Consider the following 240,762-nt stretch of genomic DNA (forward strand, 5'->3'; position numbering starts at 1 on the left):
AAGGCCCTTCCTCCTCTTCCAATGCTGTCGGATGCCATATCCTGTGGAGGGGTGACCCGACCCTCAGTGCCCACGTGCGGAGGTACCAGGCCTTGGCTGCCTTGCAGACGATAAAATTCAGGGTCCCCGTCCGCTCTTGTGCTCAAGAAGGAAGACCTGGCCGGCTGTGCCTGCTTGGTGCACTCAGCCAGGGGAAGGGCCGGGCTCCTCTTCCTCGCCCACGAGCCTCTGGGCCGGGATCACCTCGCCGCAGGGCCGGGCCGGGAACTGCCTCCAGTTAGGCTCGCCGGCGAGTGCCGGGAGGCTCGCACGCGGACTCTGGCTGCGAGTTAGGGGCAGACGTCGCAAAGCAGCGCACAGCGCCGCGCCCCTTGCGCGGCTAATTCCTCCGAGTCGCGTTGCAGCCCGAGGCGCTCCGGGCGCAAGCCCTCGTGGGGAGGCGCGTGGCTAGTCCCTCCCTCGGCCTGGAGGGGACTGGAGGGTCGCCCGGCCGAGTACTGCTGCAGGTTTCGGCGCCTTTTGGTGGGCATTGAGACCCACCGGGTTGGGAACCCCGCACGGCCTCTCCGTGCTGAGCTGAGGACAGGCGCGAGCGGACCGCGGGGTCCCTCTGGCGCCCGGAAGCTGCGGCCCGAGGACGCGCGGGACGTGCTAGGACCGCGCCGCCTTGCAACCCCGGCTCCGGGAGGGTTAAGGTCTGAGACCGGGAAGGCAGGCAGCGGGGCGCCCCGGGGTTTAGGGATGGGAGAAGGTCGCGAAGAGGGAAGGAGGTCGCCGCTTCTCATACTATTCTCACCCGAGGATTGACTCCCCAGTCCCCACAGCTGCCGGGGAGCTGCCTGGGGGTCTCTTCAGGCTGGGAGCCCCAAGGTAGGGACCCAGCATGACCCAGTGCAGACCGCGATAAAAGGCTGCGGGGGTAAAGGAAGTAAGGAGTGGTGGGCGGTCACCGGGTTAAAGGGTCGTGGCTCTAGCGCGGCTGGACCTGTCACCTCAAACCCTGTTTGGAATCTCCCCGCCTGTTTCCTTCTCTATACAATGGGAGCCTGAACGAGATTTGAGAGGCGCTTTTGGCTCTGACCACCGGCGGGCGGGGCAGCGGCTCCCGGCCTGGTCCCTAGCCCCCGGTTAGGTTTAGGAACTCGGACGGGAATCCAGGGATCTGAGCCCCGCAGCGCCGCCGTCCAGAATAAAGGTGTGAGTATGTGAGTGGCTGACTGGGGTGTCCGTGGGTTAAGGGCCAGCGTGCGGAGCTCCACAGGTGTGACGCCCCCTGCCCACTTCAGGGACTCTTGTCCACTGTCCGTGGAGCCCAAGAAATGAGAAAAGGTGAGGCGCACGCAGAACAAAAAATCCAACAGGCACAAGCAGACGCACACGGGAACAGACAGCGCGCACTGGCCTCCAGGGTGAGAGAGCGCTCTGCGAGTGCGGACCGCTCTTCCCGCTAGTCCCACTTCGGAAGCGCCTCCAGCTTCCAGGGCGCCGTCTGTCCGGAACTGGGCTGACTCAGTTGGTAGCAAGGGCTCGGATTCCCTAGGGCGGCTTTGGAGAAGTCCTCAACTGCCCCGCCCGCACGGAGGACGCTATTGGGTCCACAAAGACTGGGAGTTGGGGGAGGGGAAGCGCAGGAGAGACAGGAACCATGTCGTGGGAAGTCCCTAGACTCTGTGGCTTTTGAACCCCTCCGGGCATGTTGGTATTTGAGGTCTTGGGGGTGATCACCAGACAACCGGATTTCGGGGGTGCTCAGTAGCCAAGCAAACAGAATCGAGTTCTTGCTCCTGGCTTTGTCGTGGTCCCTCTCCGCCCGGAGTCCGTCGGAGATTGGGGGGCCCCACAGAGGGTAGCCCAAGTGGCCCATCTTTGAGGCCAGGCCCGTGGCCTGCTGATATCCCACTTGTCCCTGGGCTCTCCCAGCCTTCGGGGAAGCTGCGCTGGCCGGGGCGGGGGCGGGAGGTTGGAGGCGGTGGGAGGGGGCGGCGGCGCGGGGAGGAGCGGGAGAGGGAGCGGGAGAGGGCGCGCGGAGGCAGCCCCAGCCGAGCTTTCCTGCGACCCCCGCCGCGCGGCGGGCCAGGGCCGCAGACAATTAAAGCGGGATTCCTCCCCCGCTGACGTCGGCTGCGCCGAGGCCCCTCCCGCGGCAGCATAAAAGGCGCGGGCTCCGCAGCGCAGGCGGCAGTGGGGGCCGGACAGCGCGGCGGTGAGGACCGCGCGGCCAAGGAACGCGGCTCCCAGAGCGCGGGCCGCCCGCGGAGTGACAACCAGAGCCCAGTCCCAGCCGGAGCCGAGCCCCACCCGAGCCGAACCGGGTCCGGCGCGCCAGGTGCCCGCAGCCATGCTGGCCGGCCGCGCCGCGCGCACCTGTGCGCTGCTCGCTCTTTGCCTCCTGGGCAGCGGGGCCCAGGATTTTGGGCCGACGCGCTTCATCTGCACCTCGGTGCCGGTGGACGCCGACATGTGCGCCGCGTCCGTGGCTGCTGGCGGCGCGGAGGAGCTCCGGAGCAATGTGCTGCAGCTTCGCGAGACCGTGCTGCAGCAGAAGGAGACGATCCTCAGCCAGAAGGAGACCATCCGCGAACTGACCACCAAGCTGGGCCGCTGCGAGAGCCAGAGCACGCTGGACTCCGGTCCTGGCGAGGCAAAGGCGGGTGGCGGCCGCAAGCAGCCCGGCTCGGGCAAGAACACCATGGGCGACCTGTCCCGGACGCCGGCCGCGGAGACGCTTAGCCAACTCGGGCAAACTTTGCAGTCTCTCAAAACCCGCCTGGAGAACCTCGAGGTCCGTGTGAGCCGCGGTTCCCCCTCCAGGTTGTGCACCCCTCTGCCCTCCCCCACTTTATCCCTGACCGGCCTGGCACCCTCCCACCCCCGCCTCGGCAGCGAGCTTACGCCCGGCCGGCGCCTCACCGAGCCTGCGGGGACCCGCGGGCGGCCACTCGCCGGAGCTCCCCGCCAGGCCGCCCCCGCAGTCGCCCGCAGGGGACCGCGCCGCGGGCCTCTGGCACAGTCTCCCCTCCTCGCGTAACGGTGTGGTTTTCCCCTGCCCTTGTGCCCCCGCAGCAGTACAGCCGCCTCAATTCCTCCAGCCAGACCAATAGCCTCAAGGATCTGCTGCAGAGCAAGATCGATGACTTGGAGCGGCAGGTGCTATCTCGGGTGAACACACTGGAGGAAGGCAAGGGGGGCCCCAAGAACGACACTGAGGAAAGGGTCAAGATCGAGAGCGCCCTGACCTCTCTGCACCAGCGGATCAGCGAGCTGGAGAAAGGTAAGGGCTTAGAGCAGGGCAGGCTGCCTGCCCCTGGCTCTCTCCAGGGACTGTGTGAGACCGACTCCCTGCACAACCCAGTTCAGCGCTGTAAACGCCACCGCCGACTTCCGCCACTCCGGAAGCCCCTCCCCAGGTTCTGATCTTCCACCCCTATTCCCTAGTTGTGCTGGTGCCCTGGGTTGGAGAAGGGAGAAGAGGCAGAACAGAGGAACATATTGCGTGGTCCACTTGCCCCCATCAAGATACGCTCACACTCCCTGGATTTTTCCAGTTTGATTTGTCTAATCTTCAATAACTTTGCACAGTAGCTGTGACTGGCCCAACCCTCCCTGGTTAAGAAAGCCTGGCTCTTGCTGGTCTCTGTTACCAGCAAAGAACCGGGCATCAGCCCGCTTGGGCCTTGGGTACATTTCCTTCTAGGTGCTCTGAGCCCCTGGTGTCCTCTCAGGATCCCATCTCCTTTCTGAGTGACCCAAGTTTGGGCGTCTTGTGCATCTCAGCAGCTCCCTGGTAGCCAACTCAGGCTGGCCCAAGCATGGGGCACGCAGATGAGCTCTGCCTTGAAGTCGCAGAAATCAAACAAGGTTGTAAAAGGGGGGTGCAACTAGGAGCGGAGCAGGGCCACGTGACCCTGCTTGGACTGCAAAATGTGCCGGATGGATTTAAACAGTGCCATCTTAAGGCACGTTATGTAACTGAAAAACAGATCAGGGGAAAAGAGGGACCTCAGGAGGGAGGGGGAGGGAAGGAGGAGAGATGCTGGAAAATTAAAATGCTCTAGAGAGACACCCCTAGCAGCTCCTTCCTGGGCTCTGGGGTAGGAGCACAGGTGGGCACCCCGGAGCCGGCAGGGTGCATGTGTCCCTGGGCTCTGATGTGAGTGCTCAGGGGCCTGGAATGTTTTCCCAGGAGTCAGTCTCCCAGCAGGCCCAGGGCCACAGCCACAGTGTGTGTGTCTGTTGGGGTGAGGGATTTAGACAACCCCGGAGACGTGGGCTGGCAGGTTGGAAGCTGGTGTCTGTGTGGAAGGCGGAGGCTGCCAGGTCAGGAGCCTGAGTTTTCAGGAACCACCCTGGAAGCTCATCTGAGACTGTGGCTCCTCAGAGCAGTCCCTGTGCCCGCCCCCCTCCCCGCCCCAGGGATGCTGCCCACTCCTGCTGTCCTGCCCTGACTTCTCAGCAGGGCTCAGGCAGAGTCCCTGGAAGAGCCTGGGGGAGGGGACAGAGCTTCCTTCTGAGGGGTGAATGGGATTGTGGAAATGGCCTGGGCCACTGGGCTGCAGCATGTCTGGGCCTGGAGGGATGCTCGGCAGGAGCCCGTGGCCTGGTCGTCTTGAGTGGGGATTAAGAGAAGAGCCCACAAGGAGCGGCGAGGGGTTCTGAGCACAGCTACTGTCCTGGAAGCAGGTCGGCCCCCAAAGGGGCTGTTCTGTGGGGAGCTAGCCTCGTTCCTCCTGCCCCTGCAGCCACCTTCTCCTCCATTGACAGGATCCACAAACTCCAAGGCCAGCTGTTCATTTCCCATGCCTACCCCGCAGCCCAAGGACAGATGCTCACAGCCAGCCCTGTGCTGCCCCTCTACCCCCACCTCCCCAGGGTGGCACCATGTGGAAGCGAGTGCTTGCCGGGCCTGGAGTGCAGAGACCTTGGGTCAGCTTTTTTACCAGCTGGCCCCATGCCCCGTCTGCGTCACAGGGTTTGGTGGGGACCAAACAGGACTCAGATGCCAGCTAAGCACTGGGTCAAGGTGCAGGTGACAGGATGGGTCCCATCCTCCCCAGGTCAGAAAGACAACCGCCCTGGAGACAAGTTCCAGCTCACATTCCCACTGCGGACCAACTACATGTACGCTAAGGTGAAGAAGAGCCTGCCCGAGATGTACGCCTTCACCGTGTGCATGTGGCTCAAGTCCAGCGCTGCGCCCGGGGTGGGCACGCCTTTCTCGTACGCTGTGCCCGGCCAGGCCAACGAGCTGGTCCTCATCGAGTGGGGCAACAACCCCATGGAGATCCTCATCAATGACAAGGTAGGCCCCCACCCCACCAGGGCTTGCAGGAGCCTTAGGATGAGGCCTCTAGGCCCCAGTCCTACCAGGTGACCTCAGATTCTGCTGTGGCCCCAAGAAAATCATCTACCCAGTGGGACTGGGGGAGGTGGAGGGGAAAGGCCAGAAGTGGGGAGGGGCACCTTCACCTGCTCTCTGCTCCAGAATAGGAAGAGCTGGAAAGTTCCAGACAGAGGCCTCCTGTGTGGGGGCGGGTGGGGGAGATGACGGAGGACATCCATCTTGCTGATGTGATCCGGGCTCCTCCACTGTTGGGCCTAAGGCTGCCTGGCTTCTCCATATTTGGGGGCCCTTAGGTGCTCTGGGTGGGGAATAAAGGTGCCCTGGAGATTCTTCCTTAGTCCACATCTAGCCCTTAGCCCCCTACTCTCAGGAGAAGGCCAGGTCCACTTGTGCCCGGTTCTAGGGCAGCAGAGGGCAGCCACTTTCCCTCTGGTGAGCGTTTTCCCATCCTACCCCTCTTCATTTGCCTCGGAATTAGCTGCCCGCTTTCAAACGCCTTTGTCTTCATGTCCTTTATGGTGGTAAATGGCTGAAGCTGGGGCTCAGATTCTGGTGCCTGATCTCGAGGCTGCGCCTCAGAGACGGTTGTGCTTTCTGGGCTCCATTTCCCCAAGTGGAAAGCATGTGAGTTTCCGTCTTCTGCTACACCGTCCCCTGCCTGGAGCAGGAGAGGGGGTGTGTGATTCTGCTCCAAGGCTGGTCTGAGCTTTCAAAGTACAGAGCTGTCCCCTCACGGCATCCCCCCGGGCTCTGCGCAGGGGCTGGCCGGGTGTAGACTGAAGGACTAACACCTGGAGATGGAGTAATGGAAGAGAGGAGAGGCCCTGCAGGGAGGAGGCAGCAGGAAACTGCTGGGGATGCTGCCCTCCCTCCAGGGCTTATCTTGTAGACCAGCTAAGAGGGAGGAGGGCAAGGAGGAGTGAGGTGGCATGTGCCCAGACGGATCTCAGGGGCCCCGGGTCAAGGCACTGCATTTCCCACGGTATCCCATGACCCACCCACGGTGGGGCTGACAGATGCCGAAGTTCAGAGGGGAAGGGGCCACAGGAATTCAGCAGAGGCTCTTGATATTTATTTTGAAAGTGAAGTGAGACAAAAATCAGAGCTGCCCCTGTGAGATCAGTGATTCTGAATGCTGTCCCCAGACCAAGTGTGGTGTGCTCATTCTTCCCAGGTGGCCAAGCTGCCCTTCGTAATCAATGATGGCAAGTGGCACCACATTTGCGTCACCTGGACCACCCGAGACGGGGTCTGGGAAGCCTACCAGGATGGCACCCAGGGCGGCAATGGCGAGAACCTGGCACCCTACCATCCCATCAAGCCGCAGGGTGTGCTGGTGCTGGGCCAGGAGCAGGTACTGGTTGGGGACGGGAGGCAGCTGCAGCCCGGGGCTGGGGGATGCACGGGCTGGGAGTAGGAGAAGGAGGTGGCCTTCCAAAGTAGCAGGGCAGCAAGCCGTGCTGCGGTTTGGGCCCAGCCCCTGCCTGAGGGCTTCTTCAGGGACCTGGAGCAGGAGTGAGCTTTGCATTCGGCACTCTTGGCAACTGGGCAACTGCAGCGATGCTCTCTCTGGCATGGGAAGGCCAATTCTGCTTTTAACAATGAATAATTTAGTTCCCATGAAGTGCTTCCTCTCCCACTGGGCACCTGGGAGGGAGGTGAAGGGATGGAGAAGCCAGGCCTTCTGTTCCTGTTGGAATGTAGTTAGCTGTAGCTGGCAAAGAGGGATGTCAGAGTAGGGTCCTGGGACCCTGCTGCCCTGGTCATCCACAGCCCCCATGACCCCTCACTTGCTGACTGAGGGATAGGTTGGGCAGAGTCCAGAGGCCCCCAAGAGGAGATCCCTATCCAAAGCAGAGGGGCCGCCACCAGGCCTTTTCCTGGGCTCCCCTTGGAAGTTGACAGATGCATGGCTAAAGACTCAGGGCCAGAAACGAGGGTACCAAGGACAGATAGCAGCCCTGAAGAGGGGAGATAGACACCCAGACTCCCCTAGGGGTAGGTATCTCCACCTGGCCCCAGATCATCTGGCTGACCCTTCCACCCTGATCCCCTGCTCTTCTCCAAAGGACACTCTGGGTGGTGGGTTTGATGCCACGCAAGCATTTGTGGGAGAGCTGGCCCATTTCAACATCTGGGACCGCAAACTGACCCCGGGGGAAGTGTACAACCTGGCCACTTGCAGCACCAAGGCCCTCTCTGGCAACGTCATCGCCTGGGCTGAGTCCCACATCGAGATCTATGGCGGAGCCACCAAGTGGACATTCGAGGCCTGTCGCCAGATCAACTGATAGCTTTGGGCAGGGCTGAGCCCCGGCCCCACACCCGCCTGCCCTGCTTGTGCGGTGATGATCCATCGTCTCTTCCCTTCCCCCAGGAATGATCAAGGCCATGGCCCCTGCACACGCACACAGCCAGGTTTTGTCCTTCTCATGCACACGAAGCAGTCCTGGCTCTCCTCCATTCCTAAGGAGCCCCACTTCTCCCTAGGAGCCCTGACTGTTTCCCAGGCATGCCCTGGTCACAGTGAAAGAGGTGGCATCCGCATTCTGGACAGCGCAGAAGTTGGTGAAAGTTGTGTGTGTGTGCGTGTGTGTGTGTGTGTGCGTGCGCGCGCATCTGGGGAGGCCTTTCATTCTAGAATGAGTCTCTCACTTCCTCCTTTCTTTGTGGCTTTGGGAAACCTCACGATGGGTCAAAACTCTGTATTTGCCAACTTCCTTTGCTGCCCGTGCCTTGGGGCTGGTGCAGCTTCTCCAGCACATATTTGTCTTCATTTGCAAACCTCTTTTGGAGCAGCATAGCTCTCTAGTGACGTAGGAAATGTGTTTTAATGGTTTGTCAAGGCCAGGGGAGCCTTTCTGCAGAGAGTTTTTATTCCATATTAGCAGTGAATTCTCTCTGAAGGTCGAAGGCTTCTGTCCTGGGATGGCAACGCCTTCCAGTCCTCACTTCACCCCTGCCCGGTTAGCAGCCCTGCTGTCTGCATCTGAGGGCAGTGTGGGCCTGGGAGGCTGGCCTGCCTGCTCCTTGGTAGCTTTGTCCCAGTACTGTCCCTCACTTCTGGTCCTTCCTGCCTCCTTGCATCCTGTGAGGCTGTGACCTGTCAGCCACCACCCATGCTGTGCTGCTTCGGCTCAAGTGGCCCTGAGAGAGGAGTGTCCCACAGAGCTCCAAGATTCAGGGGCCCAGTGCCCCATCCCCACCTCTGGTAGTGGGAGGCCAGAAGCTTCAGGTGGGACTCTGGACAAGGAACACATGTGCTGATTGAGAGCCAGCCCCCAAAGGCCACAGACTCAGCCCAGCCGGTCCATGGGAAGGTCTTCCCCATGGCACTTTTGACAGCCATACCCCTCCCAGCACCTCAGGCCCCTCCCCATGGGGCAGGGGCTCAGGGGCTGCTCAGATGGAGCCGGTCCTGGTCAGAGCAGGGCCTGCCACCCACTCCTCACAGGGCTCACACAGCCCCCAACCTACCACTGGCCTGTGACTCTGTGACCTGACTCGCCCAGAACCTTGGGCTTCTTTTCCCCATGAAAAGCAGCACAAGCATCCCCTCCTAATCCTTCCAAAGAGGGGAGAAAAGTGTGCGTGTGTGCGTGTGTTGTGCATGTGTGTGTGCGCATTTGTGCGTGAGGGGCAGAGAGTGAATGTTCAGGAGGGGGAGCCCAGGATGGGGAGCCCCTGCTTCGTCCCGCCAGCTGGTGGGCCGCCTCCAGGAGTCTGGCAGAGGCTGGCAGGTCTGTCTAGGAGCCCTGCTCGCTGCCTGGCTCACCTGCTGCTGCGATGTCCTTCGAGAGGAGCAGGCCCCTGCTGCTGTTCCTCCCAGGGCGCCTGGCTCCCGCAGCGCAGGTCGTGTTGTTGGAAACCCGTGCATCTGTGTGTCTGTGTTGGCGTCTGTCAGTGTGCCCGTGGTGTCTGCACGTTCGGCCGCCGCCCCGCGCTGCATCGCTCTGCGGAGAGGGTGCGGGGGGCCCCGCCCCGTGTGTTCTTGTTCAACAGTGGCTTTTTTAGATACTCGTGCTTCCTCAGTGCCCGTCGGGTCGTGGCATCCTTGGATCTGCAGGGATCTTCTCTGTTTGCATGTTCCTCGGGTGGCGTGTTCCTTGCTCCCTGGTCCGATGTGTGTTCCCTTGCCTGCATGGACTTCTCCGGTTCTGTGTTGTGTGCCGAGTGCCACCCAGTGTTCTTTGACCACCCATGCTACTGAAAATGGCTGGGTAAGCAAGCCGGGGTGTCGGGGAGGTCAGGGGGGAGGTCGGCGTTCCCCTCCCTTCCCCGCCCCCCAAACACACCAAGAAGCAATCTTAAAACATGTAGGCTGAGAACGAGCCTGAACGATACCTGTGGTTGGGAGAGAGCAAGAGAGCCTGGAATCACCTTTCCAGAGCAGATGGAGCCCCACCCTCACTCCAGCCGCCTGGGAGCCCCGCGTGGGCAAGGCCCAGAGCCGGCTGTGCCAGGTGCCCTCCTGCCAGCACTTTCCACCAGCCCCCGCCCCTGCCAATATCGGACCCCAAACCACCTCTGCCCGGAGTGGGCGAGGTGGGAGCTGTCCGTTCAGGACCACAAGCCATCCTCTGTCCCAGCTTGAGGGCAGAGCATCCCCACTCAACCTCGGTCCCGCAGCCGCCTGGCGCCCCCTTCCCAACCCCGCTCCCCTGATGCACCCATGGTGCCAGACACGGATACGTAGCTCCCGCCCGGCCCCTAACTGGAGTCAGTGCCAAGCCCCTCAACTCCCTCACTGTGTTCACACTTGGCACTTTGCTGGCCCCAAGAAAGGTAGATGACACAGCCGCAAATCTAATCCACACAGTTCCCATAGACTCCTTAATCTGATTGATGTTCCCTCTTGCACTGAATAATACATGCCTCTCTCAGGTAAGCCATTTTATAAAATAAGAAGATAAAAAGCACTGTCGACACAGCGTTCGCTTTTGCCGAGCTGGTGTCTGACAGCTCCCTGGGTGTTGGGTGGGACAGCTACCGAAGGAGGCCCCGGGCCCTCGGGGGCTGAGATCCCACTTGAATCGTAAGCCTTCTTGCTTTTGATAACACAGTATTATTTCTCTTACTGTAGAAGAAAAAGTTTATTACCAAACAAGAGTATTTTTATGAAAGAATAGGACAAACCTATAAATGATCTCAACCTATATCTCCCTGGAAAACACTTTCAGGCTCCACCAAAATGTAGGACTGAAAGCGTGTATTTTGGAAGAAAGAGATACATTTTGTATGCTTTCTTTTCCTTTTGTAGATTCCCAGTTTATTTTCTAAGACTGCAAAAATCACTTTGTCACCAGCCCTGGGACCTGAGACCAAGGGGGTGTCTTGTGGGCAGTGAGGGGCGGGCGCGCAGGCCCGAGGTTCAGTCATTCCAGTGAGCTCCAAGGCGGGCCCACCTGTTCTTGAAGGCATGTTGGGGACAGGAGGTCAGGAAAGTCACTAATGGTGGGCCCTTTGTCTTAGAGCTCACTGGTTAGGTAGCGCAAACTGAGGACTTGAGTGTCAGTTCCAACCTCGATAGAGGCAGCTAGGGTCACACAGTACCGACACGAAGAGGACAGAACCCTTTGAAAGCCTATGGCAACTAAGACGAGGCTGGAAGCAGCTCTGGTACCGTCTCTCGACACACAGTGCGTGAATTTATTCAAATAGCATTGGGAACGCATCGCTTCTGTGCACGGTGGACTTAGTGCAGTGCCGTTTGTTAAAAGGGAACAAGTCATTGAGGAGAAAAAAGCCCAATACTTAGAGTCCCAATTTTGTCTTATTTGCCAAAAAAATTAAAAAAAAAAAAATAAAAATAAAAGCAAACCCCCTGAAGTTGACATTGTTATAATGTATATAATGTAAAATATGAAAGAGAATCGATGTATCTTACTTTTTCATTATTTGCTAACCAAAGCTGTACATTTTTCATACAACTTGCAGCCTTTTGGGTATCAAATGGGTCAAATCCATGGGACCTGCCACCTCCCATCAGCAATTCTAGAAATGCACTATTTCTACTGGTATTCTTGCTTTTTTTTTTTTTTTTTTTCATTTTCTTGCTGAAATGACATGAATTGTTGAGTTTATTTTTACACAGTAAAGAGTGAAGAAAGACTGTGGTCTCCTTGGACTGGATCTTTTCTAAAAAACTTGCCCATGTCATCAACCTGTCTGGCCACGCCCCTGGGCTCACCTTCCTCACCTGGAGGGTACAGATGACCTTCACCCGTAAGGGACTTGGGTTTGCGACGTACTGTGTCCCAGAAACCCCTGGGTGCAGGTGTGGGGGTTCCTTGTTTCCCAAGGGCCACTGACACTGAGGCAGAGAGAGGCGAAGTGATTTCCCAATTTGGGGAGACCACACTAGACCTGGAGCGGGGACTGATCCGGGTTCCCTGCTCCCTCCTGGGCCTGGACTTGGTCCCAAGCAGTCCCGTCTGTTCTCCTTTGCCACATCCACTGACAGAGGCCTCACATCCCTCCTCTGGAGTTCTGAACCACTTTTCTGCACTCAAATGGACATGTCCCCACATCCACATAGCAGAGTGGGTGACCTTGGGGCCCTGGACCTGGGGAAGCACTTGCTTTCCTAACCAGGCTCTGGATGTACACAAAACTTGTAAATTGCTCCCTTCCAAAGGACACAGTGCCCAGGATCTTGGAGCCCTGGTGTTAGAGACCCCAGGACACTTATAACCTGGGGCTGGGGAATGTGGAGCCAGACTAGCCTGCCTGGTTGCTCAGTTGCCCCGACACACACACACACACCCTTGTGCAAGCGCAGCACACAGGTTGGATTAGCAGAAAGAACCAGTGACTGGCCCTGTGGGGCAGGTGGGAGGTGGTTTTCTGCCTGATGCCTGATGTTCCCTAGGCAGGACTCAGGAACTGGGCTCGGAGGGGTATGAAGGAGCCACTGTTGCCTGGCACTCAGCATCCTGGTTGGCAGAGAGCAGCCCCACTGAGCTGGGGACCCCTGCCTGTTCCCTGCAGGGCCGCGGGGGTGGGTGGGCCACGGAGTGCGTGTGCAGTGCAGGCCTGGTGGTGCCGTCCAGGAGCTCCTGCCTCCCGCTCAGGACAGGGCGCAGCTACGCGAGCGGCTGCTGCACACTTAAGTTTCTAATCTCTCCGAGAGCTCATTCAGAACTTGGCATCTTAACTAACACTAGGAACTCAGCTCCTCCACTTCTCACACCTGGCCTTGTCCAGCAGTGACCGTCTCAAGTGGCCCGTTGCACCAGCAGCAGCTGCTTGGAAGGAAGACGCCAGGCCCTGCAGCTGCGCTGGCTAGTGTTTCCAAGTCGGAGGGTCTTGGAAGCCTCTCTGACGCATAAAACCGTTCTCGGCTTCCACACTTCTGGTGACGGGGGCTCGCTCCCCTGCAGAGACTGCCCATTTGCAGATGGCCCCATCGGCAAGCTCTCGTGCACAGTTCTCTTGCTTACGCTGTGCTCGGTGCGTTGAGTGGCAGCGCCCCCCATTTGCCCACACACGTGAAGGCAGCCAGAGCCTCCCTGAGCCTTCGCCACGCTGCCCCACTCATCTGGCCTCATCCACCCTCTGCAGGGCTGGGCCAGCCCGCTGGACCTTCAGGTGCCTCTGGCTCTCCTCCAAGACCTGGAGGAGCCCGGGTGGGGAGCACCTTGAGAGCCATCTGGCCCCACAGCCCCACTTTTCAGGCAGCTGAGGTCACAAGGGTGTGCGTGGCTTGTGCAGAGCCGCGCGGCTGGGCTGCGTGAGGGCTGGAGGGGGAACCCACGATCAGGACCCCAGCTCAGAGCCCTCCTGGCCTGGCTCAACCACAGGGTCCTCACCTGTCACATGGGCTGCTGGGCACCCAGCAGGGCTGTGAAAGCAGGACGGAGTGCATGGCAGGCCCTAGGTGCCCCCGCACCAGGACCCCTCCTCCAGAGTCCTCTCAGGGTCATCATCACTGAGGGGATCATGCCCCATACCCGCTCTCCTCCACGATGCCAAAGACCCAGAGAAGGGAGTCGATGCCCGGCTGGAGAGCGTGACGGATTCCACGACTCCAGTGGTCCCCCAAGGTCCAAGTGCTGGACACTTGGTGCGCAGCATGGCCAAGTGGCCAGGGGACTTTAAGAGGTAGGGCCCAGTGGGAGGCCTTTAGGTTGTGGGGCGTGTCAACAGATGGGCCTCTGACTTCCTCTCTGCTGATGTGACTTTCCTTCCTCACGCCTGCTCCTGCCCTCCACCAGGAGATCCTCACCAAGGGTGGACCCATGGGGCTGCCTGATTTTGAACGTTCAGTCTCCAGAAGTGTGAACGTGCTGAACCTCTTTGCCATGTTAAGTTTGCCTGCCCAGATATTTTGTCTTAGTAACAACATGAACTATGATGGGGGTCTTCCTGAAGGTGGGCTGTGGGCTAGCCTGGCCACAGCCCCCGGACTTCAGTGTCCTTCAGGGAGTGTGGTCAGTGTCACCTTCCCCAGTGCTCAGCTCTCAAGGACTGTTTCCCCACCACTTCCAGGCAGGAGGCTCCACAGAAGAGGCTAGACCAAGTCCTGGGGTGTCTGGGGTGTGGCTGGAAGCAGCCCCTGCGGGCGCCAGGACCGTAGGCCTCCTGCTCTGGTGTGTGCCTCCTGCTCCACACCAGAGGATTGCACCCAACGCTGTCTTTGGTGCTCCAGGAAGCAGGCAGATTAGAGATCGCAGGACACTTGCAAACTGGGGGTGGTAAGCCAGGAGCCTGGGGGCTTGGTTGCCGCCACCTCACCCCGCAACACACATGCTGGGTTAGCGGAAGGAACCATCCGCTCTGGCTTCTTGCTGCCCCGCCTGGGGATTTCCTGCCGGATGCCTGGCGTTCCCTGCCAGGACTCAGGTGCTGGGCTTGGAGGGTGTGAAGGAGGGAGGTGTGCCTCCCTGCGCCAGGCAGGCCCTCCTCTCTCCAGTCATCCCTGGCCCACGGAGCAGCCCAGGAGTCCTGATCTGCTCTGTCCCAGTGTCCCCTCCCCTTGCTGACCTCCAGGAAACAAACGTGCTCCCTTGGCTGTGAGGGGCAAACTGCTCACATGCCCACATCCCACGCTCAGGTAAGTTCCTTGACTTCTCCAAACACCCACCTGAAGCAGGGGAAGTTCCTTCTCTTCCAGACTGTTAAGACCCAGACCAGCCTGGCTTAGTCCCTGGAAATGCCCCAAACTCCCTCTGAGCTCACTGGTGACATATTCCCCTCATATTGGGTGTATAAACAAATGTTTCTAACAGTGGAATTCCATATTTTGTGTTGCTGGGGGTTGAACCTAGGGAACCTCAGGCATGCTGGGCCAGTGCTGTACCTCTGAACCACACCCCCAACCAAACAGTGGGATTCTTATGACCTAGAAATCATTTTGTCCCTTGGTGCCTCCAAGAAGGACCCTAGCACTTCCTGAGACTGACCTGGTCCCTTGGGGAAGTGGGAAGCAGTTGGCCCACCAGAGTCCTGGCTTAGAAAGACAGGGAAGGGCTGGATGGTCTCTGTGGCCCCACTGGGTTCTCCCTGGAGCCTAAGGCCTGGCCTCCCCAGCTCGTGGGTACCAGTAGTGCCCTTCTGCAAAGGCCATCTGACCCCCCTGGTCAAACTGTCCCCACCTTGCTCCACAGGAACTCTGGCCCCTGCCCAACCCCCACCAACAGTCAGCCTCTTCCACTGTGGGGACCCTCCCCTGAGGGCCTGGTGGTCCTTCCCCAAATCTTCAGGCCAGACCGCTGCCCCTCCAACCCCACTCAACATCGGTGGTGGCCCGGGAACTTCCCAGCCACCGTGTGAGGGAGGAGTGCAGACAGGTTCCAGACGGGCACTCGTCAGTGGTGCAGGTGCAGGGCCTGGGCAGAGGAGGGGGCGGAGGAGCGGACACAGGAGATGAAGCCACTACCAAGGTCTTTGCAGCACATTCCCTCAGGTGTTCGTCCAGGAAATAGTTCCCGAACACCCACCACAGCAGGCACCTGGCCAGGTGGCCAGATGCCCACTTGGGGGTCTGCAAGGCCAAAGAGGAGCCATCTTTGGAGCCCAGCTCAGACTCCTGGGGAGCTCCAGTGTGTAGCCAGGAGGAGGCTGGCTGGCAGGGCAGGGGAGGGGAGGCAGGCATGAGCGTGCGTGCTTGTGTGCCTGTAAGATACTGCCAAGGAAGCCGTCTGTCCCGCTTGATTTCTGTGCTTCTCAATTCAGGCCAAGGTGGGGGCCATCTGCTCAAGTGGGCACAGAGAAAACATTTCCACTGTGCAGAAAATTGGCTTCGGAGGGGAGGCTGTACTCAGCATAGAAATCTGCCCAGAGCTGTGCAGGCAGACAGAGCTGGGCTCTGCCCGCAGTGGTGCTGCCCAGGCAGGGCACACTTCTCCTCTGCTCCCACTCTACCCTCCCAGGGACAGTTGCAAGGGGGCTGCATGTGGGAGCAACTTCTCTCTCTCTCTGTCTCTTTAATGTTTTTAATGAGATATAATTTACCTCTGTAAAGTATACAATTCAACAGCCTTTAGTATAGTACATAAATTTTTTAAATTGTGGTAAAGCTGCACAACATAAAATCTGCTATTTCAACCATTTTTAAGTGTCCATTCTGTGGCATTGATCACACTGACAATGTTATGCAATCATCATCATTATCTATTCTCAAAGCGTTTTCATCGCTGCAAACTCTGTACCCTGTATGGGGAGAAAGCCCATTCTGCCCCCGCGCCAGCCCCGGTACCCTCCGCTCTCTGCCACCACAAGGTCACCTGTTCCAGGGATGCCAAGGAAGTGGGAAGGGACAGCAAGCTTCCTCTTGCGACGCGCTTCCTTCACGCAGCCTGTCTTCAGGGCTCAGCCGCGGACAGCACGTCTCATTGCTTCAGGACCTTGCCGGTGTGCACACGGCACTTTGGACTCACCACTCATCATCTGTCGATGGGTTGCTTCCCCCTCTTGGCAACTGTGACTGACACTGGTAAGAACGTGACAAGTATTCCCCGTCCCCACTAGGGATTGGGGAATGACCCCAGGGGTCCTTGGCCACAGAGCCACATACTCGGTCCTTTTTATTTTTATTTTTTTTTGAAACGAGATCTCACTGTGTTTCCCAGGCTCCCTTGAACTTGGGATCCTCCTGCCTCAGCCTCCCAAGCAGCTGGGATAACTGACATGTGTCACGGTCCCAGCTGCAAGGATCTTTTGAGTCTCTGCTTTCAGTTCTTTTGGGTATATACTCAGAAGTAGAATTGCTGGGTCACACGGTGCTTCTATGTTTAGCTCTCTGAGGGACTGCCACACTGTTCCACAGCGGCTGCACCACTTTACACTCCAGGAAAGGTGCGCGAGGCTTCCGGCCTCTCCACATCCTCACCAACACTTGTTATTTTGGGCTTTGTGTTCACAGCTGTCCTGACAGATGTGAGGTTGTATCTTGTTGTGGTTTTGCCTTGATCCCCTACTGACTGGTGATGGTGGTCACCTTTTCATGTGCTCACTGGTCACTCGGATAATCTTCTCATGAGAAATACCTATTCAAGTCCTATGCCCATTTTTTGAATTGAGTTGTTTGGTTGTTGGTGCAGGTGAGTTTGTAGAAGTTCTTTATGTACTGTACCAGATAGATAGTTTACTAATATTTTCTCCTGTGGGTTGTCTTTTCACTCTGCCGATAGTGTCTTTAGATGTACAAAAGTTTCATATCTTTATGATGTCCTCTCTATAGTTTTTAAAACATCCTATATTGTTCTTTATTTAATTTATTTATTTGTATGTGGTGCTGAGGATTGAGCCCAGGGCCTCACACGTCCTAGGCAAGTGCTCTCCCACTGAGTCCCAGACCCAGTCCCTGTATTTTCTTTTATTGCCCATGCTTTGGGTCTCACATCCAAGAAATCATTTGCTCCACTAACTCCTACCTCTCTGCTCCTGTCCCTATGTAATTTAGTCCCCGCTGCTCTGCCTCATCCCACCAACCTTGGCTTCCAGTGTGAGCGCCTGGGTGGGTCTGCACGGCCGGGTCTGCCCGCCCAGGCTGTGAACTTGTGGGCAGACGCCCTGTCTGTTTTGTTCCTCTTAGAAATCCCTTCTGGCTTGAGCATTCTTGGCTCTGGGTTTCGCTCTTCAGAATCTTGGTTCTCTAAGAATCACAGAATGTCGGCACAGATGCAGGAAGGAGGAAGAGCAGAAGTGCTCCTGAGACAAGCCCTGGCTGCTGTCACACGGGCACAGTGTCACCCCAGGCCAGCCTGGCTGCCTCTAGAAAAATACCCCAGTGGCTTTTCTAGGTGCCCCACGCCTCCAGGGGTCCAGGCTGGAAGGAAAGGTTAAGGGAAGAGAGCGCCCAACACGAAGGACCGTGGTTTCCACAGACCTCCTGCGAGGAGGGGAGCCATGTGGAGGGTCAAGGACCAGGGAGACAGGGACGGGCTGCTCAGTCACAAGAGATGCGCGTTGTCCCTGCAAGGTGCTGCCACTCCACACGCCGGGAGTGCCTGCCACCCAGGACTGTGCTTTGCACACACAGGAGTCGAGGGGTGTCCAGGGGGGACCACCACCCAGTGTGCAGCAGAAGCCAGAACACACCAAGGGAGGTAAGTGCAGGGATGTGTGCCTCCCATCATAGCACGACACATCCTACCAGGGATGGACAGAGCCACACGGTCCCCCAAAGTCACGTCCACTCGGAACCTGTGAGTGGGGCCTTATTTGGAAATAGGGTCTTTGCAGATGTAAGATGAAGTTAAGATGAAGTCAAATGGGATCAGGATGGGCCCCAAATGCAGTATGACTGGGGTCTCATAAGAAGACACAGAACAACCCAGGATGAATGCCACGTGACCATGAGACAGGCAGGGGAGTGGTACCTCTGTGAATCTGCCAGCCGCTGCCAGGAGCCAAGAGGCCTGGCACAGACCCTTCCTCAGAGTCTGCAGGAGGGAGCAACCCTGCGGACATCTTGATGTTGGACTTCCAGCTTTCAGGACTGAGAGAATACATTCCCATGACTGTAAGCCACTGTTTGTGGCAACCCAGGACACTGATAAGGGGCAGAGGTCCTTCTATTTCAATAGCAAAGGAAAGGGAGGCCCTCAGGCCGAACCGCAGGATAGGGCTAGGTGGCTGACTGGCTTGCGGTGGGGGCCCTGATCCAGCTGGGGGCTAGCTTCTGATGCAAGGAGGAGCCAGGCCACCTTGGGCAAGGCAGTGGGCAGTCTGAGCTCTATAGGGCTCTGCTGGTGCCTTGGGTCTGATGGTGGAGGGGGTGCTGAGGAGCTATCTGGTCAAAGCCACTCTATCCCGCCCACAGCCCACCTTGGTCTCTGAGTCCTCTGGCAGATAGTATGACCCACAGCAGGGTGCTGACAAAGAAAGCTCAAGTGCTCCGCAAGACAGCTGCACGCAAGCACGTGCCCCGCGACAAGGAGAAATGAGGTGCCACCCAGACTCTCCCTGCTGTGGAAGTTGGCGGTGGGATGGGCAGAGGGAGAGCGGCAGGGACAGAGAACATAGGACTCCCTTCGGTGCAGAGGCAAGTGGTGGTAAAAGCCGTGAAGAACGGCAGGCAGGACGAATGGACACAGAACGAGAGGAGGCGGCGAAGCCAGGGGGAGGCAGTCATGTGGACCCTGGAGCTGCGGCCGGCCACGCAGAGTGACAGCTACTGGGAAGGGACAACATGCTCAGCCACAAAGGTGACTGGCCAGGCAGGGACAGCTGAACAAGAGGAACAGGGGGTGAAGGAGCAGCTGGGGCAGGTCACATGACCTGAAAGAAACCAGCTGGCTTTGCTGCCACTAGCTACTGCCGCCTGCAACAATTTTGTAGCTACCCAGTGTCAGACAAGGCCCCTCCATGACCAATATGGATGGAGGCAGACAAGACCTATTGGGTCCCTGTCTGGACACAGTGTGAGCGTCATCCGAGCTGAGGCAACCCCACGTGCCCTCTCCTGGCTGATGGGCGAGGGCTTCTGCTTCCCTGTTCTTCCTGCCTTTGTCATAAAAATGGAGACCCCAATCACAGCATTGCCCTGGCTTACTGGCAGCCCCCAGACAGGTCTGCTTCCTTGAACCTTGTCTGCTGTTCTCCCAACACAGCCCAAGCCTTGTAGGTCCTTCCTAAGACCCTCCAGCTGGGATGCTGCAGTCCCCCCACCCCCACCCCACCCCCACGGGACCTTGCTGGTTTCCAGTCAGTCTTCCACCTTGACTCCACTGCAGTGCATTCTGGGAACTTTGGCTGGACCATAATGCACACCTCCTACACCATGGAAAGATCAGGTTTCACTGAGTGAGATGGGAAGCCCCTGGGTGGTTTTAAGCAGAGGAGAAAAGGGAAGTGATTTTGGAAAGAAACACTCTTGGGAAGCAGCGGAGGCTGTAGAGGGGCAGAGGCGTTTGGAGCAGTTCCCCTGGGGCTGCTGGGGATGGTGGGGGCTCCTACTGCCCTGCAGCAGCGGGTGAGGGGGGACAGGTCCTGAGGACAGGAACATGCAGATTACTTCTAGTGCCAAAATTGTTTTCCAGAGGCTTCTGACAGAGGAAACCAGCTGCAGCCAGCTGGACAGGGCTGTTTGCTTCTCCCGCTCCAGGCAGCCTGGGAAGACCAAGGACCCTGGTAGAGAAGGAGCACAGAAGAGCCACCACTGCCACCACCTACTTCCCCTTGAGCAGAGGGACCACCATATTCAAGACCTCTTTTTTTTTTTTTTTTTTTTGCGGTGCTGGGGATTGAATCCAGGGCCTTGTGCTTGCAAGGCAAGCACTCTACCAACTGAGCTATCTGCGCAGCCCACTCAAGACCTCTTTAAGACAAAAAGTCTGAAGGACCAGCAAGCACCAAGTAGCCAAAACACACAGGATTGTGTGCCCCGACCCTCCACAGTCTTTTTGTCAGGGGCTGCATGAACGGCTGCCTAGAAGGACCAGAGGCTGTTCCTGGGACCCCAGAGAAAGGGGTCAAAGGACAATGCTGCTACTTAGAGAGGAGGGACTAGGCTAGAGGGTTGCTGCCAGCCAGAAAGATGGGGCTCAGAGCACAAGCACACTACTTCTTACTTGGGCTCAGGTGCCAGGACATGTGCCTCTGTCCCCAGTAATGGTGAGATCGTGCATGTTCTCCTTTGGTTTCTGGTCCTGGGGTACCCCATGTCCCTGGGGACTGCAGAGCAAGTGTTGGCATGGGGCCCCTTGTTGCCTTCACTGAAATGGCTACGTCTGCTTCCTCTGGGATCCTAGGCACCTGGAGGGTGGATCCCTCTGTTGAGTCTGCTTGTTGAACGTCCCTTCCTTCCCTGGCTGGTGGTTTCCTCAAGCCTCCTTGCAACCCTCTCCCCACCATGGTGTACCCTTGGGCATTCCCTAGAGCCCCCTGCAGGGGAACAGCAGCTCTGAGACCTAGAGGCCCCAAGAGTGTCAGCCTAATCAGTGCACACTTGTCTACACCTGTCCCCGGCTACTACTGTGCTGGAAGGAGGCAAGGATGGAGTGTCTGGGAGGAAAGGAAACTTCATGAATCACATCAAACGCCTGTTTCCATTCACACAAGGGTCCATGGGGTGGGGCATATCCATACATTCTGTAAGGAACAACACACACGCATTAAGAAAAAAGACCGGGGGCTGGGGTTGACTCAGTTGGGAGCGCTTGCCTAGCATGTATGAGGCACTGGGTTCGATTCTTAGCACCACACATAAATAAATGAACAAAATAAAGGTGTATCAACATCTAAAAAAAGAAAAGAAAGAAGACTGGAAGAAAGCGTTCTGAATGTTAAGAGTGGTTCTACATGGCTGAGGGATCAAGGATTTTCACACTTTCAAGTGTTTCCCTAAGTTTTCTGCCCTGAACACGTGTTAGTTACATAATTTAAACCTTATTTATTTATTTTTAAACCGAATTCTCCAGCCAACTGTACTTTTCCCCAGTTGCTGTAACTTTCCTTTCAGCCAGATTGCTGGGTGAACCGAGCAGCAAGCCTCCCGACGGAGCTCACGTTGCATCACGTTCTCCTTGACATCCTTTCCCCGTTAGACGCTGATTCGTTGGGCCTGCTCCGCGGGGTCCAGCACTGGGCTGAGGCCCACCGGCGTCCCTGTCCACAGGGGGCTGCAGCTCTTGGCATCCTCCCACCTCCCTGCGGCTGGGCCGCGGCGTGGGCCCTGACCGTCTGGGCTGCCCCGTCTCGGGTGGTTCCTCCTGCTGACCCCAGGCCTGAACTTGGGGGCGGGCACGGCGCAGCGCTGTGTGTGCCTGACCGCCTCCTCCAGGGAGGCCCCAGGACCTCCGGCCAGGGCGGGAAGAGAGGGCCGGGGCCGGGAACCGGGATGACGCGGGTGCGCGAGGGGGCGGACGGCGGGACGGCGCCCGCAAAGGGCGGCCGAGGCTTCTGCGCACCTGGCGGGGTGTAAGCAGACGCGGTTGTCCGCGGCCACCGCCCTCGAGCTGCCCGGGAATGGGCCTCGGGACAGAGGACGTCCGCGACACCCAGGCGCAGGGCGGGAGCCGGAGCCGCACACCTCCGCGGACGCGGCACTGGGTGTCACGGCAACGCGGTCAGCCGCGCGCCGAAGGGAGGCGCCGCGGGGGCGGGGCCCCAGGAACCTCGCGAGAGTTAGGCTGGCACGCTTCCGGTCGGTGGATGGCCGGGGGCGGGACTTCCGGCTTGAGTCCGGCTTGAGTCCGTGACTTCCGCCGCGCTTCGGCCTGGGACTCTCAGTCCGCCATTCCCTGCTCGCAGGCAGCCTCGGTGTTACCCCGACCCCCACACCGCACCGCCGGCCGGGTCACTGCCTTAGCCTAGCCTGGCCTCCCCGTCCTGCAGCCTCCTCCCAGCACAGCAGCCAGTGACCGCGGGGAAGTAGGCAGGCCGCCTCTGGTCCCTGCGCCCCTCTGGCCGCCAGGCCTTACCCCGCCTGCCGCAGCGCTTCCTGACCTGCCTGCTGCGCCCTCCTCGGGTCCTTTGCACCTGTCCCCTCTGCCAGGGACACGTCTCCAGATGTTTTGTGGCTCTCACCCCAGGACCTTGCTGAACGCCACCTCCGTAATGAGTTGGGCCCGTATTTAAAGCTGCACCCACCCTCACACTCCATGCCTTGTTTTGTCTCCACAGTTGCTGCTGCCATCAGACTTAGTTGGGAACTTGTTTGTTGTGAAGCGCTAGCCTGGTGGACGTCCTTTCCTTCTCCCTAGGAAGGAAAGGGCACAGAAGAAGCCCTCCAGGCAGGAGCTGGACCAAGGGGTGGTTCTCCTGAGGGAAGGGGAACGGCATGGGTTGGGGGACATTTCATGTGCCAAGTGCCTTGAAGAGCCCGTTCCTATAGGAGGACCTAGGCACCTGGAGACGTCCTACCCTTCAAACACTCAAAGCTTAGGATCTTCTGGGCCTCAAGATACTGAGCTGCAGAGGCAGCCCCTCCTGTGTGCGGAGCACCATGCCAAGTGCTGGTTTGGTGTCACCTCAAAGGTCACCTGGGTCTAGTGGGAGGAGAAAGACAGGGAGAGTGGTTACAGCCATGCAGAGAAGAGAGTGTGAGGCCCACTGAAGGAGGAGGGTGGGGCCAGTTTCTAGGGTAGGATCTCAGGAAGTCCTTGGCATTCCTTGGAGCCACTTCTGCTTGCCGCAGCTGGCACAGAACATGTCCTGTGGACAGAATGGGAAACCGCCAGCTGTCACTGATTGCTTACTCTGCTTGATGTAGCTCGAGGTGGCCTCCGTTTATATAACAGACCCTTTACAAACAAGACAGCAGGTTCAGGAAGGGCAGCCCCTCATCTGAGCTCACCCAGTGCAGGGACTGGGTCTTCAGCACCGCTCTCCATGTTTGGCTGCTCCTCCTGGGGTGCCACGCTACTTCCCAGGCAGAAAGCCAGACAAGCCTCCAGGGCTGCCCAGAATTGCATCCAGTGTCTGGACACCCGGCTTCCCTGTGGGCGTGGGCACTGGAGAGGACCACTTTGCAGGCATGTGGCTTGGACAGGCCAGAGCAACCATATGCCAGCCAACCTCACAGGGGCACAGCAGAAGCCACTCTGGCAGCAGATGCTCCTGCACTGATCTGGGGCTCTCAGTGGCATTTCCTTCGGGAGAAATGCCTGGCTCCTCTTGGCCCTCACTCCTGCTGCTGCCTCTCTCAGTTCCAAAAGCAGGGCTATGTCAGCAAGGGGCCGTGCTGGCTCGGTCCTTCTGGCATGAAGCATGTGGCCAGGAATGGACACCTGGTCTGCCTCAACCCCCACGGCCAGGACATCTGTGGCCCCAGAGAGCTTGGTAGCATGGAGAGTAGGCACCAGGGAAAGGCCACACACTGCAGTGTGCCCACCAAGTGGTGGAGTATCCCTGACCCCGTCCAGCTGGCATATGTCCTTGCCACAGGCTTCCTGAGAGCAGCCCTGACCTGGAGGGTCCTTCCCTGCCAGGGCTCTCCATCTGCCAGGTGACATTGGCTTGGGCTGAGTGAGGGAGGAGTTGGCATTGTCATGACTGACAGCCAGACCTGTGGCTCTAGACTGGAGAGTGCTGGAGGAGAGGACAGCATCCACACGGCCCTGTGATATGCCCTGCGGCATGGACTGGGCAGTGGCATCCACCTGCTCGGCACAAGTTGGACCTACAGACATGGCAGAGGAAGAGTCGCTTGAGGCGACTTTGTTTTGCAGAGGGAAAAACAGGCCGCAGGGGGTGGGCAAGACGTGCTGTGTGGACTCTGTCATTCTCTCTGCACAGGGTAGAGCTGGGCATCGTTTGCTCCATTTTACAAAAGAGGAAGTAGGGCTCCGAAGAATCAGTGGTGCTTCCCACTTCTGGCCCCCCCCAGCGTGCACCCTTGCCTGCTGTCCCCCACCGTGGGAGGTGCCACAGAAGCCAAGCTGGGGAAGGCCAGCCCTGGGACATAAGGTTGACTCCTCCCAGAAGTAAGGTGGGCTGGGAGAGTCAGGAAAAGGAACCCAGGGAGCCCTCTTGCCCCCAGCGTCAACGTGGAAACAGCCCCCCAGGTGTGCCCCTAAAGCTGCTCACCCCAGCCTGACGGCCCACACTGGGCTCCTCAGCCTTCAGTGGTCAGGGTGTTCTCTTCCCTGGAGTCCTCTCTGTCCTACCTTCAGGGCACCAGCCATAAGGACGGCCTTGAAGGGCCAAGGTTTCCCAGGAGAGCCTCTCTCTGGACTTGTTTTCAGGAGAGGTGGGACCTGGCTGTGTCATCTGCCACCCCTGGGTGTATCATTTAGCTTTGACAGTGTGACAAGTTACCCCGAAGTTTGGTGGCTTCAAACCAGCAACATCTCTGGTCCCACAATTCCTGGGGGCCTGTTTCTTGTGCTTTGGACTTACCTGCTCAGGCAGCTCTGTCCCTGAGCCGAGGTTGTGACTGTAGTGGCCGCACAGCTGTGCCCACGTGCACCCCCTGAACTGGGTTCTCTTGCCTCTACTCAGAGCCCCTGCTGGGGGTCCAGACTGAGTCCTCAGTGCCTCCTCTCCAGCCGTCCTCTTGTCCAGGGCCACCTTAGAGACCCTTCCCTTCGGGGGTGTCAACCACGGAGACTGCCCACAGGCAAAGACCCAATACCTTTCCAGCACGGAGGGGCAACCCCGATACCTTCACTGTCATCGTCACTTGTTGTCTTTAACAGCAACTTGGTTCCTCTCCCCTGCATGGGGCAGAAAGGAGCCCCCTGCCCCAGGTAACCCAGCAGAAGCGAGGGGCAGAGAGAGGTGCCACGTGCCCCTCCCATCCAGGACCAGAGAAGACATCAGGGACAGGTCCCCTCCCAAGAGGGGAGAAGACACCCGGGCCTTGGGGTCCTCCTGAGCAAGCTGCATTGCAAGGCTGAGTTCAGGGAACCCCAGGCACGTGGGGGCAGGGAAGGCGGCTTTTGGGGCCAAATCTGGAGGGCTCTGGAAGCCAGCTGGGCTGTGTGAGCTCGGAAGCGCCAGGGAAGACTGATGGGCTCTAGCCGAGGCCGGCAGTAGCACAGCTGAGCTCCAGGAAGGCTTTTCAGCAAGTGCCTCAACGTGTTCTTGGAAGCAGGCTGAGTATAAATTATAAATAAACAAACGAGAACTCTGCACCAGGGCGTGGGCTGGGGGAGGGGGACAGGCGGAGCGGCCCACGCGCGCTAAGGCCACTCCCTGGCCAGGCGCCCACCGGGCCCTCCCTCCCACTGGCCCACCTGCCTCTGGGCTGGGGGCCTCCCTGCAGGGCACCTGCTGGGGCCTCGGGCTGCTGGGGCTGACTCTTGGCAGGCTGCGGAGGGAAAGCCCCATGTGGACCCTGGGGAGTCGTGGGGACTGGGGGCCACCTGCCACACACAGCCCAAAGCGCAGTCTCCCTTGGACCAAACCGGGCCCCAGTGGACACTCATCCGTGTGGGAGGTGTCTCACCAAATGTTTGAAGGGGAAAAAATCCCGTTTTCTTGTTTTTTTTTTTTTTCCTCTCTATTTTTGGATTATTTTTCTAGATGACTTCATTTCTAAGAAGGGGTAGTGGAGAGGAGGATGGCGGGAGGAGGGGGCCTGGGCCCTGGGCTGGGCCGAGGGAGCTGGGGCAGGCGTGGGGAGAGGACTGAGCACCTTGGGGAAGTGGAGGAGCATGGACCCCCTAAACAGAAGGGTCTCCGGGAGCTGGGGGCATGGTCTTCCTGCTGTCCCACTGCCCCACGTACAGTGAGAACGGTGCCCCAGGACATCCCCACACTGCCTGCAGCCAGCAGAACCCACTCTGCTGGCTTACAGAAAGGAAGCTCGCGGGGTGTCAGGCGGCCGGTGACTTCTGGGCCTTAGTGGCCACACAGTTGGGATCCACCCCCCAAACCCACGGCAGGGAGCCAGCAGCAAGCCAGGGCGCTGGGCCACGCCCTCCTCACAGGGTGCAGGGGCGCTGCTTCCCAGGGCTGCTCACTGAGAGGGCTGGGCTGCAGGGGAGGAGGGAACGGCAGCTGTGCCTCCCTGAGGAAGGGGGGCCTCCCAGGCACAGGAAGGTGTACCGAGGTAGCAGCCACCCCAGCACCCCCTTTCCCTCAGAAGGGCTTTTCCACCCCAAATCCTCAGCTGCCTGTGGGCTGCAGGGACCGCCTGGCCAGGTTCTACTGTGAAGTTGGAGTGCAGCAAGGCCAGCCGTGTTGTGGGGCTGCAGCCCAGGGGGCCTGGCTGGAGCACAGCTCTGGGGCCCCTGCACACCAGGGCGCTCTGCCCTCAGCTCCTCAGGCTGAGCCCCTGGGGCCTGGGCTGGGGAGAAGGAACAGGATGCTGTGTGGTCGCTGACTGTGTGACTTAGGTCAGCAAATTTACTGCTGGAGACCGGAAGTCCAAATTCAAGGTCCGGCGGGCTGGGTCCTTTAGAACCCACCACGGCCCTCTCCAGCTTTGGGTGGCGGTGACCCTTGGTGTCCCGGCCTGCGGTCACTCCCACCTCTGCCAGAGCCTTCCCGCAGCCTCCCCTCTGCCTCCAACCTTCCTCTGCCTTCTTTCTTCTTGAGATTTTTAGCTTCATGACCTCTGCAGACTCTTCTAATAAGTCATAGTTGGAAGTTAGGGCGGACATAGTTCAGTTCCCTACAAGAGGCAGGAGCCCAGCTGAGAGCGGGTCCAGGGGAAGGAAGAGGAAGGAGGAGAGGAAGAGGCAGCAGGGGCAGGAGGTGTGAGCTGGATGCAGGAGCCCTGCTCCCCCTGCCATCGGCTGCGGGCTGAGACCCCTCTTGGAGTTCATGCCCACATCAGCCTGTGAGGTGCCGTGAGCTTCCCGTCCCGCCAAGACCTCTGGATTCTCCCTGTGCCTCATAACCCTGCTCTGAGTGCAGCAATCAGGAGGGACCACCCGGCCCTCTTACCCAGCCTGGCTGCCCCCTGGGGTCACAGGGAGGACGGTGAGTCCCTCAGTGCTCGCCACTGAAGCACTTCCTTTTCTCCCAGATCCCCTTGGAGTGTGGGCCACTGCTGCTCAGCAAACCTTCTCGGAGATGGAGAACCTTCCAGACTCAGGGTCGACACGGGTCCACACTTGGTGGCTCCCACTGCGTTTCATTGGCACCACAGCACTGCCCTCAAAGGGAAGGCTGACTTTATTTCAGGCTGAGGAGAGAGAGAGATCCTAAACAGGCCTTGAGCCTCCAACAGGGCTGACCTCTGCTTTTAACACCTACCAGCACCCCGCGCTGGGCGCCATCCTGAGAGGGAGCACACTGGCAAGGGCTGTCCTTCCCTGCCTGGCTCCTGAGGACGGGGCCTCAGCGCCTGACAGGAGCAGCAGCCTCGACTGCCCGGGCTGAGTGTTGGGGAAGCTGCTCTCCTCCATGGAGAGCCCTTCTCCACCAGCCTCGAGCAGCACTGACCCACCTCCTGCTCAGGACAAATCCCCTTTTCTTACCCCTTCCTTGAGAAGAGGGACTCTGGGATGCCCCTCCCTCGGAGGGTTTCTGGCCTCTTGGTCCCCAGGGCACAGTGTCAAGGACATTGAGGCAGCTGGGGAGGGTGACTTTGGACAGGTGTCCCAGCCGTGCCAGAGTCAGGTGGAACCGAGGTGCCAACTGCCTGCCCTGGAGGCAACCTGGAGGTCTGTCCGGGACCAGAGTCCAGGGACGTCTCATCCCAGTGTCTGATTATCAGCCACGTGGCCAGAACAAGCCAGGGTCACTCCCGGGCACTCATGGACTGAGGCCTGAAAGGAGGCCCTGCCAGTGCTGCAGGAGTGTCACCCTGCCATGGCTGAGTGGCGATGTCATACTTTGGAAAAGTTAAAAAGAAAAGAAATGAAAAAAACAACAAGGCAACCACCAGCAAATGGGAGGCTGAGTAACAGCCGGGCTGAGTCACGGCAGGCAGAGGCATCTGGCTCACGGTTGGTGGCCGGGGGTGGAAGAGGGACAGGGGCCCAGCTGCCATGCTCCTCTGGACTTCTGGAGGCAGCAGGTAGACCCTCCCGAGATTGTGGGCTCTTTGGCCTGGTGTTACAGGTCTGCACACCTCGGGCTGCCCGGAAGTTGACCAGAACCTGGGTTCACAGCCCAGCCCAGCACCAAGCAGCCCCAGGGCCTGGGCCTGTCTCCTGTGTGTCTGAGGGGACAGGGCTGCTCCCACTCTTGTGTGCTGAGATTCGGGCTCCAGTCTAGCACACGAGGACTGAGTGCAGGCCAGTCCTGGTTCTACCCCGCCCCGTTCCGTGTCACTCAGGAGAAGCTCCCTAAGCAGGAGTCTAGGGGTTTCCATGGGACTGTCCTTCCAGACCCAGGCCTTCCCAAGCAAAGCAAGGCTCTGGTGACTGGGCTGTTTCCTCGATGACATTCCGCACCTCCTCCTTCCTTGGGGCCGAGTGTCTGTGAGTGATCCTGGGTCCAGTGGACTGGGCTTGGGGGCAGCTAAGGCAGGCAGGGTCTCCTACCTCAGTTAGCTTCCTACCCGGTAGTTTAGCCGGACCACTCACCATGAGGAAAGCTGGCAAGGGGTCTTGGCTCAACGACAGCCCCCCAAGCTTTGTGGGAGCCTCAGTCTCCGAGTGCAGGTTAGAGGCCCTACTGGTGCACCCTGGGAGGGTCTGGTAGAGTGTGCTGGCATTCCGTCACCCCCTGGCAAGAGGGCCCGCAGATGGCAGGCACCTGTGTGTTGAGGAAGCCTCTGTCCTGCCGAGCTGAAGGCGCTGAAGACATCAAACACTCTCCTTTAGACCCTGAGGAGCTGAGAGGGAAGGGACTTGCCCAGGGCCACCTGGCCAGGCGTGATGGGGGCATGCCAACCCTGACCTGCAGGGTCCTGCACCCTCTCTGAGGCTGGACCCAAGCTCCCTGAGCCCCGTGTCCAGGATCTGGCTCCCGGGCCCCACCCCAGCCCTGGAGCCCATGTGATCCCAGCCCCATCCCTCCGACGTGGTCCCTGCTCCCTCCACCAGCGGGTGCCTGCCTCTCCCGCCCCCACACTCCCTGCGGGAAGGGGTTCCTATGGCACCCCTTCCCCCGCACACACTTAGCTCACTGGCAGCCATCTGCCCCGAGACGGTAGCAGCAGATGCCTCGTTGCACAGCGGTGCCTGAAATGCGGCCGGCCCAGCGCCTGCACTGGGTGTGAACACTGCCACAGGGCAGGGCCCGGGGCCTACCAAACACTCCGTGGTGACAGCACCTCGTCCGAGGTGAGGCCGGGCAGGTCAGGATACCAAGACGGCCCACCAGGGCGCGAATAGGTTGCTGAGGGGGCTGAGTCAGAGCTGCCCGGGCAGCAGCCCTCTCTCCAGCTTCCTGGAAGGCATTGATGGGGCCTCTCCAGCAGGCTGTGCCTTTGAGGGGCAAGCCTCTGCCTCCCTTGGCTCCCTGGGGAAAGCCCACAGTGTTGGGGCACTGGTTCCAGGCCGGGACAGACGCCTGCCGAGAAGCAGCAGGTAGACCCTCAGTCGCACCCTACGGGGCTGCCCTGCACAGAGAGCAGGCTGAGGCTACAGAAGGGGCCCGGAGCTTCCCAGTGCCCCGAGGCTCCGAAGCTCAGCTGGCGCTGGGGCAAGCCTTGCACCCCGGCTCTCCCCTGGCAGCCTGAGCTCCCGGCCTTTCACGCCCTGAACTCCATCTGCCTCTCCTCTGACTTCTTACCAGTGCAGGTCAGGTGATTGTACTGGGTCAGGGGACCCTGGACCTGCACCTCCTGGGACGTGGTGTCTATGGACCTCAGACCCCTGGTCATAGCCAGGGTGCACGTGGCCTGTTGGTGAAGCCATCGCCCGGCCTGGGTGGGGAGGAAAGGCCTGCCGAGGACCCTGAGAGCCTGGCCTGTGGCTTGGCCATGCCCTCCCCAGCCCAGGAGAAGGGCTCTTGGTGGCGGGTCCCAGCTGGGCCCTGGGGGGAGAGCCCAGCGTGAGTGGGGGCCTGGTGGGGAGAGCACTGGTGGGCACCAGCACCCCACTCCCTGACAGGGACCAGGCCACCCTCAGAAGAAACAGGAGACGGTGGCTGGGCCCAGAGCCCTGGGGACTTTGGTTCAATGTGAGATAGGACGTCCCGGTTGCAGAAAGAAGTAGAACCGTTCGGGGACTGTTTGTCGGGCTGCTGAGCCTCTGGTGCACCTGCGGCCTCTGGCCTTGTGAGGGGCGGGCCTGGGGCCTCACGCTAGCCAGGCTCTTGCTGTAAGCCCGCCTGGACAGCCTGGACAGCCTGGACAGCCCACTTCCTTAGGACCCTATTGCTGAGGCCCAGGACCCTCTGCGACCCAGAACCCACTGCCAAGCCCTGCAGCCCACCCCAGGTGCCCCTTCCCTCCCGCACGCCCGCGGCCCAGCACGCAGACACACAAACAGGCTGGCACACGCACACACGCGCGTGCCCGCCCCCGGGCCGCCTCTGCTCCCTGGCGTCTTGCCTTTGTTTTGCTTCGGCAGGGCTCGAATGGGGACACGCTGCACTCTCTCAATTGGCAGCTTCCTTGGACCCCCCCGCTTGGAGGTGCCATATGTCAGTGTCATGAATAGACATGAGGCTGGGGGGCTGGGAAGTGGCAGCTGCCGATCACTCGCTGAGTAGACCAGGGCGTGGGCATCCACTGCACCCCAGGGTGTTTTGGGTCCACCGTGAGCAGAGCCCTGGGTGTGTGTGTGAGGGTTTGGTCACTGGTCCTCATCTGGGGAACATGTTCCAGGCACCCACAGCACACGAGTGTTGCTGGCCAGAGAGGCCAGAGCTGAGCCTTGCACGTGGTCTCTGCCCCCCAAGTGCCAGCTGACCAGCCCACACTGTCTCCTCCAGGATGCCACCCTGGAATGACCGTGGTCCCTGGTTCCGACCTGAGAATGTTCCATTGGCTCCACCAGGGTGGGGCCAAGCCACCCTGTGGGAACCAAGTGCAGGAGGCGCCCTCCGCGGGCCCTGGTTCATGCGCCCAGTGCCCCTGGGGCTGGCATGGCATCCCCTTTCCCAGCGGGCCCAGAGGCTGCTTCAGTCTCACAGCTCGCCAGCAGCGGGGTCCGGATCCTGCCTGGTCTGGCAGCGTGTGAGCCCAGTTCAGCCTGTCTGAGCCATGCCAGGGCTGCTCTGGCCTCCTGGCCTCCCCACCCCCATGCCACCCTCATTCCTGGGCTCAGCCCCTCCTTCCCTCCTGCCCTGCCCTCCTCCCTGCCTGAGGATGCTGTCACCCCTGATCCCACAGAGCTGCTCATGCCACCTGCCTGCACTGCTCTCCCTCCCCAGCACTGTCCCATCCCTGTCAGTCCCCTCTCTGGCCACCACTCAGGTGAGGAATGAATGAAGGGACTAATGCAGCAGAGGCCAGAGCGCATGCCCAGGGCTTGTGGCTCAGGGAGAGGGCGGAGCGAGGTGCCACCCCTCTGGGCCCCGCAGGCCCTTCCCTCTTTCCTGGCCCTGCTGGAGGCTGAATCCAGATCCGATTGACCGCTCCAGGTTAATTGGCTCTCTCTCCCTGCCAGCATGACGGATCCTGCCTGACATTTCCCCAGATAGTTAATTGATACCCAAGTAATTTGTCATGGAGACCTCGTTATATGCCAAGTGGGTCCCCTAAGCCGTTAGCGTCTGTGCCCCAGAAACAAGATTGGCAAGTTAATAATGGGGCCTTAATCACACTGTTCCCTGCTGGCATTGGAAGAGAATCCCTGGGAGATGGGACACGGCGCTGGTGGAAGAGACGGCACCTTCCTAGGGCCGTGGGATGAAGCTTCATGAGGCGCGGGAGCTTCTCCACTCTGCAGAAGGCCCAGTCTCAGTTTCCCACCTGGCGTTTGGCCTCTGGCAACAGAGCCTTGACTCTCCATGAGAAACCCCATCTCCATAGGTGGGTGGAGGCTGGCTCTCCCCCTGGCTGTGGCCATCTCCAGCCACAGTGACCCTCCCAGGGCAAGGCCTAGGACAGGCTGGGCCAGCCAAGGCCCACCGCCTGGGGTTTCTGCTGGAGCTGTTCGGCTGGAGCACCCGCATGCTCGGGGTCACTAGATGCAGGAGGAGGAAACCTGGGCTGCTGCTGGCTGCTGCGCCCCCACGGGCTGGTGGTGGAGAGCCAGGAAGCGCAGGCCCTGCAGTGCTGGCTGGCCCTGAGCCGACGCACGGGACTCACTTCTGCTTCGGGTGGTGTGTCACATGTGGCCGTGGGTCTGACTGCACTCAGGGTGACTTGGCTCGACACCTGCACACTGTCGCTCCAGGATCCGTCCCCCGAGCGCCTGTGAGGAACCCCTGGGGAGGATGACAGGAGCAGGCCGAGCCTGAGGATGGCCCCACTCTGCCCTCAGGGCTCTGCTGCCCGAGCCAGGGGCCACAGAGCCGGGAGCGGGCAGAAGCTGATAATCGGTGAAGCTGCCGAAGTCCTCTGGCACCCGGCAGCCCAGCAGACGGCCCAGTCCAGTGCTGCCATTGTTTGGGCCTTGAGCGTCCCCGAGAGGCCCATGTGTCAGGCTTGGTCCCTAGCCCAGGGCATTATCCAGGGGGTGGAGCCTGTGGAAGGCGGGCCTAGTGGGCTGTGCTAGGTTGCTGGGGATGTGCTCTCCAGGGGACAGTGGGCCCCTGGTCTCTTCCTGTTTTGCTTTCTGGCTGCCATGAGGAAAGCTGCTTGGTTCCTGCTATGATGTGCTGCCCTGCCACAGGCCCAAAAGCAATGGGGAAACCCAAAAGAAACCTCTGGAAACATGACCTTTCCTCTTTTTAAGGCGATTTTTTCAGGTATTTTTCCACGGTAACAGAAAGCTGGCTAGCACAGGCAGTCTCAACCCTCACAGCACTGCGGACCCAGAGGAGGAGCCAGCAGGCCCTTCAGGCAGCTGGGTTTCAACATGGGGACATGAGACAGTGCAGTTCCTATCCAGGTTGCTGTCAGACACCTGAAGTCATGTGTCCATGTGCCTTAGGAACTCATGGAAGTTGGCAAAACAGCTCCATTCCCAGCCTTCCTGCTGGAAGATCACGGCTGGGGCGCTGGCTCTGTGTGGGCTGGTACTCTCACCACTTAGTATTAAACCAGGGAGCTGTCCAAAATACAGGGCAGTGTGGGATGTGGGAAGGACGGATGCCCTCCTGAAGTGGACAGAACTTCCTGGGCTGGAGAGCACGGAAGTCCCTGCGGGTGGAGGTGCTGCGGTGTGAAGGTGACCGGGACAGACAGATGCCTGAGGAGGAATGGCTCTGTGTGGCTCATCTTTTGCTGCATGACAAGTTACCCCAAACAAAGACTCACCATTGCACAGTTTCTGGGGGACAGGCATCTGGAAGCAGAATGGTGGAGGACTCTGGCTCCGGGTGTCATGAGGTTGCTTGCAGCCAAGAAGACAGCCCCGGCACTGTCCTGCCAAGTCTTGGTGGGGGCTGGAGGACCACTTCCAAAATGGCGCCCTCACATGGCTAATGGCAGGAAGTCTGCACTCCTCACCAAGTGGACCCATTCACAGAGCAGCCTAAGATGAGACGGGGCCCTCCCTCAAAGAAAATGCCAAGAGGGAGAGGAGGCAAAGAGGAAGGGAAGTGGGGTAGACAGAGAGAAAGGGAGAGAGGAGGGAGAGAGAGGGAGGGAGGTAGAGTGAGAGGGAGGGGGGAGAGAAAGAGGGAGGGAGAGAGAGGGAGGGAGAGTCAGAGGGAGGGAGGAAAAAAGAATAAGAGAAAGAGGGAAAGGGAAAGTTGGGAGAGAGAAGGGAGAGAAATAGAGACAGGGAGAGAATGGGAGGGGGAGAAAAAGAGGAGAGAGACAGAGAGAGAGATCACCAAGACAAGCGCCACAGTGTCCCCTGTGACCTAACCCTGGGGCAGGGAGAGCGCCATGGCTTCCACATCTTCTGCTGGTCCTACGGACCCACCCTGTGCCTGGAACCAGGACAAGGACACCAGTGCCAGGAGGGCAGGTCACTGGGCCACCTTGGAGACCAACCTCCATAGCCTGTTCATATTCCATGGCAGGGTTTAATAAATAATGGGCACATAGAAAATAATCCCCCAATGAGGGCAATTATTAAGTCCAGGAAAAACAAGAGGCTGCAGAGAATCAGCGGCAATCAGTGTACGCAGAGAAACGTCTTGCACACGTGGAATCCCGAGGCAGGGGGTCGGAGGAAGGAGGAGGAGTGCGGTGTGCACACGTGTGTGCGCACCTGGCTCTGAGTGTGAATACGTGTGCCTCTAGGCTCCGTGAGAGAACAAACTTTTAGCTCCTGCAGTGGGGTGTCCACGGGCAACTGCTAAATCTGAAAAGAAAAGGAAAAGGCAGCAGCAACGCTGCTGTTCGGAAGTCACTCCCGAAAGAGCTGGCCGAATCGCCAGGCAGGAGGGGCGCAGGGGCTGTGAGGGGCGCTGGGCTCCATCCCAAGCCCACAGAGCAAGCCAGCCACTCAGGACTTTGTTTAGAGAAAAAACAAATGAAATTTAGATCACTAAAAACCAAACCCAAGGCACCCAAGCTGCCCCTGACGCCCAGCTCTACGCAGCCTAGGCTTCCTGGGTCTGGGCTGCCCAGGGTCCTCCTTCCCCTCCTGCAGGTGCCCTGGGTCTTTCTGCTCTGTCCTGGTCCTCAGCTTGTGCCCCTGGCCTGCCACTACCTCGGGCTGCCGTCTGCAAGGTGGGGAGGAGCCTGAGAAAAGGAAGGAGCCAGTGAGGCAGGGAAGGGCTGCCACCTGCCTGCACTGGCCTCGGGGGGCATGGAGGCTGAGGGGCTTGGTGCCCTGGCTGGGGCGGGGGGTGGGGAGCAGGCCGTGCCATCTTTCCATGCTTCTCACTCACCACCACCTGCCGCTCACCCACATGCCAGCGCAGCCACCTCAGCTGTCATCAGTAATTGGCAAACTCCACGAGGGGCCTGGCCAGGGTGAGCCCCTTCGACACACAGGCCTCTGGTGGCTCCCCAAGTCCCCAAGTCCCTGAGGGACCAGTGGGCTGCCTCAGGCAGGAGAGGGGTGGGGCACTGCGCCTGGAGGGGAGGGTGCAGACGCCCCTCTGGCCCCTATACGGGGCCTATTCTGGAGACCCCATTCTACCACCCCACTGAAGGAGAAAGGCACAGAGAGGTGGAAAGATCGCCTCGCACCCAGGCGGGGCCTGAACTGGAACCTGCACACAGCTGTGCCCACCGGGACACAGCGCTCCCCGCAGAGCCCTTCAGACCCTCCTCTGGGGAGGCAGAGCCGCCCGCTGGGGCGTGTGTACAGCTCTGGGAATCTAAGGAGCAGGGTGGCTCCCCTGCAGCCTGAGCAGGCCCTGGGGCCCCAGAGGGTTGGACCCAGGAGGCCTGGGGCTTGAGCGAGTGTTGAGGAACAGCCAGGGGCCAGCACGACCCTCAAGCAGTCCAGTGTCTGCCAGGGGTCGGACTGACTGGCCTTGGACAGATCACACAGGTCACTCCAGCCCTGGCTGTGCCTGCAGTTCCTGAGGTCATAGGAGAGCCCTGAGGGGTCCTGGGTGAGACCCAGAGGCCCGGCCAACCAATCCCTCGACACCACTCCGTCCCAGTCCCTAGGCAGGTTGGGGGGCTGGGAAGGGGCACAGAGGCCCGCAGGTGAACTGGAAAGTCTATTTGGATCTGACTTGAATTATTAAGAGGTTCAAGAATATTCTTAGCCCTGATGAGCTGTGGTCTGCCGAAATGGACATCACCACGGCCTATTTTTAAGGCTCTGCGGGAAGGAGCTGAGACGCCACTGCACTTAGCCCGCGCCGGCCCCTCTGCTCAGGCTGGTGTCTGCTGCCCCTGCCCCCACCCAGCCCCAGCTGGTCACCACCCTGCGAACCCCGTGTGCTCCCTGCTGCTTGGGTTTGTGCCCTGAGTGCTATGAACAGCCCGGAGGGAAGGGTCTGCCTTGCTGCCCCTACCCATGACTGGCTGGCTGGACAGCCATCACCCTGGTCTCTGTGGGCCCTGCTTCTTCTCCAGACAACAGCCTTCCTCACTGATGGTCACCATGCACCAGGCCTGAGCCAACCCTTATGCTCCTCACCTCCTGGGGTCTTCCCAGTCCCAGGGAAGCGGGGACAGATACTGCTCCCTCCTGATGTCTGGGCTGTGCCCAGGGCCTGAGAGAGAGGCAGTCAGAGCCCAGCCAGCTATGCTCAGCTGCAACCCTGTGCTTCTGATTTCCCTGACCCGTGTTCCTGATGGAGTCTGCAAGAGGTTAGGAGGGCAGCTGGAAGGGCCAGCTGCACGCTTTCCAGTCTTGACTTCCACAGGAATACCAGGGAGTCAGTGTGTGAGGTCTGTGTGGGGTGCGTGGACAGCTGGCCAGGGCTGTGCCTCCTGGGGTCCCTGAAGGCCTGGGGCACTCTGGCAGGGGTTCTGAGCACCAGCTCCGGCCCTCCACCTCAGCAGGTGGGTGGAAGGAGGTGGGGCTTTCCCATGAGCACCCTGGGGGACAGACAGGAATCTGGACACTGCTGGGGTCTTTTGTAGCTAGTCGCTCCCTGCTCAGGTCCCTGGAGCCCCCGTGGATCTCCCCCTGGCCCTGCCCCGTCTGCTGCTGACTCGGGTGCATTCTCTCCCTAAGGCCAGGCAAGTGTCTCCTGACCCCAGTGGGGAGGGGTCCCCCAAGGTGTGCCTACCCCTGGGCTTGGGTGAGACTACCACCTTGTTCCTGGTTCTCCACTGTGTGGTGCCTGCCCAGGCCTGAGGCGGTCTGTGTCCGCTACTTAGGCCAATGGCATGAAGCTTTAGGGGGAACGGCTCTGGGGGCTTCCACCACCGCCCATCTCTCCTCACACCCTTGATGGGTCTGACCCGTGCACAGGTGCCCAGTGGGCAGGCGCCACCCCTCTGCCCATCATCTTGTTCCTGGGCCCAGACCCCTGCTCCTCCTCGTCACTTCCTGCACATCCAGGGACTTTTGTAGGTATCTGCACATCTACTGCCGCCCCCAAACCTGAGGACGACAGGCTCTGAGTGGGGCTGGTGCTCAGCTTCCTCAGAGGCTGATGCAGACCCACCCAGGGGTCCTCAGCACCCACTGAAGACTGGCTCAAGTAGGGCCTGGCAGCTTGGCTGCATCTGGACAGACATGATGGGCTGCGCCGTGGGCTCAGCAGGAACCCATCACCCCCAGCATGTGGCCGAGCCTCTTTCCCTCTGCCCTCCTGTTTGACCCACAGCCAAACTGCACTAGGGTAGGGGACAGGGTGCTGAAAGAAACAAGGAAATATCTGCAGATGGTGTGCAAGGCATCGGTGGGTTTTTTAATTTTTAATTTTGGTACCAGGGATTGAAGCACGGGCATTTTACCACTGAGAAACACCCCTGGTCCCCACTTTTTTATATTTCATATAGACAGGGTTTTGCTGAGTTGCTTGGAGCCTTGCGAAGTTGCTGAGGCTGGCTTTGAACTTGCGATCCTCCTGCCTCAGCCTCCTAAGCTGCTGGGATTATAGGCAGGCATGTGCCACCTCACCTGGCAACATCAGTGTATTGAAAGCTGCTCACAGGGAAGGCCCAGGGCAGTAGGCTGAACAGGCTGCACCTGTCCCTCACAGCACAGTGCACAGTCCCTGCAACTCCGTCCCTTTCCACACCTTGTCCAATGGCAGCCGGCTGGACGAGAGGAACTTGTCTCCATGGTGCCCCCAACATCAGGCCAGTCACCGAGGGAGAGGAGTTTGCAGGTCAGGTCACAGCAGTGACGTCATTAGAGTGCTTCTTCTGCTTTGATTCCTTCATGACCAGCATCCCAGAAGCAGCATCCTGGTGTGTGCAAGAAAGCAGCTCCTACTGCTAACGCTAGTCTGCCCTACCGTGTGTGAGAGTCAGCGTCCCTCAGGATGGCACTGACTGGACATTCTGGTCTGGGCTTAACATGGCTTAGGAAATAGGGAAACAGTGTCTCACCGTCCCCTATCTCTTTAAGGACAGCGCACCTCCCTCCTCCACGGCTGCTGCCTTCTTCCATCCTGATCCAGAACTGGGAAACAGGGCCCACAGGATCTGGCAGCAGCCCCACCCACCCTGGGAGCCTGGAGTCTGGGGGCAAACTGGCACATGCAGGACCAGGGATGAGGCAGGCCACCCACTGTGCCCTTCCTCTCAATTGCCACTTTAAGCCCATGCCAAGAGAGGAAGTGGCCAGATGGGCTGGGAACAAGTTGCCTTCCCACAGTGGAGATGAGGCTTGAGACTGTGCCTCGGGGTGAGGGTGGAGGAACAGGCATGTCCTGGCTCTCTGGTGGTGGGCCAGGGGCCTCAACTGGCTTCCTGTTTGGCATCCTCTGAACCCCTGGCTGCCTGTGCCCACCCTTGGCCTCATTCCAGGCTGAGGACAGACTTGTGGGTGCTGAAACCTGGCCACACCAGTGTGGACCCTCTGTGGCCCACTGTGGCTGGTGGGGCACCAGTTACAGATGAACCCTGAAAGAAGAGGCAGAGCAGGAGGTGTGCAAGGCCTGGGCTCTGGGTGCAGATCCTCTAGGAGGGCAACTGCAGGCACTTTCTGGTCTGGAACTGGTCCTGGGAAGGTCTGTGGTCACACCCACCAGCCAAGGCTGGAGAGGGTGGGCTGCCACCGACCAAGCTGGGCTGTGCCTGGCCATCTGCTGGGTGTTCCAATGGGCATGTCCAAGGTCTGGGCCTCGACCTGTGGTTGGGTGAGTGAGGTCCTCACAGCCACTGTCCTGAGGCTGGAGAGGGAAGCCAGCAGCCCAAGAGCTCATGGCACCCAGTTCCCTCCACTCCAGCCTCGGCCTGCTGTTCCTGGAGCCTCCAAGTCTGTCCTGGGGCCTCTGCTGTAGTCCTTAGGGGTCTGCAGCCTCTCCCAGGCCTCCTTTGGGGCATGCCTTTGGACTCTGTGCCTGGCTCCTGGTAATGACACGGAGGAGGGGCCACCATCAAAGGTCAGAGCCAGCCCACAAGACCTGTGCGGCCCCTGAAGGCCTGAGGACGGCCCAGCCAGAGCCTGACAGGCTCAGTGGCACTTATGCTGGCCAGCCCCGACTGAGAAGCTGGGCAGTCCCAGCAGCCCACCTCTCAGTTTCTCGAAGCAGCTTAGTAAGCCTAGCAACAGCCAACAGGAAATGAGGGCAGAGGGAGATTGGCAAAGGGTATGTGGCTCTGAATGGCTGTGCCATTCAGGCCCGGGCACCACAGTCTTCCCTCGGAAGTGAGGAGTGCCAGGAACATGGCCCAGAACCCAGGCTGCCACTGCGCCTGCACTGCTGCCCACAGACCCCTGGGCCTCCCCTTCCTCAGCTGAATGGTACAATCCCATGCCTGACTGGTGAGGCTGTACCAGGCTTTGCCAGCCTGTCCACAGTGCTCACAGAGCCTGCCTTGTGACACTAGGACAAGAATGTCCCCATGCCTCCTTCAGAAAGTCCTCCTCAGGCCCAGCCTCCCAGGCATCAGGAAGGTCACGGGCCAGGTGCATGTGAAGTGGCTGTCGTGCGGGGCTTCCAGGGCCATGCCGTTTGTGGAGCCCAGGCTGAGCTCCCCTGAAGGCAGAGTGGGCCTGAGGAGCTGGGGCAGCCCTGCTGGGAGACAGGCCTTGGGTTGGGTGTTCTCGGAGAGTCCCCATCAAGCCAGGAGTCTGTCTCCCTCTCCTCCCCTTTGGAGACATCTCCTGTGTTCCGTGCCAGTCCAGCCACGACAATGCAGGAGAGGCTGGGCCACTGCAAGCAGCCACCTGTGGGCAGCCCGAGCCTCCCCAGTGCTCACCTCTCCTGCCCTGGTGCAGGCGGCCCGAGGTGCCCCAGAGTCTTGCGAATGTGCTCTCGAGAGCGGATGTCAGCCTGGAGGAGACAGAGCTGCTAAGTGAGATGTGCAGGCTAAATCTGAGCCGGACTCTGGACACACCCTTCCTGCCCAACAGCCTGGGGACCCCCCACGCCTCCCACAGGAAGTCCTCCTTAGGCCCAGCCTTCCGGGTATCAGGAACAGCAGCCACTGGTGTGTGGGCGACAGGGATGCCAAGAGCTTCAGTATTGAGGGCCTGAAATGGGGGAGGGTCCTAGGGTCCTCCCCATGTGAGCAGCCCTCCTGGGCTTCCCTGGAGACTTCACTCAGCTTTTCTGAGGACTCTTGGCAGAGCTCGACAGACCTTCAGACTAGTGTCGACTGTGACTCCTGCCACCTCTACAAAGTTCAGCAAAGTCACCAGTGAAAGAGGGCTTGTGGGCCCCAGGCGGGGAGTGGGACAGGCCCTAGTAGGGAGGGACATGGAACAGGGCTCAGTCCCAAGTGGGACCCTGGCCTCAAGAAGTCCCCCTGATCCTGCTCAGATGGGTTTAGCTTAGCTTTGGGGCCATGTGACTCATGCACAGCAGCAGCTAATCCCCAGATGGTCCTGCTTCGGTCAGTGGGGAAATGGGTCGGGGTGGGCAATGGGTGTCTGTCAGGCCCCAGCCCAGTGTGGCAGGGACACTTGCACCTGGTACTGGCAGCGCAGCAGCATCTACGACCAGGGCCACCAGAGCAGTGGGAGGGAGAGACACCAAGCCCATTCCACATTCTCCAGAAGCTTCTGGAGGTGGGGCTGAGAAGCCAGGAGGCCTAGGAAGAAAATGGCAGGCCTGCCAGACCCTCGCCCATCCCAGCAGGCACGGGACCATGGGCTTCCGGGAGCAGGTGGCTTTTCTCTGAAGTGTGGGCTCAAGACTTGGTGGGCTCTTCTCCAGCTCGAGGCACATGATCCTGCCTATTTCTAGGTAGTCAAAGTGCTTTTCAGGTGGCTGACCCCTCACCTGCAAGAATAGTGGGCACTCCGTGGTCAGCTGAGAGCAAGTCTGGGATAGCACAACCCAGAGGTCTGGGGCTGGGGGCCTCTGAGAGAATCTCCTGGATTTTCTCTCGTTAGGTCACTGGGAAAGAATGGAAGAGGAAAGGCCTCTTGGGGCTGGGGAAACTCTCAGGGCTGGCAGCCTACGTGCCTGAGGCGCAGCAACAGCCCGGATGGGGAGAGAGCAAGGCTTCTGCTGGTGGATGCCCACAAGCCCACACCCCCACCCAGCTGCCTGGGGAGCCCAGCCTCTGAGCTGTGCAGGCTGCTGCTGCCACCTGGAGGCCGTTCTGCACACCTGCAACTGGGCCGAGTGTGGCTGCCTCCATCCACCTCCATCTGCCCAGCACAGGCTACACACCCCAGGAGTGGGGAGATGGGAAGCAGCAGACAAGTTTCCAGGGCTGGGCTGCGGAAGGCAGGGCCTCAAGTGCAGACCCCGTCCCCAGCTCCTCCCAAAGGCCTGGCAGCACACAGGGAGCTGCTGCCCGAAAAGGAAGATCTGAATATCCTGCACACTGGCTGCTGAGTCCCTGCAGTGAGGTCTGCAGTCTGAAAGATCAAGACACAAACTGGCTCCAGACTGCTTTACACTTCCCTGCTCTGGCTGAGCTGCGAGAGCAACTCCTCTCTGCCCCGGGGCCTTGCAATGCTGTTCCTGAGTCAGGAATGCTCTCTTCCTGAGGACAGCTTCTCTTGGATTTTCACCTTATGGTTTATGTGTAACACATACTGGCATGTCATCAAGACTGGACACAAAAGTGAGTTGCGGGCACCATGTGCTCAGCTGGAGGCTGAGTTCCTTTTCAGGTGAGCCAACTGGCTCATCAGAGTACTGATCCCGACCACTAGTTTAGGTGCTGGGTACCTGCACAGCCACACCCTGGAGTTCCGAGCCAGCATAAGCCTTCCTCAGCACTCTCCCCACGGTGTTCCTGCAAGGGCCTCCAGCGGAGGGCTGCTTCTTCTGGCTCCTGACTGGGGACAGTGCAGCACTCTGCCATCAGAGCAGACAACCTGGTACTCGGTACAGGAGGCTCAAGTGAGGGAGAGGCTGAGTGTTGGGCACAATGACCTCTGATGCATAGGCAGGAGGCCTTAGGAAGAATTCCTGGGAACTCTGCATCCTCCTATCTACCCTCCTGCCTCCAGGGCCCAGTAAGTCCACACCAGGCTCCCCAGCAAGGGGCCCATGGACCTGCCCTCGGCCCAGGGCCATCTTGTCCTCAAACCACTGCTCTGTGACCACAGCTGAGTTGACAGGTGGTGAGAAGTAGAGGGGCATGTGCTGGACCCCACCTGGCGCACGGGCTCTGGGATCCGGAACCTGCAGCAGCGTTGGGCTAGGCGCACAGCCACCTCCAGGCTGATCCTGTGGCCCACGGAGATGTAGAGAGGCTTGGTGCTGCAGCTGTGGCTCTTCAGGGCCTAGAGCGTGGAAGGGAAGTCAGAGAGCTGTGGGGACACATGCCCCCGGTCCAGGCCAGCTGCAGGGTTAGAGGCTCTGAGCAGGTCCAGGGTGGTAGCAGGGAGCTCTTGGACTCCTGGGCTCAGGCTCCTTCCTGCTGCCTGTCCCGGGGCAGAGTGGGCGAGTGCTGGCATCAGGGGCTGGGTGCAGGTGTGCGAGTGCATGCGCTGCCTGACCTGGCGGAGTAGGGTGAAGGCCCGGCCACTCACCATTCCCAGGACAGTCCCAGAGCCGCCTGTCAGAGGAAATGTATCTCCTCCAGCCCGCAGGAGCCGGATCTGGAAAATGGGGACAAAACTTGCAAACAACGTCTTTTCTTGGTGAAGGCCCGAGGCGAGCCTCTTCCTCTTTATAACCCAGTCACACCCAGGAAAAGGAAGGACCCTATCTTGGATGGATACTGCTGAGACAGCCTCGAGGGTGCCCAAGGAACAGGCAGCAGATGGGCAGCAGCTCACCCAGGACCATAGCTCTGGTGAGCAGAGGGTACTAAGGCACCCAGGGCCACCTGGCAGCAGGCTTTGACCAGGACTGAGCTACCATCTTCCCTACTAGGAACTGGGCCATGTGTGGGTCACCTCAACACTTTCTTTTGGCTGGGAAAGGATGAGCCCAGAGTAGGTCATGTTGGCCTGGGTAGGACCTGGACACCCACCCACTCCACAGGTGTTTATGGAGCAAGTGCTCCACAGAGGCGCCTGAGCCAGAGGAAAGGACAGACGGGGTCTCTGCTCTGAGAACCTGCTGTCCAATGGAAGAGCCAAAGTGTTAATGTCACCTCCGGAGGGCAGGTTGCGGGATCAGAGGAGGGAGATGCAGGGGTGAGCAGAGGTGTGGACACGGTCACAGGCAGCACTGTGAGCAGGGCCTGGAGGCCAGGCTAGGTGAACACCAGAGCCCAGGTGGCCAGGATGGTGTGGGGGTGACTAGGGGACATAACCTATGGTAACCTACACGGGCGTGGCAGGAGCAGAGATGGAGATGGAGGAAGTGATCACAGTAGTGGAAGGAGTCCAGCAGCCCCAGGGGGTGCAGGCCGCGGCTGGGAGGCACCCAGAGAACACCAGGCCACCCAGGGACCCAGGGGTGTTGGAGGTAGCTGACCCCGTCCCTCCATTCCCCAGGGCCATTCCAGGCAGCTGGGGGCTGAGCAGGGTTGTCTAGGCCCCCTCACCTTTTCCTTGTGCAGGGCGTTGTTCTCCAGTCCATCCACCTGCAGGAGTTTCTTGGCCACCCCAATGCAGGGCAGCTCTGTGAGGACGCCCAGGTGGCAGGCCACCCCAAAGCCTGGCAGGGGGCAGAGGAGGGTAAGCTGGGGCCACCCCAATGCAGGGCAGCTCTGTGAGGACAGAGTCTGGCAGGGGGCAATGGGTTGGGCAGCCTGGAGACTGGCACAGGATGAGGGATGAACAGATTCTCACCATCTGCAGACCAGCAGCAGAGCACTCAGGGAATAGGCTCCAAGACACCCTCTGCCCTGACGTCATGGGTGAGGCTGGGGCAGAGGAAGCCTCCGGATGGCCCAGCAGCCTAGTCAGCAAGCTCACAACACTTCACCCTGCTCTTCCTTTCATTTCCTGGCAACTTCCTTCTTCCTCCCGCCTTGGCTGCTGCCCTCAGGCCTCTGCATATCTTCCCATGGCCTGGGTGCCCATGCCCAGGAGCAGCCTGCTGGTTCCAGCACCAGCATTCAGATCAGTGTGAGTTTACCCTTTGGCCTTGGGTGGCCAAGGTCCCTGCATCCACAAGAAATGGCACTCCTGTCTGAGTATGGACAGAGGCCTGACTGAACTCAGGTCCTGTGACTTTTCAAAGTGGTCAGGTTGGTACTGGACCATGGTGCTGGAGATGGGCCAGTGTAGGGCACTGTGGGGAAGAGGAGGGTAAGCATGAAGGTGGGGTGAAAGGAGACTCTTCCCTGGGTGGGGGTCTGCCTCGTGTCTCACTGCATGATGGTGAAAACCAGTCCAGAAAGGAGCCATCAAGACCCGGCTGGCAGCAGATGCCCTTGCAGTGGGGTTGGGAGTGCCCTCTCCCAGTCTTTCCCAGTGACCTTCTCTTTAGGGAGCAAGATTACCTCGGTGGTGGAGCACCCCATTTCCATCCACAAGGAGGACCTATAGAGCCACAGGGGAGACACAGTCAGCTAAGCTGACCCTCACTCCTCAGGCTGGGCTGTTCCTGGGGCAGCAGGAAGGGGAACTGCCACAGGGGTCCAGCTTTTTAGAAAATCGTTTTCTTTTCTGGCTATGGGTAGTGGTGGCTTGCAGGGGGCCTTCCCTCCCCCAGGCAGAAGCAGAGGGGCCACTTTCCTGCCCTTGGGATGAATCACCTGCCTGGGGCATGAGGCCTGGCTCCTTCTCCTGTAGCTGTCGCACCAAATCCACCAGGAAGGGCACCTCTCGGAAGGCCAGGAAGCCTGCCACGTAGGGGGCTGTCAGGTTGACCATTCGGCTCTCTTCGTACACCACCTGCCACCAGGTATGCAGGTCAGCAGGTGCCTGAAGGCACCTGCTTCCTCCCTCCATTTTCTCTGCCCTGTTGCTCTGTTCACTGCCAACAACCAACCTTCCTTCTCTGCCTCACCCATGGGTGGGATGCGCAAGATAATAGGTTTGAAGGAAGGGAAAAGATAACCTTCCCCACAAATGGTGGTAAGGATTGAGTGTGCTGTCATTTCAAAGGTGCCCACCTGGGACCTGGTGTGCATCAGGAACCCCGACCCCTCTTCCCAGGAGCTCTTTTAAGGGTGGTGGCTATTCTCACTCCTGCTTACCCCCTGCCCTCCTGGGCCTCCTTGTAAGTCAAAACTGACTCTTCCACCACCTGCACAGGCTGCTGGAGGCTCAGAGACAAGGCACAGGAAGGTACCAGCATGAAGGTAGCGTTGGATGGACACTTAGAGGCATGGGGAAAGCTAGGTCTCCTGGAGGTTGTGACAGTGAGGTGGCCATGCTGGCTTTATGAAAAGACCCCTCATCATCTAGAAAGATGGGCATGACCTCAGAGCTAGGGAATCCAAAAGAACAGGGGTCTCCAGAGACAGGAGAACTTAGAAAGAGACATTGAGGGAGTAGGGGAGGGCACACTGGTATATAGCTGTGGGAACAGCAGATGAGCTGACTCTGAAGGTCTTGCACACGTTGCCAGGAGGTGTTGTGGACAGAGGGCCCAGATGGCCCGGCTTTCTGGAATGGCTGGGAACAACCCAGAGAACTTTTAAAGTTCAGTTACCTTTTTTTTAAAATATTTTGTTTTAGTTACAGGTGGACACAATACCTTTATTTTATTTTTATGTGGTGCTGAGGATTGAACCCAGGGCCTCAGGCATGCTAGGCGAACACTCTACCACTGAGCCACTACCCTAGCTCTCAGCTTCCTTTTCAGGGCTTCTCTGGCAGAGAGACTGTTTTTAAACCCAAAAGACCCTACCCCAGAGTGGAAGAGGGTGGCTGGTTATAACCTGGTAGAAGATATAGGTCAACCTCTGCCTAGAGAACATATGAGGGCAGAGTCTCTTAACTGTGTGTTTTCATTATTATTATTATTCTCACTGGCCTGAGCTTCTTTGCAGCCTGGTTTGTTTCATTCCCCACCAGGGGGCACCGTTGCATCTGTAATAAGCTCATTTTATGTCACGTGCATGGGAAAGGAGAGGGGGCTTTCCTTTCTTGTTGATCTCTCTGGTTTTGGGAGTTTGTGTGGAGAAGTTTTAATTAAGCAGCCACCATCATCCTACAGGGACACAGGATGCCCCTCGTCCCTGTGGAAAGTCATCTGTAGGCTTCAGCAGTCCAGCCTGCTTGAGCTCACTAAGAATCAGTTTCTCTTATCTACCACTGGAATATACCCTCCCCACTTTGGTTCATTTGCAGGTAAGTTTCCTACTGAGTTACTGATAAAAAGGCCAAGAGACAAGTCCCAGCCCTCCAGGCTAACACAGAGGAATCAGTTCTCTTAGGTGTTTAGTTGCTGGTCCAGTCTCAAGAGAGGAGTAGAAATTGTGATTTGGGCACTATCATCAAGAGAGCTGGAGGATTCAATAACAAAAATGGGGGTGGGGAAGTAGAAGGTTCTAGAGAATGTGTGTGTAGGACTCTTGGACTTCCAGCCTCCAGAACTGAGAGAAATAAATCTTTGTTGTTTCTAAGGCATCTAGTCTGAGGTATCCTGCTATAGCAGCCCGAATGGACTAAGGCAAGAGTGCAGAGGGCCACTCCTGGACTTGTGGGGTGAGGAGGCTTACTGGAAGAAGCACGTCTAAACTGGGCCCTAAGAGAGAAGTGGGAGCTGGCCAGGTGAAGACTATTCTAGGAGAGGAAGTGTGCCTGGAAAGGCCAGGCGGCCAGGCATAGCATGGCTCAGAGGCAGTCAGAGCCGTCCTGAGTGGGTTTGGGTGTGGGAAGGATAGTAGTGGGGGAGCCCAGCCTACAGGGTCATATCAAGCAGAGAACAGATCACAAAGGGCCTTCAAGCCACTGTTGGTAAGTGTGAACCTGATTTACCTTGAGGTCACAGGAAGGACACTGAAGTGCCATTGAGAGGACTCATGGAGACATGATCACTCCTTTTTTTTTTTTTTTTTTTTAAAGGGAATCACTCTCCTAGCCTTGGGCACCAAAGAGCAAAACTTGGGGCGCCGATGGCGATAGGTTTAGTAACCTACAGGAGCAGGGAGGGCGGCCCAGAGGGGAAGGGGCCAAGGGGAGGCAGAGTCCAGCGAGACTTCAGAAGCTGAAGTACGGGGCAGACATCAGACAGCGTGGGAGGGAAGGGCAGCCACTCCGGGCGGGCGCGGCGGCGGGCACAGGCCTGCAGGGGCGACGGAGAGGGCTCCGAGCGCCACAGGCCGGCCTCGGCCTGCGCCTGTCCGTCTCTCCGCTTCCAGCACTCTCACCCGCCCACGAAGTCCTACCGGGCGGGCTGGGGCCCGCCCCGGCACCGCAGAGGAGCAAGGGACGAGGACTCCTCCACGCCGTGCCCCGGTCTTCGGCCGGCCCGGCCCCGCTTACCTGGAGCTCCGGGAAGCTGAGCACCACCAGGGAGGCGCAGGCGCGGACGCTGTCCCCTTTGACGAAGGACACGTCCACGCCCCCGACGCGGTGCAGACCCGAGAAGGCGGGGTCCCGCTGCCAGGCCTCAGTGTCGCGGTCCACCAGGAGGGCCTTCAGCCGGGCTTGCTCGCTGGGGGGACAGAGGCGTCAGCCCGGCCCGGGCCCGCCGTCCCGGGGTTCCCAGGCCGCAGCCCGCGAGCGCCCGGCCCCGCCGTTACCGTTTCCACAGCGACAGCGTCTCCTCCGGCGGCCGCCCCGCGGCCTCCCGGGCCATGGCTCGGCGCGCGGCGCCCTTCCGGCTGCGTCACTTCCGGCGCGCCGCGCAGGCCGCGCGTGGCCCTGGCGTAGCGCCCCGCGCCCGGGCCGCCGGGAGTCTCCGGCGTCGCGGCGCCGGCGCGGCAGGAGGACCGCCAGGCTGCGAAGAGGGTGGTCCGGCCCCGCGCCCCGCGTCGCCCTGGGCCAGCCGGGGTCTTGCCCGCCGCCAAGCCGCACCCAGCGCGGGAGCGCGCGTGTGCCGCCGAGTCAGCGTTGCCCCTGGTCCGTGCCCTCAACCCAGTGAACATTTACCCGGAGCTCCCAGTGCCAGGCGCTGTGCTCGGGGCTGGGGTTGCAGCTTCCTCGGGTGCTTCACCGGGGCAGGAGGATGGGTGAGTAGTAGTGCAGCTGCCACGAGTGCGGAGTGGAAATCGTGCCGCCGGGAGCTGACTTCGATCCATGGTGGGGACGGCCTCCCGCGGAGGTGGTGTTTAGAGACCGGAAGGGTGAGCTGGACAGAGAACAGCGGGCGTAAAGGTCCTGAGGCCCTGAAGGGCAGCCAGTGAGGCTGAGGATGGCAGTGTAACCCATGCCTTATATTCTGAGAACTCGTGAAAGTATATGCACGAGGCATGTAGTCTGACTATAGATTTCATGAGGGCGATACAGAACACTGCATTAGATTGGACTAGTTAGTTTCAGGTTTGGGAAAGACTTCCTATTAGCACCAACAGTTGACAGATCCTTGAAAGGGGGCAAGTTCTCAGCTAGGGGAGAGGGTGTGTCCCATTCCTTGAGCACCCACCCCATGCCAGGCAGGCACTGTGCTTGGTTTACTTGCTCTAGTTTCTCACCACAGAACTGGGAGGCATTTGCACATGAGAAAATGGAGGCTAAAAGAGATCAAGTGGCTTTTCCAAGGTCACTGAACTGGCAAACAGGAGAGCCAAGGCCTAGTTCAGGGCCACCTGGGCTGTGGTGTGTCAGCTTGGTTACGTTAGGGTTCCGAGGAAGTAGCTGTGCTCTGACTGGGTAGCTTTGTGCTTTAGGGTGCAGGTAGTGATCAGGAAGGAATACTGATCTTGGGGGGTCCATGTGAAGGGAAAGGCAGCAGACTGTGGAGCCCCTGAGCAGGAGCAGCCTCGAGCAGTGGGGGTTGCTGCATGTGCGGGGGGGCCCTCCCCAGTTGGCTCTCTGAAACACTTCTGCCAGCGGAAAAGGAAGCAGGCTCCCTGTCCCTGCAGGGAAGGCATGAGTTTCACTAGCGTTTTGTCTCAGGAGAAAGCACTTGTGCTTGTTTCTCAGCCGGACCTGGGATTCTGAATGCTTGAGCATAGGCTCAGTGAACATGAAGGGGTCAGAACGTGATGTGAGTGCTGGCTGCTGCTTGAACCACTGGTACCCAGCTTCCAGGCCTCAGGACTTCTGACCCACCAAGCACTCTGCAGGCCTGCAGGTGTCACATCATTGATGCCTTCCATTTGCACACTGGTGCACGTGGGCATGTCAGAACTTGGGTACGTTTGGCTGAGCCCTTTCAGCTCGTGTTTTTTGTTCGCAGTGTTTATCAGTGGAAGTTTGTTTTTAAGCTGGAACTGCCTTAACATTGAGGAACAGTTGAAATGCCCTAAGGACAGTTAAATGTCCCTTAACAAGTGGCAAAAATCTCGTGAGCACTGACAGAATGAAAAGGACTTGAGGGCGATGACTTGAAGTCCTATTTCTTTCACTGCCTTTATTTCCTGTTAGCAGGAAGTCTTCTCCAGCCCACAGCCTGACTTACTGAGTTAGCTAGTTCTCATTCTAACTCCTTGGTAGCTGGAGCTCTGCTGTTTTCAGTGAAATCCCTTAAGCAGAGGACACTGACCCCCACCCCTCGGCTGAGACTTAAGCTTTTTCCACTGTGGACAAGGTGTTCTGTTGTTCTGTCCCAGAGAAGTTTACCAGCTCACATTCTGGAGTGTAGTCTTCAGTTCTGAACTGTCCATTTCATGAATACTTCTGCAAGGACATTTCCACAGAAATCCCAAACCATTCCCACAGCTTAGCTGAGTTCTGTGTGCCGTACACAGTAGCATGGTTCCCAAAGAGATGGATCCATTAGCAGCAAAACTCAAGTTTATTAAAAAAGCATTGCAAGTATAATGGAATTTTCTTTTGCCTGTGTTAGTCCAGTGTATTGTATAAATCATGCCAGATGAGTTAAGGCTTTGGAAGTGTAGCACACAAAGTAAAACATCTTAATTAAAAACAGTTCATAACAGTGAAAAAAATGCCCAGGCTAAAAGGGAGAAAAAAGGTCTTCACATCAAGGGCTTGACACCTGATTCCACCTGTGAAGGTGTGGCAGTGAGGAACAGTGTGGGTCTCAGTGCCATCTGCTGGCCCTGGCAAGCTGCACCCAACGTCCCGGCATCTAAGGCCAGATGGTGGGTGGGGAGTGGCATATCCAGAATGTTCATGTGGCTCACTCAGTGCAAGCACATGCTCTGTGAAAGGCACTGCCACCTGAAGTCTGCCACTGCGCTTCAGCAGACCCTGAGAACTCTCAGAAGCAGAGTGAGCACAACTCCTTCTGCACCTATCTTTGCAGTTGCACACACACCCTGTGCTGAACCTTTTGTGTGTGTGTGTGCGCGTGCACGTGTGTGTGGTGTTGTGGACCAAACCTATGGCCTTGTGAGTGTGAGGCAAGTACTCTACTGCTGAGCTGTGCCCTTCACCCCCATTTTGCATTTTTGTAGTACACAGGCCTGAGCTCAAGTTGATTGAGTCCCCAGCGCTTCTGGAATGTATGTGAAACACATGGCCTCCAACATGGGGATGGTTGCAGTCCTGATCTCCCTGAGCTGTGAGGAAAAGGCATTCATCCAGAGGTCCAGGATATCAGCGTGGGTTTCAAAAAGAAAGAAAATTCATAATGAAAAAGGCAGCACAAGACCAGGGTGCTATTTTCCCTTTTTCAGATCTCTCTGAGGCTCAGATTTTATGGTGTGGTTGAAACCCAAAGAAAGGACCAGTAAGTCACATGCCCAGGGAAGCTGAGATCACACCGAGACTGCATGCTTACATAGTACGATGTCCGGCAACCAAAAACTCCCCACGGCATGGCCAAGAGCCTGTCTCTGATCCAAGCAGACACTGACAAACTTCCATTTAGAATCTCTACATACGAGAAATGGAAGGAGCTTTGGCAGTCAGTCCACTCCATCTTATTCATGGGGAAACCACAGCTCAGCAGTGTCCCAAGTCCTGTGCTCTTCACAGAGTTGTTGGCTCTGACCTTTTGGAATCTGGCAGTGACTCGCAGTGGAGTCTGGGTCGGCATGACGTGTGGCCTTAAGGCACGTGTGCACACCCGGCTTTCCTTGTGTTAGTGATAAGACAGAAAGAGTGGTGCTTTTTTCAGTTCTTGGAACCCAAGAAATAGGAGCACAGTACTCAGAATTTAAGCAACTGGGTGAGAAGAAAACCAGATTCTCTTATGTGTGTGAAGAATAGAACAGGGAAGAAAAAAGACCAACACTCCTGCGCCTGCGTCTGCCTCTGTGGCAGTGTGAGGAAGAGGCTGCAGGCCACTGCTGGTGTGACCCTTACGTGACTCTTCACTTCTGTCACTCCTTGAATGCACAGGATGGTGGCTGATTTCCAGTTTCAAGTAATCGCTATTCGCACCACTTAATGAACAATATTCATAATATAACGTGAAAGTTCTGGAATTTGCATGTGTTCCAGAAACAGCTTGGCTCTCACAGTGCATGCTGGCCTTGAATTCGGTGCTGTGCCAACACTTTCCTGTCGAGGGCCCGGAGAGGCACAGTGGAGAGTCTATCGTGCTTGCTGGTCTTGTTTCCGTGCAGCTGCAGCTTTCCACACAGAGACACAGCTGGATAGCAGTATCTCTTCTGGAAATTGGGATTCCACTTCTGGAAGAACTGCATTCTCTTTCGTTTCCATGTAACTCACCAGAGTATCCCTCAGGCTGCAAAGTCAGGCACAGGAGATAGTGTTTAGAGCATCAGGGGCCTATCAGTGGACACTCTTTCCAGGTGTTGACAGGACCAAGGTGCTAATAAGACCAGAAATACTGAGGGTCAGCTTATGGTCAGCCAGCTGCAGAGTTCCTTAGCTGGACCTGGAGTCCTAGGCTCAGCCTCTGGAGGATGGAGCTGCCTCAGTGATGCCCAAGTAGACACTTAAGACACTGACGGGACCCATCTGGCTGTATCAGAAACAAAGCTTTGCCATTCATAAAAGGCGTGTATCCCCTTTCATGGTTTATATTACCAAAGGCTGCAAATTCTCTAGGAAGGGGAACTTTATTGTACACAGGCATGTGCTGAAACAGCAAATGCAGCCTAACTGTCCATCTAGAAAACCGTCAGTTGAAATGCCTACCTCATACCACACATAAAAGTGAACTAATGAAACACGTATAAGATAGAACTAGGGAAGTAGCAGGAGATTAATGTGTTCTATACAAAGAGTTTTTACAAATTATTATGAAAGAGATAAACTGGTCAGGTGTGGTGGCATATGCCTGTAGTCCCAGCAGTTAATTCAGGAAGCTAAGGCAAGAGGATTGCAGATTTGAGGCCAGCCTCAGCAATAGTGAGGCCCCGTCTCAGAAAAAAAAGAGCTGGAGATGCAGCTCAGTAAGTGCCTTTGGGTTTCATCTCTGGTACCAAAAGAAAAAATGAAAGAGATAACTGCCCCACCCAATAACCAAACGCTACCAAGAGATAATCCAGAGGATGATGAACAAACGGTGATAAATTTTAAAATGTGCTCAGCCACACAAGTAGGTAGGGAAACACAAGTGAAAACAAGATACCATGTTTTGGCCATTAGACTGACACAAATGTAAAATTCAATCTAAAATGCATCTCTCTTTGACATAGTTAAGTCTACCTGTTATAATGAGAACATGATAAAAGTCAAAAGATTAAAACCAAAGAAGCAAGTCCTCAGGTGCTCTGGTGATGGAGGACAGTGGTCAGAAGGTCCTGGGGTAAGATGGAACTACCTTCATGTCAGTGGGACATAGCAAGCATGCTAGCAGGGGTGCACACCATACCTCCATTCGGGGTTGAAGCTGTCCTGGGTCTGGGTGTTTCTTAGTTTCAACACCATCATTTCGTGGAGCTCCAGGAGGAAAGCATCCAGGTCTGTGTGATTCAGGAAAGTGCTGAGGAGCTTAGTATTTCCTGGGCTGAGGTCTGCTTTGTACCTTGAACTGATTTCCCGAAAGGGATCCTAAAAAAGATGAACGAGGACAGCATCACAGCCTGGGAGGAAGGTGCAGCTCCCTCAGCCTGGCAGAGGAGGGCAGACTCACTTTCTTCAGTCGCAGCAGCTGTTCCGACTTATGAGCAGAGAGGAACTGCCAGAGGGCAATGGCGTGTTTTAGCTGACATCTGCTTAAGGCCTGGAAGAGGAAGAGCGCCCCAGTAGAGGTGAAGGCTCCCACCCTCCCTTGGTGCACACCAAGGGCTCTGAGTGCTCCCCAGGGCACTTCTCCCTGTTTTGTTCTTTTCCTGTCTGAGGCCACCTCTGTTCCCTCCATAAGTCCACCTGTCTCCCCCTCCTGCAGCAGCTCAGCAACCCTGAGCATCCTGCAGCCCAAAAGTAGCTAATGTCCTCAGTTATCTATGCATCCTGCTCTACTGGTGGTCAGCACTGAGTGTCCCTGCCTCTCCTGTCCCAGTGTGTGCTGCTATCCTGTGGACTGGCTCAGGGTGGGGGTTCCTGACTGCCCCTTTCCAGGGTTGCCTGCACTGATGAAACTAGCCGAGGTGATGCTGATTCTCCTTGGAAGGTATATAGGACCCACCTTCAAAACTGGAGTCGTCTGATCGCCCATTCGTAGGATGTCTTGGACGTACACATTCAGATGCATATTTGGATCCCCACCAGCTGTGCCTAGGAAGCCCAGAGTGACCTCTACAACAGACAGAGCTTCACAGGCATCGCTGTAGGACTGCAGCTCTCCACTGACGGAACCCGTGGCTGAGTTGGGGAGGGGGCTCTGGAACCAAAAGCAGGACAGAGGCATAGGTTGGGCTACTGCTTCTACTTGGTAAGAGCCTAACTCTGAGCCGCCAGCACCGGCGGGGCCAGCTGTCCAGCACTTGTGGTAAGAGCTGGTGCTTGCTGAGTGCAGCAGTTTTAGACTGCACAGAAACAGCCCTGAGCTAACTGCACGCGAAGGGGGAGGAGTGAGTTCCCAGCCTGTGGCACCATGGTCATGACATCATCATTAAAAACAACCCCCAAGGGGTCAGAAAGTTTGGTGATCTGCCATCCCACTTCTCTCCAGAGAGCCTGGTGCTCACAGCAGACACCAGGATGGGACTGGAGCTGTCCTTATGTCCTTACGTATGTGAATGGAACCACCCTGTGAGGGCTGATCATGACCACCTGTGCCATTTTGTTCTTGATGTCCACAAAGAGATGTTCGAAGTTCCAGTCATGTCTGAACACTAGCGTGGGTATTCCCTGTGGTGGAAAGAAGAGAAGTCTTTGGAAATCAAATCCATAGTGGAGGCTTCCATCTGATAACATCTCAGTGGACGTGCCAAGCCAGGCAGCACATTCCTGGGCAAGGCACATAGCTTTGTGCCCCCTGATGGCTTTGTTCAGGCTGCACTCTTTGGACACAGTAACACAAGAAATCCAGCCGTGCAGACACTGCCCTGCAGAAGAGGTGTCTGAGGACGGGAGAGGAAGTGTGGGAGGAGGCGGGACGGGAGTGCGGCACTGGCCATCTCTCCAGCAGCACCGAGCAGACACTGCCCGTGCAGCCACTGTGAGGGCGGATTAAAAATGGCTTAAGGCTCAAACAACTGGCAGCCCCACCTCGGCAATGAGGGAATGAATGCCTCTGAGGACACCTGATGACCTGGAGGACGAGTGCGGCCACCACGAGGGACAGTGTGGAAGGGCCACTGTGTTCAGGGAATCGGGAGGCAGTTCATGGGGTTTGATGCTATACAGTAAGGATGGGGCTGGAGATAGCTGAAGGTCAGACGAGGGCCAGGTGACAGGGCCTTCTGTGCCAGACGGAGTGTGGAGGCTGAGTGCTTTGAACTGACGGTGGCAGAGGACAGAGGCCTGGGGAAGGCACGCGTGGTGGATCCTGGGCATGGACTGCATGTGCAGCTGAAGGGATAGCAGCAGTGACAGGCCTTCTCGGTGGTGCCATTAACGACAGTTAATAGACTTGAGGCTGCCTGGGGACAGGTGCACGGTGATGGGGATGTGGAGGAGAGCTGGGGACACCTCCCAGCCCAGAGAAGGTGTAGAGACACATCTCCGTGGGGAGGAGATGATACAGATGAGTCCCTGGGTGTCACCTCAGTCTATTCTCCCTGAAACCCATAGGGCTGTTCATAACTGACACAGAAATTGTTGGCAGGGGCCCAGCCTACCTTGAGGGTCAGCCGGGGCTTGCCCTGGAGGAAGCGGCTGCTGATCTGCCGCTGGATCTTCTCCAGGTCAAACTCCTGTGACGTCTCCCCGCCTTGCTCCACTTGGTACTGGCAGTTGGAGAGAATCAGTGGAATCAGGTCCCGTTCCACTTCATAATTGATGACGTGCAAGTCAGTGACCTCAGAGGCATCCACGGAATAGCTGAGAAACACGAGACACAGTTCTTGGTGTCCAGGGCAGATGTGGGGCCTAGGGCTCTGGGCATATGCTCCTGTTTCTGCCCTTGTAGTGTGAGCAAGTGAAAGCCATGTGCAAGCCCGGGCTTTGTAGAGGAGGGCTAAGCGGGGATCTTGGGGACAGGAGCTATTGCTGGCTGGAGTCTGCAGCTGGGCCTGGTGGCGGGGGTGGTGGGCTTGCGTGGGCTTGTGCAGTACCTGCTGTTTTCCTTGGAGAACTTCTCCACTGTGTGAATGATTTCATTGTGTAGGTTAATCAAGTAGCTGACTAACGCGGTTGAGCAGAGACCCAGGTCCCGACGCCGGGGCAGGATGACCTCGAAATCTGTGTCCAGATCCAGGTCAGAGCTGCAATAATCTTTAGGTAACTTGATTTCACCTTTAAAAGACAGGGTCATTCCTAAGCAGAGGGATTCTGCTCTGGGCATTTGGGTCACAGCCTGGAGACAGAGGAGGAGGAGGGCAGCAGTGGGCAGCCACCTCCACAGAGCTGGGCCCTGGCTGATAACTCTCCAGTGCTCTCAACTCCTTTCTGATTCCATACTTTTCAAGAGGACTGAGGGTTACGTTAGAGGTTGGGTCACATATCCCAGCACCTCCATCCGTCGGTCATTTTACCAGGCACATAGCAGGGTGGTGGCCAGGCCAGGTGGAGAAGGACACGTACCGTTGGTCTCCAGTGATCGCCTTAGTGCATTCCACGTGGACAGGAAGATGGAGATCCTGTTGTGGAGTAACTGCCTCAGCCCATCTGTTGAACAAAATACTTGGTAAGATCCCTATGGAAACAACCCTCCTGGGCCAAGGCCTGCTCCCAAGAGCTTGACCTGCACCTTCCCACATTCAGCGGCATATGCCTGTATTTGAGGTTTGAGGTTTTGTGAGAAGCTGGAGATGAGGAGGCCTTTCCAGCTGCAGCAGTGGCTCTCAGCAGGTCTTTTGGATTGGCACCCTGTGCCTCACGCTCTAACTTAGGACCTGAGCCCCACCCTTGTGCCCCAACCTGAGCAACCCTTTTGAACCACCAAACATGGATGGCCCTGATCTCTTGCTGGAGCAGACAGCAGTCATACCTGAACTGTGACTGCTAATGAAACTCCTGATGGAACTGTATTTATCTTCTGGGACATTCTGGAATCGTTTCACTAGATCCCTTTGCAGGGCCAAAATCTCAGGCAAGAATTTCACCAGTCTCAGTTCTGCCTCCTGGAGAAGGGAAAACGGCTCAGTAACACTTCCTCTGTTTAACTGAGAAACGACATGGGGCTTATAGACTTTGGGCAGGTGGGGACTGCCCCAAAGGCATGGTTTAGTCTGGTCAGTGGGTTGTTTGACACATTCACACTCTGGAGCTTACAAATGGGAAAAGGACCATCCCATCCTCTCACCAAGTACATACAGAGGGCTTTCAATAGGTCAGACATGCCCAGCCCAAGAGGGATGTAGCATGAACAGGACCAAGTCCCCGCCCTCCAGTGAAGGGCTGCTGGAGGACTAGGCTGGGCCCCGTCTCTCAGCTTAACAAGCAACTCTAGATGACCAGAGATCCGGATGTAAGCCTGCCCTCTGAAGCTACCAGCAGAAGACGTTGGCACAGGCGTTGCTTTTCTGGACCCCAAAACCACAGGAAATAAGGGCAAAGTGACAAATGGAATTATAGCACAGCAAAGAAACAGCCAACAGAGTGGAGACAACTGCAGAATGGGAGAAATGCCCGCCGACTCTTCACGTGACAGCAGGAGAATACCCAGAATGCTCAAAAACTCAACAAAAAATGAACACATGATCTGAAGGGACACTTGTTAAAAGAATACATGAGAAAATGCTCAGTATCAGTAGCCATCAGGGAAGAGCAAATCAAGACGACATGGAGATGCCATCCCACCACAGCCACGTAGAATGGCTCTGATAAAAACCAGATAGGCGTGGTGGCACGCACCTGTGATCCTGGCTACTCGGGAGCCTAAGGCAGGAGATCAGGAGGTGGAGGCCAGCCTCAGCAAGTTCAAGGCCAGTCTGGGCAACCTAGTGAGACCCTGTCTTTAAGGGGTGGGGGTTCTAGTTCATTAGTAAAGTATTGCTTGCCCAGCATGCCCAAGGCCCTGGTCCCCCTCAAAATAATCACCACTAGTCCCTCACCCCCCAAAATAAAGGAACCCAAACTTAAAATAACAAATGCAAGCAAGGATGAAGAGAAAAAGGAACGCTAATGTACTGCTGGTGACAATGTAAATTAGTAGCATATCATGGAGAACAGTATGGAGGTTCCTCAAACTAAAAAAGGTCTACCGGGGCTGGGGAGATGGCTCAGTCGGTAGAGTGCTTGCCTTGTAAGCACAAGGCCCTGGGTTTGATCCCCAGCACAAAAAAAAAAAAAAAAAAAAAACCATCTACCATGTGATCCAGCTGTCCCACTCCAAAGGAAATGAGCGTATCAAAGAGGTACTGCACACCCATGTTTGTGGCATCATTCACAATAGCTCAGACATGGAATCGGCCAAGAAGCCCATCAGAAGGTGAGTAGATAAAGAAGAGGTGGTTTATATTCATAATAGAATATGATTCAGCTGTAAGAATGCACTCTTGTAATTTTTAGCAAAATGGACAGAACTAGAGGGCATTTTGTTAAGTGAAATGAGCCAGACAGAGACAAAATCAGTGCATGCTACATGCATACATGGAAATATCACACCTATTCCCATTAATATGTACAGCTAATGAATTAATAAAAATAATTTGGGAAAAATAAAAAGAAATTGCCTCTTGGGCCCACTGTTGGGTGTGAGGCTGCTGGAAGGAAAGACCAAGGCCTTAGGCAGTGGGAGCTGGTGTTATTCCTGGGTTTTGTTCTGAAGAGCTAGGATCCACCTTCCTTGGTCAAATGAAACCATGTCTTGCTAAGAGATGACAAGGCTAACATGAAGTCCTTCCTAGTGTGAGCACCAGACGCTTCCAGTCACTCTGCTCCACCCCTGAGAGAGGTGGTGAGAACATCTGCTGTGGACCAGGAGAGCTCCAAGGGTGGAGGCTGGGGATGGTTTCTGGGCTGGCAGGTGTGACTCCACACCCGTAGCCCCACCACAGCAGCACACTGCCTCCGCCTGCGGGGCGCAGGGAGGGCTCTGGTTTGGTTTTGGTGTGCATTCTTGACTGTTCCCCAGGTGCTTGCTGCTCAACTTCTGGGGATGAAGACAAGGCATCACAGCTGAGTGACCAGGGCGGTCCCTCCTGGCCTTCGAGCTCCTTACAGATCACTGCTAACCCCACTCGTGCATATTCCACCTGTGATGTCCGCAGATGTGTCTTAGGACCTCTGCGCTCTCCGAGACTGCTGCTACAGGCCTGTACCACAATCACAGAGCTGATGGGGTTGTTTAGGGGCCTGCCTCCAGGAATGATGACTTTGAACGCAGGCACGGGGCCTCCCATCCTCAGGGGAAGTCTACCAGGAAGTGGGGGCAGATCACGAGGTAGACGCACCTTTTGCAGGAACTGCCAGAGCAGAGGCACTGTCTCCTTGCCGTTCTTGCGCTCTACGACGTGCTGGAGGTGCTCAAGGGTGATCTTCTTCCTGCAGCTCCAGATCTTGGAGCAGTGAACCACACTTCTCTGGGGCAGTCGGGGCAGGAAGCTTGCCGGGTCACCATATATAATTTTGGCCACGGGATTGGAGCTGATGCGCTCATCCTGGCTGATGAGCGTGCTCACAGTCAGCAGGGTCTTATCTAGATGCTGGACAAAGAAACGATACAGCGTTCTGCAAGTGAGGCATTGCCGCAGACAGCTGGGCCACTCACGGCCTGTGGCGGCTGCTCAGGAGTCTGCCTACACACCCCGGAGCTCGCTTTTGCTGTCTTTCACTGTGACGGGGGTTTTTCCCTCCCCTCACGGGCCTTTATTTCACTGCCCTTTTGCTTCCTGACTTCCCTGTCCTGTGATGTTCTCAGCAGAGCAGTCGAGGATCCAGATTGTCAGTGGACTTCTGGAGGGTCTCTGCCTCTTACTTCCACATCCTGCTGTAAAGAGCAAGCTGCCGCCTGCCCTGTGAGGACTCCTGACAAACCTTGGCTTGACTTAGGGCCAGTGCAGGAGGGGCGACCCCAGGCAAGGCCTCTGACGGCCCTCCTGAGGACGGTGGGCCAACAGTGCTCTTCAGATGAATGGGCCACCCTCCTGGACAGAGGGCTAAGGAGCGGTCACCACTTGCCCCTCACCTCCAGTTCAGGTAGAAGAAGAGCTTCGACATGTTTTTCCCAATTGTTTCTCTGTTCCTTGGTTGACAGTTGTGCATCCAAAATTGAATGCCCTACAAAGAAAGCCAAAACCCGTGTCACCTGACAAGCAGCAGCAGTCTCCACACAGCAAACGCTGAATCACGTTAACAGGGGTAGTCTCCTGTTGGGGTGACCCTGCCTGAGCTAACCGGGTACTGCCAACATCAGCCTCTGGGTCTTGGGAGGGTACTTCAGTCTAGCAGCCGGCCAGCCCACAACCTTCCAGACAATTGGCCAAGGACAGGACGTGAACTCGAAAGCCCAGGGGCACGCCACTGCTGCCCTGTGCCCGTCTGCAGAGGTGGCAGCATCCCGGGGCTGTGGAAGCCACACCAGAACATGGGGTGCTCGGCAGAATCAGATCTGGCTAAGATGGGAACTACGTGCTCATGCTGGTCTCTGGCAAAGACACCCGTGAAGGGGACAAACTCTCTGGGGTTTTGGGAATAGACTTTTTATTGCTATTACCTTTATGCTTCTAAGTAACATGTTCTACAATGATCGTTTTAAAAGATTTCTGCAGGTAAGACAAAAGAAACCGAAATCCCTCCTAATGCCACTCAGATAACCTCTTAACGAGGTGCCCTCGCAAACCTTTTCTTCCGGCATGGACCTAAATGGAAGAGTCAGCTCGGCAGACAGTGTTTGTAGCCTCCTTTTGTTCATGCAACATTGTGGAGGTGAACACACTGCGTCAGGGTACAGGGTGACATCTCTGGGAAAGCAGAGGTGGGACACATGCCACTTGCTGGTGCTCCGTGCTCCCGGGGCACAGGTGAACGCCATGGCACACACCGGGTGCCAGGCGCTGGCTGCCTCTCCTGTCATGCTGCTTGCTGCTGGCAGCCATGCCCGGCCCTCACCCTTGCTTACTGTGGCCAGGGAGTGGGCGCTGCTCCTGGAGGAGGCAGCGCAGGACGAGGTGGATCACATGGGTGGTCTCGTCGGCACTCTTCCCCAGCGTCTTTGTCAGCTGCCCCAAGTCTCTCTGGATGTGCTGCTGCAGGAATCCTTTGGGGTCCCTCACTGGAGGCTTGATGATGTGCACCAGGGCCTGTGGGCACAGCAAAACAAGGTGCAGAGTGAGATCTATGTGTCCAGCACTGGAGAGGGTGGTTTCTGCATGAGGTGGGGGTCTCGGCACGATGCAGCAGCGGAATGGAGCCAGGTAAGTGCAGTGAGAACCGCTGGCTATGGTGGCATCCCAGTGTGGCAGGGAACGCTGCTGTGCACCTCCTGCAGCCAGCACCAGGGCACAGGTGACAGGGTCCCTCCACCCCCATACCCGGTGAGGACCAAGGACAAAGCTGTGTACTCCAAGTAGACTTTATGATGGGATTGTTACACCTGGTGTACCTGCTAAGATGTCACATGGTGTCCCATAAACACGTGATTGCTTTGTGTCAGTTAAATAAAACAGATTTTAAAAATTAAAAAATGAAGTGGATTTTCCATACTCCGATGAGTAGTTCCCCCATTCCAGCGTATGCCCCAGTGGGAAAAGTAGGATCTGTAACTTCTGTATTTTCCTGTGGACTAGGTCAAATCCCTAGGTGGCCAGGACTGTGGATGCAAAACCAGCAGGCTCTCCTGTGGCAACACGGGAGTCTGGTGGTAGCGTCTCATACCTCGGGACTTTGGGTGGCTCCCAAAAGCATAGCCAGATGAGTGAGTAGCCGGAGGATAATGAAGACCACCGGGGACAGTTCTCGGTCGGACACCACTACCACATCTCTGCATTGTGGGTTGCCCAGCACATGGCCAGTTCTGCTTCTGTCTGTGCTGGGTCTGGAAAGGGTGGGAGAAAAGGGCAAAGGCTAGAGATGTCTGTTTCTCCTCAGTCCCCAGTCTTTTGTTTTGTTTTTGGTACTAGGGATTGAACCCAGGGTCTCAATGACTAAGCCACATTCCCAGCCCACCCCCCCCACTTTGTAATACTGATTTTGAGACAGAGTCTCACTAAGTAGCTGAGGCTGGCTTTGAACTTTTGATCCTCCTACCTCAGCCTCCTGAGCCACTGGGATTACAGGTGTGTGTGCACTACCATGCCCAGCTAGGTTTCCAGTTTTGAAGAATGCTAAAAGTGCGTTCAAGCCTAGACTACCTGCCTCAAAGTCCTCTCTTTAGACCCACCCTGCTGGCTGACCACACCCCGCAGCTTTCCCAGCGTTAAGTGGCTGCACCCATGGCCATTAGTTGAGGGCATCAGGAAGGAGGCCCACACCAGCCTCAGGACAGTGAGTGTGGGGCATTTTTGCATCCATGTGAGGATCGTCCACATTATTCTGTTTCCCCAAATCAAAACCTGGGATTCGCAGTCTGGCAAAAATTATTGAGATTCAAGGACGCTGATCGTTTGTAAAGATGACAGGTGAACTATTTCACCAGATGTGAGGTGCCAGCAGAGGTCCCGCCTGTCACGCTGGGGAGCACTGACAGCCGCACTTGTCTCAGGATCAAGCTGGGGGAGATGAGCTCTTTCTTTCATTCTTGTCAGTTCTGGGACTTGAGCTGGGGCCTCATGTGCTCAGCAAGTGCCTGACTTGAGCCGTACCCCTGGTACTTCCTGTTTTTATTTTGAGACAGGGTCTCCCAAAGCTTCCCAGCCTAGCTTCAAACTTCGATGATCCTCCTGCCTCAGCCTCCCAAGTAGCTGGGATTACAGGTGCGCACCCTGAGCCTCACTGGAGGTCAGGTTTATCTGCTGCCTGGATCTGTACAGTGGCCCTTCTGTACCTGCCCTCTGCACCCGTGGAGTCAGCCAACTGTGGGTCAAAAATATGCAAAAGAAAATGTGTCTATGCTGAATAGCAGCTTTTTTCCTTGATATCATTTCCTTAAAAATATGATAAATGAGTATTTACATAGCATTCACTTTGCATGAAGTATATTAAGTTGCCTAGAGATAATTTTTGAAGTCTTGTGGGGGGGGTCTCGGGCTGTAGCTCAATGGCAGAGCGCTTGCATGGCATACCAGTCCTACAGAAAGGTATCTGTAGGTCACAAATAAGTACTGTGCTGTGACACCTGAAGGAACTGAACACCTGGATCTGAGTGTCTGTGGAGGGCAGTGTCCTGGAGACAGTCCCCACAGAAGACAGGAAGGAGGGATGTATTTGATAAGACTGAGTCCATGTGTCTTTTACTTTTCTCAAATTAAAAAACACAAACCAGGCCTGGCGTGCAGCTCAGGGGCAGAGCACTTGCCTAGCTTGTGTGAGGCCCTGGGTTCCATCCCCAGCACCACAAAATCAAAACAAAGCAAAACACAAACAAGCTTCAGTGCCATATGATCACAGGTGTGCGTGATGTGGCTCCCCGACGTGACGTGGGTCCAGATGTGCAGCGCTGGTGCGAGTGACTCTGTGGTGGGTGATTCACCTGCTGGCATGGACAGCCCAGAGCCCCAGACTCCCAGGGAGGGAGGGAAGCCGGGCCCACATACCTGATGGAGTGAAAGCCGGCGTGGGGTCTGTGGTTGATCCCTCCAATTACAGCACCGCAGTCGACACAGGAGCTCTGCTCCATCGGCCTGCCGCACTGGGATGAAGAGGGACCCGCCATCAGCACTGCAGCCAGCACTGCTGCATGCAGAGGGCACCCACACGGGAGGCAGCGTGTGCAGCTGGGACTGCATCTGTGCACGTGTGTCAGGAGGAGCAGGAGCCCCGGGGACAGGATGGGCAGGTAGCCAAGTGCGCTGGCCATGGGCAAAGGTGGCTTATTTTCCAACACTTAGGCATGACGGTTTTTTAATTCCAAGTACAGTGTGCCCAGTCCATCTTCCTTTCTCACATTCACCGCCTTCGCCATCCCTCCCTAGCATGCCAGCCTCCAGCGCTTTGTTATCTAACACCAGGAATAGCGGTGTTAATAGCTTCCAAAGAGACACCCCCCCCCCCCCCCCCAGGCTGGGTATATTGCTCAGTTGGTAAAGTACTTGCCTCGCAAGCACAAGGCCCCGGGTTCAATCCCCAGCACCGCCAAAAAAAAAAAAAAAAAAAAAAAAAAAAAGACCTCCTCTCTCCACTGAACAGAATCAAAAAACCCAACCCTAAGATGTGTCACTACCAAGGGCCTGTGTTTCCAAGTCAAATGGCACCCCACTGCATGCTGGGAATCACAGCCAGAGCAGACCCCTCCAGCTGCAGCTCAGACCCAGAGCCAGGAGGGATCCTAGACTCTTCCTGTTTCGCTTCACAGACAAGGAGGCGAGGGTGTCCCATCAGGCTCCCTCCGTGCTCCTGCTCACTTTATGGAGCAGCACGCATCAGTCTAGTCCAGCAGCTGCTGCTCAGCAAGTGCAGATGCCATGCGCGGCCTGGGAGACGCCCTGGGGTCCCAGAGGAGCAGCGTCCACTCTTCCCCTAGGCTCATCACTCAGGCCCCTGATATGGCCTCTCCATATCTAGCCCATGATTTCCCTCTGGCTAGCGATCCAGGGGTCTGGCTGAGCCCTGCTGCAGGCCAGGGAGGGAGGTGGGGCTCCAAGCCAGCAGCACCTTCACATCCCAGGGAACTTGGGCAGTGCCTGCAGACATTCTTGGGTATCACTCTGGGTTGGGGGGTGCTGCTACTGGCACCCAGTGGGCGGAGGTCAGGCGTGCTGCTAAATATCCTACAACACACAGACCGGCAGTAAAGAGTCATGTCCACAGTGACTTTTCTTGGGGGGGGTTACTGGGGATTGAACTCAGGGACACTTGACCACTAAGTCACATACTCAGTCCTATTTTGTATTTTGTCTCAAACTGAGTTCCTCAGGGCCTCACTAAGTTGCTGAGGTTGGCTTTGAATTCATGATCCTCCTACCTCAGCCTCCCAAGCTGCTGGGATTACAGGTGTGTGCCACTGTGCCTGGCTCACAGTGCCATTTAGGTGCTCAGTTGGAACACCTTAGGCAACCCTCACAATAAGCCTGTGTTCTCTCAGAAGATTGAGACCCTCATTCTCTGCACCCTCCCACCCCAGACTAGAATGCACATAGTGTTTGAGCCTCCCCCAAACACCAAGACTCACCTCTCCCACAGAGCACGGATGACCATTTGGACAAGCTGTTCAAAGAACAACAGGACGCATGTTAGCTAGTGACCTATGTGGGAAGGGGACGTTGCTGCCCCCTTCTCCGGCCCTGACCAACAGGACACATAGCCCACGTCCTGAGCACCTCTGCAGAGGCCTTGAGCCATGCTGTCAGCTAAGCTACCTGACATATTCCTGGAGCTCAGTGAACACATGCCACCAATGAAGTGTCTGAATTTGGCTTAACACAGCAGAGATGAGATGCCAGACACACACTAGGGGTGACTTGGTGGCAGAGGAGATAGTGTTTTATATCTTTCTATTTTCTTAGATTCTTTTTCTGTTTTTGGCAAGAGCATGTTTTATAACAACTTTAAAAACGAGTTTTAGAAGATTATTTACTCAAGGCACAACTCCTATAAAGTCATGGGTTGTGTGGTCGTCTCCCAGGTTTGGGCTGCAGGAAGCTCTCTCTGGGTCAGGACCCCCTGGAACGTGACTGGCCTTCAAATGAGCCTCAGCATGGTCCCCAGGTCCCATTCTCCAAAATGGCATGTTCTGGAGAGCAACAGTGCAGCCTAAAGCATCCGGCCCCACGACCCCGGGGGATGATGTGGCCTCTAACCAGCTAAGTGCATGGCCCCGGAGCCACCTGGCTCTGCCACTGCCAAAGGTATGAGGCAGGTGATGTGGCCTTCGGCAGAACCTGTGAAGCCCAAGTCCAGTCCCGGTCTGGCATGGCCGCAGGCTGGCCTTCCAAGCTAACAGGAGTGCCACCCGTCCCCAGACGCCGGTACTCACTGTACCAATGGACGTTTTCCAGACCCTCCCACCTCTGGGCTTGAGCCAGCAGGTCTTCAGGCATTGTTGGAAGAAAAGCGTTCTGAAAGACCAAGAGCAGAAATGGCTGCTGAGTGGGCCTGTGGGCTGCAGCTGCTGCCCAGCAAGAGGCTCGGCGTGAGGAAGTCCCTCCTCAGCTGCGTGTGAATGGCTGGGGCAGGGCACCAGCACTGGGCCGAAGCAGGGCAGTGGAGCGGAGGGTCCAGAGTGGGTGGGGCAGCAGTTTCCAGGGCCACCAAGTCTCAACAAGACAAACCACTGACGTTTCACTGAGAAACCAACGTTGCAGCGCAGCTTACCCCCATGCTAGCCGGGGAGAAGGCCAAGTTCCTCAGGGGCGCCAAGACCTCGCTCTGTCCACACAGAAGGACAGCCGCAGCGTGAATGGCCATTTCTATCACCGTTCCTTCAAGGCTGCCTGCACCAGGGCCCGCGCTCAGCAAGGGCAGAGTGTTGGCCACAAGGGATGTCGCAAAGGGTCTGACGGAGGGAGACAGGATCCCGCTGTCCTCCACGAACTTGCTCACAGCCTCGCGTTGCTGGCACCAGAGACATTTTTCACATTAGGATGCGTCAGAGAAGACGACTGCGGGAAGTCAGGTTTTTCTCTTTGAAAGTCACACATTCTGATACTGAGCACACGTCAAACATCAAGGTAAATGCAGTTAAATGATTACCAAAGGAGGGGAATTCTTCAGGAGAGAAACATCATACAGAAACACAGCAACCACATTCCTGAGCACAGATTTTGATATTCTGTTTCCATAAACATTATGTCATGTTCCTGAATCTTATGAACTTTGGGTTAAATAGAAAACAGTTTTTCCACATAACAAGGGTACACCCTCTATCCTAGATAGGAAATTTTGGAAGGTCATGATTCCTATCATCCTAGATAGGAAATAAAAGTCTGTGACTTTCACTGTGCTTAGAAAGCCCCTCCCGACCATGGGACTGAATGCAAGCCCCAGCCTGTCACTCACCTGTGGCTTAGGGTGCAGGGCCGGGCTGTGGGAGCGGTGGAGAGCAGCCACTTCTCGGTACAGCGCCAGCAGCAGGTAGACCTCCTGTCGAGCCCTGGGGCTCCTGCAGGCCTGCGAGGTGAGGCGGGTTGTGGAGCGAGCTCTCAGAGCTGCACAGCACCGCCCGGAGCAACTCCCCTGGGCCACACACCACCAGCCTGGGCTATAAGTCTGAGAGGCAAGCTCGGGTTAACCTCAGTACACATGGCCAGGCAGCCACAATGGAGGAACAGAAGTTAGCACCTGCTCTCCTCCGACTCCTGCACTGGTCTTAGGAAAGTTTCCTGAGAAGAGACAGGATTTTCCATTTCCTCTTCCTGGCACAAGGCCAGGATAAATAGGGACTCAAAAAGGCAGCAAGCCCAGAAGAATTTAAAGGTTAGCATCCTGGGGCTGGGGTTGTAGCTCAGTGGTACAGCACTTGTCTAGTGCTCTATTTTTTTATGTGGTGCTCACATAAAATAAAATAAAGGTTATGTCCATCTACAGCTAAAAATATTTTTAAAATGATTAGAATCCTAAAACCCTTTATCAATATCCAAACAGACACATGAGCACATCCATGGACCATGAAGCTACACGGCCTTGGCTTTTGCTGACAACTTTCACTTACGATAGTCGGTGAAAATCATTTTTCAGTAGGGTCCCAGAGAGATAATGCTTGTAAACAAATGACAAAGGACCGGCCGGTGGCCTTGGCAGGCCAGCAGGCACAGCAACCCCTAAGCAGCTCAGCTCGCTGCTCTACAATTCCAGCCACTGGCTGCCCCATGCTGGCCAGCACACCATGGAGGCCTGGGCACCTGCCTCCCGGCACCTAGCGTCACTAAGGGCTGTTCAGAGGCCCTCTTGACCACGCCTGCCCTGGGACATGACTGGTGGACATGCAAGTGCGAGGGGCTGCGAGCCGTCCTACCGTCTGGGCAGTCCCGATGGGGCGGGCCTTGTGCTCGAGCATGGCTTTGCCCACCATGTCACGAAGGGCCTTGTACTCCTCCCCGTGCACCAGGTATCGGTCCATCTGGCCCGTGTGGTCCTTCTGCCGGCCAAGAGCAGAGGGTCAATCAGGGGGTGGGGTGTTCTGCAAGGACCCTTCTCCGCGGGCACCACGGGAGCCTGGAGGCGGCTGAGCTGGACTCCCTGTGGGCCTGCACGGCCGTCCTGGGGCCTACGGGAGCACAGCCTCCACAGGGACAGAGAACCCAGGGAGGAGGGAGGCTGGCCCTGGAGCCACCTGCTTTCTCTATACATGGCACCACACCAAGTAAGGTGACAAAAACATGTCATCTCTGAGTCCCAGCTGATCATCTTAAAAATGCCAGGAGTTTCAGAGCCATTCTGCAACCCTGGGACAGTAAGAAGTCACCAATTTTTGAGCCCTGGGAATGACAACTGAGAGGCCTGAAAGCCAAACTCATGACAATTGTCTCTCAATTCCTACCCGCCTCTGCCTGGCAGAGAGCACAAGGACACGGCCTGCAAGCTGAATCACCTTTTAATTTGCTGGAAGAAATGCTCAGTCACTGACCCTGTGTCTACTTTAATTAGCAGTGAAGCCTAGATAAACTGCAGGTGGACGAGAAACCAGAAACACGCAAGTGTGCACACGTGTCCACATCGACTTCTGCCCCATGCTGCAGCAGGCCAAGGACCCGACATCTGCCTGTGTCCTGCCTGATGTGAGGGCCAGGAGGTGGGTCAGGGTGGGGAGTGGGGCCCACAGCCTGCCCGCTCTGCCGGGCCCTGCATCTCACCTGCTGTGTGATGACTCCCTTGGGAAAGACCCACTGGCACTGAGGGCCCTGCCTGGAGAGGCTCTGCACGAACTCCATCCCGCGCAGGCTTGCGAGCCTGCGGACCAGGTACACGCGGTGCCAGTCGTCCCCCACCCGGGCGCAGAACTGCTCGACGTGACGCAGGTAGCACCGCTGTTCCTCGGCCAGCTCTGAGAGGGCAGAGACTAGTCAGCAACTGGGGGCTGAGGGCCGGCTTCTGGGGCACTCCGTAAGAAACACCCAGAGGAGGGGCATGTGAGGGCCAGTTCCGGGCCTCGTGAACCTGTAACCAGGGTAGAGAAGACCTGCCTGAGCCATCCTCATGCTCCACGAGCAGGTCAGCAGCCCTGTCGAGACACAGGCGGACCCTGGCCACCTCCTGCAGGTAGTCGACGGACGCCGCAGCAGCAGGTCCCTGGCCGCGGCTCCCTGGGGAGCAGGTCTGTAGGAAGTGGCCCTCCTTCTCCAGGCAGCTGAGTTCACTGCTCACGCAGCGAGCACTGGTCTTCTCGTGAATGGAATCCTATGGAACAGAGCAAGAAAGAAAAGACTTATTCCTTTTAGCAGGCAAGTTGCTGACTTTCTAAAATTGCCAGTGAGAATTAAAGGGAAAATAAAACTTAAATCAAGAAAAATTTAGAAAAAGCAAAACTATAAGGAAAAAAATTTGTATAATCTGATTTTGAAAATAAAAATATGAAGACAGAGCCAGGTGTAGTGGCACACATCTGTAATCCCAGCAGCTCGGGAGGCTGAGGCAGAAGGATCATGAGTTCGAAGACAGTCTCAGCAAAAGTGAGGTGCTAAGCAACGCAGTGAGACCCTATATACAAAATATGGCTGAGGTGTGGCTCAGTGGTCGAATGCCCCAGAGTTCAATCCCAGTACCAAAAAAAAAGAGATGACAATAAAAATAAAAAGAATTCATGATCTGGCAGCTGGGGATGACCCATCGCTAACCCCGAGGTATACTCATCCAGGCTGTGTTTCTTGTGCTTTGCACATGTGTGCACCTGACTATGAACACAGTCACACACTGCTTAACAACAGGGACACCTCAGGTGCAGGTGAGGGTCTGAGGAGACCACCATCAGACTTGCAGTGACAAAACACCACCAGGCAGCTCGTGACTGTGTGTGACATCTAAGGGCAGAGTGTGTCGCTGAAACGTTTCCCTTTTTCCACATGGAAAAACAGCACCTGTTAACTGAATAAAGCTGCCTTCTGTCAGTTTTCAGAAACTCTGCCATTGCATAAGCCAAACAGTTCAGATGGTTTGCAGAAGGGAAGCAACCAAGCAGCGGCCTGCTTACTTCCAGGCAGTTGATGAAGAGCGTGTACAGCTCGGTCTTATCCTCAGTGATGAACGCCTTCTTCTCTAACAGGGACAAGTAGGCCTGGATATAATCCTTCACGTCACGGAAGCTGTGGAAAGAGAACTACTATTCCTGGTCATGTCAGGATGGCAGAATCACCCTGCATGAAAGGCATCGATTAGCAGATCACCTGCCCGTCTCCTTCTCTGTGGGTATATAAAGGTATAACACATACACACGCAGGTACATAGTTTTAAACAGCTTTTCATTAAAAATACGTTTGCACGATCTTGGAGGAATATAAATTCAGTATTGCAGACCAGCTGTTCTCAACATTTTGGTTTCAGGCCCTTTTACAGGCTTAAAACTTATTGAGCACTGCAGAGACTTTATGTGGGTCAAATCTGTCAATGTTTATGGTATTAGAAATTAAAATGGAAACATTTCAAGAATATCTATCAATCCATTTAAGATAAAAAGAATGAACCCACGTGTGTCAATGATGTTTAGGAGGGTGGCTCTGCTTTATATTCCTGTAATTCTCAGAAGCCTAGTTTAACAGAAGTCAGATGACCTCCCACATCTGCTTCTGATGCTACACTGAAGCACATGAAGAAAATCTGGCCTCACACATGTTGTAGCTGGAAAAGGGAAAACTTTTTAATAGTCTCTGCCTATATTTGGGGTTCTTCTTTTTTGCTACAGTACCAACACTGGAAAAATGATCATTTCTGAAGATCAGCTGTGGGGCCTGATACCTGGTCAATTCTGTTTGCCCATCAATTATATTACAGTGACATGGTCTACTTTGTTACGGGTTTTCCCCAGGGCTACAGACCGAACCAGGGCCTTGTGGTGTGCCAGTTGAAAGCTCTACCACGGAGCTGCACCCGCAGCCGCTGATCATGTTTTGACATACATGATTCCATGACATCAACCACTGGTCATTTGGAAAAGCCTTGGTTTGCTGAGCAAGGCAGATCTGGGGATGCCGGCATCTTTTCATCCTACAACCTGTTGTTGTAGACCCCTACCTACATTCATTCATGTCACCACAGATCTGTGGTCTGGTAGTCATGGTTTGGGCAAAATGGCAAGGCCTGAGGACAGCGGCCAGTTCTTTATGAGTAGCATTCTTTAGATAGCCACTGTCCTCTCGTATGCAGTGGAGGGTTCTGGGCCCATTCGTGGCTTCTACATAACATTACAAATCGCAGTCTCAAGGGTCAAGACCTAGTAAAGCTCATAAGTGACATTGGCATTTTAAAAACTACACGTGCACAGTGGAGGAGAAGACCATGACTAGGGTTGCGATTTCCTTCATGCAGAGAGGCTGGTGTGTCACCCACCACTGCTTTGGCAATGTTATTGCAAATATCAACATGTTGAAAAGGCAAATTACTGTCTCAGTATCTTTTTTAAAAATTCAGAGCTCAGGGGCCCCCTCCCCACCCAAGTGTCCCCACCAGCACTCTGAGAACTGAGCTTGATGAACACAGAGGATCAGCCAGAGAATACCAGGCTTGGACATTGCTGACCACCTGTCTAACCGAGAAAGCTCACACTCCACGTGCTGTGGACTCTGCACTTGGAGAACACCAAAGGTGAGGAAGAGTGAGTGACCACCCCCTAAACCACACCCCGGGTGGCATGGAGCAGGTTGTAACTCCCACTCCAGAGGCACACCACACCAGGGGCCCTTCCCAGCCTGTCTTCTTGCTACGTATGCACCCTGGCCCTGCCCAGCTCATGTGCCAAAGGGGACAGGGGACAGGGGCCAAACACAGCCAACAGAGACCAGGTTTCCTTGCACTGAAGACACTTCCCCAGATCTCGAGCTAGCACACATGGCCACATGAAGCCCAAGCACAGCGCAGCCCCGGGAAACTGAGGCCTCAGAGCCGCGCTCATTCACAAACCGCTCCCACCTGTACTTCAGGAGCAGCTTCAGCACCACGGAGCGGATGACAGGAGTCTTATCCACGGCGTCATCGAACGGCGAGAGACGCTTCGTGTGTTCCCGGTGACCTTGGCCAGAAAGAGAAGGTGCTATCGCTCATATTGTGGCACAAAACTTAGAGGAACCGAGTCTGGGTTTGAAGGAAGAAAGCAACTCACGCTGGGGAGCATCTCTCAGGAGCTCCTTCTGCACGAAGAGCAGAGACAGCAGGCCATCGATCACGCCCTTCTCAGGAGGGGTATTGTCTTTGAAGCACACGCTGGAGACCAGGTCCACGAAGAAGCCGTTGCACATCTGCCGGAACTGGGCGTGTTTCCAAATGGCTACCCTGAGGAAGCGGCCCAAAACCCAGTCAGAAGGCTCGGAGAATGGTTCCCAAAACTGCTCATAGAATGATTTGAGATTTGGACAGTATCTTGTTTCACACCAACAGATGCAAGCATCTACCTCTGTTGATCAGCTCGTCTTCCAAACCGCAAACAGCATGCACACGCATCTCTTCCAGAACCCCTCCGTTGGGGGAAAGAGAAGGGAAAGCAACCACTGCTGGAGCGGGACCTCTTCCCAACCTCCCAGAGGCTGGGCCAGGGCTGGTGTGCGCTCCACGGATGGGAGAGGGCTTGCTTGCCCAGCAGGCACAAGGCCTGGGGTCTACCCCTGCACCCGCCACCCACATGAAAGGGAGGATGGAGAAGCTGCGTTTAGATTTCTTGGCTCCTTCAAAGACTTCATTTATTACTTTCTGAGTTGCTGTCTCAAAATCTTGAGGACATGTGAGCCTTGGGAGAGGGGAATTCTGAGGCAATATCTGACAACATCTGAGAAGTGCCCAAGTAGGAGTCTCACCTCAGACAGCTCTCCAAAGCCAGGCTTTTATCATGGAGGATAAGAGAAATAGAATTTCTGAATGTTTTTTTATTTATGTATTTACTTATTTTTGCAGTGCTGGGGATTGAACCCAGGGCTTTGTGCTTGTGAGGCAAGCGCTCTACAACCGAGCTATCTCCCCAGCCCATGAATGTTATATTTGAAAAAGAGAAAAGAAGAAGACGTTTAAAGAGGAAGGGTGTTTTACCTGTGCTCTTGGGAAACTGTCAGAGGGAACTCATCTGGCAGGTCGGTTAGACAGTAGGGGCAAGTCATCTGCCCAGGGACGAGCCAGTTCCTGATGCAGGGCAGGCAGTACACGTGGTCACAGGGCAGACACACGGGATCCCGAGCATCCCCCAGGCAGATGGGGCACGGCTGCACTCCAAACCTGGAAGCCAAGCAGGGGATGGGCTGCCTGGCCGATGCTGGCCTGCAGCGCCAGGCCCCACGGGCAGCACTCGCCCCTCCCTGGAGCCCAGACCCCTCCTACCTGGCCAGGCTCTTGCTGGCCTGCTCCTTGCACTGGCAGAGAGTGGTCATCACAGCCACGAAAGGCCTGTGGGTCTTGAGGTTGGAGTTCTCTTGAAGACACTGGAGGAGAAAGGCCTGGTGAGGGGCGGCACCCAGCGAGGAGGGCCTGGTGGCCGTGGCCTGGGGCACCCGAGGCCGTGGGGTTCTTAGCAGGGTCCCGCCACTCTCAGTGGCCCTGCTGCTTTTAAGAGAAGGACTGAGTTACCAGCATCTGGACTTGTCCTCTGCTCCCTTTCCTTCTAGGCCTAACCCCCCCATCGCGAGGGACCTCGAACTTCAAATGACGCAAATGTGACGACGGCTGCACACATGGCGTCAGGCTTTACGAGACCTCGGCGCCTTGGGGATATCTGCTTTAGACCCGCCTGACTGACTGACTGCATTAGAGGTGGGGGCTTGCTGTGCTGTCCAAGCTGCTCTCCAACTCCTGGACTCAGGCCATCCCCCGCCTCAGCCCCCCAGGAGCTGGGACTAGGGGCGCACCACCACCCCTGGCTAGGTCACACTTAGGAACACACATAGAGATGCAGCCCTCTCGGTCAAATGTGCCCGCTGCCCTCCTAGGATGACCAGCTCCTGAGCTCTCTGAGAACGTGTGCGTGTGTGTCGACACCCTGCCGCTGCTGTGCACAGTCTGCCCTCTGCTCCTGGAGGCCTGGGAGGCCCCTCTGCAGGCCAGCTTCCGTGACTTCCTCGGCGCGACAGGCTCAGCGGCCGACCACTGGTGTTAACTGCTGCAGGGCAGCCCCCGTGCCTACTCCAGGGCCGTGTCTCCAGTGATGGGTATTGAGTGTGCCTGAGTTTCTGCAGTTCTGACTGTGCTGGACGAACGGCCTAGCGTGCGTGTGCTCCAGTGAAGACAAGCAGGCGGGCTGGGGAGCACCTTCCTGGCCTGTGGGAGGCCCTGGGTTCCACCCTGGTACCGCAAGATACATCAGCACGTCTCTAGGACACTCAGTGAGAAATGCACGTCTCCAGCAAAGCGGGACAGTGACTTTAATGATTTAACGGCTGTTCCTGGAAGTCTGTGGTCAAGCGTGATGTTCATACAGATGCTCTTGTACAAAGTACCCCCGGGCATTAGACAAATAAGAACGGTTCCCGAGCTCTACTTTGCACAGGCTATTTTTCTTTTATTGTAAATCATGTCAAATGTTCGCTCTACCTTTGAAATCATCACTTAGAGTTTATTTTTTTAACTTATATAACCGATGACACTTATAGATATTTTTTGAGCCAGAATCGATCATACTTGGAAATGAGGGTGTTTAATATCCTGATAAATTCGCTTTGTTAATTAACAACCCAACTCAGCAATAGGTAAAGAATTTAGACATTACTCCAAAGATATATAAGTACCTGCGAAGCGCTAGCTACCACAGCAATGCACATCGAAACCCTCTGAGCATGGCGTGGTGGCATGCACCCAGTGAGGCAAGAGGCTAAGGCAGGAGGATCACACATTCAAGGCCAGCCTCAGCAATACAAGCCAGATCCTGGCTCAAAATTAAAAAAAAAAAAAGTGGGGGGTTGGGATGTGGCTCAGTGGTGGAGCAACCCTGGGTTCAATCCCCGGCACCAAAAAAAAAAAAAAGAGAGAGAGAGAGATTTAATGAATGAATACGGTGAGTCCCCTTCTAGATAAACATCCAAATGCAGTAAAAGCAGGCCTCAGATAAGTTTGTGAACACCAACGTTCATAGCAGTCACAACAGCCAGAAGCGGGAAGCAGCCTGGGAGTCCCTCAACAGATGAGTGACAGACACAGTGCCCACCCACAGGGTGGCATTCACTACCCAGCCATAAGGAGGCCAAACACTGGCAGGCCTCCAGGCAGAGGCCCCTGACGGCACCCTGCTGCACTCGGGCAGATGACGAGCGACCACTTGGTGATGCTGTGGCATGCGGAGCGACAGCTGGCAAGGAGAGTGGGCCCCCGGCGCGGGGCAGGGGTTGGGGAGTGGGTGTCTGTGGGGACAGAGCTCTGTTTGTGAAGGGACGTGGGTGGCCGTGCAACCCCCCTGGGCTTGACGCCGCCAAGTACACGTTACCAGTGGCCACGGGGTGCACTTTGTGTTAGCCGTATTGTGACGCTTTTTAAAAAGCACCAGTGGCCCAGTGGTGGTGCTGGGTGGACAGGTTAGGGATGGGACAGAGTGGAAGCTAGTTCCCTATGACCTGTGGAAAAACCACAAGAGCCACAAGAACTGGTCTCTCGGCCATCTTTCTCTGCAGCCTACCTGCCGGCCTGTCTGCCATGTCTAACCCTCCCGCCAGAGCTGACGGAGAGGACTCGGACACCCATCGTGTGCTGGCTACTTTCAGCTTTTACCAATGTCCAGTGATGCAGGGTAGCTAGGAGGCAGCTCTGAAGTGGCAGCCTCTGGGACTTGAGGCCCCAGGCATCCCCCACAGTTCTAGCCAGAGGAGAGAGCAGCTCATAGCAAATATCAAGCCAGGACAGCACCTCCCAGGGGTCAGTGGATGGCTCTGGGCCTTCCCTGGAGCTGGAGTGGACGCACAGAGCAGAGATCAGTGTACGGCACCGACTCCAAGCTCAGAAACTACCTGGGTAGCATCTGCGGCTGTGGAACTTGCATGGGATCTGATTAAAAAGAAATGAACCAGAAGCCCATAAAGTTCTGGAGGTCAGTACATTGGGGAAAAGCCTCCCACTGCCTAAGAGCATGCGCATACTGCCATGGGGGCCAGAAAGCCCACCTCTCAGCGAGTGGGCCGCCTGACCACTAGAGGCCACTCTGGGCCTGGCTGAGGGGCCAGTGCATCCCCAGAGGTTTGAGGGTCCTGGATAGTAACAGGACACACTTGGAGAGAGCTGTGCCCAGGCCGTGTGGGGCGTAGGTGTTCTGGACTCCTGTGGCCGCAGGCCCGGCCAGCGCTGCTCCTCCTACCAGCTTTCTCTGTAGGAACCTCTGTGACAGGGTCCACTTCATGCTTTGAACGCAGCCCTTGCTGCTCTAAAGCAGACCTGTTTTTCTCTCCTCCCTGATCTCCCTAATCTCAGGGAAAACAGGATTCCTTTGAATTGCCTCTTCAGAAACCCTCTATGCCCATCTCACTCCAGGCAGAATGGCAATCATCAAGAGTAAAAGCAGGGCTGGGGATGTAGCTCAGTCGGTAGAGTGCTTGCCTTGCATACACAAGGCCCTGGGTTCAATCCCCAGCACCACAAAAAAATAAAATAAAATAAAAAAAGAGTAAAAGCAACAATAAATGTTGGCGAGGATGTGAGGAAAAGGCAGACTCATACCTTGCTGGTGGAACTACAAATTGGCGTGACTACTGTGGAAAGCAGTGTGGAGATTCCTCAGAAAACAAGGAATGGATCCACCATTTGACCCAGCTATCCCTCTCCTTGACATACACCTAAAGGACTTCAAACCAGCATAGTATAGTGATGCAGCCACATCATATTTACAGCAGCTCAATTCACAATAGCTAAACTATGGAACCAACCTAAGTGCCCTTCAACAGATGAATGGATAAAGAAAATGTGATCCATATACACAACGGAATATTACTCTCTTAAAGGAGAATGAAATTATGGCATTTGCTGGTAAATGGATGGAACTGGAGAATATCATGCTATGTGAAAGAAGCCAACCCCAAAAAACCAAAGGCCGAATGTTCTCCCTGATATGCAAATGATGACTCTCAATAGCTGGGGTGGGGGGGGTGGGGGTTTAGGGAAGTGGGCAGCGGGGAATGGGGGAAGGGAGGGGAATAGGAAAGACAGCAGAATGAATCGAACATCACTTTCCTATGCTCGTATATGGACACACCGTCAGTGTAACTCCGCATCATGTACGACCACAAGAATGGACAGTTACACTCCAGGTAGGTACGACATGTCAAAATACATTCCACTGCCATGTGAACAACAACAAAGAATAGGAAAAAGAAAAACCCGCTGTTCCCCCTGATCTGAGGAATCACAGCCTCTAGGACAGAAGTCCCTTCTATTTCTATTTTGCCATTTATTGCAGAGCAATGCAACTTCTTTTCCTTTTTTTAAAAAAAGGGATTAAAAAGAAAGACCAAAAATATGCTGCCTTCAAGAGACTCATCTCATAGAAAAAGACATCCACAGACTAAAGGTGAAAGGATGGGAAAAAATCTAGCACCCACATGGACCCAGTAAAAAAGCAGGGGTTTCCATCCTTATATCAGATAAAATGGACTTCCACCCAAAGTTAGTCAGAAGGGATAAAGAAGGATATTTCATACTGCTTAAGGGAACCATAAATCAGCAAGACATAATGATAGTAAATATTTATGCCCCAAGCAACAGTGCATCCAAGTACATCAAACAAATCCTTCTCAATTCCAGGAATCACATAGACCACAACACAATAATTCTGGGTGACAGTGGTCACTATTTGCTGATGACATGATTCTCTATTTAGAGGATCCAAAAAACTCCTCCAGAAAACTTCTAGACCTCATATATGAATTCAGCAAAATAGCAGGTTATAAAATCAACATGCATAAATCTAAAGCATTTTTATACATAAGCGATGAAACATCTGAAAGGGAAATGAGGAAAACAACTCCATTCGCAATAGCCTCAAAAAAAAAAAAATATAAAAAACAAAAAACTTGGGAGTCAGTCTAACCAAAGAGGTGAAAGATCTCTACAATGAAAACTACAAAACATTGAAGAAAGAAATTGAGGAAGATCTTAGAAGATGGAAAGATCTCCCATGTTCTTGGATAGGCAGAATTAATATTATCAAAATGGTCATACTTCCAAAGGCGCTATACAGATTTAATGCAATTCCAATTAAAATCCCTATGACGTACCTTACAGACATAGAGCAAGCAATCATGAAATTCATCTGGAAGAACAACAGACCCAGAATAGTCAAAGCAATCCTGGGCAGGAAGAGTGATGCAGGAGGTATCGCAATACCAGACCTTAAACTCTACTATAGGGCAATAGTAACAAAACCAGCACGGTACTGGCACCAAAATAGGTAGACCAATGGTGCAGGATAGAAGACACGGGACATATCCACATAAGTACAATTATCTCATACTAGACAAGGGTGTCAAAAACTTACACTGGAGAAAAGATAGCCTCTTCAACAAATGGTGCTGGGAAAACTGGAAATCCATATGCAGTAAAATAAAACTAAACCTCTATCTCTCACCCTGTAAAAACTCAACTCAAAATGGATCAAGGATCTAGGAATTAGACCTGAGACCCTTCAACAAATAGAAGAAAAAGTAGGCCCGCATCTCCATCATGTTGGCTTAGGACCAGACTTCCTTAACAAGACCCCCCACAGCGCAAGAAATAAAAGCAAGAATCAGTAAGTGGGATAGATTCAAAGTAAAAAGTTTTTCTCAGCACAGGAAACAATCAGTAATGTGAAAAGAGAGCCTAAAGAGTAGGAGAAAATCTTTTCCACACACACACTTCAGACAGAGCACTCATCTCCAAAGTTTATGAAGAACTTAAACTTTACACCCAAAATACAAAGAACCCAATCAATAAATGGTCTAAGGAAGTGGGCAGACACTTCACAGAAGAAGATATACAGGTGATCAACAAATATATGAAAAAGGGCTCATCATCCCTAGTAATCAGAGAAATGCAAATTAAAACCACCCTAAGATTTCATCTAACTCCAATTAGAATGGCGATTATCAAGAACACAAGGAATAATAAGTGTCAGCGTGGTCGTGGGGAAGAAGGCACACTCTTACATTGCTGGTGGAGTTATAAATTGGTACAGCCACACTGGAAAGCTGTATGGAGATTCCTCAGAAAGCAGGGAATGGACCCTCCATTTGACCCAGCTATCCCACTCCTTGGCCTATACCCAAAGGACTTAAAATCAGCATACTACAGTGATGCAGCCACATCAATGTTCTTAGCAGCTCAATTCACAATTGCTAGATTGTGGAACCAACCTAGATCCCCTTCAATTGATGAATGGATAAAGAAACTGTGGTATATATACTCAATGGAATATTACTCAGCCATAAAGAAGAATAAAATTATGGCATTTGCTGGTAAATGGATGAAGCTGGAAAATATCATGCTAAGTGAGACAGATGAAGCCCAAAAAACCAAAGGTCGAATGTTTTTTCTGATAAGTGCATGACAATATATAACGATGGGGGGTAGAGCAGGAAAGAGAAGAATGAAGGAACTTTGGAGGGTGTAGAGGAAAAAGGGGTGGGAGGGGGTGGGGATGGAAAAACAGTAGAATGAAACAGTATTACCCTATATATGTGTGTGATTACATGAATGGTGTGAGTATACACTGTGTACAACCATGGAAATGAAAAGTTGTACCCATTTTGTGTACAATGAATCAAAATGTGTCAGTAAAAATAAAAATATTTTAATTAAAAAACAACAACAACCCTCCAGTTCATAAGCACATAAGCACACTCTGTGGAAGGTTTTCCTCTGCCTTTCAACTAGATGAGACCAGGACTTGGTGGAGGGCGATAAGTATGAGCTGGAGGGTGTGTGTGTGTGTGTGTCTGTGTGTGAGTGTGTGTGTGGGGGTGTGTGTGTGTGTTCTGGGCTGTGCTCTCGGGCATGGCGTGATGGGGCTGGGGTGCAGCTCGGGGGCAGGTGCCAGCCGGGCGTGCACGAGGCCCTGGGTTCGGTCCCTGGCATGGCCCTGCCCTTTTCTGCTCCACAGGCTGTGAGAGCAGGAACAGCCTGAAGACCAGCAGCTGGAAGGTGGCTGTGGAGGCCGAGGGGCGAGCGGGAGGCAGTGCAGGGCTGGTGCGCGAGGCCTGCCTGCCAGGCCAGCCCGCATAGGCCTCTGGTGCTCTGGTCAAGCCTGGGCACACTGGCACCTGGCATCTGTGCCCATCTCCTTCGGGCGCGCTGCTCGCATTTCAAAGGCTGCACACCCCTGTACGGTGGCCTTTCTCAGACACCCCGACAGTGGGCACTCTGGAGCCAGTGGCCTTCCACCCACAGGATGTGCTCCTGTGCCGGACAAGGGGCCACGGTCACGGGGTGAAGAGGCGGAAGCCCTGTTGTGCTGAGTGGCCACCGTTGCTGGACAGCCTGGCCACAGAGGTGGTGGCTTTCTCTGAGGGGCACTGGTTGTGCCGTCATCAGCTGTCAAAGGCGGGGCAGCTGGGGCTGGGGCTCAGTGGCAGAGCCCTCGCCTTGCCCGCGGGAGGCGCTGGGCTCCATCCTTAGCACCGCATGAAATAAGTAAGATAAAGCATTCTGCCCGTCTACCACTACCAGAAAAGCGTCGGGCAGAGGCTCATGGCCTCTGTTCCCACCGACAGCACGCACTCAAGACCCCACTCCAACGGCACTCTCCTGCACCACTGTCTTCCTGCCCAGCTGGTGACGGTCCCCACGGGCTAGGCTGCTGGCCTGCTCCGCCTGAGAGGTGGATGGAGCCCACTCCTCCAGCCCTTGCAATGTATCCTCCAGCAGGTCCAGTTCTGGACGGTCACTCCTGAGCCTGAGTTACGCGCCCTGACTCAGCACTGGGGAGGGCACACTCTGGAACAACTGAGCTGGACAGCCCACGACACTGGCTGAGAGCCCAGCACTGACCTGAGGTCCCACCAGGAGACGTGCTTGGTGCTCACCTTGTCCAGAGAGAAGACGTACTTGGTCACCAGCTGGCACAGCTCCGGAACCTGGCTCTTGGTCCCCAGGAGCACGTGCTCCACAAAGAGCGCCACGGGCAAGACCCGATCCCACTGCCTCCTGTCAAGAGAGGGCGCCAGCACGGGCTCGACAGGACTCTGGGACAGGAGGGCCTCCCCCAGCCCTGCCCATGGCACCCAGCGCTCCCTGCAGGCAGGACGCAGGGCTGCGCTTCACCACCCACCTCGGTACGTACTGCCGCTGCGCCACCCTCCCGTAGTCCCAGCACCACGCGTCCTTCTCGACCTCACGGTCCCGAAGGCCTGCCCCTCCGCTTGCCCTGCCTGCTGTGTCCTTTCTCCTGGCTCCCTGCCACCCGCGATTCTCAAGGTGCAGTTCAAGACCTGCCTGCCTGGCAGTGGCCCTGAGGCACCACGGCCTCCCTGCATGTGCTTCTCTGTCTCCAGCTCTAGTGATTCGCCCGGCTCCTGTCATGGGGTGCAGAGTATGTGCGCAAGGACCCCTCCCATGGCAGGCAGCCTGCTGGTCCTGGAGTCCACTGGTGAGCACAGAGCGCCTGACAGAGCGTAGGCTCTGGGTCTCACCTGACCTCCACAGCCATGGCCCTGGCCATGCGCCCGCTGTCTCGCAAGTAACCCTCGGAGCAGAGGAGCTCCAGCGGCATGGACAGCTTCTTCACCAGCTGCAGCCAGGCCTGGGGACTGGGCTTCAGGGTGTCTCTGGTCAGCATTTCAACACAGGCCATTGCCGCAAACACATCCAGCATCTGGGAAGAGGATGGTCAGTGACAGGCAGGGTCCCTGCCTCTCCACCCACCTCTTCTTTGGCCGCAGCTCCCTTAGGCCAGAGGCCCTGGCAGAGGAGTGCGTCCTCGCATTTCAGGCTGTGACCCCCTCCTCTGGGCCTCAGGATACAGGAAGCACTAGCCCCCTGTTCCCAGTTCCTCTGTGCTGTGCTGCTCCCTGAGCAGCGGGGCCTGGGCCCGAGGGGCGTACCATCTCACTGCCAGCAACGTCGTGCTTCTGGATGGCTTCAGTGAGACTCTGCAGAACCTGCGGGTGGATGGTCAAGATTCTGGAGAAGTTGTGCAGCCGGGTCCTGTAATGCTGATAGGCCAGGTGCACCCACGGCAAGCAGAGCCAGTCCTGAGGCCGCCCTGAAGCTGCTCGCAGCTCACAGATGCAGGACCACAGTGCCATCTGCAGAAACTGGGGTTTTGAAAAGGTTTTCAGCATGCATTTTTAAATTACAGAGATGTTTTCCTGTGGGAAATTAGAGCCATTCAAAAACCACAAAAAAGAAAATTACAAATCAGACTTCACATCTCCTGGCTGCTCTTCAGTAGAGCCTCGGGCCACTTTCCTAGCTGTGCCTTTCCTCAGTCAGGATCACTGTATTCCTGATTTTCCCCACTCACCATTAGATTCCGAGAACTCCTCCATCACCCATCACCCATGCAAAACATCGTTTTCAATGGTTGCAAAACAACCATTTAAAAATGGCCAGACTTTAATTTGTCCCTCCTTCATTTATTTGGACACTTGAATCATCTCTAATTCAGAAACACAGCTGGAAGAGCCCTGCTGTGAGCACCTGCCTGGCTTCTGCTAGCTTTTGCAGGACGGTCAGCAGATGGGGGCTGGGCTCTGTGACCATCCTGCCAAGGGACTGCTGCTCAGCACCTGACCAGGAGGCCTCGCAACCCCACCCGTCTTTTTGAAAAGTTGGTTTTGCCAAATGAGCAGGTAAAAGTGGCATCTGAGACTCACTGGCGGGCTGGGCATGTGGCGAAGCTTTCCAGACGCCACAGGGCCATGCTCCACGGAGCCAGCTTGCAAAGTCTACCCATCTTTAAAATCAGGGTACATTCGCCGATTCCCAAGGACGCCTGGCTGACCTTCGGTCCCACGGCTGCAGGAGGCCCCCCGTTTGCCCCCTCCTTTCCTGTGCTCGCCTGACTAGCAGGCAGTTGCCCGAGTTTCCGTCTCGGGCTGGGCTGCAGTGCCCTGGTCAGTACTTGCCCCAGTGCCCAGGCTCTTCTCCTCAGCACCAGGAACAAGGAAGCATCAAGCTTTCCAAAGAATTTCACTCATTCTTCTTTCCTCAGGAGGTCAGTGACACTGATTTTTGTCAAGAGAAACTCAACCATTGAAAGACATGCTACAGGGAAATGAGAGCTTCTTCCAGGAGGCCGTGGGGAGCGGCCAGGGCTGGCCTGTGTCCTGAGGAGCACAGGGGACATTCTCAGCCTAGCTCCAGCTCTCGGAAGCCAAGTTCCCACATTTGTCCCCAGTCGGTGTGGTGCAAATTTCGCACTTGACCTTCAGTGGACACCTACCTTCAGCTCCTCACAGGTGGACACTCTCATGGTCAAGAGCAGGAAGTCCCTCGAGTAACACTGTACCAGCTCCTGCTGCTGATCTTGAGGAAGCTGGGCAAGAAACATGCCCAGGGGGGTCTGCTGGAAGATTTCCACTAACTTCCCCGACAGTCCTGCAGGGAGGAAGCCAGAGTGGCTTGAGAGAAGCTTGGCCACAAGCTGAGAGAAGCTCGCTCCTGGGAAGGAGCCGCAGGCCATCGCAGCACGTGGGGCGGCTCAGAGACAAAGTGCCGCTGGCTGCCTTATGGGATGGGGATCGGTGGATGTGTAGACTCGGGGCGCGGAAAGGAAGGCAGGATCCTCAGCTGGGCTCACGAGGGCCACGCCAGCCCAGCAGGAAAACACATCCGCGGCAGCCGAGTTTTGTGCTACACGTCTGCTCTGTGTGACAGGCCCCTGGAACCCTGGGTTCCAAGGGAATCAGAACTGAGTGGGCTGCTCTTCAGGGCTGGGGTCAGAGATGACATCAACCAGAGGTATGCCTTTGGGCAGACAGTGAGTCAGCTCCCAGCTGCACACTCTCCTGGACAGGCAGGGCCAGGCAGGACATTGCCCAAGCCAAAAAACACCCTCTCAGCAGGAGACAGACTGCTTCACATTGTTTAGGACAAGTGGCGGAATGCAGAGCCAGAGAAGCAGTTCCCTCTGAGCATACTGCTGGGTTCTCTAGGTAAACATCGAAAAGATAATTTCACATGCGAAACATGAGTTTTCCAAAAACAGTGCTGCCACTGGCTTTTCTGGAATGACTATGGCCAACCCCTGCCCCCAGCATGTGACAGCAGGGCATGCTGTCTAGCACACACTGTTGGTGACTCAGGAGGGACCAACGGGTCAGCCTAGAAAGAGGACATGCTCCTTTTGATGGTAGCATTGGGTGAGAAAGGTTAAAGGGAACTTTCCTGGGTCTGAGCCTCAGAACAGGAATGGTCAACTCGAAGCAGGCAGCAAGCTCTGTCCCTGCTGGAACACGCTCCAGTTCACCAGCCTGCCGGCCAGCACACCACTAAAAATGGCCTCACAGACTCCCTTCACAGTGTGACTTCAAGGCCTCTGACCTGCTGGAGACTCTCACTCCTTCAGCAGAAATTTCAAAATGAACTTGAGTCTATTCCACATGCAAAGTGTGAAAATGAAAAGCCCCTGAATTTATTTGGTGCCAGCCACTCTCTGCCTGCTGATGCTAGGCAGTCTCTGTGGGTGAAGGCTGCTTCACAGGGCTACCTCAGCCATCTTGAGCAGGGCTCACCTTTTGCATCTGTGATGTACTGGGCCTGGACCCAGAGTTCTTCCAGATGGTCCCTGATTCTCCAGCTGAACGGGACGCCGTTGGAAGCTCCCTCGGGAAGGCTCATGTGGTTCTGCACCATGATGGAGGACACCTCACTCCTGGACCTGCAGTGAGGACAGGTGAATGCAGATCAATTCCTGAGATGGCACTCTGAACACCAGAGGACATCACCCAGAAGGTGCTGCGGGCCAGGGGTGGCTCTGCGGTACAGTGAGGCCCGGGTTCCCTCCGCCACACCACATCGAAACCAGACAAGGTGCTGAGCCTGCACGGACTGCTGCTGGCCACCTCCTGCAGGGCTCCTGCTGCGCAGGAATGAGGATGGACCTCAGAAGCCTTGGGTGCAGGCAGGGCCCAGGAGGGGCCCAAAGCCTCAGGCAGAACCAGGCCTCCGGTACCTGTGCTTGCCCCTCTCCTGCAGGTATAGGCCTACATTCCTGAACTCAAGTCCCTGCAATCTGAACAGGAAGTTGGGGGAGGCCCCACAGAAGCAGGGACAGCACAAGCAGCAGGAGCACACCGAAGGACACACTCTCTCCACAGGACAGTGTCTCTACTGCCCACAAGTCCAGCCTGCCTTCCTGAACTGTAACCGGTGCCCTGAGAAAGGGAACCAGCAAGAGGACACGAAGACCAAGACCTGCCGGAGGCCACCGCCTTGAGGCCGTGCAAGAGCTGGTGCAAACACTCCTGGGAAAGCAGCGGAGTAGTACTGGGGGCAGCCAGGGTGCCGCCTGGATCTTCATTCACCTTATTTGACTCCCCACAAGCGGAATGCTCAGGAATTTAGTGTCGTTGAAAATAAACATCCACAGGTCCCGGGCCCAGTCTGGGGAGTCTGGTCTGATCAGAAGCTCGAGGTTGCCGTCTCTGTCGATGAGCGCGACCATGCTCGCCAGCAGAGGGGTGACCGCACCTTGGACCCGCTTCCAAAGGGTGTGCCTGCAGCAGAGGTGGGGCAGGGGCCATGGGAGAGCAGCTCAGCACCACGGCCAGTGCCCCAATCGCACACCTCCTTGCTCTGTGTTGTAGCCTTCTAGACCACAACCAGGGATGTAAATCGACGTTCCAACACTTGTTAGTGTGAGACTCACAATGTATTGTCTTAATATTAGGAGGAGGGCTGGAAGGGAACGGAACTTAATTCTACAACTAGTAACAGTGTCCAGTGCCTTGAAAAGGTGAAGGAGTATCTGCTGCTCTTTTATATAATGGCTTTTCAGAACAAGCCATCTAGGTTCTACAAACAATGATTAAATTCTCAAAAAAAAAAAAAAAAAGCAAGAAAAATATCAGCCGTAGCTAAACTATAATAAAGATGAAAAGACCAAAGTAAATTTGATCTAGATAGAGTCAAATAAGAAAATGTGCTTATCTAGAATCCAGCTTTCCTTGTTAGTGCTTCTGTAACTAACCCTGAGTTAGTTACAGGTTAGTTAACTAACCTTTAGTTGAGTGGTTGAATTAACTTCATCTCACTTTCATGTTCACACAATGCTTTTACATAATAAAAAAATTCTACAGTTTCTTGTGGCAAAGGATAAGAATTACTATGTAATTGTGTTGGGAAGAAAAAAGAAAGCCTTTTGTATGAAAAAAATCATTTCTTTTCTGAGTACACAGGAGTCTAGAGAGAATTTAAAAACATCTACTGAGAAAACGAACACCCCATTAGTCACGGACATCACTTAAGACCCCAGACTAGACCACACAGAGGTGAAAGGGGTCCTGGGTGGCTGAGCACCCGGGTGTGTCTGGAGAGCACTGCAGTCATGTCGCAGGGTCTCCCAGAGACCAAACTTGAACAACTCGAGAATCAAAAAGAATATTGAGAGCAACGGGTTACAAAACATGTGAACTAAAAACCAGAGGACTCCTGGCATAAAGGACTCCAAGGAGGCCAGCCGTCCAGCCCCAAGGGTATGTGACTTTGAGTCCCAGACAGTGCTGGTGAAGTGTCACGACATCCCGTGACAATCCAGCAGGCTTCCGAGGCCTGCCAGCCCCAGAAATGGGCACTGAGGGTGCAGCGTGAGCAGCAGGTCCAGCTGCTCCTGGACATTGCTGGTGACCACGGGGAGGAAGTTGGTCCCCCAGGGCTGTGGAGACCACAGGGCACCGAAAGGAGGCTAGCAAACCCAGGGAGACCAGAACAGCAGCAGCAAAGGGGCGACAGGAACATGCTTGGACATGGGTGGGAAGCGGAGGCCATCGGGGAGATGAAGCACCATCTCTGGTCTCGCTTCCTTCAGAAGGCGTGGCTGGGAAGGAAGCCAAGGAGCACTGGAGAGCACACGTGAACAGAGGTGCCCTGCAGCAGGGGAGCCGGCACCACGGGACACACGGGGCAGCGGCCTGCAGCAAGGGGATCAGAGGGCAGACCTGGAGGGACCGTGGGTGAGATCACCCTGCCAAAAGGAGGGCTCAGTCCCCATCTGGGACCATCAGCAACCTGCCTGTCCCCACAGCATAGGCTCTCCAGCAGTCATCTCGAGTCTCAAGAAAAGGGTCATGGTTTTGTAAAACAAGGACCGTGGGCAACAAATGACCCTCCTGGGTCCTAATTTGAACTTGCTGTTACTTGAAGCAGTAGCCTGGGAAGATAATTCCTGTTACTTCCCTGCACATCACCATCTCAGTTTTAATAGCTGAATGGCAACCTGGCTGTGGTCTATGACATGCTGGCCAACACCCTACGAGAACGAGTTTTTCTGCTGTGAAAAAGTTAAGCAAACAAAAGCAGAGAAGGAGGCCAACCACCCCCATGACCATCCAAGTGGAAAACAATCCCCAAGACCACCAATGACTACTATCCATGACCAGAATCCAGGTGGCCAACACCCCCCATGACTACCATCCATGACCACCATCCAGGAGGCCAACGCCCCCCAGGACTACCATCCATGACCACCATCCAGGAGGCCAACGCCCCCCAGGACTACCATCCATGACCACCATCCAGGGGGCCAACAAACCCCAGAACTACCACTCAGGATTGTCTTGGGTTCTTGGAGCAAAAGCATAGCCCTGTGCTTGCCAGAGGTGGAGAATACCTGGTGTGCTCCCATAGCGGGGAGTGCGGGGCCCCGCGACACCCCTGCTGGCAGTACCTGAAGGTGCCGGCCTCCTGGAGTGCGTCCTGATTTGCGGCCTCTCGCCCCACCCACTCCTGGCTGCAGACCTGGTTCTCTTCTTGCTGCTTTAGAAGGATGTGGAGGCGCATCTTGGCTATCCGCAGGAACGAGGCTGTGAAAAGGCAGAGGGGACATGATTTGGTCCACCCGTGGGCACCGAGTCAGAGGCTCTGCTCTGCTGCCTGACCGGCTCCAGAGAGGGAAGCCATGGTTCCTCTGGCCAGGCCAACGCGAGCAGATCAAGAGATGTCCTTGGCCTGCCACTATGCCAGCTGTGTCCAGCAAGCCACAGGAACCTAGAGGGCAGCTCGCTGCGCTCAGCGACTCATCGCCCTGTGGGAAGGGCCTGCTGGGGTAGGACGAGAAGCAGGAACGTGGTCGTACCACTGCACGCGCTGTCTCCGCTCAGGAGGCCGAGGAGGACGGTGACTCTCCTCATGTTGCGCGTGCAGCTCTCCTGGTCCCTGAGCAGCCCCACGGCACTCTGCACACAGCTCCTCAGCAGGCTGGTGCTGTCCAGGACCTGAGCCTGCCAAGGGAGACAGCACAGCGTCGGCTGCTGTCACGGCCAGGGTGGGTAAAAGCCTCGCTGCCCACACAGGAGGACCGCCTCGGGTCCACATGCAAAAGCATCGGTGGCCAGTCTCCAAGGTGAAGCTGACCTACTGACCTCCCCCAGCTGGTCCCCGTGTGCTGCCACCCTCCTGAGGACCACTGGCAAGGTGGGGCTGACAGCAGGGACGTGGTCAGGGGTTGAGGGATGGGGCAGAGCTCACTAAGAGCCTTCGTAAAGAAGGGAGTGGCAGATCTTGTCCTGGTAAGCCCCCTGCACGTCCAGGTGGAAGGGGCAGGGCTCAGCCTGACCCGGCACAGACACACGGGCTCCTCCACTCAGCCACCTGCAGCCAACGGGGCAGCAGAGAGCCAGAACTCACGTCACCGCCCCTCAGGTCCGAGGCTGCACACTCCATCTCCTCGGGTCCTTCCTCTTCCATTTCCACTTCTGCCGCCTCCCCTGCCTTGCTGATCTCTGCCTCCATCGCCTCTTCCCGGTTGCCTTCCGCTGCAAGTGAAGGGACAGTCACGCCACCACCTACAGAAGGGGTGGGGCCGCCCGAGTCTGCCAAGGTTTCCTGTCCCAAGCCTCGAGGGAGCGTTGTCATCCAGATCAGCACCACGTCCACCGGTGCTCCCCCGCCTGGGCCAAGTGCTGCCACGTGCCCCGCTGCACACTGCTGACACACTGGCTGCCGCTCCTCGGCCTCCCGGGGCCCAGGCCATCTTGGCTTGAGCCAGGAACAACCTGGGTTCCTGCTGAGGGCAGGCGCCAGGACCTGAAGGTGACAGCCGGACGGCCGTGGCCCCAGCACCAAGGAGGCCACCCCACTCAGTCACTTCCGCCTGCCTCTGCGCCCCTCCTCCCCAGGCGGCCACCACGACACTCACGCGCAGGGCCGTCTCCTGGCATGAAGAGCTGGCTGATGGTGACACTCTGCAGCTTGGTCACATCGGAGGCCATGACTGTGGACCTCCGGAGGTCGTCGATGTGCACAGACCTCCACAGCCCTGCGAAGAACAAGACCAGCAGAGTCTTCTCGCGCCTCCTCTGCTTTCTTCTTGCCCGTCGTAAGCAGGGACACACCTCTGTCCAGATTTCTAATCGTGCCAGAGGGACGAGGGGACCTCACGGTCTATGTCCCTGAACACACCCAGGCCCACCAGACCCACAACATCCACACCAGCACGCTCAGCATCAACATGGGCATGGAGCTGGTCACCTGGCGCGGGAAGGCCACGTGGATCTGGCTGTGGTCCTTCACACACATCTTACTGTACTTACTGTACCTGAATTAGGAAGCGCTCGCCATCTATGGAATCACAGACTTACTTCCCTCTTTCCAGAGTACTAATTGTCTTACATGATACAGGAGGTGACCACTCCACAGAAAAGGAGAGGGACTGATGTGAAGATGGTGCCAAGGAAAGCTGCAAGTAGTCAGCCCTGGGGCTGCTGTGCAGGGGAGGCCTCTGGGTCCTTCCCACAGTGGAGAGTGGGAGAGGGAGCGCATCCCACGTGCCGCTGGGGTAGACAGCAGCTGACAGGGTGGCAGCAAGTCCCGGGGCGAGGGCTGTGGACCGGAAGCCGGGTGGGAGGCCCAGAGCCAGCTGGGGCTGGCGTATGGCCTAGACGTGGCCAGCGTGGGCCGAGAAGCAGCCCAGACACATGTAGAGACGGTGGCTGGTATCTTGGCCCTACCTCCGTGGAACCCCACATAGGACGTTCCACTCCCCATCCGGGACAGTTTTGTGATGAAATAGATGAAGACGCAGCCCCGCGTCCCTTGAATCTTGTTGATTTCGTTGATAGCAGAATACCTATTTGGAAAACAAAGGTCAAAACCAAGCAAGCAACTAAGCCAAAGCCACGTGGTGGGGCGGCTGTCGTGTCCTGGGAGCCACAGGGTGCCTGGGCGGCCACCTCTCCTGTGAGAGGAGAAGGCGGGGGGCTTCCCGTTGGCGGGTTCATCTCCCACCTCTCATGGCTGACCGGAACCCCCACCTGCACTCCTTGGGGGCCCAGTGCACAGGGTGGGGCTTGCTGAATTCCCACTCCAGAGAGTGCAAAGCAGCGGCCCCCACACAGTGGCCGAAGCCCACCTCCCCGCAGGATCCGGCTGGGTTCACTCCTAGGAGGGTCTCAGTGCTTTAAAGGGGCAGAAGTCACTCTGATGTTACATGAGGTGACGGGACACAGCTAATTCTGAAAGCATCAGATTTCCCCTATAGACACTGCAGAAATGTCCAATCGATGCTGGTTTATTTATCAGTCTGCACACCCTGACACTGGTCCTGAGTTCCCTTCTTTGTACGCAGTGCTGGGGGTCAGACCCAGGGCCTCGGGCACACTAGGTGAGCGTCCTGCCACCCAGCGGCAGCCCAGACTGAGCTTCAGGTCTCACTGCAGTTTAAAATCAAAACGATCAGAGGATGACCGCGAACACAGGCCCTGGCTCGTTCTGCACGCTGCGAGTGACCCGTCAGCACGTCCTGCATCTCACCGCTCCTGGGCACTCACTGGCCTTGCCTTCATCCTTTCCTCTCTCGTTCCTCTCGCCCATGTCAGGGGCTGGGAGGGACAGTCATTCTTATTTCCACACTGCTTTCAGGGAGGGAGGAAATGCTTCAGGAGGTCCTGGGCAGCTCCTAGTGGCCTGTGTTTCTCAGAAAAACTCCAAGAACGTACTTAGCTGACGCAAGGAGCTGGGCACTGCGAGCGCCGTCGTCGAAATCCATCTGGACGATGAGGATCTGACGTTTGGCTGTCTTCACTAAACTGCTCCTGAAAGAGAAACGGAGTCACCCAGTGAGACCTCTGTCCTGAGGCAGGAGGGTCGCAAGTCCCAGGCCACCCTCAGCGACTCGGCAAGACCCTGTCTCAAAATCCATCATCATAATCAAAAGGGCTGGGATGCGGCTCAGTGGCAGAGCAGCCCTGGGTTCACTCCCCAGCCCCACAAATGGGACAAAGCCAAAGGAAAGCATGGACACCAACCTGCACCGAGTGCAGGGCAGACACAGGCCTGGCAGGACCCGGCCTCCGGGGCCTCCCTCCACGAGGTGAGGAGCACTGCACTGGAGGAGGACCGAGCCTCGCAATGCTCGGGAGACGGGCAGACACGGCTGCCGGGAAGACCACTTCCGACAGGGGCCAGAGGGGTGCCCCCATGTGCCCAGGGTGGGGGCCGAGGGAGGCAGGCAGGGCACCTCACCGGACTTCCTTGAGGAACGAGTACTCGGTGTCAAACTGCTGCAGCGACAGGATCACGGGCTTCAGGGCCAAGCCCCTCACCTCAGCCTCGAGGGCCTCCCCGTCGCCGCTCGTCAGCAGTCTGGAGAAGGTGGTGACCTGCAACGAGCGCACGAGCCATCGGCTGGGGTTCAGGAAGGGCACAGAGCACTGGGTCTGTGGGCACTGGGACAGAAAGAAGCCTGGCCCAGCGGGAGCAGAACTCCAGGGCACAGAGGACTCGCCCGACTGGAGGATGCCTCCGTCTCCTTCCGAGATGCCAAGGTCCCGCTTTCTGCTTTGGTCCCCACCTGCGAGCCTCCGGGTCCGTTAGGGCTCGGCACAAATGCCAGCTGTCACCCGTCATCTCTTATCATCTGGCTTCGTATCATCACATGGCGTTAGCCACTGGTGACTCTTCTACCCTCACCAGTTCCTCTCTCCACCAGGGACCACACTCCACGATGCAGACCCAGACTTTCCCAGGCAGGAAGGGTCTCGCCTCTCTAGACCACTCGCCTTTTTATTTTTTTGGTACCAGGAATTGAACATGGGGGTGCTTAGCCACTGAGCCACATCCCCAGCCCTTTTTTAGATTTTTATTTAGAGACGGGGTCTCACCCTACTAAATTGCTGAGGCTGGCATTAGACTCTGAATGCTCTGGCCTCAGCCTCCCAGCCACTGGGAACACAGGCACGGCCACTGTGCCCAGCTCCAGACCCCTTGTGGGCCTGTCCTTAGTGCCCAGCTTTCAGTTCTCGACAGCAGACACACAAACAGAGGTCGCCACTGGCTCCCGAACCTGTTGCTCCCCCCCTGGATTCCCTGTGGTGACTGCACAAAGCTGCAGTGAGCTCAGGAAGGCTGTCCTCCACCTGCCGCCCCCATGAGGCAGCCCTCAGCCCGCCCACAGCGCCTGCTGACCCTCTGCAGTGTGCACCATGCCAGAGCCTCGACGGGCCCATCCGCTCAGGGCCTCTCACTCCACCTCCTCCCCGTCGCCCAGGCCGGAGGCCCGTCCTTCCTCCACTGCTTCCCTCTGCAGGCCAGCCCAAGCTCAAGGCTGCTCCACCTTGCACCCATCCCACCACCCAGCACCCAGTCCAACCTGCAGCTGTTGGCGTCCCCACCTGGTCTGCTGCACAGCTGCAGATTCAAACCCAACATCTGTGCCCCACAGAGCCCTCTGCCCCTGCTGCCTGCCCAGCTGGCCCTCCCAGCCAGCCCGAGGGGCCTCTCTGAAGAGCTGCCTGGGTCCAGGCCCACTGCGCTGCCCAGCTCTCACCTGCGAGCTCAGGGCACCTGCTTGGGGGGCATCCTGGGCTGTCCAAGGATGGGAAGCAGATGGACTCATGCCTGGCACTCTGGGGCAGCGGACGCTGTGCCCACTGCTGCTCTTGGGGTAGAGCTCTGCTCACCAACAGGCAAGAGCAGCCCGACTGAGCTGAGTGTCCTTGTGCCCCACACAGGGGACACACCGTCCCCAGACTGCACACTGGCTCGAACGGCGTCAGACCCCTGGCCCGGGGACCAGGGCTTGTGGGTGAAGGGAGAGGGACGGGCTGCGGGGGCAGTCACCTCTGTGAAGACGGCGTGGCGCTCCTGGTCAGCGGTGCGCAGGTGGGCCCAGAGGAAATCCGCAAAGCAGTGGTGCTGCTGCTGGCTCCAGTACTCCCGTGACAGCGCCTGCGCCGTGAAGGAGCCCAGCGCGGAGGCGCCCAGCCGCACCACGGCGTCCGGCGTGGCACAGTCCAGTAGGACCAGCTTGGCCTCCTCGGACACCCTGTGGTACAGCTCCTCCGTCAGCTCCTGGGGGCCCTGCCTCTCCACGGCCTGCAGCACCACAGAGGCGCAGGCGTCGGAGTGGTAGCCGATGAAGACGTCGGCCGGGCTGTACTTGTGCCCCCCGAGGAAGGAATGGGCCTTCACGTCGGCGAACTCCTGCACCCAGCGCGTGAGCGCCCGCACGATGTCCTTCTGCCACCTCTGCAGCACGGAGCTGAGGTCCAGGTAGTGCTTCTCCAGCCGGTTAATGAGGGGCACGGGGAACTGCTCGTACACCACGTTCTTCTCCTCGACGACGATCAGGCGGAAGTCCGGGTGGACCCGGCACTTGACGCGATGGGTGCCGAGCCCCAGGTCCACGTACTTCTGGCCCCCGAGGTAGACGTAGTACTGGTTGAGAGCGTCGTACAGGCTCTCGTAGAGGTGCTGCAGGTTGAGCAGCACCACCATCCTGCCCGTCTCCATGCAGATCTTCACCCGGTTGATGTTTCTGCAGATCTGGGTGTACTCCTGGTCCCGGGGAAAACTGGACCCGAAGATGATCTCGGGCTGCTGGTCCTCACTGAAGAACGACTGCTGCAGGATCTGCAGGGCCACGTAGTTTTTGGTCAGCACCAGCAAGTAGCGGGATTCGGCGTCTTCCAGCTCCCCGGCCGCCAGCCCCTGAAGGCTCCCACAAATGTTCTGCTTGATGAGCTCCAGGGTGCCCACTTCTGTCACGTCCCCGGCAGCAGGTAAGCTGGCCATGAAGATGTCCAAGGCGGGGATGTCGTCTTTGCCGCTGAAGTTCCGGAGGACGGCCCGTGCGATGTCCTGCGGGGAAGGCTTCCTCTTGGATGCTCTGGTGGTGGCGAAGACCATCTTGATGAGGCTGTAGTAGTCACGGAGCCCAAAGAACTCCTTGTCCTGCCTCTGGCACACGGCTTCGTAAGCTTTGGCAAAGGGAGCGAAGTACACCCGCACCCTGTCCTGCACCAGGCTGTCTGAAGAGCAGATCCCCCGGGCACTCTCTATGAGCTCCTTCTCACTGGGGCTGCTGCGGGTCACGAAGATGCCCCGGTTCATCTTGGCGGGGTCGAGGGCCCAATTGGAAATGCCTATGAAGCCGACTTTTTTGTGGGGGGCTGGATCGTCTTCGATGCACCCGTCTTCCAGCAGGGGGTGCAGAGCCTTCAGGGGCATTTTGGGAGAATCTTCGGCCAAGCCGACCTCATCCAGCACCACCACGGACACGTACTGCTGCAGGTCCTTCCCCTGCTGGAAGCGAGCACACTGCCTGAAGGTGTTTATGATGCCCTGCGGGGTGGAGTGGGGGCTGCACTGGAAGGACACCAGGTGGACCTGCTTCAGGCTGCGGAAGAGAGCAGAGTGCGCAGCCTGGCCCTGCATGGCATCCGCCACGATGGTCTTGGCAAGGGATTTAGAGCTGCCCGGCTTCCCCACCAGGAAGAGGGGGATCTTGAGCTCAATGCAGATGATCATCATGAAGACGTTCTCCTTTAAGGCCACGTTCCTGGCTATGGTTTTCCTCAGAGGCACCTCGCTCAGAAAAAAGTCCTGTGTGTGCACGACCTCATCCAGGATGGCCCTGCTGTCGTCATAGGGTTCTGGAAAGGACCTGCAAATGGCTCTGCGGTAGGACTCTTTCTCCTCTAGGGAGGCATGGTAACAGACCCCCACGGCCAGCACCAGGGACCAGAGGACAGGGTCTCTCCTGAAGTTATTTTTGCTGACACCAGTCTCGCGGAGAAAGGCGTCCAGCTTCACCAAGAGCATCTTGCTGTGGTCGTGAAACCACATGAACACTTTCACACAGCGCTCCACGTCCCGGAGGCTAACGAAACTGCACTCATTTTCAGTGTCCCTCATGAACCTCTGGGAGGCAGCAAGAACTTCCGTGATCACTTGAGTCTCACCCTCGCTGATCCTGACGTGGTTCACCAGTCTCTGCACAATCTGCTGGATGTAGAGCTTCTCAGCAGTGTCGTTCAGCTGGCCGAAGTCCCACACCAAAGGAATCAGGCTCGGGGGCAGGGCGTGTACACGGTACACCAGCTGCCTGAGGGGGATGGAGCCCAGCCGATCTGTGGTCTCCTCTGCACCAACCCTGTATCCCAAACCAGCTGACTCTAAACGGCGGATGGTCTCCTGGGAGTGCTTCCTGTAAGGGTTGCAGGCAGCTATGATATGCAAGCCTGAGTCCTCCTCCAGGGGCTGGCCATCCACAGTCCGATCACACAAGACTTCCTTAATACAGCTTATGGCTTCTGTTGTGTTGGCTTCGTCAAAGAACAAGATGGTGTCCAGCTGGTGCTGGCCCTTATTGAAGAAAGCAATATTCTCAGCCTCCCTGACTTTGGAGTGGATCATGGCTGCCGTTGTTCCTCCATGAACCTTGACCAACTTCATGGTCTCAGCCTGGGCACCGGCACGCCGCAGATCACTGAGGAACTTAATGAGCCTGGTTTTCCCACAGCCTGTTTCTCCCATGATGATAACTGGGATCCCACACCGGAACCGCATTTCAATGGCCAGAATCTTCAGTATGTTGTCTGTTGTGAGCTCATATGTCTCATCAGGGTCAATGGCCCATGGGATTCCTAGTGCCAAGCAGAGTCTCAGGAGCTTCTCATGTCGGGGCAGGTTATCAAAGTCCACGTTGAAGGGCACCCTCTGGAGCGACAGCCCCCTGTACAGTTCTGCTGTCATGACGTCTTTCTTGATGATCTTCCCATTGAGATGGTTGATGGCGTCCACGCTGCCATTCTCATTGGGCTGGAGATAGAAGCCTATGAATGTCATGGTCACGTGGTCACCATTGAAGAACACATAGGGGTGTGGCTCTGACTCCCACCTCCTTCGGAGAGTGAAGGGGGCAAGCTCTTCCTCATCGACCCCATCCATGGTGACCGTGAGCTTCCCTGGGCTCTGGTCAGAGGTGTGAAGTGTTGGTGTGGCAAAGTCTCTTGCCATGAAGATCATGAAGGTGACCACAAAGTTCTTGAAGCCCCGCAGTGTGTCTCCGGTAAAGCCTGCATTGCAGAACACAGAGGCCTCACAGTCCTTGAGTTGACAGTTGAGGAACCGAGCAAAGTTCCGGAGCTCTGACCAGGAGGGGTTGATGACCCCACAGTATATGAGGAGGTGCTGGATGCACTCCCCCGGGGTGCCTTCGACAGAGCCTTCTTGGTATTGAAATGTGTCTAGGTTTTGTTTCTGATGGAACCGTTTTAAATATTGGTAAGGTCTTTGGAAAGTGGCACTGCGGAATTCCCTCTGGTCCATTCCAGGCTCCACAAAGTTCCTCTCGGGGTTCAGCTCCATGTCTATCACTTCTTTGGGAGGTCTGCAGGTGACTTTGGGGAAGACGTCAAGAAAACTAAACTGGGGGACATGTGGATTCTGCAAAGGAGAGACATAAATAGAAGTTAGAACTTGATTTCCTGGAAGATGCCCGCTTGTGTTAACCCTCCACACAGTCTACCCTGGATGGACCTTTATGAATAAAATCACTCGAGTGCACCTGGCTTTCTGCAGTCTCTCGTTCACAGAGGTGGGAATCTGCACAGAATCTCAGATTCTGGTATCACAGAATCTCAACTATGGCAGCTGCATTATGAACCAGGAAGCCACTTCCAACCCAGCCTCTGAGGGCTCCAACTCTCTAACAAGCATGAACACAGAACTCCCGCCAGCTAACGGGTGACCATGCGTGAGGTCGCCCTGCCATCTTCACTGTCAGTAAAGGAGAAGTGGCCACCAACAGGGGAATCTCCTGTACTCAGCATGGCCGGGACTCAACGAGACACACAGCATCTATTTAATGGATCCAGACAGATCCAAGAGGCTGCCCGTCAATACAAGAGCATCCTCGTTCCAGATGGTGTTAAGATCTAAGTCCACATGTGTATTCCCCTTACGCTGAACTCACTGCTCCCCTAAGGCAAAAGTGGGGAACTAAGGCGCGTCACCCCAGGCCAAGGCCACAGAATGGAAGGTGTGCCATGGTCATCTGCTCAGCCCTGTGCACATACCAGCTTTGAGGATCTCTTTGGCGGTACTGGACTTCCTTCTGGAATTTCAATGATATATAAATGGCAGGGGTTCCGGAGCCACATTTTCCCACTTACATCCATTAGATATTGTAAAATGAGGAGTTTGAAAAGAAAGACCCAAGTCCCAGTCTGTACCTAAAGACAGAGAAGCACAGGTTTATAAATACACGACTGACAACCATTTCTCCCAACCCGAGGACCCTCCTGTCTTGTTCCTGCAGGGAAGGGTACTGACCACGAACAGGTGTAGAAGGAAGGGACTCCGCACACGGGGAGAAGCAGGTGGGGCCCTGGGAATCATGCCTTCTGAGGTGGCCATGCAGGCACTTACCGAAGTAGTCACATCGATGTGGAATATCATGGGCTTTTTCTGATACTGAGCATCCAAGAAAGGCAGGAGAGAGCTCAGGATGCAGCTCTCATCCACCTGTGCATCAGTTAACCGAATAATCTTTAAGGGCACCTTTTTACTGTTGAACTTTATCAGTTTTTCATGCAATCTCTTCACATAGAGAGATTTCCCTGTAATGTTAAAATAAGGAAATGTGATCACAGGCAATGGACCAAGAGGAACAGAATCCAAAGAGAATAGACGTTACTTCTCAGCCAGGGGCAGTGGCGTAGGCCTGTAATCCCAGCAGATTGGGAGACTGAGGCAGGAGGATTGCAAGTTCAAGGTCAGCCTCAACAACTTAGTGAGGCCCTAGGCAACTTAGCAAGAACCTGTCTCTAAATAAAAAGGGTTAGGGATGTGGCTTAGTGGTAGGGCACCCCTGGGGTAAATCCCCAGTTTGGAAAAAAAAAAAAAAAAAAAAGTTAATTCTCTGTGTAAAATTAAAAACCGATGCAATGGAATCTCAGATTAGAGCACAATCCCACCACAAAGCCAGAGTCCCCAGCCGTCGCCCTCCCAGCATCCTGGCCTTTTCCACTACAATGGCAGCAGTGGAAATTTAATGAAGTCAAAGCAGAGGCGTGTTCCCAGGGAGGGGGAGCGGGTCTCGTCCTGACAGGGCACTGTGCCACTCGCTTGTGCCACGAGAATGGACATCACCACCTCTTTCCAAGGGCAGCTGAGGGGAGAGCGCAGAGGCCGCCCTGCTCTGCTGCGCACAGCACCACCACCCGGGAGAGCCCAACGGAGTCAGTGCAGGGAAAGAGGGACTGTGGAGGTCCACGCGGGGCCAGGCAGGGCCCCCAGGAATTGCAACCAGGTGGAAGGGGGTGCCGTTCTAGGGGAAGCACTGCCTCCGCCGAGCGGCAAACCCTCCAAGACACGCTTTCCCACCTGCAGGGGGGCATCACCCGGGTGCCCACAGCTGCGGAGGAAAGGGTCACTGGGCAGCCCTGAGACCACCCGCCCGCCCGCCCAGAGCTCTCATTACCAACGCCGGCTCTCTCTGAGGCCACGATGCCCACACACATCCGGTCTCTGAACACAGCGGCTGCTGACGGGGTCTGTGCCGGGACCTGGTAGTGACGGGCCAGGTAGGCCTGGATGGCGTGGAGGGGCGCCTGGGGGACGAGGTGGACTTTGTGCTGGCTGAAGGCGGAGGGCAGGTAGCAGCGCTCCCGGGCCGCGTCACAGACCAGCACCAGCTGGTAGTCCTCCCGGCAGCACTGCGTGCACAGGCTGCGGAACAGCGCCTCCGCCTGGCAGCCCACCTCATAGCTCAGCTGGTCTGCGAACAGCAGGCTATAGACCTTGTGCCCCTGGGAAACAGGGGCCAGGCAGCGGCGCAGGAGCAGGGCCACCTCCTCAAACGTGGTCTCCGGGGTGCAGAGCAGCACCTCATCGAAGGTGGGCAGGGGCTGCCCCGGGGCCTGCATGTAGATGGCCAGGGCAGCCAGCAGTACCTCAGAGTGCCCACACAGGACCAGGTTGGGCTGGCCAGCCTGCAGGCCCACAGGGAGAGACCGTTCCACGGGAGGCCCATCCATCCTGGCCAGGTGAGCCAGACAACGGCCGAGGGCCTCCAGGTCCAGGCAGCCAGGCAGAAAGGCGCTCATGCACTTCAGGGACTGTTCCATGATGGCCCTCAGCTTGGCCACCAGGCTGACCTCAGAGGACAGCAGCAGTGGTAATTTTTCCGTCATCGTCCTCGTGTGGTGTCTGGTGGCCTCGCTGCACTCCGCGGTGGCCCTTCGGACGTCGGCGGGGGTGCAGTTGCCTTTGATGAAGGAGAGCATGGTGAGGGCAGCTCCGCTCGGGCTCTCCTTCTGGAGCTCAGTGCTCAGGAGCACCAGCTGCTCGGCCGTGTAGAAGTTGAGGTAGAAGTGCCGCGCTCGCTTCCGGGTCACGAACGCCTTCCAGTCGCCCAGGAAGCTCTCCATCTGCCTGCAGAGGGCTTCCAGGAGCTCGGTGACGTCCCCCAGTGCTGACAGCTGGCTTATCAACTCCAAGTGGAAGTCCATGTGGATGGAGAAGCCCCGAGTGGGGCAGCAGGAGACCTGCGCAGTCCAGGTCCGGAACAGCATGTTTCCCGCAGAGTACAGGTTCATGAAGGCCTGCATGAGCCGCTGCACCAGGCAGAACACCTGGGGAAAAGGGGCAGGAGGCGGACAGGCGGACGTCAAGGCACGCCTGGAGGGGATGCGCCAGCCCAGACACTCACGGGTTCTGATGCTAGGGGCTTGGATTCACTCCTCCCGCAGGGTCACGGGACACACGATCAGCCTAAGGAGAGGCCTTCCTTCTTTGGGAAGTGATCAGGTGGAGGATAAGAATGTGGGCTGGGCTGTGCTTGGTGGCAGAGCACATGCTGAGTATGTGCCAGGCCCTGGTTCTACGCCCAGCACTGGGGAGAAGATGTCAACTGTGAAATGCAAAGAAACTATAAAGCCAGAACACAACACAGCAAGAGGCTACTGCATAACAATGGCCTGTGTGGACAAGTACTTCGGGTTTGTTTTGGTACTGGGGATTCAACCCAGGGGTGCTCTACCATCCAGCTACATGCACAGCCCATTTTATTTTGAGACAGGAGCTCAGTAAGTTGCTGAGTCTGGCCTCTAACTTGCAATCCTTCTGCCTCAGCTCCTGAGTGGCTGGTGTGACAGGCATGTGCCATCATTACTTTAGTTTTGGTGAAGAGTACCCGATAGGATCTGAAGGTTTTAACTTTGCCAATTTACAGAGTAAATTCACAGAATCCTTCTTCCTAAGAACTATCTACCTGGTCACCTCCTATAATGCGGCTGATTAACCACCAGCTGGTGACAGATCCTTCTGATGCTATTAAGGAGGAGCTGATGCTTCCAGGGCCTGTCCCACCTTAGATATGGCTCTAGGCAATGTGCGCCCTGAAGACCCACCAGCTCCACTCTCTGGAGCCACTCTGTCCACCAGAGGCCGACCCCTGCCCCCTGCTTCACAGGCCCCCGGGCAGCCAGCCCGAGGCGACGGCAGCACCTGCTCACCTCAGAAAACCTCTCCACTTCCACGTTCTTGTGGTCCTTCTTGCCAGACATCAGCATCAGCTTGTTTAGAAGCTCCTTCAGCTCTTCCAGAGAGTAGTAGCACGGTGTCTCCAGGCCACTGTGACCTCCAGGGAGGAACAGGCGCAGGACAGCTTCTGGGGAGAGCTGCAGGCACGGCACGCTCAGAGGCCATTTCTGGTGGCTAAGACCTTGACCCTGCAAGCAGGAGGGTGCGTCACCAGCCTAGGATCTAGGAGGGCTTACCTTCTGGTCGTCTGTGGACGCCCCAATCATATAGACACCGCTGTTGTTGATTGCTGTGGCCAGGGACAGGGACGAGAGCTCGATGGATCCGTGGCTTTCCTTCACTGTCTTCAGCCACTCCAAGTTCCTGGCAGAATCTCGCTGTTGGGACAAAAGCAGGGAATACGGGCCAGGGTCTGAATGACCATCTTCCTCGCTGCCGGGCTCCTGCCTCTGCCCTTGCTGGGCAGAATCCACCACCCTCCTTCAGAGCTCACCCAGTGTCACTGCTGAGTGCCCCACCGGGCCTCAGTGTGGCTGTGCTGGTGCCCGGCTCCTGGCTGACCCTTGGAGTGCACGTGACCTGCACTTATGGCTGTCTGGGAGGACAGCCACAGGCCACGCTCCCAGGTGGGTGGGGGGACACTGCCCTGCTGGGTCCCCAGAACAGAGGCCCTCCTGGGAGAGATGCTTGACTGAACAGGAGCCCTAAGTTCCTGACATCCCATCATGGTCCCTGAGCATGACCAGAAGAAAAACTCGAACAGAACGTGAGCTTCTAGCAGAAAACTGCAGCCGGCTTTCTCTGTCCCTCTTCCCCCCGCCAGCCACACCAGGGCTGGCCGTCCAGAGGCAGCACAGGCCTCTGGACACCTCTGCTCATGGGGTGAGTTACATCGTGTAAGTTAATTCCACTTCACAAGGATGTTTATTTTTTGTGATAGAAAAATTACCCAAAAATAACAAGATAGAAGTAAAGTTGCTACCATTCAGAGAAAACCACTGCACACCCTTGAACGTACTTCCTCCTGCGCTCCTCCCACGGGCGTCCTGAGGGAGGAGCCCGCTCCCTTCCACCCGTGAAGCACTCCCACACGTGCAGGAAAGCTGGTTTTAAGCATCAGTCTAAATGTTTGAATGGCCACCCACAGGCCTTCTGCCCGCCCCCGCGGCCCTCGAGTCCCGGTGCTGCACTCCCCAGGGCCCGGCCGCCAGGAACAAGACTCACCAGCTTACTGGGCAGGTGGGGGTCGTTTCTGAGCGCCTTCCAGAGCTCTTTCAGCAGCTCCATGAACTCGCCGAAGCCCGCCTGCGTGTCCAGCTTGTACAGCAGGGACGCATAGCCCTGCACAGCATCGTGGAGGCAGGCCACCCGGTCCACGTCGATGTCGTTCTCCCCGGCCGAGATGGAGGCCAGGTCCACAAACACCTTGAGCTCATTGAGGCCTGGAGCGGAGAGAGGTCAGCAGGGGCCGCTCCAGAGGCTGCACCACTCACACCAGGAGCCCGAGCCGTAGCAAGGCCATCGGTGGGCCACCGGCCAGCATGAGGGCAGGGGCCACTTCCCGCCTGCGTTAGGACTCTGCAGCTTACAAGGACACCGATGACAAGGACATCTAACCTCACCAACAGTGGCCCGGGCTACCAGGCATGCGCGCACCTCATCGCTTAAACAGAAACAAGCTCAGTTGGTGGATTTTATGTGGACAATTAATCACTTAAAAAACTGAGATAATTCTCCTGCAGTTAATTACTAATCAAAGATTGTACATCAAAGCAGACTCGGGAGGATAAGGTGGAAGCAGCAGAGCTCTGGGTGAGAGCTGGGGCCCGTGTGGCCTCAATGACCACAGGAGGTGCTCTGTGGAGAGCCGGGGCTGGCCCTGCACCATCCCCTGGCCGTTCTTACCTCTCCTCCCCTCTCTGCCTAATCCACACAGCCACACAGGCCACCCCGCCCTAGGCTGGGGCGAGAGGCACAGCTTCCACGAGCTGGTGGCAACAGCAGCTCCCTGTGGGCAGGAGCCTGCCCAGGCCTCTGGCAGAATGAGCCGGAAGGAGCAAAAGGAGTCAGGATGCTTACAAAGGCAACGCCAGTGTCCAAAGACGGAAGGAGCAGCAAGGGGAACAGCACCAACCAGAGCCCTGAGCAGCTGCCTGACGCCAACTCCCCTCAGGCCTGGAGGCAGACCCTGCCCCAGGACGGCTCCGCCTTCGGGAACCCCAGTGGCAAGCGCCGGGGCCACGTTCCCACGTACCTCCCAGCGCCTCGTGCAGCCAGCTGACCAGCTCCTTCTGCAGGGCCAGCTCCTCCAGGCACTGGCGGTGGGGCTCACTGATGCCCTGCATCAGCTTCTTGGCCTGGATGAGCTGCGGGCTGATCTGGTCCAGCTTCTCATGGCGCGTGGCCTCGAAGTCCTCACTCTGCAAGACGAAGCTCCACTGGGGGCTGCACCAGCAACCACCCCCACTGCCCGCCAGAGAGCCTCCGCGAGTGCTGCCCTGCCAGGCAGCCTGCCCCCTGCTGCCCTCCATGCTGGGCCATGGCAGCTCCTGTCCCTGGCACCCACGGTCCCGTGAGGAGGCTTGCGAGGACTCTGAAGCCTGTCCTCGCAGCAGCCCCGCCGGGTCCAGTCACTGGCTTCTCTGGGAGTTTCAGATGGGCCAAAAGGCTCTAGTGTAGGGAGGACAACTCCACACCCTGTGCTAGACTTTAAGCACAGTCACACCTGTCGCCACTGAAACATGGGCCACACACGCCTTAGAAACACGGGGCTAAGAAACAGGAAGAAGGGACTCAGGCCCGAGCCAGGACGGGAGCAATGTGCTCTTCGGCACTGCCCGCTGGGACTAGGAGTGTCACCTGGACAGCTGACAAAGCATTTCCTTTTGTGCTTCTATAAAAAACCTAATGACGTGAGATTCCTCTGGAAAGAGGACGGTTTTTCTCTCCTGAATGTTTGGTTCTCAGACCAACCCAAGAAAACTCCCGAGGTAAGGAACAGTTACACTTGAGGCACACTCAAGCAAAGGTAAAGATGCAAGCCACGGAATGTTCCAGACTCAGTGCGGCCCAGACAGGAGCCCTCGAAGGGGGCTGCCACACTGTCCTTCCCAGAAGCCCTGGGGCTTCCCAGGAGTCTGAGGTAGGCCCCCACCACACAGGGGCCCCAGAAAATAACTTACAAAGTTTATTAAAGTGTAAAGAACACTGAAGTCTCCGGTCAGTCCAAAATTCTTTTTGACCTGCAAGATGACCTTGGCCGAGCTGATGGCCTGGTGCAGGCTATGGTACTCCTTGATCTGTTCGACGCGCTCCAAGATCCAGCCCTTCTGGGCCTGGGGCTCTAATTCACACATGACGTGGAGGTCTAAAATCAGGTCATTGTATTTATCTACAAAGTCCTTGAAGATGACATCGATTTCTGCAAAGGTGACCTCTCCTGATTTCAGATCCTGGTAGAGTCTCACAAACTTCTGGAAACAAGGTGAGTATAAGAACTCAAAGGCCTCAAGAAGCTCGAGAGTCTGCTTTTCAGATTCCCCTCTGGGATCACTCAGTGACTCTGCAGCTTCTTCCCAGAAGAGCTGGAAGATGTGACTGTCCATCAGCGAGTCTATCCTTCCAGCCATTTCCTGGACCCGGGGGTCCAGCTTGTAGTGTGTCATCTGCTTGGAGGCCAAGGATGATGGCTGTCTCACATTTACAGCTTCGTCTAGTTTCTTGCGGTTCAGGTCTTCTGAGTGTCTTGCTTCAATCTCTCCAAAATCCACTTTGGAAACCGTAAGGAAACATGGAAGTTAAACTGCTAGTCATAGCAGCATCTTACTTTACTTTCCCAGTATTTCCAATCACTTCTTTAAGAAAACACAGTGCAGACCATTGCTGGGATTTTTTTCTCAGGAAGAACCCATCCCTCCTTCCCTCCATCCCGCCTTGGGCCCATTCACAAGTTTTCATGATAAAGAACAGACTGCAAGCTCCTGGTCGTGAGGACAGCGGGAAACAGCCTTCTCCCTCCCTCCCAGAACCCACTCGGTGACAGATTAGAAACTTTCTCAAAGATCATAACCAACAGGGACGAGTGGAGCAGAAAAGGGCCCCGTGAGCAACACGAGCTGGCAGTGGAAGGACGGCCACACTAGTGGCGAATGACACTTGGGGCTGAGAACCCAGACCTGGGGCCGCAGCAGATGCAAGCTCAGCCAGGCCTGGTACAGGCTCCTGGCAGGCAAGGACACTAGCTGCTGAGGTCACCCTAGACCAGGGCAGGCGGATGGCACAAGAAGTGGGCTCGACATCTGTTTGAGACGCAGTCGGTCAGAAGCACCCCCACCATGGAGGCAGAGGGGGCTGCCCTCCACCTGGCCGGCGGTAGGAAGGGCCATCTGCAGGCTCTCAGACCTGGAGGCCACTCCTAGACACACACCCATCTTGGGCGGCTAGAGAGGACAGGGCGTATTCAATGTAAGGACCGAGAGGACGATGCAGCCAACAGGGCAGGAGAGCTGGAGTAAGTGGGGACCCCCCTCACCCCCTGGGCTCCAGGAACCTGGCAGCACGCAGGGGCCTGCAAATGCGACCAGCCCCCAAGAGAAGCCCTCAAGGACCGGGTCAATTCAAGGGCAGCCACAAAGCCCCATGGACCACGGCCCAGAAGCCCTAGGTCTGTCAATCGACTTGCGGAGCCTGTCTTCACAGACACAGCCAACAGAAATCTCCAACCAGAGTAGGAAAACCTTTAACGGGGGAAATGTACCAAAAACCCCAACAGGGCTGGTGCAGCTCAGTGTCAGAGGGCTCGCCTGGCACGTGCCAAAGCCTAGGCCCCACTGGGCGGTGGCTCAGTGGCAGAGCGCTTGCCTGGCACGTGTCAGGCACTGGGCTCGATCCTCAGCACCACATATAAAAAGAAAAGCCTAGGTTCCGTCCCCAGCATGTAAAAAAGAAAATCAAGAAAGAAAGAAAGGCCAACAGACAAGAGCAACATGGATGAAACGTGAAAACTATTCAAGGACAAGAGCGCCTTCAAAGACACCGACGGTCCGAAAGGTGCGGCTGCCACCATGAGCCATGGACAGCACAGCATGGCACCGGACCTTCCGAGGAACAGCAGCGCCTTCAAACCAAGTGCACGCGGGTGCTGAAATGAAGGGCTCAGGGCCAGGGGCACGAGGAGATGAGGAGGCCCAACTGGAGCATGTCACAGGGGCCAGGCAGCCGTGCCAGGAGGCCCAGCAGCTGCCGACATGAATCCAGCGAGAGCCAAAGCACAATTAACCAGTTTTGAGACAGAGCTGCCGGTGCCCAGTCCTGGAGACGGAGGAGATCCCCGGGCAGGCACAGTGTCCTCCCCGGAGGACACATGGGAAACCCGGCTAAGAACCTCTCCCTAGAAGGAGGCCCCGCTGCAGGCAGACCGCTTCCGCCCCGGCCGCTCTCACAGGCGTCCAGCCTGACTGCAGGGGCAGTACCTTGCACGAGGTGCTTGACCTTCCCACACAGCCGCAGGAGGCTGTCCACCTGTCTCTTCTCCTTCTTCAGAAACAGGACTTCGCATTTTCTCCACTCCAGGGTCTCTTTCATGTCACAGTTCTTCCCTTGGAATGAAGAGCTTTTCCTCTCTGGAGAACAATGATAAGTCACCCAAAGAAAACCCTTCTCTGTGGCACCCCTTCTCCCCCGGGGGTGCCCTGCAGTCGCCACCAGGAGGACGAGGAGGCCTCCCCTGGGCGACACGCCCGAGGATGGCCAATGTGCACGGGGCTTGGTCCCCAGCCTCAGCTCACCTAACTGCCACAGATCCAGAAACCGCCTCTGGTGCTTCAGGATCAGCTCCAGCTGTCCGACCATTACGGACCCCGCCAGGACGTCAGCAGCCACCTTGGTGAAGACAGAGCCCGCAGCAGCCATCAACTTCTTGGCGTCCTCCGTGAGGTTGGCTAAGAGCTTCTCGTCCGTCCCTGCTCACACGAGAGCACAATGAGCACAAGGCCTCCACCATCTTGCTGCGAGGACCTGACACCCAGCCCCATGCCCACCCGCACCGGCAGCGGGCGGCATTTTCAGCCGTGCTGAGGCCTCACTCGGCTGTGCCCGTATGTGTGATGCACCCTAGTGCATCTCCTGACTGGGAGAAAGAGACCCTCCCAGTGGCCACAGTCCGCCGGAGGACCACGTGCTCAGGGTTGAAGGCCTGAGCCCACGCCACACTGAACATATCTCCTGGACTACACGGGATCCCCTCTGAAGCTGACCCGTCCCGAGAGTCCCTGCAGTAGTACAAAAATAAACCGCGACAGGACAGCCACACAGCAGCAGCCACTCCACGGGCACAGGGAGGCTCCGCTCACCAGGGAAGGAGAGTGCCAGGCTGCAGACGGCACTCTGCCTATCCTGCCAGGCTCAAACCTGGAACGTGAGCTTTCAGACCCACTATGGGCAACATTTTAGAACGCGTTAGTTTAACCACCAGACTGTCTCGCAGCAATATGAGGTATTACGGTATTAGAAAAGACCACGTTCATCTTTACCACTAAAAACAAGGACAGCAGGGGGCTGGGGTGCCGCTTGGTGTTAGGGCGCTAGTCCAGCAGCACGAGGCCCTGGTTCCGTTCCAGCCACACACACACAGACAGTCTCATTCCGAATCACAGAACGCGGAGGCAGCCGTCTTTCAAGACCACCTTCAGCGGGAGGATGGACCAACCCAGGCACATCTAGGCTCTGCTCAGTGGTAAAGGAGCAGAGCTATCAAACCAGGAGACTTCAGCGCTGTGCAGCCGAGTGTGGACGTCCAAAACACACGTGCGCCCCTCCAGCAAGCTGCCCTGGCCGCTGCGCCCAGCAGCCACTTTTGGACAACACGCTGCTCCTGCCTCTACGGGCGGGGAAGGACGCGGCTGGCCTGCCGAGACAACGCTGCCTGGGTTTTCACCGCCACACCCGCCGTGCTCTCCCGCAAGACCAGAACCTAGCGACTGGCACACAGACTGAACGGTCCTTTTCAGGGCAACACATACACTCAGGAAGGCGAGGGCTAAAGAGGCACTTGCTGTTTTCTTAGTCATTAATACTGACCTCGGAATGTGACAGGTGGGCCTCACAGCGAGGCAAGCTGGGCTTGGGTTTTAGCTAGAAACCCTCGTCACCTTTGAGACAGTAAGTGTGCCACACCCTGAGTGAGCAACCTGCCCTGGGCACTTCCCTTCCCTCATCTGGAAACCCAGGGCCTTGGGGACTTCCAGAGGGGCTGCTTCAAGGACAGTGCATCCCCTCAGGAGCACATGTCCGGCAGGCACTTAGCCGAGGGTGGTTCTGTTGGCACTCAGCCGAGGGTGATTCTGCTGTTCAATATTTGCCCAGCACCTGCCTGGCACCTCCATCCACCCTGCCTTGACCAAACCTCTGCCCATGCAGGCTGAGAATCAGGTCAAGGACCTTGCCCTGTCTGCTCCCGAGGAAGGACAGCAGCCCAACCAGCCCCACACGCACCGTACAACTTGAAGAGCTGCTTCACATCTGGCCCCGTGAGCAGGTGTTCAAGAATCTCATCCAGGCCTTCCACGGCCTCTCCGTTGTTCCTGGGCCAGGACTTGGTGACCACAGCAGACACAAGGCTGCCAAATTTCTGCAGATCATGACAAGAGACTCCCTCCAGGATACTGGTCTGAGACTAAAAGAAGATGAATTAAAAAGAAAGCGCTTTAGACGATTTTACCAATATGTTTTTTAATGACACAAGTGAGAGCCAAATAGCATTTCAGAAACCTAGTGAAGCTAGTTTTTTGTGTCTCAAAAAAAAAAAAAGAGAGAGAGAAGCTGGGACTATGCTCCTGGAAAGGGAGAAATTAGCATGTTGGAGGCCCTGGTTTCTCCCCAGTACTATAGAAAAGGAAAAGAAAACGTAAAATACTTAATATTTCCTAGCACGTGTCCATTCCCCTGTGGCCTGGCTCCTTACGTGAGGTGCCAGAGGTTTGAAGGTGCACGCGGCACAAAGACTCCACACCCCAAGTCACACACCATCCCCACTCACTGCCAGTTCTGCATTTCTCTTAGTCTTGCCTGTCATAAAAAAACACCAAAACACGAGATGAGGAAGACTTGACTACATCCTGTACTTTGTGTCCTGAGCTGTGCACAACTCTCAGAGGCTGCCCTCAACACCAGACACGCCACCTCTCCTGATGCTTCACCAAGAAACAAAACGCTTTTTCTTCTTTGGGGTCACAATCTTGCAAAAAAAATCTTTTTTTTTGGTAATCAGTAAAAAACACAGTGTAAACTAAAAATAGATACTTTTTGACATTTAAAGGAACAAAAGAAAACATTAACTAGCAACGCATAAAAAGTTACAGACATGATGAAGTGAGACTTATCCCAGGGATAGGAGGAAGTTTTCACATGAAAAATCAGTTAGTAAGCCGGGTGTGGAGGCACACGCCTATAATCCCACCAACTCCCAAGGCTGAGGCAGCGGGACCCCAACTGGAGGCCAGACTCAGCTTAGTCTGAGCCTTAGTGAGGCTCTGCCTTAAAATGAAAAATAAAAAGGGGTGGGGATGTGGCTCAGTGACAAAACACGGTCTAACCCCCAGCACGCGCGCATACACACACATACACGCACTTTTTTTTTTTTTTTTTTTTTGTGGTGCTGGGGATCGAACCCAGGGCCTTGTGCTTACGAGGCGAGCACCCTACCGACTGAGCTATCTCCCCAGCTCCGCACACAATGTTAATACATCACATTAACAGAAGAAAGCGACACCACCATTTCAGTAGATACAGAACGAATATCAGACACAACTCCAAGAACAAGGCCAGGACGCCCAATTTTACCCCCTCATGGCCCCAGAGTTGCTACCCAGGGCGATTAGGCAGGAAAGAACAAAAGCACTGAAATTGGAAAGGAGTCCCATCCTCGGGGCAGACAGCACAGTCCTGTGCATCAAGACCTCAGGAAGCCGCACTCTCCCACGCACACCCCGCAAGAGCCGCCACACCAGCCTGCAGGACACAGCCGGGTGCAGCTCCATTTCCACATGCTAGTGGTGAATAATCCAAAAACAAAACTCAGAAAGTCATTTCAGTTACAATAGGAAGCAATAAAGTACTTAGGAATAAATCTCACAGAAGAAATGCAAAATTCACCATCTAAAAACTGCCAACCGTTGTTGAAAGACATGAAAGACCAAAGTAAGTGGGAAGACGCTCCAGGTTCGGCGACGTGAGATGTAACATGGTGAAGAGGTCCACACTCCCCAAACCGACCTACAGATTCAAAGCCACCCCTGTCGAAATCCCAGCCGCTTTCCTTACAGAAATTGACAATCGGATCCTAAAATTCATATGGAATCCCAAGGGCTCCAAGAACAACAGACCAGACAATGCCCAAAGAGAAGAACCGGTCAGGAAAACTCCTGCTCTTCCATGTCCAATCTACGGGAAAGCAGTGGCGGTGGAGGCATGGATGGACACAAGGTGAAGCTCACGGCCGCCTCCTCAGACCTTCCACTAGGGTGCCGAGATCACCCCAGGGGCGAGGCACAGGGCCTTCCTCAGGGGATCTGGGACAGCTGGATTCCCACAAGCAAGAGGACGTAACTGGCCCTAACCTCACACCACGTAGAAAAAGGAACCACTGCTGAGAGCTGCAGAGCCTTCGAGGGGGTCGCTCCGTGACAGGGCTCATGCTCAGGCTGTGGCCCTAGGTTTATTTAACACCCAGCACTAAAACAAAACACAGCAAAAACCTCTTAGGGGAAGACATAGGTAAGGCTTCATGACCTAGGATATAGCACGAGATGCTTGGATGTCAGAGGACCAGCAAAAAAAAAAAAAAAGACACATCGAATTTCATCAAAATTAAAAACCTTCCCAGGCGTGGCGGTGCACACCCGCCATCCCAGCTACGCAGGAAGCTGAGGCAGGAAGACTGCAAGTTGGTCAGCCTGGGCACCCTGGCGACACTGTGTCTCATAATGAAAAATGAAAGGGCTGGGGATGCAGCTCAGGGGCAGAGCACCCCTGGTTTCAATCCCTACTACCACACAAAGAGAGAGAAGAACTTAAACACCTCTGTGCTTCTAAAGAAACAGCCAGGGGAGTGGGAGGAAGTACTGGCAGATCCCATACCAACCGGAGATCTGCACCCGACTATCCCAAGAACCCTCACAAGCCACTATAAGAGAGCGACGCAGCCCGACTACCAAAACAGGCTGAAGATCGGAGCAGACAGTTCTCCGCAGACACAGAAAATGGGAACAGCATATGAAACAGAAACAACACATGGAAAGGGCCCGACGTCACCCCACCCGAGACACTGCTGCACACGCTGAGGGCACCGGCTGCAGGTGTGGAGCAGTCAGGGCCCTCCCAGGCCGGCAGCCAGCAGGGACATGGTCCAGCCACCCTGGGAAAAGGCTGGATAGTCCTTCAAATCACGCTGTACTGAGTGATCCAGCCATCCCACCCACCGGCGTAGAGGGCGTGGCCCACCCGGCCTCGGGGACCTGTGCGTGGAGGTTCAGAGCGCTGGTTTACAGCCCCAGACAGAAGAGCCCGACGTCCACCAGGGCAAAGGGGACATGGAGGAACACCGTGTCCATGTGACAGGGAACACGTGGCCACGTAAAGGGACAAAGAACCGACAAGACTCCCGCAGGGACAGCCATGACCACACGCCCACAGAAGCCAGCACTCGAGGCCGCAGCCTGTGAGGTGTGGCTCCTGCACCGCTGGAGCAGCCTGGGAGGCAGAGGGCGAGCAAGGGCTGTGGGCAGGCACGTGGGCTGGCGTGGTGAGGGCGGGCGTGACAGCCGAGGGCCACACTTCCTTTCTGAGCCGAGGAGAATGTGGCCACGTGGACGGTATGGCGCCCACACCTGCGGACACCAGGTCAGCCACGAGCGGCCTCCGTGGGTAAGGCAGGGCATGCGGATTCCATCCACTGAAGCACTGAGCAAAGAGCACCCCAAGGGGCTGGGCTGGGGCCCGGGCAGGAGCGCTGCCCGGCAGGGTGAGGCTCTGGCCAGTCTCAGCAGAACATAAAAATACGTGCATACGATAAGGGTGCTGTGTCCATCTACGACGAAAAGCATATTTAAAAAGAAGCAAAAAAAAGCCTTAGAAAGTATCAGTACGTAAAAAGACAAGCCCAGAAAAAGGGCCTCTACTTCTCGGGACTCAGCCAGCCAGCAATGAAGCTGAGGTCTGTGCGGCCATGATGTGTCCAGGAAGAGAGAGCAGGGTGCTGGGGCCAGCGGGGAGCCTCAGTGGTACTGTGCAGGGATGACCCTGCAGGCACTGGGACAGAGCCCTTCCCAGTTGGTGGAGAAAAGCCAAGGGAACCAAGAGACTGTCCAGCTTTCTCTGCAGTGTTGGAACAGAGCCCAGGGCCCCGCACGTGAGGCAAGCGCTCCACCCCAACAAGCAGGGAGCCCCTCCCTTCATAAGCTTCCCTCCACCTTCGGAGTCCTTTCCTGCATATCTGCACATCTGGCAAGTGTTAACAGGGCACGAGCAGACCAGCAGCAGCAGGACAGGCCGGGGAGGCACAGCCCGCCAGATCGTGAACACCAAGGCTTGTTCATGAGCACGGCTGCAGTTTTGCACAGGGAGCCAAGCTGCATCTCAAGGAGTGGATGCACTGGACAGCAGCACAGGACCCGAGCTGGCGAGCGGGCACCCACGACCCAATCCTGGTCATCATGGGCCCTGGAACCAGCAGGCACTCGGGGCCTGGGGCTGACCATGTCTGCAAACAGCTGAGGACCAAGCGCGTTTCTCAAGCAGAGACAATTTACCTGGCAGGCGGAGCTCACGGCTTCTATGACACACTTCTCAAAGGTCCTGGCCACACTGTCCTCGAGGCCAGCTGCATCCCAGAGAGTGCTGCAGAAGACAGAGATCTGGGAGAGAGGCCGCTCCTGCAAACGTGGGGGGTGGGGTGAGAACCTGGTTGTTCTGACTCCCTCCTCCCTGCCCCACCCTGGCATGTCCTCCCTCCCATCACCAGAGCAGCAAAGATAAAACCGAGTTAGTCTCTTTTCCTGCTCTGCAAAAAGAGCAGCCAGAACAGCAGCTCGCAGAAACATGTGATTGTGAGGAATGAGCCGTTCGCCCTCGCTGTTGTGTTCCTGGAAAGGTTCACTGACCAGGTCCCCAAGAAACACTTGGGTCACGGACCTTCGTTCAGAACGAGGGGCATTTCTTGTGTTTTCTCTACATCATGATGTTTTACTAAGGCTACTGCTGCCAGTAGGAGCACGGGGGAGCGGAGGGCCTGAAGACAGGACGCCAGGGCCCGGACAGCACAAGCCCGCTGCCAGCTCTTCTCAGAGGCAGCACACTAGAACTCTAGAAGGCTTCCGGGGTCAAACTGCAAAGGCCAGGCCAGAATGGAAACGCGAAGCCGGGGTGGATCCCAGGCCTGCACACGCTGTGCTCTGCTGCCAGCCCCGCATGCTGCCAGCGGGCTGGCTCCTCGCCACCCTGAGGGTGTCCCCGAGGAGGCCTGGTACCTGCTTGAGCCTCCCTTCCATGTCCCCCAGCAGAGACTCCTTCCAGCCGTGTCCTGCAGGGAAGTTTATTCCCACCAGCCGCCGCCAGACCTGCAAAACCCACGTGTTAAGTGACAGTCACGGGGACAAATAAACACCACAGGGATATCCTACAGAAAAGACAGCGACAGTCAGGCATGGGGACACCTGTGGTCCCAGTGGCTCAGGAGGACAAGGGAGGAGGATCGTGAGTTCAAAGCCAGCCTCAGCAATTCAGCGAGGCTCTAAGCAACTCAGAGAGATCCTGTCTCTAAAGAAAAAAGAAAAAAGGGCTGGGGATGTGGCTCGGGGGTTGAGTGCTCCTGGGTTCAATCCAAAACCAAAAAAGAAGCACTTTGCTAAAGCACTGGAAGGCAGTATCCCAACATGTCCCGGGCCCGGCAAGCAGCGTGGAGAGGACAGGAGCCTGGAGCAGCTGCCCCCACCCACGTGCCACCGCCTGCCTGCCTGACGTCTGGATCTGGTCCACCTCGGGACACACAATGCATTGACTGATCACGCCTCTTTCTAGACATCTTCCCTGATGTTGATGATTTTGACAGTCTCTTGACCCAGTGGCTCCATTTTCCCATGATTATGATAGCTTTGGTCAGGATACTACAAAGGCAAGCTATGTAAAAATGGACTTGGCATGGGTCAGGAGGTCAGGCGTGCCCAAACGTCTGCCTGCCACAGCTGCCAAGCCAAACACCTCGAGCCTCACCAGGTGGCCCAGAAGACCTGCTGATGCCACTGGACCGGCAGAGAGGCCGGCTCTGGGTTAAGGCTTGTCTGCCGGATTTCTCCACTGTGAAGCTGCCTTTCCTCCTCCAAAAAGGATATCCAGTGCTCTCCTGGCGCCTCCACTGATCTCAGGGGATCCTGGGTGATCCCCGCCTGCGTCAGCTACTGCCCCTTATATTGCAATTATCTCTTCTACATAACTTAGCTCCCATCTTCAACAGAAGACTAGAAAAGTTTTTTTCTTTTTTATTCTGTATGCATATCAGCGAATTTTAATCCATTCCTCACATTTTGCCTTTTAACGATCAAATCGTACCAGATTTGGCTAACGTGAGCATCTGCAACAGTCTTCTTAAAATGCAGGAATAACTCCAGACTCACAGAAACACTGCCAAGCTACCCCAGATCATTGCTGTGCGCTCTGGACCCCGTGTCTACCACCGTGAACATGACCACCCCTCAGCCGTCAAGAGCGAGAGGCAGCAACGGCAGAGCACCACAGGCAGCCATGGGCTTCCACACTGCCCTCTGGGGACTCAGGCTGCGGGTCCCGGCTGTCCCCCTGTGCTGGGCCGCTCTGCAGTGTGCTGCTCCCCACCTCCCGCGTGGATCCGTGCTGTCGAGTGGATTCACGGGGCTGCCGGCTAACAGCTCTACCCTGCTGTCACGCGGGCCTCTGTCTCCTGTGCCACACGGCTGGCTGGCGGCCTCAGACCGAAGCAGAGCCTAAAGGTCCTTCCCGGCCTCAGTGAGGACACACTCCATCACACTGTCCCACAGGGCCACCAAGTGCCCGCTGGGCCAGGGCCTCCAGGCCCTGCTGGTCCAGTGGTTGACGGATCCCCAGCCTGGTGTCTGCAGCCTCAAGCAAAGCCCACCTGGATCTCCTCGGGGTACGTGAACTGGACGGTTGTGCGCTTCAGGAACATGCTCTTGGCGAACACTCTGCGCAGCCAGGACCTCGTGGTGGCCAGGACACCCTGGAGGATGCCTGTCAGCGAGCCCTTCCCGGCTGCGGATCCTGGGTCCTGCGCTGTGTCCTGCGGGCACAGGAGGGAAGGTCACCAGCTCTGCTCTGCTGCTCCCGGCACCCTAGCCGCCTCCAGGCCCCGTCCTTGTTGGAAGCCCACAGGACACAAGCACTGTGGTTTCCCAGAACCCTGGGCTCGCTGAGAGGGCGATGTGGGAGAGGAGGGGAGAGGCCAGCCTGCGGCAGGTCCCGGCCCCCAGCAAGAGCCCGCAGCTGCTGGGCACACACAAGAGCCCCGTGCCGTCTCCAGATGGGTGAGAAGAGCGCAGCCAGGAACAGAGCTTCCGGGAAGCCCAGCGGGCCGTGCCAACGCCTGGCCCTCAGGGATGCGAAGCCTGCCCTGTCCTCTTCCCGGGGGCTCTACATGGGGACAGTCTCTCTCCTCCCCGCCTCCACCGCCACAGGGCAGAACCAGCCCTTCCAGGGGCTCAAGGCCTCTGGTGACCCGACCCTCCCGTGGCCCTCTCTGTACTCCAGAGGCACCTGCCAGGGAGCACACGCAACTCCAGCATCAGCCCCACCTTAGCGAGGCCTCCTGAGGCCTGAGGGTGCACGCGTGTGCTCCTACAGAGCCACAGAGCCTGGGTCTGCCGCCTCCTGCCTCCCTCCAGGCTCACAGAACCACCCGGGGCCTTCACCTGGCAAAGCACCAGGCTGCTGAGCAGACGCCACTCCTGCCATAAGGAACCAACCAGAGAGGCAGAGACGACCCACTAAGACGGCCGGGAGGAGCGTGGTCCTCGCCACAGTAAGTGCCAAGGTGGAGAAACACAGGAGCCGGGAGGCGAACGAACAAGCGGGAGAGAGGACGCAGCTCCAGGAGGGGTGACCAGGACACAGGGCACAGAGAGCAGGGCAGCTCCGCAGTGAGTCGTATGCATGTCCCCTGTGCTCAGCCCCAGGCAATGCACCAACTCCAATAGTGGCCCCAGCCAGACAATGACCCATCCTGGAGTCACCCAGGGCTGGGCAGAGGTGGTCAACAAACAAGCAGCAGCGCCCTGAACCGCGCTCCAGGGCTCACTGCAGCCGCCCGCCACCCGGCCGCCCAACGGGAGGTTCCCAACACCCCCAGCGTGTTTTGGTTAATTTTAGCACCACAAAGCGTTTGTTTTTGCAGCACAGGTAGATTATCCGTGACCACAGATCTGGGACCTGAGCAACAATGAGGACACTTCATTCTGCAGAAAAGTAAATCCTACACAACTGACAAGCTTCTGTAGCAGCATTGAGAGCGGACACCAACCTGCAACGGATTCAACAGTGCCACACGGGAGAAAGCAGACGCCTTATTGATAACATTCATTCTTAGTGCCTGCTAAGTGCCATCGAAGAGGGGGCTCAGGAGGCTGAGCCAGGAGGACAGCGAGGTCAAAGCCAGCCTCAGCAACTGAGCAAGGCTCTAAGCAACTCAGCAAGACCCTGCCTCTGAATAACATACAAAAAAGGCCAAGCAAAGCTGAAGAAATAGCTCGTGTTGGAGAGTGCTCGCCTAGCATGTGCAAGGGCCGCGGTCCAAATCCCCGTGCCTCGGAGGAAAAAAAAGAAAAAAGGCCAGGGGAGTGGCTCCGTGTTGAAGCACCCCTGGGTTCAACCTTCGTACCAAAAAATAAATTTGATTCTGAAAGAGTGCGTCTATGGTATTTTGAAGGAAGACTGAACAGAATAAATAAGGTGAAAACAGACTGGGCCACCTGCATCCCTGACGTCAGAGCTCTGACATGCACGAAGGTCCAAACCAGAGTTGCCCAGGGATTCGAGTCAGCCGGACGCTCAGGACCCGCGGTGGAGAAGCTGCACAGCAGCGCAGCACCCCCGACGCGGCCCCAAGACAGGTGGGAGCTCAGAGTGTGGAGGCCAGGTAAGCGGGTCTCCAGAGGCAGGAATCAGGGTGCGGCTCCCGCTGGGCATGGGGCCTGAGCCGGGAGCAGGACCTGGGCTCTGGGGCCATGCGGCAGTGCCTCCTGCAGGGAAGCACTCTGGCAGGAAATCAAGGTACACACGTGTTTGGGGGGCAGGGGGACAGGCCCTAGTCTTCTGCAAACAACAGAATCAATGAAAAAGAAGGGGTCACAGTGGCAGGGCCGGGGCGAGCTGTGGAGCCTGCTTGCTGCAGAACCCAGCATCCAGGAGGTGCCACATAGATGCCTGGCAGCTGCCTGGACCACTCTCTCCCCAGACTGCATAATCCCTTCCAGTGGAATTCCAATCCCAATTCCGTGTGGAACGCCGGACCTCTCCTGGGCATGACACTGGGTGTGTTCACCCCACTCACCACCAGAGGTCTCAGTCCAATGACTCCGCAAACGATCTCGGCAGATAAGGCGGGCATCTCGTAAAAATTGGGGCGAGTGGTGAGCTTGCAGACAGCTTCATGGAGTTTCAGGCACACAGTCGAATAGGACTCCAACGAGGTCACCTCAGGAATCCTACCCACCAGGAGTCCAGAGAGATCATTGAAGTCATCAGCAAACGAGAGAACAACACCCATCATCAATTACCAGTCCCCTCCCTTTAAGAGACCTATGAGCAGGCCCAGCTCCCCAGGAGGCTGAGGCAGTAGGATGGCCAAGTTCAAGGCCAGCGTGGACAACTAGAATGAGAAGTTATATTCCATCCACGTACGATGTGTCAAAGTGCTTCCTACTGCCACACACGCCCTAACTAGAACAGATAAAAATAAATAAAGACAAGAAAATGAGTGAAAACAGAGGCAAAAAGGTCAGAACGAAGTGGAATCTCAGCACCGAGGGCGGTTATTTCCCTTTTTTGTTTTCCTGGTACTGGAGACTGAACGCAGGCGAGGACGTGCCAGGCAAGTGCCCAACCCGAGCTGCATCTGCAGTCCCCTTGATTTACTTCAAGGAAAAAGAAACAATGCTGGCTGGATGGATGGGCAGTTGCAGAGGACACTGGGCACTTGCTGGTGTTCCACCCTCCCAGCTGGACAGCAGGTGGCCCACACCACCTGGGAGCCCGCGCGGGGGGCCGCACCAGCCGTCCACTTACCCGTCCTGGTAGATCTCCAGGAGGTGCCTCAGCATTTTGAAAACATTCTCGACATCCTGGGGCGGAGAAGACAGAGGGGCGCCTGGGCGGTCGACCAGGAAGCAGCGGTCTTCCCTGCCCCAGGCCTTCGTGGGCTCGAGGCCCATCGCCACCGGCCAGATGCAGGTTGAAACTCAGACTCTTTCTTTCTTTTGCCTTTGTCTTTTCTTTTTTGGAAACGGGGATTGAGACCAGGCTTTGCATAGATGAGGCAAATTCTTTGCCACTGAGCTACATCCCAGCCCTTACACCATTTTCTATCCCCGAAAACGGAAAGACAGAAACCATGAACCGTGTGACATCCCAGTGCCTTCCAATGGCCTAAGTAACCAAGGCTACTGTGCGCCTGCACTCTGTTTACTAAGCCAGAATGACTCCCGGGCACCAAGCTGCGGCCCTAGGAAGTAACACCTTCTTACTGCCGCCATGCCCTCATTCCTCAGCCCTTCCCCAGCCCGCCCTCCAGGACAGAAGACCGGCAAACACTCTGGGGTCAGCCTGCAACCTGCTCTTGCTAAGCAAGGACCCGACACCTGCTCCCGATGACAAACCTCCACATTTTGGTAAGAGATCTCCTGAAGCCCTTGCAGCCTGTAGAGAGTCCCTAGAAAACAGTCCAGGACCCGGGCAGGCGCGAGGCTCAAGTATTCGGTGGCGTTTTCCATATAGGGAACCAGGCTTCCCAGAGGCAGCAAACTGAACCAGGACCGGAAGAGGTACTCATCCACGTGCAGCAACTGCTTCCTGCTCTCCATGAAGTGAAGAAGTTGGCTCCTGAGTGAGGAAACCGGGACCGACACCAGGGCGGCAGTGAGAGTATGCAACAGACTTGAGACAGGAAGAGCAATGCTGGGAAGGTCCAGAAAGCTCAGATTTTAAAGATGACGTGAATGCCTGGCGGCAGCAGACCACAGTAAACCAAATGAAAACGGAAGGACGGCCAGGTGCGGAGGCACACCTGTAACGCCAGCAACTCGGTCGGCTGCGGCAGGAAGACCGCAGGTTCAAGAGCAGCCTCAGCAACGTGGCGAGGCCTGTCTCAAAATACAAAGTAGAAAAAGGGCTGGGCTGTGACTCAGTGATTAAGCGCTCCTGGTTTCAAACCCTGGCACCAAAAAAATAAAAATAAAAAAATGATTTCCACTCGGCTTTCATTTCAAAAGGTTCCAAAAATCGAGAAGGGATAAGAACAACCGAGCTCACTGTCTTCACCCCTAAAAACCACAGGCCGGTCCCAGTGGATGGGGAGGGCAAGGGCACAGGGCACTCAACAGTCAGGGCAGCTTTCTGTGGGTAGAAACGAGTGTGGTGCTGTTTTCATGTTTAATTCAGATTTGAGTTTTGTACTTACATTTGCTTTTCTAAAAAGTTTTTGTGGTGTTGGGGATGCAACCCGGGCCTGGCCCACGCTGGGCAGGCCTCTGCCACCAGGGCAGCCCAGCCCCCACAGTCTCTCCGGTGTCGGTTGTGGCTTCCATGGTGAGGTCTCCAGAGGACCTTTCCTCACCCCAACATGATGTTATCCGGAAGCATGCCCTTAGGTGCCCAGGCGCGCGAGGGCTCTCCAGAGCCGCCTACTCGGCTGCAGCTGGGCACCGGCACCCTCTGTGCTGAGGTCCAGCGCAGAGTGCAGCCCTGGGCTTGGTTCACATGCCCACTGGCACATCTGAGAAGGGCGTGTGTCCTGCTGCGCTGGGCGCTGAGGCCTCGGGCACCACCCAGGTCTGGCTGGCCCGCAGCTCTCTCCCCAGCATCTGTACCTCCTTCCTCCTCCGGCCATTTGTCCCCCACCCTGCCGCTGGAGAGGAGGCACCGAGCTCCACAGTGACGGGCTGCCCACTCCTCCTCTCGGGCTCTCAGTGGGCTTGGACTGGATCGTACGCCCGGGGTTCAGTCCTCCTTGGTACCTTTGTGCTCTCTTCCTGTGGTTCCTGCTCTGACTTTTCTCTTCTCTGTGGTGCTGGGGATGGAACCCAGGGCCTCGGCCGAGCTAGGTAAGTGCTCCGTCACTCAGCCCCAGCCCTGGCTTTTTAAGTTGGTGGAAAGCACATTGCCTAGTGTTCCACTGTACCACTTAGCTAGCCTGCACTTTTGCATCTGTGAGTCCCCTTTCTCCTGGACATGCTCAGAACAGCCCTCGGGGGCAGGGGTTCAAGCCCCCACTTCTTCCACCCGGGGGCGCAATATCTGGAGACATGTGGCTTTAAGACCTGGGGAGGGGCAAGACCAGTAGCACCTTCCAGGTGGGGGCGAGGGAGACTGCTCAAGATCCAACAGTGCACAGGATGGCCCCCACCACACAGAATGGCCCGGTCCCCAAATACAACAGAGTTGGAGCCGGGAGAGCATGTCTAGAATTACACTGGACAACATTTTTTAAAAGCTAATTATTATTATGAATTTTTACGGTAGTGGGGAGCGAATCCAGGGTCGCTCAACGACTGAGCCACACCCACAGCCCTTTTTTTAAAATTTTAGTTTGAGACAGGTTCTCATTTAGTTGCTCAGGCTGGCCTCGAACTTGTGATCCTCCTGACTCGGCCTCCGGAGTCTCTGGGATTTCAGATATGTGCTGCCACGCCTGGCTTAAAGGTTACTTTTTTTAATGGCGATACACATGACATAAAATGTACCATTTCAACCATTCTCCAGAATAGTCCACGTGTCAATGACTTCATATTGTCACGCAACCGAACTCCAGGACTTTTCCCATCTTGTAAAACTGAAACTGTCCTCATGGAAGACTAACTCCCACCCCAGCCCCTGGGGGCCATGCTACCGTCGGAGTGTGGGGACACTCGGGACCTGTGGGCAGAATTGCATGGGAATGGTCCTTGTGGGGTCCGCTTTGGTTGGTCAGCACGTGCCCGGCTGGGGTGCACGCCGTGGCCTGTGATCGAGCCTGACCCCCGTGAGGGCTGAGCGCACTGTCCGAGCGCCCCCTCCCTCCTCCGGTCACCCTGTGGCAGTACCCCGGATTCAGCGGGTCTCCTCTCCAACTGCCTTGGAGACCGTCCTTTGGTGCCCAGCAGCTGTGACCGTGTGGATGTGAGGACCGCGCCGTCCTCCTGGACTCTGAGGTGCTGCTCTCTGTGCTGGGAACTCAGCACCACCCTCCATCTCTCCTTGGGCCTCTGTCTCCCCTCCGCTCACCCAGACCTCGGAAGCTCTGCTCTTTCCCCCTCTGCTCCTCTGCGTGAGCACGACATTCCTACGGCCCCGTCCCCCAGAGCTGCGCCCCTTTCCCCGGCTGCCTCAAGGTTGCTGCTAAACCCGATAGGAGAGTCTTCCTCTCCACGCCGGGTTGTCCGCGGCTTTCGCTCGGCCGCCTTGCACCCAGGTGAGGCAGTGGCCAGCAGTGAGTGGAGGAAGGCAGGTCACGGATGCTCCTCAGATTACTTCAGGGTCTTCCTTCAACTACTTTCAACGTGGAGGAGGACACCTGGCGGGCCCAGGGCAGAGGCGGGCCCCAGCTCCCCCGGTGAGCATCAAATGGCAACAGGACTGTCCACTTTCTTGTCTACTTTCAAAGTAGACAAGAGGGTGGAAGTTAATTTGCAGAAAATAAACAGAAGCAGAGGGAGCTGATTGGAAAAGTGGGTCAAGAGGAAAGGATTAATGGGACTCACTCTTGACGGGGCTCACTGAGGTCAACGTGGAGTTGGGAATCACGGCTACACGTCTCCGATGGCCTGGGAGGGGAGGTTCCTTCAGGAACACAGGCGCACTAAGGTGACTTCTGACCAGCTACTGACCCCAGTGCACACGAAGCCCCCCTGAGTAGGATGGCCACCGTGACAGTTCCCGAGAGGACCCCCTAAGGGGGAGGAGGAGTGAACGGCTGGCTGGCAGAGTGCAGAGGGTGGTCCCCAGCTCTCCCGGGAACATCAAACCGCTGCGGAATCGGCACAGCACCGCCTCAGCGGCGTCCTCTGCTCAGAGACAGCCGCTCTCTCTGGAGGGTGCTCTCTGCTCGAGCCTCACGTTGCCTTTCCACTCTCACTTCTCTTACGGTTCCCTCGCGTGACTTGGTGTCTGAGTTGTGGCCAGAGCACGAGAGCCGAGCGGGAGCTTCGGCTTCTGCTTCCCGGCCACGCCCACAGCTTCTGCTCTTCTGAAACTCCCGTCTGTCCTCAGCACTGCCCCTTCTCTGTGGGCCCTTTACCACGTTCCTCACAGCTGCCCGACACCCTCCCTGAATGCCACACCTGGGTCTCACCCGCCATTTCCTCCCTGGCCGGGCAGCGGCCTCTCCTCAGTTCAGGGGTCACAAGGGAGAGGAGCCAGAGCTTTGCTATAGCCTAGTGACACTCGGCTCGTGGAGACTTCCATCCTCTGACAGGGGGACCACAGTACCCCTGGAAGAAGCCAGACTCTGGGCGTCCTCGGCCTCTGGCTGCTGTCTCGGGCTTCGGCCTTCAGCAAGCTCTGTACGACCCGTCTCATGACAGTGACTCTCCCGGTCTCAGTCCCTCTCCCCACTGGATGGCCACCGTCTTGTACACACCGCAGGGGCCGGTGAGCCCACAGTCACTGTCCTGTACTCTTGCCCATCCAAGACGTCCACGCTGCAGGAGGCCTGAGCCTCCAGCCCCAGTGCAGCGCCGCCCCCGCACCATCAGAGTGCGGACGGCGTGCAGTCTCCGCTTCTGCCGGCCACAAGAGGAGGGGCCTGCTCTGAGCCCTACCAGAATGCACTCGCCACCCCCCAGCTGAAAGGCAAGGTTCAGGCCAGGAACCGAGGTGTGCACTGGTGTCCCGGGCCGTGTCCTGGGGCCCTGGGCACACAGCTGCTCGCTAAGTGTCCCTCACACGAGTGAGTAAACGCACATTAGGGCAGTCCCGTGAGAGAGACCGCCCCAGAGCCCCGTCGCTCCAGGGACCGGAGGATCGGGCCAGGCGAGCCTGGGCAACTGAGCAGGACCCAGCTCAACAGTTAGACATTAAAAAAGGACCAGGGATGCAGCTCAGGAGCAAAGCGCCAAAGAATCACCATTCCAAGATACGCTTATAGAAATGCGGCTTTGCAACTTACTCGTTTAGCATTTTTTCCTGAAACTTCAAGAAGGGGATTCCCTGGAGAGCAGCCCAGACGTCCGCAGGCTGGCTCACAAAGTCCTTCCTGGGAGGCTGCAGCTGCATGCAGTAGTGCAGGACAGGGAGGACACCCAGCCAGTCCACCACTTTGGCGTCCATGCATCTTTGGCACAGGTCGACTAAGTACTCTTGCCACCTAGAAGGGAACCAAGACCCACAGTGAGCTGTGGAGGGCTGCGTCCGACCCGCCTGGGGGTCCAATGTCCCAGGAGGGAAGGGACGGCCACTTGTACCTGGCAGAAGGAGCATGCTGCACACCTGGACCAAACCCCGGATCAGGAGACACAGAGTCACAGGGTTTCCTGGCCCCTGACCCTATTGCACCAGGATGTCATGAATCCCCACAACAGATGCCCCCTGGGGTCATTTCCACCCACACCACACAGTTGAGGAGTTGGGGTGCTCAGGTTTCAGCCAAGGAATTCACACAGGGCCTAGGGTTTGAACCCAGGCATTCTGGCAATGGCAGACCTAAACACAAAGCAAACTTTTTTTTTTTTTTTAAACTGGGGTTTGAACCCAGGGACACCCTACCACTGAGCTACAGCCCCAACCTTTTTTATTTTGAAATAGGGCCTCCTTAAGTTGCTGAGGCTGGCCTCGAACTTGTGATCCTCCAGCCTCAGCCTCCTGAGTTGCTGGGATTACAGGTATACACCACCACATCTGGCTACAAAGACACTTTTTAAAAGGAACAACACATGGTGTGTGTCCCACGGGCACAGGACCTGTAGCCTCCTCCTCCTCCTCCTCCCCCACATGGCTGTTTGTAGATGTCTTTACCACCGTCCCTCTTTCATAGAAGGTGAAGCAACTGCCTGGGTCTTTAAATCTCAGGAAACCCACAGGCTGTTAAGAGCTCAGGAAAGACCACCTGATGTCACCTAAGCTCAAACTAAACAGAAGCAGAAGAGACCCCGGTGCTCAGAGCGCGGTGGCTCAGATGGTCTCCCCACCACATCAAAGGCCACTGCTGACCCAGCGGGGACAGCGTGCTTCTAGCGGCGGGCACAGGCACAGCAGCAGGGCGAGCATCCCGGGGGCTCTGCAGCTGTCTGGGGGGACAACTGCTGGCAGGCTGGACCCCAGGGCCAAGGCACACTGTGCGTGGGAGCCCCTCTGTTACGGTCAACTTTGTTTTATTCCCTTATTTTTTCCAGATGGGGTTCCACTAAGCGGCCCAGACTGGCCCTATGTTCTTGGGCTCAAGCTATCCTCCTGCCTCGGCCTCCCAAGTAGCTGGGATGACAGTGTCACCATGGTGCCTGGCCCTGCGGAGCTTCTTGGAGTCAGGATTTTCAGGAGAACGCAGAATCTAACAACACTGGCAATGGCGGGCACACCAGGGAGGGGACAGGAGCACGCGGTGACAGGACCGCAGTGTGACGTCCCCAGTGTACACCCAGCCCTTCTCTGACAAGCAGTCGGATAAAATCCATGATGAATGGGCAGGAGCCCTCCGACAAAACCCCTGGATACCTCTCAGACGTGCCCAGGAAGTGGCAGAGGTCGCCGTGCAGGGCGTCTGGGGAGCAGGTGCTGGGGCAGAGGATGGAGCACAGGGAGGTCAGGTCCCCTTCCGACAGGTAGAGTTTGGTGTCCTCCACCAGGAAGAGGAGGATCAGGCCTCTCCTCAGTCTGCTCCTCACGGGGCAGTCTTCAGGCAGGGCGTCCCCGCTCCTTCCTTCCACACTCAGCCCCAGCTGCTTTTTCAAATACTTCCACAGGTGCTTCTTCACCTGTTGCAGGGGAAGAGGAGAGGGGCCAGCATGGAGTGCGGGCCCCTGAGGCCGGAGAGCCCTCGGGCAGGGGAGCCCTGTGGAGGGTCCCACCTGCCCCGCAGCCCCACCTCCCAGCATGCCTCCTGCAGGGAGGGGGTCCGGGCGGACCCTGCATGCCCAGGAGAGCGAGGCGTCACGCTCAGAGGGAGCGCCAGCTCCGTCTCCAAGCCACGTGTGGCTGCAGGGCCACGAGGGACGGGCCGCACCCGTTCTTTCAACGTGCCCAGGCCAGGAAGGAACTAAGACCGGGCCGGAGCGAGGGCAGAGGTGCGATCATGAGACGGTGCAGGAACAGGAGGGACGGGAGGTCCTCTGCACCCGGCCCGCTCGGCCACGCGGTCTCCTGGCCTCGCAGGCCAGGCGGCCAGGGGAAAGCCCGATACCTCTGCCTCTCCGAGGTTCAGGCTGATCCAGGGCTGTGCTGCTTTCCCTTCGTAAACCATAGGCACCCGGACGACAGAGAAAAACTGCCGGAACAGGCTGAAGAAGTTCCTCAGGTTGACGGGGTTCCAGGTCTGGAGGATGCTGAAGATGCGGCCCAGCATGATCTCGGCGGCCAGCTGCTTCCCCCTCACCAGGTCCTTCTTGATCTTATCCGTGAAGAAGCTCTGCAGTTTCTGTAACTTCCCAGGAGGCCTCATGCAGATTATATCGTCATATTGATGCCAGTCTGCGGGGACAGCAGGAAAGACATCACACGGAAGATCTCAACACCCACCAGCCTGTGGCACCCAGAGACAGAAACAAAGGGGAGCACAGGCACACTGGCACACATCTGCAATGCCAGTAGCTTAGGAGGCTGAGATAGGAGGATCACAGGTTGGAGGTCAGCCTCAACAATTTAGGGAGACCCAGTCTAAAAAATACAGAGAGACAAAAATGGGAGTGAAGTCAGAGGATGAAAGAAAGGAAGGAGAGCAGGAGGACTCTGGTAAGTGAGGCCATCAGAACTCACTCTATCAGCTACTATGGGCATGCCCCTGCAGACAGAATCCCAGACGACCCACAGCAACGAGCTTAAAACCAAGTCTCTGCTTAGCCATGCAGCTCAGCAAACCGGGTAAAAGCTTTAAACACGACCACATGCAGGTAAAACATTTAACACCAACACTGCGTCCCTCACAAGCAACTGAGCCCTGTTCTGGTAAGTGACTCCAGGGTGCACACTGGGAACAGCAACACCCAGCCCAAAGGGATGAAGCGGATTCCCCAGCAGACTCAAAGACAGCCACCAACAGGTGCCCAGACGGGGCCAGGGCTGAATTCTTGGCTGCCCTGAGAGCCAGCTGCAAGAGACACAATTATAGACCTAGCAAACACAGTGACGCTGACTGCAGAACCATCAGAAAAGGAAAGTAGTCAGCCGAACACTGTGGTGCACGTCTGTACTCTCAGTAATCAGGAGGCTGAAGCAGGAGGATCAAAAGTTTGAGGGCAGCCTGGGCAACTTAGCAAAACCTGACTCAAAATTTTAAAATGAGGGGCTGGGGATATAGCTCAGCTCGTAGAGTGCTTGCCTGTCAAGCACAAGGCCTTGGGTTCAATCCCCAGCACAGCGAAAAAAAAAAAAAAATCAAAATGAATAAAAAGAGACAGGGATCTACCTCAGGGGTAGGAGTACTTGCCTAGCAAGCATGAGGCCCTGGGTTCCATCCCCAGCATTGTTAAGAGGTGGGGAAAACAAGAGAGAGGAGGAAAGACAGCAAACTTAAAAGATGGTCAGAGGCACAGTAGTGCATGCTTGTAATTCCAGTGACTCCGGAGGCTGAAGCAGAAGGATTGCAAAGTCGAGGCCAGCCTCAGCAATTTAGAAGGCCCTAAACTACTTACTGATAGCCTGTCTCAAAATAAAAAATAAAAAGGGCTGGGCCTGTGGCTCAGGAAGGGCCAGCCAGCAGCTCCCTGCTCCCCGCTCTGTTCCAGACTGCCCAGTAGCCCGGGTCCACTCCGCCCGCGGCCCAGGCTGCCCTGCAGAGCACACTAGGCAGGATGCAGGCTGCCGTGGGGCCCGTACCTCCGGAGAACAGGAGGGAGGACCTGACGCACAGGCAGCGGTTCACGTGCTCGCCCGCCTTCTGTGGGGGCTTGTAGATGTACTCGTACTCCACGGCGGGGTCGGGGCCGCGGCCGCGGTGAAGGACGTACTTGTAAGGGATGGCTCTGTCCAGGCTCTGCCTGGGAATGACAACGCTGCCCTCGATGAGGGACCCGTTCTCGTGCAAGTCCCTGCGAAGCCACAGACACCGGCGCGTCACCAGGAGCCTCGCCTGGGAAGACTGAGTTCTCAGACCCACCAGGAGGCCAGACCCACAGCCTAGGGTACCCACACACGGCTCGCCCGGCACAGGGCTCCCTTCCAGCCAGGACAGGAGCCACAGCAAACCGAGACGAGGAGACGCTGGGAGGACCAAGCAAACACACCAGGAGCAGGGGCAGCGGGACCCAGGGATGGGGACCCAGGACTCACTGATCTCCCCTAACACACACCCCAGGGATGGGGACCTGGGACTCGCTGATCACCCCTAACACACACCCCAGGGATGGGGACCCAGGACTCACTGATCACCCCTAACACACACCCCAGGGATGGGGACCTCGGGACTCGCTGATCTCCCCTAACACACACCCCAGGGATGGGGACCCCAGGACTCACTGATCACCCCTAACACACACCCCAGGGATGGGGACCTGGGACTCGCTGATCTCCCCTACCACACACCCCAGGGATGGGGACCCCAGGACTCGCTGATCTCCGCTAACACACACCCCAGGGATGGGGACCCCAGGACTCACTGATCTCCCCTAACACACACCCCAGGGATGGGGACCTGGGACTCGCTGATCTCCCCTACCACACACCCCAGGGATGGGGACCCCAGGACTCGCTGATCTCCCCTAACACACACCCCAGGGATGGGGACCTGGGACTCGCTGATCACCCCTACCACACACCCCAGGGATGGGGACCCCAGGACTCACTGATCTCCCCTAACACACACCCCAGGGGTGGGAACCCCAGGACTCACTGATCTCCCCTAACACACACCCCAGGGATGGGGACCTGGGACTCACTGATCACCCCCGACACACACCCCAGGGATGGGGACCCCAGGACTCACTGATCTCCCCTAACACATACCCCAGGGATGGGGACCTGGGATTCGCTGATCACCCCTAACACACACCCCAGGGATGGGGACCCCGGACTCGCTGATCACCCCTACCACACACCCCAGGGATGGGGACCCCGGACTCGCTGATCACCCCTAACACACACCCCAGGGATGGGGACCCCGGGACTCGCTGATCTCCCCTAACACACACCCCAGGGATGGGGACCCAGGACTCGCTGATCACCCCTACCACACACCCCAGGGATGGGGACCCCGGACTCGCTGATCACCCCTAACACACACCCCAGGGATGGGGACCCCGGGACTCGCTGATCTCCCCTAACACACACCCCAGGGATGGGGACCCCGGACTCGCTGATCACCCCTAACACACACCCCAGGGATGGGGACCTGGGACTCGCTGATCACCCCTAACACACACCCCAGGGATGGGGACCTGGGACTCACTGATCACCCCTAACACACACCCAGGGATGGGAACCCCAGGACTCACTGATCTCCCCTAACACACACCCCAGGGATGGGGACCTGGGACTCGCTGATCACCCCTAACACACACCCCAGGGATGGGGACTCCAGGACTCACTGATCACCCCTGACACACACCCAGGGATGGGAACCCCAGGACTCACTGATCTCCCCTAACACACACCCCAGGGATGGGGACCTGGGACTCGCTGATCACCCCTAACACACACCCCAGGGATGGGGACTCCAGGACTCACTGATCACCCCTAACACACACCCCAGGGATGGGGACCTGGGACTCGCTGATTTCCCCTACCACACACCCCAGGGATGGGAACCCCAGGACTCACTGATCACCCCTAACACACACCCCAGGGATGGGGACCTGGGACTCGCTGATTTCCCCTACCACACACCCCAGGGATGGGGACCCCAGGACTCGCTGATCTCCCCTAACACACACCCCAGGGATCGGGACCCCAGGACTCACTGATCTCCCCTAACACACACCCCAGGGATGGGGACCTGGGACTCACTGATCACCCCTGACACACACCCCAGGGATCGGGACCCCGGACTCGCTGATTTCCCCTACCACACACCCCAGGGATGGGGACCCCAGGACTCGCTGATCTCCCCTAACACACACCCCAGGGATGGGGACCTGGGACTCACTGATCACCCCTGACACACACCCCAGGGATCGGGACCCCGGACTCGCTGATTTCCCCTACCACACACCCCAGGGATGGGGACCCCGGACTCGCTGATTTCCCCTGACACACACCCCAGGGATCGGGACCCCGGACTCGCTGATTTCCCCTACCACACACCCCAGGGATGGGGACCCAGGACTCACTGATCTCCCTTAACACACACCCCAGGGATGGGGACCCCAGGACTCGCTGATCACCCCTACCACACACCCCAGGGATAGGGACCCCAGGACTCACTGATCTCCCCTAACACACACCCAGGGATGGGGACCCCAGGACTCACTGATCTCCCCTAACACACACCCAGGGATGGGAACCCCAGGACTCACTGATCTCCCTTAACACACACCCCAGGGATGGGGACCCCAGGACTCGCTGATCACCCCTAACACACACCCCAGGGATGGGGACTCCAGGACTCACTGATCTCCCCTAACACACACCCCAGGGATGGGGATCCGGGACTCGCTGATCTCCCCTAACACATACCCCAGGGATGGGGACCCCAGGACTCGCTGATCACCCCTACCACACACCCCAGGGATGGGGACCCAGGACTTGCTGGTCCCCCTGACTCCTGGGGCCCAGAACTCACTGGACGTAGTACATCTCGCAGGCGTCGCTCCAGGCGGGCTGGCCCAGCCCTTCTCCTCCCCTGACGAAGACGGTGTGCAGCTCGGGGTCGAAGGCGAAGTCCTTGGAGAGGATGGCGTGGAAGTACACGGTGACCCCCTCCTCCGGGCTCAGCGGGCTGGAGACAAGAGAGCGCTGTGGCCACTGACCAGCCCCTCCTGCCCCTGCGGTCACTCTCACGCCTGGCCACTGCCCAGGAGTGGCCAAGGGGAGGAGGAGGGTGCGGGCCTGGCCTGGCTGGCCCTCCCTGCCCCGGGGCTGAGCAGGTCAGGGCCGACAGGCACAGCCGGCGTGCGGTGCCCGGCCAGGCGGCCCTGTACCTGGCCTGCCAGTTCTGCTGCTCCTTCTCCTTTTTCACGGCGGCTGCGTAACTTCTGCCAGTCCCTTCGGGCTTCCTTGGGTCTTTGGGCTCCGAGGTGCTTTCGCCTCGTTTTTTCCCAGAAGCAGCCAACCCATCCTTGGTCTGGGCTTCCTGGAATAAGCAGCCACGCCCCGGCGTGAAAGGCTGGACTCGTCTGCCCCTCAGCCGTGAGCCTCACAGCAGCAGGAGGGCCGTCCAGTCCTTGTAGTCCACTCCCGTGGCCTCAGAGGACCCTTCCCCAGCCTGTCCTGGCCTCTCCTCCCTCCCTCACTTCTGGGGACACTAGTTCCTTCTGCTGACAAAAAGGTCACCACAAGCCACCAAAGGGCCTTGGCTCACCAATCTTTGTCCAGATGTGTCCCCAGGGACCCCACAGCTCACCCCTCACTCCTTGGAGCCTCTGCCCCCAGCACTCCCTGGAGGCTGCACCCATTCACCCTGCTGAGGGGCCGCCTTCCCTGGCAGCACCAGCCAGCACCCCCACATACTTTCCCCCAGCTTGCTTCCGGCTGCCTGGCTTGGCCTCCGTCCTCCTGTTCCCATGCGTGAGTGCCCTGAGGGAAGGCCTGGCCTCCCGCACACTGTCCCTAGTGCTCCACAAACATCTGCCACACAACCAGGTGGAAGGCGGGCTGGCAATGGGCTGCAGCAGGTGACCGGGAAGGCCAAGCAGTGTCCCCGAGGCCCAGCCGGTGGGAAACCTGTACCTGGCGGTGCTCCTTGGCAGCAGGGGGACCCGCCGGGGGCTGGCTCGCTGACGGAGGCTTATTGTCCACTGCCTTCCCAGCCCTGTGAACTGGACCATCTGGCTCAGCTGCAGCATCAACACCCTGGAGGGAATAAGCCCCCAGACTCCTGGGCCAGAGACAAAGGGAAGGCCACTCTGCCCGCATGAGACCAGCACCAGCCTTGGACTGCGGGTGGGGCCAGCAGCCCCCACCCCAAGGGAGGTAGTCCCAGCTGCCCTCCCAGTCGGGAAGCCCCGTCTCACCGGCCTCTCACCCACGGGGTTGCCAAGGTGTGGGAGCCAGTCCTGTGCCCCGGGCGCCACTGCCGGATACTCACCCCAGAGGCTGGGCACCCCGCCTGCTGCCTGGCCCTCTGGGCTTCCTTCTGAGGCTCAGAGTCCCCTTCGGACTCAGGCAGTGGGAGCCCCTGGGCAGCACCTTCAGCCTTAGGGTGGGCTTCGCAGGCAGAGCTGTGCGGGTCAGACACCTCCTGGGAGAGGCCTCTGTCCCCAGCGGGCGTGCAGGTGTGGAGGCCCCTTCCGTCTGCACGGTTCTGGGGGGCTGCGCTGCTCCGAGCCCCCTCTCCTGAGGACGCTCCCCTGTCCTGGGCAGGCTGTCCCTGCAGAGGGCTGCCGCTCTCTTCCACGCGTGTGACGGGCCCGGCCCCCTCCAGCAGCGTCACCCCTGTACCCAGGGGCTGCCCGGGCTGGTTAGCAGGAGCAGCCTGCTGGGCTGGACTTTGGGCCGGGGCTGTGCCCTGGGACCCAGGACAAGAAGGTGAATTCAGACTCTGGGGACTGGAGGGAGGTGGGCCAGAGGCACCCGGCGGCAAGGAGGCAGAAGCATCCTGATTCTTCCTCCTCTTCTTCCTCTTGCTCTGAACAGAAGAGGGAGACTCCTCTTACCTCTCAGGGCTCGGCAGCCTGCCCCACGTCTCCCTCCTGTTCTGTGCCCCTCTCTCAGGTTCGGCAAGCTCAGCTCTGCTGGGCCACTCACATCTGCCACCCCTGCCCCTTCTCATCCAGTTCCGGGTGGAACTGAGTTAAGACACCCGGGCGGAGGGGTGCTGACCAAGGAGCAAGAGGCCCCACTGACAGCCCTGCGCGCAGAGCCAGGCGTCCCTGTGAGGTCACCTGTGGATGCTGTGGCATTCATGGGCTTCCCACGTGACGCTCTGCAGCGCAGGTGTCACGAGAGCAGACCCAGAATCAAGAGAGGAGCCCGAGTGCACAGGAGCAGAGGCGCAGGCTGCTTTTGGGGGAGGCTCCCACCTCGGGAACCAGGAGCGCGGCTCTGAGGAGCAGGCCCCTGGGAGCCTGGCCCCAGGGCGGTGAAGCTCCCAAGGAGGTGCCCGTGTGCCACCGATGGCAGGTGGCTGGTAAGTCCCGAGCCCTGGCTGCAAGTGACGAGGCCCCGCCCCCGTGGACACCAGCCTGCCCTGCGCCCCTCACCCCGGGTTAAGCCTACTGGGAAAGCAGGGAACTTGGGGGCATCTGTGCCGGGTGCGCGGGCCTCCTCCTGGGTCAGTCTGCAGCTTCCCCAAGACTCCTCGCTGACCTTCCCGCAGAACTGCCCGGGTGCCCGCCCCCGCCCCCCAGGCACCCAGAGGGCTCCCGGCCTGGCTGGGAGTCAATGCCCACAGTGTGCAGTAGAAAGACGGGCTTTAGGGGACATCTTTCTTTCTGTGGTGCTGAGGATGGGACCCAGGGCCTCGCACAAGCAAGGGGATCTAGGAAAACTGCATCTCCCAAGGGTGACCAAACCACCCAAGACGTGGTTAACGAGTCGAGTGGCTCGGCAGTCTGGGTGGCCCATGTCCCCACTTCCACAGCTCCCTGGAGGCCAGAGCCACCAGCCCAGGCCCAGTGCTGAGTGCAAGTCAGTGCAGCCAACACCCAACACCTCAGGGGCACCAGCCCTGCCCCACCTGAGGCTGACTGGACGGGTCTGGGGTCTCCTGGACCCAGTGGTGTCCATCGGCCTCCCGAGGATTGCAAGAAGTTGCTGAGCACTACCACGTCAGACTGGCGCAGGCTCCAGGAGGAACACCCCAGCCCTCCCCAATTCTCTGGAATGTTGGTGCTTCACCCAAGGAGTGCTGCCTCCATGGACCACCGGGTGACCTGGGCTCTGGGAGGCACAGGGACCTCGAGGGCCCGAGGGCACAGCAGGGCCTGTCCCACAACACTGGCCACGTGATGAGGCAGACCAGGGCGCGACATGAGACGTGCCAAGGTCGGATCCAGTGAGGAGGGCACTGGGGGAGGTCAGAGGCCACCCTGACTCAGAGGCTTCCTGGAGGGGGCGGCACTGGGCCCAGCCTGAGAGATGCAGCTTTAACCTTGCTCTAAGCTCTAAGCTTGCTCTCCTCAGCAAGGACCCCGGTCTTTGTGCACAAAGACGACCCTCCCAAGGCCTCCCGCTCACCCAGAATGAAAGCCCACATCCAAGACCCCGTGAGGCTCCGGCCTGCTCACCCTCCCCCCAGTGTGGGCCAGAGCTGGAGGTGGGTGGGGCCTGGGCACAGGCAGTGATGCTGGCGGCACTGGGGGCAGCAGAGAGTGCAGAACGTCTGCGCCAGGGCACCTAGGGTGGGACGCAGCAGGACACAGGTCCTCGGGAGCCGGGAGCTGGGTGGGGGAGGACGGTGGCTTGGAACAGGCCCCTGCTGCAGGCCTCTGCCTCTGGAGAGGCGGAGCTTCAAGGCGGAGGCGACCCAGAGCAGCGCTGGGTGGGGGGCCAAGGTCTAAACCAAAATGCAGGAGCCAAGCCAAGGAGGTGCAGCATCAGAGATGGGGACAGGCCAGCAACACAGGCAGGACGACCAGTTCTCACCAAGTGGGAGGAGGGACATGAACGCCGAGGGCAGGGCAGGGGGGCAGGAAAACGGCCTACAGAGGCGGACAGATGGGTGCTGTGCACCCCCCCCCCCCCCCGCCCCGAGCCCCTGGGGCCAGCTGGCTCGTCCCCGCAGCAGGGAAGGGCTGTGAGGACGCGGGGCAGGCTGCACTGAGGACCCCGAGGCCTCTTCCCGGCAGCTGAGCTGCTCGGCACATCCCCCAGCAACCCGGCTCCACCAGAGCCTTGCTGGGGGACCTCCTGGGGACACCGCCCAACGCACCTTCCAGACCAGCCTCCTCCTTCGAGCAGACACACGGGCAGTGTGCGGGGAGCGGCTTCCTCCAACAGGAGCCGTGGCCTTAGGAAGCAATGGAACCTGGGAGACATGCCTGTGAGCCCAGTGGCTCGGGAGGCTAAGGCAGGGGCTGAGGCAGGAGGACGGCAATTTCGAGCCTAGCCTGGCAACTTAGTGAGGCCCGTCTCAAAATAGAAAAGGAAAAGGGCTGAGGATGTGGCTCAGTGGTAAAAGCGCCTCTGGGTTCAGTCTCGGTACAAAAAATGAAAATAAATAAATCAAAGTTAAAAAGAAGCAAGGAGAGGAGCTCAGCGAAGCACAGGTGGGCCCCCACCAAGGGGGCGCTCAGGGAGCCAAGGGACGGGGCGCTGCACCAACCTTCCCACAGAGCCACCCACTGTGCTGTGCCAAGCCCTGCAGAGTACCCGCTGCCCTGGGCCTTGGCTGCCTCCAGCCCAGACTGCAGCACAGCCACACCAGGCTTGGCACACACCACACTGGCCAGGCAGGGAGCTGTGGATGCCATTCTGTGACAAGGGGCAGGATGGGCCGGAGCATTAGAGAGAGCATGAGGGCAGAGCCACATCTGGACTTCAGGGCTACCACCCAGGGGCCTGGATGGAGCCTCGCCTACAGCCTCAGGATTTATCAGCGATATGAGCAATAAATTCCACTTAACCAGTTTGAGTTTCATTTTTGGTAATTTGCAACCAAAAGATTTCTATTGGTCCAAATGATCAAACCTCAGATTAGGTCGCTTTCTTCTTACGGAAATGAAAGCTACGTCCAGGTGACCAATGTTCTGACTGCCAGGACACGGATGCCAGGCTCTGGCAGGTACCACAGTCACCACAGGCCACGGGAGGACCCTCTGGGTCCCTCAGAGCACACCCTGCCTTAATCTTAGAACAGCTGCCAGCTGCCCTACAGGAGGGGAGTGGTCAGCAGGGCAGGCACCCTGGGGTGGGGTCTGTGGGTGCCTGAGGAGGGCCTGGCTGCATCCTCCAAGAAACAGGGGAGGTGGCCCAGGGAGACCGGCCAGGTCCTGGGAGACAGCTGCCAAGCCAAGGCTGCTGGCCAGCCACTGCCCCGTGGACCCCACACCCCACTCAGGATGGCACTACCTGACCACCTGATGGACAGAACCATGGCGCTCAGGCAGCTGCGATGCCTCCGCATTGGCCACCTGCCATCTCTTCTGCAAACGGCCTCCTGCAGCCCTCACGCGCCATTCAGAGACAGGCTGGTTTCCTCCTCAGAACCAACCAACAGCGCGGCGGGGAGCTTCGGGGAGCCGTGGATCAGGGCTGGGAATCTGGAATTCTGTTTTCCTCAGGGCCTGCCTGGAAACGGGGGCCTGGATGTCCCCGAGTGCTGCTGGCCACTTCTTCCCAGCCCACCCCCTGCAGCACCGCGTTCCCTGGCGGGAAGCGGCCATCCTGCTGTGCTGGCCGCTCATGATGGAGCGTGGGGCCCCACGGAAGGAGGTGGTGCCACCCAGTAGTTTGGGGACCTCCTTTGCTGGAGGACCTGCGCCTCTGCAGCAGCCACGGCCACCGGGCTCCCTGGAGAGCAGGACCACCACCTGCATGGCCAGCAGGATGAAGGTAAAATCCCAGGACCCGAGACCCCGTCAGGCCTTCTGCGGGAGGGGAGCTCAAGTCACCTCCCCGGCACCTGCCATCAGGGCCGCCTGCAGGGGAGTCACCAGCATGGGTCACTCCAACGGGGCAGGCACTGTCTCAAACCCCAAGTGCACGCACGCGAGGTTATTTGTGGCTCCATGGCGTGTGCTTCGGAGTCCCAGGGAGCCCTGCCGTGCAGTGACGTGGTGACTTCTTATGCATAACGGTGATTCAGTCCTGCGTCGGCACCTCTCACCAGGCCCAAGGTTTGTACAGGTCGCCTTCAGCCAAGAAGCACCTAAGCTTCCTTCAGGGAGGCAGCCAGGCGGGCGCTGTGGTGACCCTCCTCCCCTTGTCTGTCTCAGGACTGTTCTCTTTTCTCGTATTCCAAGATTCCGTTATTTCCATAAGTTCCTCTTCTCTCCAGATGGGTACAGGGAAGAAAACTGGAAAGATCCCAAATAGTTTTCTATTTCTTAAAAGTCTTTTTCTGAGGACTTTCCAGGCTCCCACGATCCTTAAAACCATCTCGGCTGACTCTGATCCGCACGCAGCTCTAGGGTTACTACAGCACGTCATTTTCTGGCCTTTGTCTTTTTCTGAGCTCATTTATCTTTTTATGCTCGATTCACCTTTCTCCTGAACCAATTAGTCTCATTTTGTGTAACTGGAGTTACCGCCCTGTTCTTTTTTCCATGGTCTTTACTCAGAGGCCAGCTGTTCAAGGGTTAACTCTCAAACACCAGAGAAAGCAGGAGATCTCCTTTGAAGAGCCCTCCGCAGGAAAAGAGGTAATGGTGGGAGTGAAGCTGCCCCCAGGAAGGATGGAAGGCCAGCTGGACTGGACGTCAGCATCCACCATGACGCCCAGACTCTACCCCGCAGGCTCCCAGCTTCACAGGCTGTTTTAACCTCGAGGGCCAAGTCTGACAGTCTGTATAATAAGCCATTTTAGTTCTTTCGTATCCTACTGTGGAAGTCTTGCCAAGCAAAAAAGCTATAAAATCTTTGTTTTGGGGGGTTGGGGACATAGCTCAGTTGGTAGAGTGCTTGACTTGCAAGCACAAGTCCCGGGTTCAAATCCCCATCACCGCAAAAGAAAAAAAAAAAAAAAAAACCTTATTTTCTGCTAATGTTCAGGTACATGCGTGCACACCTGTGTATTCCAAGTTGGGTCTACATGTGTGCTTGTGTCTATATGACGTACATGGTACCAAAAACTGGCATGTAAAGAGTGCTCATAAAATCAAAAAAATGGATCAAAATACCTTTTGGTTCGGGTGACTTAAAATGGTTAAAGAGATAAAAAAATTTTCTTAAGGGTCTTTCAAATAACAAACCCACATTTTTTCTGGGTGATCAGTCATGAATGGTGTTGTTTTCTGTAAAATGTTTAACGTGTAATGTCCATTGCTTGTAGGATTTTTCTTCAACGAAAAAGGATGGCTTAAAATGTTAACTAACTTGGTTTTCATGGGTAACCTAAGTTAAAAATGGGTAAATCAGATTTAACATAAACGGGGTTAACATTAAAAATGTTTCTTAAATTGTTGGGGTCGATGGAAAGATGGTTTAAGATTGCTTTGTTTCTGGTCTTCCCTAAAAGCAAGATGATGAAGGGTTAAAATTTTACTTTTCTGTATGTTCTACATACAAAGGTTAAAAGAAGGAAAAAAATCCTTCAAAGAATGATAAAATAATGTTTTAAATGGCCCCCAAAATCCCTCAGTGTTCTGACTCAAACTTTAGGCCCCTCAATGTCAAGACTAAGGACTTCTGATCCTGCGAAGGACACCAGCAGTGTGGCGGAAGAAGTGGCTGAGCCGCGTGCAGAGGCCACACCCCTCAGCTGCCCTCTGTCCTCCGCTGTCCAAGCTAAGGAAAAACACGTAGGTGCTAGTTTGTCTGTTTTAAGGGTTCTCGCCTGTCAGCCCGTCTTGGCGATCCTCTCTTGTCTCTGTTTTTCGTTTCTGTTACTGGCCCTTTGGGACGTGGGCCGTGTGACTTGATCTTACCAACAGGCTCTCACGAAAATCTTGGCTGAGGGGCCACCTACAGGCACGGGCCTCTTTAAGAGAAAGATGTCTCACTGTAGCACTAGTTGCCTTTGAATGGTTCTGGATAACTGTACGGTCTTATACTTGGAGCTGGTCTGTCAGAGGTAAAGCATATAGAAGATCCTGCATGCACAGGTATTTATGCGATCACATGATAAGGAGTCTGAACCGTCTGTTCAAGGTGCCAAGAGGCACTGCCTCCGATATGCAAGCCCAGCAGGACACCAGAAGAGAGGGTTACCAGAGGTTCCAGCACTATCCTCAGCCTGGCCCAGGCAGCTGCAGATCTGTCACTGGGGCCTCCTTCACCAATCAACATGCCTAGTGTAAGATATGGGCCCAAAAGGAGACTGGGCACGAGTGGGGAGGTCAAAGTTGACGGCATTATATGAAGATAAGGGAGACAGATCAGGCTCAGAGGCACCCTGCGCTAAGGAAGGGCTTTGTAAATGCCAGCTTGTCTGATCCCCCTCCTGCTGTGTGAATTAAATGTATAGATAACATTCATAAGGATTATTTCAAAATATACACTTAGGAGAGTGTCTAAAACCAGAAAAGATAAAGGGAAGTGACAGGTATGGGAAGACATGCTTTGGTATGGAAACTCAGAAGGAAAAGGAATGTCCTTGGACGAGAGGGTGTTCTGTCAGGTAAAGTAATATCCTTGTGCTAGAATCCAAGGTACAAGAGAGGAGAAAACTAAGGATGTAAACACGTTGTAGATGATCTAAGTTAGGTTTGTGGAGGCTGAATCTCAAAAAGTTTGTGTGTGACTAAATTGGTCATAATTATCACTTAGTTGAAGTTTTTTAAGGTCCAGTATTAATGTACTGATATAAACCAAAATTGAATTCCCTATGTGTTGAAGTAATAAGGGCTCCCGCCACCGCGGTGCTGGGGATCGAACTCAGGGCCCTGTGCTTGCAAGGCAAGCACTCTACCAACTGAGCCGTATCCCCAGCCCCAAGGGCTTCTTAAAACATTGGTCTGTTCTTATTTATCAAGATAAATTCTTGCATCTGTTGAGTTTTATTATTTACGAGCACTAATTTTAAAGGGATTAAGATTTGTACAACTCTAGTTAACAAATAAATGCCATTTTAGATTATTATACTACAGTGCAGTCTAAATTTTTCTTCAAAGTTAAACTCGGTTAATTTAAGGACATCAGTGTAACTGTGTCGCTGTTACTGGTTTCTTTGTATTTTAGGCGTATTCATGTCCTCTGATGACACAAAGTACAAGATTTAGGAGAGCACTTTACCAAGCTGATGCTCTCCAACTAAATTTTTCTGTAACTGGTCTCTCGTAGACTTAATATAAAAATAACAAATTTAGTTGGAAATTTATTTATGTCATTTAATATTTTGTAATTAGATAAAAATAATCTGTCATAAATTATAAAATTTTGTGTTACTCTTTACACTGGGATGGGAACTTGAGTGCATTTTTGAAAGGTAATAAGGAGAGGATGGGGCCAGGTGTGGTGGTACACACCTGTAATTCCAGGAGGAACACACCTGCTCAGGAGGCTGAGGCAGGATGATCATGAGTTCAAAGCCAGCCTCAGCAGAAGAGAGGCCCTGTGCAACTCAGTGAGACCCTGTCTCTAAACAAAATACAAAATAGGGCCGGGGATGTGGCTCAGTGGTCAAGTGCCCCTGAGTTTAATCCCCAGTACCAAAAAAAAAAAAAAAAAAAAAAAAAGGCCTGTTTTATTTAAAGGTTAACAATATGAGATGTGAAGACATTTTGCCTCTTTCCCACAAAAGGGGTTAAAAGCTCTCTTAGCTTGTTTGATTCATGTTTCAGATGTAATGTTAAATTATGTTAACTGTTTCACATAGACACAGGGAATGATATATAAAAACTTTATAAAATAATATTTGAGGAAGAGGTAAAGATCATTTTCAGAAACAAAACACCTTACATAAGATTTGTCAAGAGATCACCTCACCTGAGTTAAGACTGCCTTTCACCTTATTCCATGTTAGGATAACTACTCAGGTCCATCTAAAGTTAAGTTCAAAAGATAGATATTCCTTATAAGGATTACTGTGATCTTAAAAAGGAAATATAATTTATAGCTAAGTAAAGGTTTGTGTTTCTTGGCTCATAGCTATTATACAAACTAAGTATGTTTCTACTCGTTAATTTCATTTTGTATTTTCTTTTAAACTTTGTAACTCTTGTCTGTTACTGCTTTACAGAAGTACAACTTCTAATATAATAACCTGAGTTAATTTGAGATAATGAGCTATCATCTACAGGCTAGGCAAAATCCAAGACTGACTGCCAGTGTAATACTGACCCTAATTAAAGAAAGGGGTAAATAACCATAAGATTGTAGACATTATAGTTAAAACCCAGTATCCTACTTTAAGACTGGTAAAACTGGTCTGCTGGATGATTAAAACCAAAACTTAGAGACTGAAGATTAAAAAGCCGGAGGAGAATGACCAATATTTGGCTCTTGTCCTCTGAGGTCAGCTTGAATGCAGGGGACGACAGGGACTTCTCTGAGAGCTTTACAATTCGGGGTCACGTGACCTCAAGATCAGGGGGATCAATGGGACCCTAAGGAATAGGAAGCCAACCAGTGCACATTCTACAAAGAGGAGGGTTACTGGAAGGGAAATGAATGCCCTTACCTCTTCCAAGGGAAGCCACATGTGGTCAGCAAGACCTTGACCTATCCTAGCAGATGGCACTAGAGAAGCTAAGAGGCTTCTCACAAGGTCCCAAGAGTGATCCCCTGAGGGATTTCAGCTGATTCAACAGTGGAGAGGGACAAGGTCGATTTTGACCAAGTTGGTCTTTAACACCTGGCAGGAGAGTCACAAAGCACAGCCACATGTGGGCCATCACTCACAGCTAAGGTGGCACAATTGATAGCAAACAGGTTAGAGATCACCAGGAAGTTACAACTAACTGTCAGGAAACCCACCTACACCAGATCAGGTGTTGCCAGTTGCTCTGTTAATAATTAGGTCGAGCCCTATTAGGCAGACAGGATTCTCCCCTGATGGGATTCTCTGTGGGCACCCTCCTTTCATTATAAGAGGTATATGAAAAGATCTAGAAGTTAAACAACACCATGCCCACCCCATTAAACCTGGAGATGCTAACTGAATAAAAAATAAAATAAAATAAAATGCTCAACTCCTAATGTTTCTCTGGAGGGGTCCACTCACTGTCTTCTTATCCAGCTCTACTGCAGCAAAGGTGGACAAGATGGCCCCTTGGATTCATCTCACCAGGGCAAATCCAGCCTCTGATGGTTGGGAATGCATTCCCAATCCAATCACACCTGACAAGCTGACCATCCCAAACTGGCAAACTGTACCCCAAGCGGCCCGAGGACAACTGGGAAGCTGACTGGTCTGTGCACGGCAGCAGACTGAGTCGACTGCTACCTGGGCTAAGTGGACCGCTCTTATTTTCCGCACCGGCCTGTTTACTGCCAGGCTCCTGCTGGCACTCTGTGGTCCCTGCATCCTTGACATACTGACCTGATTTGCTCCTCCTGCTTGGAGGCCATTACATTCCAAATGGTCCTCCGGTGCTACCAAAGGCTTAACTTGAAGGACAAGGACAGAGGTGATGCCCTAAGAGGGTTTAATAGGGCATCAAAGGGGGAAAATGGGACGGCAAACGAGACCTGGCTGTGAAATGAAATCACAAGAACGTTACAGTAAGAAATCGGTGCCCGGGCAAGGGTCAGTGCCCGCCCCTCTCAGCCTTCTTCCAGGAAGCCTCCTTAACCATGGGTCCCTCCCTTTGGGTTGTCAATAACTGCCCTAGAAGTCTGACCACTCCCTCCTGGAACGTCACAGATGGCTGTGAAAAGAGCTGTTTCTTCTTACCTGTTTCCGTAAGCATCTCTATGTTAGGGACCCTGCACAGGCCTCAGCCATGTAGACTAGGAATTTTTTGAAAAAGAGGACTCACTGTAAGGCGTCTATCATCCGCCATTTGCCTGCCTCTCGCCTGTCCATCGCCTACCTTACCCCTATCCATCACCCAACGCTCGAGGTTCACCTCCCGATCGTCCGACAGCTGCCAGCAGACTGACCGCAGACCGCCAGTGGAGCACCAGCTGCCTGCTGTCGCCTGGAAGTTCACTGTCACAGTACCTGCAGGTTTCATTACACGTGGCTGCAGCCATTTTGAGACAACAGCCAGGCCCCGTAGGACCCCTGGCCCGACTGACTGAGCCCCGTCTCCAGGATCCCTCAGCCCGACCGACCACTCCCTGCCTCAGGGGCCTTCACATCAACTGACTGCTCCCTGCCACCAGGACCCCCAGACCAACTGACTGTGCCCTATCACCGGGAACCCAGACCAACTGATTGCACCCGGCCTCCTGGATCCCACAACCATACCAAACACACTGGACCCACAGGACCCCTGCCGGACCAACTGCATCCCGTCTCCAGGACCTCCAGCTGACCACATCCACCCCTGAGCTGCAGCTCCCCATTTGCCAACACATTTTGAAGCCAGAGCAGCCATCTTGGATAATCCTGGAAGCCGTAGCTCCGATCTTCGGGTGGGGCAAATCCCATCCTGAGACGCCTGCTGGAGGCTTGAAGCTCATTATCAGGTACCTCTCATGCATCAGGCTACTGAACACTGGAAGGTTTCTTTAGTATATGACTGTTATACAGTAGATTTTCTTTTTTCTCCTTTAAAAAAAAAAACAGTTTAAGTTTTTATTTCTTCACTTTCTTGCTTTCTTTTCCTTTTGTTTACCTGTTCCCTCAGGGTCTCTTTCCTCCTTTTTTGCATGCTAACATCTGATTTCTTTTGATTACACTCTCACCCTTTCTATTTTCTAGAACTTCTGTATATTCTTTTCTTATCCCATTAATAGCCATATTCTACATCCCTCTGCATCCTCTTTGTCCTCCATTAGAAACTGCAGATCTTACTGCAAACCTGTTTGTTTTACCGAAGATAATATTTGAACTCATTCTGTTTACTATGACAATTTTGTTATTGTCCCCGTAGGGGCTATTTGGTCTAGGATTGCACAGTGTCTGATTTGGGCACTGCTAATATTGATCTCCCCTTAAAGAAAGAGTTTTGGAAACCTATAGGGCCACTATAAGCCTATAGGGGGAAATCTGCAATACTCCAGATCTGCACTGCTAGAGGGGAAGATACATGAGCAACATGAAAAAACAAGGGAAGAAAATAATCCAAACAAATCTAGATTCTGTAGTAATAGAATCCAATGACAGTATGTTAGAAGAAATGTCAGAAAAGGACTTCAGATTATACATGAATAAGATGATTCGCAAAGCAAAGGATAAGATAAGAGAGCAAATGCAGGCAATGAATGATAATACCAATAAGCTGAAAGAGAACCTGCAGGAAGCAAAAGATCATTTCAACAAAGAGATAGAGATTCTCAAAAAAAAAAAAAAGGAAATCCTTGAAATGAAGGAGACAATAAACCAAATAAAAAACTCAATGCAAAGCATCACCAACAGACTAGACCACTTGGAAGACAGAACCTCAGACAATGAAGACAAAATATTTAATCTTGAATATAAAGTCGCCAAACAGAGAAGATGGTAAGAAATCATGAACAGAATCTCCAAGAACTATGGGACATCATGAAATGACCAAATTTAAGAATTATTGGGATTAAGGAAGGCACAGAGAAACAAAGCAAAGGAATGAACAGCCTATTCAATGAAATAATATCAGAAAATTTCCCAAACCTGAAGAATGAAATGGAAAATCAAATACAAGAGGCTTACAGAACACCAAATGCATGAAATCACAACAGATCCACACCAAGGCACATTATAATGAAAATGCCTAACATTCAAATAAAGATAGGATTTTGAAGGCCGCAAGAAAAAAGCATCAGATTACATATAGGGGGACACCAATACGGATAGCAGTCGACTTCTCAACCCAGACTCTAAAAGCTAGAAGGGCCTGGACCAACATATTTCAAGCTCTGAAAGAACATGGTTGCCAACCAAGAATCCTATACCCAGCAAAACTAACCTTCAGATTTGAAGAGGAAATAAAATCCTTCCATGATAAACAAAAGTTAAAAGAAATTACAGGATTCCTCCTTTGGGTCCCCTTCTTCCACCCAGGAGAAGGCTGCTTTTACTTTTCTTTAATAAAGCTTCTTACTTTCTACTCTACACTTCGCTCAATATGTTTCTCTGGTGTTATACTTCAACACCTGACAAAGCAGAACTTGTCACCGGTAAATGGCGGTATCACTTTTACCAATGATTGGCTTAGAAAGCAGCAAAGAAACCAGTTCTGGCTAATGAGACATAACCCCTGTGTTCCAACCCCAGCTCTGCAAAAAAAAAAAAAAAAAAAAAGAAAGCAAGCCTGCACTACAGAATGTTCTCAACAAAATATTCCATGAGGGGGAAATGAAAAACAACAATGGAGGTCAGCAAAGGGAGGAACTAACTTAGAGAAAAACCACTCAAAGGAGAAACCAAGCCGACTTAAAAACCAAAAATAAGCCAAATGACTGGGAATACAAATCATTTCTCAATAATAACCCTGAACGTTAATGGCCTAAACTCATCAATCAAAAGACATAGACTGGCAGAATGGATTAAAAAGAAAGACCCAACAATATGCTGCCTGCAAGAGACTCATCTCATAGAAAAAGACATCCACAGACTAAAGGTGAAAGGATGGGAAAAAACCTACTACGCACATGGACTCAGTAAAAAAGCAGGGATTTCCATCCTTATATCAGATAAAGTGGAGTTCAAGCCAAAGGTAGTCAGAAGGGATAAAGAAGGACATTTCATACTGTTTAAGGGAACCATAAATCAGGAAGACATAATGATAGTAAATATTCATGCCCCAAACAATGGTGCATCCCTGTACATCAAACAAATCCTTCTCAATTTCAAGAATCACATAGACCACAACACAATAACAATAGCCACACTAACAAAGACTTTAACACACCACTGTCACCGCTAGATAGATCTTCCAAACAAAATCCAACCAAAGAAACCATAGAACTCAATAACACAATCAATAACCTAGACTTAATAGACATATATAGAATATTCCATTCATCAACGAGCGGATACACTTTCCTCTCAGCAGCACATGAAACCTTCTCGAAAATAGACCATGTGTTATGCCACAAAGCAGCCCTTAGGAAATGCAAAAAAACAGAGATACTGCCTTGTGTTCTATCAGATCATAATGGACTGAGAGTAGAAATCAATGACAAAATAAACAAAGGAAATTACTCCAAGACTTGGAGACTAAATAATATGCTATTGAATGAAACATGGATAACAAAAAACATCAGGGAGGAGATTAAAAAATTCTTAGAGGTCAATGAGAATGATGATACAACATATCAAAATCTCTGGGACACTATGAAAGTGGTACTAAGAGGAAAATTCATTGCATGGAGCGCATTCCAGAAAAGAATGAAGAGTCAACAATTAAATGACCTAACATTACAGCTCAAAGCCCTAGAAAAAGAAGAACAGAATAACAGCAAAAGTAGTAGAAGACAGGAAATAATTAAAATCAGAGCTGAAATCAATGAAATTGAAACAAAAGAAACTATTCAAAAAAATTGACATAACAAAAAGTTGGTTCCTTGAGAAAGTAAACAAAATAGACAAACCCTTAGCCACACTAACAAAGAGAAGGAGAGAGAAGACTCAAATAACTAAAATTTGTGATGCAAAAGGAAAAATCATGACAGACACCACTGAGATACAGAACATAATGAGAAGCTACTTTGAAAATCTGTATTCCAACAAAATAGAAAATATCGAAGACATTGACAACTTTCTAGAGACATATGCTCTGCCCAAACTGAACCAGGAGGACATATACAATTTAAACAGATCAATATCAAGCAATGAAATAGAAGAAGCCATTAAAAATCTACCACCCAAGAAAAGCCCAGGACCAGACGGATTCTCAGCCGAGTTCTACAAGACCTTTAAAGAATAACTCATTCCAATACTTCTCAAAGTATTCCAGGAAATAGAAAAGGAGGGTACCCTAGTGAACTCATTCTATGAAGCTAATATCACCCTCATACCCAAAGGAGGAAAAGACACATCAAGGAAACAAAATTTTAGACCAATATCCTTGATGAATATAGATGCAAAGATCCTTAACAAAATATTGGCAAAACCGTATCCAAAAACATATTAAGAAAATTGTGCACCACGATCAAGTGGGGTTCATTCCTGGAATGCAAGGATGGTTCAATATTCGTAAATCAATAAACGTAATCCATCATGTCAATAGACTTAAGGATAAGAATCATATGGTTATTTCAATTGATGCAGAGAAAGCATTCGACAAAATACAACACCCCTTCATGCTCAAAACACTAGAAAAATAGGGATAGTAGGAACATACCTGAACATCGTAAAGGCTATTTATGCTAAGCCCATGGCCAACATCATTCTTAATGGAGAAAAACTGAAACCATTCCCTTTAAAAACAGGAACAAGACAGGAATGTCCTCTTTCACCACTTCAACACTGTCCTCGAAACTCTAGCCAGAGCAATTAGGCAGACTAAAGAAATTAAAGGCATACGAATAGGAAAAGAGGAACTTAAGCTGTCACTATTTGCGGATGACATGATTCTACATTTAAGGGATCCAAAAACCTCCTCCAGAAAACTTCTAGACCTCATCAATGAATTCAGCAAAATAGCAGGCTATAAAATCAACATGCATAAATCTACAGCATTTTTATATGCAAGCGATGAAACAGCTGAAAGGGAAATGAGGAAAACAACTCCATTTGCAATAGCCTCAAAAAAAAAAAAAAAAAAAATACTTGGGCATCAATCTAACCAAAGAGGTAAAAGATCTCTACGATGAAAACTACAAAACACTGAAGAAAGAAATTAAGGAAGACCTTAGAAGATGGAGAGATCTCCCACGTCCTTGGATAGGCAGAATTAATATTGTCAAAATGGCCATACTACCAAAAGTGCTATACAGATTCAATGCAATTCCAACTAAAATCCCAATGACATACCCCACAGAAATAGAGCAAGAAATCATGAAATTCATCTGGAAGAATAAGAAACCCAGAATAGCTAAAGCAATCCTTAGCAGGAAGAATGAAACAGGGGGTATCACAATACCAGAACTTCAACGATACTACAAAGCAATAGTAACAAAAACGGCATGGTATTGGCACCAAAATAGACAGGTAGATCAATGGTGCAGAATAGAGGACACAGACACAAACCCAAATAAATACAATTTTCTCATACTAGACAAAGGGGCCAAAAATATGCAATGGAGAAAAGATAGCCTCTTCCACAAATGGTGCTGGGAAAACTGGAAATCCATATGCAACAGAATGAAACTAAACCCCTATCTCTCACCCTGCACAAAACTCAACTCGCAATGGACCAATGACCTTGAAATCAGACCATATACCCTGCATCTTATAGAAGAAAATGTAGGTCCACATCTTCACCTTGTTGGCTTAGGATCAGACTTCCTTAACAGGACGCCCATAGCACAAGAAATAAAAGCAAGAATCAACAACTGGGATAGATTCAAACTAAATAGCTTTCTCTCAGCAAAGGAAACGATCAGCAATGCAAAGAGAGAGCCTACAGAGTGGGAGAATATCTTTGCCACTCATACTTCAGATAGAGCACTAATTTCCAGAATATATAAAGAACTCAAAAAACTCTACACCAAGAATACAAATAAACCCAATCAACAAATGTGATAAGGAAATGAACAGACACTTCACAGAAGATGTACAAGCAATCAACAGATATATGAAAAAATGTTCAACATCTTTAGTAATAAGAGAAATGCAAATCAAAACTACCCTAAGATTCCATCTCACCCCAAGTAGAATGGCGATTATCAAGAATACAAGCAACAATAGGTGTTGGAGAGGATGTGGGGAAAAGGTCCACTCATACATTGCTGGTGGGGCTGCAAATTAGTGCAGCCGCTCTGGAAAGCAGTGTGGAGATTCCTTAGAAAACTTGGAATGGACCCACCATTTGACCCAGCTATCCCACTCCTCGGCCTAAACCCAAAGGACTTAAAATCAGCACACTACAGAGATACAGCCACATCAATGTTCATAGCTACTCAATTCACAATAGCCAGACTGTGGAACCAACCTAGATGCCCTTCAATTGATGAATGGATAGAGAGACTGTGGTGTATATGTACAATGGAATATTACTCAGCTATAAAGAATAATAAAATCATGGCATTTGCAGGCAAATGGATGAAATTAGAGAATATCATGTTAAGTGAGATAAGCCAATCTCAAAAATCCAAAAGAGGAATGGTCTCACTGATAAGCGGATGATGACACTTAATGGGGGGTGGGAGGGGTACAAGAACGGAGGAAGGAGGGACTGTATAGAGGGAAAAGAGAGGTGGGAGGGTGGGGGGAAGGAAAAAAATAACGGAATGAATCAAACATCATTACCCTATGTAAATATATGAATATGCAAATGGTATGCTGTCACTCCAGGTACAACAGAAACAACATGCATCCCATTTGTTTACAATAAAAATAAATTAAAAAATTAAAGAGAAAAGAAAAAGAGGAAAAGCCCAGTGATAGGATGGGTCTAAGATGACATCAGATGACCTGTAAATGCTGGGAAAGCGTGACCAGGGCTCGGGATTTGGAGTTTCGTCTTCCTCTGGGGCTGCGGCGTCTGATCAAGTCTGAGTTCTCCTCCTCTCCGAGTGCTGCAGGCTGCTTCCTGACGCGTCTCTCTCCCACGACGGTGGCTTCCACAGCACTAAGTGCCACCCACCGGCTGGGACCCAGAGCCTGGTGTTCATTCAGCCACAGCCACAGGACTTCAGGGCTGGCGTTTCCCCCCCCTTTGGAAGAGGCTTGGGAACACGTGCACCCTGCCGTAAACACAGCGTTCCGATGTTCTCCAGCACTCTTGGAGAGCTGTTTTCCACGACATTATTTCATCCGTCTGGCGTGTCTCTCATGTCAGCATGAGCCGCGACCTGCTCTTCCCAGGGGTGATCCTGTGGCTCAGAAGCCCTCACTTCAGCCTCCATTGTGACTCCTGCGTTCTGGAGCCGCCAGCTGGAGCTGGACAACGCTGCTGTGCGTCCCCTCAGTGGACACCGGTGGGGTCACCGTGTGCTCCCAGCTTTCCTGCCTGGCTCCCGGGGTCCTTTTTCATGTCCTTTGTAGAGATCCTCACCAATTCACCGTTCAGACGGACTGTAGAATATTTTTGTCAACTCCCAGGAAACCCCACAATAAACCACTAGAAGCGCTATTATTTTGAACATTAACCACTGACGGGGCAAGAACAGACGGCCTGGCCACATTAAACCCACTCTCTTCCTGCTGGGGAGTCCACGCGGCCTCAGCCCAGGTCCTCCCGAGTCAGTCCTCTATTTTGAGTGTGTGTGCGTCGCAGTGCAGGGCACAGAACCCAGTGCCTCCCGCTCGCGGGGCCTGCGCACCACCCCGAGCCACACGCCTGCTCTGCTGGTCCTGCAGCCATGTGCAGGGCTGGCTTCGGCCTGGGCTTCAACCTGGGTTGACATGACTGTGCCCACCAAGGTCACAGAAGGGGCTGCTCGCACACCCACGCCCCGGGGAAGGTCAGGCACCGTGCCTCCTGCCGCACCGGGGCCCAACCAGTACCCACGTGCAGCGGCTGCTCCTTCAATCCTTGTGAAAGAGCGCGCGGCACTCAGAACAGCCCCGTGAGTGACAGCGAGACCTCGGAGGGTGAGGCGAGCCTGCTTTCCCCGCGTGCACGGCACCTGCGGTCCATGAGGGACGTCCACTTTTTACGGTGAAGCTGCAGTACCCCCAACCAACAGCCTGGAAAATGACAGCTCGGGACCTGACCCCAGACGCAGACACCAAGATCTGTAAGGTGCCCGCCACACCACGGGCATCTCGAGCACAGCCCAGCCCTGCTGGCGGGCACAGGCCCCATGGAGGCCACCTGCCTGGTGCTGCAGCCCAAGACCCACAGGAGTGGCCTCTGCTCTTTTCTATGAGAACCCTGGGTGGCCTGTGGATGCCAAAGGAGAGACTTTCACAAGAAATAAAAGCTGGGGGTCGGGGTGGGCAGGACATGCAGCACGGAGTAGAAAGACGGCACCCCCAAAATGACCGCATGAGGGCCAAGAGCTCAATGGGCAAAGCCACCTCGTGGGAAGCCCAGCTTGGCACTCCTGGTGGACACAGCATGGCAACCGGCTGGCCAGGGCTGTGGGGTGCGGGTCCTGCAGCCAGGTCTGCAGGCTACCTGCTCAAGGGTCTGGCGCAAAGGCATCCGAGACCTCGCCCAGAGCTGCCTCCTCCACTCTCCTCTTGCTGGGAAGGCACTGAGCCACTGCCCACTCACCAGAGGTGTCTACGGCATCTAGAGAAGCCTGAGTCTACTCCCTGTGGAGACAGGACCCCTCAGATCGGCAGGTCACCCACACACCCCGGAGTCCCGCCTCAGCCAGGCCCAGTCAGGGAAGCACAGGGGGCTGAGCCAGTGACCCAGAACCCAAGGCAGCTGAGCCAGCAGATGTTGGGAGAAATCCCAGTTCTTGACTGGCAGCAGGGAACGTCTCAAGTGTGTAAGGAAAACCTGTGGGGAGAAGCGTTCGGCTGCGGCTACCTAGGAAAGTAAACAACTGCCCCAAATTGACTCAGTGTTACCAAGTGGTCTGATCCCCCCCCGTGGCACATTGTGATTGGGCAAGAAACCTATAACACATATAGCTGTTCCCGCAATAAACGAGTTTGCAGGCTGCTCGCCACAAGCCTGCTTCCACCCAACTCTAGGAGTCTGGGTCTTGACTCCGCGCTCACAGCTAGCGTATGAGCTAGCCTGGCACGAGAGAAACTGCAAGCAGACAGGAGGGTGCGGAGGGCAGAGCAGACCAGGTCCTGGCCCCTGGGGCCTCCAACCAAACACCTGGGCCCATGTGTCCAACAAATGCAGCTGCAGAGACACCAGAGGGGCAGGTCAGCCCAGGCATCCAAGTCACAGCCTCCAGAGCCTCCAGAGGCCAGGTGTGCCTCCACCAGGCAGCCTCAGGCAGTGTCTGTCACCCCAGTCCAGCAGAAGGCTGAGGAAGGGAAGCCACTGAGGGCCGAGGGCCACGTGGAGCCTCCCACACCACCTGCTCAGGTCCCGCTAGGTCTCTGCCCTCGCAGCCAGAAGTGCAGCCTGAGGACCTTCAGGCATGTTTTAAAAAAACCTCCTGTGACAATATCGTACACAGCGTGACCATCATGCAAAAATGGGCGTTCCAGGTGGTTCTGTTGCTGTGCTGGGCATGGAACTCAGGGACTCACACACGCTGGCAAGTGCTCCACCCCAGCCACACCCGGCTCCCCACAAACACTGGAGAGTGAACAACTGGGGGGTCTCCAGCCCCCAGTGCTGTCGATCCCCAGCTCCACCTAGCAGGCTCTGCTTCATCACCCAAACCAACCCATCTCCACCTCGGTCACCCTGCAGCTCCCCACCCAGGCTGATCTGGCCCTGCTCAAGCTCCTCCTGTATTTCTCACCACAAGGCGGCACCTCGGTTCCTTCTAGCACTGAGGTCTGCCTCGGTGCAGTCTGGACATGGACACTTCCTTCTTTCTTGTGGCTGACTACTATTCCACTGAGTGTACACAGCAAGTGCTCATCCATTCATCCACGAGGACAACCTGCGTGGCTGTGCCGCTGGGTCCCATGGCTCTGCTGCTCTGAACATGCAGACGGGCATCTGTTTGAACAACCCTTCTCATCTCTTGGACGCATCCTAGTGGAGCTGCTGGGCCATCCAGTTCTCAGCTCAGCTTCCTGAGAAGCTGCCACAGGCCTTCCGCAGGGGCTGCGGGACTTCACATCCCCCAGCAGGACACCTCAGCTCCTCACCAACACCTGTGATTTGACACCTTTTATCAAGGATCCTAGTGTGTGGGGTGGGGTCTCCAGGGGTTTCTGCATTGCACTGAATCACCTTTTCACAGGCTCACTGCCCACTTGCACGTCTTCTTTGGAGAAGCGCTTAGGCAAGCCAGGCATGGCAGTGTGCAACTGTAATGGCAGCTGCTCGGGAGGCTGAGGCGAGAGGATCGCAAGTTCAAGGCCAGCCTGGGCGACCTAGTCTCAAAATAAGAAGGGCTGAAGGGCTGAGATGCTTCAGGGGCAGGGTCGTCTGGCACGTGGGAGGCCTGGGCTCAATCCCCAGAGCGAGGACGGGAGGGAGGGAGGGAGGGGACGGCAGGCTGCGCCAGCAACCCTATGCCCAGAATCAGGCTGGACGGTCTTCTTGTTGACTCATGAGTTCTCTGTATGTGTGGATACTAAGCCCTCATCAGATACGAGATCTGCATATACGCCTCCCAGCCCACGGCCGCCTTTTCAGTTCACCTGTCCTCCTCTGAATGAAAAGCTTTGATGAAGTTCAATTTTTCTACTTTTCCATTTGTTGCTTGTTCTCTTGGTGCCGCGTTTAAGCAAGTTTTGTTAAGCATTTGACGGTCAAATGCTGACTCTACATTCCCTCGTCCTGCGCTTTATTTCTGTAAGGTCAGCGGTAATGTCTCCACCTTCATTTCTTGACTTTACTTTCTTTTGTGCCCGTTCTTTTTTTATATATACCGCTTTGGGTTTATTTATTTTTATGTGGTGCTGAGGAGGGAACCCGCGTGCTGGGCAAGGGCTCTACCACTGAGCTACACCCCCGAGGAACCACTTCTCACTGGCGTGGCACAGTGGCACACACTGCTGGGGTCCACTGTCCCGCTGTTACACATCCCTACCTGCGCGTGATGTGCAACGTGACGATGCCGTCGGGCGGTACCCCTGCCCACCTCCCTCTGCCTCCGCTCCCTGTCCTCCACAGATCTCCCTTTGGTTTCCCATAGAGAACTCAGGACCCTTGACCTTCTGAGTCCTTCACACACCGTCTCTTTCTCTCCGTCTTAGTGTGCTGATCTTGTTGGTCTTTTCACAGAGCCAACCTGTGATCCTGTGACCTTTCTGAATGGCTCTTCCCCTGGCTTCTCTCTGCTCTGACCTCCAGCATCCTTCTTTCTTTACCTTTGGTCTCGGCTTCCTCAGCTTCTTTTAGTTTCCTAAGGTGAGACACTGGGATCAGATGCGAGGCTCACGTCCACCGTCCTTTGTGGGTTTTCTTGGTTTTATTTTTATTTTTTAATTTTGAGGCAGGATCTCACTCAGTCCTTGGGGTCTCACTATGTTGCCGAGGCTGGTCTCAAGCTTGCAATCCTCCTGCTTTGGTCCCTGTCCTTCTTAGTTTTTATGCTGAGACAGCGTCTCCCTAAGTTGCCTCCCTCAGGGCTGGCCTTGGACTTTGGATCCTCCTGCCTCAGCCTCCCAGGTCACTGGGGTTACAGGCATGTGCCACCGTCCCTAGCTATGGCTTCTTGGCTATTCTTGCTCACTTTTTTCTTCCAGAAAGATTCTTCAACTTACTCTACAAAGATCTGAGCAAAGCCTCGCCTGCTAAGCACCACAGAGTTTTTAATGGCTACGCCCTGCTTGTCTCCGTGGTGATTCTCACTTGAAGTCTCACCCAAGCCTTCAGGGTCCCCCACGGTCCAGGTCTGGGTGGCTTTCCCTGCTTCCAGGGGAAGGACACAACTGTACACCCCCCCACACACAAACACACACACCAGACACTACGCACATACACGCCCCACGCACACACACCACACATAGCGTGCACACATGTCCATTCATGGACCACAGTGCTCCAGGGAGTCGCTGCCACGCACTGAACCACACAGCATCCCCTGCAAGGAACCTCACAAACCAGCCCCCGCCCAGGCACAGACAGCCATCATCCCTCTGTGCCCAGGAGGAAGCCCGGGAGCAGATGCCGCACTCTGGGTATCGGTGAGCTGGAGCTGAGCCAGGGAGTGCCCCCTAATCCCCCAGTGCTCCTGAACATCTGCAGGGAGCCCCCAGAAGCCTCCCAGGGCTCCAGCAGGGTCCCTGACAGAGCAATAATTCCCCGGTGTCTACCACCGCCAAGGCCGACGGAGCCTCACCTCCGAGAAAGAGCACCTGCCAGCCAGCGAGCGCCTACGCTCAGGCAGTGAAGGAGCATCCAGTCCCGCACCTCAACACCGAGACCCAGAGGAATGCAGGACCCACGTCCAGCCCAGCCGCAGCTCCTGGGACACTCGCATATCAGGTCTAGGGCTGGAAACCCGAGGTGGAGACCCAAGGCCTGGAGCCCCTAGCCTCCTGTGGGGACCAACCAGACGCCAGGGGCAGCCAGGCCACTGCCCACGCCACGGCACTTCTGGGGCCAGCTGGACGGCTCTGTAGTAAGGTGGCCCAGGAAAAGCCAGGGGGCGGGGGACACGGCGGCAGCGAGGGTGACCCAGAGCCAGCCCAGCTGGGTCACCAGGGAAACAGGATGGGTGGAGAAGGCCTGGCTCACTCACTCTCTGGAGGGTCCAGGACCTGTCTTCATCAGAACCGGGCTCAGCTGCATTTTCCTGCCAGTCGCTGCAGCCCGGGGACAAGGGCAGGTCCCCGTCCTCCTTCAGTGTGTCCCCGTCCTCCTTCAGTGTGTCCCCATATTCCATCTCTTCCTCCAGGGCTGGGGCCACCAATGAGTCATCCTCAGGATCTACACAGGTGGATGAAGAAAGGTCAGGTCAGGGAACAGCAGGAGCACCAGAGGGCCGCCCTGCAGGCCAGCCTGTCCTCCCAGGCCCTGGTGTGGCTCTGCTACCAGCCAGGCAGGATGTGGCCCGGGCCCAGCCGCAGCTGCACAGAGACAGCGAGTCAGACTGAGGAGCCGATCGCAAGTGAGAAGCCAGCTCAGCAACTGGCCAGGCCCTGTCTCAAAATAAAACTAAAAAGGGCCGGGACGGGGCTCAGCGACAGAGCACCTCTGGGCTCAGTCCCAGGACCAGAAAAGAATCCCATGGAAGCAACACCTCCTCGTGGACACTAGGTGAGGGCTCTGCCCCGCAGGCCCCCGAAATGTCCACTATTGGAGATCAAACGCCAAATGTATGTTATGAAACTTTTGTTACGATTCTAAGGCAAACACAAGGGGCACAGCAGGCTTTGCCAGCCCACACTGTGTGCCAGGCCCTGGGGGCAGCAGGGAGCAAAACTCAGACCCCAGATGCCACGCCCAGGCCTCTTCCCCACCCCGGGGGACATTTGCTTCCACCCACCTGCAGGCCCATGTCACTGAGGTGGGTCAGGGTCCAGCCGGGCTAGGCCTCCACTGGACCACCTGGGAGGCCTCACAGGGACCTCATTATCTGGCCTTCACCCCTCGGTAGTGGGGGCTGGGCTGGGCCCCTCCCGGGGGCGTGCCCATCACTCAGTGCCCAGTGGCACACTCCCACCCCTGTAGCTCTGATGCTCTGGCACTCTGAACTTGCTTCCTCCAGTAGAAACAACCTCCAGGAAAACAGAATGAAAAAGAAACCCCCTGCGGAGTTTGGCCTCCCCCAGGGGCCTCCCAGCCTGAGTCCCACCTGGGTCCCTGGGGGCCTGGGAAAGGGAGGGGTGGCCTGCAGCTCTCAAAGCCCTCTGAGTGGTCCCCGCCCCAAGCCTTCATCCATGGAGCCTCCAGGCCAGGGTGCCTGGCAGAGCACAGGTACCCAGGCTGCCCCCCCCCCCCGCATTCCTGGGGTTCCTGCCCCGCCTGTGGCAGGCGGAGCCACCAGAAGAAACTCCAAGAGGCTGGGGAGGCTGGGGAGGCTGGGGAGGTGTCCTCAGCAGCCTGTTTCGGTTTCTATTCCTGTAAACAGTCACCACCGGCAGGAGGAAGCAGGGCCGGGGAACCCTGCCTTGTGTGAGTGACATCCCCCAGGAGTCTAACACTCCTTTGAAACACCCCTGTGGAGGCTCTAGGCCCAAGGTTAGGGATTCAACAAGTGAACTGCAATCCAAGAGAGAACATGTGGGAGGGAGCCTTTGAGTCACTCTTCAAAAGCCCCGTTCCTGCTGAATCACACACAGCCTCTGGGACAGGAGTCCCCTGTGTTTCTCCTTTGCTAGCAAAGCAATAAATCTTCTTTTTACTTTTTTCTCAAAATCGTGTCCTTGTTATCAGATTGGCATGGGGGACAAGGACAGAGCTTTTGGCAACACCCTCAAACTGGGACCAGCAAGACCTCAACCATGGTTCAACCTGCCCATGGGCTCCAGAGGGTTCAAATCCTGTTTCTTCCTGTTTCTTCCTAGCTGTGTAGTTGTGGGCAAGTTACTTAACCTCTCTGCGCCTCACTGCCAGCATCTGTAGGACAGGGATTTATGACAATGTCAAGTTTAGCACAGTGCTGGGCACGTCACAGGTTAGCAGGCTGACTTTTTTAAGACTCTGGGACTGCAAACCCTCCTCTCCCAAGGCCCTAGCCAGGCAGATGTCCTCCTGGTACCCGGGGTGGGGAGTCTGGGCGGGTGGCTCTGCCATCCCACAACCCATGTTTGCAAGGCAAGAAATCTACGGCCACTCAAGATCGCCACGTGCACGCGCCCTGCAAAGGCCAAGGTTCCAGGAGGAAAGATGACCCCATCTAACTCTCGGTCAAAGCCCCTCCCCAAAAAGCCAGAGACAAAACACCAAGGGAACAACAATGAAGGACTGCGGGGGCGCCTAGCACATAAAACTCATGCCAGGGAAGTGTGCCTGGCGCATAAAGACCCATGCCAGAGGTTGGTAATCTTCCTCTGGAGGATGATAGCAAGGACTCGTCATAAGTTGGGTGCTGCCAAGGCCTTCCCTGGAAGACGATAGCAAGGACTCGTCGTAAGTTGAGTAAAGCTGGAGCCCCTTCCTCAGAGTGTTAATCTCTCTTCCTTTTTTGTTTTTCACCAGAACTCACAATATTATGCGGATTAATCATGTTTAATAAAGTTCTTCGGTTGAAGGATGATGGGAACACAAACAGTTCATATGAGTTAACTCAATTCCAGTAAAATAAAGTTCATTTGTTTGCACAAAGCACTAATATTCCTATGGGGAATGGTGGACATTCTGAAGCAATATGTCTTGTGATGCTTTTGCTAACTTTTACAAGACTCCCAGACATCTAGTTGCATATAAGTGATTCTCTTAGCTTCAGTGATCAACATATTTATTACATCTGGTTTCTTCTGCAAAGTAATGAGCCTCCCACAGAAATACATTATATTTAGTTCAAAAGAAAAGTTTTAGTTCTTTTAGATGAAGATTTTTTACTCTGAAGACAATAACTTGGTTCTTAATAGTATAATATGATTTAACATAGCATAGACATGTAATTATAGTCATGAAAAAGTAATAACAAATTACTAGAAGTTATAATTAATCTTAGCAGTAAGAAATCAAATAAAAGTTAAACTTCAAGGAAAAACAGGTGGTATACAACAACTTGCCTTTGTAAGTTTCGAGTCAAGGATACTTCATTGTGGAAAAATGTCAAGTAAGATAAGATATTACCAGATGGCGCCTGTTGGCTAAATACCCAAATCCTTCTTCTGTTATCTATGCCCTTGAAACTCCCTCCTTTATTCTTAGTAAGTTTGTAAAGGGTATAAAAATTGCTGGTGAATTCAATAAACTTGTCAGCAACCTAACACTGACCTGAGTCTGTGTGGTTGCTGTCCATCGCCGACGCTGCGCCGCCTAATCACTCGGGGCTTTTACATTTCAGGCCATCAAGGACCCCTGGACTCTGCTGCTTGGGCTGGTCCCCGGCAAAGGACAAAAAGCTGCTGCCCGCACCCCTCGCACCCCTCCCGCAGCCCAGGGCGCGCCTGTGCGAGGACAGCTGCGGCAGACCAGCTCACACCCTGACTCGGTCCGCTGTGGGAGAGCAGGAAGTTGCAGCAAGGACCACATTCCCACGCAGACACAGGGGTTGTGGCACACCTGCAGGGCACACGCGTGTGGCAGGTCGCACCCTCGGGGTCAGGGAGAGCCTGCTGCCCTGTGGGAGCGCTGTGCCCCGTGGGCTCCGTGGGCTCCGGGGCAGCGGGACAGGAGCAGGGGAGGCGATCACCCCACCCCCCAATCAGCAGGGAGGCCCGTCTGACAGCTGTCCCCTCCTGTCCCTCCAACCCGCCCCCTGGCACTGCAAACCCACAGAGCCCTCCCCTCCTGCAGCCTCAGACACCTCCCCCACACGCGCTCCCAAGGGGGATGAAACCCAGTTGACTCGAAGGAAGGAAACCGAAACTCGAAGCAGGACAGGTGACTCCTGCCAAGAACCTCAAAAAACCACTTGAGGACGGCACCCCCAGGAGTTCTGCAGGGAGCATGCGCTGCCCCTGGCCGGCTCCCATCTGCTGGAAGGCAGGGCTGCCCCGTGCCCCACTCGACCCCAGCGCCCCGGACTTGCCTGATCTGGGGGCTGCAGGAGGCAGCCTCTCTCCACACTGGCTGCAGAACCGGGGGGCCTCCTCCTGGGAGACGTGCTGGCACCGAGGGCACTCCATGCCTCTGGCTGGGGGCTCCTCCAGCCCAGGGTCCTTCCCCTGCAGCTCTGAAAGAAAGAGCAAGAGCCCCCAAGGCAGCCGCTATAAACCGCACCTCCTGTCATGTGACCACAGTCCCATTTCAGTTTCATTTTCTGAGAAAGTGAGATTGCTGTAGTCAGAACAATCGAAACCCAGCAGCAATGCGTCCCCTGTGGCAGCTCATGGCCACTGCCCACCCCAAGTCCCACTCTGCCCAGGATGCCCCTCCATCCCGCAGCCACTCCCCTCTCTGCCATCACCCAGCGAGGCTGCGGCGCGGACCAGGTTGCTTCCACTCAAGCCGTGAACTTGAGGGAGACGGGAGGGGGACTTCCTGGCAGCCTGCAGAGCTGCCTGGCAAGTGAGCCTGGAGCCGGGGTGCCGCTGCCTGCCCTGGCTGCCTGGCACCTCACTGCTCCCCTGAGGGGACAAGACACCTGCCTCACAGGTAGCCCTAAGCACAGGAGAGGGGGAGGTGAGTCATACAGGGACTCTAGTCCCTTTACAGCACTAGCGAGGCACTAGTGGCCTCCTACAGAGGCCATCCCAAGCTGGGTAGTCCAGGACTAATGGGTTGGGGTCGGGTTCCCAATAACTGGGAGGACATTGCCATCTATGGAGGCCCACTCTTCTCCTTGACCAGGTGACATCCAAGTAGGGAGAGGTCACAGCTAGTCCAGGCCAAGGTCAAATGGTGGGCATCGGCTTTTGCCTAACCTGTGAATCCCAAGGCACACCCACTCACCCACGCCCCTCTTCTGCTGGTGTGCACCAGGGAGCTGCAGAAGCAGTGACCAGAGCAGGGCCCTCACAGCTGGACCTCCCCTGCTGCAGGCCCCCAACCCTCTCCCAAGGTGCACTAGAGGGCCAGCTCTTCTGGGTGGTTCACCTGCCACAGCCCCTCCCCTCCACACCCCCCTGAACCAAATACCACTCCCCAAACACCTTCATTGACTCCCTACCCACCCCTCCAGAAAGAACGGCTTCCCTCCACCCTCCAAGGTTCTTTAGCTGGGCTATGAATTAAGCTGACATCCAACAGACTAACAGTAGGAAGATCATGCACACTGAATTATGTACCTATCCACAAAATTCGAGTTGAAGGTCAGTGGACCGTTGGGCAGCACCAGAGCTACAGGAAGGGACGGAGCTTGGGGGCTTCTTGGGTGGACACAGTTAAGGGAGGGGAGGGCAGAAGCGGGATGAAAGAGGGTTGGGTTGAGCATTGCCCGGGTAGCAGGGGCGGCCTACAGACTGCCTTCCCAGGGGCCATTTCCTTCACAGGAGGAACTCCTGGACTCCAGGCTTCTCCAGATAACCAGCTGGAGATGTGCCTAAGTGTAGTGAGGGGGAGGTTCTACCTCCCAGTGAAGCAAGAACAAAGGTCAGGCAGCTAGTGTAGACAGAAGATCGGGCTGGGTCAGGAAGGGGGAAGCCGATTCAAAGGAAATGAAATGTTAAAACCTTCAGGGCACATCCCCCTCACTCTGGCCAGTCACCAGCCAGGTCGGATAGTTCCTCCCAGCAGGGATTGTTAAAGAGTATCCCCTGGGCGGCTCCTCCTGCTCCGGGAATACATTGTAAAATGGGGAGGGGTACCCTGAATTGCCCCCTTCCTGACACATGGGCAGGAGGGGAGGAAGGGGCTGAGAAGTAGGAATCCTGGACACTATGCAAAGCCAACATTCACCCCCTCCTGAGGCCACCAGCTCTGGGACCACTTCTCTGCGGAAAAGCCTGTCTCTGTTCCGTCCTTCAGTAAAACCTGCTTTCTGGCCTTGCCTGGGGTGTTCACTCTTCAACATCTAGAGAAACGGCAGGGTGACGCTAGGTCACATTGGGGGGGTGTGTCCCGGGCCGGTCACCAGCTGAATGAAGCTGTCCACAGAGTACTCCACGGGCCTACCGACCAGAATTTCCAGAGCAGGGCCCTCTCCAAAGCACTCCATGGTTTTAAGTCAGCACCAAGGAGCAAAAGGCAGAGCGAGCGCCCAGGCACCCAGCGCCTCCCTGCGCAGCTTCCGTCCTTCCTTCCCACCAGTCCTCTCTGTCCTTTCGCCAGTCACCGCCCGGGACAGAACTCAAGGCCCGCCCCGCTCGCAACCACGACAAGGAAAGGCAGGCGGGCGGGGTGGCGCGCGGGGTCCGCACTGCCCCAGTCGCCACCCTGGCCAGACTCCTGCCCTGGAGCCTGGCGGGCACCGCTGTTCCGGCCGCGACGCGCTTCTCCTGGAAGTTGCTGCGCGGGTTTCTAGTGAAGGCCAAGGATGCCGGGCCGAGCCTCCTCACCCCGCGGCGCCGCCAGGGGGGCTCCCGCGCGCCCCGGGCTGGCGCGCCCGCGGGGTGGGGCTGACCTCCCGGATGTCGCCCGGGACCCAGGAGAGGCCTGCAGCGCAGCCGGCTGGCCGCCGGAGTGCTAGGGTCCAGGCGGGGCTGGACCCGGCGCCCCGAGGCGAAACTGAAACTTAGAGCCGCAGGAAAAGGCGGCGGGCGCACCGGGTCGCAGGCGCCGCCCCCCGCGGCCTCGTACCCGACCGCGGGGCACGGAGCACCCGCTGGCCGACACCCAGCCCGGCGGGACGCCTGCCTGGCGAACCCGCACCTGCCTCCCGCAACACGGCCTCTGGTGGCCCCTCGCACCCAGGAGGCCCGCATCCCGCATCCCCGCACCCTAGCCGGTGGGATCCGGCACCCCGGGAGGGAGTCCTCGCCCCCGGGACCCCTGGCGCCCCTCAGGCCGCACCCCGCATCTCTGCACCCTGCCCAGAGGATGCGCACCTGGCTGCCCGCCGTCCGCCGCCCGCCCGCTCGCACCTGCAGCGCGGAGCCCGGCTAAGTGGCCCGCGCGCTTTCGCCCGCCGGTCACGCGGCCCCGGCGCCGCCCCTCCGCCCGCCTCCGCGAGCTCCGCTGGGCACGCGTGGGCGTGGCCGGAATTCCCCTCGGGCGAGTCTCGGCCGGCGCCCTCCCAGGTCGCCGCCGCTTCCCCGGAGGCGTCTCCAGCCAGCGCACTGTTTTGCGGCTCCCCGAGGGTCCCTGCTTTCCGCGGGCGGCATCTCCCAAGCCGCCCCTGCCCACCGAGGGCTGGAGAGCCTTGGGGGGACTCGGGGGCGTGCGGTGCGGTTCCCCAGCCCCGGGCGCCCAGCACCTTGGACAGTGTCCACGACCGCGGCGGTAGCGGCCCGCTGCCAGGGGGCCTAAGGCGAACCAGGACTCGCTCTGCCCAACTCCAGGACACCATTAGGAGGCCGGGCGAGGTGGCACACGCCTGAGATCCCCAGAGAACTGGGAGGCTGAGGTGGTAGGATCGATGGAGGCCAGCCCTAGTGAGACCCTGTCTCAAAATTTTAAAAAGTGGATCAGGTAAAGTGCCTCTGGGTTCCATTCCTAGTACAAAAAAAAAAAAAAAAAAGATATATATATATTTAAATCTAGCCTTAGAAAGAAAAATGGGGGTCACCATCCTGCCCAGAAGGTATCTCTGAATTCCCAATTTAGTTTGTGTTCCAAGATAACAAGTTTCAGACTGGATTATCATCAGGTTACTGAAGCCAGAATTAAGGACAGGTATTTCATGTAGAAATAGGGGATCGGGAAATCGAGGAAATGAAGCCATGAAGCCATCTGCCTCTGGAAGTTGGAGATTGTTCCTGGAAGAATGGAATGTCAAAGATCTCTGGAGCCCATTGATTACCAAATTTACCTGCCTTTATCAAGGACTGCAAGCATGGAGCTGCTAATTAATGCCCCCTGGGCCCTTGCCTGCCTGAATCACCTTGGCCCTCCCCCTGCTCATGGCTTCTCACTTTATGCAAAACCAGGCCTAGTCAGTAGGCAGGAAGGAGAGGTAAGGGGGAGAGAACTGGAGAACAAAAGAGACCTTAACCTATAAAAGATGTAGGGTGCGCTCACTTCTGGGGACTTTAGAACATCAGCCATGGCCCCCTTCTTCCTCCCGGGAGAAGTCTGTATTACTACCTTTAAATAAAACCTGCTTAATATGCTTGCCTTGGCTGCTGCTCTAGTGTTCAGTCTTCAACATTAGAAGGAGCGGAACTCGTCACCATTAAACGTGGTATCATTACCTCCTCTAAACCAGTCCTCTTTCAGCCCCTAGGGTCCACTCTAATTGTGACAGTGTTATCTTTTCTTCCCCTAGTTCATTGTCCTTGAACACACTCACAGTTAGCACAGAGGGACCAGGGCGGACACAAACTTCAGGAATCATCAAAAGCTTTTATTCAGGAACGGGGTGACGCCTCTGATGGACCCACTTTCCTGGTGGAAAATGAGCCACTGGCCAAAGGAGGAGTTTGGGTTTACACAGGGTATATTGAAAGGTGACTTCATTAGTGAGCATGTCAGTTTGGGCACTCAGGAATATGGGGGTTTTGTTTTTGCTGGGAAAGATGAAGGGTCAGGGTCAGCAGGCAGCATCTGGAAAGGATTTATTTTGGGAGAAAGCAATGCTTAAGTCTCTTCCCAGAGACTGCCATTCTAGGTCTGAGGGACACCTTCTCCCAGGGCTGGTTTTGAAATGGGAAAAGAACGTGCTGGAAAGGATCGATGCGACCAACGCGTGGCTTTCTTCTTCACCCCCTTTTCCCAGGCCACACTGTTTGGGGTTTTGTCATCTTCCATATCCAATACTTACCACAGAAAGGACATGTCTGCCAGAGGACTAGGAAGTAGATATCTCCCAAATTATCAAGCGAATCTAACACACCATCGGAACGCCTGGGGACCAGCACCAGAGCACACCTGGAAGTGACCCCTGAAGAGTTTCTTGGAAAGCCCTGTTTTCCCCGATGGGCACAACCCAACCTCTGGGAGAGGCGTACCTGCCTTTTCCTTTTTTCTCAAAACCACGTCCTCATTATTAAATCAGTGAAAGAATGGACATTTTTTTTAAGCTGTCTGAGGTCACCCTCCCAGTTATCTTAACTCCCTAAGGTCACCCTCCCAGTCATCTCAACTCCCTAAGGTCACCCTCCCAGGAATGGGAACAAAGCCCTTAAAGCTGTTCCAAGAAACAGCCCCAAACAGAGAATAAAAGGGTAAATTGAGCCAGATAGCCAGATAGTGATCAAACAGAATGATTACCAGAAACTATTGACCAGAATCTACACCCTGTTGTAAAACATTGTGAAACATGTTGTATGTTATCAGCAAACCCAGACCCCCTTTGGAATTTCCCGGCAGCTTTGTCCCCCTTTTTCCTTTCATGTGCGACCCCTCCCGATGTGTGGTTTCTGCCTTTATAAACCTACAAGATTTTCTGCTAGGGACTCGACTCCTGGAGTTAGGTCCCAGCGCGCTGGAATAAACACCTCTTGCGATTTGCATCAAGTGACGCCTCCTGCGGTTGATTGGGGTTGCCGTCGATCCGTGGGACAGAGTTGGGGTTTCCTTTTTGGGGGCCTTACATCAGCATGAATTGGCGTTGGGGAGAAGGACTGAGCTTCCCACAACATGACCAGGCTCCCCCACGCTTACAAGGATTTCCAGGCAAGCACGGGGAAGAGGACGTGAGGCTGCCATTCCGTTCCCTGCTTCCCAGGACGTGGGTGCCTGTGCAGGACTGGCATGGACGTCCTGGCGTGGAGGCTGCAGTGTGGAGGCCTTGAGGCGCGCCAGCAGACGGGCACGGCAGCACTGCCTCCTGAAGCAGCGTGGCGGTGGGAGCCAGGGCAGTCGGGCAGCCACACCGGGAGGATGGTCTGTCACCCAGTGAACCACGTCCAAGGCCCAGAGTTGGCGCCACAGGCATGTCCGACCCAGTGGTCTGATGGGAAACATTAAAACAGTGTTTGAAGTGACAAAACAGCATGCGTGTGCGTGGCAGCCCTGTAATACGTGGCCTAACAGAATTAGAAAACGAGATGGGGAGGAGCAGAACGGAGCCTGGAACAGAGGCCAGTGTGGGGCGGGAGAAGGTCAGGAGCTGGAGGACGTGGTCAAGGGCTTCAGGTGGCTTCATGTGGCTTCACTGCAGCCTTGCGCTTCAAGAGGTGATGCCCCACGCCCGTTATCCCAGTGACTTGGGAGGCTGGGACAGGAGGATTCCAAGTTGGAAGCCAGCCTTTGCAACTTACCACAGCCCTAAGCTCCTTAGTGAAACTGTCACTGGCTGGGGATGTGGCTCAGTGGTAAAGTGCCCCTGGGTTCAATCCCTAGTGTCAAAAACATTTAAAAACGGGCCCTGGGTGCTGTGGCCTGCCTAAGCATCTCCCCTCTCACGAAGACAGACTTCACGTTCACCAGGGGCCCGCAGGAGAGCAGGGAGACCTGTCCACTCTCCCACCCTGCCAAGCCACTGGCCTTGCTCCCCAACCCAGGCCTGGAAGCTCATCCCACAGAAAAAAGCAATGTCCAAGAGATGTGTCCTGCCGGGAAAGAAAGGCTTTGTTCAGTGGCCAGAGAATGGAGAAGAGGGAGTCTTGCTCCCAAGTCAGCTTCTCTGCTCTGATCACGGGGACAGGACAGGACTCAAGAGGCAAGTAAAGGGCAGGAATGCCACGTCCTGCCTGGCGTCAGAGGGAGCCCTTCCAGGAACCGGGGTGCCACTTCTTGGCTGGTAGGGGTGTTGAGCCTTGGAGGGAGGAGGGAGGCCAGGCCCACCGGGTCAAGCTCACACTGATACAGTTGTGGGCAGGATGCTTCCCAACATCAGTCTCTGTGCCGAGCGGACTCTGACCCCAAGGATGAGGCGCGACAGCAGGGACGCTGGAGCGGGATGGAGTCCTAGGTGCCTTCCTGTCACTCCTGGACACCTGCAAGCCCAAGGGTCAGTGTTTTCAGCAAAGCAGTCTTCAGGTCCCTGACGGTGGCCCAGGCCACTGCTGCCATGAGCCTGTGTCACAGGCGTCACCTACAGCAGTGCCGATGGGAGGCTGACAGCACATGGCCCAGCGAGTCGTCTCCAGAGCAGTGATGTCTAGATCACTCAGAAGCGAGGAGGGGTTTAAAGGTTCTCCTCGGTAGCAGCCCAGGGTCCTGGTCTTTGCAGCTCTCAACACACTGAAAGAGGTCCTTCTTGGCTTAGGCCTCTAAGGAAAGAACCAAATAAAGGAAATAGAGAGGAGAGGCAGCTCAGCAGTAACACAGGTTAATTCAGGACAAACCAGCAAGGGGGTTCCCAGCAGAGGCTGGAACCCGTCTTCCACTTACAGCCGAGGGAAGTTACAGGGACCGCTCCTTGTTGAACCAGGTGTTTCCGGGGATTCCAGTCCCAGGTAAGGACTCCCTTCGCCGTGTGGTGACGGGCTATTGCCCTGATTCAGGTCAGGCCGAGTCAGAGTGACAGCGTGACTCCTGAGGTAGAGGATTTGGTTCCAAACGGAGCTGCCTGTGTGACATGCTTCCTGACAGGACCAGACTGCCATCTTCAGCCCGCCCCGCCCCGCCCCCTGCTGGCCCTGGGACCGATCACGGGAGACCTGGCCTTCCTGCCACCTCCAGGGCTGCAGAATGATTGGACCTGGCCCCGAAACACGCAGGAAGCGTGACTCTGCCCTCTCCTGTGTGTCTTGAAGGTCCTGGGGTCACCCGCAGGCTGCTTAGCCGCAGAGCAGCTGCAGGACATGGAAGGTGCCCTCCTGCCGGCCGAGGCGCTCCACTGTGTGTGTTGGGATGGAGGGCGCGTGCGGGTGCCCACCAGGACGAGGGCCTCGTGAGGGAAGGCGCAGGGGCAGGGCTGCCCGCCAGGGCTCAGGCGGCACACCTGCTGTGTGGCTTGGTCCCGGCCCTGCCGCCTAGGCCCAGGTACCTGGATGCAGGGCTGAGTGCCAAGGCGGGCTGAATGGAACCTCACTCCGAACTGCGAGCTGCACAGAGCAGCCGCCCCGGCTTCCCGGGCGTCTCCTCCCCGCTGTCCTCCATCTTTGGGTTTCGGGGAGAATTGGCTGTGTAAGGCCCCCAAAAAGGAAACCCCAACTCTGTCCCATGGATCGACGGCAACCCCAATCAACCGCAGGAGGCGTCACTTGATGCAAACCGCAAGAGGCGTTTATTCCAGCGCGCTGGGACCCGACTCGTGACTCACGCAGGAGTCCAGGAGTCGAGTCCCGAGCAAAAAATCTTACAAGTTTATAAAGGCAGAAACCACACATCGGGAAGGGTCGCACACGGAAGGAAAAAGGGGAACAAAGCTGCCGGGAAATTCCAAAGGGGGTCTGGGTTTGCTGATAACATACAACATGTTTCACAATGTTTTACAACAGGGCGTAGATTCTGGTCAACAGTTTCTGGTAATCTTATATCATATATCTTAAATGTCTGAATACTATCTTGCTCCAATTACTCTTTTACTCTCTGTTTGGGGCTGTTTCCTGGAACAGCTTTAAGGGCTTTGTTCCCATCACTGGGAGGGAGACCTTAGGGAGTTGAGGTAAAATAGACAGCTTAAAACAATGTCCATTCTTTCATTTCCCCCATTTTCTTTTTTGGTAAGTTCTAATCATGGAACTTCTGTCTCTATATACTCTTCTCCAAAGCTATTTCCTTGGCGGAGGGACTGGTATTGTTGCCTGAGCATTAGTACCTGTACAGCACTTACTTTCTCCCTGATGAAGGTGACTCCGTGAAGGAGATGTTCAGAGGGTCACACCACCCTTGGTTGTTACATTTGGCTGCCGTAAGATTTTGCTGTATGGTTATTAAATCCCAGGAGGAGGTGGGGCGCCAATAAGTGTTGCCAGTAGTCTCATACCCCCATGCGGAGCAATAATAATGGTCTATACCTCCACACGTCCTTGCCATATTCTGTGACCTCCCTTCCTGGGGGCAGACATAGGAAGGGGTCTGTTTTAGATTGTCACAGGAGCGTGGGTAGTTACATCCTGGGTTGTACCCTTCAACTAGGCGGTATTCTGTTCCCCCGAAAGGCCTGGGTGATGTTGGCCAACATGTACGGGCCTCCTCAGAAGTCAGGGTAGGGATGTCCCAATTATCTAACCCAGCTACTAAGGCGCAGATGTCTGGGGTTAGGGACGGCCACCAAGCCCAAAGGGGTTTCTCCCTGGTGGTGCTCCATATTATATCTCCAGTCTGGGAGAGGACCTGCCATGTTAGTCGTTGGGGGGCATGAGGGTTGGGACTACTTATCGGTGGGAAGTGCGTCAACAGGAGCAGGAACACGGTGGATGCGGAGCTTGAGGGGGTTGTCCAATTTTTCCACTTTCCACGTTGGGCCTGGTGGTGGTGCAGGCTTGACGTGCGAAGCGTGAATCCAGGCGGCGATGCCATCGACTTTTCAGGCAGGCAAGGGCCCAGGGGGCACCAATTAGCAGCCCCTTGTTTGCAGTGCTTGATAAACAGTCCTTGATAAAGGCAGGTAAATTTGGTAATCAATGGCCTCCGGAGATCCTTGACATTCCATTCTTCCAGGGGCAGTCTCCAACTTCCAGAGGCAGATGACTTTATGGCTTCATTTCCTCGATTTGACCCGATCCCCTATGTCTACACTAACTACCTGTCCTTAATTCTGGCTTCATTCCCCCCTTTAGCTTTAGGAACTCCTAACTGCTTGTTAAGGAAATGAAAGGGGGCATCGGTCATTCTGGCTGCTTCAAAGCTGAAAGGGGGCATCGAGGGGCAAGCAGTTTTTGGAGTTCCTTTTTTTAAAAAATTGGGTCAATCGAGGGGTCCAAGGAAGAAGTCTGGTTGGGGAAGAGCAGGTTGTAAAGTCATCTGGGGGTGGGTGCTTCTATGACAGAAGAACAAAAAGACATGAGTACTGAAATGAGATTATTACAAAGTAAATGTTGCAGCATCTAAACATGCCACTGAATATCATGAAAATGACAGAAGTCAATCTCTCACCAGGAGGTGGAAGAACTGAGTAATTGTTCCCATAACTAGGCCTAGCAAAGGCTGGAGAGGACAAGGCCTTTATTTGGGGACATTAACATTGTCCAGGTTATCAGGAATGTAAACACAACATTTAACTCTTAATGTCATAGATGTCCCCAGAAAATATAGTTAAGCTACTTAATGTCATCTGATTTTGTAAAATATCCCTTTATTGGTATAACGTGTGTTTAGTAGAGATCTCTATACTTCTGTTACTTAGGGCTAGATAATCATATGAACAAACATAGATTAAGTCTGCCTGTGTAGCTTAGGAAGGTCTACAGGCCTTAAACTGACTAAAAACTTCTGACTCTGGCTGTTTCTCTTGATAGTTATCAGGCACATTTGCTGAAGAATCTTTCTTTCATTTGTAGCTTCCAGTCTTTATTCTAGTGGGCTAATACACGTGTACATCTTAAGTTACATTTAACTATTATTTCCTTTAAATGCCCAAGAATGGCTATATTTTGGTTTAACTGTTTTGCTGGGTGTCTAAGATCAAGCTGGTCAAATTGACCTGGTTCCTGTCTTGTTAAAGAGTCAGCTGAGTTCCCACAGGGGTCACTCATAGAGAACTTAAGAGCGGCTCCTTAGCTCCACCAGTGACTTTGGTTAGGCAGGGTCTCTTGATGAGGTGGCTTCCTTTGGAAGCATCAAGGGATATCTCCCTTTTTCCATGACCCTCCTCTGCAGCAGATGCACTGAGTGATTTTTCATCTTCTAGTCTCAACAATCTCCTTGATCAGGAGGTTGTGTGACCCAGAGTTGCAACGCTCCTTAGAGAAGTTCTCTTATTCCCTGGGTTCAGGCTGACTTTGAGGGCAAGACCCAAATATGGACTTTTCTTGACCTCTGTATTTAACTCCAATCTCTAAGTTTGATCTTAATCATCCAGCAAGCCAGTCTCAGCAGTCATAAAGTAAGAGTACTGGGCTTTAACTTCAATGTCTATAACTTTACAGTTATTTACTCTTTTATCTAACTGGAGTCTGTATTAGTACTGGAAGTTACCACTATCTGTTCCATAGGTGATGACTTATTATCACAAGTTACCTAGGTTGTGTGTTCTTGAAGCAGCTACTTCTGCAAAACATTAACAGGTAACAGTTTTACAAAATGAAATTAGCAAGAGTAAAAATATATTCAGCATATATAATAGCTATCTTGAATTTTGATTGAGAACCACATTCTATCCCCTATTTGAGATCACAGTACTTTTACAACAAGAACCAATCTTTTGACTATAACTTTAAATAAGCTGAAGTCTGACTTATTTTGGAGTCACTCTAACATGCAGTAAGGTGGGAGGCAGAGCCTTATCTCAGGTAAGGCAGGGCTCTTTACAGATCTTAAGTGTTCTAATTCTGATGTTGATCTTTGCTTCTTCCTTAAATATCATTAAGTAGTTTACATATACTGTTTCCTGAGTCTATATAAACTTTATAATTAACACAATTTAACATAGTATCTAAAACATGAATCAAAGAAAGGCTGAGAGAGCTTTTAACTTTCCTTTTGTGTGAAAATGTTTTCATGTTTCTTTCATGTTTCACAATATTAACCTTTAAACAAATCAGACTTTAATGTTTAGAAATACATTTACATTTGAAATTCTTTATCTCAGTGTAAAAAGTGACAAATTTTACACATACCCTATTGATAGCAGGTCCTATAATAGAACATTAAATGATAGAAATAAATCCCCAATTAAAATTTACTCTTTATAAGTTTAAGATTACCATTACAGACAAGTTTAAGCTGGAGAATAGCAGAGCTTAATAAATTCCTTGCTTTAAAAACTTGTATACTTGGAAAATATGAACACATTTAATATACAACTAGTGACCATTTCACAATTACCTTGACACTTTTATCTTACCAAATTTAGTTTTTAAAGAAAAATGTAGACTCTGTAACACAGTACAATACTCTATAACATTTGTTTAACCATAATTGTATACACCCCAATTTTTGCTCTAAGGAATAAAACTTAATAGACACAAAGTTAAGAGTAAATTAGTGTTTCAAATCCTTGTCATTTTACCATGTCATTCTACCATATAGATTAAACTTTGGTTTATATCAGAACATTAGTATTTCACCTTAGGAAAAACCTTAAATAGTTTTAGCTGTCTCACATACATATAACCAACTTAGTTACACGCAAACTCGTTGAAACTTGCCCTTTACTTACACAGACTTTCTTAGCACTTACTTAGACCCTCATGTATTTCATCACACAAGCACTTTCTTACCCAGAAACATTTCCTTTTCCCTTTTACTAAATATATTTCCATACCCAGAATCTTTTATTTTCTCTTTCCTATTTGTTGACCCCTTTTTGTTCACATTCTGAAACAACTCTTATGAAATTTCTGAATTTAGATAAATTACTCTATTTTAATAAGATTAAATATTCTGTTGTTTATAGTACTCTAATTGAAATGCAGTTGAAACTTTTGGGACCCTTTGTATATAGAATTGCACTTGTTAGGACATAACTCTTAGTAACCTTGTTTTTAGTTTAGTGATGACACAAAGCAAGTTTAAACCCTTTTATTTACCAACCTATGAAACACCAATAATGTTTAAGTATGATACCCCATGGAATTTAAGGAGTTAAAAGTACTCGATGTTACTTAACAATTGGGATTTTTTTTTTTTTTTTTTTTGGTGCTGGGGATCGAACCCAGGGCCTTGTGCTTGCAAGGCAAGCACTCTACCGACTGAGCTATCTCCCCAGACCAACAATTGGGATTTTAACTTTGTAAATTAATCAGATGTCTCTACAAACACATTTGAGTAATCCCATACATGTTAACTCTAATTCACTTATTCTGTAAAAACCAAGATATCAGACAAGTGTCCTGAACAGTATTTGTTGTCTCTTCCCTGTTGGAGAAAAGTCCTAGAAACAATTGATATTAGACACTTTATTAACATCAATATTTTATTAGCTTGACCACCTAGAGACTTGTGAGTTATTTTCAAAGACATTTTACTCTTTTTAGTTTACCCAATTTGAACCTTTTTAAATCACATGAATTAAAAGTATCTGGATCCATTTTTAAATTTTAATTTTAGGAGCGCTCAGTTTTGATACAGACAAAACATGACATCAGACAGCACGACATACAAATAACACAAAATCAAGGCCTTGTAACTTTATAGGTGAATCTCCATTGCAATGTAACTGATGTTCAAAAACTCTAGTTGAATAAAAAATAGAACTGATCAAAAAATCATGAGCTCAAAAAAACATATAACTAAAAATATAGCATTTACTTTGTTGGAGTTTTAAAGACTCTTTTTACCTTTTCTTTCCCTGGGTTTGAGACCGGTCTCCTACTGAGCCTTTAGGCTTCTTTTATTTATATTTCAATGTAAGCCTTGACTGAGATCTGGAAGGATCTAACAGGTTTTAACAGAAACCTTGTGCCTAGGGCATTTTAGCCATCTCATCAGGACAGGTTGGATGTTAAAGAAAATTATGAGACCTTATTTTCCATTACTTTTGAGAATGAAGCTACTTTGCTAAGTTACCCGTCAGGACTGTCGGGAGGGGGAGTCCAGAGAAGGAACCTTTGGGGTCCACCCGAGAGTAGCCTGGGCTGAGAATCCCGCAGTTGTTCCATCCCTTCCTCCACCTTGTCCGCCACAAACACACAACAGAACCAGATACAGACGGGCGCAATCTTAACCCGATCAGCGCCCTTACCGATGGAGACTACCAGGCGTCCCTGGCTCTCCTTCCACCCTTGGGGCGTCCCCCAGGGCTGCAACCTGTGGCCCCCCAGGCACGTCTACCGACCACTGTTCGGCCACTCTCACGAGTCATCGAACGGTTGCGAAACCGAAACCGAAAGCGCGCTCACAGAACCAGACCAACTAACAAAACACAAGACAAAGACAGACAACTTCGGGGTACCCCTTCTTACCTCCAAGGTCGACTCCGCGGATGAGGGGGGGCTGTCTTATCCCGGACGAGCCCCCAAAAGTAAGGCCCCCAAAAAGGAAACCCCAACTCTGTCCCACGGATCGACGGCAACCCCAATCAACCGCAGGAGGCGTCACTTGATGCAAACCGCAAGAGTATTCCAGCGTGCTGGGACCCGACTCTTGACTCACGCAGGAGTCCAGGAGTCGAGTCCCGAGCAAAAAATCTTACAAGTTTATAAAGGCAGAAACCACACATCGGGAAGGGTCGCACACGGAAGGAAAAAGGGGAACAAAGCTGCCGGGAAATTCCAAAGGGGGTCTGGGTTTGCTGATAACATACAACGTGTTTTACAATGTTTTACAACAGGGCGTAGATTCTGGTCAACAGTTTCTGGTAATCTTATATCATATATCTTAAATGTCTGAATACTATCTTGCTCCAATTACTCTTTTACTCTGTTTGGGGCTGTTTCCTGGAACAGCTTTAAGGACTTTGTTCCCATCACTGGGAGGGAGACCTTAGGGAGTTGAGATAAAATAGACAGCTTAAAAAAATGTCCATTCTTTAGAGGAGCCAGGTTTGTCAGGTGGGGTGAGCTCTTCTCTGGGCCTGAATATTCCCGCATGAGGACCCTGCTCCTTCGACTCCTCAAAGGGACCAATGTCCCAGAGTCGATATGCCCAGGTTAACGGCGGGTGGAGAGGTCTGCATCAGCCCTGACCGCCTGCTCCCGCAGGCTCAGACCCGCCGACCAGGAGGGTGGCGGCCCCTGAGAGCACTCAGGGCATCACAAGGACCCGAGACCACACACTGACCTCCTGCAGGGCCCCAGGGGCTTCGCTGCCCCTTAGTGTGGGGGGTTGGCTTGACTCCTTCCCTCCACTCCTCTCTCCTTTCTAGCACCAGCACCAAGAGCAATAAATCTCCTCGGAGGAAAGAACCTGATGCGATGAACTCTGTCCTCGCGTGGTTAGGAATTCAGCGGGGCCCTTTGCTGGTCACTGACACAAGCAGGAGCCTTTGGTGAAGAATTTGATAACTCGAAGGGCCACTGATGATTGTCACTGTGTAATGAAAAAATCCTGTAATCCCTCTGACTTGGGAGGCTGAGGCAGGAGGCTGGCAAGTTCGAGGTCAGCCTCAGCAACTTGGTGAGACCTTGTCTCAAAATAAAAAATAAAAAGGACTGGGGATGTAGTTTAGTGGGTAAATGCCCTAGGTTCAATCCATGGTGCCAAAAAAAAAAGCAGCTCCTAAGCTGCTCAGGAGGGACCACGGAGAAGAACGTAACTGAAAGGCTTGAGGCTTCAGAGTTGGGAAAGGAGGAGCGGGGATGTGGGGAAGGGGCTCAGAAATCGACAGGCACCTTTTCTTCCTCCTTCAGAGGACCTATCTGATGGCCAGGCCCCATGTATTCTATCTGGTCTATGAGTAGTTCTAATTATTCCTGTTTTCCCTTTGGTTTTTCTTTTGACCTCCAGGCCTTTTTATCTCTTTACGTCACGGCCTTGCTAAGTTGTTGGCTGACCTTGAACTTGTGATCCTTCTGCCTCAGCCTCTGGAGTCGCTGGGATTGTGGGCGTGCACCGCTGTGATTGCTTTCTTTCTTTCTTTTTTCTTATTATTAAATCAACTTCATTGATCTATAATTTATCGTCAATAAAATGCCTGAGGTGCAGAATCAACGAGTTTTGAAAAATAAATCCCCACACACAATGACACCCAATCAAGATACAGGACAGTCCTGTGGCCCCTGGATGGCTCCTGAGGTCCTGGCCGGCTCCGGTCTGCACCCTCCGGCCGCCCCAGCAGGCCGGTCTTCTGGGGTGACGAATAACTTTGCCTGGTTCGCAACTGTACCTGAGAACCACAGGACACTGTGTTTCCTGTGTGGCTTCTTCAGCAAAATGTCTCTGAGTCTCCTGTGCTGTTGGGTGCCAGTCGGATGGGTGCTCAGCCATGAAAGCGCCCAGAGCAAGAACAGGGAGGGTGACTGAAAGCCACAGGGAGTCTTCTCTGACCATGGGCAGCCTTAATTAAGAAGAGCAGGGCTGGGGAGATAGCTCAGTCGGTAGAGTGCTTGCCTTGTAAGCACAAGGCCTTGGGTTCGATCCCTAGCACAGCAAGAAGAGCTGCCCTGCAGGACCATGGCTTCAGCCTCCAGGGCCCTCCCACATCTCCCAGACCAGGCCACCACCTCACAGGAGGAGACAGGGCCATTCAAGGGGTAATGAACCGATTAGGGGAAGGGGAATTAAGACAGAAACAGGGGGCTCTGTGTCCTTAAGACCGCTGACTGAGCTGAGCTCTAACCTTCCTCCCTGGAGCCAAGTCACATGGCCCCCAAGCTGGCAACCAAGTCGAGAGGAGGTGGACTTGGGCGGGACTCTGGAAGCTTCCTGATGAATGAGTAGCTGACGTCACTAGTTAAGGTGTCATTCAAAGGCAGAGGCCACACCCGCAGGCTGACCCCTGAAAACATCAGCGGCAAATGAGTCTAGTTCTTTCTTTCTTTTTCTTTGTTTTGGTGGGGGGAGTGCCTGGGACGGAACCCAGGGGCACTTAGCCACTGAGCCACGTTCCCAGGCTGCTTTTGAATGTTTTAAATTTTGTGTCAGGGTCTCGCTAAGTTGCTGAGGCTGGCTTTGGATTTGAAATCCTCCTGCCTCAGCCTCCCAGGCCACTGGGATAACAGGTGTGTGCCACTGTGCCCGTCTTGTCCCTGGATTTTATTCATCAAATTCACGAGACAAGAACCCAGAAGGAAATTGGGGAGGCGGAAATCTAATCTCTAAACTCCAGGTTCACTGGGACCCCCAATAAAACTGGAGGGCAGGAGAGGTGCGCCGTCTCTCTCCTCTCGGAGAGGACCCACTCTCTCCCTGTGAGAAGCAGAAAGGTTGGTGGCCCATTTCCAAATGAAGCCCTAATTGGATCCAATGGTAGCCATTTTAACTATGGCGCTTCCCTTTGCCTGTCCCAATTTTAAAATTAGCCAGTCTTGTAGACAATGACCCAAGCTCCTCCAATCAGAGCAAAGGGCAGCGCTGTGTTAGGTCAGAGATGAAAGCAGGCAGACGGCCGCCCAGGCACTGGCTGGTCAGGTTCTGTGATATGGCCTCTGGCAGGAGTAGAGGCTGACCTCGCCCACCTGCTCTGGAGCCCTGCTTGATTTCTTGCCTCAACCTGGTATTCCTAACATCCCTGAGACTGTCCCCTTCCCCTTTCCTATCCCTTCTATCAAACTCATGCCTGCAACTCTGAGCACCACATCTGGAATATTTCTGATCTGATGGCCAGAACCCTCCCTTCACATGGCCTCAGTGTCCAGGAAGGCCCCAGCCCCACCGTTTCCTTTCATCCCTAACTTGAGGCGCTGGCTCCCCCTCCGGTGGACACGGGGGCTGTTTTCCATTTTTGTTTGTTTGCAGGACTGGGGCTGGAACCAGGGTCTCCCATGTTAGGCAAGCACTCCACCAGGAGCTGCCACCCAGGCTGTCCCTGAGACAGTGATCCTCCCGCCTCAGCCTCCAGAGTGGCTGGGACCACAGGTGTGGGCACTGTGCCTGGGACTGGTCCTATTCTTTTAGCATTGGTCGCCGCCCTAACTGGACTGCATGGCCAGCTGCAGGTCCCTGCCCTCCCTCGTGGGGAGGGGTCTTAGGACGCTTATTCATTCATTTCCTGAATATGGACTGCAGAGACAGCAAAGAAAATCAAGGAGGACTGCTGAGAATTCTCACCTCAACAAACCAATCAGAAAACTTGCAAAAAAAAAAAAAAGGCCCTAAATCGTCCTTTTAAGAATTCTGGAAATTAACCAGAAGGTTGCAGTAATCTGGGAGCATTTATTTAAGAAAAATGGCAGTCCTCCTAAGGACAGTGACTTCTGCAGCATTTACCTGGCTTACCCCTGCACCAAATCTGCAGCAGGGAGGGGGACTCCCTCTGCCAAGTCCCCGGAAGGCCAGCCTCCCTTGTAAGGCTGGCTTTCTTGTCATCCCGTGCCAGCCCTGAAAAAGGAGGACAATTAAGAGCCATGTCCCTAAAGTCCCTCTCTCTATTCACAAGAACCCAGCCAGGCCACATCAAGGCACTAATGAGGGCAGCTCTGGGCCAGAATGTCCCCAGGACACATCATCCCGACGCCAGAGTCCCCTGTGCCTGCTGGGAATCGGGGCCAGGTGGTGTGTCTGGGGAAGCCGCTCCTTCTCCCTGCTTGCCCAGCTCCTCGGGTGCTGGTCACATGGTGGGATGGCGCCAGCAGAGCTGGCTGTGCCTCCGTAGCCCACGCGACCCCTGCCTGGGCACTGGAGTGGGGCAGGGAGATGGCCCCTTCCCTGCAGAGGCTCTGGGGCGCCGCCCCCACCGTCTCCACGGCCTCCTGAGCACTCCTCGGAACCTGGCCTCACCCTGCTCCAGGGTCCTCACTGGCTGGGCCAGCTGGGTCCTGGACGGCACAGCCTGGTTTGGTTCACCCAGTACTCATTTCCCCTTCTGGGTCATTTGCTGAAAACTTTTTGAGGCACTGATTTACCCCCACAGCTGCCTGAGGGCAGAATACAGGTGAAGCGGGGGAGGGCAGCTCAGCCGCAGCCACGGTGCTGTGCACCAGCAGGATGGGGTGCCTGGGGCAGCCCGGAACCTGAGGCAGCTCTTCAGTGGCAACGGGGCTTTATGTTGGGGTGATGAAAATGGCTCGAACTAGGCAGAGGGGTGAGCTGAAGGTCCCCGGACTGTGCTCAGAGGGCTGATTTCAAACCATGCACAATGGTGCACCCTTGTGATCCCAGCTGGAGGAGCTCAGTGGCAGAGCCCCTGCCTCGCATGTGCAAGGCCCTGGTTCAATCCCTGGCAGAAAGGGGGAGGGCAAGCTTACAAATGCGATTTCACCTCAATCACAATGCTGCAGTGACTGAGTCAGACAGTGGTTGTGCCTGTGGACCCCGCTACTCGGGAGGCTGAGGCAGGATGACGGTTTGAGCCCAGGAGCTCGAGGCCAGCTGGGGCAATATCGAGAGACCAGCTATCAAAAGAGAAGCCAGGCGCAGGTGCCTGCACCTGCAATCCCAGTAGCTCAGGAAGCTGAGGCAGGAGGATCGCAAGTTTAAAGCCAGCCTCAGCAACTTAGCAAGGCCCTAAGCAATGTAGCAAGATGCACCCCTGGGTTCAATCCCTGGTACCAAAAAACAATGATCATTTTAGAGGATCATACACACCTGCATGCATGCACACACAAGGTGCTGGACCCCCGCCCGGCTCCTCTCCCTCCTGCTCCTGCAGCCAGACTCCACCACATCTCCCGCCCGCCCCACACCGGTCGCTGACCTCCGAGCAGGGCAGAGCCCTGGACGCCTGAGTGGCGTCCTCGGCGTGCTGGGCCTGCCCGTGCACCCTGAGCTGTCTGTCTCCATCGCTGGGTGTTCTCCTGGTGTCTGGCTTCTCTTCTCTTCTCTTCTTGGGACTCGGGCCTCTCCTGGCCCCTATGATCAATGTGCATCTGCAAGGACCCCGTTTCCAAGTAAGGCCACGTTCACAGCCACCAGGATTAGGAACCCCATGCACCTGCGGACAGGCCGGATGCAGCCCGCGACAGGCAGCAGCACAGGAGACCTGCCAGGAGCCCTCTGGGGGTCCCGACTGGCGGCCCAGATTCACGTGGCTGGGATACGGTTCATCTATGCCGAGGATTAACGTTCTTTTAAAACAGGGAAGCAGGCTCCTAGCTAGTGCTGATGGCTGAGTCCACAAAGGGCAGAGCCACGTGAAACACTTTTATAACAGTGATTTTTCTCCAAAAATCAGGCTTAGGTCAGACAGAGATGTACTCCTCATTCCCATCAACCCGTGGTTCCACTCCTGGTGGTCTTCATTTATTTATTACTAAAAAAATTTTTTTGGTACTGAGGATTGTATCCTGGGTGCTCTACCACTGAGCTACATCCCCTGCTCTTTTTTATTTTTTTAATTTTGAGACACAGTCTTGCTAAGCTGCCCAGGCTGGCCTGGAACTTGTGATCCTTTTGTGATTCTCCTGCCTCAGCCTCCAGAGTTCCTGGGATTACAGGTGTGCACCACTGAGCCCAGCCTGGACTCTGTTTTAGTGGAGAATGGAGTTAGATTGAATCCGTGATGTGGAGCCCCGGGATGCAGAGGTGTGGACATATAATTCCTGGGGCGCAGAGAGGAAGGGAGACCAGGCAGGTGGGGAAGAAGTTGTCAGGTCACCAACGTCCCCACACTACACACCTGTCCCCACCGTCAGTTCAACCCGGACAGCAGCTCCTGGAAGGATCATCTAGGTGTGGAAGTTAATGGTCAGAGAGAAGAGTCCACTCCTCCAGGATGAGCTGGGACCCTGGCCTCAAGCACAGCCCTAAGTGGACTCTACACACACACACACACACACACTCCAGAGTCAGCCGAAGGTGAGAGTCAGGTGCACAGGAGCACCTGCTCAGAGCAGCACCCGGATGTGGACACTCCACCACTGTGCTGTCCCTGGGCTCAGCAACCAGCAACCCCCAGGGGCGGCTGGTCCAAACTGAGATGCTCTGCCCCTGTAAAGTTCACACTGGGTCTGTGTCCCAGGAACTTGGGAGGCTCAGGCAGGAGGATCCAAGGTCAAGTTTAGCCTCAGCATCTTAGTCAGACCCTGTCTCAAAATTTCAAAAAAAAAAACAACAAAAAAAAAAAACAAAATCAATACAAAGGGCTGGGTGGCCCAATACCACTCCAAAATCCCCCCAAAACACAACAAAAACAAACATAGATTTTAGGGCAAAACAGTTCATTCCATAATCCATGTACCTGCTGAGCAGAGGGCTCACTGAGGACATCACGATACAGATGCAGATATTAAAGACCATTTATTCCAACACTATTCATTATCACGGTAAATAATTCACAGCAAACGAGGCGTGGGAATGCAGGTCACAGAGCACCATGAATGGAGCACGCGGAGCCAGGAGCGCCACGTGCTGTGATGTGTGGACTCCAGGGAGCAGGAAGTTCCAGGGAGACGGACAGAGTGGACGTGGGGGGTGGGCTTCCTGCGTTTTTAACGATAGGCGTCTATGATTTTTACAAAACACCAAAGCTATTACTTCAATTTAAAATACACAGAATGATTTTTAAACAGACTTGAAGTCACTGGTCACACCAGTGTCCTCCCAGCCACAGCACGGAAGCCGCACGGAGATCTGTGTCTCAGACACTGCCCGCCCCACCCCGGAGCTCGGTGCCGGAACCTGGGCCGGTGCGGGCAGCTCGCTTCTCCCACCAGCTGCGAAACCCTGTTCCTTCCTCTGCCACTCGGTCTGTCATTCTAGATGGCTCTGGCCAAGCCACCCGCCCCAAAAGGTCCATGCCCAGGGACAGGCGGGAGGTTTGTCCCAAAGAACACCAGAGTCCCACCTGGGATCCTCGTGAGCTCCCTCTCCCTCTGGGGCCACCTCTCCTCAGCCCCATCAGGCCAGCGAGTCTATAAGTAAGTCGGCATCCGGTATCAAATCAGTGACAGGGACCTTCTGGGACAGCCTTCGACCCCACGCCCACCGAGGGCCGTATCAAGCCTTCAGCAGGGCGATCTTGTGTTCTGGGGCGGGGTCGTCACAGCTGTCGTAGGGCTGGGTCCCTGGGTCTTGCTGCAGGTATTTCTCTGCAAAAGACAAGTTTTTCAAGCTCAGGAGAACAGAAGTAAGGCTGGCTCAGTTCCCAGCCCGAGGCTGGGAGGCTGGCCCTCCGGGGCTCGTGTCAGGAAGGGCCCGACTCTGGGCTCTGCCCGAGCTCTGAGGGGCTGGAGTGCCCCGCCTCCCTGCTGGGGCTGCGGGCTTCCCGCAGCTGTGCCTGGCTCCCACAGCCTCTGGGCCTCAGCGCTTGAGCCCAGGAAGCCGGACACAAATTTTTTTTTTTGGCAGGTCGGAACCCAGAGCGTTGGGCACACCAGTCAAGTGCTCTACTGCGGAGCCATGACCCCAGCCCTTTTTCACATTTTACTTTGAAAGAGGATCCAGGTAGCTGAGGCTGGCCATGACCGTGCGATCCTCCTGCCCAGCCTCCTGAGTTGCTGGGATCATAGGTGCCTCACGGTGGCAGCGAGAGAGCAGAGGCTCCTCCCCCGGGTGAGGCCTGAGACTTCCCAGAGCGACTGAAATGCCACCTGGGCTGGTGGACGCACAGGGGACGTTGAGGCTCTTTCTCTGTATTCGAATGCGACCTCAGACCCACACAAAACGTCCACAGAGAAGTAGGGCCCAGGCTTCCACCCCCCCGGGCCCCTGGCCCTCCCCTTTCCCAGAGTTTTGATTCCACCGGGTGTGGACACGCTGGACTGTCCAGCATACTGGAGCATACTGCACCCACCTGCCTCCTCCAGGGTGGAGAAGTGCTGGAACCCCTTCAGGTCAGCGGCCAGCAGGGCACGAAGCACAGGCACCTGTGGACAGACATGCTCCAGGGCAGGGCACAGGAGCCCCTGCCCAACACGCACGGTGGGCCGCCTGCTGGACAAGCCTGGGCATCTGGAGAGGGCTGTTCCACCTCCACAGGCAGGTGCGGGGAGGGCAGCCTGCCCAGGGGCTGCTGCCGGGGAGAGGGCTCTACACCAACAGTCTCCAAAGACCACTAGAGCGGCCAGCGGCCAGCAAGGCTCTGGAGCCGGACGTCCCAGCACTGAGCACAGCCTGGCTCAGATGGGGATCGGTACTGATGGCCACGGGAGGGCTCTGGGGGACAGGGGGTCGGGAAGCAGGTCAGGGACAAGGGTCTGGCCACGCCCACCTGTAGGCCCACGAAGACCAGGGCCGCGCCCTGCCTGTGCAGTTCCTCCAGGAGGTCGCCGAGGCCCAGCACCACAGTGTAGTCGATGCAGGAGACGTGGGTGCACTCCAGGACCACGCAGCGCCGTGGGGGCCCTGGGGGGCAGGCCACACGGTCACGCCCGGCAAGGGCCGGGGGTGGCAGGACCCACAGGTCCTGGCGGGCAGGGGGAGCCACACTTGGGGCACTGTGGTCCTTGAAGCAGAGGACAGGTGGCCTCGGGCCCAGTGCCCACTGGGGCCATCTGTGTGGACCTCGCAGACGTGGGAGTGGGCAAGCTGATGGCTGGGCCGGGCCTCGGGTCCAACGCAGGGCAGGGGTACTGAGGGTGGGCGAGCTCACCGTGACCTCAGCCCAGCCACGCACCTTCCAAGGCCCGCTTTAGTACTGCCTCCCGCAGGGTCTCAATGGCAGGGAAGTGTAGGCCACTGGCCGGCTGCAGGACAAGAACCAGCCCCTCTGACACCTGGGAAGGCAGAGGGAAGAGGGTCCTGGACAGGCTGGACACAGCCTCTGCTAGCCCTCACCCATCCCAGGCAGGAAGCCCACATTGAGCCCAGTGCACTGGAGGAACAGCAGGAGGCACTGACCGAAGGCCAGGCACTGTGGCCACCTTCAGCGGTGACTTCAATCACAACCTGGCCAAGGGCACCCCCTCACGTGCCCACCCCCAGCCACACCTGGGTCTTGGGCCTGGCTACAGCGTGCAGGAGGATGAGCAAGGACACCAGGGTCCCGGCCAGGATGCCGTACTGGATCTCCCAGAAGCACAGCAGGAACGTGACGCCCAGCGGCAGCAGGTCCAGCCCTGGGAGAGGAGTCTGCTGAGGGTGCCCTCCTCCCGGCTGCCCGCTGCCGCCCGCAGCCACAGGACAATCTCTGGTCCTTCCACGTGGATCGATGGTGGTCATGAACCCTAAGAGCCCCAGGGGCCTCCTTCTGGAGCCGTGGGGGCGGCAGCCACGGCCACAGCTAGTACACGGGCCTTGGTCAGAGGGAGGAGACCTCCCTGTGCCCGAGGCGTAGGCCAGACCCGCCTGGGCTTTCCCTCAAGGGACCTCAGAGGGAGGGGAGCAGGGGCTTGTGAAGGGGCCATCAAGGGGCCCAGGAGAGGGTGGGGACCACAGACCCCCAGACTTGCAGTCTCCCTGGCTGAGGAGGCCTCCTGAGAGCCAAGTGCTGCCCAGAGTCCCCAGCATGAGGGACTCGGACACCTCCCACCTCCCGAGCCTCAGTCTCCCTCGGGAGCCTGGTGTTGTGCACAGGCGTGTTTCTGTGTCCCGAGGGCCCTGAAGATGCAACAAGCACGTGTGGAAGGCCAGGGACACGGCAAGACAGCCTCTCCTTCCACTGGTGGCTCGCTGGGCCTGGGAAGGAGGCCACACGAACTGCCCGGGCACTCAGACCTCTTCAGCAAGCAGGACCGAGCGGAGCTGAGGGGTACGCGACTAACGATGGCCTTGGGGTTCATGACCAGGGCTACGGGGCTCCCTGCTTTGGGACCAGCACACACTTTCTTCGTTTTTCTTTTTGCAGTGCTGGGATCTGCACCCAGGGCCCGAGCATGCCAGGCAGGGCTCTCCCGGTGACCGTGCCCTAGCCCTGTCCGTCTTGACAAAGGATCTTGCTAAATTTGCCCAGCTGCTCTCCAACTTGCCATCCTCCTGCCTGAGCCTCCCGAGAGGCTGGGATGTGGCCACCGTCACCTGGCCCAAACACTTACTCTTAACGCGCCAGAGTGTCCCGAAGATCTTGGTGTCGAACAGTGGGGCCACGGCCATGATGATGACGGCAGCCAGTGCAGCCTTGGGGATGTAGTAGAAGAGCGAGGTCAGGTAGTCCAGAGACAGCAGCACCAGCGCACCTGCGGGGGAGGGGGCGTCGCTCAGGGGCCACACGGCCTCCCCGTGGGGCCAAGCGCGGACACCCTGCACCCGCAGGCCCCAGGGGGACACGGCCAGGCGCTTGGGCAGACCCGGCGGCCCGCCAGGCAGGGAGCCCTTCAACTGCAGGCCACCGTCCTCTCCCCACGCCCCCCAACGAGAGGGATGCAGGGAACACAGGGGCTCACCAGTCACCAGGCCCCCTGCAGGGGTGCACACCCCCGACTGGGCGTTCACAGCTGTCCTGCAAGTCAACAGAGCCCGTTAATGAGGATGGTGAGGCCTCCTGCGGGCAGCAGCTGATCTTCCCGGGGTACCTGGGCTGGGGAGGCAACGAAGCCACAGAGGCCCACCAAGTGTCTGCTACCAAGTGTCAGAAGACCGAGCGCTCTTCAGGACCCTGCTTGGACTTCCACTCCACCCGGCACCAGCTGGGCAGCGCTTCCCTCCGCTCAGCCTCTACTCAAGGACAACCTGTGGGGTCTGGGCTTGGCCCCAAGGCCAACTGCTCAGGGCAGAGCCTCGGTCCCTCCGTCTCCACTTCTGGGAATTAATTTAGGCAGCGCCAGGCCTGGAGCACCTGCGTGTGTGGGGAACTTTCCAGTACTAAGCACGGCACAGGGAGCTCGGATGCCATCCTGAGGGGCAGGCATGAGCCCCGCCCCCGTCACACTGCAGACGGGTCACTGCTGACCAGGGCATCAGGAAGCCAGGTGGACTGTGACAGGAAATGAGAAAGGAGCCCGAAGTGCCTGGCCAGGGAAAAGGCTGGCCTCTCCGTCAAGGAGCAGAGAAAGGAGAACGCAACATGGTCACTCACCGCCCAAAGCTGCCGGTGACTGGGTAGGCGGACACGAGGGAGCCCAGCACATTGGTGAGGCCTGGGGAGAAGAGGAGGTTGCGGGAGCAGGAGATGGAAGGCAGGAGCAAGGCCGGGGGCACCGGGAGCCACCTGGCCTGCACCTGCCCTCCCGGGCGGGGCAGGAGCATGCCAGCCACGTCCTCCTGCAGCTTGCCCAGGACGATACAGCTTCTTCCAGGGATGGAACCCAGGGCCTCGCACATGCCAGGTGGCATCCTGCCACTGAGCCAGCGCCAGCCCAGTTCAGCTCTATGAAGTCATTAACTACCCCACCCGCGCCCCACCCCCTCACCTGCCATGGCCCCCCATCACCTCGAGGGGCATGGCGAGGGAGGCGGAGCCCGTAGGACAGCTGCCACCACCCACAGGGTGCCACTAAGGTCCGCCCAACCCCTCCTCTGCTCCGCTGCGATGGCCACCGAAGTGAGGGACAAGCTGTCTCCCCGGGTGGCACTGACCGACCACATGCGACAGCCCACAGTTCACTGGTGTCAGCCCATGCTGCCCGCAAGCTGCCCCCGGCACCCCGCAGACCTTCACCACCACTGCAGTCTCCCCCACTCTGCTAAACCCACATGGGGATGCAGGTTCAGAGCCTGCTCTCCGACAGCTCAACCCAGCCGCTCAGCAGCAGGCACTCCGGGTCACAGCCCAGCACATGTCCCGAGTGAGGTGTCCAGGTGTCGGAGGCCTGGCAGAGGCCATGCTCTGACCGCAGTCTGCACAGGACTGCCCTCACCCTAATGGCTCCTGGTCCAGAGTGGACTCTCCTGCCCCTGACAGGACAGTCCTCCCGCTCTGGCTTCCTGTGGGACCTGTGTCAGCCTCTCCCTGTGCAGGCTGGAATCTGCTGGCCTCTTTCAGACTAGGAAGGGCACGTCCACACTCCACAGCCTGAGCTTTGTGGCCTCCCTTTGCCAGCACTGTCTGGGCTGCAGCTGGAAACTCCTGTCCCGGGAGGAAGGCTCTGGGCCACTAGCTCTGCGCTGCTGCTGCTGCTGCTGCTGGGCTGAATGTGCCGTGCTGGAGCGATGGGTGAGCAGCTCAGACACTGTTCAGGAGGCCTGCTGGCTGGTGCCTGGGGCCCGTGGTGTCCTCTGCCTGTGTGTGTGGTTCCAGGGAAACTGAAACTCACCAGTCACCTGAGCACTACCCCATCAGTGGAGCTGATAGCCCCAACGTCCCCTTGAGACCCACAGAGGGCCACACATGTAGCTGCCAAAAAGTCCAGGGCTTGAGTCCAGCTGTGGGTTGCTGCCAGTCCCCCTGGGAAGGACCCACGGGCAGCCCAGGCCAGATGGGTGCACATCTCCCAGGGTGAGGACAGCAGCAGGGCCTGGCCCCACCACACATTAAAATAGCGTAGATAACTGAATGTAAGAGTCATGCCTACGTCTCAAAATGCACCCCTGGAGAAGTCAGTTCACAAAGAGGACGCAGAGGAAAGGGCAGCTACAGACCTGACTTGGAGTGGCCGCAGGACTGGGAGGTGTTCCCACTAACCCCACCCCAGCCGGTGGCCCAGGGGCAGCAGGAGCAGCTGCCTGGCCACACCCTTTCCCAGTCCCAGCCTGGAGGCTGCCTGACAGAACAGAGCTGCTGCCTCCAGTGTGGTACACAGCAGGTACTCAGTAAGTGCATACCCACCCACCCTATCCCCAGGGATTAAGCAGAACCTTCTGGATACTTGACAAGGAACCCAAGGGATACTCGAGAAGGCCCGTTAGTTCATCACCCACATCACCCACATGGCCACCCGCAGCACCACTCAGCAAGATGAGATGACAGGCACCGGCCCCGGGGCCTTACCGATGGCCAGCAGCTCCTGGTTGGCATCAACACGGTAATTATTTTGAGAAGCTAAAGAAAACAGGCAAAAAACACAAACACTGTCACCAGATAGCAAAACTTCAAGAAAAACTCATGAAGTGAAAAACAGGAGATGCATCTGTGCATGCAACGCCAAATCATGTGAGTACGTGTGTCCAAAAGCACACGTAAAATCTATCCCCCGGCTGAGCACGCCCAATGGAAAAGTCCAAAATCCGCCATGTTCCAAAATCTGAAACTTCTCAAGAGCTCAAACATATTCAAAAACTTCTGGATGGAGCATTTTGGCTTTTGGACTTTTGAATGAAGGATGCTCAGGAAAGCCTATGTAAATATTCCAAAATCTGAAAATCTCAGAAACCTGGAACTCATCTGGTGCCAGACGTTTGGGTGCAGGGCCTCCACCTGCACATGCTGAGCATACGGGCGCCATGTGCAGCAGAACGAGGAGGACCCTATCAGCCAGCCAGGCTCGGAGGGCAGACAGATGCTGGGTCTCTCCTTCATTTCTGGCCTTTCAATATTTTCTACAACGAACTTACATTGCTTCTGTAAGAAGGCACAGACATTTTAAGCTAAAACATCTGATTTCAAGTCAGATGGTGAGAAAGCTCAAGGCACAGAATCTCAGGACGAGGCGGGAAAGAGTCTGGGAGAAGTCACAGGGCACGGATCAAAGACAAACTACCAGGAGAGGACCAGGGTGTCCGTGTCCCAGCCTCTGCAGGTGTGACGGTTTCCCCGCCTCGCTCTGCTGCGCTGCCGGCAAAGGAGCAGGAGCAGGGCCCAGATCCAGGACGGCCCCTGAGCACAAGGTCCTGTGTTTTCCATTATTATATTTTACTTTTCCAACCATTTAAGAATGTAAAAATCATTTTGAGGTGATGTCACACAAAGCAGGTGGAGGGCAGGGACCAAGGCCTGACCAAGGAGCGCAAGGCCTTGCAGGTCAGGCAACTTCAGAAGAAAGGGGGACGAGGTCCAAGTGACAGACAAGAAGAGGAAAGGCCTCGAGTGCAGATCCAGGAAGGCCGTGCTTCGCTGCCGGCTCATGACAGCAGAGAAAGAACACGCTCAAAAAAAGAAAACCGGGCTAGAAAGTCACAAGCTGTACGTGGAACACACTGGAACGAGGTGTGGTCTTGAGCAGCTGCTGAGATTTGGAAAACCCTTGTGAATGGATGTGAGCCTCTTCCGAATGGGGTGAGCACCGTGCTGGGCCAGGGCTCTGCCACTGGGCTGCCAACTGGGCTTTGACCTTCACAATCGGCCGAGGCCCTGGCACGGGCCACAACGGGAAGGAGGGCACCCTATGGGGGTGACACAGAGCTGGAGGCACAGCCTGCCTCTGCAGGACAGGGACGAGCAAGGGACCTGACAGCCTCACTGCAGAGAGGGAAGTGGAGATGCTGGCCTAGGAACAGGGGTTGAGGTGGGGACGCTTCCCCGCCTCACGGGAGGGGGTCGCCAGGCGTGCTGGCTGCAGGAGCAAGTGTGCTGTCGATTCTGCAGGGCTGCCTGGGCCGGCCTCTGAACGTGCCGGGATACTAAGTGACCAGGACGTCCAGCGGCACGGTAGGCTAAGGGAACCCCGATACCCGAGCTCGCCGCTTCTCAGTCTGACACCACCTCATGTTCCCCACGTGGCCCCTCACGTCTACCGTGAGTGACGGTGGGACCTGGTGGAGACAGAAGGGCAGCCGACGCCCATCTCATCCCAACTCCTGCCCAGGTTCCACACTCAGCGAGGTCCCCAGCAGCCAAGGGGGAGCATCAACACCCTGGAGGTGGGCACTGGCAGCACAGCAGCGCCTTTCAGACCCTCACCGAGCAGCTGCTGAAGGCTGGCCAGCACCCCGACGGGTCGCTCGCCACAGGTCAGATCTTCCCGCACAGGTGAGTGTCCCTGACCCCAAACGCGTGGAACCAGGAGCGCGTCAGTCTTGGGACACTGGCACAGACTTCACGGGTTGAGCATCCCACCAGCCCTTACTGGTGGAACTGACTTCTGAGCATTTCAGATTTGGGGGATTTTCTACACACACACACACACACACACACACACACACACACACGAGACCATGTGTTACTTAGCTAAAAATTCTAATTTTTAAAGTCAGAGCACATGAAAGCATGCAAGAAGGCAGGCAAGCCAAGAAGGTGGCAGGCCTCAGGGGTGGGCCTCCAGGGAGCCGGGGAGATGCAGGCAGTGGGCACCTTACCGAAGGCCTTGGCCACGGCGATACTCTCCAGGAGGCCCACCAGAGGCACCACGGCCAGCCCTGCCCCCATGTCCTGAGAGAGGAGAAAGGGACGGTGAGGGCTCTCCCTGACTTCAGGGAGAGAGGCACAGGTCTGGAGGTCTGGCTGGGCACCTGCCACGAGGCCCAGTTCTGACAGCTGCTAGTGCACCAAGCACTGGCCGCGGGACCTGAGCTCACCCAGGAGAGGAGGCGCCTCCTCCTGGTGGGAGAGGCAAATGCACCTCAGCCAGGGTCCCGAGGCGGGAAACACCAGGGCTGGAAGCAGGGAGACGGCTGCCTGAGGAGGTCTAGCCTGGATTCTCCCGTTTCCCCAGACCACTGTGGAGTCCTGACCAACTCAGACCTTCCGCCCGAGCAACACATCACGGACACAGGGCCAGGCCCAGGGGCCACCACAGCCCAACCACGCTGTCGGCTCCCTGCTCTGCTCACCTGCACCATCTCGGTGAAGGAGATGGTTCCGTTGGCCGTGGTCAATGAGAAGGGAGGGGTCCGCACTGGAGGGAGCCCCTCAGCTGTCTCCCCAGTTAGAATGAAAGGCTGGTATCCAGTCACTTCAAAGGAGTATGCCACCAGGGCCGCAAAGGAGACCACCAGAGCGTTGCGAGCTGGGACAAAGGGAGATGGTGAGACCCGGTGACAGCCAGCACAGGAAAGTAACTGGGCAAGCGCCTCGCTGTGGGGACTCCACCCAGCCTCAACCCCTGGTGGCAGCTGGGAAACCTGGCTCAGATACACTCCGTGGCAAGTCCACGTGGCCCTGTGCACACAGGGGACGATGGGACTGTGACAGAGAGTCTTTAAACCACTGGAGAGAAAGGTCACACACTGAGCAACAAAGATCAGGAGGACAGCATACTGCTGCCCAGCACAGCAGACGGCTCTGGAAAGCACTGCCTTGTGGAAAACCTACCCTCCTTTTTCTTCTTTCTGCGGTGCTGAGGTTTGAACCCAGAGCTCCGGGCATGCTAGGCAAGTGCTCTACCACGAAGCCATGCCCTCAGCCCTAAAAACCTAGACTTCTATATCCAACTAAACAATCTTTGAAAAACAAAGGCAAAATAAAGATTTTTTTCAGGCATACAAAAGCTCACAGAGCTGGGTACGGTGGTGCACACCTGTAATCACAGCTATTCAGAAGACTGAGGCAGAGGATCCCAAATTCAAAGACAGCCTTAGAAACTTAGAGACCCTGCATAAAAATTAAAAATAGCCAGGTATACTGGCATGCCTGTAATCCCAGTCACTCAGGAGTCTGAGGCAAGAGGATTGAAAGGTTCAAGTGAACCTTGATGAGACACTGTCTCAAAATAAAAAATAAAAAGGGCTGAGGATGCAGTTTGGTGGTTAAGCACTCTGGATATTCAAGCCCTCATACCAAAAAGAAAAAAAAAAAAAAGTAGAAAGAAATCCATCAAGAATATGGTAACCTAGAATTACCAACTCAACCAACATTCACAGAAAACTCTAACCTGTAACACTAGAACACATGTTCTCAACTGCACCAAGAACAGTCACTAAGACAATATTCTGAGTTATAACACTAATCCCCATAAATGTAAATAAATTTACTCATACAAACTGTTTTCTAGTCACAATCAAATTAAATTAGAAATAAATAGCAAAACTCTATATGAAAAATTCCCAACCATTTGAAAACTAAATTCCCACAGTTCAAATGAGAAATCAATCCATTTTTAAATAGTTAAAGGAGTAGTCAAAATAGAAATTAGAAGTACTTAGAACTGGGGCTGGGGAGATAGCTCAGTTGGTAGAGTGCTTGCCTTCTAAGCACAAGGCCCGGGGTTCTATCCCCAATACTGGAAAAAAAAAAAAAAAAAAAAAAAAAGAAGTACTTAGAACTGAACAAAAATGAAAACAGAACGTATCAAAATCGTGGAATGCAGCTAAAGCAGTGCTGAAAGGGAAATTCATAGCAATTAAACATCTACCCTGGAAAAAAACGGGTCAGTCAAAGACCTCAGCTTTTACCTTCAGAATCTGGGGGGAAAAGATAAACCCAAAGTAAGTAGAAAAAAGAAAACAGTAAAGATCAGAACAGGAATCAGTGAGGTAAAAATAAAAGCAATCATCAATGAAACCAAAAGCTGGTTCTGCAAAAAGAGTGACAAAAACCAGCATGCGCCTAGACAAATCAAGCAGGCAGACCATGCAGAACCCTGGTAGGCAAGTCCTCCCGCCTCTCCCAGTAGGACCCCGAGAGTTGTTTTAGTTCTTACCTCTCAGGGCCTCAATTTCATCATGGGGAAAATCCTCAAAAATCAAAAGCAGAAATGTACACTTTTATTAGTTTAAAGGTAACAAGTCTACATGCTCTGGGGAGAAAGCAGTCCTATAAATACTTGAAAATTTCCTGTACTTTTTTTTTGGTACCAGGGATTGAACCCAGGGGCACTTAACCACTGAGCTACATCCCCAGCCCTTTCTATTTTTTTATTTTGAGACAGGGTCACACAGAGTGAGAGGTTGGTTTCAAACTTGCGATCCTCCTGCCTCAGCCTTCTAAGCCACAGAGATTACAGGGATGTGCCTGCCATGCCTGGCAGTATGATGTTTTGACATTTTTAGAAACTCTTCTACTTGGGGAGAGACAGTAGCTCCCAGGGCTAGGCAATTCTTAATAACAAAGGGCACGGCCAGATCACGTCTGTGACACGCAAACTGGTCCACAGACACCCTTCCTCCACTGGCCGGTGCGCCCCAGCAGGCAACACCTCTGCCTTAATCATCCCGGGCTGGCTGCCTGGCAACTGGGGACCACCCTACAGCCAAAGCCTGCTAAAACCCTTCTGGCTGGCTGCTCCCACCCAGCCTTGTTTTCATCCGCAAACCACAATAAAGACTCTGGCCTGGCCTCCCCTCCCTGCCTTCTCCCTCCTGACGGGAAAGAAGGTCTTCCCCAGTGGCTTGAGGGGCCTGCTGAGCCCCTGCTTCTAGGACCTGTGACTATAACCAACTTTGGGGTTTTCCCTTGAGTCTCTTGGGTCTCCTCCCCTGGTCCCACCTGTTCAATCTTCTCATAAAACAAAACAAGTCCCTCAGGGCACATCCCACACTTTCACATGGCTAGGAACCACCTGGGGTCACCAGATGCTGCAGGTGTCACCCTGCTTGCTGGGGTGGGGCCTGTGGTCGCCAGCTGCTAATGGGGACCCCACTGGAGCATCCAGAGACAGTATTTCCTCAGGGGCTATTTTCACAGAATCACAGACGACTGGGCTGCAGCTCAGAGACTCTGGACGGGAAGGAAGCCATTTCCACCTTCACCCAGCGGTCTTGCCTCTCCCAAGCTCTCGCCTTTACCCACAGCCTCCGGTCTGCAGAACAGGTCCTGCCTGGTAAGTCACCACAGCAAATGGGACCCAGCCTGAATGGCTGGGGTGACCCAGGTGACCTAGCTCTTCCTCTCCCTCTTACCACCTTGGGCTTCTCGGTGCCCCCAAGCAGCCCCCAAGCTTGGACCATGTTCATTTCTCCTAAGGTTCAGAGACAGACACACTTCCCAGCCTCCTGTGAGCCTTCCTCCCTGGGCGCCACTGACCAGTGCCCAGCCACAGGACCTCTAGCCCATCTTGGCAACCAGGGCACAGACTGCACAGAGGAGAGGTTTCCACTTGCCTAGGAATGGCCTCTCAGTAGCCAACGGCCATCCCTCCACACTCGCCCGTCTCCTGGGCTTCCTCAATGGGCCCTTTCATTCACTGTGACTCAGCCTGCACCTCCACGCCTGCAGCCCAACTCACTCCGGCAAGCACAGCCACCGCACTCGGTGGAACTCCATCTTCCCACAGGAACCTGAAGACCAGAGCTGAAATTCCAGCAGTCTGGTGCTGCGGGCTGCGTGACTGCGTGCGGGGCTGTGCGCCACATGTTCAGGACATCCTTGGCCTTTGCCCCTGGGCGCTGGCAACAACCTCCCCAGTACTACTAACCAGAGGTGTCCGCCCACATTGCCAAATGTCCCCTGCAGGCAAAATTGCCTCTGGCTGTAGCCCAGGACACCTGCGACTTTCCAATAGCCCAAGCAATGATCACGTCCAGCCCAGGCCAGAAAGTCTCTAGGGGGTGGGGTGTAGGGCTCTCCTGGTGACCCAACATGCGGCCGGGGTTGCACAGACCTCTGTGAAACCCGCTCCTCACAGAAGGGCCCCACCTGTGGTGGCAGTCCACACCAGCCCGTGGCTGAGCCGCACGCCAGGAGGCATCTCAGGATGGACAGGAGGCACGTGGTCCCGCATCAGCTTCAGCACCAGCAGCAGCACCATGCAGACCAGCCCCAGGACAGCGTCACCCACCCTGCAGACAGAGGACCAATCACCACCCAACCCGGCAGCCACTGGCCCCACTGGTCTTCCTGGCTTGGTTCAAAGGCTCTTTCTCGATTGCTCTGTTTTCTCCCAACTAATCTGCATCCTTATTCACTTCAGAACGTTGCTGAAATCTCAGTAAGCACACAGCCCTGTGCCGGACGAGTCAAGAGCCTGTCGCTATGACAGCAGGGCTACCAGCCTCGTTTTCAGTTGCCTGGCTTTCTGGACTGCGGCTGCCTCGTGTTCCAGCAGGATTGGGACTGCACAATCCGTGAGGCCCTTACAGTCCGTGACTGCTAAGCTGACTGGTCAGTGTCCACTCCACTGCCCCCAGGAGGATGACCCCTACCTGAACAGGTGGGAAGCCAGCAGCAGCCGACGGGGGAAGAAGCCACCCAGACCTCCTCCCTCCCTCCGCCACTTCCCCGGTCATCTCCTCCTCTCCTGCCCCGGCAGGGGAGGCGGCAGAGGGATCCGGTCTCCAGCTGGGCACCTGCACGTCTAACTGCATGTCTCACTGGCTCCCAAGAGATGCGACAGCACTGTTCCGAGGACCCCTAGAGCACCAGGGCCCAGAAGACTGGACAAATGCCACCTGGGGTGGGGAGGGTGGGGCGGGAAGGGGCTGGAAAGTAAGCTCTCTCCATGGACAGCTACCTGGTCTCTCCGATGCTCAGGAAGGTGTGGTACACCTGCAGGAAGAACTGCCTGGGGGTGTTCTGCAGTCCCAGCAGGTTCTGCAAGCAGAGACCGTCAGAGGACCTGCCCAGGGCCCCTCCGCGCTCCCCTCCCTCCCTCCAGCCCGCAGAGGGACGCCCAGGGCCTCTCTGCGCTGGCCCTGGATGCTGGGACCCCAGGGCCCTTCCAGAGCTCCAGGGGGACCACCTGCCCCTCCCCAGGGCCCCAAGGGCAGGAGGTGATAGCTATTTTCGGGGAAAAGAGCACCCCACGAGATTTGGGTCAGTGGCACGTTTGGTTTTGTTTGACCTTAGCACACGTTCATCAGCAGGTTGACAGGTGGAGAGCCTGCAGCCAGGCTTACCCCAGCAGGTCATTTCCTGACGCTCATTGTACAGCTTGGTCATTATGGTCTTTTCCAATTTCTACTCGATATTATTTAAATGCCACAGTTTATATTTCTGTTTAAACGTCTATAAGAAGCACTGGACTCCATGACCACCATTATCCAGGAGGGAAGGGAATTTACTCTTGACTTGGTCTTACCTTCCTTGGGGGCAGGACTGTGCAGCTCGTGGCCGTGGACCCCAGCACTGTGTGGTGTAGAGCAGGTGAGGGCCCAGAGGGATGGAGTGGAACTGAACTCTGTTCTGCAGATGGGGCCCTGTGGCCCCCCAGGGTGTACTCAGGGCTGGGGCCACACCTCTGCCTCATGACTGGCCCCTCCGAACAGCATCCTCCCAGGACTGGGGCTGCTCCTCCTGGCCCTTGTCCATCTCTCCTCTGATGAAGGCAGAGTGGGCAGCCAGGGAGAGGAGACTAGATCTGTGGTCCCTGTGTTTGTGCTCAGCACTGGGTTACACTTGGGGTGCAGTTCACTCTGGCCTCTCCTTGGGAGGTAGCTTGTAATGCCGGTGTTAGGGTGGAGGCAACTAACCAGCAAATGTCAGTGTGATTTGCAGGCCACATGCACAGACTGCCAGGTATGCTTGGCCCCCGTGGCTTGGTGGGAGGGTCTGCCTTTATTCTGGAAACAACACTTTGTTTTTGGTGTCAAGAGTTTGGCTCTGTTTTGTTTTGCTTGGTGCTGGGAGTTGAAAGCTGCCTCCAGCTGGTGTGGAGGGAACCTTCTCTGTGCCTTCCTGTGGCAGCCCTACCCCCACCCCAGGAAGTTTTTAAAACCTTGATTAGGTGATGACGTGCAGCCCCCTGACCTGCACAGGACAGTCCCCACCGTCCCAGAATTGGCGGGCGTGGGCAGAGTTTCCCCACCTGTTTGCCGGCAGGGTCGGGTATTAAAAATAAAAACCAGTCTGGGTCATTCCAAAGTAGCCTACAGTGACACTGTCGGACGTCCTGGGACAAGGCCCCAGTGGCTGCTGCCACTGGCCTGAGGCCCCGTCCTTCAGCTGGAGGCCCGCCCCCGCCCTTTGGTCATTGGCCCAAGGCCACGCCGCTCACTCCCAGCACCAGCCCAGCCGGAAGGAAAAAATCACAACTGCAGAGGAAGGGGCGAGCGGCCTACAGCCCTCAGGTGGTGGTGGGGGAGCTCTGCTTGCTCTTTAAGTTGCTCGAGACCCATAGGCCTGCGGAGGGGAAGCTGAGGCCCAGACCGCCAGGGGACACCCCCCCAACACCCGACCCTGCCGGCAAACAGGTGGGGAAACTCTGCCCACGCCCGCCAATTCTGGGACGGTGGGGACTGTCCTGTGCAGGTCAGGGGGCTGCATGTCATCACCTAATCAAGGTTTTAAAAACTTCCTGGGGTGGGGGTAGGGCTGCCACAGGAAGGCACAGAGAAGGTTCCCTCCACACCAGCCGGAGGCAGCTTTCAACTCCCAGCACCAAGCAAAACAAAACAGAGCCAAACTCTTGACACCAAAAACAAAGTGTTGTTTCCAGAATAAAGGCAGACCCTCCCACCAAGCCACGGGGGCCAAGCATACCTGGCAGTCTGTGCATGTGGCCTGCAAATCACACTGACATTTGCTGGTTAGTTGCCTCCACCCTAACACCGGCATTACAAGCTACCTCCCAAGGAGAGGCCAGAGTGAACTGCACCCCAAGTGTAACCCAGTGCTGAGCACAAACACAGGGACCACAGATCTAGTCTCCTCTCCCTGGCTGCCCACTCTGCCTTCATCAGAGGAGAGATGGACAAGGGCCAGGAGGAGCAGCCCCAGTCCTGGGAGGATGCTGTTCGGAGGGGCCAGTCATGAGGCAGAGGTGTGGCCCCCAGCCCTGAGTACACCCTGGGGGGCCACAGGGCCCCATCTGCAGAACAGAGTTCAGTTCCACTCCATCCCTCTGGGCCCTCACCTGCTCTACACCACACAGTGCTGGGGTCCACGGCCACGAGCTGCACAGTCCTGCCCCCAAGGAAGGTAAGACCAAGTCAAGAGTAAATTCCCTTCCCTCCTGGATAATGGTGGTCATGGAGTCCAGTGCTTCTTATAGACGTTTAAACAGAAATATAAACTGTGGCATTTAAATAATATCGAGTAGAAATTGGAAAAGACCATAATGACCAAGCTGTACAATGAGCGTCAGGAAATGACCTGCTGGGGTAAGCCTGGCTGCAGGCTCTCCACCTGTCAACCTGCTGATGAATGTGTGCTAAGGTCAAACAAAACCAGCCTGTGAAGCCACCAAGCACCCTGTCACGGAAACTGTAAGATCTGTCTGTCACTGCACATCTCCTCAGGAGAGTCATGGACTACTGGGGTGAGGAGGCACCCACAGAGTATCGTGGCTTCTCCATCCACAGGCAGGTAATCCCTAACAGCGAGACATTTACTAGCTATAAATATCAGGATGGACATTGTTCCTGCTCCTAGGTACCCCTGTGCTGACTGGCAGTGTCTGAAGGGCAGAGTCCTGGTGGGCACCATGCTTACCTTGATCTGTCCAAAGCCAATAGTGACGGTAGCAGCGGAGGTGAAACCTTTAATGACAGGGCAGGAGATGAAGTCCAGCAGGAAGCCTGGCAGGCAAGAGGGAACACTGAGCTGGTCCCAGCTCTACCAGGTTCCAGAGAATGGGGTGGTTCTAGGCTGGGGGAAGTGACACAGGTGGGACTGGGGAGCAGACACTACAGCTAAAGACTCATGAGTGACACACCATGTCTGGATGGTTTTGGGATCCAAGGATGGCCCTTGGAATGCAAACAAGGACATGCCAACCCAAGGGGCCTTGGTACCCTAGGAAAGGCAGAACTGGAGCCCCAAACACCCTCGGCAAGGAGGCAGCCTCACCCAAACGCAGGAACCCCATGGCCAGCTGGATACAGCCTGACAGAAAGGCCAGCAGCACAGCATACGCAGGCTCGTGGAAAGTGTAGAAGGACACCAGGAGAGACATGATGGCCGTGGGGCCCAAAGTCACGTCCCGGGATGTGCCCAGGAAGAAATACACAAAGCATCCCATGAAGGCAGAGTAGAGGCCGAACTGTTGGGGGAGACAGTGGTGAGTCTCAGGAGACACAGAGCCTTGCACCCGTACCCAGTGTCCGGGTGCAAGCACAGGGGATCTGTGGTGCCAGCTGTATACTGGGCACACAGGCAGGGTGTACCTCCACCCCCCACAGCCACCACTGCAGACCTAAAGTGAAAATGGGGGCATTTTTTTCAACCCACATCCACTGGGGCCTCAAGGTGTTGACGGCCATATGAAGGAGGGTTGCTGTCTGAGGGAGTTTAAAGGGCCTCCTCTGTCTGTCTGCAGAAGTGTTCTTAAGGCCACCACAAGTCAGCCCTCTGGCCCCAGCTGGACAGTCCTGAGATAACCAGGTGCCCAAGGCAATCACATGTTACAGACCAAGGGTTGCCTGGGGTGCCTGGGGTAGGACAGGTGGCTGTGTCTGCACTCGATTTTGCTCTGCCTCAGGGTAGGCGATGAGACTGGGGAAGGTGTCAGGCAGGGAGGAGACATGGTTGGCACCTGGGGTGGGAGTCCAGCCACTTCTGCATAGGCCAGAGCTTGGGGGATGACTGTGAGCCCAACCGAGAGCCCAGCGATGAAGTCCATCTTCAGCCACTGCAGAGAGTAGTCAGGTAGCCATGCCAGGATGGGCAGCCTCCGCTGCAAAGCCACAGCGGAGCAGCAGCAGGTGTCTGGGGCCATGTTGGAGCGAGAGGACCTGGCCTGACCCAGAGCATTCACGGGGGAGGGCATCTCTAGGGTGGGGGTGGGGCAGGCAACAGAAAGCAACAGTCAGGGGCTGGGCTTGGGAGAACCCAGCAACATCAGCAGGGGTTCAAGGGCATCAGGAGTAGACACTGTCTTCCCCAGGGTGGGGCAGGGTGGGGTGTGGTGAGTCCCAGCCAGAGGGGTCAAATTGCCCAGGGGCCATAAAAGAAAGTCAACCCCCTGTGCCCAGGGGCCTGGACCAAAGGTCCACCCTGCCCCCTCACTGCTAACTGTTCCCAAATCCTACTTGCCAAATCAGGGGAGCCCCTCTCTCCCCATCAACAACTCTTGCCGACAGCAACCTGACACGAGTTTGACAAATGGCTTCTTCCTGGAAGCCTGAAGATGAATTTCTCATCCCTGGAGAAATTTTATTTTCCCTCCCCAGGAAACAACCTGACTAGTGGAGAGAGAAACAGGGTCCTGGGTGGGGAGAGCCGGGCCTCTGGTGGCTGGTAGGATGCGTGGGTGGGGACCTGGAGGCCCTGGGGGCTCCGAGATTTCCAAGTGCGCAGCATGGTGTGCTCCACCCACTACTGCGGACTGCGGCGCTGATGGGGGGCGTCTCTTGCACTGAGGCCACTCCTTAGCCAGCACCCACCTGTAGCATTCATGGTCCTAGAGAGGCCCCAGGGATTCTGGTTGGCTCTGAAGAACGACATGGGCTCCTCCACTAATTCAGGGTACGCAGCATCCTCTAGGGTCCTGGCGCTCACTACGCGGAGCCGGACCCAGACCCCCAACCCATCCGGACTGCGCCTCTCCGGGCGAAATCCACTCCTCTCCACCCCCCATTATGCCACTAGTCCCGGATCCTGGGGTCCAAGGCAAGGACCCCACTCTGGCTGACTGTCCGCGGCGAGCCCACCCCGAGTAAGGCCGAGGGCCCGAGTACCGGGGAGAGGACACCGTGGGGAGGGTCCCGGCGGGACGGCTGCCCTCTCGGACCCCGCGGCGGCCGCCCCCCGTGACCTCGGCCCGCCCCTACAGCCCTCAGCCCCCGGCCCACTCGCCCCCGCTACTGGCGCGGACTCACCCGCCGGGCGCCGAAGCTCGGGGTCGCCTGGCGTCTCCGCAGCCCGGTCCGCAGGAATCGCTGGGGAGTGGGGGGTGGGGGGCGGTGCCGGGGCGGGGCCTGTAGCGCACGTGATCGCGGGGCGGGGCGGGGCGGAGCCGGAGCCCGTGACCCGGCAGAGCCCATGGACCTGCAGTCGCCATGCACGGCCCCGGAGCCGCCTGCTGCGCTCTGCTGCTGGTCCTGGGACTCTGCCGGGCACGCCCCAGGAACGTGCTGCTGATCCTCGGTGAGTGCAGCCACCTGGGCACTACTATCCCACGGCCACTCGCCCTCTCCCCACCAGTGCTCAGTGCTGACCCTAGCGTCCCCGGCCTTACAGAGCCACTGCCGCTCCCACCACATCGCTCCTCACTGCTGTCCCCAAACTCTGGTTGTTTCTGAGGAGAGTGCGGTGGGGTCCGGAAGGGTCGGCTCGCGCACTCAGTATCCCCTCCTCTGCCCCCGCATCCCTATCTGATCTTGCAAACCCCCCACCTGTACTCCGAGCAGCCAAGGCTACCTTATGTGCCCCCAGAAGAACCAGCTGGGCAACTATGCAGAACTCAGGGGCCGACAAAACCCAGAGGGCTACCAGAGACCTGCAGGTGCCCCCTCTGCCCCCTGTGAACTTGACCTTCCTTTTCAGACCCCAAAGCTGTGGCACAGGCCCCCACAGCCCACACACCGGCTCAGAAACCCCAAGTTCCTGCAGGCCCTGTTGCTCACGAGACTTCCGGTTTGGGTGACCAGAACTGGCATGTGACACCCCAAACCCTTTTGAGGTCTGGCTTCCTGCCAGGCCCACTCTGATTAACTTTGTGGTCTGGGGCAGGCTATTCAGCTAATTGTAAGATAAACAGCTCTCTTGTCAGCCCCCCTCTCAGGGGCAGGTGAGGAGTCTGCCTAGGCATCTATCCTGCCTAGACTGGGATTAGTGCTGGAACCTTCCAGAGCCCAGACAATGTGGCCCCAGGGTTAGGTCCTCCCTTATGTTGGGCTGCAGGAACAAGGAGCCGTAGACCAGCGTCTCACAATCAGAAACTTATTTCTCATGATTCTTAGGTGCCCATGCCAACAAGTTCAGGTTCTGGTGAGGGTCTCTTCCTGTCTTGCAGACAGCCACCCTCTTGCTGTCCTCACATGGTAGGGGAAGGCCTCAGTCCTTAGATTTGGCCCCACCCTTATGACCTCATTTAAACCTCGTTAAAGACCCTGTCAACAGACAATCACATTGAGGTTAGGGCTTCAACATAAGGATCTGAGGTGGACTTGTGTCAGTTAGGAACTGGGTCACAGCCAAGTGCTGAGACACCTGAGTGGGTTTTAACCAGGTCAGTATTTCCTCCTAGGCTGTGGCCGGGCCCTAGCATGCTGAACCACCCTCCCAGGCTGCTGGGCTGCCATCAGCTCGTACCCAGTATGTCCAGCAGGATGGAGGATGGTGGTCTAGCTGGATGTTGGCCATTCATCTTTGTTCACAGAGTGTACAGCCTCTGAGGCAGGTAGAGGGTGTTGCCCTGGGGTTCCCAGAGCAGAGGAAGAAGCTTAGTGTGGCTACAGAAACTGGGAGGCCTGTCCCTACTGCCTGCTGCCCAGCTGTGTGGTCTTGGGCACTGCATCTCACCCATGGGCTTCAGTTGCTTCACGGTCTTTATCCCTTTGGGGAAGGGGACTGTGTATCAGTGAGAGGCAGAGTGGGATGTGCACAGGCATATCTTCAGAGGGGCCCTGGGTGTGGCTCTCCTGGCCATGGCTCTCCTGGCATGCCACTGCCTTGTGCAGTTGCAGAGCTCAGGATACCTAGCAGCCTGCCACGTCTGTGCATCAGCAGCCTCCTGGTAGTGTGCCTGGCTGCATGTCTGCTGGCGTGTTGTGCATACGTGGATGTCAAGCTTGTTGGGGTTATCCTGCCCCACAGGTGGCATGTTGCTGGGGTACCATGCTCCTTCATCATCACCCCACCTGGGTGCCATGCTTGCTGGATAGCATGCCCACCTGGGTCTCAGCCCTGCCTGCTAGCTTCCACCCAGGCATCATACCTGCTAGTGTGCCTGCCAGGGTGTCGGGCCCACCTGGGTGTTGGGTGTGGGCTGTCACGCCTGCATGGGTGTCACATGGTGTCAGGCCTTCCCAGGTGTCACGTGTGAGGTGCCATGCCTGCCTAGGTGTCACATGTAAGGTGCCACGCCTGCTAGGTGTCACGTGTGAGGTGTCATGCCTGTCCAGTGTCACGCCTGCCTGGGTGTCACGTGTGAGGTGCCATGCCTGCCCATTGTCACGTGTGAGATGCCACGCCTGCCTAGGTGTCATGTGTGAGGTGTCATGCCTGCCTAGGTGTCACGGGTGAGGTGTCATGCCTGCCTAGGTGTCACGTGTGAGGTGTCATGCCTGCCCAGTGTCACGGGTGAGGTGTCATGCCTGCCTAGGTGTCACGTGTGAGGTGTCATGCCTGCCGAGGTGTCACATGTGAGGTGTCATGCCTGCCTAGGTGTCAGGCCGACCTGGTTGTCATGTGGGTGGGGTGTCAGGCGCTCCTGGGTGTCACGTGTGAGGTGTCACGCCTGCCTGGGTGTCACGTGTGAGGTGCCATGCCTGCTAGGTGTCACGCCTGCCTACGTGTCACATGTGAGGTGTCATGCCTGCCTAGGTGTCAGGCTGACCTGGTTGTCGTGTGTGGGGTGTCAGGCGCTCCCGGGTGTCACGTGTGAGGCGTCGCGCCTGCCAAGTGTCACGTGTGAGGTATCATACCTGCCTAGCATCACGCGTGAGGCGCCACGCCTGCCAAGTGTCACATGTGAGGTGCCACAGTTGCCTGGGTGTCACGTGCCCTCGATAGTGCTCCTGCCTGGTACCAGCCACTCAGAAGTCCTGCCCGCTGGGCGCCTTGCCCTCCTCGGCATCTGTGGCCCCAGCCTTGGCAGCACTCCCTCACGCTGTCCCCTGGCCCAGCCCCCATGTCCTCTGTCTCCTGCCTTCCCAGCGGACGATGGAGGCTTTGAGAGTGGCGTGTACAACAACAGCGCCATCGCCACCCCTCAGCTGGACGCGCTGGCCCGCCGCAGCCTCGTCTTCCGCAACGCCTTCACCTCGGTCAGCAGCTGCTCGCCCAGCCGCGCCAGCCTCCTCACAGGCCTGCCCCAGGTGAGGGCCACCCGGGGGCAGACCCTGCCCAGGGCCCAGGCCTCCCCCCGTCTCCCTAGGGTGCTCCACCCCTCCCCATCCTCCAGGCCGGCACAGCGTCAGGGGCAGACCCCACTCTGATCAGCACTGGCTGCAGGCTCTTCCCTCTCTGCGCGCCTGTTTCCTCAGCTGTAAGGGGGCCGCACAGCAGGACTTGGCCACAGGCCGGAGGGGGTTGGCTGAACAGGCTCCTGGGTGGAGCAGGCAGCAGCCCCGCATGCTCAGCCGGCTCCTGCCTCCTGCGTGGGGCACTCCCCGGTGCAGGATCTGCACTGTCAAGGCACTCGCTCTTTTTATCGTAAGAAGCACAGAACTTTGACGCCCTGGCGTTTACTTATTCCTGCTGCTGGGGACGGCGCCGAGGCCTCACACATGCTAGGCAAGTGCTCTGCCCCTGGGCCGCACCCCCAGCCCTTTTTCCAGTTTTATTTTGAGGCAGGGTCTTGCTCAGCTGCCAGACTGACCTTGAACTTGCAGTCACCTGCCTCAGCTTCCTAGTAGCTGGAAGGACGGCGTGGCCACGCGCCTGGCTGACGTGGCGGTTTATTCCGCGGCACCAGGGCGTGCCTTCGCAGGGCACAGCCTTCACCTGGCCAGCTTCAGAACTGCTCCTCTCCCCAAACCGAGGCCCTGTCCCTGTGGAACACCGACCCCAGTGCTCCCACCCTCCCTAGCACCCCCTCTGCTTTCTGTCTGGATTTGACAACTAGGGACTCACGCAGGTGGAACCGCACAGCATTCATTCCTTCTGTGAACGGCTGATTTCACTCAGCATGTCCCGGAGGTTCGTCCCCATTGAAGCATGCGTCAGAATGTCCCTCTTTTGAGGCCACGTTGTACCTTTTCATTCTCCTGGTGTGCACGCCAGCTGCTTCCACCCCGGCCATTGTGACTAGCACTGCGTGAATGTGGGCATCTGGGCTCTTGTCCTGGGTGTGCATCTTGTGATAGTCCCTCGTCCTGAGCAAGTGTGTGCTCCCCTTACCTCCCCTGGGGAGGCTGGTGCTGAGAGCAGGCACGTGCAGGGGTCTCCTGAGAGGTCCCTCTTTGGCGGGAAGGGGTGGTGGCTCTCCATTTCTTCCTTTCCCCGTCCCTCTTTCTAGACAGTCTGAGGTTTTAGCACATATGATTTCTTCTTTCTTTCTTTCTTTCTTTCTTTCTTTCTTTCTTTCTTTCTTTCTTTCTTTCTTTCTTTCTTTCTTTCCTCACGAGGAGGAGAGTGAAGGCCACCTGTCATGGGCCCCTCCAGGTTCTCTTCCTCCTGCCCTTGCCCTGCCCTCACCAGAGGGGCCAGTGGGCAAGAAGCAGGATGGGGAGGACGTCTCCCAGGGTGCTGACCACCCAAGAGGGGCATGGATAAGCCTCGGAGAGCGGGAGCTGGGGTCCTGGCCTCACGGAGTCCCTCCCGCAGCACCAGAACGGCATGTACGGCCTGCACCAGGACGTGCACCACTTCAGCTCCTTTGAGAAGGTGCGGAGCCTGCCGCTGCTGCTCAGCCAGGCCGGCGTGCGCACAGGTGAGGCGCCATGCCCCAGGGCAGGCTCTGGCCCCTTGCTGGTCCCCTCTGCCCTAAGAGAGAAGTCACGGCCCGGGAGGTCTGCCCTTGAGCCTCCCTGCATCCTGCCTTGGACACTCGCCCCAAGGACCTGGCTGCACAAGAACCAACCAGGGGCTATAGCACACTGATGGCTGAGGGGGGGAGAAGGGGACAGAGGGGACCCCGGACCAGCCTCTGCCCACCCCCAGGCATCATCGGGAAGAAGCACGTGGGGCCGGAGACGGTGTACCCCTTTGACTTTGCGTACACAGAGGAGAATGACTCTGTGCTCCAGGTGGGGCGGAACATCACTAGAATTAAGCTGCTGGTCCGCAAGTTCCTGCAGACTCAGGACGACAGGTACGAGGAGGCCCTGCATCTCCGTGGCTACTCTGGACACACATCCCAGCATCTTCAGTGGGGATTCCTGGAGTCCCCAGAGAGCTGGTATGGGTTGGGAGAGAAGATCCCAGATGCTCAGTGTGGTCTGGGCAGAGGAAGAAGGAACGTGAGGAAATGGAGGCAGAGAAGGTGATGGAGACCTTCAGATAGAGGAGCAGACAAAGCCAAGAGGGTGTCCCCTAGAGGAACTGGGCTCTCCAGGGTGCAAAGCCAAGGCATTGGTCCACCTGCTGACCTTGACTCCCCCATCCAGGCCTTTCTTCCTGTACGTCGCCTTCCACGACCCCCACCGCTGTGGGCACTCGCAGCCCCAGTACGGAGCCTTCTGTGAGAAGTTCGGCAACGGGGAGAGCGGCATGGGGCACATCCCAGACTGGATGCCCCAGACCTACGACCCTCAGGATGTGCTGGTAGGAGGGGTCCTTGCCATGACCAGCCCTAACCCAGGACCCTGCCCTGCTCAGGGCCTTTGCCTCAGACGATGTGACATTAGCATGCAGGAGACCTCTGCTGCAGTGGGTCCAGGTCCCCTCCGTGGGGCCACAGGGAGCCCTGGAGATACAGTGTGCTCCCTCCAGAGCGAGGCTGTTCCCTGATCCATGCGCAGGAGGAAGGTGGTGGCAGGCCCCAGGGAAAAGGCTGGCACCTCTGTCTCCTGCCCCACTTCAGTGGTGGGTCCCCACCTGAGCCTGACTTACTACCCTCCTAACCTCCCCAGGTGCCTTACTTCGTCCCTGACACCCCAGCAGCCCGAGCTGACCTGGCTGCTCAGTACACCACCATCGGCCGGATGGACCAAGGTGGGTTCCGGGAACGCCCGCAATGGGTTTGCCCAGGCTGGGACCCTGTCTGGGCTGGGCTCAGCAGAGGAGGGCCCCCCATGGTAGAGTGTAGGCGAGGGTCAGTGTGGAAGGCCCAGGCCCTGGGCCAGGCCTGGCAGGACCTGCATTCTGGCTCAGGCAGGCTCAGGCAGCCCGTCTCCAGGGTCACCTCGGCCCACTCTGAGGCCAGGCCCCCAGGCGTCCCAAGCTAAGTGAGGACTCCAGACACTCTCCCAGCCACGGATCAGGGTCAGGGCTTTGGAGCTGCCTGGGTATGCCAACGTGGACGTGGACTCGGGAGGTGTGTGGATTTTTTGGCGGCTGCTGTAACTAAGGACCACAAACCGGGGTGCTTAAGACAGCAGAAGTGTGTGATCTTCTGGAGGCCAGAAGTCCAAAGTTACCGTCTTCCAAAGGCTTTGCTCTCTCCAAAGGCTTGGGGCCTGCTCGGCCGTCCAGCCCTTGGGGTCCCTCTGCTATGGCAGCATCGCCGAGACTCCAGCCTCCACCTCTGTGGCCCTCCCTGCTGTGTCTCCTGTTCTCACAAGCACCCTTGTCATTGGGTTTAGGGCCCACCTGGGGACTTCAGGATGGTCTCGTCCCCTTAACTTATATCCGCAAAGTCCTTTTTCCAAAGAAGGTCACATTCTCAGGGTGGGGATGGACATATCTTTAGGGGGTGCACCTTCAGCCTGCTGTAGGAGGTGGGTCCTTTTATCCCGTCTCTGTTGGTGCCTTTGGGGACCCTGGTAATGGAGGTGTAAAGAAAACCCTATCTTCCAGCCGCTGCTCATGCTGCCCCTCTTTGCTTCACTGGACAGATACAGAAGTCCAGAAAATTCAGAAACCAGTGTGGGGCAGTAGCAGCTGCCTGGGCATGACAGTGGTGACCAGGGATGACCAGGCCCCTGGAGGCCCCTGAGCAAGAGGCCTGGTTGTCAGGAAGGGCCACAAGGGGCTCTGGGGCTGCCACTCAGTGGTAGAGTGCGTGGCCAGCATGCTCACGTCCTGGCCCCACCCCAGGACTTGTGAGGTCCCGAAGGTCACAGAATGCGGTGGCCGGTTATGAAGTGTGAGGGAGCGCCTTCCCCGTCCCTCGTGGGCCTGCCGCTGAGCCTGCGCCCTGCGCCCTGCCAGGGATTGGGCTTGTGCTCGAGGAGCTGCGTGGAGCTGGCGTCCTGAACGACACCCTGGTCATCTTCACGTCCGACAATGGGATCCCCTTCCCCAGCGGCAGGACCAACCTGTACTGGCCGGGCACTGCCGAGCCCTTGCTGGTGTCATCTCCAGAGCACCGGCAGCGCTGGGGCCAGGTCAGCGAGGCCTTCGTGAGCCTCCTGGGTAAGGCTGAGTCTGCCTCTGCGGGGGAGGGGGAAGTGATGTTTGACGGGACTGCCACGTGCCAGGCCTGGCTCTGCAGCTGTCACCCAGCGGTGCTCCCAACACCTGGGCAGGAAGGGACAGCCACCCCATCCACAGATGACTACCAGGATCACCTGGCGTGCTCCTTAATACCCAGATCCCAACCCTGAGTGCCTGACAAGTCCCAGGTGATGCCAGCGCTGTGGGCCCAGGGCCCTACTTTGAGAAGCACAGTGACCCGCCGTGCCCCTGGTGACCCTGCTCATCTCCAGCGCTACGTTGCAGCTGAGTAGACAGCACCACAGGTGCAGGAAACTGAGAGGCCGAGGAGAGCTAGGCCCTGGCGGGAGCTGGCCGTGCGTTGCCCTCTGCTCTCAGGAGCTCTGGGCCGGCTGGTCAGGGCCACTGTGCGCCTGGCTCCCTCCAGCTCACGGCCTGTGTCTCCTTCCGCCCCAGACCATGAGCCAGGGAATGCTGTGACCATGGCAGGTGCATGGACAGGCCCTCCCTGCCTGGGGCATGCCTTCCTGGTCTGCAGGATTTTAGAAGGACCCTAACTATCACCAGGTCCCTGAGGGTGTGTCCCAAATCCCGCTGGTGGTTTGGCTCAAGGCGGCTTAGACGCCTCCCCTGGGCTCCGCCCTGCAGGGACCCTCCTGAGGTGCCCCTTCCTTTCCTTCCAGATCTCACGCCCACCATCTTGGACTGGTTCTCCCTCCCCTACCCCAGCTATACCATCTTTGGCTCCAAAACCATCCAGCTCACAGGCCGGTCCCTCCTGCCAGCACTAGAGGCAGAGCCCCTTTGGGACACCGTCTTTGGCAGCCAGAGCCACCATGAGGTCACCATGTCCTACCCCATGCGCTCTGTGCACCACCAGAACTTCCGCCTGGTGCACAACCTGGGCTTCAGGATGCCCTTTCCCGTGGACCAGGACCTCTACGTCTCGCCCACCTTTCAGGACCTCCTGAACCGCACCGTGGCGGGCCAGCCCACTGGCTGGTACAAGGACCTGCACCACTACTACTACCGCGAGCGCTGGGAGCTCTACGATGACAGCCGCCACCCCCGCGAGACCCGGAACTTGGCTGCCGACCCGCGCTTCGCCCAGGTCCTGGAGCTGCTGAAGGCCCGCCTGGCCAAGTGGCAGTGGGAGACGCAGGACCCCTGGGTGTGTGCCCCTGACGGCGTCCTGGAGAAGACGCTCTCCCCGCCCTGCCGGCCCCTCCACAACGAGCTGTGACGTGCCCAGGGCGCACACCGCCCCCTCCTGGACGCGGAGGGACGAGCAGCCCGCTCCCCACTCCTCTCCTGAAGGGGAGACCCTGTGGGGACACGGCGGTCCTGCCTCTGAGCCGCGCCCTGGCACAGGAACTGCCGGGGCCGCCTGGGACAGGGCGGGATCCCCAGCCCATGCTTTCAGGGTGGACTTGAGGATCCCAAGATAAAGGGGCAGAGAGTGGGGACCCTATTTAGTGTTTGGCACCAGGGATGTTTCTGACCCCTTCCCTGGAGGGAGCCGGACATCTGGCCTTGTCCACCTGACTCTAGGGGAGGCCTTGACCGCCCCTCCGTGGCCTCCCTGCCGTTCTCTGCCCACAGTCCCGGATCTGCCCCGGGGGATTCCCACTGATTCTTGGCAGAGACAGGTTTCGTCCTGGGGCCTTGCTGGGCAGAGCTGGTCCTTCCCTCAGAGTGCCTAGGAGGAGGCGTGAAAGGGCGCCCTCTGGCTTGGGATGCTTCTTGTGTGACACCAGGCTCTGGCTCCGTCCCCATCCTGCCTCTGCCTGCCCAGAAACTCAGCCTTGAGAAACTCGGAAGAGGGCCTCTCCCTCTGTCTAGAGGGGTTCCGTTCCTCCACTCCACTCCCTGTGGGGCTGGGGGAGGATACCACGGCCTGAGCACTGCAGAAGCTTTGTGTTGTGGTAAAATATGTGGAATCCAGTTTCTGGGCTCATCTATGATAATAGCAACCTGAATTCTAGGTCGGTGTCCTGATCCAGGGACACTTTTTCAAAATGGTATTCAGTAGCCCGGGAGGTGAGTCAAACCCGGGTGGGGGGCCCTTTGCCCAACAGTCTGGGGCATGGAGGCCACCAGGCAGACCCACTGAGAATACTGTTTCAGGAACTCTATTTACAGGTGAGCACACAGGGGTCTGTGACCTAGGGGGACTGACACAGCTCTTGGCCATCAGGAGCTGAGCAAAGTCAGCCAGGGCCATGGTGCGCGGGGTCTGTGCCTCTGCCCTGGGTAGGGGTGGCAGCAACCTTGGGGACACTGAGGGTCCCAGCTGGCTGCTCCAGAGGCTTTGGGAGAGTCCCTTTGATACCTTGAAATGTGAAAGGAAGGGCAACCCGTGACCAGATCAGGAGTTTATCCAGTTATCCCAAGAGGCCTGGGACCCCGGACTCCGAGAGCCCCCCAAACAATGCAAGTGCTCTTAGGGTCTCCAGTTCAGCCCATGCCCCTGGTGAAGGGTGCAGGGTTCACACAGTGGGTATAGGTGACCACTCTTGGTGCCCCTCATGGTGAGGGTGCAAAGTGAGACCCCAGCCAGCGAGGAAGCCAGGCCCACATGCTGATCTGCCCAGCTGTGCCCCAAGGCTGAGTAAAGGAGAGGACAGCCTTCACAGCACTCAGGGCCCTCAGGCCCCGGAAGGCTTTGTCAGCATCAGCAGGGGCTCTGCTCCGTCCACACCACCTTCTTCTGCTCATCTGCGATGGCCAGGCGGACACAGCCCAGCAGGATGTCCATGTCACTCCAGGCTTCGGGGGCCAGGCTGCTGTACAGGCAGGGGGCTCTGTCCAGCTCTCCCTCCTCCTGCCTGGCTGCCTCCAGGAGCTGTTCCTCCGAGGTGCCGAGCCGCTGCAGGCCTTTCCTGTGTGGCAGAGATGTGGGGCTTCAGGGCAGAGCAAGGTCACCTGGCTCCCCAGTAGAGAGCCAGAGGCATGACACCTGCCCAGACCCCCTGGATGCAGACAGTGACCCACCTGAGGGGACCTCATAAAGAAGCTAGGACTGAGCCAGGTGTGGTGGCACACACCTGTACTCCCAGCAGATTGGGAGGCTGTGGTAGGAGGATCACAAGTTCAAGCCCAGCCCTAGCAACTTAGGCCCTGAGCAACTTAGTGAGACCCTGTCTCTAAATACAATACTAAAAGGGCAGAGCTCAGTGATTGAGCACCTGGGGTTCAATCCCTGGTACCAAACAAACAAAAGCATATAGGCCTGGGCCCCAGAATAATTTCCACCGATGGGGGCAGTTGAGCGAGGGCAGGTGGCAGGTGCTCTCCTGGAGGAGGGCAGCTCGACCTTCATCCTGAGATTGTGGGACGAAGCACTCCAGGGCCAGGGCAGCCTGAGCTCTGGAAGCCCCTTAGCTGGCCCTGGAGGCACAGGCCTGGCTTCCTGAAGCTCAGTGCCCGTCCAGACTCCACTGCCAGCCCCCAGGGTGCACCTACTTGAGTTTCTTTGCATTCTTCTCATTGATGGCGACATGGATGATGATGGGGTAGATGTCCATGCGATGCAGGCCACGGACACTGTCCAACCGGATGTCCAGAAGGGCATGGGTGTTCTTTGGGGGAGTGGGAAGGAGGAGTCGAGTCAAGGTCGTGGGCCTCGGAGGAGGTATGAAGTGAAGCCTTGTGGTCTATGGGGGACGTCTTTTGTGCTAGAGCCTGCAGCCCGGGAGCATTTCGTCCCCATCTCACTCATGCATTGTTAAGTCCCCTGAGTCCAGGTAGCTGAGGATTCAGGAGTCGACTTGCCCAAGGTCTCCTGGACCTGGGTCCCTCCCACAGAGTACCCGGCTGGGGCTGTTCCCAGATCTCAGCCCAGGCGGGAGCTGCAGTGCCTGGAGCAGCCCCGGCCGGCCCCTACCTCCTCCATGAGGGACTCTACAGCTTGGCGTGTCACCCAGCAGCAGCCATGAGATTCCTGTCCTTCCTGGATGATGTCCCCTCTCTGGCTCCAGCTGTCATACTCCTCCTGGCTCAAGTACCCTGGAGGTGACATCAGGCAGGACCTTCACACACCTGACTGCACAGGGGTCCTCAGGGGGCCCACCAGCCAGCCTGAAAAGCTGGCTCTGAAGGGTGGCCCCTTCAGAGAGCTGGTCTTGCTCTTCCCACCAGGAGGAGTCTGTGCCAGACCTGGACACGGCAGGAGCACCACCAGGGTCGGGATGTGGGATGGGAGAGGTGGAAGATGATGGACAGACCAGGTGGATGAGCAGATAGATGTGTGCTTGAAGCTCCAAACCTACAAGTCCAGCTTCTTATGGCTGGACATCCCCTCAGCCCCTGAGATCCCCGTTTTTCATCCAGCGGCATTTGCAGCCACCACAGCTGGGGCAGGGCTCTGCTGTGACATCTAGCAGGAAGAGGCTGGGTGCTGCCAACGCCCTAGAACGCCCCCACGGTGGAGAACGACCCGGCCCCGGAGACCTGCTGTGCAGCTGAGCATGCCCAGGAGCAGCCCTCGAGCCCTCCTGAGTGGCTTGCCTTGCTTTGCCAGGCCCCAGTAAGGACAGCACCTGCCCTCTTCCTGGCCGCCCCTCCACCTGAGCCCTGGTCTGGGGCTGCCAGCCAGTCGGGCTCAGGGGCCCTTCCCCCGCTGCAGCTTTGCCAGCACCTCCACTGGCCCTGGGGTCCAGTGGTCCCTAAGACCCTCACTGGGCTCTGCTCTAGCTGCCTCCTATTCTGTTTTCAAGGTGGGCATCAAAGATGAAGCCCACCAGGTCTTTCCACTGACTGTCCCCTGGCCTCACCCGACCCGCCTTGCAGAGGTTCAGGCCTTGTGCCTTTGCACAGCCACCGGCTGCCGGGGGACTGGCGGCTCCCCACTGAAGCTGCCCAGTCCTGGCTCGCTCCGGCCCCTCCCACAGAATCCACCACACAGGACAATTTCTGTCTCTTTAAACACACGGTGTGTGGTCATTTGTTAGAGCAGTCCTAGGAAACTACACAGTAACCTGCGGCGCCTGCTTCCTCGAGAGCAGACCAGGCCTTTCTGGCAGGGCCAAGTGAGAGCGCACCTGCTGGGCACTTCTTAAACCCTTGGAGGAGGCAGAGCTTTTTGCTCAGGATCTTCCCGACCACCCTGGGCACCAGGAGCACGGGCCGGGGCCGGGCGGGCCTGTGGGGGTGCACCAGGCTGTAGGGTGCCAGGGTGAAGCAGCTCTCGGTCCAGAAGCACACGCTGGAGCAATCTGTGGAGGAGAGGGGTGGTGAGCGGGGCGCCAGGCCACGGCAGCCGGGAGCCCAGCACCTAGAGTAACGACCGCCTCCGTCTAGCACCACTGTGGTGCCTCCCCAGCCCCGCAGGGCATTTCCTTGATTCCAGGCTCAGCAAGAGTGGCTCAGGCCCTGACATCCTGTTGGACCCTCAAGGAGCACAGAGCAAGGGATTTTCTCCTTCCAGAGGATCTGGAAGAGCCCCGCCCCCTTCTCCAGGCCTGCCCCAGGGCTCTAGGTCCTCAGCCTGCCTCCTCCCCGGCCCTTCCATCGACTCCTGAGAAGCTTATGTTCTCTTCTGTCATCAACAGCCATCTTGTACTATGTACTGCAAGAAAGCTTCAGGGAGAAAATAAATCAAAAGTGGTTCTTCTTGCTCTAACTTCACTTCCGATGGTCTTCATTGTGCGATATTTCTTGCTCAGGGGTCTGTGCTAATCTGTCATGACCTTGTGCACACACTGATGGCTAAATGACCATCCCAGGGGCCACTGGTAGTTTCCAAGTTTTTACTATCCAGAGAGACAGCCGGGGATATGAGGGCGCCAGCCGCCTCTGGGGCGTTTCCCTGGGGCAGGTCATAGAGGAGGGCATGTAGGTTTGGAGGGCATTACGGATTCGTAGTTCAGGGGCATCCAGAAGGGCACGTAGACATCAAACAGCATTCTTAAAAAGCAGACCTAACCCCATAGCCTGAACGGGAGGCCTCGGCCTGAGCAAGCTGACCACCTGGCCACGCCAGCCAATAGCCCAGCTCCCAGGCCTCACCTTCCACCCTGCTGGGCTCCTGGCCCTCATCAAAGGACGAGCACAGGGGACCCTCCTTGGCCTTGTCCATGCTGACGATGCGCACCAGCTTCTGAGTTCCCCCAGAAGACTGCCAGGAGGGATGTGGGGGAGACAGGTAAGGAGGAGCGGCCAGCGCCACCAATGTGGGTGGGGCCCAGCCTCCCCAGCCCCACCACAGCACGCGCCCCCACCCCAAGCAGATCCAGTGTGGTCTGGCCGTCAGGCTGTGCCCACTGGGCAGGCAGGAGGGTCCCCAGGTAGATAGCCTCAAGCGGGGCTCTGCAAAAGGCAGAGGGAACAGAAGCGACCCCACACCCAGGCACTGCTGGTTCCAGGCAGGACCATCCAGCTGCTGTCGGGGACACGTGGGTGCTCAGCAGCCCACCAGTGCTGTGTGCAGAGAGCACACGACACTAGCCTCAGAGGAAAGGAGGGGGATGGAGGATGGGGAGATAGCAGGCAGACAGGGTGCCGGGCAGGCGAGCGGACCCTGCAAAGGTCTGGAAGTCCGGACACCGACGCTGCCCTGCCCAGAGCAGCCCACACCTGTCCCCAGGACCCCCGGCCAGCACCCCACCCCTCACAGCCACCTGGGGCCTCACTTTGCGGGCAGCCGTGCGCTGCTGGGTCATGTCCTGGATCAGGGCGATGAGCTGCTGCTGAGCCCTGCAGGGACAAGGAGAGCCCCTGCCCAGCTGCCGTGGCTGCCCTCACGTCCAGGAGCACCGGGCAGGAGAGGTGGCCCTGCTGCTGGGCTTCCGGCAGCCTTCACAGTTCCCAGGGCTTAGCAAAGACTCCAAAGCCTGGCCCACGCCCCCCGAGATGCTCACTCAGTGGTTCTGAGGTAGAACTGGGTACTCCGCGGGCAGCATGGCACTGAGAGCTGGAGTCAGAAATGCCCGTGGGCAGCCTCTCCCTGGCCTGCTGGGGCACTCGCAGTGGACGGGGCCAGGGGTGCTGGGCTGGAACGCCTCTGTGCCCGTGAGCCTCCTGAGTCCCCACAGGTCGCTCCTGGACAATGCCCGGGGGGAGGGGGAGCTTCCCCAGGACTGAGGGGTGGCCCTGGATGTAGGCCTTTGGGTCCTGGGAAAACCAGGGGACATGTGGCAAGGTGGGGACACTTTTGAGCCTCACAACTGGGCGTGGGGCGTGACTCGTGAGTGTGAAGGCCACCAGTGACCCAGCACCAAGTGCGAGTTGTGCCAACACTGGGTCTAGAGCGCTAGAATGACCCCAGGTCCCTCCTTGTCCAGGGAGAGGGCACTGTCAGCAGGAGACCCTCAGCGGTGGTCTTGGCAGGAGCCCTTCATGGAGTGTCCCTCCTCCCACCCTCTGCTCCTGAGCAGGGGCTGCAGGAGTATGCGTGTCATCCCACGGGCCTCTCTGGGGCGAACGGGCTTGGGACAGCTTCTCACCGCGGGTAGTTGGGGATGGCACCGTGCTCCCCGTCCTGCATGGTGCAGGGGTCTACGCGGTGGGCGTGCCAGCAGCCGGGGCCCTGGAACATGGTGTCTGTGACGTGCAGGACCTCATTGCAATGCACCTGCAGCTCCCCCTGCCCCTTCGCCTGTATGGCCAGGTTGACCCGGATGTAGAAGGAATCTCCCGAGGTCACCACTTTGGCCTCCAGGTCCTGGACCAGCTTCTTATAACCTGATAAAAGAGGATGAGAGGGACTGATGAGCTCAGGCTCCTGAGCCTACACACAAGGAAGGTTCTAGAATGTCAAAGTAGGGTAGAAACAAGGGCCCTCCCCCAGTGTCTGGAAAGACAATCTGTACTAGAGTCAGTGGAGGGGGGCAGCTGTCTTAGGACCCCAGGGACTCAGGGCACAGCTGGCTGAGCAGCCCTGGCTCTGGGGGGCCTGGGTGCCAGGCTGTGGCACAGCCATGGGCCTAAGGACAGGGACAGGGCTGGGTGGATGAGCAGGAGTGAAGGGGCAGCACCGTACCCTCAGTGTTGACCTTCACCGACAGGCAGCAGAAGCCCCCCACCCTCCGGAGGAGCCCCACCGCCTGCTCCAGAGTTGTGCTCTCCAGGGTGGCCTTGAAGGAGGGCTCCGTCGCCCCGTGATCCACCTGAGGGGCAGTGCCAGGGTCAGTACTTTGGACCAGGATTCTGTGGTCACATTCTGAGTCCAGGAAAGCTGGGGCAGGTGCTTGGGGCAGGTGTGGTGCAGCCCTGGAGAGCGACCCTCTGACCTCCCCAACTGCCCATGAGCCTCGGCCAAACACAGCCACAGCACTGGAGCCTCGTGGCAGGCTGTGCAGCAGGACAGGGAGGCGGGCCTCGAAGCTGCGTGGACGGTGGATCCTGAGGGTCATCCCCCAACCCAGCCCCTTGCCGCTGAAGCCAAGGTCTTTGTGATAGGCAGTTTCCTCTCTTGAAAAATAGACCTCCATTCTAGAACATTCTGGAGTGTCCCAGACGTGGGCTTCTCAGCCTTGAGACTCCTCACTAGGGGCTCATCCACTCTGTCCTGGGTTGTCCTGAGCACTGTGGGTGTTGGGCAGCATCCCCGGTCCTGATATCTCAATGGGAGGGCTCCCCTCTGCCTTCCCCATGGGTGAAGACCCACACCCTGGGGCCTCCACTGCCCACTTCACTCGTGGGTCACCTTTCGGAGAATGGGCATCTTTTTGCTATGAGATAAAAAGTAAGCAATGTCTTAGGCCATTAGGACTGAGCTGTCCCAAAAGACACCACGACTGTCCAGTGCCAGAGGGTCTCAGTGGCTTTGACCACCCAGCCGGTGGCTGGGACTCCTAGGACTGTGGAAATGTCACTGAGACCTTCTGCCAGGGGTGGAGTGAAGGATCCCAGTGGCATCCTACTAGGAGCCGGCTAGGCGACCATCCAAGCTGAGACCCTTTGCTGTGGATGCCCTGTGGCAAAGGCTCCAGGACGCTCCTGCCCAGGGCACTGGCCCACCCTGTCTGGCCCCTCTCTGTGGCCCACAGTGAGCCTGGGGAAGGGGTGTGGCCTGATTTGCATGTTTCTTGGTGCTTTTTTAATACTTGAAGTTTAATAATTCTTCTTTTAAGGTCACATCAAATTCACCCTCCCTGCCCTGCACACACTGGATCAGCACGTTTACGTTCTCTTCTGGTTTGTGCATTTACAATAAAGAAAAGTTTTAGGAAAATGCATTTTAGAAAACTGTGGAGGCAGGAGGATCACAAGTTCAAGGCCAGCTTCAGCAACTTAGCAAGACCTGTCTCTAAATAAAATACTGAAAAGGGCTGGGGATGTGGCTCAGTGGTCAAGCACCCCTGGGTTCAATTCCCAGTACCAAAAAAAAAAAAAGATCCTTGTTTGGGGCTGGGGCGCAGCTCAGTGGTGGAGTGCTTGCCTAGCACACAAGGGTCTAGGCTCAATCCCCAGCCCCGAAGGGGAAAAAAGACCCCTGTTCAGAACTGCCCCCCGTGTCCCTTCTCGCCTGTCCTGGAGAAGGACCAGTTTTCGAGCTCCAGGTTTCCCAGAGGCCGGGCTCCAAGAGGGGTGCTGGCCATCCCGCCCCAACCTCACCTAGAGATGAGGGCGGCACCCGCACCCGCGTGGCAGAGCTGCGGATCTACTTGCATCGCACCCACCCCACCATGACCGGCAGGAGGCTGGCAGCTGGCAGGGCCTCGCCTACTCTCACCATCACAATCTGGGTGCCCGGGCGCAAGGCCATCTCATCCGCTGCTGAGCCTGGAGTGACCCGGTGGATGAAGATGCCCGTGTGGTTTCCACCGATGACGCTGATCTGCTCCAGCAGTGCATGTCCCTGGAAGGCCAGCACTGTGACCTGGCTCAGGATCTTGCGGGCCAGCCTCCGCCGCACAGGGACAAGGCTGCAGTGGACAGATGTGGAGCTCAGTGCTGCCCGGGGCAGGGGCAGGCAAGGCCGTTTCCCCATTGCACCCCCTCAGCCCCAGCATCTGGAATTCTCCCCCACTATGACCCTGTCTCCCTGGAAAGGCTGTCACCTTCCCACGGTGAGAGGACATGGTCACGCTGGGCTCTTGCAAATCCTGGCTTTGGTTCCCCAGTTGGCAGAGGGTCCCCGGGAGCTGCTCACCTTTCAGGGCTGTCCAGGCTCCTGGAGGACAGCTGGGGGCTGCCCTCAGGCTGGGGAAGGTCTGGGAGGAAAGTGGGAACTTAGCAGCCACACCTCAGCATCCCCACTGCTGACCCCGCTGACCTGTGTGGCCTCAGCCCTCCCGCCGGCCTCGGCGCCCCTCGTGGCCCCCCTTTGCTGAGGTTGGACTTTCTCTTCCTCCTGCTCTGCCTCTGTGCTTCCTCTGATCTTCCCTAGCATTGCACTGACAGCTGCTCCTGTCATCTCGGGAGGTCTGCCCGAGTTGCCAACATCTCTGAAGATGGGGACATTTCTCCCAGAACCTGGATTTCTATTTTGCTTAAAAATCAAACCTGGCATGACACTGGCTGGACCTGCCTGTCCATTGGGGCCTTTCTGCACGACTGCAGTCTGGCACTTGCCAGGGGCCAGCTGGCCTGGGCAGGCCTCCACCTTGGGAGCTCGAGGACTTGATGTCCCCTGGCTCCCAAGCTCCCGCATTTGACTTTTCAGCCTGTGACCAGAGGCTGTTCCCGGAGGTTTAAGTCTGCTACTCACCCTGCAAACAGCTGGCGCGAACCAGCGGAGACCTAATGGCTGTCAGCCATAGGAGCCTCTGCCCAGCTCAAGGCAAAAATCCATTCATGATTGCATAAAAAGCCAGATTAAATCAATCATATGTACTCTGGATGGTCTGGGGTCGAGGCCACCAAGAGTATATGTAATTGGGGCATGATGCAGATTCCTGACAGAAGCAAAGCAGAGGAACGCGCCCCTCCCGGCCAGGGCCTCACAGCCAGCCTGTTTGCCTCTGCTGGGCCGTCTCAGTTTGCCACTCTCACAAATAAAGACATGTTTGGGCCTGTAAGGTGAAGGTTTCTGTTACCCAGACCCACAGAACCACAAGGCCACCTGTGCAAAACAGTGTGGGGCGCTCACGTCCCCTGGTGGCTGCAGACGGGAGCTAAGCACTACTGGGTGGGGAGCCAGGTAAGGTTATTCCCAAGTGCCCACAGACTTGAGAAGGAGAAGGGACCAGTCTCATCACAAACATGAGGAATAAGCCCCAGGAGAATCATGAGCCTCAGAGACCCATTCCCAAGAGGGAGGATGCTCCCAGCAGGTGGGTCCAGACTGCAGGCGTCCCTGCCGGGAGCAGCTAGGAACCAAAGCCAGTTTTCTCCTGATCACCTGGGAGGTCAGGAGTAGATCAGTGGGGACACGCATGTCTGTGGTTATCTGAACACATGCTGAGCCGGACAGGGCTGTGAATATCTCCCCTGGACTCTAGATGAGGCACAGAGGCCCCAGTGAACAGAGAGCAGCTGGGCTTTGGTCCGAGTGGCCAGGCAGTGTGGACAAGGCTGAGGTCAAGCTCACCCCCATCTGCCAGTCCTGGGGTGGCCTCATGTGTGGCCCTGCAGCTCAGCCCGTGGCCTGGGAGGGGCGATGCCACAGAGGTCAAAGAGGGCGAGCGCACTCACCTGCCCTGTCCAGGGTCACATGATCCAGGTCTGTGCCATCTCCCTTAGCCCCTGGAGGGGCTCCTGGGTCCACCTCCAAGATTCCCCGGAAGCCTCTGGGAAGCACAAGGAGCCGCTCGGGTATGTCACCCACTCTGGAGCCTAGAGGCTACAGCCCTTTCCCAAGCCACAGTGTCCATGCCCAGATGGTTCAGGGTCTAGCTCAATGTCCCCTTTGAGCTGGACCCCACGGCTGCCTCCCCTCTTACTTTAAAGACTCGGGGTCTTCCCGGAAGTCCTCTGTCACTCTTTTATACAGGGACTGCTGGCTGGGAGGCACAGGGCTGCTGGAGCGGAAGCTGTCCACGAGTTCCCGGCTGGACGTCGCGTCCAGGTCCCACCAGAGCTGGGCCTGGAGGTGGGCCATGGAGGGCGGCAGCACAAGAGCCGGCGAGGGAGGGAAAGGAGAGAGCACATCGCGGTCACGGGGAGGAAGGGTAAGCACGTGGAGGTCGCGGTCCTCGAACAGATCTCTGCGGCTGCTGTGTGCTTAGTGTCACTGGGCTCTTGGGTGCCTCTTGGTGCATCCTGTCCCATCTTGTGTGAAAAGCAACCAAGGCCCAGGGAGGCGGAGTTGCTGCTGGTGAGGGCGGAGCGGGGCCTCCTGGAGAGGGGCTTTCAGAGCAGCTGGGAGGCTGGGAGGACACCGGTGGACAGAGTGGCTCTGAATTCACTTTCTGAGAATTCCCTGAGCACCTACTATGCACCAGGCCCTTTGCCCGTGTCAACGTACCCCTGAAGATAGGTGTTGCCCCTGGGGTAGGGGAGCAAAGGGCAAATGCAGACAGTGAGGGAGGGTGCCGCAGCAGGGTGTGGGCAACCTGGGCAGGGTGGGGAAGCCCTGGCAGACTTCCTGGAGGAAGTGACAGAGGAGCCAGATGGGTGGGCCTGGGGGTGTGGCACATTCCAGGCAGAGCAGCAGAGCTAAGGCACTGGAGGGACCCAGAGGAAGCTGAGAGCGGGTCCCTGGACCATCAGATCATAGGTGCAGGAGGGAGGGAGCCAGTTCTGAGAGGGGAGGTTCCCCACTTCCCAGTCCCTCCCATGGCTGCCCAGGAACGTGCTACACCTGGGGCCGGGAGGGCTTTCAACAGGGCCAAGCGTGCTCCAGCCCAGCTTGGGACTGAAAAGGGCTGGGGATGTGGCTCAGTGGTGAGCCTGGAACCAGGCCAAGACTCCAGGCCGTGGAGTCCTGGCCTGGAACGTGGAGCTGCCCCTGCTTTGTGGGTTCAGGGTTCTGGGGGGACGCCTGGCTTCCCATAACTCTCCAGGAGATTGGCCAGCAGGTGGGCCTAAGCAACTTGCCCTCTGGGGTGCAGGACAGTGCCAGATGCTCCCTGCTGGGATCATCCAGGAAGGAGACACCAGGCCTGCCCGCCACAGTGGTCGAAGGGCTCTGCTCCCTCTGGTCTCCTGTCCTCATTCCAGCTCCTGATAGCCCTTAGCAGGGGCGCCTCGGCCTCACCCTGGGTGTCCTAGACCCACATGCCCCTACAGTGAGACCACCCCTTGGCTTTGCCAGAAGATGTGAGCAGATGCTGGGGACCTGAAGTTCCAGAGATCGAAGTGGGTCAGACACCCAGGAGCCTTCTGTGCCAAATAGAGCTGCACCCCCAGGTTCACGTCCACTGGTGACCTGTGAATGTGCCCTTATTTGGGACTAGGATCTTTGCAGGAAATTGAGCCACGGTGGAGTCAGACTGGATCAGAGTGGGCCCTGAATCCCACAGGACTGGGTCTCTGTGCTATAGTTTGGATCTGCAATGTCCCCTGGAGGCCTGGCCCCAGCCTGTGGTGCTGCTAGAGGTGGTGGAACCTTTAGGAGGTGCGGCCTGGAGGGGGGAAGCTAGGTTACTGGGGCGAGCCCTCAAGGGCCCTTTCTCCCTCGCTGCTTCCTGGCCACTCCCAGGTAAGCGGCTTTGCTCCACCACACGCCCCCTGCCACAGTGTGCTGCCTCTCCACAGGCCCCACAAGAGCCAAGCAACCGTGGACGGAACCTCGAAACTGAGCCAAAATAAACCTTTCCTCCATTAAGCTGATTATGTCAGGCATTTTCTTGCAGCATTAGAAAGCTGACTAACTCATGTTCTCAAAAAGGGAAATTTGGACCCAGAGGTGCAGCAGGGCACAACACAGGGAGATGAAGGCAGAGCCTGGAGTGATGGGGTCACCCACCAAGGAGGCCAGGAGCCACCAGGAGCTTGGAGAGGCAGGAAGGACCTCCCCTAGAGCTATCAGGAGGGCAGCCCTGCTGACACCCTTTGCTTCTGGATTTCTGCCTTCGGAACCGTGAGGGAATTGATTCTCACTGATGGCAACTCTCCCAGGGGTACTGACCTCTCCTCATGTGTGGGGAAGCCCTTGGTTCAGATGGAAGAGGCCAGGGCCAAGCGTGCTGGAAGAGCCGGGTGGCTGGGGAACCACTTACCTCGGTGGGACAGCTGCCCTCGACCCCCGGGCACACAGCATGCATCCGCACGAGCCGCTGCTTCCCCCGCGGGCAGGGCTCCCTGGCCTCTGCTTCCTGCTTGGGGCCAGAGGGGCTCATCAATACAGGAAGGCTACCTGGGGCTCCAGTGGGTCATTACACCGCAGTCTTCTCTCATAGGCTTCCAGGGAAACAATGACGTCCCTGTCTTCGGGGCCGGGGACCCCAGCAGCACAGGAGTCAACCACCCAGAAGACTAGAGAAGTGGCATCTGGTGACTTTTAGAGAATGCATGTATAGACGTGCATTTATATAAATGTATGATACAATTGTATATATATGTTTATTCATACTTCACACAGAAATTCGGGGGTGAGGGGGGTGCCTTTCAGTGACAGAGCACTTGCCTAGCATGATCAGGTATCTGGGTTCTCTCCAACACCACGAAAAACAAGAACAAAGGAGTGAAAAAAAAAAAGAAAGAAAGAAAGAAAGAAAGAAAACTGAAGGGGAAACCAAACTCCACACCTGGAAGCAGCATAATCTGCCTTTTGGGGTCTGTCCTTTTCCATAGCTGAGCATCTAACCTAGTTGGGGTGAGGAGGAAGAGCCACCCACTCTCCACCTGGGAGAGAAGCTCCCACCGTGACCCCTCCCGGCACCTCTGCTGAGTCTCCCAGCCCCAGGGTGCCTGGCAGTACTGCCCGCAGACCCTGGCCAGAGGGCTCTGTTCTCTGGGACCAGAGCGGCCTCTGCTACTTGCTCCAGGACACGACTCCGACATTTTGGAAAGTCGTCTATGCACGGCTGCCCACATGGTCTCTGGGCCACTTCCACCCTGCACACCACTCTACATGGCCCGGAACCTTCTGTCTGCCCTCCCCTTCTACATCTTGTGGATATTTTCAGAAAAGGAGATGCAGTGGAGGCTGGGCATGCCTATGGGCATGGTCAAGACACCACGGCCCTACCTGCGTGTGGGAACCAGCGGGCAGGCAGAGTCAGCACTGGACAGCCTGCCAGGGCTGCTGTGGCCCTGCCTGGGCTCCAGCTCCTCTTCCCCAGCTCCCTTCCTGCCACCTACAAGCCACCCCCAAACCAGCTCCTGGCCATGGAGGACTCACCCCTGTGATGGGCTCGGCCTGCAGCTTACAGAGCTGGGTGCGCAGCTCACAGACCTGGGCGGTCAGCTCGAAGACTCTTCTGCGGAGGGCGTCCTTCTCCGTCAGGCTCTGAGAAATGGCCAGCTGGGCTCTGTCCCTCGCGGAGTATGCCTGTGGGCCAAACAGGACAGACAGGGTGGACAGTCAGGGAGCTGAGCCAATGAGCCAAGGGGGCCTCAGCCAGAGAAAGCACCGTTGCTGGTGGGCATCTCCTGCCAACTCAGCCAGCAGGCAGCAGTGGGAGCTCGGGAGACGCGTGTGCAGCCCACTTCCTTCACGTACCGTGCGGGTTTAAGGAGAGCCACCATTTGGGGTGGACTTTCTCCATGTCCTGTGCCAGGAATGAAGCAGGGTGTGTGGTGGCACACTGCAGAGGTGGCGAGTGAGGAGACCTGGTGTGGACCGAGGAAAGGGACCCTCAGTCCGGAACCAGCCTCCATCCAGGACAGGTGGAGGCCGAGAGTGTCCCCTGAACAGCAGCCTCTGCCTCACCCAGATTCAGAGTGGGGCTGCGGAGGTGGCAGGGCTCCTGATCTGGGCCAGCAAGGAGGGAGGGTGGGCACGTGCGTCTTGGCCCAGCCCCAGGGGTACCTGGTCGCGCTCCTTCTGCAGCTCGGCCACCTGGCCCTGCAGGGTGCTCATCTTCTCCCTGTACAGCTCACAGTCCACCTGTGTCTTCCGGAACTGCAGCAGCGTCTGCTCCTTCTCCTCCCAGTACTGGACAGAGGGGACAGGGCCGTGGAGGTCAGTGGCTCTGAGGGCCCGGGTGGGGGGAGGGCAGGGAGCCAGGGGACAGGGGGTCCCACGGGTGAGGTGGGTGGATTCACGCTGTTTCTGCAGGGTGGGTTTGGGTTGCGGCCCGGAGCCTGCTGTCCTGAGCTCAGGCACCAGCTTGTCACATGCAGGGTGTTTTGCTTGACGTTATGATTTCCCCCCACCCCGCCTCACCCTCTCCCTCTCCTCCTCCCTGCTCTCCCCTCCATTGAATCCCTGGCTCGATCTCCGGTCCCCCTAAATCCTCGAACTCCTGCTGGACTTCCGTCGCTTGTCTGCTGGCCATAGTGTGGGCGTGACCTGGCTCTGCCCAAGCAACAGACGGAAGGTGCCAGCAAATTGGACAAGCACAGCTAGCCTGCTTGGCAAGGATGAGGGAGCCCTGCCTGCGGACACAGGGTGGCCCTGCCTGTCCCAGGAGGGCGGCTGCGGTGTCACCTGCTTCTGCTGCCTCTCCGCGGCTGCTGCCCGCTCCCGTAGCGAATGGATGCGGTCCACCAGCTCCTGCTTGCTCTCCAGGGCCTCGTCCAGGTTCTGCTCCAGAATGTCCCTCTCCGCCTGGTGCAGAGAGAGGTCAGCCAAGCCCGACTTCCCAGAGGCCCTGGCTGGGGAAACAGGCCCCCGGCCCAGACCTCTAGGCCAGGGGTGTGGAGTGGGCTGTCTCCCTGTTACGGCCACTGGGCAGGAAGGGCCCCAGGCACACGTGGGAAAGGAGTCAGAGAGTCAAGGAGGCTGGGTGCGTCTTGGACAACGACTTCCTTAAGTCACTTCGACCCTTTCCTTCAACACGTCTAACATGCCTGAAGGAGGGCAGAGGCCTCCCTGTATATTGGGGATTGGACCCAGGGGTGTTCAACCTCCAAACCGCATCCCTGGCCCTTTTTAAAAAAAATGTCGTTAGCTCTTGATGGACTTCGACTTTGTTCATTTATTTATATGCGACGCTAAGGATCAAACCCAGTGCCTCACACACGCCAGGCCAGGGCTCCACCACTGAGCCCCAGCCCTTTTTTGTATTTTATTTTGAGACAGGGTCTCCCTGAGTTGCTGAGTGCCTTGCTGTTGCTGAGGCTGGCTTTGAATTCACAATCCTCCTGCCTCAGCCTCCTGAGCCACTGAGATTACAGGAGTGAGCCCTGAGCCTGGCTAAGTACCTGCTCTTTGAAAGGAATCAGAGAGAAGGAGTATAAGGGTCTGCATAACTCGTGACACCAGTTCATCCGCGCCCCATCACCCCTGCTCTCCTGTGCGGCCGAGGGCAGGGTGGCCGAGTGACCCAGTGCTGCACGGGCAGAGCGTTTCCTTTCACTGACCCTCTTTCTTTTTTTGGAACCCAGGATTGAACCCAGGGGTGCTCTACCACTGAGCCACATCCCAGCCCTTCTTATTTTTTATTCTGAAACAGGGTCTTTCTAAGTTGCTGAGGCTGGCCTCAGCCTTGCGATCCTCGTGCCTCAGCCTTCCAGCCGCTAGGATTACAGGGGTGCATCACCGTGCCGGCTCTTTCCTGAGCCTCAGAGCTAACCCCTCCTTTGTGACCGGCTCAGTCGACTCCAAAGCAATATGGGAGCAGTGAGCCAGGGAGCAGGACCAGGAGGTTCCAATAGCCTTGCATCCGGGGAAGGAGGAAGGAAGCAGAGAGAAGGTGGCGGAGAGCGGTATGGCTGGGGCATAGCCCTCATTCAGCGCAGCAGGCCCTGGGCCCAACCCCACACCACACACACACCACACACACACCACACACACACCACACACATGCACACACCACACACACACCCCCCCACACACCCACCACACACACGCGCGCGCGCACACAGTGGGTGGACGCTGACTCTCGTCTCCCGCCTTCCTTGGCCTCACCTTAGCGAAGCCACCAGCTGATGCCGAGGACGCCCCCCACTAGTGCCCAGGGGGCGTGGCCGACCCTGCCGAGGGACGGAGCCTACCAGGCTGAACGTCAGCGAGCGCAGTTTCTCATTCTCCTCCCTCAGGAGGGTCAGCTCCTCACTGCCAGCCTCCAGGTCGCTGGCCATCTTCAGGGACCTCTCTCGAAATTCCCGCTCACAGGACGACACCAGGTGCACCCGCTGCAGCTCCTGCTGGGCCAGGTACAGCTGTCCAGGGAGCGGAGGGCACTGGTGAGCAGCGGTCCAGGGCAGGAGCGCGGGCTCCTCCAGCGCCCTGTCGTCCAGGACGCTGTTCACACACAGGGTCCCCGTCGGGAAGGCTCGGAAAGTGAAGGGGACACCCCAGGGTGTGGAGCAGGGTGACGCGCCTGGCCAAGGCCGTTGGAAGAGGGACCCAGTCTGTGCCAACAGCGGTGCATGAGCCAGAGAGGGAGGCACCCCCCGGTCAGGAGCCAAGCCTGGTGGTCACCTGGCTACCATCATGGCCTCGGCCGGGACAAGTCAACCAGCATCGGGATGCCCGCTGCTGCCCAAGAGCCCCCCAGGTGGCCTGTGGGTCGCAGTGGTAAGAAAGCAATGGCGACCTGCCATGCAGGAGGTGGCGGCACCTGACCGGAGGGCCAGTGGCAGCCCCTGAGGGGTGGTGGGCAGTACATCTCCAGGCCATGCCCCAGGGTGGCCAGCCGAGGTACAGAGGGGAAGCCGAAGACAGACCCCAACCCTATCATGGCAGGGTTTGGACTCTCCCAGAGGGCGGAAGGGTCCAGGCTGGAGGAGTCTGAAGGGACCCGACGACCACCTGCCCCTGGCTGGAGGGAAATGCCGCGAGGGGCCCAGGCGGGCCAAGGATGACGTGGGGACGCGGTGGGTCGGGTCGGAAGCGTGGATGGATGCGATGACAGAAATGATCACTGCGCCGTGGTGATGCAGGGAAACGCCTGTTTGTAGGAGACACACCTCGGAGTCTGGGGATGGAGGGCCGGAGTCCTGCGCGGGGGTTCAGCGACTGAAGGCGGTGTGCGTGAGTGCGTGCAGTGTGGACAGAGGGGAGGTGTGGACGGAAGGGCACGGGGTATTTCTGTACTGCTTTTCTTTTTAGTTGGACACAACACCTTTATGTTATTTTCATGTGGTGCTGAGGATGGAACCCGGGGCCTCACGCGTGCTAGGTGAGTGCTCTACCACTGAGCCCCAGCCCCAGCCCAGGTACTATTTTAACTGTGATTGTTTTTTTTTTTTTTTTTTTGAGAATATATTTGAAAAAATTAAAATTCAAAACTTAAAGCAAACACACAGGGGCTTGGCTTAGCTCAATGGTAGAGCACGTGCTTTGCATGCTTAGGTTGGATCCCTAGCACTGAAACAAAACAACAGGAAGCAAAAAAGAAGGCCAAAATCACAAGGATGAGCCTCAATATTGAAAGAGCACTTACAAGTCAATAAGAGGACAATCTCCCCAACAGAAAAAGAGCCAAAGGCACTGCCCCACCTCGGAGCCAGCAGAGGACAAACCAGGGGCTAGAGATGTCACCAGCAGTGGGTTGAGGTGGGTCTTCTAATGTGGAGCCCAGAATACCCAGACCTGGCCCAGATGCTGTGGCAGGCAGTTCACGCCACCATCCAGGCCATGGGGAATTATAGGGCCAGGCAGGCTTGTTGCTGCATGGGCTCTGCACAGCATCTCAGGCGGCCACTAGGGAGAGGTGGGATCAGCTTCCTGAAGGGGCCCCAGCCAAGGGTCTGAGGCAGGGACGTGCGCACAAGGAAGAGGTCTCCAGGCAGGCAGACGGACATGTGCAGAGGCCCTGGGGTGGTCAGGCTGGGCCCGCCCCCCGCAGCGCAGGTGTCCCCATACCTCCTCCTGCAGGGTGCGGGCACGTGAGGTGGCCAGCTCCTTCTCCTGCAGGGCATTGCTGTAGTGCAGCGAGAGGCTCAGCATCTCATCCTTCAGCTTCAGCGCCTCGTGGAAGTGGGCGCTGAGCTCCCGCTTCATGCGGCTGTGGTCAGCTTCCAGCTGGCTCAGGCCCTGGGCACGGGCCTCGGCCAGGCCCAGGCGCTCCTGCAGCTGCCGGCACTGCCGCAACAGAGCCTCCCTCTGGGCCTTCTCCTGGGCCAGCTCCTCCTGCAGGCTGCCGATGGCCCCCGCCAGACACTCGGTCAGCTTGGACGTCTCCATGAGGCCTGCAGGGGTGGGGGCAGGGGCTGCACTGCCATCTCACCCCTCCGTCTCCAGCCTCCAGAGCCTTTGCATCCCGCCACAGACCCTGGTGCGGGCGCACGGCCCTAACCTGTTTGTCATAAAAGCTTCCAGGCCTCAACAGACTTGCGTTTTGGTTACGTAAAGGCGCCGTGTGATTCTGGTGCAGAGTGCCCCCTCGGCTTCCCGTGGGAGCCTGCTCCTCAGACCCGACGCCCCTCATTAGCTGCGCTGTGCTCAGAGCTAACTCATCTCAGTTCCTCCCTAGGAAAACGCGAAGGCTAGAAATCTGCACAACAGAACTCTAGAATAATGGCCTACAGGAAGAGCTGGTTCGTGCTCACTGTCCCAAGTCGCGGGAGGCCTGCTGTTTTGAGAGCTCCAGGGAAGCCCCAAATCACTCTGTGAAGGGAAACGACCATTTCTCCCCTGCTGGCCCCGCCTTCACTTGGACAGTGTGCCAGGTGCCTCAGGCTCTGCTTCCCTCTGCCTCTGAAAGTGGACCCCTTCTGAGACCTGCGGCCCAGGACAGCGCTGTCTCACTGGACTCAGAAAGGCTGGCCTGCCCCAGGGCCTTTACGGTGCTGGGTGGTTGAAGAGGGGCCCTGTAGAGCCCAGGGTCCAGGGTGTCCTTTTGCTGCCCACCCCCAGCACACCGAGTAGGGGTGCAGGATCCAGGCCAGGGCCCTCCACCCAGGGGAAAGTGGGGGTGGCCTGGGACGGCGGTGGGAAGGGGGAGCGCCCACCCCCCGGCGCAGGCCTGCTCTCACCACTGAAGTTGCTAACGTCCACGTCGGGCTGCAGGCCCGTGACCAGGGTGTAGACATCGGGGTTGTGGAACTTCAGGCTCTCCAGGAAGGCGATGGCCCCGTTCTTCCCTCGGGTCTTCAGCAAGTCCAGCAGGTGCCCTTGGGGAGAGTGGTCTCTTAGCTACCCAGACTCAGGCTTCCCTCGGGGAGTGCTGGAGGGGCCGACCCAGCAGGTGTGGCAGTCAGGGGTGAGGCCGTTCTCTGGGACCCGGGAGAGACGCGCCCTCACTGTTTACGGGCTCTTCTTGAGTGGGGAACCTACTCATTTTGTCACAACTCGACCCCACGCAGCGTGCGAAGGCCACGTCCACTTTGATAGAGCAGCTAGCAAGGCGACCCCAGTGCTCTGCCCAGGGCTGGGCTCACAGGGCACAGACATCACCCATGTGCCCGAGAGCCGTGGGCCCCAAACCAGGCCCAAATCTCCTATTCCTCAATTGGAATCAGTAGCTTGGATCCATCTGTAAACCACCAGGTACAAACACCATAAGTCGCCAGCTACCACACGTGGCCTGGTTTAATGGCGAGGCTTTGCCATGAGTGCCTCATCAACAGTGACTCGTTCAGTAACGACCTTCCACGGTAACGCCATTAGTTCCCCCATTTGGGGACGAATGGACACAGCCAGTCAGACCATCAGAGTTGGCTCCAAAGACATTCATGGGGTTCAATAGCGCACCCCAAGAGACCTGAGATCTTCTCATGTGAATTTCTTTGGAAAAAAGGGTCTGCAGATGTAACTAAGTCAGAGATCCTGACGTTAAGACCAACCCCCTCGATCAGGTAGGCCTGAAGTCGAGGGACAAGTATTCTTAGAAGGGACCCAAGAAGACAGGACGCAGAGAAAGACCCGTGTGAGTGGGGAGCAGAGGCTGGAGTGATGAGCCACAGGCCAGGGACACCTGGAGTCACAAAGGCTAGAGGAGGAGTCGGGGTCCTTCCCTAGAGCCCCGGCCGGAGCAGGAGCCCCGCACCTGGTGTTGGGCAGACACGTCACTCGCGTGTGTCTGTGGGTCTTTCCTGGTGCTGGGGTTGAAGCCGGCCTCGACCCCTCAGGCATGTGCCCCACCACTGAAATCCACCACCACCCCTTTGCCAGTTATTTTTGTTGTTGTTTTGTTTGGCACTGGGGAGGGCTCTGAACTACACCCTAGTCCTTTTTATGTTTTATTTTGTCCAGGCTGGCCTTGAACTTGGGACCCTCCTGCCTCAGCCTCCCGAGTTGCTGGGATGGCAGGCACCCAGCCCGTTGCTACTGTTTTAAGCCACTGTGTTTGTGACTTGTTGGGTGGCCCTAGGGAACTAACAGTGTTCCCGAAGTCTGCAACTCCAGTCCCTTGGTGTTGTGCAGCCCTGGGCTCCCGCCCTACGGGGGGGCTTTGGGCCAGGCTCTGGCTCCGGCTGGGCAAGTGGAGCCCGGCTGGAGTCTGGGGCTGGGGCGCAGGCTCACCCACTCTCATGGCGCTGTTGGTGAAGCGGGGGCTGTGCAGGACCTCCTCCTCGTCCAGTTGGCCCAGCACCTTGGCCTGGCGCAGGTAGGGGGTGAGGCGGCTGGGGCAGATGCTGCGCACGATCTTGTAGCGGTGGCTCTCCATCATCTCCCACAGCGTCTCCTCATCCAGAGCCGTCAGCGTGGAGTCTGTGCGGCACAGCTCGGCCATGCCGGCCGGCTGCCAGGAGCCTGGAAGGGGCGCAAGGAGGCGGAATCAAAGAACTGACTTCAGGGCTGCAGGAGGACTCTGCCGCGTGGTGGGAAGGGACAGCTCCGAGAGGATGGACGGCAAGTTCCAGGCCTGCTCAGCAAGGCCCCGTCTCAAAATAGAAATTAAAAAGGGCCGGAGGCGCAGCGCAGTGGTAGAGCGCCCCTGGGTTCAGTCCCCAGCACCACAAATGCAAAACTGAGAATAAAAAGGCCCCGTGACTGTGGAGGCGAGCGGGGAGCCAGGGGCTCAAGCCAGGGCTGAGCAAGGATCACTCCAGAAGCCCAAGGGCAGCAGGGGCTCTTCCCAGGAGCCCTGCCCACGTTTGGATCTTAGACCTCCAGAACGGTCAGAGAATAAAGAAGTCTGTTGATTCTAGCTGCCCAGCGTAGGGTCCCTGTTACAGCAGCCCCAGGAGCTAGGGCAGGGATACAAATTGCAGGAGAGCACCACGGAACAGGCTGAGAAAAAAGACCAGAGACCTGGGGGTGCACAGGCGTCAAACCGTGAAGAAGCAGAGGAAATAGCAGGAGAGACCAGTTCCTGGAGCGGATCCAGGTAGGCTCCACTGCTGGCCCCACACGCCCGGGGCTATCTGCACAAAGTGCACCCAACAAGCCCCTGTTCAAGCCCCTGAAGGCGGCTGTCCAGGCGACTGTGGACCAGCTGAGAACATGTGGCCCAGAGGTGGCTGCCCAGCCCTCCAGGAACACACCCTGGGTGTCCAGGTTTTTAGGTGAGCTGGGTCCACAGCTGTGTCCCCACCAGGGTCTCTGCCTGCCCACCCTGCAGTGGCTCAGGTCAGTCCATTAATCCAAATAAATAACCTAAGGACGGTTCTAAACTGCGCACTAGTTCAAGCATGTACACAAGGTCCTGCAAAGGATGTGACTGAAATTTGAACCCACCATGCAGATTCCACGCTGTGACTTTGCACATCAGACTTCTGCTTAGAGGGAATGAACAGGACTTGGAGCACCTTTTGCTAAGAGCACAGACTCTTGGCCAGGGCCTGCCAAGGTAAAAACTGCATCTTTGCCCCCATCTGCCTCTGGCTCCTTTGCTCTGGGTTGCCTTGGATTCCAGGAACGACGGGTCTAATGTCTCCTGGTGAACCAAAGCTGTAGGCGAGGCTCCCTCCAGGGAGACCAGGATCACCCCGTCCACAGCTGACCGTGCTCCTGCCTGGCCAGCTCATCTGCCGCACCTGGCAGCACTGGTCAGCACCTGAAGGTAGGGTGGAAACTGGTCCCCTAGGACGAGTGGCCGGGCCCAGTGTGCTGGGGCCCCAGAGTCGGCCTCTGGCCTAGGGCCGGAGCAACAGGGACGTGTGCTAAGGACAGAGCTATGCCTTTCTCGTTATTGTGGTTCTCATGGTTCCTTTCCCCTCCCCTCCTACCCAGAGGGACCTGTGGAGAATCACTTTCCATTTAGAACATCACTCTCTACAGGTGGGAGTGTCTGCCAAGGATGCCTGACATGTTCTGAAACTGCGAGGCATAGTCCACATCTTCACTGTTAACTCTCTTGCATAAATTGTATCATATACATGGAACATTATGTTCTACCTGTTTTTGAGGTTTATCTGTCTTGCCTGTGTGTGGAGCTTGGGATGTAACCCAGGGCCTCAGGCAAGACTGCACCCCAGCCCGAGGCGGGTCATGCTGTCAACCGCGGCTCCTCAGGAAGAGGCCCATTCTGACCGATGGCCTCTCTGACTGATTTGTTTTTCCCTTCTGAGTTCTCCTGAGCCACTCTTCTGCGGTCACTTTGGACTCAGGAACAACAAGGGTCATAGATAAACATCTTCTGACTGGAGGCAAAGCTATTTCCAGGCAAACGTAACTTTCTTTTTTGGGGGTGTATGGGGGGACTAGGAATTGAAGCCGGGGGTGCTCCACCCTGAGCCACATGCCCAGCCCTTTTTACTTTTTATTTTGAGACAGGGCCTCACTAAGTTGCTGAGGCTGGCTTTGATCTCACAAGGCTCCTGGCTCAGCCTCTGAAGCAGCTGGGATTATAGGTGTGAGAAGCCACACACATTAACGTTCTTATCATGCAAAGCCCAGCCTGACCAATCCTGAAATCATGATCAGCAGGCCCAACCAAGATTACCCCATCTGCCAGCCATGCACCCCCACCTATTCAAATCCCCACCCTTTCTATAAAACCTCAACGACCTCGAGCCCCAGAAGCCAGGGCCGAGCTCTCCTGGTGTAGCTGCCCTGATATAAGCTCTTCCTGCCTCCATCACCACTAGTGACTCTGGTTGGCATCTTGGGATGGGTGGCCAGTTTAGTCCACGGGGACCCCCAGAGCTGTGGCCTCTGCCCTGAAACTCCAGAGACATGTTCACTCTGTTCCTGTTTAAACGGAACCTGGATTCAATGACACGAGGGGACCAGCTGGCTTAGCAGTGCTCCTGTGGGTGGACACGGGGCCGCATCAGCTCTCCTCTAGCACAGTGCTGTGCTGACCACCTTCGTGCATCTCTGGGCGCAGCAGAGAGCATTTCCCAGATCCATGATTTCCAGTGTTTGACTCATGTTTGGAATGACAGGCTGGACCAGCTGGAGCCAAATGCCAACAGGACAGGACTGCGCCCTGAGCGTACTTGGAAATCAGACAGCCCAGCCCTTGCCATCTAAGGTGGACAAGGGCGGTTGAGCCCTGCCTCTGTGAGCAGCCGGCGGTGCATCCCAGGAGCCTGGGCTGCAGCAGGTACTCACCCGACGGGCCGGGATCCGCGTCTGCAGGAGCTCCGGGCAGTGGGATGGGGTCTGACTCACCCCTGCAGCCAAGGTCCCCAAGCCCTGGGCCAGGCATGCTGCTGCTGGCTCCCTTCTCTACAGGCTGCTGAGGGGATAGGTCTGAGCAGGAAGGGCCCGAAACCAAACAGTGCCAGATAACACTGCGACAGCCCTGCCGAGCCACCTGACCTGCTCCAAAAACCAAAGTTCAGGCACCAGAGACTAACACAGCGGGGAGAAAAAGAGACAGTGCCAGGCGCCACGGGCCCTGGCACTCTCCCCCAGCACGCACCAGCCCCTCGGTTCCATCCCAAGTACCACACACACACACAAAAGTAAACTGTGCTCCAGGAGTTCACAGAGGGATCCCTGCCATGGCTTCCTCAGCCGCTGAGCAGGCAGAAGCAGGCTTCCAGACTGAGTCTGAGCTTTGAACCCTGAAACTCTCAGGAGGATCGACAGGCGCGGCCCTGACCAGTGTCGAAAGGCCCGCCTGGGGCCAGTTCCTCCTAACACCTCCCCCAAGCCTCTTCCACCAGGGAAGACGGGCTGGAAAGGGAAGTGGGTGGCAAAGGGCCCAGGAAGCAGGCCAAGGCTGCGGGAGTGCCAACAGAGGCAGGGCAGAGAAGAAGATGAGTGGAACCTCCGGAGACAAGAGGAAGGACCAGAAATACACCTGAAGTCTGAAAACCTGTTCTGAAGTTCCTCAGACCTCAGTTCCCAAGCCAGTTCTCTCAGGCCGTCACTCCCGAGTTTATGGGAAATCTATGAATCTTCACTCTCAGTCTTATTATTGTAAGTTCACTCGTTTATGAAAATGACCTTGTGCAGTACTCACTAGCCTACATGATAAACAGATTAAGCAAAGAAATGCAACATTTTAAGAAAACCGTAATCCAGGCTACTTTCCGATGTCATTTCCTGACCAGCCCATGGAAAACACCTTCACCTAAGGATCCTGAGAACAAGCAGACCACCACCCACCGAGCGTCCTGTGAGCATAGACTCATGCCTCCCCTTGCTCACCAAGTTTCCTTTAAGAGAAGAGCTGAGAACCCTAAAGCATCCCTCATGTGGAGACGGCCCACATTCGTCCTCCAAGGTACCTGCTGCCCCAACACAGCTTTGCTATGCCTCCAGATGATGTGTCCTTAAATTCATTTCTGCGACATTTGCAAAATCCCCACTCATCCTGGGTTGAGGTCCCCATCTCCGTCAGACCTCCCCCTGCCACAGCCACAGGCCGAGCTGGAGAGCAGCTCCATCCTGTTTCCTCTGGGGAATAGCAGGTCTGTGTTATTGAACTAGCTGGGTCGTGTTCCCGGGCCACCAGCGGCTGCGAGCACAGCCTCATCTGGGAATAGGCCTTGGCAGATGTCACCAAGCTGAGGTCGACCGTGACCCAAAGACTGGTGTCCTTCCAAGAAGAGGAGGGCAGACACAGACACAGGAAGAGGAACAGGTGACCACAGGGCAGAGATGGGAGGGATGCTAGCCCACGCCAGGGGTCACAAGTGCCTTCTGCCATACGGAAGCTGCTAGAAGGCTCAGACAGATGCTCTCCTGGAACTCTCTGGGGAAGCATGACCCTGCCAGCCTCCAGAATTATGAGCCAATAAATTCCTGCAGTTTGAAGCCACCCAGTTCACAGTAAATTCTCATGACAGCCACAGGAGACATAAATAGGGCAAAAGGGATGTGGAAACAGGCCAAGTCCTGCAGGGCCCCTCCTCCATTGCCAGGGAGCCCCAGCAAGCTCCTGTGATCTCTACTGGCAGAGTTTGCCACCTGGAGTTTGACTCTCTAAATCAGAATGGCCTGCTCCGCGTCAGGACCAGAGTCCAGGGAAGAATGGAAATAGGTACGTTGCACTTGTTTACAAAAAATATTCACATTTTCCAGAATATGACCGCAGAGCAGCAAGCCCAGTGCAGACTCTGGACTCTGAACAGAGGCCACACACAGAGAGGCCGGCCCCGTTGTGATTGGCAGCTGGTCTCCAGGACCTCAGCATCTATCAGGGTGGTAGCTAGAGGATGTGGGATGGTTTTCTTTAGTCCGGAAACTGGTGCGTGTCTGTGTGCACTGGGAACCCCTAGGCTGTACATCCTAAAGGGGAGTCGTGAGTTTTGAGAACTATAGTCAATAAAAGTGTTTAAACAGGTCCCACGGTAATTGGTGGCCCCACCTACCCCCCTGGCCAGGATACAGAGGGGGGCAGTGAGGAGGTCCCTGTGGTGACCGGGGCCAGCCCTGGGCAAGCACAGCCAGTGAGACACCCACCTCTTCTTTGGTTTCCCTTCCCTTCCCAGGCCTGCATCCACCACAGCCACACCTGGCTGTCCAGTGTCCAGCTGAGCCGGTCCCCTCTCTTCCAGCTCCCGTCCTCAAGACCTGGCACTGCCCGCTGCCCCTCATGGCCTTGCTCCTCATTCCAGGATCTGGGAGCTCCCAGGAACGCCTCCTGGCTCCTGGCAGATGGGGGTTCCCCTGGTTGCACACTGGTTGGTGACAGCAGAGGCAGGGTGAGTGTAGCCGCCTCCCTGGGTCAAGCTCAGGTCGAGTCAAGTGCCACACCAAGGACTAGTACAAGGGACGACAGAACTGTGAGTCAGTCACGGAAACGCCCCAGTTCCCGGCAAAACTCACCGAAAAGTGTTTTAAAAAAAGTTTACAAAGACACACACACACACACACACACACACACACACACAGTGGGGTGTGGGGAGAAACAGAGAGAAACGGCTCTCTGCCTAACACTTCCGTGAGGGCAGAAGGCAGCCAGTGCAGTGTGGGTGGGACCAGAGCCTCCTCACCTGCCCACCTGCAGGCGGCTCACCTGGGAGCTCAGTGCCAGCCCTCCTACCCCGCTCACCCTCTGTCCTCCGCAGGGAGTCCTCAGCAGAGGGGAGGGCTGGCACAGTGGCAGGTGACCTGTGGGGCCCAGGGTGGTGCTGGCCCCAGGGGGACAGCCCAGTCCCACAGCCCAGAAGCGTCAGACCAACACCTCTGAGACTCCACCCTGGTGGGAATTCAAGTCCTCAGGCCCCATACAAAGGTCCTCCACCATGGCAAAGTGAAAGGCTGGGAGGGACAGGAAGCCGACAGGGTGGGCGGGATGCCTCTCCAAACTTCATGGGGGCTTGGGATGCTGTATGCGTCTCTGATTTGCCAAGGTTTTCATCGTCTCTGATCTAAACTTTCGTGGGAATTTAGAAGAACTCAGGGTTCTTCCACGTGAAGCATTTATACTGCATTTAGTGGTCCTGTTAAATCACAGGCACACTATGACAGGTGGACTGGGTGCTGGGGACTGTGCCTCAGGGTAGTTAGTAACCACGTCCCCCTTCCTCCCAGAAATGAAACTTGGTCTGGGTGGCAAGGGGCCACAGGAGAGGGGACCCCCAGGTGTCAGAGGTTGCCAGTGGGAAGGGCTCCTTCCCTGCTTTCCCCTTTGCCCCGGAGGAGGCGCCATCCTTCAGAGTGCAGGCTCACGGGAGGGCGGGAGGACAGGCGCCAGCCGAGGCAGTTCTGTGAAAGCCAAGGGGTAGGGGGCAGGGGGCAGAAGGCAGACTGGACTGGGCCAGGCCTGCCACCATCAGAGGTGACCTGGTCTTACTCTGGGGCAGGAGCCCTTAACTGTCCATGTAATAAAGAGGAGCAGAGCACCTTCATGGAATTTCGACATTTCCTCCCAAATCTCTCATGCGATGCCCATTTAAACAGGTGCCCAAGCCTCAGAAGCGATGGGAAATGTGGGTGTCCCTAACTGACCTTTTCAGCCAGGGTCAGTGATCCTGTGATTAAGTTAGTGTCAAAGAACCCGTGGCTTCCAAACCAGGATTGGCAGAATGCTTCTTTCTTTTTGTGGTGCTGGGGATTGGAACCCAGGGCCTTGTGCTTGCAAGGCAAGCACTCTACCAACTGAGCCATATCCCCAGCCCCAGAATGTTTCTTTTTCGCGATGCGCCCTCAGGCCTACTCCCCAGCCTCACCGGGTCCCTACCCAAGGGCCGGGCTCCAGCCTGCAGATGGGAGTGGGGCAGCTCCAGACACCGGGTCTCCCCGGAGGCTGAGGACAGGAACTGCTGGCATGTGAGCCCTGAGGGTAGGTGAGGGCTTATGGGGACTGTGGGCTAGGAAGTGTTCTGGAACCCTGCGGCTGCATGTGGGTGAGGACACACGTCGGTACAGACAAGCACTGGCCCTTCCAGTCCAGTCTGGGAGGAACGGGGCAACTTACCCTGGGTCCCCAGATGGCAGTTTAGAAAGTGGGAGTGAATTTGTCACTTGCTTCCAGTTTAAATAGGGGTTAGCATTAGCAGGAAAGAAACTCAATCCGGAGCTCTAGGGGGTTCCCAGCTCCACGGGGTCCCCTCTCATCCTGGGCAGTTCCGGAGCAGCCTGTGGGCACTGGTCCCGTACATCCGAGTGGCAGGTCCTGTGACTGGACCCTCCCTGATAACATTCTTCTCAGACCCACTTTCCTCTCTTGCCTGGAAAGCCAGGAGGAGAAAGCGCTGGTGCGCTCGCATGTACACACACACACGCGCGCACACACACACACACACACACACACCCTTCTGGACTCCAAGACAGGGAGAAATTTATTGGGAAAAGGTTAGGGGAACTGATGGCCTATGAATGTGGTGGACCAGGCAGATGGTCCCCAGGCACAGAAGGGAGGGCGCTACCTTGCTCCCCTCGGCTCAAATCCCGCACCCGTGTGCCAGGGAACATCTGACTGGGCCTCCCCTGCCTCGCCGCCAGGGCTGCCCTGCTCTCTGAACACTTGGTTGGCCGCCTCCCTCCCCTTCTTCCGTCTTGAGCAGCAGTGTGGAGGACGGCCCAGAGTCCCCTCCTGTCCCAGGCTGTGCTGCCAAGTAGGGGAGCTTAGCAGCCAGAGAACGTTCCACCACTTAACCAAGCACCATGGGACAAGCTGATTTCTTCTATGAGGATAAGCGGCCCCCCTCGCCCCCGGGCCCCTGGGGTCCCGTCCTGACCCGCTGCCACTCCCCTGGTCTCCTGACCTCTTCTCGATGGGCAGACCCGGCGCACTCTCCCTCCTCTCCCCAGCAGCTCTGAAGGAGGAGAGTCTCAGGCTGGCTGAGCAGCAGCGGATGAGCAGGTTTGGCGGCAGGTTGTCCAGGCTCTGCCTACAGAGGCAGCCTTATATGGGGGCCTCCACTGAAACGTCAGCATTCCCACCCTGGGCGTCAGCTTGGCTGACAGAAGAGTGACAGGCACCAGCCATTGTCCCTGTGACAACGGCCAGGCATCTGGGACCTACAGAAGGCAGCTGCTGAGGGGCGGCTCGACCTCTGAGCCACCTCCCCAGCCCTATGTTTATATTTTATGTAGAGTCAGGGTCTCACTGAGTTGTTTAGTACCTCACTTTTGCTGAGGCTGGCTTTGAACTCTTGACCCTCCTGTCTTAGCCTCCCGAGCTGCTGGGATTACAATGTGAGCCACTGCGCCCGGCTCCCCAGTTCATCATGATTTCTACCTTAGAAAAATCCCAGGAAGATTAGGATAATTTCTGGGTGCTTCTTGGTTCTTATGATCAATTATGGGAAGTATCCGAATAATTCCACTGAGTTAATCTAGAATCATAGCTATGATCTAGGTTTAAATGAATGCCTTCTGTGTCAAGGTATCTCTGGAATCTGGTCACTTCTCCCCATGTGCATTGCAGGGCCCTGATTATGGCCTCTTGGACCTCTGCAAGGGTCCTACGGCCAGTTCTCTCTCTCTTTTTTTTTTTTTTTTTTTTTTTGCAGTGCCGGGGATCGAACCCAGGGCCTTGTGCTTGCAAGGCAAGCACTCTACTGACTGAGCTATCTCCCCAGCCCACTACGGCCAGTTCTCAACACAGCAGCCGGAGCCATCCCATTGAAGTGAATCCAGTTAGGCTCCTCTGTTGGTGTACGGGCCCTGGAGTCCTCTGCAGGACCCAGGAGGCCCTGCTTCTCTGGCACTTGCTGACCTTGTATTCTCACTGTTCCAGATGTAGGGGCTCTTTGTGAGTCTTTCTGTGCTCCAGTACACTCTGCCCCAGGGCCTTTGCACTTCTGTCTGCTTGGAATACTCTTCCACCTCCTTTTGGATTCCAGTCAAGGACCACCTTCCCAGAGAGGGCTTTCCAGACCATTCTACTTTAAACTGCAGCCCTCTCAACCTGGCCCTCCCTCTGCCTTGTCCGGTTTCATTTTTCTCTGTTGGACTTGTTGTCCCTGATCGGTAATGAATTCTGGTTACCTGTGGTTTCTTGTCTGCCTCCTGCTGCAGGCCTGTAACCACCAGAGGACAGGACCTCCTGTAGCTGGTTCTTGGCTCAGCCCCACCCTGAGGCCAATGCTGATCCATAAATACTGACTTGGTTGTGTGCCCACTCCCACTGACACTGACCCTGACAGGGACGGGAGGGACATCCACAGCTCCCCAGGCTGAGGGGAGGCCTTAAGGGTCTCTATCCTCACAGGTGGAGGCTGGTTCCCCAGGTCCCACAGCCAGGTGGGGCTGAGCGGCAGCTCCTGCCAGATGCTCCTCCTGGTAAGAGGCTTGAGGTTGGGTCAGAGCCAGACCCCAGCTCTCTAACCAGCCCCCGCTGGACATCTTCAGGGGCTGATAATGTTCCAACCTGTCTCGCCTTGCCTGCTGCATAGAAAGTTCTAGATAGTTGTGAACATGCACAGAAATGCCATCATTCTAAGGAAAACAGGGAGCCAGCCAGCAGGGGGTGCTGCAGGTGAGGGAGCTGTGGAGTCTCTGCCCTTAAGAACACAGAGAGCCACTGAAACAGGGTCGGGGGCCATGGGCCTTCTGAGGGGAAGCTCAGCTGCTATCAGTGTCCCCAGGAAGACCCCAACTGACAGTTACTCGGTCATTCTGCATCCCACCGGGGTCCGACTGTGCATCTCCGGGACAGTGAAGCGGTGTTTTGGCAACCCGGATGGGTCTGGGTGAGGCCTGCAGTGCCCGTGCCCTAGCGCTCCCCGCATGGCCCCTTCAGCACAGGACGATGGACAAGGGCCGGACCTGGCCAGGCAGAGTCCCTCATGTCTGGGGGCTGGAGGAAGCTTTCTGGCTTTGCCTGGAGATCATGGTGTGGGCGTGAAGGAGCGCTCAGTGCGAAGGCCCCACAGGAGCAAAGCACAGCTGCGGGAGAGCCCAGAACAAGGGTCGAGGTTGAGGCTGCCAGGGGCTGCGGCCCGGGAAAGGCTCAGCCACAGGTGACAGCAGGGCCCCGAGGCAGGGCGTGGCCAGGGAGGGCCCTGCCCAGGGAGGGGCGGGGAGCAGCCCTTCGCACCCGGCCGGACAGGCTTCTGCGGACCGGCCAGGTCACGTCCACCGACGTTCCTTTTCCTTCTCTTCGGTAGTGAAATGCAAACAGGGCGAAGTGAAGTATTCGGCGGCACCTACTACATCCCACTGTTGTGCTGCCCACACCTCTCTATCCAGTTCCGCCACCTTGTCCTCACCCGAAGGGACCCCCTTAGTGGCCCCCGCCGCACCCACTTCCCGGCAGCCACCAGTCTGCTTTCTGTCTCCCCGGATTTGCCTGTCTGCACCTTTGCTGTCGACGGTGCTCTGTGACGCGTGACCGGCGACTGGCCTTTCCCGGAGCTTCGTGTTTTGGAGGCCCACGGCGTTCCGTCCCGTTCGCAGCCCTGTGACGCGTCCGTGCACGGCTTTGCTTCCGTCGGTCTGCTGATGGCGCTGCGCCGGGTGGACGGCGCGCCACGAGCAGGAGCCGGTGGCTTCGCACTAGCTGCAGCACTGTAGCCCCGTGGCCTTGGGTCTCAGCCGGAAGTCGATCTTCACCCTCTGCGCCTGACAGCTCCAGCCAGCCAGCCTGTCCATTTCTATCCAAGCTATCTTGAGCCCTCCTGTCACCCTGTCTGCCACCACTGCCACCTCTCCCTCCAGCTCCAGACCCCCAGCCCGCTCCCATCTCTTTCTGTAACCAGGTCATCTTTCTAAACCACTTACCAGAACTCAGGCCCTACCCAGAGAAAGGCTGCCCCGCAGTGGCTCGATGGCAACCAGGGAGGGACACATTCAAACTCCACTCCACAGAGGGCAGGACCCTTTTTGCTCTGGTCCTGCTCACCTCTTCCCCCTCCCCACCCCGTGCCTGCATCCACTCTGCTACAACCACCCTGGTTCTGGGTCCTTCATTGTTCAGGGGCTCTGCACCTATTGTCCCCTGCTGGGATACTCCCCAACCCCCATGTCACTGTGGACAACTCCTCTCAGTTCCGGTGACACCTTCCTCCAGTCACTGAGTAAATCAGCAACCCAGCTCTTCCCATTGTGCCTCATTTTATTTGCATCCTAGTAATTATACAGCCTACAATCATCCCATTTGTGGCTCACGGGTCTTGCCGTCTGGAGCATAAGCTCTGTGAGGGCAGGTGCGGGTGCTAAGCCAGCACCTGGGACAGCTCCCTGCACGTGCTGCCTGGTGCTGTTCTCCAGCCAGCACGTGGGGCCCAGGAAGCAGTGAGGTTGGGTCAGGCAGCGCTTAGTAGTGTCCTGCCCCAGATGAATGGGTCTAGAAAGGAACCTGTGATGGGTGGGAACCTCTGCAGGAAGCTGTCCTTTGGGGACAGCCCTTCAGATTGACCTCTGTCCAGGTCATCAGCTCCAGTGGTAATGACTCCTAGGTGGGCATCGCTGCCCTGAACCTGCTATACTCTGAACAAGACCAGCCACCCGGACCCCCTTCTGGTTCCAGGAGCTCCGTGGATGCAGGAGGTCTGTAGGCTCCTGAGAGGGGCCCACAGAGCAGTTCCACAACAGCTGAATGAGCTCGAGATGCTCCTGTCCTTCCCTCTTGTCCTGGATGTCCACGCAGGAAGCAAGCTGACCACTATTTACTGAGCACCTCTTCTGTGTTAGGGAAATAATGGGGAACTAAACAGATGTGGTCCTGCCCTCCTGGCGGTTAGAAATGCCTCCCCAAAATATAAACAGTGTGGGAAGTGGGGTGCTGGTGACAGACAGGTGCTGAGATGGAGTGCAATGGGCTTGCAAGCAGGAGGCTTCTTTTGAGAAGCCCAGGGGCACAGTGATGCAGAGCCCAGAAATGACCAACAGCATAAAGTCACCGTGCAGGGAACTCAGAGCTGGGCCCATTTCAACCTCTCACCGTAAGGCCTAACTTACAAGAGTGGGCCCATTTTTTCCACTGGCAAAATAACAAGATGTTCATAGTCTGCACATTGTGCTTCTAATCTTGGCGGTTGAGGCAGCAAAACTGCAAACTGATTGCAAGTGAGCTGGGCTGTCAGTTTCTGCTTAAATGGGTGCTTATGCACAGCCCAAGGCTAGGTACAATAGGGGAAGTGACCAAGGAACATTCTCCAAACTCTGATGAGGTTGTGACTGATCAGTAAAACAAAATGGGGGGGGTCTTGGAATTCTATGGATACTATAAACATGCTGACCAGTGTGGTACAATGGGAATATAACTAAACATTTTCTAGGAGCCCCATTCAGAAAACAAAAAGAAACAGGTGACATTAACTAAGTAGCATTTTACTTCAACTCAGCATATCTAAAATATCATTAGCATCATTTCAACACAATCAGTATGAACTTATTAATGATTTTCACATTTTCTCATACCAAGCCATTGAAATCATGTGTTTTATAACACAGGTTGCACAACGGCGTGGGAGCCCATCCGCTCCTTGTGTAGTAGACCTAAAAACTTGTATGTGCATCTTATTTAAAGTCTAAGAAAGAGGGCCAGGCTTATAAATATTTAGTATGTTGATCAACAGCGGCATCCTCACTCTGCACGTTCATCAGGTCAGTGAGCTGGTATGAGCTGGTTTGAGCTGATAATTCCACCACCAGAATGGAGCTTCGCTCTGAGCATTACTTGTTCACCGTGGACTTATTTCAGCTCCTGATTTCTTGAAAACGATGCTCTGGTTTTAATTAGATCAGCCTTCATAAAAGGAGAGCTCCCAAGAATCCCTGGAAAGGAGCCGTGGAGGAAAGACATGCTTCCCTGGGCTGGGTAGCAGAGGCGCCCCTGGCATGCGGGCGGCTGGGTGGATCCCAGCACCGGGTGGGGCGGGGTGTGTGGTAAGGCTCCTGCTGCAAGCCGGCCACTGTGGGGTTTTCCCCCAAAGTTAAAAAGCATGATTCTCCACGGAGAGAGCTGCGCCCCAGAGGCGGCGAGGCCGGCTCAAAGGCGTTTGGAGAGCAGGGTGTGAGCAGCACTTAGGAGAGTCTGGGGTGAGCTGGCAGGGCAGATGCCGAGGGGTTCCTGCCCTCCAGGGCCGTGGCGTCCCGCCTGGGGTCGTCATATC

General features: G+C 56.2%; 6 protein-coding genes and 3 long non-coding RNA genes across 32 annotated transcripts; 4 read left to right on the plus strand and 5 right to left on the minus strand.

Annotated features, from left to right (window-relative positions):
* Positions 1-2,030: 2,030 nt before the first annotated feature.
* NPTX1 (neuronal pentraxin 1) lies at positions 2,031-11,453 on the plus strand. The gene is made up of 5 exons (XM_079133414.1): positions 2,031-2,782; positions 3,064-3,271; positions 5,055-5,299; positions 6,516-6,695; positions 7,411-11,453. Exons 1-5 carry the CDS (start codon positions 2,339-2,341, stop codon positions 7,630-7,632), a joined length of 1,299 nt encoding a protein of 432 aa, XP_078989540.1. The 5' UTR covers positions 2,031-2,338; the 3' UTR covers positions 7,633-11,453.
* Positions 11,454-16,161: 4,708 nt separating this feature from the next.
* Positions 16,162-20,399, plus strand: LOC306657040. Its single transcript, XR_013762701.1, has 4 exons — positions 16,162-16,277; positions 17,826-17,892; positions 18,609-18,733; positions 19,828-20,399. It is a non-coding gene; the product is annotated as an uncharacterized lncRNA (long non-coding RNA).
* Positions 20,400-26,400: 6,001 nt separating this feature from the next.
* LOC306657303 lies at positions 26,401-28,074 on the minus strand. Its single transcript, XR_013762754.1, has 3 exons — positions 27,661-28,074; positions 27,125-27,365; positions 26,401-26,849 (listed from the first exon to the last, which is right to left on the minus strand). It is a non-coding gene; the product is annotated as an uncharacterized lncRNA (long non-coding RNA).
* A 6,176-nt stretch (positions 28,075-34,250) lies between these two features.
* Positions 34,251-47,749, minus strand: ENDOV (endonuclease V). Of its 16 annotated transcripts, none has more exons than XR_013762733.1 (12): positions 47,676-47,749; positions 47,416-47,587; positions 44,736-44,874; positions 44,481-44,520; positions 43,578-43,690; positions 42,613-42,681; positions 42,235-42,363; positions 41,804-41,932; positions 41,234-41,487; positions 40,901-41,017; positions 39,876-39,949; positions 39,000-39,020 (listed from the first exon to the last, which is right to left on the minus strand). XR_013762733.1 is itself a non-coding variant. In XM_079133030.1 (9 exons), the coding sequence occupies exons 1-9, from the start codon at positions 47,729-47,731 to the stop codon at positions 34,404-34,406; spliced, it is 828 nt and encodes a 275-aa protein (XP_078989156.1). In that variant the 5' UTR covers positions 47,732-47,749; the 3' UTR covers positions 34,251-34,403. The 16 variants fall into 16 exon arrangements, 7 of the variants coding, with proteins under 7 accessions (XP_078989156.1, XP_078989161.1, XP_078989160.1 ...); XR_013762739.1 differs by lacking the exon at positions 39,000-39,020 and adding an exon at positions 39,666-39,688; XR_013762735.1 differs by lacking the exons at positions 39,000-39,020; positions 41,234-41,487 and adding an exon at positions 39,666-39,688 and having other exon boundaries at positions 44,740-44,874.
* A 2,063-nt stretch (positions 47,750-49,812) lies between these two features.
* RNF213 (ring finger protein 213) lies at positions 49,813-160,827 on the minus strand. The gene is made up of 68 exons (XM_079135369.1): positions 160,432-160,827; positions 157,792-158,103; positions 154,054-154,268; positions 131,117-131,656; positions 130,759-130,881; positions 130,011-130,162; positions 129,653-129,808; positions 126,754-126,965; positions 125,123-125,409; positions 124,438-124,697; positions 122,897-123,094; positions 118,413-118,635; positions 117,823-117,878; positions 117,089-117,242; positions 114,662-114,823; positions 113,022-113,111; positions 112,305-112,427; positions 107,992-108,172; positions 106,287-106,460; positions 105,972-106,121; positions 103,683-104,269; positions 102,755-102,920; positions 101,725-101,942; positions 100,737-100,877; positions 100,473-100,637; positions 98,438-99,590; positions 97,384-97,574; positions 97,032-97,187; positions 92,791-96,399; positions 91,195-91,331; positions 90,669-90,764; positions 89,682-89,800; positions 88,871-88,990; positions 88,360-88,487; positions 87,809-87,953; positions 87,401-87,536; positions 85,041-85,232; positions 84,249-84,394; positions 82,958-83,112; positions 81,615-81,827; positions 81,204-81,385; positions 80,598-80,718; positions 72,949-73,049; positions 72,664-72,846; positions 71,747-71,916; positions 71,557-71,656; positions 69,626-69,737; positions 68,622-68,835; positions 68,292-68,482; positions 67,454-67,576; positions 66,499-66,609; positions 65,815-66,054; positions 65,477-65,558; positions 64,673-64,707; positions 63,099-63,193; positions 61,282-61,441; positions 60,527-60,707; positions 59,594-59,685; positions 58,860-59,111; positions 56,453-56,585; positions 56,047-56,130; positions 55,578-55,758; positions 55,143-55,344; positions 54,133-54,210; positions 53,546-53,740; positions 53,051-53,140; positions 52,790-52,968; positions 49,813-51,694 (listed from the first exon to the last, which is right to left on the minus strand). The coding sequence occupies exons 1-68, from the start codon at positions 160,730-160,732 to the stop codon at positions 51,541-51,543; spliced, it is 16,083 nt and encodes a 5,360-aa protein (XP_078991495.1). The 5' UTR covers positions 160,733-160,827; the 3' UTR covers positions 49,813-51,540.
* Positions 160,828-178,717: 17,890 nt separating this feature from the next.
* SLC26A11 (solute carrier family 26 member 11) lies at positions 178,718-197,863 on the minus strand. Of its 2 annotated transcripts, XM_079134915.1 has the most exons (17): positions 197,760-197,863; positions 196,475-196,710; positions 195,790-195,982; positions 195,433-195,518; positions 192,515-192,594; positions 191,701-191,843; positions 187,959-188,134; positions 187,485-187,557; positions 185,242-185,292; positions 183,391-183,451; positions 182,759-182,814; positions 182,411-182,551; positions 181,368-181,495; positions 181,054-181,153; positions 180,649-180,782; positions 180,232-180,304; positions 178,718-179,527 (listed from the first exon to the last, which is right to left on the minus strand). In XM_079134915.1, exons 2-17 carry the CDS (start codon positions 196,706-196,708, stop codon positions 179,436-179,438), a joined length of 1,821 nt encoding a protein of 606 aa, XP_078991041.1. In that variant the 5' UTR covers positions 196,709-196,710; positions 197,760-197,863; the 3' UTR covers positions 178,718-179,435. The 2 variants fall into 2 exon arrangements, with proteins under 2 accessions (XP_078991041.1, XP_078991042.1); XM_079134916.1 differs by lacking the exons at positions 187,485-187,557; positions 187,959-188,134.
* A 12-nt stretch (positions 197,864-197,875) lies between these two features.
* On the plus strand, positions 197,876-207,027 carry SGSH (N-sulfoglucosamine sulfohydrolase). Of its 2 annotated transcripts, none has more exons than XM_079134918.1 (8): positions 197,876-198,027; positions 200,761-200,921; positions 202,372-202,477; positions 202,708-202,858; positions 203,154-203,310; positions 203,619-203,700; positions 204,859-205,062; positions 206,045-206,291. In XM_079134918.1, exons 1-8 carry the CDS (start codon positions 197,940-197,942, stop codon positions 206,137-206,139), a joined length of 1,044 nt encoding a protein of 347 aa, XP_078991044.1. In that variant the 5' UTR covers positions 197,876-197,939; the 3' UTR covers positions 206,140-206,291. The 2 variants fall into 2 exon arrangements, with proteins under 2 accessions (XP_078991044.1, XP_078991043.1); XM_079134917.1 differs by having other exon boundaries at positions 197,877-198,027; positions 205,767-207,027.
* LOC306658190 lies at positions 199,624-200,536 on the plus strand. The gene is made up of 3 exons (XR_013762983.1): positions 199,624-199,928; positions 200,333-200,363; positions 200,520-200,536. It is a non-coding gene; the product is annotated as an uncharacterized lncRNA (long non-coding RNA).
* Positions 207,028-207,620: 593 nt separating the features above from the next.
* CARD14 (caspase recruitment domain family member 14) lies at positions 207,621-235,607 on the minus strand. 7 transcript variants are annotated; one of them, XM_079134910.1, is made up of 21 exons: positions 235,465-235,607; positions 227,432-227,662; positions 225,943-226,080; positions 224,831-225,156; positions 223,015-223,182; positions 221,507-221,626; positions 220,886-221,011; positions 220,256-220,405; positions 219,132-219,227; positions 216,912-217,054; positions 216,664-216,758; positions 215,180-215,240; positions 214,760-214,952; positions 213,065-213,191; positions 212,529-212,766; positions 211,716-211,779; positions 211,093-211,201; positions 210,126-210,299; positions 208,970-209,091; positions 208,549-208,664; positions 207,621-207,965 (listed from the first exon to the last, which is right to left on the minus strand). In XM_079134910.1, exons 2-21 carry the CDS (start codon positions 227,640-227,642, stop codon positions 207,758-207,760), a joined length of 2,985 nt encoding a protein of 994 aa, XP_078991036.1. In that variant the 5' UTR covers positions 227,643-227,662; positions 235,465-235,607; the 3' UTR covers positions 207,621-207,757. The 7 variants fall into 7 exon arrangements, 6 of the variants coding, with proteins under 6 accessions (XP_078991036.1, XP_078991035.1, XP_078991037.1 ...); XM_079134909.1 differs by lacking the exon at positions 235,465-235,607 and adding an exon at positions 230,411-231,067; XM_079134911.1 differs by lacking the exons at positions 210,126-210,299; positions 235,465-235,607 and adding an exon at positions 230,411-231,070.
* Between the last annotated feature and the right edge of the window lie 5,155 nt (positions 235,608-240,762).

This window comes from Sciurus vulgaris (assembly GCF_902686455.1).
Source record: "Sciurus vulgaris genome assembly, chromosome: 3".
Lineage (NCBI taxonomy): Eukaryota > Metazoa > Chordata > Mammalia > Rodentia > Sciuridae > Sciurus > Sciurus vulgaris.

Excerpts from the sequence above, each read along its gene's own strand:
- NPTX1 (XM_079133414.1), top strand. The coding sequence starts at position 2,339 with ATGCTGGCCGGCCGCGCCGCGCGCACCTGTGCGCTGCTCGCTCTTTGC. Across the intron at positions 2,783-3,063 it reads CCCGCCTGGAGAACCTCGAG|CAGTACAGCCGCCTCAATTC; the intron begins GTCCGTGTGAGC and ends GTGCCCCCGCAG. Across the intron at positions 3,272-5,054 it reads GATCAGCGAGCTGGAGAAAG|GTCAGAAAGACAACCGCCCT; the intron begins GTAAGGGCTTAG and ends CATCCTCCCCAG.
- ENDOV (XM_079133032.1), bottom strand. The coding sequence starts at position 47,731 with ATGGCCCGGGAGGCCGCGGGGCGGCCGCCGGAGGAGACGCTGTCGCTG. Across the intron at positions 43,691-44,480 it reads TGGGGTGCTCCACCACCGAG|GCTTTGGGGTGGCCTGCCAC; the intron begins GTAATCTTGCTC and ends GCCCCCTGCCAG. Across the intron at positions 42,682-43,577 it reads ACGCCCTGCACAAGGAAAAG|ATCCGGCTCCTGCGGGCTGG; the intron begins GTGAGGGGGCCT and ends CCCATTTTCCAG.
- RNF213 (XM_079135369.1), bottom strand. The coding sequence starts at position 160,732 with ATGCGGGCCTCCTGGGTGCGAGGGGCCACCAGAGGCCGTGTTGCGGGA. Across the intron at positions 81,828-82,957 it reads CCACCTGTGAGGAGCTGAAG|TTTCTGCAGATGGCACTGTG; the intron begins GTAGGTGTCCAC and ends TCAAAACCCCAG. Across the intron at positions 52,969-53,050 it reads AGCTGCTGCGACTGAAGAAA|GATCCCTTTCGGGAAATCAG; the intron begins GTGAGTCTGCCC and ends CATCTTTTTTAG.
- SLC26A11 (XM_079134915.1), bottom strand. The coding sequence starts at position 196,708 with ATGCCCTCCCCCGTGAATGCTCTGGGTCAGGCCAGGTCCTCTCGCTCC. Across the intron at positions 187,558-187,958 it reads CCTTCACCGAGATGGTGCAG|GACATGGGGGCAGGGCTGGC; the intron begins GTGAGCAGAGCA and ends CTCCTCTCTCAG. Across the intron at positions 180,783-181,053 it reads ACTAAAGCGGGCCTTGGAAG|GGCCCCCACGGCGCTGCGTG; the intron begins GTGCGTGGCTGG and ends CCTGCCCCCCAG.
- SGSH (XM_079134917.1), top strand. The coding sequence starts at position 197,940 with ATGCACGGCCCCGGAGCCGCCTGCTGCGCTCTGCTGCTGGTCCTGGGA. Across the intron at positions 202,478-202,707 it reads CCAGGCCGGCGTGCGCACAG|GCATCATCGGGAAGAAGCAC; the intron begins GTGAGGCGCCAT and ends GCCCACCCCCAG. Across the intron at positions 203,701-204,858 it reads CATCGGCCGGATGGACCAAG|GGATTGGGCTTGTGCTCGAG; the intron begins GTGGGTTCCGGG and ends GCGCCCTGCCAG.
- CARD14 (XM_079134909.1), bottom strand. The coding sequence starts at position 230,507 with ATGCCTGGCCCAGGGCTTGGGGACCTTGGCTGCAGGGGTGAGTCAGAC. Across the intron at positions 226,081-227,431 it reads CAACAGCGCCATGAGAGTGG|GGCACCTGCTGGACTTGCTG; the intron begins GTGAGCCTGCGC and ends ACTCTCCCCAAG. Across the intron at positions 212,767-213,064 it reads GGTGAAGGTCAACACTGAGG|GTTATAAGAAGCTGGTCCAG; the intron begins GTACGGTGCTGC and ends CTCTTTTATCAG.